The 243,793-nt window shown below is 47.1% G+C and overlaps 3 protein-coding genes across 9 annotated transcripts; all 3 read left to right on the top strand.

Annotated features, from left to right (window-relative positions):
* Window positions 1–5,734: 5,734 nt before the first annotated feature.
* On the top strand, window positions 5,735–14,076 carry LOC149359416 (endothelin-converting enzyme 1-like). The gene is made up of 4 exons (XM_089567673.1): window positions 5,735–5,956; window positions 7,066–7,763; window positions 8,922–10,203; window positions 14,014–14,076. The coding sequence occupies exons 1-4, from the start codon at window positions 5,735–5,737 to the stop codon at window positions 14,074–14,076; spliced, it is 2,265 nt and encodes a 754-aa protein (XP_089423799.1).
* A 21,463-nt stretch (window positions 14,077–35,539) lies between these two features.
* LOC149359415 (multidrug resistance protein mrp-7-like) lies at window positions 35,540–122,021 on the top strand. 7 transcript variants are annotated; one of them, XM_089571625.1, is made up of 27 exons: window positions 35,544–35,736; window positions 43,844–43,993; window positions 50,186–50,320; window positions 58,900–59,040; window positions 61,606–61,746; window positions 63,542–63,609; window positions 64,608–64,727; window positions 66,688–66,816; window positions 68,142–68,304; window positions 69,365–69,622; window positions 83,177–83,380; window positions 85,172–85,318; window positions 88,050–88,143; window positions 90,863–91,068; window positions 97,249–97,425; window positions 104,587–104,754; window positions 107,047–107,231; window positions 107,442–107,517; window positions 108,779–108,989; window positions 109,278–109,588; window positions 112,244–112,576; window positions 113,712–113,816; window positions 115,197–115,373; window positions 115,863–116,021; window positions 117,614–117,780; window positions 119,745–119,939; window positions 121,861–122,021. In XM_089571625.1, the coding sequence occupies exons 2-27, from the start codon at window positions 43,853–43,855 to the stop codon at window positions 122,018–122,020; spliced, it is 4,371 nt and encodes a 1,456-aa protein (XP_089427751.1). In that variant the 5' UTR covers window positions 35,544–35,736; window positions 43,844–43,852; the 3' UTR covers window position 122,021. The 7 variants fall into 7 exon arrangements, 6 of the variants coding, with proteins under 6 accessions (XP_089427751.1, XP_089427753.1, XP_089427754.1 ...); XM_089571626.1 differs by having other exon boundaries at window positions 35,545–35,736; window positions 83,177–83,317; XM_089571629.1 differs by lacking the exon at window positions 35,544–35,736 and adding an exon at window positions 50,051–50,129 and having other exon boundaries at window positions 43,872–43,993.
* A 15,255-nt stretch (window positions 122,022–137,276) lies between these two features.
* LOC149359414 (endothelin-converting enzyme 1-like) lies at window positions 137,277–145,442 on the top strand. The gene is made up of 4 exons (XM_089567672.1): window positions 137,277–137,498; window positions 138,607–139,304; window positions 140,942–141,587; window positions 145,374–145,442. The coding sequence occupies exons 1-4, from the start codon at window positions 137,277–137,279 to the stop codon at window positions 145,440–145,442; spliced, it is 1,635 nt and encodes a 544-aa protein (XP_089423798.1).
* Window positions 145,443–243,793: the final 98,351 nt, after the last annotated feature.

The following is a 243,793-nucleotide window of genomic DNA, read 5'->3' as shown; positions in this document are numbered from 1 at the left end:
AGCGGGCCGACCTCCGATTTTTTCTTTCAACCTTTGAGCATTTGCCAGCCGTGGTTGCCCTCCAAAAGGCAGGGAAAGGCGCCACACTAACAAGTTATACGACGTTCCAGCACGACCCTCGTCTTGTCTATGCGTCCATAGAAATTATACAGCCAACCAGGTCGACATAAACATACAACTTGAATACTCCTATGCAATGGTGACCCTCCTCCCACTCCGCAAGGAGGACCCACCGTCACACATACTCAATACATACTGCAATCCGAAATTGCCGAATGTATCATTCGCGGACCTCTCTAGCCGCGCGCTGAGAATTGCCGGCCGGGACCCCCTCTTGATTGTAGGCGATGTCGGTGCTCTCTCGCGGGTGTGGGGAAGCGGGGATGCAAGTTGGTGGAGCTTGCGTCAACGCTGGGCCTCACCCTTTGCACTGACCCAGACCCCAAAGCTCGCATGGGCAACTCCGTGACTAAGGACACATATCCGCACTTGACCTTCACCCGCAAAATTCAGTATGCAGATTGGGTCAACAGCAAGGAAACTCTCGGCAGCGACCACTGCCTCCTGAACACTACGATTAGGACCCATCTTTTCGCGCGGCCAACACAAGTCCGGCGGCAACGCAGCCGCCGTGCCAACGCTGAGAAAGGTGGCTTCACCCTAGCGCCTCTTTGACTGAACGCGTCTGCTGACAGCTCACTGGAAATTCCTTCCAGGTTGTAGCCTCCATTCTTAACAGGAAGAAAAAAAACAAAGAGTTCTGACGTCAAATGTTCAGTTGTGGAATGAAAATGATTACAACTAGAGTAATATCATGTCAATATGACATGTAAGGATGTCAATTGAATACATATCGTTGAAAAGAAAATACGGGTAATTAATTGGGAATTGAGCCCCCGACCCTTGAATTGCGAGTCGGCATGTTGCTCCCGGGCCATTGAGGCACGTTCGTTTGACTTGGTTAAAGGGAGAACTTGTGCGCCATGAGTATCACGCGGTCTAGTGGGCCTACTGACATAAGCTAATTATTGCAAAAAACCATTGTCGCTGTCGCGTCATAACCTTCATTATCATCAGACTGACTACTCTCACTGCAGGGCAAAGGCCTGCACCAGACCTCTCCAATTAATCCTTTGCTGTGCCAGCCACAGCTACATTCTCCCCGCAAACTTCTTACATCAACTAACTCAACTCTCTGCCGCCCCGTGCTACCCTTCCTTTTCTTGGAATCAATCTCTTATCGACCGCCGGTTATCTTGCCTCGCTTGACAAGAACGGCCCGAGCCCATTTCTTCCTACTTAATTGGACTAGGATTTCGTTAACTCGCTCTTGTTCGCTGACCCAATCTGCTCTCTGCCAGTATCTTAAGGGTACATCGAACATTTCCCTCTCTATAGCTCGCTGCGTTGTCCTTAAGTAGAATCCTTTTTATTAGCCTCCACGTTTTTGTTTCGCAGGCGAATACCGGTAGGATACAGCTGTAGGATCCGTGAGCATTTTGTTGAGGGATATTGGTAAACTGCCGTTCATGATATGAGAGTACCTACGAAATGCGTTTAACCCCATCTTTTTTCTTTTGTTACTTCACTCTCGCGATCCGCGTCTGCGGTCATTACCTGCCCTTAAGTAAAAGTATTCCCTAACCACTTCCTGTGCCTCTCTGCCAATCGTAAGCTGCTGTTCCCTTCAGAGACTATTGAGAATTTCATTAGATTTCTGCACATAATTTTTAGACCCACCATTCTGCTTTGCTTGTCTTGTAAATTGCTAATGCTTTTCAGTTCGCCCCCTGACTGAGTTAGCAAGGCAACGGAAGGGAAAGAGGTGCTCGTTATGGAATAAACGACGAAAGCCAGCAGTCACTGAAACCAAGGAGCGTAGGGGATGTTTTTTTTATTATTATTTTTGGTGTTCATCATAGGGACCTTTTTAGGGTAATTATTTTAAACACAACTGATCAGATTGCAAAATAATAAACAGCCACATCACGCCAGTGGGTTCCGATCGTAGGACCTCCGAATTTAGCGCGAGGTGCTCTACCAACTAAACTACGGCGACGGCTACGCAATCCTTTGCTTTCGGAGGTATTTATGCGTGATGTACCCTAACCTTGAGAGTGTTCACCAGCGCCACCCTTGTCCATAGCGGCGGACGCATTACGTGCTGTATTACAGCGAGGGCCACGTAGGAACATGGTCGAGCTGTGAGGACGGAAGCTATGCTAGAACCCTCTTGTGCTACCAAGATTGCTCGATTCTGGTATCAAGACTGCCAGAATCGAGGTCCAATGTTAGCTATTCAGTAGACAAGAGAAAGGAAAAGAGGGGCTCTCTATGACATACATGACGGAAGCCAACAGTAAGAGAAACCAATGAGCATAGGTTTTTTTTTACCCCCGAAAGCTATACATTGGACAGCCATCGGCGTAGCTCAGTGGTAGAGAACCGGAGTCGAAATTCACAGGTGGTGGGTTCGGCTTCCACCTGCGGCATGTGATTGCTTTTGCTCAGCTTTTACTAATCATCCATTTATAAAATATTAAACCACCAAATAAAGAAAATATTAAAAATTCATACCCTGTGCTTCTTGGTTTCGATTACTGTCAGCTTCCGTCATGCATTGGAACTGCACATAGTGTTTGATGCAGGCATCATGCAGCGAAGACCATGATAACGTAAAAAGCCTGTATTGTCCCATGGCACAGGCTTGCACCGATGTGCGTCACATGCAGTGAACTAGGAGTGATGTCAGTGATCTTAACGCACCAGTTCTGCGTTGCGAGAAGCAATGAAACATCTATGCCGGCAATAACTGTAAGTTGGTTGTAGTTTTCTAAGTCAGCAAGTAGTTACAGATAGAGGTACAACCTTGTGGTTTTTCATAATATCAGTCGAGCGTCCGCTTTATGGTGCAGCGAAGCCAAGGCGAAGCAGTGCGAAAATCGCGAAAGGGAACGGAGCGAACATGCGCAGTGAGCACACTACTGGAACGATCGCCGTCATATGGTTCTTCTGCTTCGTGCGAAGTAGATACCGGGATGAAAGTTTTTTGGCTGAGCTCCGGGTGGGTTTGTTTCGTGTTTTATCTGCTCTGAGTTTGTGGCTCTGGATTGTTGCAGACGCATAACGTTCCAAGCACGACGCAAGGCCCCAGTTGCCTTTGAGGGTAGCACCTCGAAAGCGTCTGTTTTAACTACATCACTTTGCTGATATCGAGGGTCCTCTAGAATATGTTACAATGATATCTCTTTCATAAGATGTTTCATTTTTCATAAGATGTCATAAGATGGAAGGGAAACGCAAAAGGCGCTCCTGTTCTGGGCGATGTCAGTGCAGGTTAAAGATCCCCAGGTTGTCGAAATGATTCCGAAGACCTCCACTACGGCACCTCTTTCTTCCTTTCTTCTCTTAGTGCCTCCTTTATCTGTTCCCTTACGCAAAAGGCGCCCATTTGCTGTGCAATGTCAGTGCACGTTAAGGAGGAGGATAAACTTTAGTTTCGCTGACAAAAGTAGCAGACGGTGGGGGAGTATAGCCCCATCAAGTGGCCCAAGGCGCTCGACGACTTCTAGGGCTCTTGTCACAACCCGGATCTGTGTGTCCGAGTCGGAACTGAGCAATGCGGCCTCCCACTGGTCTGGATTCGAGAGCTCCAAACCTCGAGGGGGGGAGTCCCGAGGGCAAGCCCACAGTATGTGGGATAGAGTGGCATGTTGGCCACATAGTTTACAGGAAGGGGAGTAGACCCCAGTATATGCGAGCATATATCGTGGGGTTGGGGAGAGTTGCCTGCGCCCAACCTCTTGGTTTGGTGAGAGCACTATGTGCGGGGGGATATAGAAGTCTACCTGAGCGGGATTGCATGGTGATGACATGAAATGTAACCATACGATGTGTCGCCATCTGCAGAACGGGTGACGCAAAATCCCGTTAATATCCCCAGGTGGTCGAAATTTTTCCGGAGCCCTCCACTATGGCACCTCTTTCTTCCTTTCTTCTCTCACTCCCTCATTTATCTCTTCCCTTACAGTGCGGTTCAGGTGTCCACCGAGATGTGAGACAGCTGCGCCATTTTCTTTCCTGAAAAAACAATTTTCAGTTTTTCAAGATGTCATAAGATGCACTCTTGTAAGATGTCACCTGCACAAAATGCAGGGGATAGAACGATTGGTCGCAGGTTCTTGGGACCCCGATGAATAACAACCGAAAATGGGTACAGGTTGCTTCGCACTAATCAGAATAGCCTAGCAGATGATGCTCACTCCGGCAGCAGGAATTGTGGACATGTTTTATTGCGAAAGTAATACTACGCTCATGAACGGCCTTTCGCGTAGCCGCGGCCGGTAGCCACGTTTGACCTTTAGAATGACCTCTGACGTCATACCAGCGTGAGAGATGGGCTATCAAGTAGAGTCGTCGCGCAGGGGCGGCCAGCAGCCACGCATTAGAATGACCTATGACGTCATGCCATGCCTAGTGACGTCATAGCGTGACGTCATACAAGGGTGAGAGATGGGCTACCAAGTCGAGTCGTCGCGCAGCGGCGGCCGGTAGGCACGCGTGACATTCAGAATGACCACTGACGTCATGCCATGCCTAGTGACGTCATAGCGTGACGTCATACCAGGTGAGAGATGGGCTACCAAGTCGAGTCGTCGCACAGCGGTGGCCGGTAGCCACGCGTGACCTATAGAATGACCTATGACGTCATACCATGCCTAGTGACGTCGTGACGTGACGTCATACCAGGGTGAGAGATGGGCTACCAAGTCGAGTCGTCGCGCAGCGGCGGCCGGTAGCCACGCGTGACCTTTAGACGCGGCGCGCCGCGTTCCTTCCGTTAGAGGCGCTGCGCTCGCTTTCGCAACCTACCAGGCTCCTGCCCCTGCCAAATTTTTTGTTGTTGTCGTTTTTTGAGAGACATGGCACATACCCACGAAGGAAGATTGGCCAGGGTTGCGTGAGGAGGGCGAAGAGAAGGGTATAAACTGATTTCAAGCTAACGACAGTGCTTATTGCAATAAATTAAAGACTAAAGCGACAAAAATAATCTAGGAGATAAGATTGTAGAATTAAAAAAAAATACCGAGAAGTGTTTTTATATGTATAAAATTTTGAATGCAGTTAGCAAGAGAATTTTCCAATAGCTGTTATGTAATTATGGAAGTAATGAAAAATCTGACTGAACGCAAAATCTCGGACGCTCGCACAAAAGGAAAGAAGCCGGAGCGACAAAGTGATGCGCAGGTTTGTAATCGGGATTTCTACATTTGTCCTTCTATGAAGTGCCAACCTCCGGCATGATGATGATGATGATGATGATGATGTCCTCAATTTTAATGGCCCATGCCCACGGCGGGGCATTGGCCGGGGTGCGCCGTTGCCCTGGCATGCATTCTCCTCTCCTTCTTCTAGCGCAGTAGCGACGGGCCGTCGATGTTCTTGCGATATTAAATATCCAGAAGGCTGTATTGAAACCTGAAAACTCTCTTTAGGCACGCGTAGGCTCTTAGGGCAGCAAAATAGTTCCTGCTGGTTAATGCTCTAAACCGCTAAGCTTACCTCTACTAACATTTAAAAGTATATTATTACTACAAGAGCAAAACTGTCACACCTTTACAACATTTGGTGCGCTCGGTCCTCGGTTTTCGGTCCTCGGTCTTGCTGCCAACTATCACCTTGGTAGTGCCGGAGTAATCGAAGCAAAAGAAGAAGACGAACCAGAGCAATAGGCATGGCTGATAGCCCGGAACCCAAGATGAGCATTGAAAATGCTTTGCCAACGCTTCGCTTCGATGATGACCACACTCCGTGGTGTCCACCTGATGTGAACGACGGCGTGCCATCACCAGGGTCTTGTGATTCGCCAAGCCGGTTAGAAGGGGCGGAAACTGCCGTCTGGCTGACTGGTAGTCCTGTCGCGCTCACCGCATTGTCTTCGCTACCACGGGATGTGGTGAGTGGCATTATCTCTTTATTGATGAACGTTGAAAATAGGTCACCGACATTTTTGCTCTGGAGCTAAGTAGCTCTTCTGCTGGCCCATGGGGAGGAAAATTACGAAAATTGCTGTAGGCTTTGGCTGTGAGGATCCCCATACACTGGTCTGTAATGTTGTTGCAGGCTATGAACGTAATTTCGTGGACTACTTTTGAAACAAAATTTTTAAAAGATGAAAACTGTTGTTTATATGAATGCGTTCGGAATTGCGCTTTTCATTAGGATCACTAACAGATCCTCTAGTTGTGCAAGATGACAATTCAAGCAGCAAAATGGGCCGACATGTTTCGCCTTTTTTAGATAACGGTCGTTGGAAGCCCGCGCTCCGACAGTCTACCTTGATGCAATGTGCCCTGTTCTCTGCCTCTAGGGTGCTCTCACGCTGCTCTTGCGATATTCCTATGAGGCGGAGCTGGAGGCGGCCTCATAGGCCTCATAGCTACAAGTGACCTCACAATAGATTGGGCTTCGAAAATGGCGTGGTAGTCGGCTGAGCTCCGAACTGTGGAGAACTTTTACGTATTTTTTCATACAGTTAAAAGGTAGTGTTCCACAACTGTCATCAGCAGTGACCTATGTCGTTACACCCTCCGACACACCACGTACTGGCACTTCGAATACAGCAAAAATGCAGAGCTGGGAGCTGTGAGTGCACCGCGGTACACAAGCAGGTCTTAACCACTGCTAGAAATTTCAATCTCCCCTCTATTTACTTTTTTGTTTGTACCACAGTAGTAACGGGAAAAATAATTCGCCCTTAAAATTAACACCACTGTTCCTGACCGGGAGACTGATGCATGTGGCTGGAAATACTGCTGTCTTTTAAAACAGTGAGAACACTCTAAACGTTCTTCATTTGAACCTAATACAATGCTTGCCCTAACAATGTTTCTGTCACCAACACTGTGACCTAAAAAAGGCAAACTGCGCTGACTGAGCCAGTGCTTTTCGTTCTTGTGAAGTGGTCAGTGCCTGTCATCTTTGAACTCGCTCTATTTGGCGCGAAAGAGTTACCACCGGGAACTGGACTTCTCTCTCTGTGTGGTGTCTGCAAACGATTCGCAGGAGGTGAATGCTAGCGGTGCCAGAGCCATCTCGCGTAACACCAGAGAGCGAAGAAGGCTCGCCACTCTATCCCTCCTCGCTGTGGGCCTGGTGGCCGTCTTCGCACTCGTCGCCTTTCTCTTGCCATCACCTGGACACGGCAAACTGGCGAGTGGATGGTGCGAATCCAGCGACTGCCGCCGGCACGCCTCCTTGCTTACGAACGGCCTCAACCGTAGCATCGACCCGTGCCAAGACTTCGAAGCGTACGTCTGTTCAACCTGGAAACCAGACACCCGACTACCCTCTGTTCACGGCACAGCATTAGACGACCTCAGCATTGCTTGGATGGACGGGCTGGAAGGGCTGCTCGAGAAAGGCGTCGCACAGATTCCGGCGGCGAGGAAGCCTTTGGCGTTGCTTAGAGCATGCACCCGTAACAATCGAGCAAGCGAGGCGGACAAAGTGCAGTTCATGGAGTTCCTCAAAGGACTGAAGCTCTCCTGGCCGGAGCCACCAGCGAGCAACGTTACTGCGCCCAGCGTACTCGTCAGTCTGGCCGTGCACTTGGACATATCTCTGTGGCTCCGTATTCGATCGGTGCAGCATCCGTACGTTGCTGGAGCCAGCCGCATCGTACTCCTACCCGGCCGCAGTAGCGACATACGGTTGTTCGCCGCGAACCATGCCTACGTCATGGCGAGCGGGAGCTACGCAAGGTACTTGGCTCTGAACTGAGCTAATAATTGCCGGCAATCAAAGCCTTAGAAACGCACTTAACGAAAAAAAAAACATTTCAAGTGTCAGCTGCAGAAAAAAAATGTTCTAAAAGAACTAAACTATCAATAGTGTTAGGAAACGTAGTTTTTTATAAAACGAGTTTCATGTTTCGTTCAAAAATTTTTGGCTTCAAGAAACTGTTGCTTCGTCGGGAAACCTCAAAGAACCCCCACATGAGTAATATTTTTGCACATAATGCTTTGTTGAGACTCCATTCACACAGTCACCAATTTTTTTCAGAATGGGGTGTGGGGCTTTTCTGGTGGAATGAAAGAAAACTAAAAAGTAGCCATTCCATGGCAGAACCTAGAATGATCCTACCAGTCTCCCACTAATATATGTAATAAAAACAAAAGCTGCCTCTCTTCAGAAGCTTGGGCAAAAGCGGCGACGTAAGCTATACCTTGGCTCCTAGCTCCCTAAGATCACATGCCCCAGTGTCCAGATGAGCCTCCCCCACATGGCCTTTAATAAATCACCACAGAGGCCGAGAGCGTCCGCTTGCCTGGCTACAGAAATAGGATTTCGTTGGTCACGTTGTGGACATGGGTTTAGGTCGCGACATCCTTCTAAAACGCCTAGAACTATTTCGCATTACTGGCTGCACCAGCGCGAAAACTACAGCTTGTTCGGTCACTTTCAGCATCAGGCAGAGTGATACACATTGGTGGTACAGTTAACTGTTGCCAGAATATTTGGAAGGCCAATTCCACTAGTAGGTTATAGCAACCTCTACTCAACTCAATATTGTTAATTACGGAACAAACATTTAGTCGTATATTACATTTTTTAGTTTTCAAGAAAGGGCATTCACTCGAAATTAATTTCGTCAGGCGGCTCAAATTTTCTCAATAATGCAGGTTTCATTTGCTGACGGCTGCATTGTTATAGAGAAGTCGCTATGTAGTAGAAATAGGTTTCATAAGCCATAGATATCACTGCTGTATAGAACCTGCGTAGTGGCAATTTATATTTTGGCAGTAAAACTTTCACTGCATTGGCATTCAACATGAGTGTCTATTAATAATGTGTGCTTAGCGCTTCTTACTGCTCCCTGACCTCTCCTGTTCGAAGTGCAGACTGACTATTGCACGCAGGTACTGGAGCCTCGTGTACACATTCCTTCTTGGACGCCAACCGGGCTCTCAATTCGAAGCAATCATCAAGAGGAGCGCTGAAGTGCAGGGTGATTCTGTAGCCTTGCTTCTTGAAGCGGCCAGGGTTAAACCACGTTCAGCCGTGCTTCTCTACCGCCCTTCAGAAGTTGATGAGCACGTGTCCGGCCTGGGGTTTCGCCATTGGCTTGCAGCTCTTCGGGAACACCTGGACCAGCCGTTGTTGCTTGGAGACGACATCCTCGTTGCGCACAGCTGGGTGATGCGTGCCGTCCACGAATTTCTGACTAGCTATGGCGACGCAGAAGCCCTGTTGCACCTGTCGTGGCAGTTTGTGCAGATGTACGCCCTCATGTTCGACAAAGCTCTTCTTGAAAACGTCTTCGGCGACGGCAAACAGCGCGCAGAGTATCACCTAACCATGCTGTGCGCGAAGGAGGTGGAGGCCGTATACAGCCCCCTTATAGCCTCGCTCTACGCACAAGACCGGCTGACGCCATTGGGTCGGGCGCATGCGAGCTCAGTTCTTCAGGCATTGAAGCAGGAGGTTGTGGACAGTGTGAGCAGTGTTGCCTGGCTGGACTCAGATGCAAGACACCTGTTTGTCCAGAAGCTGGAATCCGTCAAGGTGCGTCTTTGGCCACCGAGCTTGTTTGATAAAGCCACTGCGGTGGAAGAACTTTATGGGCCTTGTCCGGAAAAAGATGATAGTTTCGTCGTCTTCTGGATCAAAGCACGGGAGTGTGTGCGTGCGATTTTTATGAGGCGACATCGATACTTCGCCGAAAGCTTACTTCCCAGCTGGACACCACGGCTCACGGACTACGAATCCTCTCTCAACACTTTTGACATCGCTATGGCGGCATTGACGGCTCCACTTTACTACAACCGTGGAACACTCGGCATGGTATTTGGTGGACTCGGCTTCCTGTTGGCAGTGGCACTGATGGGTGTATTTCGAGAGCCGCCGCAGTATATGCATCCGAACGGAAGTCTGTCCAAGTCGGGATCATGGATATCTGAGCAGTCTATGGAAGCCCTGAAGCAAAAGCAGCACTGCTCTGATCAACCCCAGCCAGCTAAGTCGTTCCGTGGCATCGAGGTAGGGGCTATGGAGGTCGCTTACTATGCATTCCTTGACCGTGTGCTCAAGAGCTATCAGTCAAACCTAACGAGCGAGCTGACCGACGAGAAAGTCTTCTTCATGACCCTCTGCCGGAGCTTCTGCGTTAAAAAACAAGTTGGAAGAATATCGTGGCCAATGGTAGGCTGTAATGAACTTGTGGCAAATTTGCGAGGGTTTTCGGACGCTTTCGGTTGCAGTGAATTCTCGCCTATGAAAGCGAAGGATAAATGCGCGTTTTTTGGCAATGCTCATTGACGCATTTGGACTTAACAGTTGGCTAGCTAGCTATATTTCTACACGTATGCGTAATATTTGCTTTCGAACAAAACTTTTGACATGCGCAGCGCATTTTGCGCACTAAGCCTGCGGTATAGAAGGCGCAGGTCAACTGCGAAGTATTCCGTATCATTTCTGGCTCTTTTTTTTATATCTGAACAGAACGCTGAATACAACCAACTTTTTTATGAGGAATTTTATACGAACCGCTTTTCGTTCTCCGGGCCTCAACATATTCTGAGTATTCGGGTGCAATAAAACTAAATGTATTGAATATTTCTTGCGAGCGGAATGTATTTTGACAACTGTGGGCTAGTGCAGCGGGGAATGAACTAAGGGCGTAAATTATTCTGCCCTGTCTTGAACTAAGTCCGTAGATGCGGTAGAGGTTGCTCTTGAACACACTGCCACATTACGCAGTACTGGCGTGCCGCATTATCTTCAGTAGGAAGACGTAGAATATTCGTTTCCATTTCGTAAATACAACGGTATTCGTAGTCTGCTTATCAATGTTTGAAGTTTGCATTAATGAAAAAAAATACGATTCGTATATATCGCGTGTACTGGTAATAAATGTGGCTGTAACTACTTTACTGCCCGGTTAAAACAAGCAAATGCCAGTCGTGTTGTTAAGGGAGTGCACACATAATTTAGGAATTTGTTTTCTTGCAGGTTATCTCCTTCAAGGTAAATCAAGAATTTAAAAACATATTTTGAATAGATGCCTTCTATAATTGATACGTCATCGCTTCCTCGCCGATGGCAGCCATGTTTGCACCTGCGCTCCGTTATGTCAGTTGCGTCACTAGGCAAAAATGTCAGCACGCAGATAGCGTGAGCGGGCATGCTGAAACTAACGCCGATAAATGCAGCCTTGAAAGGCCAACTATGAGGGTGGAGGTAAAACGATTCAACAGTTGATCTTAAAGATGTAAAAAGCATAGAGAAGCAGAAGCCTATCGTCTTCATGGTGAGCACGCCTGGACAAATACTGCACCGAAAAATGGGTGTACCTTAGCTTAGCTAGCCCTGGTTATTCGAGCGATATCTACCTAGAAACTGGATAGGCAGCGCGCCCTCCCTGGCATCCTGGCAGGTGGCAGTTAATGGTTGATCGCGAGAGGTTGCTCACACGATGAACGATGCGGCCTATTGCAGCAGTGCCGCGTGTCTGCCACAGCGTTGTCAGCGCTAACGCGTGCAGCCCACATCTCTCGCTCACCACACCACGTACCTCAAAGCGCGATCCAGGCGTCACTGACCCAGGGAGTCAGTTATGCGCACTTCCTTTCCTCAGAATCATCGGAGTCTAGAACGTCATTGCCAACGAGAAATAACACAAAGAACGCCGATGGCCTATAGCTTCAGTGCCGCGTTTCTGCCACAACGTTGTCAATGCCAACGCATGCCGCGCGCATTTGTCACTACCGCCACGAGTTAGAGCGAGAGTGAGGTGTGTACTGTCCCAGGGGGCCAGTTATGCGCCTTACCTTTGAAAGCTCCCGCTCTTCATCGGTTTCGGCTGGCCCTTTAGCGCGTTTACGCTCCCTATCGATTGCTAAATCCCTCGCACGGTTAGAAATGTCGACTGGATGATGAGACTCGGCCCGACGTTGGCGAGTACCCACTATCGAGGCCGTCGGCTCCGAATGACTTGCTTCGTCCTTAGCGAGACGCTATATAGGCAGCGCGCAGCAGTTCACGCAGCGGCCACGGCGGAGCGCGCAAATGCAGCTGCTGCGAGCCACGTGATGCGTCACGTGGATACTTACGCATTTCCGCTTCTCTTGTCCAAGGTCATTCGTGCGGACACAGCGAAATGGGCGCCGCTAGGCTAGTAAAGCTTTCGCTTTAAAACATTTGTCCAAACAGGAGGACGTGTCCACCGGCTTTTGGTTGCCCCGTATATTTCAGTTTAGAAGAAGAAGCCCAGAGACCGTAACGTGATCGCAGCTGAACTGTTTTTGGAGAGGTCCACGTTGCCTTCGTCGATGGTACTCAAAAGTATAGCACCGACCATGGTCATGGCTTCCGGCTGTTAGACAAGTCTTGATTTCGAAATCTTTATTAACCCTCCGCAGAGCGGTGTTGTGGAGAAGTGAGACGCGTGGGAGGTTGACATTTTTGTCGTTGTGTTTTTCGTCGATGCAGAAAGCGCTCTGGGCTGAGCGAAATTGGAACGGTCATCGATGTTTATACTGATGTCTTGCGAATGTGACTCCAAATAACGCACACATGCGGAAAATATATCGCCTTCTCCTCTTTGACGTTTAGAGCATAAAGTGCCTTGATTCAAAGCAAATACAACTAGCCACACGTACAAAGCCTTTCCGGTAGTTCAGTATGAACCTTCTCTGGTCCTTCCCAACGCCAACATCCGGAAAGAAGTGGATAACAGAGGCAGGCGGCTACTGTACAATTTACGTCGAAGCAGAAGCCCTGCCGAACGGTAATGCAGCTTAAGTTCTGAAAATATACGTGAATGGCATCTTACAGTGAGAAGGAAATATTTTCTTTTCTAAATTCATTGACGTAACTATTAAAATCAACAGATATTTACACCTGCATGCTTGTTTCGCGTATGATAGCCTCAGGCACTTGTACGGCATAACACGGAGCAAGCGCATCCTTCTGCGGCATGGAGCCCTCACCATGCTCGTCATCTGCACTCTCTAATTTGGCCATTTGAAAAGAGGAGAAAAATTCGGCTGTGGCTTAGCTTGGTTAAGCCTGGTAATTGCGAAGCAATACGTGGTTCTGCTGCCGTTCTTCTCGTTCTTCTTCTGTCTCCGTAGCTCGCTGATGCTTTCTCTTTGCGACCTGCCGAAGCGTATAGGCTGGAGGCGGCATCTCATGAGCTTGACGAGAAGAGCGCAGTCTGGCCGCGGCCGTGGCTATGCGCCGCGCAAGGCAACGGCGTGAGATGGGGCCCCGTTTTTAAGCAGATGGTATGACGTCACATAGCGTGCAGCGCCCATGGTGAGAAGAGCGGGAGTCAGGCCACGGCCGTCGCTATGCGCCGCGCAAGGCGAAGGTGTGAGATGGGGCCCCGTTTTTACACAAATGGTATGACGTCACGCAGCGAGGTCACGCGAAAGGTCAAGCGTGGCTATGCGGCCGCGGCACGGCACGGGCTGAGGTAGTAGCGAAAGTAGTATTGCTTCGCAATAAAAATATTGTTGCCTAACCCGCCCCAGGCACAGCTGAAGAGCATTCGCGACTGAGCTCACGCAGGATATTACAAACTATATTCACGCAGTCCACCGAAGGACATTTTTGTGCCAACTTGTTTTTAACACAAGTTTATATCTTTTGAGGACGAGTTAAAGAGCTGAAAAGAACTAAATTAGCTGGCAGACATTCTGACGCGCAGGTACAGTGTGTCTTTCTTTCTTTCTTGCGGAGGCTATATGGAAGTAAGAAAGGAAATGAATACACGAAATATTCAACCTCTCCTGTCAGAGAAATAGGCTAAATATTTCTTTTCAAAAGCGTCTCATGGTACTGGGAGGCCACCTGGGAGTACCTTCGGACAGTGTCTTCAAGTAGAGGGTGGTCCACTCAGACAGTAACTGTCCTCTCATAGAGAAACACCAGAATCTGTGGCCGTGTTTTTTGAAGCGCCCATGCGTTAGGCACAGCCGTGCTTGAAGACTATGTCACGAGGCGCAGAAGGACCTGGATGTGGTGTTAAGCGTCGTCTGCGACTTCGCTTTGATGCACGAGCGTGACTGACGCACTGGCAATCCGAAGAGCGCGATCACACACCCACGGGTCGACCGCCAAATTTTATCACCCTGTACGGAACCATTATTAACTTTCTCATATAGTCAGCAGTTTGAGGTTTTACTTTTTATTTCTTTTTAATTTAGGTTGCTATCAGTGGAATAGGCCCAAAGATGTATTGCATTGCACTGAAAACGTATGTGTGACCGGGCTCCACAAAACATCCTGAAATTATCTTCAAGACCAAAACTTTTTATTCCTGATAACTAACCCGCAGATAACCACATCAGATACATATACCTCCTGCTCTCACCTAACATTCCCGCGCTACAACCTGTGAATCATTTACGTTTTTATCTTAGATATTTTGATGGCAGTAAACCAGTGCAGGATCTTCTTTCCTTGAAGCATTCCTGTAAATATACCGCCTATTTCGCTGTGGTTACTCACAGCAGGTACTCTGATGCTCTGCCCGCTACGCGCAATTGATTTTATATTTTTTTTATGCCAAAGGGCGCATTGGAACCGAAAACAGCAGATTTTGGAGCACTTTGGTGTTGGAGTGGCAGGTGCAACCTGCGTAAGTGTTTTCTTAGAGATCTGCTTAAATACCTGCCTCATATAACGTGGTCTTAATTCTTTTCCAAATAGCACGAAGTTCCTGGATTATCAAAGGAATTTCACACATGGAAGAAGAAATGCTCGCGAACTAAAAACACGGAACCATTTAGCCCGGTGGTTGCAGGGAGTGGATTCACGCGAACAGGGGTCGTGGGCACATCGTACCTCTTATGGACCCTTGGAAAGCGTACCTTGTGGGGTTGTGGTCCACGTGGCTTTGGGAATCGGTAAACTCTAGGTGCGAGGGAAGGTGCATGGTTGGTCAGAAGTTCCCCGGCCACAGGTACTGCTTTTCATTGGTTCACCCTGGAATTTACAATGCCGATAAAGGTGTCAACGCTCTCAGAGCTTAGAAAGATACTTCTTCTGCCCTGTAGACATATTTTCAGCTTCGGGGAAGTCGTAACTGTCCAGCTATACTGCTCAAAAGCGGACCCTGTGACATGGGAACTTTTGACCCACCCTGTACGTCGTGTTCGCAGCAGTCTAAAGGGCATGCTACCTGTGATCATGGAGTGCATATAGCCCCGGACGCAGCTATCTTATTAGACATATGGTGGCCACGTAGAAGCAGGCACGTAGAAACAACTCCGTTAAAGATACACCAGCTGCGCATATGACTGTCCCAGTCATCAACCTGACTTCGTCGTCTGCCGAACTTCAGCCTCTGCAGTATTCCTTGAATCCAATATTCTTGGCGGCACGCCACCGCGAGGAACATGGGTAGTCGCTCAGCATTACTATTCCAGATAGCCCTGCTGCGCACCATAGCCGCACCCTCGAGCGACGTTCATCATGAAGAGCCACTCCTGCAACAGCTTTACGTGCCGGTACAACCGCTGCCTTCCACCAGAGGAAACAAACCGACAAACGGCGGTCTTCCGCCATTCGAAGCCGGACCAAACCCCTCTGTCAGGCAACCTGGTGCTACCTCCAGCGCGGGCGATTCACCAGGACTACTTTAGTTCCGCCGTTCTGTGGCCATTTGGGGCACGCCATCGCGAGGAACAAGGTCAGACGCTCGTCATTACTATTCCAGGTCAGTTACATGGCAAACGTCTCTTGTGCACACTCAAACTATCTTTTTTTTTGCTCGTGGTGTCGTGCTCCATCGAGCTGCAGAACTGCGCACGAAGACAGCTGTGTCACATGCTTCGCTCTTTCTGGAAAACATACTCGGACCTTTCGGTCTTACTCATCATGCCGGGAGACGTGGAAGTAAACCCCGGACTGGACAACAGCTATTCTTCTATTTCTCCGGAAGAAAATATTCAAACTTTACCGCGCCTTGAGTTAACCCAGGGCACGGTACTGAATGAAACAGCATTAATCCGTGCCGCACAGAATAATGTAGAAAGTCTCGTGAGTGGTATTTCTTCCTGCGTTGACAGGCTCGAAAAAACCGTAGAAAAGATTCAGGTTGCAGAGCCGAACATAGCTTCTAGCTCAAATGGCGACGCTACCAAGTTGACACCTGAAATCAGGACACTTACAAAAAAGTGCGAATACGCGAAAAATCGTCTAGGGCGATTAAATTTACTGTTCCTTGGAATTCAAGATACTACCAACGAAACTTCGGCTGAATCTGAAGCACATGTCATTACCCTTTTATCGGAGAAGCTAAAAATCGCCATGTCAACTGACGACATCGAAAAAGCACACAGGTTGGGCCTTTTTCAGACATAAAAGAATCGTCCCATTAATGTAAAATTTCAGGGATTCAAAGATAAATCCCAAATCCTTGCTGCATCATCAGAACTGAAGGACTACCTTTTTTCCTTTCTATTAGATTTCTCTGCACGAGTGCGTCTAGCCAGGAAAAAAAACTTGACTTATGCACATCCCAGTTTCAATTAAAGTTTAAGATCCGAAATAATAAACTTGTCATGAATAATGAACAGTTCATCCTTAAAGCTACATCCGATTGAGTTATCGAATTAGCATAGCCGCCGAAATGCGCACCAGTTCCTATGGTTTCCCATTCACCACGAAGCAGTCATCGCCCATCAAAGGCACCAACTGTTAACACAGTATCTATCATGCTCTAAAACGTTCGCAGTTACATGTGCAAAAGGAAGCACCGTAAATTTTCGTAAGATAACGATAACGACATCGCTGTAGTAACAGATTCATCGCTAAACCCAATAAATGAGGACCACGAACTTCTCAGCAGTAGTGCCACTCTTACTATTCATAGTCTTGACCGCATAGGGCCTCAAGGAGGAAGCGTTTTGGTATTCATGAATGCCAGACTTATCTGTCAGCGCACAGCCATAAACTGCCACCACAAAATTCTTTGTCTTTATGTTTAACGCCTGGCGAACACGCTAATACTTTTTTTTTGCTGGCGTGCACCCGGCTGCGATAACTTTTTATTGATGAACTTCACTCTGCCATCTTAAACTTGCATTCCCGCTTCCCTCTTGCTTGCGAACTACTTATTGTCTGGTAACTTCAGTTTACCCGATACAGAGTGGCAAATTTTCATTGCCAATCCACCGTATCAAAATACTTTGTCGACCTTGCCGTAACATTCAATTTCACTTAGATGGTCACTGTGCCAACCCATGGTTCTAACAGTCTGGAATTGATCTTTGTCTCGAATCCCGAGTTGATTCTGTACAAGCATAAATGGCGTAAGTGATCATAACATTCTGTTATTCTACATTTCTATTACGTTACAGAATCGTCAACCTCAAACCAAGCACATCACGGACTACAGCAATGCCAATATCAGCCAGATAAAATACAGAACTATATGTCTTTCTGCAATATTATAGTCCCTTAGCTGGTTATAGAACAGTTGAACAAAAGTGGTCCTTATTGGCGCTTCCTTAAGAGTACTGTAAAATTATATAGAACTACTTGAATGAGAAGCATCAGTATACCTACATAAAATACATGCTTCGAGGTCGACAGTCAAGCCGCAACTATCATTTCAGGCATCCTTTGCGTTGAGCGAAAAGCCATTGACCGCAATGCCTTCGGCGCTTATGCCTAACTCTCAGCCTATTCAGCAGCAGTATACAGAGTGTTTTATTTCTTTTTCTGCGTATACAGACTTTTCTTTTAGGAACCATGAGAGTTAAGGCTCTTTACATGAATTTGGTACGGCTAGGCGGACATTACGTGCGTGACAGAGGTCATTTAATGTATGATTAGTTCACTAAAATTCGCAAATCAACTTTGTGAAATTTAGTTTTAGAGTGCAGGATTATATTGAGTAATTGAAGGCTGTCAACGAGGGCGACCGAAGTTTTTAAAATATCTGAACCGGCGTCGTCGTGGTTCTGTACAGGGTGTTTGACCTAAGTCTTTCTGAAAGTTTTAAAAATAGGCTTTTTTTACTCAGAAGACTGCTTTTTTCGGCATAGCATTGTCAGCGATGTAGTACATCAAAAGACAGCAAGACGTGCAACTATCAGGCTCGTTAACTAATGCTGAATAGTTAAATTTTTAACTATTCCTGTTAGGCTCCTTAATTATTGAGAGGCGTGAAGCCCATCGTAAGCAGTATACATGTCATTGTGGCCCAACAAATTTTGGCTACATCGCGCCAAAATACATGCTCTTTCGAGAAGCTTGCAGGCAAAGCAACCTCTCCAGCTCACGTAACTCGTCGAAATACCCAAAGTTTGTTCGGCCACAGCGCCAAGGGTAACCGCGTTTTTGAAATTCTAAAAACTGATATGAATATTACTTATGGTGGGCTACATGCCTCTCAATAATTAAAGAGCCTAACGGTAGTAGTTAAAAAGTTAGCTACTCAATATTAGCTAATTATTCTGCTCATCAACACGTTTTAGCTGTATTTTGATGCATCACAACGCCGACAATGCTACGCCGAAAAAGGCACACTTCTAACTCGAAAAGCCTGTTTCTAAAAATTGCAGAAAGGCTTAGGTGAAATACTCTGTATATTGAACGTTTAAAAACTCCATTTGGAGAGCTGTTCAAGTTGCTTTCTCACATTGCACGTTGATACAATGGCGTCGTTTGAACTTTTTTGTGGAGAAAATACAGACGCAGTTTATGTGTTTTATGACATAAAAGATGATGACGTGATTCCTGAGGTGATACAACGCACCGCGACGCCACTTGATCAATGTGCAACTCGGGAAAGCCAACTTAGCCAGCTTTCAAAAGTGTACTTTTAATGATTGATATTCGAACCACGATGCCGATTCAGAAATTTAAAAACTGGGCTTGACTTCGGTGTTGACGGCCTTCAGTTTGGCGATATAACCTAAAACTAAAAATAAAAAGTTGAACAGTTAAATTCAATCAACTAATCGTCTTTTAATGCCACTCGATCAGGCGCATAATGTCTGCCTTGCCGTGCAATCCACTTGCACACACTGCACCGATATACCTTTCGCAGCTCGTATAAGAAAAATCTCTGTAGACTAAAAAAGAAGAAAAAAAAAAACACCCCGCATGTGGCAAGACATAGTTTTCCTTCTTAACGGGGCCGTTGCTTTAAAATTCTGAAGAAGGCACACGTCCTTCGAACACACTGACAACGGACCCCAATCTACGTTCATAGACACAGATCATTAAACAGTTTTCAAGGTTTAAGACTGCATTAACAACAACTGTGCTAATTTAACAAGCCTTGTAGTGGGGCAAGATGGTGCATAACTTTTGGAAGAAATAGTAGCGCGGAAAAGACACAAACAAAAAAGTCGAGAGAGACACAGGACAGACGCTTCTTTCTCAGCCTTTTCGTGTATGTATTTTATGCGCTATTATTTCTTCAAAAATACTTCTCCCAATATTTCATACAAAGTGCGCAACAACTGCGGACTTTAACAGTGTTAAGATCAGATGATGTCGAATTTACTTGTCTAGGAAAAACTTCAATAAACTCTCTTTCGGCATTACAGTTGAAGAAAAAATAGAAAAACAAGCAGGAAAGACAGAACGGAATTGACAAAACAGAGCAACGAGTCGCGTTAGAAATGCACGGTCCCATTCTTCGCTTCAAAATAACTGCGTTGACAGCTGAGGTCTTGTCGGCACAGCACGCAGCAGCTGCGCGATAGTTTTGCAAAGGCTACGCTCACACGAATTCGGCGGCAACGCACTGACAATAGGACGCAATCTGCTTGTAATCCATCCAAGGCCGCTCTCCTAACTCATTGTGCGCTTAGTTTACTCGCTTTCATGTGAAAGCGCTCGCAAACACTGATTCTCTTCCTCGAATACAGATACCGGAAGCATTTGTAGCAGTTCAGGGCAGACTAAAATATTAGGGAACGTAACCAGCTCATTCAGTTAAACGCAGTGCACGACTAATTTTGCCTTGAACTAGATTATTAGGATAAACGCTGCAGAATATAGGACTTCCTTCTGAGCATTGTGTCAGTCCGAAAGCTAAAAGATGGGAGGACTTTTATTACAGGAAAAAATGAAGAGGGGTTACAGCCGGGGAGGGGAGGCAAAGAATGTTGTTGTCCTTAATAGGCGAAACGCGCGAACAGGCTATAGTAGGATACAACTTAAAAAAAAAAAAACAGCAGTTGCTAACACTGGGCCTCGCTCCGCGGCGTCCTATATTCTCAGCTGGCCAATCGCAACAGCAAACGAAATCACCTTTTTAATGTTTGACTGTACCAAACAAACCATGTACCAAAATTCTAGAGCTGATAATTTTTTTCTTGTGATAAGCTCCTTGTTTAGGTAACAAGATACGTTTAAGCAGCGGACTACGTTTTTTGTCGTGGAAGTATTCTGTGCGCGGAGGCTGAATGTGGGCGGAGCTTCACTGCAGACTTACTTAAGTTGTATCCGACTATAGACAGAGTTAGCAGAACGCCTTGTCAGTTCTGCCTAGCCTGCCGTGTTTTCCCACTATAAAGGGTAATTCGGTAGCAGTTTGGTACTTCCGCGCCATTGTTCTTGCCAACCGTATTGTCGCTTCATTCACTTTGTCACGCTATCAAGTGCGACTTAATTCCTCGCTAATCAAGTTTTGCATTTAGAGCGAGTGCGGCGCCTTTGTTAACAGAAATTGCAGGCAAGCGGGCGAGCGAATGAGAACGGGCGCCGTCACCGGGAGTGAGCAGAATAACAGCGGTGACGATGAGGGCGCAGACGCCCGCGATGACCAGAAGCGCGATGCCGATGCCTCGCCAGTTGAGGCTGTCCGGTGCCGAGGACACCAGCTCCTGCGCAGAAAGACAACACGGCACATCAGCGCTGGGCTCCAGTTCGCTGGCCGCAGTGAAGAACGGTTCGCCGCGGCCGCGCGTGTTTAGGCGGAGGAAGGCTTGGTGCCTGCCTCTGGTACGCACAAGGTTACACGGCAGCCTTCGGCATAGTCAAAAGATATGTTCCCGGGCATTTAAAGTCAGGAACACAATGTTGAGTGCAGTTAGCCATTATTGCCGCCACATTTATTTTCTTTTTGTGGCGGCTTAGGGCTTGCCTTTAAAAAGAGACATTTCTTGCCCCGTGTTCGGCCGAGGGTGTCAACTCTGGCGTCCGTTCAACGCGTGCGGACAGCTTGTCATTGCTTCAACGCCTAGACCGTGCTCTCTGTACCGTTAAATTGCGCGTGTTCCTCAAGTGTACTTGAGCACCAGCGGTGCTGAGTGGCAGCTTTTTGCCGATTGCATTGAATAAGAAAGAAATAAAAAGAAGAAAGCATCACTGGGTTCCTTTAGGCCTGTCTGCATCCGCTAGCGAAGGAATAAATCATTGCCGCCTTAATTTTCCCGACCCGAGCAAACAGTACGCCCTGTGCCTCGTCTCGGGGAATGGGGCGCTGCCAGCAGAACCAGGGGTGATGGAGGAGGAGGGGGGGGGGGGGGGGGGGGTTGCAGTGCACAGTGCGCCGCATTAGCCGCCGCGGGAAACCCAAGTCCGCCGGGGGCGACGCGTCCTTCTTACCCAAAGCGACCCTTCCCTCCGATAAACGCGCGCAGTTCTCGTGACAGACTCGCGTGCGCACTTCGTCACTGTCAGCGGCCGCCGGCCTCATGTACTGGCCGGAACACGAAGCGCAGAAAGACAAGCACGACAGCGATGAATCCTTTAGTCGGTGCTCGTAGCGTGTCTAACGGCCTTTGGACGCTGGCGAAACATTCTGGCAGATTGCCACGACACGATCGGCGAGAGCGGCGGTGGCCGCGGAGCGCGGGAGTGGGAAGCCGCCGAAGGAGACCGCGAGCCACTCGGCAGATGCGGCCGGCCGCCGCAGAACTGGAGCGGAGCGGCGCGACTCTACTGCCGGCTCCTGCCAAGAGAATAAAATTCGTCCGCGTTTCATCTGTAGCACCTTTTCGCGTTCTGTATCAAAAAGCGAGTGCGGGCTACGTTCAGAGCTCGTCGCTGGAATGATCATCTATCACGAAGTAAGTGAAGGGGCAAAGTGCGAGGGCGCTGAGAAGGTTCTATCCGCGTGAACAGTGCGTTGCTCAAGATGCGCGCCGGATTCGCGTTCGCCACTCGTACAACGCGGGAGTTTCACAGCCTGGTACCCCGCATGTACAAACGTACGCACGCTCGTACAAACACAGGTACGGAGGTTCTGTCTCCACAAGAAAGAATACATAAAATAATATTGGAAAGCCGAAGGACAGCAAGTTGCGACGTAAAATAACCGCCCACTCGCAGCGGCGGCTGAGTGTCTGCGATGTCTTCATAATGGGCACTAGGTCGCGGGCTCAAAACCATGAGAGTCCAAAAACACACGTGCACTGTGATTTTCGGTTAAAAGTGCGATGAACGCCAGACAGTCGAAATTAATCTGCAGCCTACTATACCACGGATAGCTTCTAGCTAACACAGTGCAGCTTGATCGCGCAGAAGTTGATTAAAAACTGTACATTAACCACACCGCATTCGATGGAGAGCACTATGTGAATGATACGCCGCTTTTGTATTCTTTGTAAAATGCTGAGATGAGAGCGTACGAGTTGTATAAAACCCGACCGTGAGATATACAAATCTAACCAAGCGCAAGCAGGCGTTCAATTATGGCACTACATCATTAGCCAATGAACTACGTTGAAGGAAAAGCGAAGGAAACAGCGGCAGCGCTAGCTCATGAAAACGCAGCCCTTCTTCTTCGTGCGTTGAAGAAGACACGTGTCACGATTGCTTTGCAGTCCACCGAAAACTGGGCAATATTTTCTAGGGAAGAAGAAACGATGACGAATGCAGCCTGTCACAATCACACCTAAATGCATAGCGAAACTAACAGACACCCTTAAGGTCTGCAGCAGTCAAGGCCCCGACAAAATGCCGCCTAAAAACCTAAAAGGCACGAAATTGATTTCCAGTTACATTTTAGAGATAATTTTCACTCAGTCTATTGCCACGTGACAAGAAATACCACGTGACTATGCTCGTGCGCTGCCAAATTGCAGCGCTCTCAACGTCGTTTCCAGCAAACGGAGCGTGCCCGCTGACCGTGGCGAAGTGAACGGCCGCCGCGCCGCTGCGGAAAGTGCTCATGCACTGTAAAGCCGCTGCTAAGAGCGGCTGCAGTTCACTTTGCCACGGTCAGAGGGCACGCTCAGTTAGCTCGAAACGACGTTGAGAGCGCTGCAATTTGGCAGCGCACGAGCATAGTGACGTGGTACTTTTTCATATTGCGCGGTCTTTCTTTATATGCCGGAAAAAAAGGACACCGTAGGGGATACGATGCTACAATAAACTGGATCGGTTGTTTATAAACCTGCTCTACAACCTGACGTAGCGGTTTTGGCACTAATAGGAATATTTGAAAATTTGCATAATTCATCTTAGTTAAATAACTATTTAAGAAAAATAAACAAAAATTCTGAGGAGTGCCACATGATGGCTAACAATGTAAAAACAAGGTTTACCGCTTTTTTTTTAATCCTTAGTTCAAGTCACGTGAAACACTCTTTATAAACTGCGCCCTAGAGGGAAACTGCCATTCATGATCTGAGAGTACCTGCCAAATGTGCTCCACTGCGTTTTCATTCTTATAAATACTTCACGCATGGGTCGCCGTGGTGGCTCAGTGGTTATGGTGCTCGGCTGCTGACCCGAAAGACGCGGGTTCGAACCCGGCCGCGGCAGTTGAATTTCTTTGGAGGAAAAATTCTAGAGGCCCGTGTACTGTGCGATGTCAGTGCACTTTAAAGAACCCCAGGAAATTTCCGGAGCCCTCCACTACGGCGCCTCTCATACCCTTAGTCGCGTTGGGACGTTAAACCCCATAAACCAACCAACCAACTTCACGCATGGAAGTAAACTAACAGTAGTGGTAGGTAGTATTACTTCATGGGGGACTTGAGCGACAGATCACAGGTGCGCGTGTGCGGAAGTCGCCAGCTAGCTGCAGAGCCAGCTCATTTGCTGATACTAGTACGAGGCCAGTGACCCGCAGTATCGCGAACGAGGACGGCGTCAGCCACTGTAGAACGTAGTTCAAGTTATATCGGGTCGCAAGGAATTCGTGAGTGGCGCAGAGAGCGAATTTTCGCCGTGGATTCCGTAAGTTGTGTATGAAAAAGCAGGAAGAAGTTGACAAAAGAACATGGATGCATGCATAATGGGCCCCTTCTGTAGGCGCCGAGGATTACTGCGATGAAACACGCTTGCAGGCAGAGAGCCGGCTACAAAGACAGTAAGATAGCGCATACTGCGTAAACCTCTTTGAGGTGTTGCAGCGGTCTACGCTAGAGCCCTTGAGAGTTTTGATGGATTCTGATCGGTTGCCTGCACCCATTTGCGTCCTTCATTCGCACCGTTAGTCATATGAGGCCGGGGGGGATTGGCGTGAGAGAGTGTCGCGAATAGGGACGTGACTAGTAGACATCCTTGCGCTCTATAGTATCGAGCCCCTTGGTATGGCGCGGGCCAAGGGACCAAGCTTCCTCTCTTTCTCTATTAGAACTAATCGGGAAGGGGTAAAGAAGTTGTCTGGATCGTACAGCCTACAGACACCAATGCGGAGAGAAAAGCTTAGAAAAACTTTAGAGAGAGCCTTTAGTGCTGGGTAAATTTTGTTGTATTCCTGTTGAGTGAGCTTAGGGCATGGAAGGCAATCAAAAGTTCTGATGATCACATGTGATAGGAATTATCTATTGAATGTTTTTTTTTTGCCTGAAATCCCTCTTTTAATGTAATAACACACATGGCCTGGCTACAATCGGCGTCACAAGTGTTGGTGAGGAGTTAATATTGGCCTGATAAAGGCTTTAATTCTTCATGTGAATGCCTAGGATACGATGTGCGTAATCACATAAGGGGATGACAAGTTAAATAAAAGGAAACGTAATGCTTGGCTCACAGTAGGATTAGCTCTGCCTTATACGGCCCACGCTGGAGCCCTGAACAATTGGTACCTGGAATATAATATTGGCGCCTTGTTCAAGTTAGGCGTCGCATTTCCTCGGGGTAAGAGGGGGAGGTGGGCAACGGGTGCAGAAAAGTTGACGTGTTATGCGTTGTCCTGGTTAAGTTTTGTCGCAGAAATTGATACAATGAAGTCTGGCATATAGTGCTATTGTCGGTGAGGTGTTCAGACGTAGGAAAAACAACAGCGAGCGTTGCTACTGCCGGGGCCAAAATCATAGTGGCAAATAAATTCGCACTCACTGAAAATGTATGTTGTTGCGGGGCATCTACTGACGTTGGGAGTATGTTCGCACTTAAAAGTTGCAAGAAAACGACACCAACTATTTAGGCACAGTGAGAATAGATTTGAGCACATCAGAGGGAAGAAATGAAGGGTGGAGCAAAGCCACTGCGTCCGTGCTTGCAGGTGATGACGACTGCGAGAAAGTAACAGGGGCCAACTTGATTGCCGGTCTAATATTTTGAGCAAAGGGCATAAGGTGCCTCGAAAGCTGAAACAGAATAGATAACGCCTGTCGGGTTAATCCTGCCCGACAGACTTTTCGACATTCTACTCACAAGGCATGAAAAAGGCTTACGGTTCTCGGTGTACAGAAAGTGAATACGCACGAGACGGTGCCTACGATTCGGCTCGTACCACCTCACTCCCCACAGGGAATTTGTCGTTAGAACTTTACTGAAGAGAGCGGACATCAGGTGTTTCTCTCCAGAAGAAAAAAGATGCAACAAATTGACGACGGTTGCGTTACTTCCCAATGCGAAATTTGAGCGCAGCTCATCAGCTGCTTCAGCTTTTCGATCGATTTAGGCAAAAAATTCGAGCAAGACATGCATTTACAATACAGACCACTTGTTGTTTTTCACACGTATTCCTCCTTCAAAAAACACTCCACTAACAGTTCTTGATTGTCATGAAGGAAGCTTTGTGTACGGAGAAATAGATGAATATATGCTCGACTTGCTGCACCAATGCCTGGTTCTCAAACACGAGATCTACGCAAGTATTTCGGGAGGTTATCACAGCTGTGGGAGCCGTTACGAGCGAGAGGAGCGGGATCTTCTCCCACATAAGTGGCAAGAAATTCCCGCTTGTCTTTATAAATACATTAAAGTCCTCACTCACCCTGCCACCCTGGCAAGTGGCAGCGTTTCTGGCGCAACGTTTTTAATGCCAATACATGCAGCGCACATCTGTCACTACCGCCACGTTTCTTAAAGCACGATTGAGGTGTCTACTGTTCCAAGAGGGCAGGTATGCGCCTTCCAACTGGTTCCGGTGTCCGCCGAGATGTGTGAGACAGATACTGCGCATTTCGTTTCCTCAAAAACCAATTTACCTATTTTGCCCTCTTCTTTCCAAGCTCCCGCTTCTTCGGTTTTGCAGCTGCGGGAGATAGATACTGCGCATTTCCTTTCCTAAAAAAATACCGAAGACACTTTGGAAATTTTAAAGTGTGCTTGGCGAAAGCCTTGTGGTCAACCCACTGCCGCTTCCCCGAACCGCCTGGCGCGGAATCACTCGGCCGCTTTGGAGCCACGCGTCTCACTCATTCGACTGCAACGAGACGTCTGGCGAAGGAGCGGCGGTGCAGCTGCCACCGCCGACGCGCGTGCGCTTGTCCTACCGCTGCTGTGTGACGTCACGGTTGCTATGCATAGCTACGCCCCTCACCGGTGCGCCGGTTGCTAAGGAGGGAAGGAGGTTGCGGTTTTACTTTCTCCTTTCCAAGCTCCCGCTCCATTACTTCCACTGCTGGTTGCAACGAACAACGGCGACGCCGCGAAATGCAGAAACGGGCGCCTAAGAGCTGCGCTCTAAAAGAAGTGAGTTTTCTCTGAAATCAAAAAAGAAACTAATGCCCGACCTCCTTCATTCTCCACATCATCGAAAACTAGCTAAGACAGAAAAAAGTAATTACATCTCTGGCTCAAGGACACGCCATCGGCAAAAACGGGTTTGCAATCCCTATGAAGAAGGCGGCAGTTAAACCTTGGCCTTTATTCTCAGAAAAGAGAGGGTACAAACGACATACAAACGGACTTCCACAATCGGACGCCTGCTCCATCGTCCGAAAGGCCATCACCCAAAAGAAAAGGCCCAAGGCGTGGTATACGAGATTCCCTGCTAGAAGCGTTCGGTGTCGCACATTGCTGAAACCAAGAACCTCGCCCAAAGAATGAAGCAACACAGAACGGACGTCAAAAAAAAAATAATATTGACAGGGAACTAAGCGCGATGAAAGAACACTACGAGGCATGTGACCCTAATATTGACTTTCAGGGTACCATTTTGCTGCAGACGAGAGACCTTTGTCGAATGTTTTCTGTTGTGCAGTGCAGCGGTTTTAATTGCTTGGAGAATTCTGACAATTTTATCTACAACGGTTTATGTTTATTGATTAGTTCACTGAAAGCAAGAACAACTTCGTGGATGTACGCAATATTGATGGCAATTTACCATGGGCATGAGGATGAGTAAAGCTGGTGTTTTTCCAAACCCTTGCAAACGAAGTCCAGTTCCTTAAAGCAAGACTCCGGTGTTGTCCACCTTATCTTGTCGTGCCATACATACATTTCACACTGTTTTTTGCGTGTAATACACAAAATAACATATATTATCACACATTTGCCACATAAAAATGTTTACGACGTGTATAGGTAGTAGATTTTAACCGCAAACATACCAGCTTCATCGCACAAAAAAAAAGCAGTGGAAGTTGAGGATACCTATGTTAACCAGGAAAAAACTTCACACAGCACAAAAAGCTGAGAATGACAAAAATAACAATAAAATAAGAAACACACACCGCCGCTTTCTCACAACTGTAGTTGGGGTTGATGGAAATTGTTTGAAGCACTCACACTTGGAGTGCTCCAAATGACAGCTGCAGGTGTGCTTGACATGTCTTTGTAAGATGCGGTCGAAATCAGCTTTTGGGGTGCATTTGATAACTGGTGAGCAGATAAGATTGGGAGACGCTGTTGAGGTGTGGTTGTAGGGGATACTTTTATAGAAAAGGCTTTATTTAGAAACTATCAATTCATTGTTGGTATCATTTGGTGGTACTGAGGGCAGCTTAGTGGCCCTACAATAGCCGAAATTCTAAATCCACACTAAGCTGAACTCGTCTTGATTCGTGCTCTATACGTGGATAACAGGGTCATCACACGCTTTTGGTATGCGAGCTGTTTTCTTTGTGTCAACCTCAGAATCCTGCGTTTGTCTCTATTTCCGCGTTTCGGCGTCACTGCAACTTATTGCTTTAGTGCATCCCGCTCGCCATTATTCATGCTATATCCATGCTATACCAGGTGTTATATCAGAAGAAACTCGGCGGAGTGGGGCGCCATGCCCGAAAACGCCCAATTATCCGTAAGAGTGATTGCTTCTGAAGAAAAAAAACCTAGCAACTGTGTCAGTCCCGGATTAATTATAAGCCGCGCTATGAGTGAAAAAAATGAAATAAAGCCTCGAAATGGCGCAGTAACTGTCTTACTTGTTTGTGGATACCTCAACCACGCCGTGAGCGAAGGGAGGAAGGTGGGAGCAAAATGAGGACGAAAAAAAGGACTGTAATGGGGTGTCCGGAATAATTTCGACCACCTGGAGAGTTTTAACGTGCACTGACATCGCACTGCACACGGGCGCCTTTGCGTTCCGGCTCTATTGAAACCCGTCTGCTCCGGAAGGGACTGAACCCGCGTCCTCCGGCTCAATAGCCGTGCGCCGCAACCACTGAGCCCCCATTAATGCTTTTATGGCGAGTCAACTGAGAAGTGAGGCACTTACTGTGTGATTTCCTTACCGGAAATACCACTTTTCATGAGGAATGAAGCGAATTAATATATAGAGAGAAAAGTGCAGTAGTGGAGGTTTCGGGAATAATTTCGACTACCTCGGCTCCTTTAACATGCACTGATAACGCTCGCTACACAGACGTCTTTTACATTTCGCCTCCATCGAAGCGCGGCTGCCTCGTTTGGGATTTGATCTGCCATTCCTTTCTTCAGGAAGGTAACGCGGTGATAACTGAAGAGCTATCATTCCCTGTGGTACTAGCAGCTGAAAAGAAATGGAGTCAGTGCGATTTTCTTTTCAGACCGCATTCACGTGCGTAATGCGTGTGGCTGCGATAAACAATCGCTGCAGTGGTCCCGCGTTGAGAGAGTTAGGCTACTACCTAATTTCCTAGGGGTTCAATCCCAGCCCCTACAACCGTGTTTCAGTGGATTCGAAATGCAAAAAAACGTCTCTGTGCTCTGCGATGTAAGTTCGCTTTGAAGAACCCTACATTGTGGAAGTTATTTTGGAGCCCTTTATTTATGTGCCTCTTGCTCTATTCCTTTTTTTACTTGGTGTTTCATCACTTCCTTCAGGACCCAAATTGAGCTGTGCACCGAGCAGTGAGACAGTTACTGCGGGGTCTTTACTGTCCTGAAAACAAACAAACTAGTGTAGCAGCGGAATTCACTTACTGTGGTGAGCTGTGTGGGTGAAAGACGACGACGATCTATAGGTGTGAAGCTCGCTCGCAGCCCGAACGCTTGTCCTGAACCTTCCCTGGACGTTTCAAAGAAACGTAGGGGTTCTGCTGCGCCACAACACCCGTTCACATTTGGTGGAGGCGCTGCTGTACGTTCCCCTCCTCATCCTGGAGCTCCGTAGCCGCACTTTACCGTCGACGTCCGCTATGCCCGAAGTCACTAGCCAGGCAGCCCCCATCCCTTCGCCTACCATCCTCTGTACTGGCGGGCTCCGGCAGCGCGATCCCAGTGTCTTCAGCGGTGCCGACGACCACGATGTCGACGACTGGTTGTTTGTTTTACGTGTGCATCAGCGGCCACAACAAGTGGGACGATACCACCAAGCTCAGCAACGTCCTATTCTATCTTTCCGACATAAAACATATTCTATCTTTCCGAATAAAACTTCGGTTGGGGCTAGTTGGTCCTTGTCTTTGTCGTTGTCTATTCTTTGAGGGTAGTCTTGTGTCTGCGCTCACCTTTCACCTTGAGAATGTCATAAAATGAGTGGCTTTTGGACGCAAGTTTCACCCCATAAATTCAAACCTAACCTCTCGATTATATATAGAGCGTATCTTTCGAACTTAGCCCTTGGTTAAGCTACGCTGTGTATAGCAAGTGTTAAAAGAGGTTTGAACTCACTAAAAGTTAGCTGAAAACGTGATGTTTACTGTGCTGTGGCTTCTGCGTTGTGAACCAGGTTTTGCCCGGAATCGAAGAGCCCTAAATACATTTTATGAAGCACCACTTGAGTCTCCTGGCGTGCTCAATGGCATCATTTGTTTGTAGAACAAAAGAAAACTTCTTGTGAATCTGTGATGAGTACTCTGGCTTATCAAGAAACCAGGTTGTTTCTCAAGCGAGGTTGGCAAAGGAAAGCCGAGCTTCTATCGCAATAAGTACCGAAACTCGTCTATCATGATTTTTAGAAGTCATGGATGATGCCGCCAGTGCGTTTAAATGACGGGAAGTTCAGACCATGTCGAACTAAAAAATGATTTCCTAGAGGTTAAAATGTCGGAACACAGACAAACTTCATCAACGTTGTCTGATGGCGTGCACAGAAACAAATTAGGGTTTCTTGAAATCGTCTTCGTGTTTGACAACAGGGGCATGCTTCATGAAGTGTTGCTACTCATGCTTTGCTCGCTCTACTGAACTGTAATTGAACTTCCCAGCATCTACAGTAGGTCAAAGCATTTTATTCTGTTCTTGCCATAAACATGGGCTCTTCCGCCTTTCGCTTAGCAACTCGCTTTCCGGTGTCTTAATATTTGGTTGCTCCGGAAAGCGAAATAGACTAAACAGATAGATCCTAGCTGATTAGTAACTGAGGCTCAAAAGCAAAAATTCGGAGTCTCTGAAGCGTGCTGGAAGTTAGCTAAGAAAACACCTTTAGCAAGGAAACTTTTCGAGTTTCATGTCGTAGTTCGTCCTTTTCCTGAACACTTTGATCTGGATCCCTGAAAAAGATCAGGTCAACGGTCCCGCAAACACATGCTGCCTTTATGCAAAGTTTTCGGCTCACAGGGTTCTCTGTAGAGCACTGTAGAAGATACTTGAGGTGCCCTTGCAGCTTCAAGTCACTGATCGGTAGGATGACCCCCGTTATCATTTCTGCGGTGCTCTGCACCTTCCGCGGTGCTGCTCGTGTACCTAACGAATACATGATTCATCAGCGAACCCTATATAAGCCTAATAGTTTTGACAGAGGCACTAGATGCCGTGTAAATTGCTCTCTGAACGACGAGTTACCTATGTTGCTGTTAAGGCAACTTTGGCCTGCTGGCGCTCCTCTTATTTTTTCAGTAACACCTCCTGCTCTGCGGCCACAGTGCAAGGCATAGCCAGTCAGTTAGGTTTAAGGGAGCATATATTAACTGCTGGCTAGTTAATGAGCTCAATGACATTAGCATTCATATAGCACCACTCAGCTATGCCTCATGGCGCTTAATTTTTTAAAACTCCCGGCGAGCTGGTCATCTTCTGGGAAACGAGGCACGACTGCCACTTCAGGCCAGACAGCACCGTGTCCATCATTCGTTGGAATGTGGCAGGGGCCGAACACAAGCCAAAAGGAAGCACCTTAAACTCGTATAAACCGTCAGGGGTAATAAAGGCGGTCTTCTCGCGGTCGCGTTCGTCCACCTCGATTTGCCAATATCCACTGCGGAGGTCAAGGGACGAAAAGTAAGTGGCATGGCGCAGGCGGTCTAGGGAATCATCAATGCGTGGCAGAGGGTACACATCCTTTTTTGTGACGTTATTGAGGCGCCTGTAATCCACGCAGAACCTGAGGGTGCCATCTTTCTTCGTGACGAGGACAACAGGCGATGCCCAGGGGCTCGTGGATGGTTGTATGACGTCGTCCTGGAGCATTTGGGTAACTTGGCGGCGGATGGCGTCACGTTCTTTTGAAGACACACGATAAGGCCGCTGACACAGGGGTCTTTGGTCGTCCGCAACGATAATTCGGTGCTTGGTGAGCGGCGTCTGTCGCACCTTGGAAGTTGATGCGAAACAGTCGCGGAAGGAATAAATGAGATTTTCTACGCAGCGTTTCTGACTGGCCAAGAGGTGCGGGTTTACATCGGTCGCGTCGTCGAGATCCGACGTCGTGGACAAAGAACACTGCCGGGTACACTCTCCAAGCTCGTCAAAATAAGCGACGACCTCTGTCTTCGTTAGATGTTGCGGTTCACAGGTAAAGTTGGTGACTAGGATGTCGGTACGACCGTTAGTAAGTTCTACGAGGCCTCGGGCTACACAAACTTGCCGCGCGAGTAGCAGCGACATGTTCGCTTCAGCGATGCCAAGGGTGCCGGTGCTGCTATCACATTCGACTGTGACGAATTTGCTGGCGCGCGGTGGAAGCGTTATGTGGTCGGCACATAGGCGCAACACTACTCTGCTGGGCTCGCTGTTGGTGTCAACGGCTCGCTGGGCGGAAAAAGATACCATGAGCTCCCGAAGGTCTATGACCGCACCATACTCTCGAAGGAAATCCATGCCCAGAATCAGATCTTTCGAACAGTCACGTAACACGGCAAAGGAGCCAGTGAAAGTAAGACCTCGGATCTGGATACGGCAGGTGCAGACACCGATCGGCGTCACTACATGGCCACTGGCGGTGCGGATCACGGGTCCACACCAAGGCGTCAGAATAATGCGCAGTGAGCTTGTAGTTCTATGCTGTCCGTAAAATACGCTGGCATCACAACAGTGAGACAGCCCCTCCCCCCACGGCCATAAAAAAAAATTATTAGGAACATTTTCTTTTTGCGTTATCATGTTTTTTTTCTTTCTAAAGGAGTTTACTTGATATTGTACATGTCGCAGTTTTTATATTATCATAGTGCTATATGAGCCACTGGCTGCCTGGGCCGCACTCAACCATGATTTGCTTAATTGCGGCGCAGAATTCTACCTTGTTCACGAAGGCGAAAATAAAGTGATTTATTATTATTATTATTAACTTTCAGCCGCATGGGGCGTAATGGTTTGGTTTGGTTTATGGGGTTTAACGTCCCAAAGCGACTAAGGCTATGAAAGACGCCATAGTGGAGGGCTCCGGAAATTTCGGCCACCTGGGGTTCTTTAACGTGCACTGACATCGCACAGTACACGGGCCTCTAGAATTTCTCCTCCAAAGAAATTCAACCGCCGCGACCGGGATCGAACCCGCGTCTTCCGGGTCAGCAGCCGAGCACCATAACCACGAAGCCACCGCGGCGGCCACACATGGGGCGTAATAAATTTTTGTTACTAAGTCCTATGACACGCAGGACGCTATTTGATATAAAGCAAATGTATTTTGCCGTGATGATGCGGCAAAGTACACAAACAGTTCTTTCAACTGTACGCTTTCAATAGTTAACCTATAGGCTGACCAAAGTATCGCTGCAGCCAACGAAGGTGTCACATTTAATTCATATAACGGGTTCAGTGCGCCTGTTGTTTGCACGGTATTTCGCATTATATCGACCAGCGGTTACGAATGTACCGCTTCGTTACTCTTGAATGAAACTCGCACGCTGTTAGGGTGTTAACGCTGCGCACACAACAGCGCCTTTTTCTGCGAATTTGAGTTGAAATTTCATTAAAACCGATTGGTAAAATCATGTTCTAAGGGAGTGCTCATTTGCCCTTTTCAAAATGCTTCCACTGGGCGGATGCAAGCATCAATGGTCGCGGAAACATGGAGATACGAGGGCGATGGAACGAAACGCGAACAGAGCGGAGCCTATAGGCGCTCCGCGGTTCGCGTTTCTCTTCTTCGCGGTTTTCCTGCAAAAAGACGCTAGAGTCGTCCGTGATGTATTCTAGGATGACTCTGACGCCTTTTTTTGCCTTTTCCCCCCAGTTAAAAGTGCAATCAAAAGAAATTCGAACACCGGACCGCGTAGGCGCCGCGCTGTTCGCCTTTGTTTCCATCGCGATAGTACGTGTCTCTCAGGGAAACGGCTGCGGCATTTAATTGCTTCCGCGAACTCGATATTTGTGGAATTTTTCCTCGACAGGTTCTATCGTGGAAACAAAGGGAGAGGCAGCGATCACTGCGTAGCCTTGTGGTCTACAGCGCTGGCAGATGTTTAACAGGTGGCATATTCTATCTGTGTGTATATGTATGCGTATATGGGTGGATAGGCTTGTGTACGTATGTACGTGCTATTGGGGACAAAATCATCCGGGACCCAGGAATGCAACCGTGGTTCATAGCTCGTTTATTTAGCGGGTGGCTCTGGGCAGCAGTTGTGAAGGTGAAGGACGAACTCACGAGCTCCAATCTGTGGAGTAGAATGCAGAAAAACAATGTGATCACGGGCGGTCCTATCACGGGGACCCCTATTCGCGTACCCTGTAGATTTTGCCTACGATTGTACGTGAGGAAGCCATTAATTTCAGCTGACTGTTCCAACTGGCGGAGGCAGAGAAAGTGAAGTTTAATTAGAGGAAAAAATGGAGAGGTCGGCCAGCGGTGACGTGTTCCTGGCCTGTTACACCACACAGGGGATAGGGTAAGGGAAGGAAATGGCGAGAAGGAGTTCGAATCTAGTATTATGATGTCACAATACAATGAATTGCAAGGGGTGATGAGGACGACAGAGGCGTCCGCGCACGCACTGGCTGGCACGCGATCTCGCGTAGATTTGATGCGCTGCACACGCAGTCCTTGTCTAACTGGGAAGGGTTTTGAAATAGGTGCCTGGTTCTTGAGTAACCGTTCAATGGAAAAGCATTTTTGTTCGGAGCGTTCCAACGCGCTTCCTGCTGCGTTAAGTATACGAGTATCACGCAAGCCTCCTTGTAGCCAGTGTTCTCGTTAAACCAACAGCACACGCTGGCCAGGGCCACAGCCAGGGTTGCCAGGGAGCGAACATATTGAGCAACGTTCTTATTTTTGCTTGTTTCTTTTATGCAATCGCGTTAGAAGCCCCATGGGGTCAAAATGCGTCGCCGGTCATAAAATTCGCTCATTGCCTAGAGGGAAGTTACGTCACCAGACCGGAGCTTTCCCATTGGCTGGAGGGAGTGATGTCATCAGACGAGAGCATTCCCATAGGCTGAAGAGAAGAGACGTCACAAGGCGGGAAGTGACGTCACTTCAGCTAAATGCATCAACACATACTAATGCTATCGTATTGCTAACACAATGAAATTAGGTGTCCCTCTGAATTTTTTTCATACCTGGTACAGCTCAGGTAAACTGTTCCTGGCTTAATTAGCGCAGGCTCGCATTCGCCCTGCTCTGACTCACATTGTTTGCAGGGCTTCGTTAAGCAAGACCACTTTCACACAACTGCGGCATGCCACTTCGGACACAAGCCCATGCTCCCGGGCGTGAAGGCGGACGACAGAGAAAAATACGCACACTTGCCAGTATGTGCGCTCACTAACGCACAAACTCTCGTAAAATCAGCACAACATCGGCACACACTCGCACGCACCTGTTGCCGCCCATGCTGCGACGAAATAGCTGAGCACCGACGCGACCCCGCTGTGATCCGCATTTCGATTTAGGGGAGAGAGGCGCGCTGGCAGGCATGGTGGAAGCTCTGCCCGCGCATGGGACTGGCGTGCTGCAAAAAGATTAGCTTGTGAGCTTACAGTGCTTACACAACCCCGTTGAGGCGGATGTGTTACACCTCGTCGGAACAGCTGAACTTCGCACCGCAGTTCACAGTAAGTGACTCAGGAAAGAAGTGAGCTGTCTTTGCAGTTTTAATTGTTGCGCTCTAAGTCTGCAGTTCGATAAGATTTTTATTTCTCTTTTTTTACGATTTGATCACAAATGAATTTGCCATGCGCGCTATTTATCTGCATCGCCTCTTCTCACTTCTTGCGTTTGAGAAGGCAACGATATAGGCTGTCACGGAGCCTGGCTAACGACGATGATAATGCACACTCTGATATAGCTATGTTCCATTTGTTCTTCATTGTTTTCGCATTGATATCGTGCAGGTTTTGTCTTCGAACGTGTTTTTTTTTTCGCTTTTTTATTATGCCAATTGCTTTCTTTAGTTTAGTATGTAGCTGCCTTTGTTGCAGTTTCTATCGTGCTGTTTACGCGCTTTATTTATGTGGCCGTTATACAATTATTTTTCGTTTCAAATTTGTCCTACAGTTTCCTCTTTCTTTCTGTACCTTGCACTTCGCGCTATATTTTTTTATTTATTCATTTTGTAATAATGTTGTCTGTACCTTTATGAATTCTATTTTGAACCCCTCAAATTATTATGATGAGTAAAAAAGAAGGAGCCGCCGCAGTGGCTCAGTGGTTACGGCGCTCGGCTGCTGACCCGAAAGACGCGGGTTCGATCCCGGCTGCGGCCGTAGAATTTCGATGGGTGTACTGTGCAATGTCAGTACACGTTAAAGAACCCCAGGTGGTAGAAATTTCCGTAGCCCCTCACTAAGGCGTCCCTCATAGCCTGAGTTGGTTTGGGACCTTAAACCCCATAAACTAAACTAAAAAACAAGAGCAGAAAATTTTCGCGCCGTCTGTGTTTTATCGTGTCGATGATACGCGTCTTTTTGGGTGCCAATGAGAGGGAAATTTGGCGCATGTTGTCCTTGGTCAATAGACTAAATTTCTATTGTCAACCAGCGTCTGTTTTCGTCGTTTTCATGGAGCTCCATTTCTGTCCTCCTCTGTTCTTTGACTGTTTCTATTAATACTGCACTCTGTTCATGAGCGCCCCTTCATGAGTACAGAGGGCAAAACGCATCTCTAGAACGAGCGAACTGTCTGTTCGGCACCTCCCAAAGGCGCTGCGACCAGGAAGTAAAAAAATGGCAACAAAATCCTGCAAGTTTAACTGCACACACTTACATCCAGACCATTTTTAGCCAAATGCTATCTATAGATATCGCGTGTTCAGCCCGAAACACGCCCAGAACGTGTTCTAGGCAAGCGTTTTGCACTCTGTACACTCAAGTTGCGAGTGAAGAGTAGACTTGATTTTATCGTAGTATATAAGTGAATTGCGCAACAACTTAGACAGGACACAGAAAGAAACACATACAACAGTTTACGAGCGCAACTACCAACTGTTTAATGGGGTGAAACAACAACAGCATATATACAGAAAAGCAGAGCATGCGTAAAGGTAGAGCAGGCACACACTTCACAAAGACCGCAATTTTATACAAACGAATCAAGATATGAAACTTCAGCATCATAGATCTGCAACGATCTGTGATGCTGTCCTGGACTGATATGTCCATTTCCTTGAGATTCGTTGTGCAGTGATGAACGAAAAAAAATGTAGAGAATCTTTAAACTGTAACCGGGATGTAGACTGTAGTTTTGTTTTGTTAAACAACTGCCACAAAGTGTGAGGCATCAGAACTTGGAAGTTTCAATTTTAAAGCTCTGTAGTTTCGCAAGTCCAACAATATGAAACTATCCACCGCGCTTCCTAGTATATTCAAAGTGAATGACGTTGAAGCAGACAGCTTTACCGTTTGTTAACTTTTGAACACGTGAGTCGTAGTTCTCATCATCAGCTTAACTACCACTTAATGGAGGACAGAGGTCTCTCCTGTGTCCCTCCAAATTAATCCTGTCATGTGCCAGCTGGGGCTACGTTATTTCCGCAAACTTACTATTCACTTCCGCCAGCCTGACGCTCTGCCATTTCATGCAGCGCTAGCTTTTTCGTGGAAATCTTTTCCGTTGTACCAAGGGACGATATCGCTTATTTTCCAGTCGCATTACCCGCCTTGTCCATGTACATTTCTGTGTATGAACCTTTCGTGAGTTTGTGCGTGAATTTTCGCTCGCTTACTGCGGTTTCTAAATGTGTCCTCGAAAAAATAACTGCGCAAAGCAGAATCAAATTTAAGATCACTTCGTCTGCGTGAAACGCCTAGCAGGTGTAATTTAAGTAATTTTAGCATCCGTACTCACCGCGGAGACTTACTTGTAAAAGCAAAATCGATGAATTGTTCCCGCTACTAGCAAGTCAGGCTGTGGAACCGAACAAGTATTGAAAAGTTTTGCGGAGTATGAAAATGGGAAGTTGAAAAAAGAAATCGTAGAGTTTCAAAGTCCACGGCATTCGATATTTTTTAATCAAATATTCGGGTCGTAAATCAAGTTTCGGCCTCATAGACACCAGATTTTTTCTTTTGACTGCATCAAGTATGCTTGCATGCGCTGTTTTTTTTTTGTTGATGATGTCATTCATTGCCCCAGGACATAGAGTTCTGAAGGCAAAAAGAAAAAAAGAAAAAAAGCAGGGGGGGAGGGGTTGAATGAATGAAAAAAGGTGGCTGTCGCGGGAAACCATTGTGTTCATGTGGCAGTGGTTCCTATCAACGGAATTTAAGGTTTTAGATTTCTAGGCTTTTAAATAACAAGTCGCTCATGAACGAAGAAGAACGCGCTGGTTAGGCATTTTGTTAACTCCAGAAAAGACAAGAGTTGCGGACTATTTGCTTTTCATAACGATGCAGAGAGAAAGCGGGCCGTGCCGTCACCTAAGCCAATTAGAAAAAAGTGAGTAAAAATAGAATAAAATAAGAAAGGAGCCTTTACATAACACTGACCTTAATCGAGCCGTGACGGAGGGATGACAGGAGCGAAGATGAAGAAAAGGGAGAATGTGGTTTAGTATGTGGTTTAAGCTGCGGCTTCGCAGCTAATCGTGTGTCTCGGCGCAGCACACGCACCTGCAGTTCAGTGCTAATATGCACCACACACAACGCAAACCTCACGGGTTAATACTTTACGGGATGGATGAGTGGCTCCCTCAGTTTAAGGATATAAATTCACAGCCCCGATTCACTGCCTTCGAGACCGCATTTATTCAGAGGCAAAATGCAAAGCCATTGCTGTGTACTGCGAATTTTGGTGCGCTTAAAGAGAGCTTCAAGAGCCCGAAATTAGTTCGTAGTCCTCCACTGTTTCCTGGCGCTTATTCCGGCTTTAGCTTTTGCGCTCAAAATTATGTCCCGTACGCAGTAATTAAATTATATTCCAAGCAAAACCTTATTTGAAAGTCATTACCTCTTTATATGTTTTTCTTTCTGTCGCGCTCATGGGAAGACCAGACATGTAGCATGGCAAAACATGACACCTTGAGAATAGGAGCCAGTGATCAGCTTGTGGTTTAATTACGTACAGTCTTTGTCAAAAGTAACCAGGCCGCATGGTTTGCTTCTCACTCGTATAGTAGACTCTTCACGGCTTCCCTAAAGATAAAAAAGTTCTTTAAATGTGGGAAGAGTGGTTCTTCTTACCATACAGAGATTTAGAGCTTGAGGGCTGGCATAATAGCTTTAATATACGACTTAGAAGCAAAACGTGCAGCCTGGTTACTTTTGACAAAGACTGTACAGTACTGCCAACATATGGGGGCTACGCCGTGACTTAAAAGTTATAACGAAAACAATAACACTATACGATAAAGGGAATTAGCACTGCACTCGAAGAAATTTGCGTCTGACTTCTCTTAGGACTGTTCGAAACCTGCTGAAACGAACTGTCTTTTCAAAAACAAAATCCGCGAGTTGATACTAACGTAGATACTCACTGTCACTGCAAGCTAAGCGAAAAGCAGTCATTGCCATGGTTCAACACCCCGTTGAAACGTCTTAACAACAAAATGAAAAGGCCCTTTCGTTCTGCTAGACCAATTCTCATGGCAGAAGTATTGCGCTGCAGGAAGGGAGTTAAAATCGCTTGCTATCAAAACAAAGCTTTTCTCTATTAATGAGACCTGCCAACCATGATAATAAAATCTCTTTAAAAAAATCTGGAGTATGATTTGCGCCACATGTTCGCTGCCATTAGAAGAAATGCTTTATCATCATAACTGTCCGATTCCTGACAGTGAAACAGGCGAAGCGCTTAACCTCACATTCAGCTCTCTATTATCGCATGAGCCCGCTTACACTTTACCGGATTTTCTTCACTACGATCACGCAGTTATGTCTGACATCACTTTTAATCCTTCCGGTGTCGTGAAAATCATTGACTCGCTAAAGCTTACACCTTCATCAGGTGTCGATGGTGTAAGCTCAAGAGTACTAAAACGCGCAAAGAAACGCTGTCAGTGTAATTTATACAATATTTTTCAGCAATCATTACCTTCAGGAGTGGTGCCGGAAGAGTGAAAAGTTGGCAAGGTTGTTTCAGTTCCGGAAAAAGGTCTCCTATCATTCCACTAACGAGCGTTGGTTTGAAGCTAACAGAACAAGTGCTGTACTTCCACATAGTAAAATTCCTAATATGTATAAACTTTTTCATCCTAATCGACATGACTTTTGCAAAGCGCTCGCATGCGATACTACAGTAGCTTTGCTAATTAACGACAAAAGTTCTAAACCGTATTTAAAAATTTTTCTAGATGCTCTTTCCTCGGATTTCGAAAAGGTCTTTCATAAAGGTCTTGTTTTCACAGCGCTGTGTGTGTCTTTTCTATCTGTGTCCCTGTCTTTTGCGCTGTTTTAAAGAATCTTTCATAAAGCTCCCTTTCAACAACTCTACTTAAACTTCGAAGGTTACTAATTGGCCCCTTTTATCAGGCTGAATATGCAATTTCCTTACTTACCGAAAGCAATTTGTGTACACTAAAAGACCCGCATCGACTTGCTCTTCAGTCCTCTCCAGTGTCTCCCCAAGCACTGTACTCGGACCCTTGCTCTTTGGAATCTACGTTAGTGGCCTGTCCAGTAATACAGCTTCTGATGTCCGCCTATTCTCAGGCGACTGCATAATCAACCGTCCCATCATTAACAGTTGACTCTTACATATTTCAATATAACCTGACCTTAAACGTGTTGAAGCCTGCTGGGATAAATGGTTAATATTCTTAAACACCAATAAGACGTCATTGCTCTCTTTTCATCGAAACCAACGCTATCAGTCCTCCAAGTATGTCATATGTGGCTCCGAAATATAATTTGTTCAGTGATATAAACACATCAGAGTCACCATTTCTAACATACTTATTTGGTCTGCACCTGTAACGAACATTACTAACGAAGCCAATCGCACTCTTGGTCACCTCTGTAGAAATTTGTGACTCGCCTCTGTCCCGGTAAAACTTTAACTTAGCTGACATTTGGCCATCCTTAATTATAAAACGCATGCTTAGTCTGGGACCCTCAAGAATCTAAGCTTTCCAACATGCTCGAAAAAGTTGAAAATGGTGCAGCCAGATTTATTTCTTTTGGACTATTCTTATCACTCCAGCGTCACTGCAATGAAACCACAGGCTTACTTTACTAACCTCGAACTGAAACTTGGCGTTTTTAGGCTTTGCCTCTTACTCAGTTTTTAGCATGTATAACTTGATGCTTCAGTCATCGTACCAGCTCGTCGCTTGTCAGACCGCACCAGCCATCCCAAAGCCGTCTACCCAACTCCTGCACAGACAACTCACCTTCACGCATGTTTCACGAAAACTGCTCGAGTCCCGAAAAAAAAAAAAACCTTCCAATCGACTATGTGCACCACTCCGATCTACTAAAGCTCAAGGCTATCATCGAATCTTACTTCATTTGAACACTCAGCCCAATATCTCCTGCAGTATCTCTTTCTGTAGCATTTACGTACGAATATTTTATTCGTACTTATTCGTACGTATTTTATTCGTTTATTCTATTTTTATGCCTTTGAAGAATAGCAAAGCGCGTGATACTGATGGCCTTCTTATCCGCCCCATAAAGTCTGTGCTCGAGCTCCTGGTACCTGCTCTCACAGATATTTTCAATACGTGTTTGGCTACTGGTGTTTTCCCACAAAAAATGCAGTTAGCCAGAGTCACTGTTCTGTTTAAGTCGGGAGACAAAAATGAGTTTTCAAATTATAGGCCTATTTCTGTGCTGCCTGTCATATCAAAAGGATTGGAAAAAGTCATCTGCAAAAGAGTTGTATCGTTCTGTGATAAGCATTCTATAATATCCATCCGGCAGTTTGGTTTCCGACAGGGTATGTCAGCAGAACTGGCCCTTCTCACACAAAAAGAATTTATTATTAAAGGTTTCGAACAACGAAAATTAACACTAGGCGCTTTGTAGATTTCTCCAAGGCATTTGACAGAATTAACCACACAACCCTATTTTCTAAGCTTGAACATTACGGATTCCGTGGAATACCTTTTGCCCTTTTACAATCATATCTGTCCGCGAGATAGCAAAACGTTTCAATAAAAAAGGAGTCGTCGGCTCTACGCAGTATATCTTGTGGAGTTCCCCAAGGTAGTATATTAGGACCCATTCTTTTTACTATTTATATAAATGACATAGTAAAAATAAGCAACCAGGCATTCTTTGTAGTCTATGCCGATGACCCAAGTTTCTTTATTCAGTCAGAGGACGTTAGTGAATTATCGTCTTTAGGTAATATTACATTTAGTAAACTTTTAGAATGGGGCAAAGTAAATTCATTACAAATAAATACGAAAAAAACCAAGGCTGTCCTATTTCGACCTGTGCAAAAAATTCTTGACTACAGTATTTGTTTAAAAATAGGCCAAGAAAAAATAGATACTGTACATGAGGTGAAAATCTTGGGTGTAGTATTTAATGAACATTTAAACTGGGATGCACATGTAACAAATGTGCTTCGCGACTTGGCCAAGGCCTGTGGCGTTCTATGCAAACTGCGTTACATTGTCCCACCTAAGATTAAGCTAATGTTATATAATGCCTTATTTACCCCACACATCAATTACTGTAGCCTTGTTTGGGCAACGACATCGAAGGCGAACATACACCGGATATTTTTAATGCAAAAGAAAGCAATCCGTCACATTGCAGGCTTACCGTATGATGGCCATACAACAGAGCTTTTCTCAACATATAATATAATCCCTGCAGTGCATCTATACAATTTAAACTTAAGTATGAAGTATAAAATCTCGTTGACAAAATCCAATACATGCTTTCTCTCGCTTTGCAATCTCGGACAATCTTTGGATGTTCCCTACAACATAAGACATAGAAACATTTGGCTAGTCCCCTTTTCGCGCACAAATAACGGTTTTAGTAGATTGGAACATCGCTTGCCAGTATTATTAAACACACTTCAGGACACAGACATGGACATAAGAACAGCGTCAGGACCCGCACTCGTTAAATATTTTAGGAATCTAACAGTATGAAGCAATAGATTAAATTGGCATTTCCATATTTTAATCAAAGAAACATTTCTGTATAAATACATTTGTCTATGTTTCAGATTTCATTTTTGAAGTATGTGCATGTTGTATAAATTTTTGAGTAGAGAGTTTATATATATATATATATATATATATATATATATATATATATATATATATATATATATATATATATATATATATATATATATATATATATATATATATATATATGTGTGTGTGTGTGTGTGTGTGTGTGTGCTGACTAGGTTTAATGCTTTCTGGTGTACGCGCATAAAATATTATTTGATCGTATTTTGTGCTGTAGTGCAAGAACTTGTGCAGAAACTAATCTAGACATTGTGTGTAATTTTTTGTGTGATTTGAAACCGCTGTACGCTGCCATCAAAGGCGCCAAGGGCCTTAGTCAAGCTGCTTAACTAGCAGCTTTTAGTCCTTGCCCTCACATTTTTTCTGTACCCGAAAAAAAATGTGGAATAAAGTAAATGTGAATAATAAATAAGTTATAGTTAACAAATAAATTATATATATACATAAATAATGTTTTCGTCAGCGACTAGGTTATCAGCAAACTGAATGCAGTGGTTGTCCTTGATCCGCCATTTGGTACATTACTTGCTACTCTTATAAATGCCATTTTTTTTTCTGCACTTTAGTGAGACACCATGGAATTCCTGTACATATCGGATACACTGAAATTTGCGACACTTGGTTGTGCGCTTCTGGGCGGCGTGGAACTCCTACGGTCAAAGACGACGCCATCGAGAAAGCCAGCCATCTACAGCCTCATGGACATAGCATATCTGGTAAGACGTCGCCAATGTGACGAGCAGGGAAGCAGAATGATTAATGCGCGAGTACGGATCTACAACCGGAGAAAGGAAGAAAAAAATATGGAACAAAAATAAGATTTAGCTAAACTTCCACCATTCCAGCATTCAAGGCCGCTTGCAGTTAAGTAAGATAGTCTATAGCACTAATCATTTGACTCTCCCTCTTGCGCAACCTCGCCGCACCTCACGCCGTTTAAACAACCATTTCAGCTTCCAACGCCTTTCAGCTAAAGAAAGTGGAATTCAATTCATCCGCTTTGCCGCAGGCACTGGAATGGAATGGTTCACTGGAATGGTCTTCCGAAACACATCGTCAATATCCGTGATCCAGCTACTTTTAGGACAGAAATAACAGCCATTTTTTCTAATTACTGACGCGTCAATAACTATTGTATAATGATGTTCCTATTGTTTTATGATGAGTGCTAACAGTCAGTTGGCATTGTGTAATGATGTTCTTCTGTTTAATGAGTACTAACAGTCAATCAGCATTGTATAATCATGTTATTCATGCTCCTGTTATTACCCCTATTTATTTAATCCCCCCCCCTCACACAATACTCCACGCTTGGAGCCTGTGAGGCAACCTGAATAAATAAATATTCGCAACTGGTATGACCAGATAACTCTGCGTTTTGAAGACTGACTAACCAAAGCCGCCCGTCGTTTTCTACTGAGCGGCAATGAAGTAAAAAGGAGTGTCTGTGGAGCATCGCCGAAATAATCACGGAGACTCGGGTTACGGGTGCTGAACTTTAGGACATATTTTTTTTTCCCTTGTGTGTGTGTTTACGCCTGCGTGCGTGTGCGGCTCATGTTTCAAGAGGGCAAAACGAACGCTTCGATATACAAAAAAAGTTATGGCAGCTGCAGAGTGTCGTGCTCTTGACACAAAAATACCGCTGCGGTATAGTGTTCTGCAGCTGGATGCAGTAGAGCTGCCGACCTGTTTTTGCGACACGAGGCTCATAGTCGCCATTTGCGTCGACGGGTTGACGCATTCTAGTGATTCTTAGAGAGCTGTGTGCATGCCTACTTACAGGGTCTGTTCTGAAAGTAGTAGGACTGGTTTTTTCCTGGGCGAACGGGCAGACGAGAGGTGGTCTGCGCGTGCAGGTTCATTGAAGGGAGATATTGGGAATGCTGGGGAAAATCGGCAGTAGGCTCTCAGCCGTTGAAGAGAGGAGGTCGCTTGTACTGTGAATCCTTGTCGAAACGTCTCGTCACGCAGAATTGTTGAGCGTTTACTGGATCAGCGATACGCGATCAAATTTTTAGTAAATCTTGGTAAAACGGGCAAAGAGACTCACAACATGATTAAGGAGGCCTACGGTGACGCTTCCATGGGTAGATCAGGTGTTTTTTGAGTGGCACAAGCTGTTCCGAGAAGGTAAGGAAAGAGTGGAGGAAGGCGACCGCTCGAGACGCCCTTCGACCAGCAAGACCAACGAAAATGTGTAGCGAGTGAAACATTTACTTAACAGTGATCGTTGAATTAGTATCAGAATGATTGCTGATGACTTGAGCATTCCTCAAACCCGAGTTTTTGAGATCGTGACAGAAAACTTATCCATTAGGAAAGCGTGCGCAAAGTTGGTGCCGGGAGTGTTGTCAGAGGAGGAAAAGGCCAACCGGTAGGATCTTCTTCATCATGTGAATGAGGACCCCGATTTTTTGCCCAGCACAAGGCGGCAACGCTGCCTCAGCCCCCCTACAGCTTCGACTTGGCCCCGCCAGACTTTTTTCTATTCCCGAGAATAAAATCGACGCTCGAGGGGAAACATCACGGATCGGTAGAGGTGGTTCAACAGACCGTGACGAGGGAGCTAAACAGCATTCCGGTCCAGGCGTTCCTGGAGGCGTACGAAAACTGTAAAACTCATTGGCAGCAGCGTGTAGGTGCGGAAGGGTGCTAACTTGAAAAATTGTAATCGTTTGTACTGTTCTCTTGAACAAATTTTGTTTAAAAAAATGAGTCCTACTACTTTCAGAACAGACCATGTATTTTTCCAACTACAGTGAATGTGAGGGTACTCTTCCATTCGTACCGACAAACACCACAAATTTTCCGGCAGTATTTCGGAGCCTGACGGCAGAAATTTTTGTAGTAACAACAGGATTTTCTGCAGGATTGTGCAGTTGCCTATCGTAACGACAGAGTCAGTTCTGTCGCGACAACAGAAAGCTTCAAAATACAACAGAAAAATCTGCTGCAACGACAACACGACCAATTTTTTTTGTCGTATTTTGGGACCGAATCTGTCGTATTTTTATATTGGGATTAAGCTTTAGAGTGCGAAGCCTGGTAGGACGAGTCGCTTTATTAACTCGTCACTCGCGTAGTCATCAACGAAACAGCACCGCGCATAGGAATGCTGCTGTGATGTTCTAAAACAGGAGAGTTTGGGTGTGCACAGCTTGCTTGAGGTGCTGTGGGCCGGGTCGTATATACTTCGAAGAAGAAACCAAAATGCGAGGAATGTGAAACGGAGCTTCACTGTCATCATGCATCAGCCAGGTGGAGCACACCGTAAGGCAGAGTTCCCTCCAGCCGATCTCTAACCGGCTCTGCCACGCGCTAAAGTTCATTCAGGAGATTTTACGTACCTGGACGGACAGATATCTTTGGTGCGCCCTTTGAATCGGGGAAGCGGCTGGAGATGCTTTGCCTAACAAGTTTAAGCGCTCAGTTAGTTAAAGGCCAAGTCCATGTGAGCGAGTAGACGAGATGAGGAAGCCTTATCTAACATAAGCCCTATTCTGAAGCGTAATTTCGTCTGTAGAGCGACGTCCTCAGTTATAAGGTATTCTAAGCTGTTTGTCTCATAGCTATGAATTATTTCTGATCTCTTTATTGTATACGTTGTTACAACCTTTCATTCCTTTGCAATTCTAAGCTATTTTCTTCCTATATTACAAGGTATATTATTTTCCATGCGTTGTCCCTGGTCGCAGTCTGCCAGTAGAATTCATAATCTCACCTCTTTCAATCTGTCTCCGTGGATGAGTTACTATATGGCTAAGTGCAAACAGCGCTAATTAATGGACATACAGGACCACAGCCCGCAACACAGGCGGCGACTAAGAACAACGATCCTATCGTCCGTGTCAAAAAATATACTATTTCAAAATTATGCTTAACGAATGGGCCCAGCACCAAATTTTACTGAAAATATATAGAGTTTTTCACCTAGCAGGCTTGTTTACTAGTATTGAAAAGTTAATTTTTAAAATGTCAACTTTCACTGCTAGGCTTCTTAATTTTTTAGAAGCGTGTAGCCCACCGTAAGTAATATCCATATCAGTTTTTAGAATTTCAAAAAAGTGGTTACCCTCGACGCTGTGGCCGAACAAAGTTTGGTTACGCCGCGCCAAAATACATGTGCTTTCGAAAAGCTTGCAGGCAAAGCATGCTCTCGTGCGCACGTAACTCGTCGAAATAGCCAAAATTTGTTGAGTCACAGCGCGGAGGGTAACAGCACTGTCAAAATTCTAAAAACTGATGTGGATATTACTTACGGTGGGCTACACGCATCTCAAGTAATTAATGAGCTTAAAAGTAATAGTTGAAAGTTAATTGTTCAATATTACTTAACTAGCCTGCTAGCTAGCACGTCGTAGCTGCATTCCGATGTACTACACCGCTGACAATGCTATGCCTAAAAAAGCGCTCTTCGAACTGAAACGTCTATTTAAAACAAACATGTAAAGTCTTAGGTGAAACACCCTGTAGATGACCCCGCAAAAAAAAAAAAAGAAAATTGCTAGTGCTTTTGGAAGTTGAGGTGCCAGATCATAAACGCGCGTATGCATGCTGTTACGCTTTAAACATTTTTTTATTGCATGAAAGTACAACAGCACTAAAATACTTCTAGCCTTAACGAATCCGAATCCCTCAAACCCGTCATACTTAGTCACACTAACACCATACTATCTCTCTACCAGCAAACCAAAATTCCGCGAGACAAAGACATGCATCGAGTGAAGGCAGACTATTTCCTTGTCTATATGTGTAGGGATCGAATGCTGGCGTAATATGATTTCCTGATCCATCATGTCCATGGATGGAATGCTGGCGCATGTATTATCTGCTCGGCCTAGGATCAAATACGCTTGAATTTTTTTTTTGCGGTTGCGCTGCTCGCTTTAGAGTAGTGGTGTTGCCACGTGCTGCTAAACGACGTTGAAGCTAGCACAGTCTGCAGCCGCGAATTATCTGGAGTGTGTGCCATCCAAGGCCGGGGGGATAACATGCGTGTGTTGCATTCGTGGATCGGATGGACAAGGAAATCATTAACCACCGCTTCGAGCGCAATTCGAGCCAACGCTGGGTCGAAGCGAGCAGCTTCTCTTCCCGATGACTCACCCCACTCGGCTATGTTGCAAGGACTTGCTCTAGGTGTGTTGTAATTGTTATATAGACTCTCGGCGCTGCTTGTTCGCTTGTAAATTGATAAAGCCGAATGAGTCAAGAGGTGGGAAGCACATTCTGGACAGAACACGCTTCCTAGGCTTTGACGCTAGAGCACAAAAGGGCGTATGTAGGCGACAGCAGCTCTATACGGCCGCACATAAAGGTGCGAAAGCGGCAAAGGTGGCTGAGCGGCCTGGCTAAAACCGAAGAAAACGGGTTTAGCCCGGCGGAGCGTCAAGCAGAGTAAACAGCGAGGGATGCTGAGAGCAATCCCCCGCACGAAAGAGTGAAGAGGCTGAAGGCGGCAGCACGTAAAGCTGCAAAGGCAGCGTAGGACGCCGAGTGCGGTGTTCAGCTGATATAAGAGAAGCGGTTGACGGCGGGCTCGTGAAGTCGCAAAAGCAGCCAAGAAGACCATGTGCACTGCCCAGTCCAAAGAACAGAGGCGGACGAAGTCGACGTAGATGCTTTCGATGCTTTCTGAATCTCGTACCTCGAAACCTTTCATGCTTACTGTTTAGAGCCTCTTCTCGAAGGATGTAAAAATATTTCGAGCCTGAGCTTGTCGTACATCACTCATGTATTTGCGCTTCTTCTCGGTACTAAAAAAGACACCCCTTTAACGTAATCTGAGAAGTCCGACATTGCTACGTCCCTTCACTATCACTGACAGTTCAAGGATGTTTTAAACCCATAAACTGAAACCTTCGAAAGCGGATGTTTGGCGCGTTTTTTTCCCGCTGTTACCACTCCTTATGCAAATCGGATGACATTTAAAAGAGAAGAGTTGCATTTGTTGTACTTGGCGGTTGCAGCGGAGGGTAGTTGCGAGTCCAACCGCAAACGCGGGCCAGACAGCAGTGACTATCAGTTGATTATGAGAGGAGGGAGAGCGTCAGGTACTAAAGGAGACCACTCTGAGAACGCGCTAAGGGAAACTGACGGTTCTCAAGGGTAAGAAAGCATTGGTTGGAGGAAAGCCACGAGCCCATACTATGCCGTGCGCTGCCACACATCGCAATCTCAGTGAATATAAGTCGCATGGTTTCAAAAAGCGACAATTACTGTAGTGAAACGGCGAGTACGGAACTAAACACTTGGCGGTCGTCGTTGGCTGCGGGAACGCAGAAGCCTGCGATACGGGAGAGATGTGTACATCAAAAAGATTGAAGAACGGATCCTTCAGAAAGACAGAGAGGAGAAAAATCTAATTAACGTTGTTACAGTTTTGAGGAAACAGGTGACTGTGTGCAGTTTAAAGCGTCGCATTGATATTTCTGATAAAATATTAAAAATGGCTCATGTAGAGTTGTGCGTGGGTTGTGCGATCATTTTAAATTCGAAAGAGATGTGGAGTCGTCGACACAACATCAATGTGCGCTGTTCGGTGGGATCTTTCTGAATGGGGATGTTTCTAGCTTGAAGACATGTAAAGTGTGGTGTGGTTGCAAGGTTGTGTTCTTCTGGTGATTGCTCATGCGAACGATAACCATATTACAAAATAATCTCGGAGCAGCAGATCAGTTAAAACACTGCCTATAATGTAATATGTCGAAACCAACCAAAATATATTGACGTGTACAGATAAAACACTAACGCTTTTTTTTTTCTGACAGCGTATTTGTGTCGTCTTCAGAACATGCCTAGGAAATTAACGTTTGGTGATTGAAATAACGTTAAAGGCCGAAGATCACGGTACGTGACCTGAAGACTGGCGTTGAATTCTTCCTGAACCCTACTACGCCCCACAGATTACGTGTGCCGGGACGTGTGCTGCTCTGGTAGTGGAGGGATGCCACCTGGTTCGCATCGGCAGCTGGTGTACGGCTTGGACTCCGAAGCTATGCCTGGATCTGTTCTACGTCTGCGCGTTCTGCCTCTCAACGGTAAGTTTCCTTGAAATGTTTGAGGTGCTCTACCATGCATAGGCTGAATCAATGCCATTTTTCCTCGAGCGCAAGTTGACTTGTTCTGGCTCATGCATTTCTGTACGTTGTTGATAAAACCACTCTTCAGTATTCAGGCTCTAGAACCCCTTGTTTGCAATTCGATTGGTCTGGTATACTTTCGCAAGAATAGCTACCTAGGCGAGCGATGCGTTTGTCTCTGCAACTGACCGTTTTTCTCTATGTATGCGCGTGTGTGTGTTTGTGTGGGTGTATTCGCCCCTGACAACTAATGCATTAAAAGCCTCTCATAAATAGCTTACTCCTGCATCCAAACGTGCACTGACATCGCACAGTACACGGGCCACTAGGCGGAATTCTAGAGACCCGAGAACCCCAGGTGGTCGAAATTCCCGGAGCCCTTCTTTACGGCGTCCCTCATAGCCTGAGTCACTTTGGGACGTTAAACCCACGCAAACCAAACCAATCACGTGACCAAGTTGTTTTCTTTTAGATAGCAATGTCGCGGTGAAGCGGGCAGAAACAGCACGGTACTTAATTTTGCTGCTGTTATACAGCTCGGAGCTGCGTACATCTTTCACTGTAGTGTCAGAAATTTTTGCATTATTAAAAATATTATTGCGTATATTAATAAGTAGTTGTAATATGTATACTAATAAGTAGCAGCGTTATCTTTATTACTACCAGTGCGAGAGTCTGACAACTGCCACGTATAGGTCACAACGTCATCCTTTCTCTGAAGTGAAGAAGAAAGCACGCAAAAAGAGAGGTACTGTAAAAAAGCAAATGACAAAAATAAACAGAGGACAGGAAGAGGGATATGAGTATAAAGATGAGCATAAAGAAAACAGCAAGAGCACCGAGGTTCCCACAGTACAAAGAGAAAAATAAATAAAGGTAAGTACAGCGACCAAAATAACGAACGAGCGACACATCAATTACCGGAGAGAAACTACGCGTCAGACGGAGTAGGACTTCATGTTCTCAGCTGTCAAGTAACGTTGATTGTAATTAATTGAGGAAACACAGCTGAACGTCGTCCAGGCTAGAGGCACTGTAGGGTTAACAAAACATGTGCCGAGGGCAGATTCCTGACCTTAAAGCTCCTGGTTGTGATTTGTGTGGACACCTTTGTCCAATCATTTTTCTTTTTGAAAATCCGTTGATTGGCTCGGTTGGATTCTTTTGACGTTTGTTCGGTCATGGCTGAGAAAACTGAATTTAAAAAGGAAGATATTCCAGCCGCTCGACTCCACCTCGTGACGTCATTGATGAAAGTGACTCCGTGATGACAGATTGGAAGAAAATGGCGGTATGGCCTAGCCTCAGAGATCCGCAACGACAAAAAGAACCACTGACGTCATCGCAGTTTGCTTGTGGAAACCGCCAGGCGCGGCGAAACTTGTATTTAATATCTTTATCTTTTCTAGCTGAGTAAAGCTCCGTTTTCAATAGACATGTCTCGTAGTCATTAGAACACTGTTATCTATAGCTACAGGTGAATTTTATTGTGTCTTCAGTGTCCTTTTAAGGAGTAGTGCTCCTCGTGGTTCAGGGTAGAAGTCGGTGCACTTGAAGTAGGTTTGGTTTATGGGGTTTAACGTCCCAAAGCGACTAAGGCTATGAGAGACGTCGTAGTGGAGGGCTCCGGAAATTTCGACCACCTGGGGTTCTTTAACGTGCACTGACATCGCACAGTACACGGGCCTCTAGAATTTCTCCTCCAAAGAAATTCTAGCCGCCGCGGCCGGGATCGAACCCGCGTCTTTTGGGTCAGCAGCCGAGCACCATAACCGCTGAGCCACCGCGGCGGCGCACTTGAAGTAGGTAGAGCTCTTAAGAAAGATGGAAAGTAAAAGGAACGATTGGGAGCCACTCGGTAAATTTTCCTTTTCTGTATTACCGACAGCACCTGCTTTGCATACGAGTTCGCTCCTGCCTTATGCAGCTAGGTCGCAGGTGTCGTAGGATCCCGGAAGCTGAACACCTGACGAGCGAAAAGCCTCAATTCATAAACATGCAGTGTCTGCGACCGCTATTGTGCCTCTCGACCACTCGATTCTTTCCCTTCTCTTTAATTAGTAGCTTCCTTTTCTTTATTCGTACTGCCACTTCAACACACGCACTGCTGCTGAGTCTGAAGGCCCCACTCCCGCCCGCGGTGGCCGCGTTTCAATAGAGGCAAAGCCCAAGACCGTGTGCCATGCAATTAAGGTGTTCGATAAAGATCCCCAGGTGATCGAAATTATTTCGCAGGACCCCAGTGCGGCACTTCTGTCTCTCTTTCTTCTTTAAGTCCAACTTTTACCACTTCCTTTACTGCGCGGACAGGACTGCGCAGGGCACCACAGTGCCTTTGAAGATGGACACCCAGACGGACACGCAGACAGGCACGTAGACGCATACAGACGGACAGACAGACGGAAAGGTAGACGGACAGGCAGGCTGACAGGCAGGCGGGCAGGCAGGCAAGTGGGCGGATGGAAAGGCAGGCGATGTTCATGTTAGCGATGTTCGTGATATGTGAAAACCATGTTAGGGTTATGAGTTAAACTAATGCCCAAATACTTACAAGTAAGAACGGAGCACACTTCAGAACCGAAAAGAACATAGAGGGAATGTTAAATTTCCTGCGATGAAGAGAATTCATACATGCTGTAGCAGTATTAAGTGACATTAACCAATGTTTGCAACAGGTCTTGATTCGGGTTAGATCTTGCTTTAAGGTGTCGGCGTCTGTGCTTGAAGAAATCGGGCAGTAAATTGCGCAGTCGTTGGCAAGCAGTCGGATATTAGAGGCAATGTTAGAGCGAAGGTCTTTAATGTAAATGAGAAAAAGCAAGGGTCCGAGCACTGTGCCTTGAGGAACACCTGAAGTAAACTATAATGGCACACCGGCTATAGAAAAAAAAAACCGGCTGTATTGAAACACCGGCTCTTATGAGATACCGGCACTAGCAACTTGGCAAGGACATCTAAGTGACAGGTGGAAGTGACTGGGTTCTAGCGATGATAGTGGCTTAGTGAAGTTGCACGTAGCAGCAGTGGTCGTAGTGGCACAGTTCGTGTTCAAGACTACAGACCGATAGCACAAAGGAAGGGAACGATGACGAGAACGCTCTAGCATTTCCTCCGCATCAATTCAATTGGTCATGTCTGATTTTTTTCTTTCTTGCTTTAAATCTATGCTCTTTATTTTTTTCTCAATTCAAGACTATTTTAAATGTCCTAAGCCTTATTAATTTCATTTCTGGGATGGTTCTAAATGCTAAATGCGCAGCGCCATCTCTTACGTGCCCCGTATCTAAGCCTGTCACGATAGCTTGGTCGAGAAAACCTGGCTTGGTGCCCGGCGTTGGGTAAACACGTCTGCACAGGCGGCTGTACTTGATGTGAAGGGAGAAATACAGATGGGCTCTGGCGTTCTGTTATCGCACTCAGCGGGGATAAACAATGCGTGGGTTGCAAGGCATGCTTGAGCATCATGTTTATTATTTTATTCTACTGTGCGCGAATGTTTCAGTGTAGGCCAACTTCAGTGCCAGCCATAGGGAAACGCACCCACACGTTTACAGCTTCTGCTTTTTGCCCTTTTTTTTTTGTGACAAAGATTCACAGGTGTTGTTTTCAAATTACGGTACGGACCGGAAGCTTTGCTCGTTTTGGTCGAAACGAGGAGCCCGTTTCATTCGCTTATCGACCTTACCGTAGCGCAAGTCGGTTGGATGTAAACAGATCAATACACATGTTTCAGTGAACGACTCAATAGAAGAGCCTATTTTTTTCAGTTGACATACTGGGCTCAGAAATTTAGTCCGGCCACAAGGAAGAGCTTTGATTAGACTACGGGCCATGACCACGCGCGCTCAATGCGCCCTTTAGCAACATGCTCTCAACGACTCAAGCTGTGACTTGCATATTCACACAGGGACAACCCTGAGTCAGTAATTACCTTGCGCTCCATGTGCGCAGTTGAGTTTTACCGTGGTGAGTTATTTTCATAAACGCAAGCAGCAGCACACGTGACCGTGTGCAGTCGTTGCAAGTCGCTACGCACGTAAAGTGTCGCACTCATGTACTGCTATCGCGCCCGCACATCATGAGGGTTATGCGCCCTTGGGATGCATACAGGGTGTTTTTTTAACATTTTTTATTTTTATTTTGAAAACTGACACATACATCGGTGGGGGCCTGTGCAGATGGATTGTTCAGCAGAGTGATATGCCGATATGGATCAGTAATTAGGCTGGTAATTAACTAAAACTAAAGAATAAACTTTTATGTTTCATTAAAGGGGTAAGATTACACTGCGAAATTGAGAGTCGTCAGCATGTAAGGTCCGCCCTGTTCTTAAAATTCCTTAATCGGCAATGTGCTTTGAAATATCGTCCGTCGAAAATACGCGTTCGAAAGCTCTTTAAGTTGGCTTTCCCGCATTGCATATTTATGAAATGGCGTTGCTTGCATTTGTGATGCATCAGATACGGACGCCGTTTGTACATTAGATGAAAATATGTAATGCGTAAAAGCTAACTCAATGAGCGTATTTTTTAAATACGAGCGTAAATATGCGTATTTTTTATGTTCGATATTTAGAACCGCAATTGAATTAAAAAAATTAAAAAACTGGACTTACCTTCAGTGTTGGCGACCTTTAGTTTCACAGTTCAATCTTGCTCCCCTAAAGTCTAAATAAAAAAATTTAATTGGTAACCTTAGTTATTTATTCGTCTAATTATCGGGCTTTAGTATGTATAATGTCCTCCTTGCTGTACAATCCGCCTGCACAGACCTCACCTACGTGTTTCTTGTAGGTTTTGAAATAAAAATCGAAAACAATTTTCTGTATAAGGTATAGAAAGTGATACCTTAAGGTCTTCTTTTTTTATAGTTATTATTGTCGATTTGCAGGATGCAGGCTTGTTCATAAACGGAATATAGCTATGAAGCGTGACAGAGGGACGAAAAGTAAAAAAGTGCACGACTGCTTTGTGCTGAAAACATTCGGGATGTGGAGGTTTTAAAACTAAAACAGAAAAACGTGACTCCACGTGCACTGCTGAAGTATAGCAGGCAGAAAATAACCGGATTTTATTGTCGGTGTGGTAAGCGACAGCAGCTTGCTATTCGACAAAGCCGTTCTTTCTTTGCCCAGCTTTGGAAGCCAGCCTAGCATAGGACGGCATGGTGCTGAGCAGCAAACTATTTCATGCGCACACGATTTGACTAGCGCAAATCACATACAGCAACGGCTGTAGACTATTTCTATAAGTGAAGTGCGCTCTTAATGGCATGAGGAAAAGTTGGTAAATTAGCAGGTACAACGGCTGAGACAAAAAAAGAATACACTTGTGGTCTCCTCAACCAGGTATTCCTTGAAACTTGCCTAGTATTCCAAAGGGTCCCCCAAATTTTTGGAGTAAGCATTCCCATAAAAAAGAAATAAGGTGCATTAGTGGGAGGTAGTGGATAGATTAAGGCTGATTATTTCTGATCATTGGGTGGTTTATTGAGGACAAGTTGGGATTAGAGAATGGATTAAGGTGAAATAGCCGATGGATTAAAGTGTAAGAGTGGGTTCGGTTAGAATAATCCCATATGATAATCCAATGGACAGTACTTAGACATTCTGGTCCTCAGATTTTCAAATCTAGCGGTGCTGATGATGTCACGATTCTCTCGACCAATCAGGGAATCTTGTTGCGGAGAAACCGGGTGGTTTTTGCTAGACGACAACCTAAATGCGATAGCATTAATACTGATAATTTTCGGTTGCAATATTTTCAATACAATGCCCTGTGCTAGCAGAGTATTTGATGCGCACGCGTTTTTGAGGGAATCGACGCTGGGAAATGTGTCGGGCTTAGAATTCTGGCGTCGAAATGTGAGGATATAGGCAGCCATGGCAGATCAGTCATCTACGCAGGTGCCGCCGGGAAGTAACGTGTGGTTATACTGCAGATCAAGCAGCTGCTAGCGTCGGCGCCCACGAAAGTTCGATTTGCAACAGCGCTGGCGTGCTCGTGGCAAACGCTCTAAAACTAGGTGCACGAATAAAAACACAGCCACTCTAACGAATGGGTGAATATACCACGTACGTGCAACAATCGAGAAGGCGAGTTTTAATACGCTTATAAATAAAACAGTGTTGATAATGTACCGGGCTCGAGCATTTGCCTAAATGTTCGCATTTCAACGCCAGAGTCGCGGATTTCGACGTTCCGACGCATTTCTCAGTGGCGATTCCTGCTACCTTCAGCTGGTGTGGCAAATTTCAAATCAAGCTGAAAACGTGCGTGCAGCAGCTATCCTCCAGCAATCTCCTAGGGCATACTTGTATCAGCAGGAACAGGTTGGTTTGAACGCTGCTTGAAGCTTTCGCTTCACGATTTACTTTCTTTTTTTCTTGAGCGACACAAGCATTCTCGTCGGGCGCTCATTGTTCGCTGGAGTAGGGTGCTCATTGTAGTAATGGCAGCGCTTGCCTTCGGTGCACGCAACTTTGCCAAGTGTGCGTAAAAATATGCGGGTGGCATTGACATCTTCACACATTTAATTTGTAGCCTTCTTTAAGTGAAAACTTTTCCATTAGGCCTCGCGAAGAAAGAAGGGGGGGAGGGGGACGGGTGCAGTGCGGTGCTATCTGCGATATGTTTTTCTATTCTGTGTATCTCGGCCTTGTTTTCGAAGTGCGCTGCAGTGCACTGCACGAAGTGCAGCTGACGACATGCAGCACTGGAAAAAGAGGTCATATGAGGTCAAAAACAACTCTTCCAGCTGGTTGCTTCGAACGCTCTCGAGGCTAGCCACATACTGTGCAACCTTGTAAAAACAGAAACGGTCGCTTCAGAGATGAAACGAACGTGTCAGCTTCGTCAGCCACCGAGGCCATCGATCCACACGTGGGTGTCCGACCTGGTGAACGAAACGGGCACGCTTCTCTCAGAACCCGACTGGCGATAGCATCAGCTGAAGATGATGTGCACATCGTTTGAGTATAAAAGAAACGCGCAAAATTGGCTGGTCTGGCTAGCAAGCGCAGCGCCTATGCAGACTGACATGTTTTTCAGTGCTCTGTTTGATGTAGCTTGCTCTTGCTTCTCATGTCGCGAGGACGCAATCTCTCCGACAGCGGGAGGTTTCGCATCTCCTTTTTCCTTGTCTCGTTGGTAATACGTACATCTTGCTCGAGGGAGCAAACAAATAACTAAATAAAATGTAAGAGGGGGTTGTGGCTCAGCAGGGTCGCCTTCCAACGTGCAGCAAAGGTCCAGGCAAACGCTCGGGCTGCGAGTGAGCTTCACTCCTCCGAATCGTCGTCGTCTTTCACCCACGCAGTTCCCCACAGTGAGCGAGCGCGGCTGCTACACTACAATTACCTCCCGGCGAAAAAGGAAGCATCCTGCTGACTTAGGGAGCACACACGGTAGGCGGATTGTAGTAAGGCTTGAGGCGGTCGACATGCACTGTTTCACGGTCGCGACGGCGCGCATCTTGGGGCGGCAAAAGCGGTTCAATAATGTAGTTCACTGGAGAGGTCTGGCGGACGACACGGTACGGGCCTCGGTACTTTGAAATCAGTTTCGTGGAGAGACCGGGAGTGGTTGAAGGAACCCAAAGCCACACGAGCGAGTCTGGGGTATAGGACGGAAGCGGACTGGTAGGGGCGCCAAGGTGCTTCTTACGATTCTGATCGGCGACTCGCGTAGTGTTGCTTTCGCAACAAAACTGCGAGATATTCACTGGTTCTTTATTCGCTCTCATACCGGCTCTTCTCGAGTGCTGGATTAAAAGCCTGTTAAAAACCATTAAAAATTAAAACCTGTAGGTAGTGATTATATTGCAGTTTTTCATTACCAATCTGGCCTACACTGAACTTGAATGCCCCATCCATAATACGCCCCATCCCCATCCATAAGTTGCATAAGAGAAGAACTTCACTTATCAATTATTTATTTGTCCTAGGCGGATAACATATAATGATCCATGTATACTAATAGGCATCATTACAAAGAAAACGCGCAACCAAAAATTTAGTGTCTGTATCCTTTAAATCTTTCCGGCGTCGCTAACAATTTCTGTTCAGGAATTTTATTTCTCCATCTTAAAAGTTTATGCAGGCCCCCAAGAAGACAGTTTGTCTGGTCTGAAAGGGGGGACACAAACCTTAATTGTTCTACTGGAGTGTACAAAATGTCGTACAAAGGGACACAATTGATATAAATTTTAATTTCGAAACACCAAGATTTGTGCAATAAGTGCTCGAGATATCAGGGGATCCAACTATTTATTTCGAACGAGTACATGACGCCAAAAGCTCAGAAATAAATTATTACGCGGGATATAAAGGGCTCGTGCGAAAGAAAGAAATCAATACTAGCTGTAGCACACCTCCAAAAAAAGCTCTGAATTTGCTATAAACTCAGTTGGGTACAAAGCGCCTTGAAGGCTTAACCCATTGCAGGTGCAGTCTTCGCCATCCTGAAAGAATCGCTTTCAGGTTCGAAAGCCGCGCATAAGCTGCCTTACGGAAACTAAGTATTTCTTCTCTGTCGCAGGTGTTCATGTGTGTGGTATTTATTGTGACGAGGCTCCGTAGCCAAGGGGCGCCGGGTATTGCCTGCGCAGTTCACGGTTTGATCCTGACCGCTCTGATCAGCGACGTATTCGACGCGGCCGAATGTGAATGGGACTATGCGGTAAGCATACTTTATTGCTGAAATGGCGCAATCTTGTAATTCCTGCTTAGTTTTGTGACGACTACGGGACAATAATTTTCACCTGCGCCTACCTAAAACAAGAATTATTTAAAATATGACATACTCTGGTTGGGCTCAAGTGAGTGAAATGATGGTTGAAAAAAAAAAAACAAAAAAAAACGAACTAGGGTCGAAAGAGAAAGGTTGTTTAGATCCAACGGCGCCGCCTCCGATGAGCTTGGAATCGAGGCCTTCTTGACAAAGAAGGTGCAGATCATCAGCTTATCTATTCTCTTTACTACTGTGACCGGCCTGCGCATAGTGGTGATCATGCTTGTTTCAGAATATCACTTCTTGCTGCCTGAAATACGTTTAGAGCCGATGAATTTAATTCATAAGGAGGAAATGCGACAATATATCTTTTTTACAGGCCAATCTATTCCAGTTTTGATTCTATCCTTATTCGATTTTTTTTTCTTTATTGCCTATTCTTATTCGATTTCTGTTCTCAATCGCCTTTAATTATTTTTTTGAGAGCAATTCTTAGTCTTCTTTATTTTGTGTAGTTATTCATAGTCCGGCCTGTCCTTTCTCCTCTCTCAAGTGGAGAGCGAGATTTGCCTCTCTCCACCTGCCAACAGTGGCAGGTGAGCGCGGCAGGTGACAGGTGGAGAGAGGGAAATTTCTCTGAACACCACCGTTCATCTGCCACTGTTGGCATGTGGAAGCTACGCATAGACGCCGGCATAGACGCCTGACAGTTTTCGGCTTCATGACCCTTTTAATGCTTTCGCATTAAAACCTCAATTGGAAGAATCTGTATCAGAGTTAAAAAAATACCTGAAATAATCAGATATAATTCTGTTTTCATCGCAGTTGATTCACTTTGTCAAGTATCAAGCTCCGTACAGATACTTTCAGGCAGCAGATGTGCTCTAAGTTTGCTTTCTCCCAAGGCACTGTATTCCATGCTTGGACATTATACGGGTGACACTGTCTCGCCGTGGATGTTTCAGTGCTCGCTATTAAGTGTATTGCATCTTATAGGATATCCATACTATGCTTGAAATAGATTTTTTGCCATGGTTTTCTTGATAATATTTTTCTTGCACTGGCCTGTGCATTACCGACTAGAAGTGTATAACTTATATAGAAAGCGGATTTGAAGCATATCTTCGCCATAACCCGTCCGTTGTGCATGAGTCGTGCGATTCGTTTGGCGCGCATTTAATAAACCAGATTTACGCTCACTTCTGTGGCTTCGTGCTTATTCCGAACGTTACGAGATTGACATAAATCGTTTAACACTGAATAACGCGAGTGTTTCAGCTAGGGTTGAAAAATGTGCCAAAGACAACTAAGGATCATTAAAAATTGCGAACTTCAGGAGGTAAGCAATAATTGTCATATTAATAATATAATCATGACTAATGAAGTTTTCGCCTCTAGTGGCGTCTCAAACATAAGTTGAAACCGCGATGCTGCCAACCTTGAAAGTTTCTGTTTAATGGCAGTCTTAGAAAATGTGCCTTTCTGAAGCATCCCGTCTCAAGAACAACGCACGAAATACATTCGGCTTATTAGTGACGCCGAAATTGAAATGAAAAGCGACTAAACCTTAGTTCCTTCAGTTACTGATTCGTTTCTGTGTCGCACGTCCTGACGTTGGCCGCTGCAAATGATTTGCTTCTATTAACTATATTTTATCTCATTTTCAATGTTTATATAATTTTCCAGAATCTGCTTTACAACATTAATAGGCGCAATGATATTTTTCTAGTTTCCGTAGTCACAGTGGCCAGTCGGTTAAAAAGAGTTAAAAAGGTTAAAAAAGGTTTAGCTGTCGTTCTTGTGCAAGTGTGGTTCTTTGCCAGACCATAGCTTTAATGTTTGAGAAAAAAAATGGCGCTACTGTTCACACTGCTGTATAAAGGCAGAGCTTTAACACTGTCATTTTTGTCGTAATTGTTCTTATGTAGAACAATACTTGGATGACTTGGAACTGGAGGAGAATAATGAACATCGCGCGTTCATTTATTTTATTTAATGGGACACTCAGGATAATGCCATCTAACTTTTCTTCTTAATAAAGATATTTCTATGACTTTTTATGAGTATGCTGATGCTCTTCCGGCAGCAGAATGCATTTGTCGCGGCGAAATTGCATTTAAAAGTTTTCTTGCCTGTCGGTTCAAATTTGCAACTTATGCCCTTACAAGGCCTCCGTGATCACCGTTTTTATGGGAATGGCGGCGTAGATTAGCCTCCAGGATCCGAGCTACAAGAAAACTGTGCCGTCACGCGCTGTTAACTTTACTGTCGAAATCGGTCGGTGATGGTGGCACCTGTACCTGTTTTCTATTTTCTTGGTTCTTTACAGCTTTCAAACGCTTCGTTTAGAATGAAAGTACCGTCCTTGTGGTTGGAGTGTAATAAGGTACTCATAATTTCAACTTTTGTGCTCAGTGTCCCTTTAATGGTCATTCAAGCGTGAAAGTTACGTTACTCTCGCGCTTCAGTGGCATTGTTCTGTCATGCTAAATGTTTGTTCCTTTCCTCTTCCAGCTGGAGCAGTGCGACAGGTTATGTAACCTTGCCTTAACGAATAGAATAGTAATGCTGAGTTGTTCTGCATTTCTGGCCCTTGGAAATTTTTTGACTGTTGGGTTTGCCGACAGACCAACGGCGAAGGACACAAAATTGAAGGTACCGTTCTACGCTGTCATGCCAATCACTGGTGAAGAGCTGGTTATCATAATATGGTTAAATGAGCGTAATGTCGATGAGAGCGGCATGTGCTTGTAACTTCACTTTAAGCGATGTTTCATACAGTCGGTGGAAGCCACGCACGCTTTGGTCAGGTTACGTTATGGGAGCCAATACATATCTGGGAGCTGACAAGGCGACGTACTTCTCTCTTTCTCTCTCTCCACAGCAGAACCCCCTTGCTAGCCTTCAAACCGCTGACTTCAGAAAGCACACGCATTCGTCTTTAAGTCGTAGAAACATTCATCAAAACTCTGTGGCAAATGGGAGAAAATACAAAATGTCAGAAGAGACGTGGCTCATCGGAAACACGGCGTACTTGGCTAAGTCGCTAAATGAGTTTTCGGCACCAGTGATCGCTACGTCGTCGACTTTTAAATGAAGCTTGTTTGAACAACCTGATTAATATTAATTGTTAGCGCGAGTTTCCCCTGCACTATTTATCATTACGAATACGTTCAGAGAAAGTGTCAGCATTTACCACTACGCAACATTGCAAGACACCGTACTACATGTCGAGGCGATGTCGATTTATTGCAGGCTGCAATAAATGATTACAGTGTAAGTATTATTATAAAGCATACATTTTATCGTTTTAATAAGTAGGCTTTATTTGCAGAACACGATTCTTTTGAGGCATTCTTAAGTTTGAAGCCGAAGTAAAAGTAAATTTGGTTCATGCTGAGAAGTGAACGTACCGGACAATTGCACGTGTATCTGCACACACGCAAGCAGTAAGGAATCGCACAGATAACAGGCCTACGTACGACCTTATCAAAACAGAATCGATGGTGGGAGCTGTTCTTGGACTATCTGTTACTGCCGGTCGTTGTATGCTGGCAGGTGCGTTGTGAGCGTGGAATGAGAGCCGCTGCACATTAGGGCGCTGTCCTTGACTCTTTGGCGCGAGGCGACTGTTCTTTCCTACCGAACGAATATAGCCTTTTCGATCGTAGACCACCTTATCAATTTCTGCCTGTTATAGAAATAAATCCACAACAATAAATCATAGGAATGCCCCTATGATTTCCCGCATTTCTGGACGATACAGTTGTGTTGCGTAACCACAAGGATCATTTTGTGCGGGAAATCATAGAGGCACTTTATATCTACCACGAAGCACACACGTGTATAAGCAAGGCATCTGTGGAATTGACTAAATGTGAGGTAGATCGTTTGGGCAAAGATACAAGCTTGTACCAGTTTCGCAGTGCTCGAATGGAGATATGTATGCTATACTTATTCCTTGTTAACAATGGCGTGGGCGTCTCAGCGCTGAGGTACGTTATTTAAGCGTGCATTTGTGAATAAAATAGCGAGTTGTCTGTTCAGCGCCTGTCAGTCTCTTTACCTTGTCCGTTATTTGCCCTCTACCGCTCTTCCAACATGTGACACGTTTGCTTGATGTCATAAAAAGCAGAAAAAGGAAAGGCACGCAGGAAAATGAAACAGCAGCAAAACAATGTGTGAAGCTTGCTGTGGTCCCAGTAAAGCGTACATGATGCGTCGGCGCGGCTTTATCAACAACAACAACAACGAAAAGAAAGTGTATGCAAAGTATGTGCATGTGCATTGTGCAGGATTTTATTGTCTTGCGGACATTTTTCCTACCGGACGAACCAAAAGGCGTTCAGCTGCTCTACGAAAACAGACGTTATCAGTGCTATTAAGACGTGTATATAGGCATTTGAATGGAAAATTTCGTTATATATAACGCCTTTTTCTTTCATTGCAGCCAAAAAGAACCCGTGATTTAGATTACTGTTGTCCGTTTTCAAGGGCGTCGATGACGATTATCACCAAGTAAGTAAATATTCCAGGTCATTTCTATGACTTCGGGACACAAATTTCCCCGAAAAAAAAAATACTTTAGACCAAAGGTGTACAAGCAACGTTTAACGAATGTAGGACTTCTGAAGCCTAAGTGTTCGCGCATTACTTAAAGGTACAGATTCAAAGGACCGTGTACAATGAGGCCAGCTGTAATATTTTGCATCTGCTTCGAACCGAGCTTACACCGTACTAATCGCGGGTGTTGGGAAGTTTTACAGCGCCAGCAGGTAGCGGCTTTCTTTGCGAGTTTCCCGTCGCGGTGATGGGTGCACCACGCACAGCTGGGAGATGAAGTACGCACATGAGGCGATCTATGCACGCTAGTTTTTTATGACGGGACACATGAAGGCTGGCGCCGTCTGGACTCTTCCCACTCGACGATATTGCAACCACCATTTCGCAGTAGTGACCCAAATACGTTAAAAAGGAGGTCTTGTTAGCGCCTTTTCTGTATTATAGATGATGTTGAGGAAACTCGGAACTTTACTAGTGGAGTGCCACATGTGGAAGCCGGAAGTAGGGAAGCATATTTCAACAGGCCGCTGTATATGGAGAGAGGAGTGAGAAGTGCGGAATGTCACTACCACAGCATACGCTGCGAAACGTTGACGTCGATATGTCGTAATAAACTGGCTGCATAGCGTTCTCTATCACAGACGTGATAAGAAATCCAGCAATAAAAGAGTGCTGTGGCACAGGCATGATGCCTCGGAGCCTCCGGCTCCTGCAAACGTTGTGAAACATCGCGTTCCACTGCTGCGACATTGACTGTCCTCTTCTTTTTTTAGCAGCGATGCACTTATGGACCTGCACTCGTTAGACAGACATTAGTTTTCACGTCATCAATCGCGTTGCAACGGGGAGAAATATAGCATGAAAGCGCAAAATATATAATTTTACTTCATTGTTGGCCCTTGCGTAGGTGATCTTTCTTACCTTTGTTTTTGCGTCTTGATATTTTCTCGCAGGCATCTTCAAAACATGATTATGAAGTCAAAACTAATTTTGGAAGATGTGCCGAGGCTGACGTCACGACTTCGAAGCTGTCTTGAGAGCGAGAATGAATCTCGAGAGTTCATAAAGAAGACGCAAGTATTTTTTCGTGAACACTCTTGTGAAAGCGAATGAGTAAGAGCTACATATGCTTAATCCCAAACAGAGACTATTTCCCGGCTCTTTGTATTCTCAGCGTTGAACGAAATGTGAACAAGAGAGTTAAAATTGGAACAACAAACTACGATTAATTTTCTTGACGTAGGCTGACTAATAGTGCATTTGGTTTCGTTGAGGCGCGAAGACCGCTTCTTGGAAATTATAATAGGTACTGCAAATGTGTTTCTTCTCCAGTATTTAATATTTTTGTGTTCTCGTTTGGCAGGGGAGTTTTCCTTCTCGCGTTTTTGTGTTGACGGTGATGGAACATCACGCATGGGCAAGCACGCTCATAGCATAAGCGCTTATACCCCGTAATATTCTTATTGTTTGCGCTGTGAACTGATTGCGAACACTCTGTTTGAAGCACGTTAATGTAAGCATGCGATGCTAATATACAGGGTATTCAAAGTTAGACTTTACTGATTTAAAAAAAATGCGAAAATCCGTACGCAATTGCCGCTTTTGCTCCTTGGTAATGCGGCTAGGCGGACACAAATTGGGGTAATGGTTTGGTTCGGTTTACGGGGTTTAACGTCCCAAAGCGACTCAGGCTATGAGAGACGCCGTAGTGGAGGGCTCCGGAAATTTCGACCACCTGGGGTTCTTTAACGTGCACTGACATCGCACAGTACACGGGCCTCTAAAATTTCTCCTCCAAAGAAATTCAACCGCCGCGGCCGGTATCGAACCCGCGTCTTTCGGGTCAGCAGCCGAGCACCATAACCACTGAGCCACCGCGGTGGTAAATTGGGGTAATAATTGTGGGCATAAATTAAGTAATTACCTAAAATCATTAATTAACATTTTATTGCCTGTAGAGGCAATAAAATTGTGGTAATAATTGGGGTAATAATTGTGGGCATAAATTCAGTAATGCCTAAAATCATTAACTTTTTATTGCCTGAAGAGGCATTTGCTTTTCAGGGCTATTCTGTTTTGTACAATTTTAGTAACACGTCTGTGCCCTGAGATACGCATGTCTAAAATTTCGTCCCAGTTGGTCTAATTATGTATGCGAGACCGCGGCTCTCGGCGTGAAGCACCTCCCTTGTGTGACGCAACTGTTGCGTATGGCGTTCTGCCTTAGAAGAGCGTGCAGCGGGCGGCGACGCAGATGACTTTTCGTTCACGGCAGCGTTCTCCTTCTTGGCGAGCGAAAGCAATGAATCACGAAAAGACATCCGCGTCGCCGGTCGCTCTTTCAAGACAGAGTGCCATACGCAAAAGCTGCGTCACACGAGGGAGGTGCTTCACGCCGAGAGCCGTGGTCTCGCTTGCGTAATTAGACGAACTGGGACGAAATTTTAGACATGCGTATATCAAGGTACAGGGGTGTTACTAAAATTGTACAAAACAGAATAGCCCTGAAAAGCAAATACCTCCAAGTTCTCAATATAAATATGCATGCTTACATCAGGCAATAAAAAGTTAATTAATGATTTTAGCTAATTACTGGATTTCTGCGGACAGTTATTACCCTAAATTGTGTCCACCTGGCCACATTACCAAGGAACAGAAGCAGCATTACCGTACGGCGTTTTGCATTAAAATAAAAATCAGTAAAGTCTAACTTTCAACACCCTGTATATCGATGTGGTAGACAATGAAGACGGAACCGAATAGGCGCGAAGAGATCGTTATTTTATGCCGGCTTTGATAGCGAATTTGCAGTACTGTTTGCACTTCAGTTCACTTCGTGGTTCGATGCATGGAGCCCTTGTTATGGCCGAAAATGATTGTAAGCAAGGCGACCGACCTACTGTATATTGATCGGAAATGTGTAAAGCGCTTTGAAAGTGCGCTTACCCATCGCAAACGCACTGACGTGTGTAGCTGGTTCCTCAGTTCTGGATTTTTTTTTTCGAAATACAAGTTGTTGATTTGCTTTTACAGGCATGGATTGCGCAGCCCTTACGTTTTCGTGTGGCACGTCATACGCCATGGTTGGAAGGAGCACGTATGGTCGAACGCCGTCACAGTGCTCTACTATGCCTGCATCCTTATGCGGATTCCGCTTTTTCAGTGAGTGCAAAGTTTTCTTTAGCGGGGAATGTGCTTTCGTGCACACGGAATTTAGTTCTGGGTACTGATGATGAAGTGCGAAATGCAGAACATTGTATCACGCAACTGAATATATAAGTGAGCTGTTATTATTTGCTGTTTTGCAAGCTGCAAATTGAATTTTAATTTCTATAGATCTTTAATGAAACATGAATAATTTGTGATATGAGCAATGATGGCATGCGGCTTTGGTTTCATCGCTCTGTTTTCTACTTGACGCCTCTCCAGTCAGCAGTGAGAAGCCGCACAAGAAGGTGATATTAGAAATACAGTAATATTCAGCCTTAGATGCCTTTAAAGAGTTTGAGTTCTGTCTATGAAGATTCTCGGCCCCTGGCCGCGGCGGTCGTCGGCGGAGAAGGCCTCCAAGGCACTGCTCCGCTTCTTGAGAACTTCTGGCCTGCACGATAGGCTGTGACTTTAACGAACAGTGACGTTTTAGAGTGACTTCAGTTTTCTGTTACTCTCCTTTCTCTTTCTTTTTTTTTATCCCCTCACTGCTTTCCCCCTGTGTAGGGTAGCAAACCGATCGGTCAACCTCCCTGCCTTTCCTCTTCTACCACCTCCTCCTCTTCCTCCTTGGGTTCTGTCTCCGGAGAACTGCAACCTACCTGAAGCCTAGATTTTCGTCATGTGATTGCCTTTTAGAGTCTACTCACTGGCAAAAAGTGTTTGTGGTCTTAAAAACGAACTGCCTAGATTTTCTTCACATGATCGTCTTTTAGAGCCTACTCACGAGAAAAAAGTGCTTGTGGTCTCAAAAGAAAAGTTTATTTAGGAAGCATGTACCCAGTAAAGTAGTAAAGTCGACAAAGAAAAAAAAAACCCGCCAAATTTTTCAGGGTCCGCGGTCACTAAAAACGAAGATGTTCTTAACCTGATATCGTAGAGATATTTCGGCAAGCACATACTTCTGAGAGCACTGTGATCCTACCCGCTAATTTCAAAGTGCAGCTTGCTCCGATGTGTTTTGTAGAAAATGTGAAAGCAAAGTGCTTTGGTACAAACAAAAGTTTGAAAGTGACCCGAGAGCAGCCTTGCTGCTACGAAAAAAAAAAAGTTTGCCTTTCAAAACCACACCCGTTAAGTTACCTTGCTCATGCCCTCTGCTAATTTCCCGTGAACAAAAAAGACTAACATCTTTCCGTCTTCGAGATTTTTTATCTTCCGGTCACATTTACTGTCCTTGTTGTGTTCAAACACTGATTTTACCCACATTCCAACGTTCCGCTGTTTTGAACGGCGTGTCGGTTTTATTTCCGTTTCCTTTCTGATCCCATGTGCAGTGGCCTTCTCGCAGGCAGTGGGGGCCTCTCCTTCAGCCACAGCGTCCTCTTACTCACGGCCTCATGCATCGCTGAATGCCTCGTGTCCAGCGTCTTTGCCAACTTCACTGTCCGCTGTCTGCTGAGGGCTCAAAAGCTTCTCCAGGCGGCAGTCTTCAAGAAGGTAACTCGCTCTCGGATCCGGTCAGCAGAGTCAGCGGTCCCGAGATTATAGCCTTCTCAGTACACCTCTACTGTCATTACTACGAGCTCATAGAAGTGTTGCTCAGAAGCATGCGGGGCGTGCCGCAACAATTGAAGATGTGGAAGTGCAGACAGCACAATGGATCTTGTCGCGGTGCAACCACCCGCTCAAAGTGCACGAGTGCAGAGTGGACCTGCACTCAAGTTGCCGTCCGAATTTCTGCTAGTGTCTGCGAGCTCCATACTATTATCCCCTTACGATCTTCATCGATCCGCACAATGTGCACTGTAGGGAGCAGAAGTGGCGTACACCTCGTACTCACCATGGTTAGCTTCTGTTGCGATGCCTTTTGACGTTTTTAAGAAATTTTTAGGATGAAAGGAGTTTTTAAGAAATAAACTGAGCACTAAAGAAAGAATGCCGGCAGATTTCTCATCTATGCCGGTATTGAGGTTCAAGGCAGAAAGACGGCCTCTTACATCTGCTCAAGGGTATCCACTATGAAAGGCGACACCGTACGAGCAGCTAATCAACGATTACTTCTCAAAACATACATCTAACCTCACTTCTCGGCATTTATCGAGTAGTCTTCCTGGCGCATACTGGGCCTCGTCACACTTTTGAACTTGAACGCGGAGAAAAATGTACGGTTGTTTCAGCGCTGACAGCGCGCTTTCTTGCCTTCTGCAATAATTGTACCTGTCTTGTAGGCATAAATGAAACTCTTCCCCCACTTACTCTGAATGTCGACCCTTAAGGTCAAACAAAAATCAGGCATTATTTCAGTCATGTCGTTTCCAGCGTGCTACTAAGCCTGTAGTGCGAACACGTCTTGAAACATCTGGAGAGCGGATGGTCCGTTATGGTAACGGAATGGATTCGAAGAGAAGGTAAACCTACCAGGGGACGCCGTAGAGTCAAGTAGGGGGATGAGATTCACTGGAAGAGGCCTCCGTCCTGCAGTGGACGTAGTCAGGCCGATGGTGACAATTGCCGATGATGTGCGAGCGCTTTTGACCTCCACTGCTGACGTGTCCAGGTGACCTGCCTGTCTGCTGCCGCCGTTTCCGCCAACCCGGCGGGATACGTGTCTTCGCTCCTGGCTGTTGACGCGTGGGCCGTGGGTCTGATGACGAGCCTTCTCCCCAATGCCTGCGTAGGACTGCTGTGCCTGCCCGTCAGTATGGGTGGTCTGGCCCGCGAGATTGGCTACGCACCTATGCTCGCCTGCCTTGTCTGGCTGCTCGTACTCGGCATTGCCTGCTCCTTCATAGATCCGGTACTCGACAAGAGCTGCGTGAGAAGACCTTTTCACTGGTTCTTTTTTCAAATAATGAACTACACTCCATCAAATGATGCTCAGAATGTTATGTTGAGTGTCATTTATGGTGCCAAAAAGAGAAAACAGGTGAAAAAATTCAGGGAGCACTTTGACTGTCTAAAGTGCGTAGAGGCGAAAGCGTTTTCGCACCACTTTCACTGCTTCTGTGGCACTGGTGGCGTCACATGTAATTGAGTACCAATTACTAAGTGATGACAAATCACTAATTAATGGTTATTTACTGATTAATGCCTGAATACTAATTAAATGCTAATTAATGGCGCTTAAGCTTCGCCTTTAGGAGTGGAACGCGACAGCGTGTTGTAGCGCTGCCAGGGAGTCCACGGAACGCCACCACCCGTTCGGCGCGATGCCTTGCCGTTTGAACGCAACGCTTTTTGAGTAAAGGAAATGGCGCAGTAATTCTTTGTCACCTCGGTGGACACCTGAACCGCACCGTAGAGGAAGGGAGGAAGTGGGAGTGAAAGAAGAAAGACAAAGATGGCCTGTTATGAAGAAAATGAAAATTGTATTTGAGGAAAGGAAAGTACGCAGTAACTGTTTCACATATCTCGGTTGACACCCGTCAAAATTCAGGGGGGGGGGGGGGTGTACTTTTTTGACCTAAAGTGCGGTCACTGATGTGTGGTTAAGATGCTAAGCTTCGCCTCTAAGACTGGAACGCGACAGCGTCTTGCAACGCTGCCAGAGAGTCCATAGAACGCCATCGCCCATTGCTCGTCGGTAAATTGGTTTATGAGGAAAGGAAATGTATCTGTTTCTCATATCTCGGTGGACACCTAAACCTCGCCGGAAGGGAAGGGAGGAGGATGGTAGTGAGCGAAGACACCGTATTCACTAGACGTGCCTTTGTTCATTCCAAACCATCGAGCTGGCATGGCTGAGTGGATAGCATGCCCGTCTCGCACACCGAAGACTGGGGTTCGATTCCCGAGCTCGACCAATTTCCTACTCTGTTTTATTTATTTATATGGCCTGACTAGAAAAGTTAATTAGGCTAATTGGGTAATTCAGCAATTCACTAAGCTCAGTCCCACTTACATGGAGGATCACTATATGATCCCTTCAATTGGTTGCATGGTTACTGGCCAAAGTACAATTGGCCCCGCTTGAAATTGGCGCACTGTGACGTCCCGACCGTTTCGACCAACTGAAAAGCGTGACATTTCTGTCGACAACTGCTGCTTACAACGATGAGACATTAAAGGCTTTCGCCTTAATAGACCGAGAAAATTGGAGGTGACACTTAAGCTCCACTTTAAGGGTACAACGCGATAGCGTAATGGATTAATTACCGAATATGCAGTAGGTCATTCTGTACTTTACATTCATAAATCCCTGGGAGTCCTCATACCCCTCCTGGCATAGTGTCGGAGTGGTTAAGCAACGCGCCACTGCCCTGCGATGGCAGGGGCTCCCAGCGATGGGCCTTGCATGACCCAGGTTGATCTTCCCGTGTGACTAAAAATTAATTTAACTGCCACCCGCCATGGTGGGCAGTTTTCTCACTATCCGGTGGGCAGGTTGTGATGACGCTGCAAAGTCACATGACCTAGGTGGCTCACCTGCCTCGTAGGTTGCTCTCTGGGGACCACCTTCCAGAGTCGTGCCCGTGATTTTTCGCTCACAACGCCGACAACGCCGACACCGGATTTTCTTGGAGAACGGGAACTATCACGCTATCGCGTTCAAATATTTGAACTGGCGGAGGATGAAGTTTCGCGAATGTTTCGCAGCCGATGCCCAGTGGCATCAAAACTACGAGTAATGGAAAGAGTGATGTCGATCTGTCGGACTCTGTTTCTGGGCATTGAATTTTCTCTAAATCATGGCAACGCGCCATGCTCTCTCATGCGTTTTATCTGCCATGCCCTCTCATGCGTTCTGCTACTGGCCGGTCGTTTATGCTTGTTTTGTAGTTGAATAAAACTACTGAACGCGGTCACTGTCTACTGCCGAAAACTATTTCTTCTTAACGGGGCGGACATTGTTCAGTATTGTTCAGTCTCGAATGAGTTACGTTCATGTTCGGCTGGTATACGGAGATTGATATGCCGCAGTGCTCAAGAGTCATGACATTTTACATTGCAACGAGTAAAAAAAATGATTTCATCGCTAACCGTCGAATAAAAAAGTCAAAGTGTCGCCCGTGTGATAATTAGTCAGCTTTGCATAACTGGGTCGTGTAACCTTTCAAACATAGGTGGTATTAAACTTGTCCATGTTCCCTACTCTTTCCTTCGTTCTCCCACAAGTCTTCGTCGTTGTTTTGGCAAACAAAACTGGCTAAAAATTGTGCCGTTTTTGTTGTGATCCATCCACTTCAACATTTAGATTTTCACTTTTCGTCCCTCTATCACACGCGGACGCTATGCGACCATACAACTGGCCTAATTCACATTTGCGCATCTGACCGCTCTCAGAACTTTCACCGCGACTATACAGTGTCCGCTTCTGTAATGTCGCGGCTTCAGTGCACCTGAATGAGAGCAAGAGAAAACGTTATGCTCTAGTCGGCGACCTTGCTTTAAACAACTGTGCTCTTTCCTCAAAAAAAAAAAAAAAACTTTTTCACTGCACCGCTGTAACTGGGCCTTTGTTGCCTGGATTTTTAACCTATGCAGCGTAAACACTGTCCTTAGAAGTTTGTCAGACTTGATCTTCTCTCTCGCATCGATTTTGTAATGATGGTTCAACAGCGCAAACACACACAGACCAAAAAGGAGACAAGATACACACACACACAGCGCTGAACTGACAACTGATTTTTTATTAGGAAGAAGCACGTCATAATAAACACACACGAAAAAACAGCGCACATGCGCAATGTCAACAATCTCCTAGTGCTGGAAAAGGTAAAACAGCTTTAAAAGCACGTGTGTATCCGCAGAACCGCTATCCACTATGTAGCATATTCATTTCTCGAACAGAAAAATTCTTGGCATATTCTTGGTCTGTGTGGGTGTGCGCCGTTGAACCATCAGTATGAATCAACACCAACTAGCCCAATCAATTTTGTCTCAGTGTCATTTCACCATTCCTTTAGCAAGCTAAAATACCCAGATTTAGGTACATTAAGAAGCATCTGGAACGACTTTAGTTGCTCTTCCTAAAATATTGATGATTATCATGTTAAGGAAACTTCTGATGTCCCTGTGATGTTTTCTTAACGTGATCTCGTTATATTTAACGCCACTGCAATTCCAAACTTCGTCAGTCTCATTGCTTTTTCTGTGCAAACCTGTTGCTGTGTGCTTTTGAATTTTTGTTCTAGCGCTGCATAGTTTATTTGTAAATTGACTATTCAAAAATTTTCAAGTCCTTTTGTCACTTCAGTCCGAAAAATTTCGAAGGACGATTACGATTCTCCCTAATGCAAAATTTGAGCGCAGCTCTGTTGGTGTCGAAGGTTCTGTAGGCTAATCGTTTTGTTTTGCTGGGTCATCGGAACGTCTAGCGACGATATTCGCACTAGTAGTATTAGTTCTATTATTAGTTTGGTTTAGTTTATGGGGTTTAACGTCCCAAAGCAACTAAGGCTATGAGAGACGCCGTAGTGGAGGGCTCCGGAAATTTCGACCACCTGGGGTTCTTTAGCGTGCACTGACGTCGCACAGTACACGGGCCTCTAGAACTTCTCTTCCAAAGAAATTCAGCCGCCGCGGCCGGGATCGAACCCGCGTCTTTCGGGTCAGCAGCCGAGCACCATAACCACTGAGCCACCGCGGCGGAGCAGTTCTATTATTAGTAGTGTAGTAGTATTAGTAGTGGATAGTAGCATTACTCGATGACGACGATGATGCGCAATGCACGAGAATATGTATATTAGTTTCATAGCACTATTATAGAAGACTACGATGTGCAATGCACAGCGCGAGAGTGTATTGAGGTTTAACACGAGGCGTGATCGGCTTCTTCGATAGTAGTAGTAGAAGACCTTTATTCGGCCAAACTTACAGGCCGAGCATGTCGACCGCCTGGGCGACCATAAGTCGCTGTTCTTCCTCCCCTTCAGCGCCAAGCCAGTCGAGCCAGGTGGTGATGGATAAAGAAGGTGGGGGGTAGGAACCCGACTGCTGAGCAGCCGGGCAATAAAAGAGGCAATGGGCCAGGTCCGCATAGATACAGGGGCAGTTGGGGCAGGAAGGGTCAACTTAACACTCTCCAGACTGCCCTTGTGGGCCTCTACAAGGCAGCTCTCAACCTTCCTATCACTACCTCTACCGCTAAGATTTTTGCCACAGGCCTCTTTCATCCTCTCCATTCTCTTCTCTCTCTCCATCGTGACTCGCAGCTTGCCCGCCTTTCCCTTACCCGTCTGGGTCAGTGGTTACTGACTCAAGCGGGTATCTCGCCCATTCCCTGCGCCCCTTTTACCTCTCCTATTCCGACCCCGGCTCCCAATCTTCGTATCCTCCCCCTCCCGACCAACATGTCCCCCGTCCTGCACGCCGGCCGTCGTCATGCGGCCGCGCAGCACCATTCCCCTATACCCAGGGTGTAGCCTATACGGATGCCTCCTTCGTGGCTCCTCGAGGTTCCTGCGGCTACGCCCTGTACCATCCCCACCTCCCTGCTCCTGAAACCCACACCAGCGGGCCGTATCTACACCCTCCTGATGCACTGTCGCTCGAGGTGCTCGCCATTGCACATGCCCTTCAGACATTTGCTCTCCTTCCCTCTCTTCAAGAGTACACAGTATATTCAGACTCACAAGCCGCTATACACCACATACAGAAACGCACTCTAACCCCTTCTCTCCAACAGGAGGTCCAACGAGCGGTCTCCGCATTGCAGCCTTCCATCGTTTTCCTCCGCTGGGTCCCTGGGCATTCAGGGATTGACGGCAATGAGCTGGCGCATCAGCTCGCCCGAGACACACTTTTTTGGGCACCGTTGATCCCCTGGTCCAAGCCTTCGAAGGACGGTGGGAGACTCACCCTTCGCCGCACCATAAAAGAGGTCTACCTCGAGCTCCGCCTAGACAAACGCCTTTACCCTCCCCCTCATCCATCGCTCACGGTGCCGGAGGCTCGCCTTCTTCGGCACATCCAAATGAATGTAGTTATCACCCCGTCTCGCCTCTTCCTCTATCACTATCGATCAGACTCTTCGATAGAGTGTATGTAAGCTGCGTGACATCCTCAGGAACCAAGTTTTTTGTGATGAAGTTATTGAAGTTATGGACGTTCTCGTTAAACTGAAAGTACATAAATTTTGATGTGATACCAATCGACAGGTTGGGGTGTTTCTGTATTAAGCTCAACAGGCAATAAAGAAAAGAAAATTCAGGGGGGCACTTTGTTGTCCTAAATTGCGGTGAGGCGAAAGCCTTTAGCGCGGTGTTGCTGCTTGTGTCACTGATGTGCGGTTAAGATGTGAATTAAGTGCACAATTGTTTGTGGATCTTAAATGCTGGAGACATTGGAGGGCATTTGGGAGGCATCCGTCTGATTCGGCGCCTTTCTGCAAACACTCTCCAGCGTCCTAGACAAGGAGAACTGCATATGCGTTGGCAGGAAGTAACGTAGTAATTAGCTCGCTCGGCTGCGGAACGGAAGGATGATGGTTAGAATCCCATCGTGCACAACGATTTTTTTATGGCTGACAAGCATCGGCTGACAACCTTCTGTCGACAACGATGAGGCATTAAAGGCTTTCGCCTTAAAATGCGGCGGCAGCCTAGTGTTGTGAAGGAGTAGGTTGCGCAACCACGGTACGAACCACGAAGAAAGACACAGAGACACACACAAGCGAACTAACAACTGTTTACTTCTTCCTGGGAACGCTTACTTATACACCTGGCCACGCATGCTCAAATGCAATCTTTAACAACAATAGTCATGCCAAGGGCTGTTAACGCAGACGCGAACGCAAAAAATTGATTTCGACTACGTACAGAGCCACTGACGTGCCACTGATACAGTCTACAGCTTTTTCCTTTATGTGGAAAGCTTCCAAAGCCAGGCGCGCTTGTTCATTTTTGCTTTTTCTTAGTATCACGGTCTCGTCAAGTCGTGGTGCGCAATTGCGGCAAGAACTAAGATGGGACACAAGGTGTTCTCCTTTGTCTGTGTTTTTCCTAACTTTATTCGCATGCTCCCTAAGTCGCTCGTTTATGCACCGCCCTGTCTGCCCGATGTAGGTCTTACCACATGAAAGAGGGAAGGAGTATACCACCCCGGTGGCGCAAGGGATGTAGGAAGTCCCGTGCCTGATTAGGAATCCACTCCTTCTATCACCGCACGTGCGGGCGCACAGCTTCGCCAGTTTATTCGGCGCAGAAAACGCCAGAGGGACACCATGCCTGCCTGCAACTCTCTTGAGGTGATGAGACACCTTATGCAGATATGGCACCACCACAGGCCTGAACGCTTCGCGCTCACTCGTCCCTCTCATACTTGGCGTACCGGTCTTGATCTTTCGTATCAGAGCCTCAGCAACCGCCGTCAAGAGTGACATAGAGAAACCTGCTGCCGAAAGCCGGCGGACCTGATTGTCAAAACTTGCCTGCAATTGATGCACACACGACTTCTTTAGAGCCGATTCCATGCAGAGGGAAGCAATGCCTCTTTTCACAGCTTTTTCCTTTATGTGGAAAGCTTCCAAAGCCAGGCGCGCTTGTTCATTTTTGCTTTTTCTTAGTATCACGGTCTTGTCAAGTCGTGGTGCGCAATTGCGGCAAGAACTAAGATGAGACACAAGGTGTTCTCCTTTGTCTGTGTTTTTCCTAACTTTATTCGCATGCTCCCTAAGTCGCTCGTTTATGCACCGCCCTGTCTGCCCGATGTAGGTCTTACCACATGAAAGAGGGAAGGAGTATACCACCCCGGTGGCGCAAGGGATGTAGGAAGTCCCGTGCCTGATTAGGAATCCACTCCTTCTATCACCGCACGTGCGGGCGCACAGCTTCGCCAGTTTATTCGGCGCAGAAAACGCCAGAGGGACACCATGCCTGCCTGCAACTCTCTTGAGGTGATGAGACAACTTATGCAGATATGGCACCACCACAGGCCTGAACGCTTCGCGCTCACTCGTCCCTCTCATACTTGGCGGTCTTGATCTTTCGTATCAGAGCCTCAGCAACCGCCGTCAAGAGTGACATAGAGAAACCTGCTGCCGAAAGCCGGCGGACCTGATTGTCAAAACTTGCCTGCAATTGAAGCACACACAACTTCTTTAGAGCCGATTCCATGCAGAGGGAAGCAATGCCTCTTTTCACAATTTTGGAATGCTCTGATTTGTACCTACATCCCTTGCGCCACCGGGGTGGTATACTCCTTCCCTCTTTCATGTGGTAAGACCTACATCGGGCAGACAGGGCGGTGCATAAACGAGCGACTTAGGGAGCATGCGAATAAAGTTAGGAACAACACAGACAAAGGGGCACACCTTGTGTCCCATCTTAGTTCTTGCCGCAATTGCGCACCACGATTTGACGAGACCGTGATACTAGGAAAAAGCAAAAATGAACAAGCGCGCATGGCTTTGGAAGCTTTCCACATAAAGGAAAAAGCTGTAGACTGTATCAGTGGCACGTCAGTGGCTCTGTACGTAGCCGAAATCAATTTTTTGCGTTCGCGTCTGCGGTAACAGCCCTTGGCATGACTATTGTTGTTAAAGATTGCATTTGAGCATGCGTGGCCAGGTGTATAAGTAAGCGTTCCCAGGAAGAAGTAAACAGTTGTTAGTGCGCTTGTGTGTGTCTCTGTGTCTTTCTTCGTGGTTCGTCCTTTGATTGCGCAACCTACACCTTCACAACATCTCGTACCAACCAGGCCCAACCCAAGTTTTATTGGCAGCCTAGTGCTCTCGTGCACTAACCAGCGTAACTAATCTGCTCGCGGCGCCGATATTTATTTGTATTTCTTTTTTTATTTTGGTCTGGCTCTTTTACAGCGACATGGATGAACCTACAAACAGCCGTTTAATTAAGAGCTGCGCTCTAAATGCTGGATCATATTCCATCTACGTAGACCCCATTTCGATGGAGGCGAAATGCATAAGATACTTGTGTGTTATGTGATGTCAGGGCACGTAAAATAGCCCTAGCTGGTTTAAAATAACTCGACGCTCTTCAGTACTGCCTCTGTTTCTCTCTTCCTTCTTTAATTTTCTCCTTCATATCTTCCTTGCGTCGCGGTTGAGGTTTACACCGAGAATAAGACAGTTACTGCACCTTTACGGGCCTAGTAACGAATCAGTATTATTACTGTCCACTGTGCTTTGTGCTCCTCTATCTATGCGCTATCTGCTATCTGTTACCTAGCAAAACTACATCGCTTCTATGTTTTCTAGTGGTCTCGGTACTCTGAACGCCGACTTCAAAACAACCAGTAACTTCTGTGTTCTGCTAATGGCTTCTACGAGTATCTCCGTACCACAGATGGCTTTTGGCTAAAAATTTTATCAGTCCATGCTGCATGCGACCGTGTGACATTTCTGGCTTTGTAGCAGGTGTTTTCAGATGAATATATGACTTTCTAGGTGCTTTTTCATTCTCTGAAAAGCTGACAACCTTTGTCTAACAAGATAGCGAACTGGGCGGGTTGGCACATTTCGCAGGTGTTTCAACACAAGGGGGACAGACAGCGGAAGTTAGGCGATTGTGGCTGACGCACAAATAACATTTGGCATTAAATAAGAGAAGACACAAGATGCATGGCATGTGTCATAAGAAAGATAAAGCTGCACGGCAGACGTTGCACCAGCAACGCAACTTTATTTGTCCTGTGCCGCACGAATGTCGTTTATCATCTTTCACAAGCATGTGCCACGAAGTAGGCAGGCTTCGGCATGAATGCAGGCCTGCGAGAGAACGAAAATAACCAAGAAATAGATAAACGTTCGCACCTGTTTGCATTTGTCGCCACATGCTGCTCTTCTCAGTGCTTTACTAAGAGAGGCGCTTTTTGTAGGCGTGGTGACAAAAGTATGCGTGAATTAGTACAGACACCGCAACTGTGAAGAAACTCTATGTGAATCAATCAACTCTCGTAATGTTACTAGATATGTGCGTGGGCAGGTTTCCCCTTTCGAAATCTTCCTGCCTCCGTCCATACCTGGAAACGTGCTAGCACTGTAGGATTTGTGCGAAGCTACCGAAGGCTTTCAGCCCCGACCGCTTTTGGGCAATACTGTCGGTGTTATATTTCCGGGGACGTATTTTGAGACGACTATTTTGTGATTAATTCTTTTGAAAATTACAACTGGTTCCTTTTGACTATGACGTCAAGGCTGACACAGCTACAGTAAGCGATGTCTGCTACAGGCTGAAATATAAATTCCGAATTGGTAAATAAAAAGAAATATTATATATTTAATTCGCCACAAATCATTGCCAAGTGTGATGCTTGCTTTCCGCGCTTTTTGTATTTGCCTGGTTCATATAGTCGCTGTTTTACGTTCGGATAGAGCTACCTGGAAAATTAGTATGACGTAGTTTAGATTTGCATCCTACCTACTTCTAAGCTTATTTTCACCCCTGCAACGGATTTCTTTACGTATAAAGTCCGCCGCGGTGGCTCAGTGGTTATGGCGCTCGGCTGCTGACCCGAAACGCGGGTTCGATCCCGGCTGCGGTGGTCAAATTTCGATGAAGGCGAAATTCTGGAGACCCTTGTACTGTGCGATGTCAATGCACGTTGAAGAGCCCCAGGTGGTTGAAATTTCCGGAGCCCTTCACTACGATGTCTCTCGTAGCCTGAGTCGCTTTGGGACGTTAAACCCCCATAAACCAAACCAAACCAACCTTACGTATGAAAGTGATTCTCCTCTCTATTACAGCTATTTTCGCACACACGTCGATGATTTATTGTCACTTGCCTTAAATGCTTTCGTACTCTCTGTGAAGGGCTGTTAAGTGAGCTGCTTGGGCTATGCAATTTTCCTGCTTTAATTTTACTCTGAATCTGTATTTTTGTGCGTACCTCCAAAGAGTTCCAGGATATCTTATGATACCTCGTAATACTAGTTGTACTTTGCTGAATTAAAGTGTTCATGGCACTTTCCACGCTACGTAGTTAGTTGTTATGAAAAAGATCTCTCGTTTCCTCTTACTAGGACTCGTACGATTAGAACGTGCACGACTAGTACGAAAATTAGTACGAACATGAGAACATGCATGTTAGTACTGATAGAACATGCTGCTCACACGCATTAGGCGTCACTACGTTCAGTGCGACTTCAAGCATGCAGGGATAGCGTTAGGGTCGTTGTCACACCAATAGACCTCTTGCATTGCCCAGGGGGCGCTGCGAAAATGGTGCTAAAGAGCGCCCTCTGCCCTCGGCTGGGTAGTACCGGGCTCTGGCGTCTGCTTCGGAAAGCACGTTGGCAGTATGAACCAGCGACTTTCGCTTGTGCTGTGCCATGGCCTACAGCGAATATCGGGCGCCGAAGATTTTTTCATGGCTGGCGCGCTGTGTAAAGGGAAGAAACTATGCGACGACAAGTACGTGTACCTTGTTCAAGAAATAAGCGGCTAAGATTCAGCGCGGTGTCATTCGCAAGTGAAGAGAGTCGCGTACGAAGTTGAACTTCAGATAAGGTCTGCACGCTTCGAGATTTAAGCGCACCAACGCGATGAAATACTTGCAATATATGAATTCGCAGCAGCGCTAAACAGACAGGTATACGGGACTGCTCGAGCGCACGACGGTACACGCCGCGCCAGCAGCGGTCTTTCAGCATGCCACGAAACGGTGGGCCTCCTGCAGTCTTTATTCACTGTATCTCGCTAAACATGTAGTCATGCCTGCCTTGTAGTAGCCGCCATCTGTTCCTTCAGCAAATGCTAACATGATGCAATGCATATATGAGCTCGCAGCCGAATAACGCTGCAGCGCGAGCGCGTGCGCTGCGCGCTTGATGTCGTTTTCTTGATGTAGCTTTTCATCCTTAAAACGACATCGCTCGAACACGTTCGCTGTTATCAGTGATGCCGCGCTGCCACATACGTGCTGGTTTGAGGTCGACAATGTGCACATTTCACTCTCGACGCTGGGCTGCTCGTACTGCGCAGCGAATTCGCACCTAATCAACCCCCCCATTTGTGGTCATTCGCACGCACCTGGCCACCTCACCACGTTGCACCGGTCGAATTGTCAATTGTCTCAGTGGCCGGGTCTCTAGTCGTGAACCACCAACCATGCCTGCTGATATGCCGATTTGCCTTAATAGTGATTATCTGAAGTGAGATGTTGACAGACATATGAATTATACCATGCATTTTTTGTGCTCTTTGCTGTGCTGTGCATTCCCTTGATATGATCTCTGAATTATGCTATTCGTTTCTCGACTTTTGCTGCTTGCTCTGTTGCGCATTCCCTACTGTTTGGTGATTGTCATGGTACACTTTTTGCTGCTTGCTTGGTCCAACTGCCTATGTAGAGATGTACTAAACAAGTTGTGTTGTAGAATGCATAAATTCTCATTCGACGCCTGCATATGCGGCTGCTCCCTAGATATACATTTTTTGAGAGAGGTAGGCTCCAAAAGAAGACGAACACAAGGAGGATGAGACCGGCTGTAGACCGCGTGGAAGATTGTAGGTACATATGAGGGATGACTGGCATTGTTTTGCTCGTTACCCACAAAGTGGCGACTGCATATCATGGTGTTCGGCACTGCATCCCACGGTTTGCCGTCCGGACTGCATGTGCAAAAAGAACGAATTTGAGCAACGCGGATAACCAAACAAACATCAAGGGAGGCGAAGCAGCCAGCACAACGCGAAGGTTCGCTTACTCAGTGCGTCGAACTGCAGCTATACAGCGCGCCCGGCGCTCCGCTTCGTGAGACCTTGAAGGAAAACGGTAGAATTTGATATTGGGATTCAGACTTTCTTGCTCGTGGCAGCCCACGACACAGCAGTAACGACGGTGACGCTTTTTCGAGACTGAGCGAAGTCTCTCGGGCGGATCGGCGTCCCAGATTCCTTCTGCTGCCTGCATTTCGTCCTAAGGCGCACGGAGCGTCGGTTTTCTAAAAACAAAGCCACGGCCAGGCCGCGGAGTGGTTGGTCACAAGTGACGAGCCTCGTCGCACTCACAACAGTGCAGAAAAACGTGCGAATCGACGCAAAACGCAGGCTAGAAAGGTACGCCGCCACAGCCAGCGCTCACTACTACCCAACCTGGTACTACCCAGCCAGCTTTTCCTTGCTGCCACCAGGCGCCGCCACGTTACCTCAAACTCCAGCGCAAGAGGCCTATACCCCGCTCATATTCGATGTCACAAATATCGCTGTTTTGCCCAGAGAGGTGATGCGACTTTGTGACTTTATAGAACCTGCCCACCTTGGCAGGTGACGCCTAGCCACTGGATCGTGAGCAACCTTTTCACCGAGACAGGGGGCAAGTTCAATTATTGATAGGTCGATACAGGTCGCGTGACCTTGTGACGCCATCATAACCTTCTCACCGGGTTGTGAGCAGCCTATAGTTTCTCGACAGCAACCTGCAAGAGAAGTGAAATCATAAATCAGCAAAAAAATGTGAGTATGAAAATGTCTGACTACTGCAGCCAGCAGCAGTCCGAATATGGCGGTTGACTTACCGACAGTTGCAAAGCAAGTGACACAAGCGCACACATGACTTGCTATAGAAGCTGCGACAAATGCGAAAGGTACAGCTTTAGCATTCTTCTCTTAATACTTAAGGTGACAAGTGTTCCCCGTAGTTTTTTTTTTTAGCATGCACGTGAAGTTTTTCATCATGTGCGTTCACGGTATCGGAAAGAAATATATTCACGTTTGGGCTCGCATTGTTTAAAAATTTAAGTTTCACAAATTTAACAAGGCTTTGTCTTTCACTACGTTATCGCCACCGCCAGTTCACACCAACTTCTCTTAGCAGCGCCTCTTCTTGCAGAACAGCGTTTAATTCATAAATGTTCCTCATGTTGTTTTTTTAGTCTTTTCCTGTTAATGCCGTTAGCAACATGTTTAGTTTTTAAGGCCTGTAGCTTGCTTCTTGAACCAATTTTAGGCGCCACTGGACAAGGAACGCTGTTTTAGGCTTCCTAGATGTGTTTTCAGGAAGGCATGCATCGATATACATTCTCGTTAAAAATGGCGCTGCTTTTCGAGGCTTGGTTTGGTTGGTTTTTATTGGGTTTAACGTACGAAAGCGACTAGGAATATGAGGGATGCCGTAATGTAGGACCCTGCATAATTTCGACCAGCTGTGGTTTTTTAGCGCGTCCCTTCGTCGCACAGTACACGGGCCTTTAGCATTTCGCCGCCATCGAAACGCGACCGTCGCAGCCGGAATTGAATTTGCGTCTTTAGAGTCAGCAGCCGAAATAGTGGCCCATTTTGTGTTGTATTTGTGTAATATCCTTGTGTTGGAGTTGTGTGATGTGGACCTGAGTAATGCCTGGATAAATTTTAAGCATGTGGCAAGAAATGACAACAGCAGAAATTTTTGTTTCCTTTGTCTGAGACAGGAAAGTAACCTGCAACATTGAGTTGAAAATAAAAGTTACTGTCCTGCTTTTTCTTCACAGAGAATACTCTACAAGTATCGAGATGAGCGGCTGAGGAAGTTCACCGACTTCCTGTTGTCCATACGCCCAATCAAAATGTCAGCTTTAGAGAATGTATTTCAAAAGAGCCTTCTTCAACTCCGCACGAAGGAAATCGACCAGGTATACCGCTTCAACGTTCTGGAGACCGTTCTCGACACGCTGTTCAGCGCGTCTAGTTCGGTGGTAAGGAACCGGCTACTGACAGAATTTTTTGTGTGAAAATATATTTCGTGGTTGACTCTGCGCTCGTCCTTCGTTTATTTGTTAGAAATTTCCTGAAACAAGCTACAAATATCGAGTACAGCCACGTGTACCATGCTGTAAACTTTCTCCGCTTCTATATCTTTGCATTCAATGGACTAACATAATGCTTATCTGATCGTTAGAAAGTTCCGCATCCGTAGATACCACACTACTGAATAAAAGTAAGATGCTTGTCATTGCTATTGCTGCTACCATTCACCCTCTAGGGATCTCTTTAATGAGAAAAGAGAGAAATTGTAATTTGTTTATTAATTAGCAGGGCGCGCAGTTTTACTGGAGATGACCCATTATCATAATTTTTATGTGGCAAAGTGCGAGGCCTTCTTTATTATCATTATAAAGCAAAGAAAGATGTACTATTGCTATCATAACTACGCAAAAAATGCAGTAAAAGTTGTTTTTTTCCGAAAGGAACAGAATCGCACATATTCGACACGGTTTCTGTCAGCGTTTTCCTTCATCCAAAGTAGTTTCCCGTGATTGGTCCACTCGCAGTGCACTTCAAGACTGCAAAGTTTTGACATTCAAAGGCTATTAGAGGGCCCCCTCAGGGCAACGGCAGTCTGTGTGCACAAGGATCGAAAAAATGCCTTATTGCCAGATAAGTTTTGTGCAGCTATGTAGCACTCCCCTTGCGGCTTTGTTTGGTTTACAGGCTTCATCTTTCACAGGTACTCCATTCACATTTTTTTTTTCTGATTATTTAGTCGACTTCAGTGCAACAGTGCTTGCTCACCGAATGAATATGGAGCGATTTATTTGAGCAGTCAATACAGGCGCAGTTCGTGTGTGTTATGACTTGAAAAAAATTACCGAAGGCACTTTGGAAATTCTAAAGTGTGCTTGGCAAAATCCTTGTGGTCAACCCATTGCCGCTTCCCCGAACCGCTTGGCGCGGAATCACTGGGCCGCTTCGGAGCCATGCGTCTCACCCACTCGACTGAACCGAGACGTCTGGCGAAGGAGCGGCGGTGCAGCTTCCACCGCCGACGCGCGCGCGCTCGTTCTACCGCTACTGTGTGACGTCATGGTTGCTATGCTCAGCTGCGCCCCCCACCGGCACGCCGGTTGCTAAGGAGGGGAGGAGTTTGTGCCGCTGGCGGAGGAGAGGCCACAGTTGGCAGGATTCCAGCGAGCGGACGGACGCGACCGCGAGCATGAGCAATTAAAAGCTTTCGCCTTAATATTTAGATCCACCCCCCCAGAGAGGGCGCCGCGTGCGTGTGTAAAGCGCTAGGGTGCGCGTTGAACACCTCGTTTTCGCCTGAATGACGTCCAGAGGCTCTGATGGCTGAAGCCAGCTGAGGATCAAGGAAATCAGCTGTAGGGATGTGAAAAATGCGTGATCGGTATTACATGACACTCGTAGAAACGGCGATTCTCAAGTATTAGTTTTTGTTGCAGCGCATGCTATCCACTGTCCAGTGTCATCGGTCTGGTGTCGTGGTGTTTGCTATTATGACTTCGCGATGCTTTCTTGCTTGCTACTGTGTAATTTGTTACTGCAGTGAACACCACTTAACTTGCGTTGCTTCATTCAACATCCTTTGCTCTTCGCGGTCACCCAAGTGTTTGTCAGCGATGCTTTGACGAGGGCGTTTTCATTGAGTGCCTACTTTAGGGCGAGACTGAGTGAACGGAAAACTTACGGTCATTATCGTTTGAAAGTGATGTTTATATGAAGTTATTGAGTGCTCTTTTTTTTTTCAGATGATAATTGCTGCTTTTGCCACTGTGAGTTTCACCAACCCTGATGCAGCATTCAGCGCTGCTACATTGTTTTCCTGCGTCTACATGCTCACGATAACGGACTCCCTTGGGACAAGCATGCCACACGTCCTCAGGATGAAGAGCCAGGTGGGTATACAGTAGGTCGAATGTGAAATCGAGGTAGAAACGGGACCAGCGCTCTCTGCAGTCTTAGATGGCTAGAATCGACATCACGTTATGAAAAAAATGTGCTCAAAACGCGTTTATCACAGAGTCAGTCAGAAGCCTTTGAAATGAAATAATGAAGACACCTGTATCTCGATCGACTAAGGTTTTCGTAACGCCGCAGAAACTCATAATCGTATTCAAAGAGTTTAAGTGACCTTTACTAGGAGCCTCTTCTGGACAACTAAAGACGTGGTGGCGAAGGACTTCGTGTAAGCTAAGATCTGTTGCTTCCCACAGCTGCTTTTAAGCCGTATTGCAAGGTGTTTTAATGATAAACTAAATTTACATGCGCACCAATCAGTTCCAGCTTAGATAATGATGTTATCAGCGGCCACAAGTTGAGGTATGACTGATCAACCGTCTTGCCTTCTGCTGCCTAGACGATGAGGCGGAGGCGCTTGAAACCTGCATGGCCTGAGAATGTTTCTTTCGGGGTTGTACGAGATGTGCACAGCGAGCTTTGCCACATGGCTTATACCATCTCTGTTAACTGAAATGCGTCAATATTAAATGAAGGTTTGGAGTGCCTTCTACCACAGGAACACTTATCTCTTTGGGATATATGCCTTATTGGCAGCAATACTCTTCAGCCATCGCTGTACATCCCTGTGTACACCACCGTCGAATAACAAAACTCATAGCATGTAAGCCTCCAACCTCACCCATTGCGCAGCCCAGTCCGTGCACAATCTGGAATTTGCTTTTTGGGCCACCAGATGAAGGGACATCTTAAGGAAATACGCTTCAGGTCTGACAAAGAGGTCACGATTTCAGTACTCCGTTGGTGTCGTCAACAGTCGCACCTATGTTCTTACTTTGGCACGCCGAGAGCACAGTGCCCCGGTAGTGGAAGAATGTAGCCGCTTAAGGAGACTGGTGTTCTGAAAAATGATGTGCTGTTTGGAATTCGACCACTGGAAATTTTTAGCTAAATGCAGCATGTTTAAACAGCATTGCTCAATTAAGGTACATCCCAAAGATGAAAACTTATTGAGCAAAACTAGTAGCCTTTGTTCGTTCATTTCATGGCTTATTTCCATCAAAATACGTCATTATGATTACAAAGGTGCGGGGTACATTCACGAGTATGAATATAGTGTGCTTCTAAATATACTGTATGGACATACTTCAAGCCAGAGGGCTTTAAAAACCTCCTTTTGCATGTTGTCTTAAAGGGGCTGCGAAACACTGCTTGGGGGGATACCGGCTATACTTCAGGTGGGTTCTTTATGTCACACAGATGCTGACTTAAAAAGAATTACAGGAATCGATGCAAAGGAACGGGAGTTATTCAGTGAAGAAATTTGAAAATACAAGCAAACAAAACGCTGCCCTCAACTCGATTTTGGCGGGGCTTCCCACTCCTATTTCGCTCTCCCAATGACGGCACCTGGCGCAACCAATCAAAACAGCCAGCCAGAGCACGTCGCGGAAGTTTGTACTCCATGGTTGCCTGCTCTCTATAACTCGTTCTTGCTGAGACTGGCAGCGTCGTTTCCATGCCAGAGCGCCCCTGGTGGTGTATTTTTATTTTACTTGCTTTGCTGGGTTTTTATCTAAGACAAACAAGTTGTTTTTGTTGATCTATTATTAAACGCAGACAGGTGACAAAATGTGTCTCTATTTATTCACACAATTTGCAGTATATTTACTGTTTGTCCGATCATCAAGCTCGCGCCAGGTGATGTCATATCCGCTGCTAAAAACCCGCCACTGTGTGGCGACACCATCAGAGCCATGAAGTTGTTTTTGGGAGGACATTAAAATATCAAAAAAACCGAATATACGCGGTATTACCGACGCTAATAGCACCATTATAACTCGCTGTATGCAATCAACAGGCAAAACAGTTAACTAAGATTGTGTTTCTGGGCCCCTTTAAGGCAACTGCTTTAAACGGCAGCAGCCGTGGAGGAGATTTGAATAACAGTTCCTTTGTTGTGATCCCCTTGGGGTTGTCGGCTTTCACGTTACTGCTGATCAGCGGCATAGCACTCAAGACTAGAAGAATTATACATAGAGGGGCGTGTTTGATCGCTGATGTAAATTGCTAGTCAAAACAATTTTAAAGCGAACACCTCAATAACATGCAGGATGACTCATTTGGTTTATGGGTTAGAAACGTGTTGTTATTTTTATGTACCCTTTCTAAACACGCATCACACCCTTACTGCCTCTCAAGCTTGATAGAGGTGTAAAAGGCAATTCATTTCTTGAATGTGATGTTCTCTTATTACCACTCGTGCATGTGCTTCCGGTCTAGGTTTGACGAGCACAGCATGGCTGATAAATATTGGTTTTGCCCGCCTAGGTCAGTTGCCAGAAAAATCCTAAGCTGCGTCCATCAGTTCTGGGCGGGATTCCAGGGTAGTTTGGTTTGGGCTTTTACGCGTGTCCAGCTCTGTAAGGATATAATCACTGGCGTGAAATTACTCCTGCACATCTGCTGTAACACTCCTTAAGAATTTTTCGTCTACATAAACCGTGTAATTGTCCACAACAAAAGGTATCAAATCTATCGGTAAAATCGTTGGTTTCGGATATATATTGCAGAAACAAAAAGCAATCTGGGGAATTATTTAGTTATTTTTTGAAAAATTCCCAGCGTCAAAGCCAATTCCATTTCATCGTTTCTTTTTTTTCTCTGAAGGCGTTTCGGAGCTGCAGAAGATTAGTTGCATTTTTTGCAGAAGAGGAGCACTGCGCGGACGAAGATGGGAAGCTACACGATCCTAAAGTTCCATGTAAGAAATGTAGATTCTTTTGCGGCCTTGGCAGTAGAAGTACCTTTAAAAATTACTGTAGACAGTTTGTAGACACTCCATACACTTTTGTCTATAATGTTAACAGACTTTCTATAGACATTCTATAGACAAGCCTAAAGGCAATAGAAGTTCTATTTACAGTACATTGATAATCATATCTTTATGGCCATGCACTTTAGACTTTTTTAGACACTCTATAGACTATGAATTGAAGAAAAGAAATATCTATAGGAAGGCAACAGAGCCTATAAGATGTCTATAGACAGTTTATAGACCATTTTCATAAGGGATGCAATTTCTCAAACGGCATGGTCCGTTGCCGTTGCCGTCAATCCGAGGCCGATGCCTCGGCAAAAAAGTGAGGGGAGCCCACCACCCATCATACTCAACCTTTTTCCATCCTCCAGAAGGCCTCCACCCAGCACCTACCCAACAGGAGAACGAAAAAGCGACGGTGAAATAAAATTGACAGGCACAGTGGAGAGCAGATGAATACAAAACCGAAATGTGCAACTTTTGTCGCATCATATCGTGTGATCACCCACTAGCTTTTTTTGTTCTTTTGTACTTAGAATTGGAAGTAAGGGTTGATAATGGAAAAAGAAACTGTTTGCAAATGGCAGATATTATGCGCTTTAGAGGTGTACTCGATAAGCCGTCGATAAGCCGTCGCAGAGGTTGAGCGCTTTTGGCTTTCGGCTGCCGATCCCAACGCCGCGGGATTTAAACTAGGCGCGGTGGCCGCATTTGATTAAATGCACAATGCAAGAACTTTCGCGTTTTGTGCTATGCCACTAATCGTCAGAAAAACCCCAGGAGCTCGAAATCATTACGGAGCCTTCCACTACGGCGCTCACCTTCGGGACGTTGCATAGCAACTTGTACTTTATTTGTTTTTCCTTTCCACTGATTGTAAGAGTCCCTCACACACTTTCTAAATTTAAGTCGCCGCGGTGGCTCAGTGGTTATGGTGCTCGGCTGCTGACTCGAAAAACGCGGGTTAAATCCAGGCCGCGGCGGTCGCATTTTGATGGAGGCAGAATGCTAGAGGCCCGTGTACTGTGCGATGTCAGTGCACGGCAAAAAACAACAGGTGGTTGAAATTATCCGGAGTCCTCCACTACGGCGTCTCTCGTAGCCTGAGCCACTTTGGGACGTTAAACTCTATAAAACCGAACCTTCTACATTTCGGTCTCTTGCTGTACATAAACGATATATATATATATATATATATATATATATATATATATATATATATATATACTGAATGTTTCAGCCGGAACTATAACAAATTTCTAGAAATACTGTAGTCGAAAACACAAATGCTTCATTTTTCAGCCACGGTGGATGTCAGTCATATTGAAAGTCAGGCCAATTGACTACCTTAATATGTAAGTTTACTAATTAACTTTTATGAAGCACAGTCTGATAGTAAGGCGAATGGGGAGCTCGTTACCAAGAACGTAACAATGCTAGATCATCCTGTGAAACAAAGAAAAAGTCGTTAAAAACCTTGCAGGGGAACCAGTTCTGTTTTTTTTTTGCACAAAAAGGAACGTACGCGCTAGGTGCACATGAAGTGTGCGTAGATGAATTATCCGGAAGTGACGTATTTCAATGCTTACGGCACCAAATTCGAACTGCCATCTCTATTTTGCCAAGGCATGCATTTTTGCTGCCTCGTCCGGTGCAAGAAAGAGGACTAGCACTTGCCAAAGTCATCACAAGAATCAGATGAATGCTGAGAGCATTGATTGAAAAGCGTCTAGTTAAGTTCTGGGATGGCGAGAGCACATTATCTTGGACAAGGATTTGTCTTTGGGCGGCAGCCACTCACTGGTCGACTCGAACTAGTTACTACGAATTGTTTGTTAGAGAAATGTATGAGGGGTGTTTTGGAAACCATAGGGTACAAAGCTTTCTATTAATAACTAGTGGATTGTACGGCAAGGTAGGCTTAATTTACACAGTGCAGTGGAAATTAAACACAACTGTATAACCTAAAATTTAACTTTTAAAATTTTTTTCATTTGTTAAAGGACAAAATATCGTACTTGCGAATTTCAAAGTCGTCAGCACAGAAAGTGAGTCCAGTGTTAAAAAATTTCGAATCGGATATGTCGCACGAGATATCAAACGCAAAAAGATGCTTTCGAGCACTCTTTAAAGATAGTTTTTCCACGTGTCATATTGTTCGGTTCTCTGGGGTTTAACAACCCAAGGTGACTCAGATTATGAGGGACGCCTTAGCGATGGGCTCCAGATAATTTCGACCCAATAGGCTTCTTTTTCAGTGGCCAGAATTGGCGTTTTCCGCGATTATCTGACAAGTGTGCCGGAAGTTTGTTATAAAAGAAAACGGTTGGTTGGTTGGTTTATGGGGTTTAACGTCCCAAAGCGACTCAGGCTATGAGGGACGCCGTAGTGGAGGGCTCCGGAAATTTCGACCACCTGGGGTTCTTTAACGTGCACTGACATCGCACAGTACACGGGCCTCTAGAATTTCTCCTCCAAAGGAATTCGGCCGCCGCGGCCGGGATCGAACCCGCGTCTTTCGGGTCAGCAGCCGAGCGCCTTAAACACTGAGCCACCGCGGCGGCCTATAAAAGAAAACGCGTCATGAGAGAGGCTTAGTTTGAATAAGGTGTGTTCGTTACTTCTGCGACATCGACATGCCGCCCCAATACACTGCGCGCAGTTGGCGAGATCTGCATAAAGGACTGTTCCTTCGCCTGGGCCAAGAGGGACAGTGTCGTGGATAGCCCGACCCTGGCTGGCATCAATCTATCCGTAAAGAGCGGTTCCCTCGTCGGCGTCGTCGGTACCATGGGAAGCGGAAAGTCTTCGCTCCTTTCGGCCATTTCTGGAGACATGAGACGCTTGGATGGCTGTTTGGCACGCAATGTGAGTATACATGAAGCCAACAGCCACAGAAACCAAGGGGCACAGGGGATTTTTTTAATTTATTCGTGGGTTCGGATCCCACCGGCGGCAGTGGTTGTTTTTTCTTCTGCTTTTCTAATCAATTAGCTTTCAGCGATAACATGTTCAGTAATATTCTAAATTGATCAACACCACAAAATAAATAAATAAATTAAAAAAATCCCCTGTGCCCCTTGGTTTCTGTGGCTGTTGGCTTCATTCATATTTATAACGAGCCCCTCATTCCACTTCCCTTGTTTGCTTAATTGCTTAGCGAGGGCCTCGGTTCTGGCAGCCTTGACTCCATAGGAAGCATAAGAGGGTTCTCACGCAGCTTCCACCCTCTCCGTTCGATGACGTTCCACGTCACTACCTGCGGTAACTCAGGACGTTGTACGTCCGCCGCTTATGAACGCGGGTGGCGCTGATGAACACTCTCAAGGATAGGTTACTTGTAAACATAAATACCCCCGAGAGCAGAAGATTTGATAGCCGTCGCCGTAGCTCAGAGGTAGAGCACCGGACGCGTAATTCGGAGGTCGTGGGTTCGGATCCCACCGGCGGCAGTGGTTTTTTCTTCTGCTTTTCTAATCAATTAGCTTTCAGCGATAACATGTTCAGTAATATTCTAAATTGATCAACACCACAAAATAAATAAATAAATTAAAAAAATCCCCTGTGCCCCTTGGTTTCTGTGGCTGTTGGCTTCATTCATATTTATAACGAGCCCCTCATTCCACTTCCCTTGTTTGCTTAATGTGAGTATACAGTCAGTTTGGTTGAGAACACGGAATTGCAAAGCAATTTTTGTTGCGCTGGGAACACAACAGCCACCGTCGCCTAACATACATGTAGCTAGTTTTAAAGCGACAGCTTTACTACTTGCACTTTCAAGCCTTTGCCGTGACGCGGCGGTGCCACCATTGACCTTTCGCATGACCTCTGTGTGACGTCACGCCGAAGAGCTGGGCGCCCATTTCGCGCCGTCTGTGAGTACTGGCGGTGCCACCACCGGCGGCCTTAGATTAGATTGGATTAGATTAGATTAGATTAGATTACATTAGATTAGATTGGATTGAATTGCATTGCATTGGATTGGATTAGATTAGATTACATTAGATTATATTAGATGAGATTAGATTAGATTAGATTACATTACATTACATTAAATTAAATTGGATTGGATTGGATTGTATAAGCGATGCATCACCACAAGTCTAACCACAAGCACCACCACCAGCTACACTACCAGCTGAACCATGGCGTAGCTACGGATATTGCTTTCGCAATTACCGGGCTTAACCAAGCTAAGCCACAGCGAATTTTTATGTAATGATTGTTGAGCGAAGATTGGGTAGTTTTTAAAAAAATACGACTGTGCCTCTGCAGTGCAGCAAAAGTAAGATGTCTGCACAAGAACAAGGCTTGTTTGCTTTTAGACAACTCTGAGGCATTCAAGATACTCAAAATGTTTTCCCAAGCCTTTTTACTCATTAGACATTTGTCAGGTGACAAAATGCTTCAGAAGAATGGTATATGATGCGCTGAGTTAAAGGTGCACTGAAACACGCTTCAAGCCCAGTGCAGTGCAAAGAGTCATCAGCCGTTGGTGTTTACTGTACTTCTTTTTAAAATTTTTCATTTTGACAAAGCGCAAGTTAAAATGTCACTGTGTTTACTATACGTGGAAGCCGACAAATCTAGAATATTTCTTTCACAGGAGAGAGGCTATTAAAATCAATGCCATATCAGGAGAAGCAATTAAAGCCACCGCGGTGGCTCAGTGGTTAGGGTGCTGGATGCTGGCTAGAAAGACGCGGATTCGATCTCGGCCGCGGCGGTCGAATATCGATGGCGGCTAAATTCTAAAGGCCCGTGTACTGTGCGATGTCAATGCACGTTAGAGAACCCCAGGTGATTTAAATTATGTGAAGCCCTCGAATACGGCGTCCCCATAGCCTGAGTCACTTTGGGACTATTTGTTGATTTATTGGGAGTTTAACGTCCCAAAGCGACTCAGGCTATGAGGGACGCCGTAGTGAAGGGCTACGGAAATTTCTACCGCCTGGGTTTAACGTGCACTGACATCGCACAGTACACGGGCCTCTAGAATTTCGCCTCCATCAAAATTCAGCCGCCGCGGCCGGCATCGAACCCGCATCTTTCGGGTCAGCAGCCGAGCGCCGTAACTACTGAGCCACCGCGGCGGGTACTTTGGGACTATAAGTTCGATAAACCAAACCAGAAGCCAGTAAGCATGGCATGCTCCTCCAAACTAGACATATATTAGGTTGGGGCAGTTTAAAAAGAATAAAAAATAATAAGACCCTGCCTGCACCACATACGTACAACAGGCTTAATCCAATTTGAAAATAAAAGAAGAGGCCCAAGGGCAATTATAATTTTACCACCCGTAGGTGGGGAAAAAGGAAAAAAAAATTGGAGAGGAAAGCTACCATAGCGCCAGTGGTATGTGCCATTAAGCCTGAGGACATCTTAATCATCATCATCATTACCATAGCGACCCACAGCCGGGGGAGCGGGCCCGGGGAGACTCCCCTGATCTCTTCTGGGAAGTAGCGGAAAGGCTCAAAACTAGACAGGAACTGGCCGGAAGGAGCCTTTCAGAACCAGTTTATTAAACGAAGCATTTTGGCCAACTCCTTTTATTGTAAACTCTCAAGAAATGAAATAAAATAAAATAAAAAATTGGAGAGGAAGCCCGCACCCAACCAGAGGTTATCGCAGGCGATCCAATTAAACATAAAATAAAAGGGGCCAACGCCCAAAAGAAAATTTAAGAAAAACCAATTACAAGAGAGGAAAAAAAAAAGGCACAAATGATGGTCGGGGAAAAGTGGTTTTTAAGACAAGGCGCCCCTGAAGGATTACGAAGGACGAAATGAACATGAAACAATGATGGGTCCAGCGTGCCTAGTTTCTTCTGACAGGCTCGCGGGCGGCCAGGAGGAGGGAAGGTGCGGGGATCTGTAAGAAGGAAGAAGAGACAGGAAAAGAAAGCGAGGAGAAAAAAAAACGAACAAACAGGAGATACTGGGCTTAAGAAAGCAGAAGGGGTACATGAAAAAAGGGAAATAGAAAAGAGGATCAAGTAAATAACAAAAGTCAGGTAAAAAAACAAACAAACAAAGAAATATAACGAGCGAAATTCATAAAAAACAATTAAAACATGAAAAATATAACAGCTAGAGGAAAGAAAAGGAATGGCAACAAAAAAAAATAAAAGTGAAAAAAAAACGAAAAGCAAACAAAACAAAGACTGCGTGTGCACGCAAAGCTAACAGATATCATGGTACACATACCATCCACATGCCCGCGAGGCAGGGGCAGGGCCACAGCCCACCAATATTGGCCGTATGGTGCCCCCGACCACATGAGACATGGGGAGGCGCAGAAATGGCAGGGAGGTCTACGAGCCATCCGGGCGGGAATAAAGACGAGAGACAGGTGAAAGAAGGGAAGAAACGCGAACAGCAACGCGAATAAGCAATGCACGAGACCGAGGGGAACCTAGTAAAGAGGGGAAGTCATGAGGGGAAAGAAAGCGCGGATAGCCGGGAAGCCGTGCTGCTACGTCTGCGATGAGAGGACAGGCACGCAGGTAATGGAGAACATCCCCCACAGCTGCCTCGCATGGACAAAAAGGCGAAGGAAGGAAGGCAAAACGATGGAAGTACGAGGGAAAACGACCGTGGCCAGTTAGGAGAGGGACAAGAGATCGGGGTGGAGGGAAAGAGAGCGGGAGACGGTTAATAGAGGGGACAAAAACAGCCAGGAGGGTGTCCGAATGTTCCGCGGTCCAGGTGTCCGACCAAAGCCTCAATACGGTGGTACGCATGCGGGTGCGCACTGACAAGGGTGACAGCTACGACGGCCGCAAGAGGCCACGCGCCGACGCCAGAGAGGCGGCCCAGTCAGCGAGCTCGTTGCCCCAGACACCGCAATGGGCGGGGACATGATAGAGGAAGACAGGACGCTGAAGAGAAATTGCAGCAATAGTGCGCTTGATGTCTCGGACGCGCAAGTCGTTCGTAGAAAGAGAGTGAAGAGCCTGAAGGAGAGAAAGGCAATCAGAGTAGACATGCAAGGGTAAAGGAGAGGGGGCGCGCCAGGCGTAACAACAGGCCTCATGAAACGCAACAGCCTCTGCGCAGAAGGCACTAGAGGCTGTCTCTAGACGAAACCGGCCCACGTTCCGCAGCGCGCCAGAAGATGAGAATGCGACGTAAGCAGCACCCGCAGAGTGGGATGTATAAGAGCCATCCGTGAATATATGAAGGCCGGGAAGGAAGGACTGAGAGGGAAAGTGAGAAGGGAGAAGACGGGTGAAGGAGAATGAGGAAGCCAGAGAGGGATGGTCGCACCAGGGATCAAAGCGGGGCAAGATATCAGATGGTAGATAAGTGTGACCTCCAAAGGTGACAGGATCTGCACCGTTTAAAAGGTTGTATTCCGCACAGAGGCGATACAATTCTAAGGGAAGAGGGGGTACCCGGAGGAGTACCTGAAGTGCAGCCGTGCGCGTTGTGCGGAAAGCCCCTGTGATAGGGAGAAGAGGGACGCGCTGCACAGAAACAACCTTCTCCCGAAGGCGGGAATTGGCGCTGCGAGACCACCAAGCGGGCGCGGCAAAAGTTAAAGCGGGTTGTATTGCTTGAAAATAAAGCCTACGTAGAGAACAGGGAAGGAGGGAACGATGGAACGACAGAAATGAGACAAGGCGCGAAGTGAGGATCTCTGCCTTGTCGCGGAGGAAGTTAGCATGAGGTAGAAAAGTGAGGTGGCGGTCGAAGACAACGCCTAAAATTTTGAGTTCCTGTTTGAAACTTAAGGGGCGGCCCGAAAAGCGCACGGTGGGATTACGCTTTTTCATTCCGCCCACGCCATGGGAAAACAGCATACAAAATGTTTTTGGCCATGAGATTGTCACCCGCGAATCAGCGGCCCAACAGGCTATTCTTTCTCCCATACGATGGCTATCTTGTCTCGTGTTGTTCGTGTCTTCTTGTGTCCCGTACTACTCTGCGCTATATTATCTGGTATGTCTCGCCGCATTGTGTATTGCAGCTAGTTAGAGCTCCGTCATTAAAGACAGCTCCAAGGGTTTTTCGAACATTCGATTTGAGCGTTGTATCATATTTCTTCAGGCTTGTTGTCTGAGTTCGTGAAAACAAAATTCTACAGATATGGGATTGATGCGTTTAAGGCAACAAAATGCGGGGAACCAAAACTAAACCAAAATTATAGCGGCGCCTAAGGCATTGTTTTACCTTAAGTAGTGGTAACGCCACAAACATTACTGGAAAAGCATGAGTTGCACTTTTATTGTTCAAACAAGCGACAGTAAGGAATGAATCCGTGTGTGAAACATCAGGAATAACCGAAAACAAGGGCAAAATTTCTGCGTTTAGCAAGCAGAGAGCGGACGTACGTGGACGAATAATGCTTGTGACGTAAAACAGGGTTTGTGCAAATTAAGCCTACTCAGGTCACATTACAGGTGTGCCGCCGCGGTAGCTCAGTGGTCGTGGTGCTCGGCTACTGAACTGACAGACGCGTGTTCGATTTCTGCTACGACGGTTGCATTTCGAAAGAGGCGAAATGTAAGAGGCCGTGTACTGTGTGATGTCAGTGCACGTTAAAGAACCCCAGGTGGTTGAAATTACCCGGAGCCCTCTACTACGGCGTCTCTCATAGCTTCAGGTCGTTGGGGCGTTAAACCCCACAAACCTTAAAACCATCGCATTAAAATAATTTGGCTGATGTCGTTTGCCCTCTAGATTAGCAGTACGCTCATAGCCACGCCATAGCGGAGGCCTTCAAGGAAACTGGCGACTCCTGCGCGAGTTTTCGCAAGCACAAAAAGCCTCGGGGTTGCGGTGTTTGACATTAATGGTGAGGACAGTCAAGACTGTGCATTACGTGTATTCAGTGGGATACAAGATAGCTTGCTCGCTCAAGAGTTTGTGGTTATTTGGAGAGTACATGTGGCTGGTCTTGGCGGCCGGGTATTTATACTATTGAGTCACTATTCAAAAGCTGAGGGTTTAAAAGACGTTGCTTATGTTTCATAGTTTTCTACAGCTGAATTAATGCTGCTCCACACATGCCAGTTCAATCGTCGTTGTTTTCCTCTTTCAGGGTACTATAGGCGTCATACCGCAGGGAAATCATATAATGAACATGACAATAAGGGACAACATAATATTCGGGAAGAAATTTGACGAGGTGTTTTACGACAACGTTTTGAACGCTTGCCAACTGGCTCGCGACATCAGCAGAATGCCTAGCGGCGACCTTACTGAAGCAGGAGAAAAGGTAAGATAAGTCACTCTATCTATGACGTTGCGCACTGAACGAAACGTGGCATCATTGTTTTTGGAAGGTTGCACTGAAAGTTAGTTGCTCATTTTGACCTCATAAGACACAAAAGTTATTAACTCGTCAAGCGTGTTAAACTGCAACAAATGCAGTTTTTGGTTCAGTTGGTCGAACATACTTGTAAGAAAAAAACCTCGTCCTGTGTAGTTTTGGTCTCCGTTCTGTTTAAAGTCGTGGTTTTTTTTTTTTCCGTGCGAGTACGCCTTGAGATTCTTTTCGGGTGGCGCTGCAAGCAGCCGTCTCGAACAGACGCACGTTCGCATCGCTCCGACTTTTTCAAGCTTTTTGGCCCGGACGTTTTTGGGCTAGGCTCCCAAAAATGAATGGGCCACCCCCATCGTGTTCCTCTCCACCTGTGGACGACGGTTTCAACGCTTCCGCGTCAACGACTACGCCAGGAAACCATCCGGATGCATCGGATACGCCTACCGCCGAAGCCGCCAACATGGCTTCGCAGCAGCCTCGGCAAGACGCCGCGGTAACATCGTTTTGCAGCGGCACAGATAACGCGGCCCAACCTGACGCCGTGCTCGGCGCCGACGAAAGCATGGCAGATGACGAAGCCATTCAAGTGGTTGCGACGATACCTGTCTCCAACCCATTCTCTGTTCTTTCCACGGAAAACAAGCCGGGAAGCGCCCCTTCCGAGGTAGGATCTTGCACTTTTCCGTTTTCGAAATTTGCCAAGCAACCTAGGATGGGGTCAGGCACCTCGCGGATGGCTCAAGAAAGCACTCGCTTTGAAAACAAACGACACGGCGTAAAACATGCCCACTCGCAGATAGCTATAAATGCTCGCTTCACGGATGCGCATTATCGATCGCTAGGCTGTGCCTCAGCGTCCATAGTCACCCCTATGGGCAGAATCGATCAACTGGCTGATAATGATCATACTGAAGAAGATGATTGGCAGCCTGTTAGGCGAAAGAACAAGGCCGCAGCCGCCGATCCAATCAGTGTTAAATACACTGTGATAATTAAGCTAACCTCACCTGGACAACTAGGGACACTCCCCGCACACTGGCTGCACGAAGCTGTTGCTAATGAGCTTCGGAAAATTCATTTTCACTCTGGCTTTCAAGTACGGCCCCTTGAACGAAGCAATCAGTTTGCTGTCGACATATCGCATATGCATGCCAGAGACCATCTGATTGGACTGCAGTCTCTCCTAATTTCTGGAAAGGAGACACCTATCCAAGCTTATGAAACCATACGCCCCGGCCAGATACGCGGGGTCATTTATCGTGCCAACGGGTTAACAAGCGAACAGCTCATGGCAAACCTCACGTGCTACTCGTGCAGGATAATAAACGCCAGGCCTATGGGCAAGAACGGAGCAGCTCTAATCACGTTTGAGGGCTCTAGACTTCCCCGAAAAATTCATCTGTACAGCATACTGCTTCCGGTGACACCTTATCACCCGAAGTCTATCATATGTGAGACCTGTCACAAAATCGGACACAGGGCAATTTCGTGTCCACTGGTCGACCAACGTCGATGCTCGTACTGCGGTCGCCTTGCACATGGAAACCTCGAGGTTTGTCCGACGGAACCACTATGCCGCAATTGCAGAGGTCCCCACGTAGCCACGGACCCAAAGTGCCCTGCTCGGCGGCAGGCCACAAAAACCTTGAGGAATGGCATTTTCCGTCGTATCCGAGTATCGCGACGAAAAGAACGCAAACAACAAGCCGAGATTCTACGTGGTAACCAAACGGTGTCGACGACGGCGCCCAAGAGCCCTGTCAGTACACAGCAATCAGCCTCGGAGTCAGTTGTGCTTGTTAATCAGGACTTCCCTCCACTACAAAGTCAGCCGAAGCAGAAGACACGAGACAGCGAACATAAAAGTAAACGGCAAGGCGCGCACAAGCCCTCCACACAATCTGAGAGCAATAGTCAAAGGAATGCCACCTCATCTCTAACCGCAGTTTTTGAGCATACCGCGATGGCACCAAAGCAAGCGCGCATTCATCGGGCTTACGCTGAAACACTCCGTGATACGCAACGCGACGCGCAAACGAATCTTGCAAAAGATAGTTCGCGTACGCTACACTTAGATGAAAACCAGCTCACGCGCATTATCGAACTGGTCACTGCCGAGGTGATCAAGCGTATGCTCCCTCTCTTGGGAATGTCACAGGTTTCTCCGAATCAAGAGCCCGAAATTGGGCACACATCATCTTCACTTCCGCGTACCTTTCAGTTTAATAATGGCAGGAATTAGCGCGAAACCACATGACATTTTTGCTTCGGACTCTCCTATATGGTTCTTGCAATGGAACTGCCGGGGAATCCGTCGCAAACAAGCGGAACTTCAGAGGAGACTGTCCATCACGCTAACGCCTCCTCTAGCTGTCCTGCTTCAGGAGACCGGCATTAATAAGCCCAATCTAATAGGGTACAAACCTTACTGCACCCCTTCCATAGAGCACCGGCGTCCCGGGCCAGGATCGCGATCTGCGCCTCCAATAGCCAATGGGCAGGCATGCGTTCTTGTTCTGTCGCGCACGGCCCACACTGAACTAGATACTTCCGCGTGGTGCACGCAGACGCAGGAGGTAGCGGGAGTACGCCTTAGCTTAGATGGCGACCAACAAGCCTTAGTTTTTTCAATCTATGCGCGATCATTCGGTACTACGACATATCGAGTAGATATGTCTTTTGTAGAACACTTCTTAAGGATATATCCCCAGGATCGCGTTGTAGTTGGGGGTGATTTTAACGCCATGCACAGCAGCTGGGGATATCATCACTCAGATGCTAGGGGAAGGCACCTTTGGCAGCAAATTGTCAGAGCGAAACTGACCATAGCCAACGACCTCACGCTACCTACTCGCCTTGGCCAGCACAAAGGTCAACAAGACACTTCCCCCGACTTGACACTAGTGTCTCATCCCAGTGAGATCCTATGGTCGAGGGCTGATGATGTCATGGGCAGTGATCATTATCCCGTGGTGGTCTCATGGGCTCCTCGAGGGCGAAAGTCATTACAGCGGCAACAACGCCGTCGAATAGAGGAGCACGTCTCATGGGACGATTTTCGTAGAATGCTCGGTACGGTGAACGCTCCCACAGGGTTAGACGAGCTCATTACTCAGATCAGCGATGCCAAGAAGAAAGCTACAACGAAGCTTTCAGTCAAGTTTGATGCCCCAAAGCCGGATTCCCACCTTTTGAATCTGTGGAATCGTAGGCTTCGGGCTCTCAAGGCGTATCGCCGATCAGGCCGGACACCCCATCGGAGGCGTGCTCTCACTCGCATCAGTCAAGAAGTTGAGAAGTATACTCTGCAGCTCGCTCTCAAAGACTGGCAGCTGCTGTGCCACTCACTCAATGGAGCAGCTAACTTATCGAAGGCCTGGCACATATTTCGAGCTATCCTTGGACGCAAGAAGCCAATTTCCCCTGCCCAATGCATGGCCTTGAAATTGAATGTCTCCCCGGCGAAGTTAGCTATACAAGCAGGGAAGGTATTTTTTCCCCAACCTGAAAATGCAGATGTCTTGCCTGCGGACCCCGTATCAGGTACATCAAACGATTACGACGTTCCCTTCACGTTAGACGAACTGGAGGCAGCTCTGTATGACTCCAATCACAATAGCGCCCCAGGGCCGGATGGTATACGCTACTCAACACTTCTGAACCTTCCCAAGTCACATAAAGTTGCCCTCTTGAAAGAGATGAACAAGTACTGGGCCAACGGTGATCTTCCTCTTGCCTGGAAGAAGTCAGTGGTAATACCAATTCCAAAACCTGGCAAGCCAAGTCGAACATTACAAGACCTCAGGCCAATATCGCTGACGTCCAACCTTTGTAAGGTCATGGAACGTATGGCTCTAAGAAGACTTGAATGGTACTTAGACAAGTACAACGTCCTGTCTCCTATGCAAGTAGGTTTTCGTCGAGGGCTCTGTGCCCAAGACATTCTCAGAAGGCTTTATAACGACGTTCTCGCATACCCTAGCAGCGTACAGCTCCGAGTGGTTGTTGGGGTAGACGTCAAAAAGGCGTTTGATTCCGTGCCCCACTCGACCATACTTCGCCGGCTACAGGAAGTGGGGATAGGCGGCAACCTCTACCGCTTCGTGAAAGCCTTTCTTGCAGAAAGAACTTTCTCGGTAATGGTTGGAGATACTCAGGGTGAATGGCAACATAACCAAACATGTGTCCCCCAAGGCGCTGTCATATCACCGGCTCTTTTTAACATTGCTATGTCAGGTCTCCCGCCAATGCTGTCGTCGATACCCGGTCTTAATTTTGCCGTGTATGCGGACGATATAACGTTGTGGACTAATTCAGGGTCCCCTGCAGAGCAAGAACTAGCCCTACAAACAGGCCTTAATGCCGTCCATGAATACATCAAGAAGTGTGGAATGGAAACCTCTCCCGAAAAAACCGAGTATGTGGTTGTATTAAATGGTTCGCGGGTAAGAGCCGAGGCCGAACGCAAACTTATCTCTCTTCATTTAGGGCACTCAATTATCTGCCGGAAACAAACAATCCGTATACTCGGCATGCTTATTGACGAGGATGGAGGAGCCAAAAGCTGGCTTCACAACACGATGCATAGCTGTCATCAGGCATTACACCTTATGCGCCGCGTCTCTGCGCGTGGATGGGGAATCAAGGAGGTGGGGCTCCGTCAGATTACCCTGGCACTCATAACATCAAAAATCCTGTACGCATATTCGTACATGCGGCTTAACGCAACCCAACGCCTTCAGCTTGAGCGAATCAATCGCAAGGCGATGCGCCTGGTTACTGGTCTGCCGCAGTACTGCCCAGTTGAGAACCTACACGCATGCAGCAAAATCAATGCCCTACAGGATCTGGCAGAGCAGCAATCGCTAGCCCAGCGAGTCCGTCTCTCCACAACGGCGGCTGGCCGACAGATCCTGCGGGCATTAGGCTACAACGTTGACAACTTAGAGCCACTTTCGTCCGCTGCCCCGCCATGGGAACTGATCGACTTAGTAGATGGTATGCCATTACCAAAGAATATGAGTTCGGCTAATCCTCAAAGGCGCAAAGCTGCCGCCAAACGGCACGATAAGACATCATACAAGTTAGCCCAGGAAGGAGCCATCCAACTATACACGGACGCCGCTCAGTTTCAACATTGTGCCGCTATAGCTTGTCACGATTCTGTGTCAGATACCTCAGTAGTTCAACGGCTTTCCGAGGAACACACCGTCACCAATCTCGAACTCATGGCCATACGACTTGCCATTACTCGAATAGTAGAAAGACAAGATCTGGCTCCTTGCACCTACCATGTTTACACAGATTCACAAGCAGCGTACACCGCCTGCCGCGCAGGGGGAGCTGACTATGCCGTTCTCAACACTATTCGAACAGAAGCCCGTCGCCTGCGAGAGGAGGGCTACACTGTCATTATCAAATGGATTCCTGCACACGAAGGAATCACTGGAAACGAAAAGGCACACCAGGCAGCGCGCGCAGCAGCTCTTTCCGCACCTTTGCCTGGATCCACATTCGTTTCCGCTTCTTGGCCCCCTGATGACGTTGCGCACCCGTCATCGCCCCATATGGATAGGGCGGAGACATGGCATCGCGCACAACGCTATCGTCGCAGCATACTCCAGCACTTGGCCAACCCTGAGCAACTATATCGCCGTCCACATAGCGCATTAAGGAGAGTGGAGGCAGTGCTCCTTCGCCGAGCCCAGACCGGCCAGCTTCTATCACCAGCGAAGTTGCACCTCATAAACCCGCGCTCATACCCGACTCCTCAGTGCCCGACGTGCCCTGCCAGAGGCACGGCCGAACATCTCCTGTGGAGCTGCCCTACCTTTGACGCAGTACGGGAAAGAGCACTCAAGTCCCTGGGCGGGCTTCGACCTGGAACCCTGCAGGAATGGGTCGATCCGCCATCGCACATCGGGCCATCAGACGCACTCCGGCTCTGGCGAACTTTTCTGTCCTACTTCAAGGAAGATGAAGGGCCAGGCCATCACTTCGCGGAGCCGACCTCGGGACGACACTACCTCGAGGAAGAAGTGGACACCGGTCCCCAACCCGCACTCCGACCTTCACCCCCACCCCCATCCTCACCCCCACCCTTAACCACTCCCCCACCCCAACCTCCATGAAGCACCTTAGTTCTGCCGCAAGGTATCGGCCTACTAAATGCAGAAATAAAGACGTTTAAAAAAAAAAAAAAAAAAAAAAGATTCTTTTCGAGAGGAATGGTTTCATATGATGTGCGTGGTTACATGCATAATAACAGAACTGGTATGAATCACGAAAAATGCAGCACCTGCTGAAAACCACGCATGTTTCAAAGAACACATCATCATTTGAGAAATATGCCAATATATTCGAGGTAAGTGGCACTGTACTAACAGACGTGAAACGAGAAAGAAGATAACTTTATGCCGTATGAACTGTGATGGCAACGTTATTTTCAGTGCCGAATGTCTAAGTCATGTCTCGTTAATACCAAAGTTTGCTACTTACGACAAATTGCGATTTCATGTTAAATTTTTATGGCCTTGGCAAAAAAAAAAGATGGGTTGGGAGTAATATACACGGAATATTGCTGTGGGTGCAAGTGAGGTGATGAAATGATCCCAGTTTCTCCAGTCACACAACTCCGCAGATCTTAGGACTTGAGTTGTGAATAGAAATATAGAAATACCGCTAAAGGTTACATTGTCCAGAATTTTAAAAACTTAAAATTATTAAACTGAACCTGTTTCAATCTGAATGTATTTGATATTTTCTATGTTTCAAACCTGATGTGTTTTAGAATGTGTGTCTCGAATGTATTTCAAATTGCATGTGCTTTCATTTGGAGTGTTTTAGTTCTGTAGGGTACAAATTTTAGGTCTGTGAGATAAAGTGTGAAATGGAATCCTGTATAATCTGTACGAGCACTACTGCCGAACTGTACATAGAGGGGGCCGGGCTTTGTCCAGCCGCAGTTATGCGGCTTTTATCCGTCACCCCCTTTTTTCCTTGAGAGAGAAAATAAAGACGATTTGATTTGATTTGATTTGAGATAGAGGGGGAGATGAATTCGTATTAAATGACCGGATCAATTAAAACTTACTTTCTGCTGTAACTACACAGGGCGAAATGTTAAGCGGAGGGCAGAAGCAAAGGGTTGCCCTGGCACGAGCTGTGTACTCGCGAAGCGACATTTACCTCCTGGACGATCCTACCAGCTCGCAAGACAGCCGTGTGGCCTCAAGTATCTTCGAGAATGTCATCGGCCAGGCCGGCATGCTTAACGACAAGGTAAGAGGAGGACTGAAACGAAAAACGACTTTTTCGAGACTTGCGTGCAAGAAATTCTCTCAATATACAGACTACACGAACTCTAACACCAGCATTACAGGCAATCGGCACAATATTGAAAATGTATTGGCAAAGGACAGCCCTGAAAAAAACCAGAGAGAAACTATCCATTTCCAATATTGGGCCAGTTACAATAACTGTATATTTGCACGATGAGAACCTACGGGGCGTATTCGTGCGCTACATTGCAGCCGTAAACACATGCGGGAAGTCATTATACAACGCACGTATTTAGTATTCGTGAAGACTATTGGCATTTGCTTCCTTCAAATGCACTCGACGCATTGAAAAATGCGCATTCAAGTAAAGCTTGCTTTTTGTTTCATTCGGAACCATATATGAGGTGTCATGCACACTCAGAAGGGTAACTTTTTCGCATCTCCCACAGTGGTCTAAAGGTTTGCGGAGAGTTAAGAGTGGATTTTGATGGTTATGTAAAACTTGTTGTCGGATTAGTTGGTACGAAATCTTCTTGTGAAAAGTCATCATCATCATCAGCCTGACTACGTCCACTCAACAAAAGTTCAACAAAAGAAGAACGAAACCGATTAATGCAGGACAATCCGTCTTGTCCAACGTGACTCGCTTGTGCTCGTTTTTTTTGTCGTTTTCTTGGTTACAAGAAAAAGAAATTGCTTATCATGCGGACAAGAGTAACTTCGTAAATAGCTATAACAAATGAAGCTTTCGCGTATTCCGGAGTAAGGTCTTTAGTTTCGAGTTATTGTGTCCAATCAATGTGCATAAAACAAGCACCTTAATGAAAAAAGGGAGTGGGGCGACTAAGCAAAAGAATACGAAAAGCTAGTATAGGAGAGTTACGCCTCCTTTATACTCCTGCACACAAACATTGTTGCTGTCGATTACACCAACATTTCATTTTTGTTTTAATGGCAAAGACTGAACAACAGTTTAGCGTGCACCCCAAGTGATAGAACCGCAAAATAACATATGCACCTTTTATGTAAGTTGGCTACTGGTGCTCAAGCATGGCAAGATATCGAGGCAATCATCTCATTGAAATCATTAACGTCATTAATGCCACGGACTCGAGTGAAATGATCGCGCGCTTTTAAAACTCCCGGGGAAATATTGAAGTGTCGCTGAAAGCAATGGCTATGCAGTGCAGGAATGCCTGTGCAGGCTGCAATATGCAGTGCAGCCTAAAAGAGAAGAAAGGACGTTTTCTTTGACAGAAAACTTCAGTTGATGTTAGTCAAGGTAGGGGAAGCGGCCAATGACTAGTAATTAGAGGCGATAAGTCAATTTGCCGTCAAAATAGCCACGGGTGTCGATATAGTGGGAGGACGCCAAAACAGCCTCGGACGTCGAAATAGTGTAAGACGAAAAAAAGAAGTTAAAAAGAGTAAACTAGGTTAAAAAGTGTTAATTAGTGAAAAAGTATAAACGAAATTGATAAGTAATGTAAAAAACGTTGATACCGAAACAAACGACACAAAAGCCGCTTAGACGTCACAATAGGCTTGGACGTCTATATAACGAGAAGATGTTAAAATAGTAAAAAAAAACCCCGGACACTTCACAAGATAGTAAAAAAAGAAGAAATTTTAAAGTGTCTGTTAACATAAACATTAATTAGAAACCACCAATTAATGAAATGCGCAAAGTGAAGCAAAGAGAGGCAGCAAGGGTGGAAGAGGCGTGAATGCTTTCGCACTCCTCTAATGCGAGTGGCCGCAGTGATCTCTGACGCTTTTTTTAGCTTTGTTTACGCGGGCTGCATTGACGATGAGTTAAACCGATGCCGACATGCATAGCTACGTGTCTGGCATCTAAGCAACAATTTCCTTTTTGAAATTTGAGACGTCCATCCTGTACTTTCATTCGGCGTCAAGAAAACGAATCGATGCGTTAATTGCACTGAAATAGTGCATTGCGGCACTTAGCTTAACGCATGGCACTAGTATATATCTGAGTTGCGGACGAGGTCTTTCTCTTACAACTAATTCGACAATTTACAATCAGTCTACAATCTGCATTCGAATAAGTGCTGGAAATACACAGCTGCGTTTAGAAGAAATTTATGGGCAGTGCGTACCGGGCGGTTATTTTCCCGAAGAATAAAACAGCTCCTGGCTAAATTTCGCATGGTTACTGTGATTATTTTCAAAGCAGCTCGCAGTGAAAATAACATTTTCTTCACTCTGTCTGTATCTTCCACGAAGACCTCTTTTTCTCAAAGGTTGTTGACCTACATGTCCTGCTTTGCAGACCCGAATGCTTGTTTCAAACAACACCCGGCTGCCGCTCTGCGTCGACCAGTGGGTGCTGATGCACGAGAAGACGACACTCTCATTTCGGGACCTGAGCGAAATGAAAGAGCACCCTGGAGCGCCGGTGATGTTGTTCGAGGAAAAAAGCCCTTCGCGTTCGCCTAAAAGATCCAACAGCTTCGGGTGAGGCAGTGGAAGAGCAGCATGCGTCATGAGCAAGACGGATGCTCAGCTATTCTGAAATTTATAGTTTGCACATGCAAAAGCAACACTGGAGTTCTTTTTCAAAAGATTCCAACAGTTGGGCTTTTGATACATGTAACACGCACGGCTTCTCCTGCCAGTTTTTCTTGAAACATCAGAGTGTCATTAACTTTTTAGTTTCCTTTTCAGGCACGGGGAACCGCTCCCGATGGAAGACGAAGAAGCATTGCGCGTGGTTAAGGAAGAAGGAATGACGACTAAAAAGGTCAGAAAGTTCGAAAGCTCAGTGTGTTTTGATCGAAGAATGGAGTGATTTTTTTACTCTGATACTTCAATACGCGAAAATGACAGTAAGATAACTAAGCTTAAGGCGATCCGTACGTGTCGAGGGGGCACTTCAGTGGGTTATGTTCTTTCGCATGCACCTATCTCCTACTCAGTTATGATCGTGATTAGTGCAAGGAATTGCAAGGCGCATAAGCTGCATTTCAGGAACGTTGAATGTAGGCATCGGTTTTGACACCAGGAGTGCATCGTCATGCAGCACCCGCATGCAGTGTGGCATGGTTTGGATCTTGGAGGGGGTTTAGTCACTTTTGACCTCAATATTACAAGCTGAACTCGCTGTGGAGAAGAAAAAGTGTGTTGCTGATTATGGAGAGCTTTTGTTACAAGTGAAAATGAACTCGAAGTCCAAAGCCATGGACAAGGCTTAAACACAGTACTGTTGCAGTGACGCTCGGCTCATGCACAAAGTTTACCATCCATAGCATGGCGTCACATTGAGGTATGGGTCTATCAGCTACGGCGTTATGGTTGGGCAGCAGCTCCTGATGACGTTTTGTACAATCTGGATAGCCAGTGCCTGTAATAGTTTTATAGGAATATCCAAGGTTGTTGAGGTTGTTGTAGAGGAGGTGTCATGTAGGTAGAAAGTACATTTGCGCTTGCCACCAAATGCAGCATTCTCGACATTGAGCTGGGGAATGCAGGGCAGAAAATGTAGACAAAAGTAGCGCACGTATATCATTTCCTGTGATACTGCTGTGTGAGGGGAGTAGTTAACTGGACATGCGGAAAGGGAATGCGGAAACACAGCTTGGGAGGAAACATAGAAGAGGTCATTCCGTATAACGTCATAATTATCTGGCACCCACTGCGACGTGACGTGGCTCCGTAGGTGAGAGGGAAGCCGCGATGTCAGTAGGGCTTCCCACAAATGTGTGGACACTTCGCTGTCTTAAAATCAGCCTTCAAGGCTTTTGATGATCCGCCCGAATTAGGGTATCCTAATGTAGGTGGCAAGAAACCAGTCTCCGTGGTGGGTGTAAGAGGCGTATGCCTTGAGTTACAAAACAAAACTCTCCAGCTTTTGCCTTTTCGATAGCCAAAAAAAAAATGGCACCGATAAGTGCAGTAAACCTTCTTACTTTCCGCAAAGGCGGAAGCAAGTTAACAGGCTCTGCACTATTTACAGCACGTGTCCGCCTCGCTCTTTCATCGCTTCATACTTCTGTCTTTTGCAGGGATTTCTGGAGATCGTCGTCGAATACTTCAGGTACTCGGGCGTGTGGGCACCGCTCGCATTGTTATGCTTTGCAGCCAGTGCCGTATTTGTGGCTGGTCAGCTGCTTTCCATCAAAGCATGGGCTCTGATGCGCGTGGGCAGCACGATGGAAACACGCAGTTCCGGCCAGGAAATTGTTCAATGGCTGGCTGTGTTCTGCGCTGGAGATGGTGAGTAGGCTATTATATGAGCCAACGTAACCAAAGTTTATTGTCTGTATGTCTCAGGCGATGGGCTCTGAAGGCCGTTGCATTTCGGGAAGCATGCTTCAGGGTTATCTTGCAGCAAACCTTGAGGAATACCGCATAGCAAAGCTTGTATAACAAGAAAAAAAGATTTCAAGTGTGTATAGTCTTTGTGTAGACGCTATCTGTAAGCTGATGGTTATTCTGAAATCTTCCGATTCTTCAGATATTTATATTGTTCTGTTCGTTGAGTGTCGTTATGCAAACTCGCAGTTCTTCTCCGGCTTGTCGGAGGCGTCATGCTGGCCCGGTCAAATCGGCACCGCTCCCTGAAGCTTCACGCTAACATGCTGGAAAGAATCGCCGGCAGTCCACTCTCCTTCTTCGATGCGTCGCCGCGGGGCAGGATCTTCAATCGTTTCTCCGTGGACCTGGAAGTTAACGACAACCGTGTCTTTGTTCACTACAAGCAGCTTTTTCAGAATCTCTTGTTCGTTGGGGCACGCCTCGCTGTGATAGGGGCCCAAGCACCCTTGGTGTTCGGACTCGCCTGCAGCACACAGATCGTCGTTTTTTTCGTAATGGTGAGTTTGGTGGTTAGCAGATGTTAGCTCGCTAGCCCTTCCATCACTACGAGTATATATTAGTTTTAGGTGAGGAAAAGAAGTAAAATTACCATGAGATTACCTTTGGGATCGCTGACATGTGCAAAGCCATTGATGTACAGTCTTTGTCAAAAGTAACCAGGCTGCATGGTTTGCTTCTAGCTTGTATAGTGGGGCTCTTGTGACTTTTCTAAAGATCAAAAGTTGTTGGAAGGTAAGAAGACCCCCAGTCCTTACCTTTAAAGACCATTTCAGCTTCAGGGAAGCTGTAAGGGCTCCCCTGTACGAGCTAGAAACAAATCATGCAGCCTGGTTACTTTTGACAAAGACTGTACGTTTAATGCTGCGAGTAACGGGTAGACGTCTTTCGAGAGAGTTAGTTTTCATTAAGTGCGTGATGATCACTTGCATTACCGAGATGAATGCTAGAGGAATGCCGTAGAAAAGGAATGAAAATCCAGGAAGCATCCGTTTGGAAGCTTTTTGCATCAGAGATGTTAAATTCAACCAAAAATATTACAGAAAGTGTGTTATGACACGTGCATGCATATCGTTCAGGTTAATGCAAAAAAAAATGTGTTCAGTAAATAATTACTGTGCACCGCGGAAGGAAATAGAAAAACTGATTAAGTGCTTACCTGTCAGCTTGCCGCTGTTTTTGACTTGATAGTGCACAAAGTAAGACGAACAAAGCGTTTGGTAAGCAGCTCTCATTTGCCTTTCCTGATCAATCGCCTTTTCCTCTTCGCTAACAATATCTGCAGTTTTTTTTTCAATTTATAGTAGTTTCGCGATCATAGAAGCTTTATTTGAATTTTCGCGAGCGTTGCACAGACTTAAAAACGCATATGTGTCTGCTTTGAGAGAATAGTTTTGTCCAATTGTTTTAAGCCATTCCAAGCAAAAAATGCTTATTCGCACAGCAGTAGTTCGTTTCAAGAGGGAAGGAAATAAAGAGTTCTATAAATCGAAAACTTGGAGAGCAAGTGTTGAAGAGTAAACAGTAGAAACCGAGATGCGTTTGCAATTACGGGATGCCAATGTGCCAGAATTGCACTGAGACGCATGTCAGCCCCATGCACATGAACACGTCTGCATTATGAACTTGAAAGAAGTGGCAAAAGATGCCACGCATTTACCGACTGTGCTCTGACTGAAACAGATACTCAGTGAGAGTATACAAATTCATCTTTACTGTGCAAATATGGGCTACTTGAAAAAAGAAGACAGGCGTTAGAGGGGGGGGGGGGGGGAGACAGTGCGTGGTAACCTATGCAGAAGCAAAGATGTTCAACCCTGCAATATCCGAAACGCTAGTAGAGGATGTGGGGACCCACCCGGCTGGTCCCCTGTGGTTGGCTTCCCCGCGATGCACCCTCTTTAGCTTGGTTAGTTACCTTGGCTAACAAGCGAGGACACTGGAGTCAGCGCCGCGACCGCCACGGATAGCGTGATTGCTGCACGCGCGCGCGGTGGAGGACGGCTCTTGGGCTCTGGGATTTGTCGCGTGCGAACGTGTTGGCGTTACGCTCCGCTTTCCGCCTTTAAGGCGAGGCCTCGTGGCGGGAAGATGCTCCCGCTAGCTCGTCCCGTCCGGCCTCGGAGTTTCCCCCTTGCCCTGGCGTGGGCGAACGTTTACCTCGATTCCTTAGTATGTTTTGTTGCAGCTGGCGCTATAGTTGTAGGAATAAATGGCTTGTTTGAGTCAGCCAGAATGTCGTTCTTTTTTAGAGTAAGGCCCGCCGTGGTCGGCTTGCGCTCGGTAGCGTACGCTATCAAGGGGTGGGGTCCGGCGGTTTGAAATTGCGTCAGCCGCAATTAACCGGGGGAGAACATATCTATCCCCCCCCCCCCCTATCCCCCCCCCCCCCCCCCCCCCCCCCTGTTAAAACCCCACTAGAAAGATGAAATGGATCGATGATCTGCGGAAGAGAACAGCCAAGTTCAAGACGCCGATGCGCGGCTTGCACACCCACATAAGAATAAGGAAGAGGACGACTGCATTGCATACAAACAATGACAGAGATGCCTTTGTTAGCGGCAGAGGGGTAAATGTGGGAGGAGCAGTGAAAATCTTGACTGCTTTTAACGACGGTGGCAGCGGTGGTCATGGTGTTTTGCATGCACACGCGAAGACAGAAACGCAAAGCAAGGGAGTCAGAAAAATAAAAAGCTAGAAAGAGCAGGAATAATAAAGGAAGTGTCCGTAACAGTTAGCAAGCAGGTTTCGTAGTTGAAAAGCATCCAGTCACCACTCGTCTGGAATGCATGTAACATTCGGCTTTTGTCGCTTGCGTTGTTATGGCGATTGGTGGTGGTGAAAATATTCTAATAAACTGGTTTAGGAGGTTGTAGCCGCGGTTGGAGCTCTCAGTCGGGAACCCCATTGGCGTAGGCTGCTGTCCGGGCTCTTTCGATCAGTTGCTTTTGAAGCATATTCTTTTCGCGCGTGCTTGACATGTGCGTGTCGTATGCGTGTTTTTCAGTGCGAAGTGTCTCTATCTTAGCAAGTGTGCAGGGGTGCCAACTAGCCAGGCTTTTGAAAAGTCTGCTGCAGCTTTGTACCTGAAACAATGCACTAATCATTTTTTTTCAACATTGACCTTTAGTATCTCGTCCGCCATGCTCTCGCAGTGGCACATTCTGCCTGCGACAATGAGGGGACGCCTGTACGAGAGCACGACGTTGTCCAAAGTGCTGCAGCATCTGACCGAGACCTTGGACTCCGTATGCCTGATACGCTGCTACGGAGTCGTGGACCGCTTCTGCACCCGGTTCCGACGCCTGCACAGCGACTACTTGCAGGGGTTCAACATGTTCACGTACTGCTACGCATTCAGCCGCTTCATTATCACTTTCGGCGGCCTGCTGGTTGTTCTCTTAACGGTGGCCGTTGTTGTTGGGCCGGCGCACAACGATCCCGAGGCCGCAGCTGCCAGTGGAATCTCTCTGCTGTCGTCTATCACGGTAGGCTGCGAACATTTTTAGTGGTGTATGGCAGATATATAGAATGAATGTTGCCGGAAAATGTTGATAATGGTCGCTTGAAGCCTGCGCTAGCACAGGGCAAACCACACGGGCCAGCGTGCGACGTGAATAAAGTTACAGCGAAATAATACGATCACATAGAATAAAATCAAACCCGCTCGTCGTGTCGAAAGAAGTCAGTACAAATAATGCCTCCAGAGAAGTTTATTAGGCACAGTCAAATTTGTTAGGTAGGGGCACACACGTTCTACACGGCTCTGAAAGTAAGTTTACTCGTCGGAAGCAAGCGCTCTCTAAGTGCTATATTCGGTACATACACAAGCATTAACCACCCTTTAGAAAGTGCGCTACCTTGCCACATTAGCCTGGATTCGTCAGTACACTCATTCACAAGACTGTGTAGTAAGAAATTGTGGTTGTTTTTCTTACGTGAAATTCGCACACACACACACACACACACACACACACACACACACACACACACACACACACACACACACACGCACACGCACACGCACACGCACACGCACACACACACACACACACACACGCGCGCGCGCACGCACGCACGCACGCACACGCACACGCACACACAGATTATTCGTGAGCGGCGTAAAAAGTTAACTTCATATGAAAAATTTATACGATAGCTCTGCTCTCTGCCACATCGCGCATGCGTTGTTTACTTTGTGATGACGCTGACACGTTTAGGTTCACAGGTGACACAGCATAGCTTAAGGTACTCCTAACAATGTTGGCCGCTTTGTTTGTGCGCGTTTTTTTTTATACTTGAAATGAGGGGTGCTGTTAGCAGCGCGGTAATCCTTTGTCTCATCGACGCTTTCCTTTCTATTAGAGTATCTCGGTGTCCTGAGGCTGTACAACGTTTTCCTGATTCATATCTTGCTCTTCTACTATTATTGTCAATCGCCTGTGATTTCATAGCTGCCAGCTAGGAAGAACTGCCTGTCGACAGCTTGCTACCACAGAAGGGAATAAAGAGTTAACGCAATGCACAAAAATTAGCAAATACTAATCGTTGTGAAGCAGGGTACTAAGCCGAAGGGTTTCAGGGTACCAGGGGCTAAGGCTTACTCTGCCGCTCTGTGTGCAGGTGCTGTTCGCCTTGGCTGCAGTCTTCTTAAGTGGCTTTTGGACCGCACAGGGAGACGCTGCTTTCCATCGTGCTCTGGAATATACAGAACTGCCCTTGGAACAGGCAAGAAAGTGTGCAATGTTCTGACTTCTTTGGGCACAAAGCCAGAAGGTAGCCCGCGTAGTGTTGGCGTGTTTTGCAGGAAAGTTACATAGATCACACTGAATATACGTAAAGAAAATTATGTACACTTTTTGCCTCTTGCCCAGGCAGGTTCTTTTGGATTTCTTGATGCTGAGGTCGACTGTGACAGACAGGAGGAAGCGATAATGGAACGGAAAGGTGCCCGACCTTTCTTCTTCGATCACGAGCCAAGCGAAAAAGGTTGTCTTCAAGGACGCCTTACAATCTAATATAATGAACGCAAGAGTGCTCAAAGCTCAGCTTCTTACGTTTACTCTCTTGCATGCTGTATACACTCAATATGTTTTGTAGGGAGTTTAGTGCGTAGCTCATAGCTCATGTCACCATGGAAGTGTCAATTACTTTGATGTCCCCATCTTGGGTATGGTCGCGGTCACCGATTTGTGCCATTTTTACTGAAGCATCCTAGTTTCCGCGGGAAAATTGGTAAATTGGTAAATTGGTTTTTGAGGAAAGAAAATAGCGTAGTATCTTTCTCACATATCTTGGCTAAGGGAAGGGAGGATGGTGGGAGTGAAAGAAGAAAGAGAGAAAGAGGCGCCGTAGTGGAGGTCTCCGGAATAATTTCTACCACCTGGGGATCTTTAACGTGCACTGACATAGCACAGCACACGGCCGCCTTTTGCGTTTCGCCTCCATCGAAACGCGGCCGCCGCGGTCGGGTTCGAACCCGGGTGCTCTGGCTAGGTAGTTTCTGCAGCTATTTGCTTGTGGAGGGGATAGTGATACCTTTGCTGTGATTTCAGTGGCATGTTCTATGTAGCTTGTCCGAATTGTATTTTTTCTAGAGATAATTGAGAATTTTGTTCTGCGAAGTGTCTATGATGAGTGCGTTTGCACTCGGTACATACAGTTTGATAGTAATCCGCAAACCGGCTGTTGTCACGACTCACTATTGTCGCAGGAGGACAATGTCTGGCAGCAAACACCTCGACTTTCAACTCGCAAGCTGTTTGGTGTGCGCCATGTAGTAAGGTGGAGTGCTTGATAAAAGTTGCCATGTATGCATCAAGCACTATCTCGAAGCTGGGCTGCCTGGATGAATCTGTCAAGTAGTTGGAGCTATTTTACAAGAATGTCAAGTTGTCGGACAAATTTTTCTACCGTTAAGTTGGCTTGAGATCATAATAGGGCTATACTAATACGGTGATAAACACAGCTGCGCAGCGAGGGACGCCATATGTTTGCTGCGAAAAAGATTACTTCTGTCGTAGCTGCGCCGAGTCCATTTTAAGCAATCAGCCATGTCAAAAGAAGGAAAAGGTCTCTTTGTATACATTATGCCACATTTGCACGCAGGCAGTCTCTACGCAGCTCAAGGACCCCTTCAGTGCTCGCCTGTTCCTTCATCCTTACGACGATTTGTGGCCATGCAAAGGTGTCGTGAGGTTTGATCACTTCTCCGCGTCGTATCGACCTGGGATTGCTGAGGACACCCTGAAAGACGTTTCCTTTGAAGCACACGCGGGACAAAAGGTACACGCGAGCGTGGCTGTAGCAACGTAGTGGTGAACTTGTCGACAATGAAACACCTTAATCTAGCGCGTTTGCATGCGCTTGTAAGAAAAAATGGTTTGTTTTAGGTGGAGATCGTTTTCTTTTAACCTGAATAGTGTTTCTGTCAGCTTCTGATTTAAGAACGCAAGTAAAGCAATATAAAACCGCTGGAGATAAGCATGAAGAAGTGAGGCGTGGAGGAAAATTCATTGCCTACAATAGTGCTGCAGACAATCATATTTAAATACTACATGAAAAGTACAGCGGTTGAATCACTGACTACGCCAGCCGCAGCCATATCATCGGTAATGAACCCTTGTTTTCATTGCCACAGGCAGAGAAATAATTACAGAGCTTGCAAAACATGCCACATAGCTTGTGGAACCCGCAGGAAAGCTTGCAAGTGTTCAAGGTTTACTCGTCTATGTGTATGCTAATTAAAGTGTTTGATTTCTGTCAACTTTCCAGTTAGCTGTCGTGGGGAGGACTGGTGCAGGAAAATCTTCACTGGTGCTAGCCCTGCTCCGCATGATAGAGCGAACATCTGGATCCATCACTATTGACGGAGTCGACATATGTACTGTTCCTCTGAATCGTCTGCGTTCTGCTATCAGTGTCATACCTCAGGTATGAGCTAAACTGTGAGACATGAAAAAACCTTTTTTTTTAGGAATTGCAGTGCAGATGCTCACTTGTAAAAAGTGAAGCTCTGCTTGTACCCAATCGATAGGAAAGAAATATTTATGAACAAATCTGTTTAAGCGGCATGACCTGAGCATGATTGCACTTCACAGCTTCGTCAATCACATTATCGCCGTTCATAACAACGTTGTGGCCTCACCTAGGCGCATATTGGTTACGAGCACTTATGTCGTAGATTTATGGAAATGACCTTACAGTTCAGTGTGAGTAGCACGCCAGCAGCACAGTTATATTGCTTTAGAGACAGACAATTCATGGCCGCTGAGAATGTTTGACTTACATAGGTGTGCTTCTCGCGTTTTATTATCGCATAGTGGAAGAATGGCGCCGCTTATGCTCCGACAGCCTCACACTACAAAGCTCAAACGACAGACCCACAGCAGGAGGTGTATGTTGCATGCACTTGCACACTATTTGTCTGGCGGCTGTTCTTAAACGTTTTATATATTCTATACTTCCTGATTCCGGTGACCCCTGGCTTATTCAGAATGTTACAGCAAAGCCTGCTAGCGAAGTTAAAAAATAGATTTCTTGCGTTATAAAAGGTGTTTTTACGCCATAGTATTGTCTCCTCTGGCGCACGTCACAATGCATCTAAGGTGTCTTATCTAGCAAAACCTAACATTACAAGCCTTCAAAGCAATGTCTTTTTAATTACTGGAACTCGTTGCTTCATTTCAATTAGAGCTTCTTAGCTTACTCGTAGGTTGCAATATCAGTTTTTAAATTTTCGAAAAAGTGACTCTTGTCAGCAACGCAAGGAAGAAATTCTGGCTCCACGGGCGCTTGAAAGCAAAAGCAAGCTAGGCGTTGCGCGCTGCCACATCCACAGGCGCACATCAGTCGAGGGCCTGCGTGCCATGTGCACTCTTTCGAAGCGCCCAGGTGAGAGCGGAGCCATCTAGATTCCATCGAAATGGTGCCGCCGATGTCGTACGTAATGTCAGCTATGGAACTGATGGCCAGCAACGGTGCGTCTATTCGCTTCATCTAGCGGAAGAAGGTTAAGACCACTGTGAGTGGGGAATGAAACATTCATTCTGAGTTTACTTTTGCCCATCCGGCTTCATAACATAAAAATAATTATTTATTTAGTCCTGTTTATCGGCGTTCACACCAATAGTTCCAGTGAACATTAGTGTGTTACGAACGTACAGTATTTGTCAAAAGTAACCAGGCTGCATGGTTTGCTTCTAGCTCGTACAGTGGAGCCCTTACAGCTTCTCTAAATCTGAAATGGTTGCTAAAGGTAAGGACTGGGGGTCTTCTTACCTTCCAACAACTTTTGATGTTTAAGAAAGCCACAAGGGCTCCACTATACAAGCTGGATGCAAACCATGCAGCCTGGTTACATTTGACAAAGAGTGTACGTATTAGCGCACTTTTATATTTTTTAGGCGTTGTACTGGGCGCCTGCAAACGCTGCGGCAGTAAACGGGCACTTTTATGCCTCCTTTATTGTCTCCATTCTTATTTCGAAAGTAAACAGCAGTGCAATTTTTGTCAACTGTGCCTAGGACCCCTCCATGTTCACTGGCACACTCCGCGAAAACTTGGATCCCCAAGGCTGCTTCTCAGACGAGGAGCTGTGGGGAGTTCTTCGCAGCGTGCACATGAGCGACTTCTTCGAAAACATCCCAGAAGCTCTGTCGTTCGCCATATCTGAGAAAGGAGGAAACCTGAGGTTAGTGTCTTAATGTTGTCACACAAAAAGATGAGGTTCAAATCACAGGCAGTGAGGTTGAGCTCTGGATTTGACTTTCAGGGCTGGTCGTTTAAGGCATACGGGGTAATTTGGTGAGGAAAATTTCGCTACCATATAATTATTTAAAATTTAACCACCAATCACTACTTGGACGTATGTTCCCACGGTCCAGCAATTGCAAACAGCTACGAATATGTGCGGTAAATCCTGCGCACTTTTCTACCATCATTAATGAACAAGCTTTTACTAGAAGATTGAAGGCAGTCTTTTTGCGAAAGTGATTACCTCTGGGAGCAACACTAACTTAAAAGCAACAAATAGCGTTGGTTAGATTCTTGAAGAAACCGCGTTCTTATAGTACTCTTATTTTATTTTTCTTCGACAGCTCAGTCTCCTCTCAAACGCCCCTTGACATTTTTTTGTGTATTTTGAACAAATCTTACAGTTGATGTAATGCCATTGTGTATTCTGAGTTTATATGCACAATGCTTCTGGATCAGGAATTAGATTTTTTCACCACATTCTTATTTCTAGTCAGAATCTTCAGGTTGTCTACAAAAGTAGACAACCCGACTCGGGGCCAAGGCCTCGTCAGGCTCTTAGCCTTTAGCCTTGGCCTCCTCTTAGACAATGTCTGAGGAACAAATAAAGTAAAAAAAGAAAAAAAGCCAAAGTGCGAGAAATTGTTCTTTTTTGCACCAAGCAAACCTTATAAAACACCAGTAGCCCGAAACTAAAGCTTAAAGAAATATATTTTGTTGTGTAACAAAATAATTTCATGAAATTATTCTCAAGGTTGTAAGGGTTAATAAGTGGTTGAAGAGCCATTAACGATGTATTAGTGTGTATTGATTAATGAACAGTCCAGCGTTGCACTGATGTGGAGCAGAGTATGTCTGCTTATGAACTGTCTTCCATAATTTGAGCAGCTGGCTTCGCATTGATGAAGTACGGATTGCAAAACAAGCGTAAAATAAGGTATCTTGTCTAGTTCAGATTTTTAGACACGCTATCATAAACTTACACAGGGGAGCCATTAACAGCATTGGATGGCAGATGTGCGTAGGTATACAGAAGTGCTGAGACGTTCTAGTGTGCTTACAATGAGGAAACTGTGCAGGAACTGGCAGTGAAGTGTTCGGTGAATGAGTACATATTTATTAACAGCGAACTTGAAGATTTACTGAGTTAGCAGTATAGACCTCTTCCGACGTTAAAACTGTGGTTCCAGCGCTCCTACTTCATTGGAGTACCCTCCAGGGCCCGTCGGGTGCCTCCCTCGCACAACCATCCAGTAAAATGCGCCTGAACCCACAAGCCTCTACCAAGAGCCCCCGTGACAACGCTGGGGCCACACGTCCTCACAGATGCCTCGGGAAAAGTGCACATGAAGGTCGCTTATTACAGAACGCATTTTAGTCAATCAACTATGGAAGTGACACTACGACAGCTATTAAGCGATGGCTGTATTGACTACTCCTCGGGCTTTCGAGTCGGGTACACCAAGGAAAAACGGCAATACCCACAAGGGTAGCGCCACGAACTGCTGAGAGAAGATGGTCAGAGAGATGGAGATGGAGGACAAGTAGCGTGTTCCGATGCAGCAACTATAGAAGGCGACCGCAATATCCCCAGCGGGCACTCCGTGAACCACCGGGTAATAACAGGCGAAGGGCGTTGCGCGACATTTACTGCGCCTTTTGTTCTTTCATAACCTATTGCTCCTCGAAATGATAAGAGCTCCCCAGCCCCAGTGCCTGAGCGCGCAACTGGGTTGCAAAATGCTGCCCATTCCGGGCACACTATCACGGTAAGGCCTCGCAAGGCACGATCTCCCATCAAAAGGCAGGCGTTCAGGTGATTTGTAAAGCTATTGCTGCAGTTTGGTACATATCGCGTGGGAGTACATACTTTTAACTATATTTTTTGATGACCTTTTACAGTGCCGGTCAGTGCCAGTTGGTGGCGCTCGCTCGCGCGCTCTTGAGAGCGACGAAGGTCCTGGTTTTGGACGAGGCCACATCTCAGATGGATGCGGACACGGAGCAGAAGGTGCAGGCCACCCTGAGAGAAAGCTTCGCGCACTGCACCGTCATCACAATAGCTCATCGCATAGACACAATACTCGACTATGACAGGTGAGCCAAATTGCTGACGCGAATGAAGTAGAGAAAAAACGTGTATGAGATGAAATTGTCCTGCAAGTAGCTGGTGAAGAGTATAGTTCATGTACTAAAACTTTGGACTACGTGGCAACAAGATGACGCACGTTGACAGTTCCTGCGGTAGTCGGACACAATATTTTCACGTGATTGCGTTTATTTTTTCAAGATTCTATTGAAGAAAATAAACTGAACGTCAGATAGTAATTATTGAAGCTATGTTTTTGTGCACCTTCTAATGACGCGGTGTCGACGACCGGCACTTATTGAGAAAGATAGGATCATAATTTGCGCCTGTTGCTGGAAATGAATTTGCTGGAAATGCGACCATGAGACCAGGAGCTGAACATTTATACCTTGAATAGCAGCTGTTAGGGGAATTCAAAGGAGAAAAACATCATGGCGTTAGCAAAGCTTGGAACATTACTCGGTAACCGTACCTACGAAGAAACGCGGCATTTCGTTTTCAGCCTGCCTAAAATATTCTCTGTCGGCAAAAAGCGGTGACAAAAGGCCGGCTTCTTTTTCTGTGAACGGTTTCAGAATGGCTACCAAATTTCTGCGCTGTGATATACCTGGATATTTTTCTGAGAGCACCGCGCTGTAGCTTTATGAACTACTACTGCTTCAAAGATATTTTCTGTCGAACGCTGTTATGCAAAATGGGAGCCATTCTCACTACAGCCATGCGATTCCGAAAATCTATGGCCCACGCTGGATGATCAGCCTATTGCCCTACAGGCGTTCGAAATAGTTGGGCGAGCTTTGGGCTGATGTGGTCCACTTAAAGCCATAAGCGGCTAGGGTAACGTGCGTTTAGAAATATTTGGAGATCTCGGTTGCCTTTAGTCCGAGCGTGGCTGTTAGCCGTTGGCGGTATATGAGCTGTGAATCAGGTGTGCAAGCTCTCTGTAATCAATTGCTGCATAATGACCACGTGAGTTCAGACATTCTTGAGCCAGCTCATTGATGAAGTGGTCCATTCAAAGCTATAACCTATAAGGGTCTTGCGGGTCGGTGAATGGCGCCACATCACATTTGTTTTACGCAGATGTACAAGGCGTAAGAGCAATGCGGGCAGCGAAACAGGTGTACCAGCTCTGTGTTCGTGTGGTACATATAGGGCTATCAGCCGTTAGGCCTGTGTGCGCTCATAAAAAAAAAGTGCCAGCTTTGTGATTACGTGGCACAAGTAGGGCTGTAAGCCTTGGGAAATAGGTGCGCCTTCACTGTGATCGTGGGGCTCATGCAAGGTTATAAGGCCGTAAGGGTGAGGTTAGTACTCGTGCCATTAGTATGATTATGTTGTCCATGCAGGGTTGTGCGCTGTAAGGATCATGTGGGTTGAAAAACAGGCGTATTATCTCTCGTACTGTAAGGACAGTGAGGGCCATTTGGGTTGAGTAATAGTGCGATCAATGTGTCCATGTGAGTCTATAAGGGTGTGGTCCAAGAACTGAATGCTCTCGAAGATGTGCTATCTGTAGGGACATGGTATAAAAGCGCTTCAGAGTGGGCGCCGACGTGGTGGTCTTGTGAATATTATTGCCACTATTCAGTACCTGAAGATGGCCATAATTCTGGAACTTACTTGTGCGGGGTTAGTCGCGTTTTAATCAACAAAGGGCAAAAAAGAATTTTCGCCTTTGTTATGTGCGACTCTAAGAACAACAATCAGCGCCTTTGCCGGAACGTTGAATTTGTTTGCTTTTACGCGCCTACAGTTGCTGCCTTTTTCTTGGTGCAGTATCAACAAGGTTATCGCCGAAAGTTAGAATAATTTCTCAGTGTTCGCTGCACTGCATGCGACGGCAAGCCTTTTGGTTTTGTACATGTTCTTATAGTACTGTCGTTTTGTATGTGTGAATCAGAAGTGGCTTTTCCTGTTGCCTTTCAGGGTGGTGGTTATGGGCGACGGCCGAGTACTGGAGAACGGTGGCGTGACAGATCTGCTGGCAGATTCAAGTTCCGTATTTCGCAGTATCGTGCTTGGTGCTGGCATCGACGCAGATACGAAATGTCTTGAGTTGCTTAAAAGCAAAGCTGCTTCCGAATGACCATTTTCGCTATCTAAGTCAATCCCTGCTCGCAAGAACAAATGATGAAGCCGTTCTGATGTTGAAACAAAAAGATATCGCGACTAAGTAAAGTGCGTTAAAAAAAAAACTTCGTGAAAGGTATCTTGCTGAACGGAAAGATCTTATTGTGTCGTTGTGGTGACGACACGCATAAAGAAACGAAGTCGTAAGCAGCAAGCTATTTATAGGGCATACCTTTACACATAAAATAAATTAACTGAGAGCATAGCAGCAAATGCGCTCAATGGTAACCAGGATAAGAATTTCGCGTGATTCGCGGAGCCGTTGGATACAAGTTCAACGCTGAACATTCAAGATGAGAAGCCTAAAGCACCAACCACCATCATGAATATCGCATAAACTGCATGGTCGTCATTCCTCCTGGAAAGTGCTAATCGCTTCACGCTGTTGTGTTTCTACCCCCCCCCCCCCCCCCTTAACTCTCTTTGTGTATTCCCGTCACACCTGTGTCCACTCGGACCACGTGGGCCCGATCATGCAGCTACCGTGAACATTCATCGAGGCCGACAACCCCGCGACGGCGGTGGGAAGGGGGATGCTTGGAATGCCCCTCCGAGCCTCAGCGGATTAGTGTAGCAAGAATGCCAGGGGCCATTGTCGGCAATGACCCCAGCGAAATTCCTATGCCGGAGGTATTGTCCGAGCGACCACAGAAGAGGCGACGGGCCGGCGCCGGTCACGCTGGCGGATAATTGAAGAATTCCGTGGCCCCGACTCGCGTTCTGGGCATTCGGCGGGGAAGCAAGTTTATTCACCTGCTGGAGGACTTCGGGAGATTCCTATCCCGCAGCGCTAGATGAGTCGGCATCTCCTCCTCTCATCAACCAGCTGCGTGAGAGGGGAAAAACCCGCACCTGCCCAGCCGTGGGCGGTAACAAGAAGGTCCCCTTCGGTCCATACGATTGGACAGTGCTCGTCGACCATTATTCCCCAGCCAGGGATCTGGGGAAACCGAACAATATTTAACTCGGCCGTGAGTGTGGCCGAGAGAAGCCTGCTAGCTCCAGTCGACTACGGTTGACGAAGACGTTCCCCTTCAACTGAGAGCCATTCTCAGTCCCGCTCTATGTAAATAATGTAAATATGTGAATACAGTTTTTCCTTCATTTCCCCTTCTCCCCGTCTCCGGCCCACGTTCCTTCCTCCTTCGGCATGGCGGCGGTGATCATGTACCCGATGCCTGGTGGGACACGCTTCTAGCATCGACAAATATATCAACTGGTGGCAGCGGTGGGATCTTCCACGCTTGGTCCTGGCTTCAGCAGTGGTGAGCGCTTGACTTTCTTTAAGAATCTGCCAGGCTTGATAACTCTGGAAATTTATCACTTCCTGTAGATTGTTTTCTGCACGTGCTCGCTTAAGCATTTCACGTAGCAGCTTATTTTTGAAAGTCCTCGTTCGAGAATTGCCATGGATTTGAGCAAGCTAAAGAAGCCAGAGTTGATGTTGCTGTGTGAAAAGCTGGGTATTGAGGCCAGGAAAAGTCACAGAAAGCCGCAGCTGATTGAGGCTATTAAGGAATGTGGTGCTAAGGAGGAGGGTGACAAAATTTTGGAGACCTGGGAAGTCATTCAGGAGGGAATCAGGAACGCTAAGGAGGAGGCCGACAGGGTTGAAAAGGAACGCAAGGAGAAGGCCGTCAGGGTTGAAAAGGAACGCAAGGAGGAGGCCGACAGGATTGAAAAAGAACGCCTTTACCGCAAGGAAGCCGCTAAGAAGGAGGCTGACAGGATTGAAAAAGAACGCTTTTACCGCAAGGAAGCCGCTAAAAAGGAGGCCGACAGGGTTGAAAAAGAATGGCAGGAGCAATGCCGTAAGAGACTCGCTGATCTCGAGGAACTACGAAAACGAGAACAGCAGGAGCTCATACGTACTACTCAGTTTCTCAGACAGCGAAGGGCCCGAGATCGGTTGCGGACTTTTCAGAGAGGCGAGAGCTTCAGAACGTTCCTCGCGAGTTTTGAACAGGTATGTGCGGAGGAGGAACTAGATCAGGGCGAATGGTCAATGATGTTGCTGGCCATCCTTCCTTGCGATGTCAGCGCCGTATTAGCGCGACTGTCCGATGAGGATGCCAGAAACTACGACAAAGCCAAAAGTGCCCTCTTCCGATACTTCGGAATTCGCGTACAGACCGAGTCTAAAAGCCGAAGTGATAGCAGCGGGCCGCGCTCCCGTCAGTGCGTCAGTGACCAGCCAAAGAGCCTCGCTTGGTCAGCTACGCACAATGTAGTTGCTAAGAAGAACAGTGACAGTCGGGAAGTTGACGCGATAATCTACGGCACAGAGCGTCGTTGTCAGTCACCTGACAGCGACTGTGGCGCTCCAAGCCAGAGCGCAGCGTTAGCTGAAAAGCGCGATGCCGAGCAGATTGTCCTTGCAACCCAGAAAGGCGTAGGCGCAGAGCAAAAATGTAGTCCTCCAGAAAGCAGTCGCGCGCTGAAAGCGGCAACTGCAAGTTCAACTGTAAGCGAGGAATGCGCCTCATCGCTGCTTGGAAACAAAGATCAGTTCAGCGATAAGGGAACGACAGCCGCTCGCGACCGAACACCCGAAAACGAGTTATGCTCCAATAAAACCAGCGTCTCTTTGCCAACTGGCCGCGTCGCAATCGAGAGCCCGCTCGGGGTGCGTCTGACCGAGGCAGCCGTCTCCCAAAACCTGCCTAAGCAGCATCCCTCGATTTTCTCGAATGGCTTGGATATGCTGCCCCAAGAAAGAGGCCTTTGTTTTGGAGATAGCGCTGCGCAGGTCCTCACCATTTCGAAGGCTCGTGAGGTCGCAGCGCCAGCAGAGCACGTGGTTGAAGAGGGCAAACCGGAACCTGTAAGCCCGAAGCCTGTAAATTCTCACGTTGATGAGCTAGAGCAGGCTTTATTGCAAACTGTGGATGAGACGAACGCCGGCGACTTAAGCTGTGACGGCTCCGCGCTACCTGATGATGAGCCAGCCCAGGACTTACTCACTAGTAGCACAGGGGTAAAGAGTACCGACAATAGTGCAGGCTATAGTGAGTCTTCCGAAGTAGGCGCAAGGGATGAGCTGGGGCTAGGTGAGGAACTGAATACGAATCTAGTGTTGCCCCACTCAAATGGCTTTCTCGAACTCCTTCGTGTGGACAGAGAAACGTTCACCGCTGAGCAAGAGAAAGACCAATCTCTACGCAATTTGAGTCACCAAAGTGACATAGCTGTGTCACGGAGGAACATACCTTTCCAGCTCCGTTCTGGCCTGCTGTACCGCCAGTATAAGGATAGGAAAGGTATCTCACACGACCAACTTACCGCCCGCGTCGCGATCGAGAGCCCGCTCGAGCTGCGTCTGACCGAGGCAGCCGTCTCCCAAGACCTGCCTATGCAGCATCCCTCGATTTTCCCAAATCGCTTGGATATGCTGCCCAAAGAAAAGGGCCTTAGTCTTGGAGATAACGCTGCGCAGGTCCTCACCGGTTCGAAGGCTCCAGAATTCGCAGCGCCAGCAGAGCACGCGGGTGAAGAGGGCAAACGTGGCCCTGTAAGCCTTATAAATTCTCACGGTGGTGAGCTAGAACAGGCAATTTTACAAACTGATGATGAGGCGAACGCCAGCGACTTTACCTGTAACGGTTCAGCGATTGCTAGTGACGCGCCACGCAAACCAACTGCGAGGGTTTCCACAGAGCGGCAGCGCACAGAGGTGGCCAAACGGGAAGAGTTAATTAAGGGGAAAGTGCGGCCCTTGTTGACTGCTCGACTGAAATCCGAACCGCGTAGCCGCCCCAATTTGGAGCCTCGGTGCTCAAGAGTTCGCACCCGCCCCGTGGGAACACAAGACAAGAGAACGCAACGCGCGAACCCAATCCGAGAGAGACGGATACGCTGGCACGGCATTCGCACTCGTTCGTTCCCTTTTCGCATTCTGCTTTCTGAGCGTCAGCCAAACTTCAGAACCGCGAGACTTGGACGAGGAACAGTTAAGAGTCCTAAGCTGAAATTCCTAGCCTTGTGTCCTGTTGCACCTGCTAGAGCAGCTATCGGACCGCGGCCGCGAAGGGGGCGGCTGAAGAATAGGAAGCAGTAAATTCCTCTGATCGCAACGCTGTTTGCAGACGGATTCGAGGAATAATCCCGTCTTGAGTTGAATGCTTGTTTCTTTTGTTCATTTAACTCTCCTGTACAGAAATGCAAGCTGGAATTCCTAGCATTATGCAATGTCTCATCTGCTAAAGCAGCTGTCGGACCGCGGCCGCGCAAGGGGCGGATATGACGCATAATCTCATGTTGAGTTTAATGCTTGTTTTTTGTCTTTTGTTCATTACACTCTCCTATGCGAAATGAGAGCGAAATTTCGGAGCTCGGCATTGCGGGACTCAGTTCACATGCGTTGCCGAAAGGTGCGAGTAATGGCAACGCTGATGGCCTCAGCCGAAGCTTTCCCGTGTAATGCCCTTTCCTGACTCCCCAGACGTTATTCCGCTATGCAAATTTGTATTTTGTTTTTTTTTTGCTTTAGCGGGAATCATTTTTGTCTGTTTTGCATGTGTGTTCAGCAGCTCCACCTTCCCTTTGTGCTCTCACGGGCGGTGGCTTTCTGTGACATAAACCGTGCTACGGCACCACCCCAAAATTTTAGGAAATTTTTCCCTTTTGGCTAAACAAGCTCTGTGTATTCTGGTTTGGTCAAACTTGGAAACTTTCGGAGGAGGACGTAAATTTCACGCGACAGCTCATTTTCTCTAAACAGACTTTGTCGACCGAAAACAGCTTGGCAGTTCTTAAAGTCGGTTTGGCGCTTTCTGCTTGTTGGGCTGTGTACCTTGCTGGTTGAGACCGTTACAGTTGTCAACGAAGCAAGAAGAACCTTTGGGCCCAGCTGTGACCAAAAGCCTAACGGACACAACTCCAGGTCTCTGCGCGCAGCAGCGTTGGCTGCAACCACTACGAGACCTCTTCGGGCGGCGGACGTGCTGTTGTGTTTCTACCCCCCCCCCCCCCCCCCCTTAACTCTCTTTGTGTGTTCCCGCCACACCTGTGTCCACTCGGACCACGTGGGCCCGATCATGCAGCTACCGTGAACATTCATCGAGGCCGACAACCCCGCGACGGCGGTGGGAAGTGGGATGCTTGGAATGCCCCTCCGAGCCTCAGCGGATTAGTGTAGCAAGAATGCCAGGGGCCATTGTCGGCAATGACCCCAGCGAAATTCCTATGCCGGAGGTATTGTCCGAGCGACCACATTAGAGGCGACGGGCCGGCGCCGGTCACGCTGGCGGATAATTGAAGAATTCCGTGGCCCCGACTCGCGTTCTGGGCATTCGGCGGGGAAGCAAGTTTATTCACCTGCTGGAGGACTTCGGGAGATTCCTATCCCGCAGCGCTGGATGAGTCGGCATCTCCTCCTCTCATCAACCAGCTGCGTGAGAGGGGAAAAACCCGCACCTGCCCAGCCGTGGGCGGTAACAAGAAGGTCCCCTTCGGTCCATCCGATTGGACAGTGCTCGTCGACCATTATTCCCCAGCCAGGGATCTGGGGAAACCGAACGATATTTAACTCGGCCGTGAGTGTGGCCGAGAGAAGCCTGCTAGCTCCAGTCGACTACGGTTGACGAAGACGTTCCCCTTCAACTGAGAGCCATTCTCAGTCCCGCTCTATGTAAATAATGTAAATATGTGAATACAGTTTTTCCTTCATTTCCCCTTCTCCCCGTCTCCGGCCCACGTTCCTTCCTCCTTCGGCATGGCGGCGGTGATCATGTACCCGATGCCTGGTGGGACACGCTTCTAGCATCGACAAATATATCAACGCGTAGGAAATGAAATGATAAGGGCATGTTTTTGCTGCTGTAAATAAAGCACGAAAAAAATTGCCTAGTGCTTACTCTGTGCTGCGTAACGCAAGCAATGTGTAGGATAGAGCACAGCTTCCGTATACGCCCAGACATTCAAAACATGGCGGCTTGTGCTGTAGAATCAGCGAAAACTTTGTAGTGAGTAGGCAACTAAACCTTTACGTCATAATTAAGAGCAAAAAGAAAAGCGCGATGTCGTAGTCCTGTGTTATTTGGCATGAAAAATAAATCCTCGAACGTTTCGAGGTTCAGTACGACCCATGAAACCAGGTTGAAGGAAGAAGTCATGACGAGTGCTGACTACCAAGCCGTTTTAAGATAGTGAATTATTTTCGCGTCCTTTTCCTTCGTCTTCGCCGAGTTTGTCGCTATGAACTTCAAGGTATTAGCATGAGGCTGTGTTAATGTTTGGCCACTAATTTTCGCGCTTTAGTTACACTGCCTATGCCTCTAACTGGCTTCGCTGAAACTTCGTTCTAGACAGTGTTCAAGCCTCGCCTTTACGACTCATATCAGTTAGCCTTGTATAACGCGCTAAACTCGGTAGAAGCTATCGCAGTGCTCATGCCTGGGTTACCAGGAGCAAGTCTTGGCTTCGAAAGGCTTTCTTTGCTTGCCGAACAGCGACGGAGGTTGGGCTTCGGCGACGGCGTCAAACGAAGCCTCTGGCAGCTGCTTGCGGCACCCACGCGCAGCGGCAGCGTGCAGCTGGCGGTGACGATCGGTAAGGGCCCGACGCTGATTAGCCATATTTCGGCAGCGTGTACAGCGGGATCTTCCCTGTGCCGACGCTGAGAACCTGGGGAACCACAACAATCGGCAGTGGCTACAGTCCCCTGCCTTCCACATAGAGCCTGCTATATGTCAGTGGTACAGACAGAGGCATTTTATTTTTTATGCGAAGCATCCTTTAACTACCTGAGCCAGATTTGGCGATGTATCTGTCCACAACGCGGGCGCGAACCGGTCGGCAGGCCAGCGGGAGTACCGGCGCGCGCCCTCCTAAGGAGAACAGTAGAGCCAAGGCACTCAGTCTCAGTCAAACGAAAAAAAAAAGGCCTGATGCATCTTTGCAAGCGACCACCACAGGGCTGCCGTAGCAGTGTTTTACAAAGGAATGATGAAATAGGGACTTAAAACACCGGTTTCATTCAATAAAAGTTTCAACAACAACAATCCACAGAACAGAAACTCCGCACAAAAAAACGTCGGCGTGCAGCCGTCTACCACCGGGGATACGAAGCCAACCACACGATGCGCCTTTAGCAGATGCATGAAGCCACCCGGCGACTGTTCGCTCTCGTAATAGCCCAAGTACGTGAGGCAATGCTCGAAATTGTACATGTACTTGCGTGACGTCGTGTTCAATAAAAACTGTTTGCTGCCGACACCTGTGCCTACTTTGCGAAACAATTCATGCAAAGTGCAAAAAATCGCACTAGAGTGGTTATAAGACGAAGAACAAAAATAACTCCCATTTATTATTAGATTTGGCGGAAGGTAGGTGGCTCCATCATGGCCACATTGTATCCTGGCAGGCGATATGTTGTTGCGCGGGTCGAATCTAAAAGCTCGAATTCAGGGGAAGGTTTTTATGCAGAAGCAGCCACGCCGCAAGTTGCTCGAGCCCGAAATAGCGGTGAACAATGGAGGATGCAGGGACTGAAGTTTTAACGCGACACATTAGAGCGAACGTTCGGAGTGTATGGGTTGTCACGGACAGGTCGAGGTCCTCGGACCCCGGCTCGGAAATCTGCTGCTTATGTGATGGGGAGGGAGGGCTTCGAGGAGAGGATTTGACAAGCGATTGATATTACGTATATAGAGGAGTACATGAGATAGAAGTAGAGATCAGAGGGTTCCTTTTCACATGCCATCCGACTGCTAAAATACGATTGGTCGTCCATATATCCCTATCTGGGGAAACTGCACTTAATCAGTGTCTAGTCAAGTGGTCACTCTTGATCACTTCGAGAGCCGCCCACCGCAGACGATGGTACCGTCGCCGTCTCGCAGTGAGTTCCGGTGGTGAAGGCCTGCACTTGCGATGGCGATGTCGACTGTGTAGCCTTCTATCAACACCGGTGGTGGCGGAGATGCAGCACCATGAACTGCAGGCCCTGGACACATCGGTCGGTAATCAGGACAAACTGGAAGCTCTGCACCCAGCAAGGCCACCAACTCGAATCCCGGCGCATCGTAGAAAGGGAAGGGGATGGCTAACGCTGTTAGACATCTCAAGGAAAATGAAGGGGTCGTTTCTAGCCAGGTCGGTCCACGGCGGGAAAGAGGCGATACCCTCATTTAGCCGCCGTCGTTCCGACCGGGGGAGAAGGGTTCTTCTCCCAACGATGCGATTAGCCCCAAGCGGCGACGCAACGCAGCATTCGCCTCGCCAAGGCTGCTGGCCGGCGAGCCCTTTCTCACGTGGATAAGGGTAAATTCTTCCGTCGGCGATGGGGGTGGAAAACATTTATGTACGGATACACTTAAAGAGGTTATGCATGAGCTGACCCAGAGGGGGCCAGCCCTTACAAGTATTAAGTGGACGTCCCTAGTTCGGGACCCCAGTGGCATCGGCTGCCGCCCGGGCTCGCGCGACCAAGGCCCGTTGGGCCTGCACGTCAGAGCAGCCGAGCAGGGTCTCCTCCCAGTCCTCCCGGGTTGGGTTGGGGTGAGGGGGATAGCTGGGTTGGAGGGGCAGGCCTACAGCTTGAGGCAGATGTCCGAAGATTTCTCCACACAGTGCGTACATCTGCCCGAAAAGAAGGGTCAAAGTGTTTCAGAGCGGCCGGGCACAGCAGAGTATTAGTATACAGACGAAGCAGAAGCCGCTCCTCCGCCTTTGAGAGACCTTTACACGAGCGGGGATAAAGACCGTGGCCAGATTGATAAAGTTTTTCGAGATTTGAAGTTTAGTTTTAGATTTTGGTTAAAGTTAAGTTTAGATAAAGTTGAGTTTAGGTTGTTTGATAAGTAAGGGCGAGACGACGGTGTTGCCTGTTCTGGAACCTTCCTTTGCCGAACTCGAAGTCGGTCTTAATGCCAAATTTGACACGTTGTTGGAGACAGAGATGGAACGCCTCATCGTTCGAGTCATGGAGGCTATACCCTCTATGATAGCTGGACAAAACGCGACTAACCCCCGCCTTTCTCGAAGAGCCAGTCCCCTTAAAGACGCATCTGGTCGGCCCTCCAGATTGTCCCGCCGAGTCACTGACCTCGACGAAGACGACGACAGCTGCCCCCTTCTAGCGGCTGAGCTTCAGCCCCTGGTATCTGGCTCGAGGGCAGCCTCACTTCGACCTCTTACCTCTAAATCTTAGCATGGCGGGACACCCTCGGTGTAGGCGCTCACTCTTTTCCAAATCGGCTGCCCCCTTTACTATTACTCTATGGAACTGTCGGAGGCTCCGGTTTAGTTCCAAGCGGGCCGACCTCCGGATTTTCCTATCAACCTTTGAGCATTTGCCAGCCGTGGTTGCCCTCGAAGAGCCAGAGAAAGGTGCCACACTAACAAATTATACGACGTTCCAGCAGGACCACTCGTCTTGTCTATGCGTTCATAGAAATTATACAGCCAACCATGCAGGTCGACTTAGACATACAACTTGAATACTCCTATGCAATGGTTACCGTCTTCCCACTCCGCAAGCAGGACCCACCGTTACACATGCTCAGTGTGTACTGAAATCCGAAATTGTCAAGGGTATCATTCGCGGACCTCTTTAGCCACACGCCGAGAATTGTGGGTCGGGATCCCCTCTTGATTGTGGGCGATTTCAACGCTCCCTCTCGGATGTGGGGTTACTGCCATGAAGAGAAGCGGGACGAAAGTTGGTGGAGCTTGCGTCAACGCTGGGCCTCACTCTCCACACTGACCCAGTCCCCCGAACTCGTATGGGGAACTCCTTGACTAGGGATACATCTTCGGACCCGCAGCATTCATATTGCATATTGGGTCAACACCGAGGAAACCCTGGAGCGACTACTTCCCCCTGAACACTGCGATTAGGACCCATCCTTTCACGCGACCAACAACACAAGTCCGTCGGCGACGCAGCCGCCGTGCCAACGCTCAGGAAGGTAACTTCACCCTAGTGCCTCTTTGACTCAACGCGTCTGCCGACAGCTCACTGAAAATTCGTCCCAAGTTGTAGCCTCTATTCCTAACAGGAAGAAAGAAAACAAAGAGTTCTGACGTCAAACGTTCAGTTGTGAAATGAAAATGATTATAACTAGAGTAATAGCATGTCAATATAACAAGTAAGGATGTAAATTGAATACATATTGTTGGAAAAAAAATGCGGCAATTATTTGGGAATTGAACCCAAGAACCTTAGGTTGCGAGTCGGCATCTTGCTCCCGGGCCATTGAGGAACGTTCGTTTGACTTCGTTAAAGGGAGAACTTGTGCACCTTGAGTATCACGCGGTCTAGTGGGCCTACTGACATAAGCTAATTATTGCAGAAAACCATTGCCGCTGTCGCGTCATAACCTTCATTATCATCAGACTGAGTACTCTCACTCCAGGGCAAAGGCCTGCACCAGACCTCTCCAATTAATCCTTTCCTGTGCCAGCCGCAGCTACATTCTCCCCGCAAATTTCTTACATAAACTAACTCAACTCTCTGCCGCCCCGTGCTACGCTTCCTTCTCTTGGAATCACTTTTCAACCACCGGTTATCTTGCCCGCGCCTGACATGAACGGCCCGAGCCCATTTCATCCTACTTATTTGGACTAGGATGTCGTTCTTTCTATAGCTCGCTGCGTTGTCCTTAAGTAGAACCCTTTTTTATTAGCCTCCACGTTTTTGTTTCGCAGGCGAATACCGGTAGGATACAGCTGTAGGATCCGTGAGCATTTTATTGAGGGATATTGGTAGACGGCCGTTCATGATATGAGAGAACCTACCAAATGCGCTCCACCCCATCTTTTTTCTTCTGTTACTTCACTCTCGCGATCGGCGTCTGCGGTCATTACCTGCCGTTAAGTAAAAGTATTCCCTAACCACTTCGTGTGCCTCTCTGCCAATCGTAAGCTGCTGTTCCCTTCAGAGACTATTGAGAATTACACTAGATTTCTGCACATAATTTTTAGACTCAACCTTCTGCTTTGCTTGTCTTGTTAATTGCTCATGCTTTTCAGTTCGCCCCCTGACTGACTTAGCAAGGCAACGGAAGGGAAAGAGGGGCTCGTTATTGCATAAACAACGAAAGCTAACAGTCAACGAAACCAAGAAGCATAGCAGATATTTTTATTATTATTTTTGGTGTTCTTCATTCGAACCTTTCTAGGGTAATTGTTTTAAACATAACTGATTAGACGGCAGAATAATAAACAACCACATAATGCCGGTGGGATTCGATCGTAGGACCTCCGAATTTAGCGTCAGGTGCTCTATCAACTAAGCTACGGCGACGGTTACGCAATGCTCTGCTTTCCAGGGTATTTATGCGTGGTGTACCCTAACCTTGAGAGTGTTCCCCAGCGCCACCCTCGTTCATAGCGGCGGAACCATTACGTGCTGTATTACCGCGAGGGACACGTAGGAACATGGTCGAGCTGTGAGGACGGAAGCTATGCTAGAACCCTCTTGTGCTACCAAAATTGCTCGATTCTGGTATCAAGACTGCCAGATCGAGGTCCAAAGTTAGCTATTCAGTAGACAAGAGAAGGGAAAAGAGGGGCTTGTTATGACATACATGACGGAAGCCAACACACAGAGAAACCAATGAGCATAGGTTTTTTTTTTTTACCCCCGAAAGCTAAACATTGAACAGCCGTCGGCGTAGCTCAGTGGTAGAGAACCGGACTCGAAATTCACAGGTGATGGGTTCGGGTTCCACCGGCGGCATGTGGTTGCTTTTGTTCAGATTTTACTAATCATCCATTTATAAAATATTAAACCACCAAATAAAAAAATATTAAAAATTCATACCCTGTGCTTCTTGGTTTCGATTACTGTCAGCTTCCATCATGCATTGGAACTGCACATAGTCTTTGATGCCGGCATCATGCAGCGAAGACCATGATAACGTAAAAAGCCTGTATTGACTCATGGTACAGGCTTGCACCGATGTGCGTCACATTCAGTGAATTAGCAGTGATGTCAGTGATCTTAACGCACCAGTTCTGCGTTGCGAGAAGCAATGAAAGATATCTATGCCCGCAAGAAGTGTGTGTAGCTTGTAGTTTTCTTCGTCAGCAAGAAGTTACAGATAGAGGTACAACCTTGTCGTTTTTAATAATATCACTCGAGCGTTCGCTGTAAGGTGCAGCGACGCCAAGGCGAAGCAGTGAGAAAATCGCGAAAGGAAACGGAGCGAACATGCGCAGTGAGCACACTACTGGAACGAGCGTCGTCATCTGGTTCTTCTGCTTCGTGCGAAGCAGACACCGGGAAGCAAGTTTTATGGCTGAGCTCTGGGAGGGTTTGTTTCGTGTTTTATCTGCTCTAAGTTTGTGGCTCTGGATTGTTGCAGACGCATAACGTTCCAAGCACGACGCAAGGCCCCAGTTGCCTTTGAGGATAGCACCTCGAAAGCGTCTGTTTTAACTACATCACTGTGCCGATATCGAAGGTCCTCTACAATCTGTTTTAATGATACGTCTTTCATAAGATGTTTCATTTTTCATAAGATGTCATAAGATGGAGGGGAAACGCAAAAGGCGCTCGTGTTCTGTGCGATGTCAGTGCACGTTAAAGTTCCCTAGGTGGTCAAAATGATTCCGGAGCCTCCCACTACGGCATCCCTTTCTTTCTTTCTTTCTTTCTTTCTTTCTTTCTTTCTTTCTTTCTTTCTTTCTTTCTTTCTTTCTTTCTTTCTTTCTTTCTTTCTTTCTTTCCTTCTTTCTTTCTTTCTTTCTTTCTTTCTTTCTTTCTTTCTTTCTTCCTTTCTTTCTTTCTTTCTCTCTTTCTTTCTTTCTTTCTTTCCTTCTTTCTTTCTTTCTTTCTTTCTTCCTTTCTTTCTTCCTTTCTTTCTTTCTTTCTTTCCTTCTTTCTTTCTTTCTTTCTTTCTCTCTTTCTTTCTCTCTTTCTTTCTTTCTCTCTTTCTTCCTTTCTTTCTTTCTTTCTTTCTTTCTTCCTTTCTTTCTTTCTTCCTTTCTTCCTTTCTTCCTTTCTTCCTTTCTTTCTTCCTTTCTTTCTCTCTTTCTTTCTTCCTTCCTTCCTTTCTTTCTTTCTTTCTTTCTTTCTTTCTTCCTTTCTTCCTTTCTTTCTTTCTTTCTTTCTTTCTTTCTTTCCTTCTTTCTTTCTTTCTTTCTTTCTTTCTTTCTTTCTTTCTTAGTGCCTGCTTTATCTGCTCCGTTACGCAAAAATCGCCCATTTGCTGTGCGTTGTCAATGCACGTTAAGGAGGAGGATAAACTTTATTTTCGTTGTGAAAAGTAGCAGATGTTGTGGGGGCATAGCCCCATCAAGTGGCCATGAGCCCACGGCGCTCAACGACTTCTAGGGCTCTTGTCACAGCCCGGGTCTGTGTGTCCGAATCGGAACTGAGCAATGCGGCCTCCTCAGTGGTCTTGATTCGAGAGCTGCAAACCTCGAGGAGGGGTGTCCCGAGGGCAAGCGCAGAGTATGCGGGATAGAGTGGCATGTTGGCCACATATTTTACAGGAAAGGGAGTAGACTCCAGGGTATATGCGAGCATGTATCGTGGGGTTGGGGCAGGGGGTTGGGGAAGGAGTTGCCTCCACGCAACCTCCTGGAGTTTAGTGAGAGAAATAGTGCGGGAGGTTATGGAAGTCTACCTAAACGGTATTGCATGGTGATGTCATGAAACGTAACCATACGATCTGTCACCGTCCGCAGAACGGGCGACACCACATCTCGTTAAGATCTCCAGGTGGTCGAAATTATTCCGGAGCCCTCCACTATGGCACCTCTTCCTTTGTTCTCTCTCTCTTACGGTGCGGTTTCCAGGTTTCCATCGAGATGTGAGACCGCTGCGCCATTTTCTTTCCTCAAAAACCAATTTCCAGTTTTCAAGATGTCATAAGATGCACTCTTGTAAGATGTCACCTGCACAAAATGCAGCGGACAGAACGATTGGTCGCAGGTTCTTGGGGCCCCGATGCATAACAGCCGAAAATGGGCAGAGGTTGCTTCACACCAATCAGAATAGCCTAGCAGACGATGCTCACTCCGGCAGCAGGAATTGTGGACATGTGTTATTGCGAAAGCAATACTACGCTCATGAACGGCCTTTCGCGTAGCGGCGGCCGGTAGCCACGCTTGACCTTTAGAATGACCTATGACGTGATACCAGGGTGAGAGATGGGCTACCAAGTAGAGTCGTCGCGCAGGGGCGGCCAGTAGCCGCGCGTGACATTTAGAATGACCTATGACGTCATGCTATACCTAGTGACGTCATAGTGTGACGTCATACAAGGGTGAGGGATGGGCTACCAAGTCGAGTCGTCGCGCAGCGGCGGCCGGTAGCCACGCGTGACCTTGAGACGCGGCGCGCCGCGTTCCTTCCGTTAGAGGCGCTGCGCTCGCTTTCGCAACCTACCAGGCTTAACCAAAGCGCGAAGCCCCGCCAATTTTTTTTGTTGTCGTTTTCTAAGAGACATGGCACATACCCACGAGGGAAGATTGGCCAGGGTTGCGTGAGGAGGGCGAAGAGAAGGGTATAAACTGGTTTCAAGCTAACGACAGTGCTTATTGCAATAAACTAAAGACTAAAGCGACAAAAATAATCTAGGAGATAAGATTGTAGAATTGAAAAAAAAACAAACAAGAAATACTGAGAAGTGTTTTTATATTTATAAAATTTTGAATGCAGTTAGCAAGAGAATTTGCCAATAGCTGTTTTGTAATTATGGAAGTAATGAAAAATCTGACTGAACGCAAAATCTCTGACGCTCGCACAAAAGGAAAGAAGAAGCCGGAGCGACAAAGTGAGTGGCATTTGTGATGGGGATTTCTACATTTGTCCTTCTCTGAAGCGCCAACCTCCGGCATGATGATGATGATGATGATGATGATGTCCTCAATTTTAATGGCACATGCCCACGGCGGGGTATTGGCCAGGGTGCGTCGTTGCCTTGGCATGCTTTCTCCTCTCCTTGTTCTAGCACAGTAGCGACGGACCGTCGATGTTCTCGCGATGTTATTAAATACCCAGAAGGCTGTATTGCAACCTGAAAACTCTCTTTAGGCACGCGTAGGCTCTTAGGGCAGCAGAATAGTTCCTGCTGGTTAATGATCTAAACCGCTAAGCTTACCTCTACTAACGTTTAAAAGTATATTATTACTACAAGAGCAAAACTGTCACACCTTTACAACATTTGGTGCGCAGTCCTCGGTCTTGCTGCCAACTATCACCTTGGTAGTGCCGGAGTAATCGAAGCAAAAGGAGAAGACGAACAAGAACAATAGGCATGGCTGATAGCCCGGAACCCAAGATGAGCATTGAAAATGCTTCGCCAGCGCTTCGCTTCGATGATGACCACACTCCGTGGTGTCCACCTGATGTGAACGACGGCGTGCCATCACCAGGGTCTTGTGATTCGCCAAGCCGGTTAGAAGGGGCGGAAACTGCTGTCTGGCTGACTGGTAGTCCTGTCGCGCTCACCGCATTGTCTTCTCTACCACGGGATGTGGTGAGTGGCATTATCTTTTTATTGATGAACGTTGAAAGTAGGTCACCGACATTTTGCTCTGGAGCTAAGTAGCTGTTCTGCTGTCCCATGGGGAGGAAAATTACGAAAATTGCTTTAGGCTTTGGCTGTGAGGATCCCCATACACTGGTCTGTAATATTGTCGCAGGCTATGAACATAATTTCGTGGACTACTTTTGAAACAAAATTTTTAAAAGATGAAAACCCTGTTGCTTATATGAATGCATTCAGAATTGCGCTTTTCATTAGGATCACTAACAGATCCTCCATTGTGCAAGATGACAATTCCAGCAGCAAAATGGTTCGACATGTTTCGCCTTTTGTAGGTAATGGTCGTTGGAAGCCCGCGCTCCGACAGTCTACTTGATGCAATGTGCTCTGTTCTCTGCCTCTAGGGTGCTCTCACGCTGCTCTTGCGATATTCCTATGAGGCGGAGCTGGAGGCGACCTCATAGGCCTCATAGCTACAAGTGACCTCCCAATAGATTGGGCTTCGAAAATGGCGTGGTAGTCGGCTGAGCTCCGAACATTGGAGAAGTTTTACGTATTTTTTCATACAGTTAAAAGGTAGTGTTCCACAACTCTCATCAGCAGTGACCTATGTCGTTACACCCTCCGACACACCACGTACTGGCACTTCGAATACAGCAAAAATGCAGAGCTGGGAGCTGTGAGTGCACCGCGGTACACAAGCAGGTCTTAACCACTGCTAGAAATTTCAATCTCCCCTCTATTTACTTTTTTGTTTGTACCACAGTAGTAACGGGAAAAATAATTCGCCCTTAAAATTAACACCACTGTTCCTGACCGGGAGACTGATGCATCTGGCTGGAAATACTGCTGTCTTTTAAAACAGTGGGGACACTCTAAACTTTCTTCATTTGAACCTAATACAATGCTTGCCCTAACAATGTTTCTGTCACCAACACTTTGACCTAAAAGAGGCAAACTGCGCTGACTGAGCCAGTGCTTTTCGTTCTTGTGAAGTGGTCAGCGCCTGTCATCTTTGCACTCGCTCTATTTGGCGCGAAAGAGTTACCGGCGGGAACTGGACTTGTCTCTCTGTGTGGTGTCTGCAAACGATTCGCAGGAGGTGAATGCTAGCGGTGCCAGAGCCATCTCGCGTAACACCAGAGAGCGAAGAAGACTCGCCACTCTATCCCTCCTCGCTGTGGGCCTGGTGGCCGTCTTCGCACTCATCGCCTTTCTCTTGCCATCACCTGGACACGGCAAACTGGCGAGTGGATGGTGCGAATCCAGCGACTGCCGCCGGCATGCATTCCTGCTTACCAACGGCCTCAACCGTAGCATCGACCCGTGCCAAGACTTCGAAGGGTACGTCTGTTCAACCTGGAAACCAGACACCCGACTTCCCTCTGTTCACGGCACAGCATTAGACGATCTCAGCATAGCTTGGATGGACGGGCTGGAAGGGCTGCTCGAGAAAGGCGTCGCACAGATTCCGGTGGCGAGGAAGCCCTTGGCGTTGCTTAGAGCATGCACCCGTAACAATCGAGCAAGCGAGGCGGACAAAGTGCAGTTCATGGAGTTCCTCAAAGGACTGAAGCTGTCCTGGCCGGAGCCACCAGCGAGCAACGTTACTGCGCCCAGCGTACTCGTCAGTCTGGCCGTGCACTTGGACATATCTCTGTGGCTCCGCATTCGATCGGTGCCGCATCCGTACGTTGCTGGAGCCAGCCGCATCGTGCTCCTACCCGGCCGCAGTAGCGACATACGGTTGTTCGCCGCGAACCATGCCTACGTCATGGCGAGTGGGAGCTACGCAAGGTACTTGGCTCTGAACTGAGCTAATAATTTCCAGCAGTGAAAGCCTGAGAAACGCACTTAACGAAAAAAAAAACATTTCAGGCGTCAGCTGCAGAACAAAATATGTTGTACTAAAAGAACTAAACTATCAATAGTGTTAAGAAACGTAGTTTTTTTATAAAACGAGTTTCCAATTTCGTTGAAAAATTTTTGGGTTCAAGAAACTGTTGCTTCGTCGCGGAAACTTCAAAAAACCCTCAAATGAGTAGTTTTTTTTTAACATAATGCTTTGTTGAGACTCCATTCACACAATCGCCAATTTTTATGGGAAGCATATTACTAGAGCTACACTACAGCCCGTCGAGAGCGGCGGTGGAGCTACCATGACCACCTGACACCACGTGACAACATGACGTTACAGCAGAGGAGAGATGGGCTGCCTGCTCGCGCGGTCGGCCGCGGCGGTGGAGGCTCCACATCAGAGGCGCGGCGGCTGACCACGTGACAACATGACGTCACAGCAGAGGAGAGATGGGCTGCCGGCTCGCGCGGTCGGCCGCGGCGATGGAGGCTCCACATCACAGGCGCTGCAGCTGACCACGTGACGCTACAGCAGCTGTATAAAGCTGAGCTTGCCTCGCTCTCCGGGCACTTACGAGGCGGCCAGGTGTTGGGATTCCGCCTAGAAGCAGGGCTGATTTGAGCGACGACCAAGCCTAGCAATCAATATGCTTCGCATCTGACTAGGCTTAACCTTAGCTAAGCCTCAGCCATATTTTTTTTAGAAGAATCAGTGGTGGGTGCTTTTGGGGTGTGGGGCGTTTCGCGTGGAATGAAAGAAAACTAAAAAGTAGCCATTCCATGGCAGAACCTAGAATGATCCTACCAGTCTCCCACTAATATATGTAATAAAAACAAAAGCTGCCTCTCTTCAGAAGTTTGGGCAAAAGCGGCGACGTAAGCTATACCTTGGCTCCTAGCTCCCTAAGAGCACATGCCCCAGTGTCCAGATGAGCCTGCCCCACATGGCCTTTAATAAATCAGCACAGTGGCCGAGAGCGTCCGCTTGCCTGGCTACAGAAATAGGATTTTGTTGGTCACGTTGTGAACATGGGTTTAGGTCGCGACATTCTTATAAAACACCTAGAACTATTTCGCATTACTGGCTGCACCAGCGCGAAAATTACAGCTTGTTCGGTCACTTTCAGCATCAGGCAGAGTGGCGCACATTGGTGGTACAGTTAACTGTTGCCAGAATATTTGGAAGGCCAATTCCACTAGTAGGTTATAGCAACCTCTACTCAACTCAATATTGTTAAATACGGAACAAACATTTAGTCGTATATTACAGTTTTTAGTTTTCAAGAAAGGGCATTCACTCGAAATCAATTTCGTCAGGCGGCTCAAATTTTTTCAATAATGCAGGTTTCATTTGCTCACGGCTGCGTTGTTATAGACAAGTCGCTATGTAGTAGAAATAGGTTTCATAAGCCATAGCACTGCTGTATAGAACCTGCGTAGTGGCAATTTATATTTTGGCAGTAAAACCTTCACTGCATTGAAATTCAACATGAGTAGCATTTGGTAATCTGTGCTTAACGCTCCTTACTAATCCCTGAGCTCTCCCATTCGAAGTGCAGACTGACTATTGCACGCAGGTACTGGAGCCTCGTGTACACATTCCTTCTTGGACGCCAACCGGGCTCTCAATTCGAAGCAATCATCAAGAGGAGCGCTGAAGTGCAGGGTGATTCTGTAGCCTTGCTTCTTGAAGCGGCCAGGGTTAAACCACATTCAGCCGTGCTTCTCTACCGCCCTTCAGAAGTTGATGAGCACGTGACTGGCCTGGGGTTTCGCCATTGGCTTGCAGCTCTTCGGGAACACCTGGACCAGCCGCTGTTGCTTGGAGACGACATCCTCGTTGCGCACAGCTGGGTGATGCGTGCCGTCCACGAATTTCTGACTAGCTATGGCGATGCAGAGGCCCTATTGCACCTGTCGTGGCAGTTTGTGCAGATGTACGCCCTCATGTTCGACAAAGCTCTTCTTGAAAACGTCTTCGGCGACGGCAAACAGCGCGCAGAGTATCACCTAACCATGCTGTGCGCGAAGGAGGTGGAGGCCGTATACAGCCCCCTTATAGCCTCGCTCTACGCACAAGACCGGCTGACGCCATTGGGTCGGGCGCATGCGAGCTCAGTTCTTCAGACATTGAAGCAGGAGGTTGTGGACAGTGTGAGCAGTGTTGCCTGGCTGGACTCAGATGCAAGACACCTGTTTGTCCAGAAGCTGGAATACGTCAAGGTGCGTCTTTGGCCACCGAGCTTGTTTGATAAAGCCACTGCGGTGGAAGAACTTTATGGGCCTTGTCCGGAAAAAGATGATAGTTTCGTCGTCTTCTGGATCAAAGCACGAGAGTGTGTACGTGCGATTTTTATGAGGCGACATCGATACTTCGCCGAAAGCTTACTTCCCAGCTGGACACCGCGGCTCACGGACTACGAATCCTCTCTCAACACTTTTGACATCGCTATGGCGGCATTGACGGCTCCACTTTACTACAACCGTGGAACACTGGGCATGGTATATGGTGGTCTCGGCTTCCTGTTGGCAGTGGCACTGATGGGTGTATTTCGAGAGCCGCCGCAGTATATGCATCCAAACGGAAGCCTGTCCAAGTCGGGATCATGGATATCTGAGCAGTCTATGGAAGCCCTGAAGCAAAAGCAGCACTGCTCTGATCAACCCCAGCCAGCTAAGTCATTCCGTGGCATCGAGGTCGGTGCTATGGAGGTCGCTTACTATGCATTTCTTGACCGCGTGCTCAAGAGTTATCAGACAAACCTAACGAGTGAGCTGACCGACGAGAAAGTCTTCTTCATGACCCTTTGCCGGAGCTTTTGCGTTAAAAAACAAGTTGGAAGAATATCGTGGTTCACGGTAGGCTGTAATGAACTTGTGGCAAATTCGCGAGGGTTTTCGGACGCTTTCGGTTGCAGTGAACACTCGGCTATGAAAGCGAAGGATAAGTGCGCGTTTTTTGGAAATGCTCATTGACGCATTTGGACTTAATAGTTGGCTAGCTAGCTATATTATTTCTACACTGTATGCATAATATTTGCTTCGGAACAAAACTTTTGACATGCCCAGCGCATTTGGCGCACTAAGGCTGCATTATAAAAGGCGCAGGTCAACTGCGAAGTATTCGGTCTCATTTCAGGCTCCTTTCTTTATATTAGAGAAGAACGCCGAGTGCAACTCACTTTTTATGCGGAATTTTATACGAACCGCGTGTCGTTCCCCGGGCCTCAACATATTTTGAGGATTCGGATACAATAGAACTAAATATATCGAATATTTCTTGCGAGCGGAATGTATTTTGACAACTATGGGCTAATGCAGCGGGGAATTAAGGGGGTAATTTATTCTGCCCTCTCTTGAACTAAGTTCCTAGATGCGGTACAGGTTGCCTTTGAACATAGTGCCACGTTACGCAGTACTGGCATGCCTTGAACACCCGTAATTTTCAGTAGGAAGACATGGAATATTCGTTTCCATTTCGTCAACACTACGGTTTTCGTAGAGTATACTTATCAATGTTTGAAGTTTGTATTATTAGAAAAAAGTTTGATTGGTATATATCACGTGCACTAGTAATAAATGCTGCTGTAACTACCATACTTCCCGGTTAGAACATGCAAATGCCAGTCGCGCTATTAAGGGAGTGCACCCGTAAGTTAGGAATTTGTTTTCGTGCAGGTTATCGCTTCATGGAAAATACAGTAATTTAACAACAGATTTTTAATAGATGCCTACTATAACTGATGCGTCATCGCTCCCTCGCCGATGGCAGCCATGTTTGAAGGTGTGCTCCGTTATGTCAGTTGCGTCACTAGGCAACAATGTCAGCACGCAGATAGCGTGAGCGGGCGTACTGAAACTAAAGCCGATAAATAAAGCCCTGAAAGGCCAACTATGAGGGCGGAGGTAAAACGATTCAATGGTTGATGATAGATATGTGCTGGAAAAAGCATAGAGAAGCAGAAGCCTATGGTGTTCATAGTGGGCATTCCTGGACACATACTGCACCAAAAAATGACTAGCTTAGCTCAACTAACCCTGGTTATGCAAGCGAAAGCTACCTAGGGACTGGATAGGCAGCGCTCCCTCCCTGCCGCCCTGGCGGGTGGCAGTTAAATTAATGGTTCATCGCGAGAGGTTGCTCACCCAGTGAACGATGCGGCCTATTGCAGCAGTGCCGCGTGTCTGCCACAATGTTGTCAGCGCTAACGCATATGCAGCCCACATCTCTCGCTCACCTCCCCACGTACCTCAAAGCGCGATTGAGGCGTTTAGCGTATTTACGCTAGCTATCGATTGCTAAATCCCTCGCACGGTTAGAAATGTCGCCCGGATGATCAGACTCGGCCCGACGTCGGCGAGTACTCACTCTCAAGGACGTCGGCTCCGGCTGACTTGCTTCATCCATAGCGAGACAATGGATAGGCAGCGCGGAGCGGCTTCGGCGACGGGGGAGCACGCGGCTGCAGCTGCTGCGAGTCACATGGTACGTCACGTGGTTACTGACGCAGCTGCGCTCCTCCTGTTCAAGGTCATTCGTGCAGACACAGCGTAATCGGCGCCACTAGGCTAGTAAAGATTCCGCTTTAAAACATTTGCCCAAACAGGAGGACATGCCTGCCGGCTTTCTGCCCGTATATTTCAATTTACAAGAAGCCCAGAGGCCGTAACGTCATCGAAGCTGAACTGTTTTTGGAGAGGTCCAAGATGCTTTCGTCGTTTGTACTCAAGTTTTGCGCTGAGCATGGTCATGGCTTCCGGTTGTTAGACGATTTTCATGGCGAAATCTGGATTATCTCCTGAAAAGCGTTGTTGTAGGGAAATGAGATGTGTGGGAAGACATTTTTTTTTTCGTTTTATTCCTCGTCTATGCAGAAAATGCTCCAGGCTTCGCGAAATTTGAACGGACATCGATGTTTACTTATGGCTTGCGTTTGTGACGCCAAATAAAGCAGTCATACGAGAAATATAGTTCTTTTCCCTCTTTGACATTTAGAGCATCACGTTCGCATTTTTGTCTCCTGGCACCCACCACCTGATTCAAAGCAAATACTACTAGCCACAGGTACAAATCCTTTCTATCAGATCAGTATGAACCTGCTTTGCCCCTTCCCAGCGCCAACATCCGGAAAGAAGGAGATAAAAGGGGTAGGTGACTACTGCACCCTTTAAGGCGAAGCAAAAGCCCTGCCGAACGGTAATGCAGCTTAAGCTGTGAAAATATACGTGAATTGCATCTTCCAGTGAGAATGAAATATTTTATTTTCTAAGTTTATTAATGGAATTTTTTAAAACAACCGACATTTATACCTGCATATTTGTTTTGACGTATGATAGCCTCAAACACTCGAGCGCCATAAGACGGAGCACGCGCATCCTCCTACGGCAGGAAGTCCCCACCGTGATCATCATTTGCGGGCTCTAATTTGGCCATTGAAAAAAAAAGACAAAAAAAAATTGTCGGCCTGCCCGCCCCGCGGACAGCAGAAGAGCATTCGTGGCTGAGCTCAAGCAAGATATCACAAACTACATTCACGCAGTCCACCGGAGGACATCTTTGTGCCTAGTTTCCTTTCGACACCAGCTTTATCTTTTGAGGACGAGTTTCGTTGCTGAAAACAACTAAATTCGCTAGCAGACACCCTGGCACGTAGGTGCGCTCCGGCAATGGCAGTATATATTTTATCCGTAGCTTTACTGAGCACGGAGGATGTATGCATCCATTTCGAAGTATTATATAAAGTTGAGAGGGCAGCCTTTCTTTTCCAGGCTATGTGCAGGAAGGGAACTGAACACAGGAAATACTGAGCCTCTCCTAGCAGGGAAATAGGCTAAGTATTTCTTATCTGAACTGTCCCACGGTACTGGAAAGCCACCTTGGAGTACCTTCGATCAGTGTTCTCAAGTACAGGGTGGTGCACTCATAGAGTCAACACAAGAATGTGCGGCCGTGCTCTTCGAAGCGTCCATGCGTCCGACACAACCATGCATCGAACCTATGTGATGCAGGCGGAGAAGGACCTGAATGTGCTGCTTCACGTCGTATGCGACTTCGCTTTGATGCGCGACCGTGACTGACGCACTGGCGCCCCGCAGAGCGCGGCCACACACTCGCGTGTTCGCCATAACAGTTCATTACCCTGTACGAAGACATATTATTAAGTTCCTCATGTAGTCAACAGTTTGTGCTTTGACTTTCTACTTCTATTTTTTTTTTTCGTTGGTAACAGTGGGACAGGCCTGAAGATATGTTGCATTGCTGTGAAAACGTATGCGTGGCTGGGCTCCACAAGACATTTCGAAGTTGTATTGAAGATCAAAACATTTATTCCTGATAACCTGTACAAAGATATAAACAGGTTTCCGCAGAATATTCTACAATACAGTGCTGTTATAGAGACCCATGATGCTTGCGTAAAGTACAATTAATTCATTTGTGAGTTAAGTGGGATTTCTGGTTATTAACGAGCGAACCTTTTTCAGCACCACGGAATTTAAACAATAGATGAATTTATTTCTCGACGACCTGTGTCTTTTCTGAGAATATACTTTCGACAGGCTGAATCGTTCGCTTAGAGCAGTCAAGACTGTCAACACTTATTACGTAAATCGTTTGCAAGAACTTTGGACTGATGATGCGTTTTAAAGGGCACACGCAGAACCTCTAAGTTGATTTATGTAGGTTTCATGAAACCGTGGAATGAACCCGCCACCTGATGGATCACTGACAGATGTGAAAATGACTGCGGCGTTCATGATAGATTCTGACAGAAATCCTAACCTTCGAGTCCAATGGCCAGAACTTCTGTTTACATTGTCCAGCAACTACAGACGATGTGCACAATCAAAAATAAAATTGCATTTCGACGCATATAAGCTCCAGCGTGGTTATCCTCGAAAAGAAAAAAGCCGCCGCAGTGGCGCAGTGGTTATGGCGCTCGACTGCTGACCCGAAAGACGCGGGTTCGATCCCGGCCGCGGCAGTCGAATTTATATGGAGGCGAAATTCTAGAGGCCCGTGTACTGTGCGATGTCAGTGCACGTCTAAAAACCCAAGGAGGTCGAAATTTCCGGACCCCTTCACTACGGCGTCCCTCATAGCCTGAGTCGCTTTGGGACGTTAAACCCTAGAAAACGAAACAAAACCTCGAAGAGAAAAATTTGCAGGCGACAACCGTGCCAGAATTATACGATAATGAGAAACGAGATACATAACCACTTAAAATGTCGTCCAAAATTATAGTGCCAAGGCAGGTTATGATTTTTGTAATTGGCTTGGAATCTTTTCGAAAATAATCTTCATTTGGTGGCCATTGCTGCGCAATGTGATGCAAGGCAAACATTGTGTTTATCTATTTGCGGTGTGTGCTCATATCTGCTGAGTTAAAACGTCCTTTTAACAAAGGACGTCTTAAAGTCTGTTGCTGCCGTACTGACTGTGGCATGCAAGCAAAATTTTGAATCAAAGTTGAATAAAATTCTTCAGACGAACTCTCAATTTTCCAGTATACCAGTTTGTAGCCATCATTTTCAATATTCTCTGATGTATTTTTAATTTCTGACGTTTTACACGCAGACACGGAGCCACCTCGTCAAACACGATTTCGACAGCCTAACGGAATATCTCCCTTGTCACACAGCTAGCATGTCGGGGTCATTGGAAGCGTGAGGCGCAAAACCGCAAAACAGGACGGGAGAGAGCCAGGCGATAACGCAAGGCGGTACTAACAACTTGATATGAAGCGCGCCGTGGCACAGCTGGACGGTAGAAAATCCGCTTCCGCGGTATGGCAGTGCTGCCGATGCTCTTCATAGCGTGCTTTCGGTTTTTTATCAGATTGTAGTGCTCATGCGGCTTCAAAAATTGATGTGCGTGGAAAAAATATGTGCGCTAAATTCTCGTCAATATGGTAGGTCCGTCAACCGCGTACACAACGTACAATGGGAAATCGGAAATAGATTAAGTAATAAAGCAGTTCTGTTCCTAAACGCAAACGTATGGCAGTGAGGCCACAAATATAGATTCTAAAATATCTGCTATAGTTTCGCAGTAATGAGCAAGACACTGCACGGAGCTAAGAGAACGCGAACCCACACAGTGCTTCCCTCTATTCATCTAAACATTTCAGCAAGTTTATCGTAGGTTATGGTGGCTCAGTCAACATGCGAGTAGCCATTTATGTAGAATCATTATTATTTCCTCTTTCGATTTTTCCTGCTCTTAGCGTACGAGGCATAAAACAACCACAAGAAATGTGTGGTGCTGTTGCGGATCGGAAGCAAGATGCCTGCATTTAAAAAGCACAGTACTAGGCCTGCTTTTCTTTATAGTTATGCGTGTTATACTCACAACACGTGGTCTTGTGACCATCTGGTCTTCGCTATCCTGCCTGATTGGTAGAAAAACAGCATTATTAAGGTTTTGTATCAGCATAACAAGAAGTTTCAACAAAGTACTAGTCGCACAATTTTCTTAGAGAACGCGCTTCGAAGTAATAAAGTCGCCTATCGAAGGCTCTCAGGTTCGCCCTGTTGGCTGCGCGGCATGAAGTGGGAGTTCTCGCAACTTATCAACACTCAAAAACGAATGCTAAAGTGTGTCCTGCCCAACTATGCTGCTGTGACTGCTTTGAGCGCAAAAAGTAGCTTGCTATTTCCTCTCATGGTGCAAAGCGTTTGAAGGCGGACGTCCACCGCGCGAAGGTGACGACTTAGACGCTACGTAAAGCGTGCATAGGAAAAGCTGTGTCCAATCTGCCACCTGCGTATAACAGTTTTAATAGCGCCGGGGCTGCGGAGGTGGACTTCACATCTGCACCTTCTATAGCATGGGACGAGGTGCGCCATACAGAAAAAAAATCGCAGAAAAACTGCTTCTTGCTCTTTTTGAATGCAAACGCTTGTCGTCTCCAGTGATGACATTTCAATTCTCGTTTTAATAAAAAACTCCAGCTGGAAAAGTTCGATCAGTATCACTTCAGTAACAACAGCGGGCCTGCGGCTGTACCATTCTATGACTCTCCCTATTACCAGCCAAACGTTAAAGCCGACGGGTATGCTTATTGAGTCGAAAGATCACCTGAATTTACCACCGCATTCTGTTTGCCTATCACTGCCCTACGTGGGCTGATTCCCTCATTTTGCGGAAGAGAGGCAGTTAACCAAAATAATACGTCGTTTAGTGAGAATGAACTGGCACTTAATTATGCCCGCCTTGCCTTATTACACATGTCTTGAAGTCAAAACTTGGTCCTTTTATTTATCTGAATATTTATTCACCCTGCCTTTGAACGTGAGTGGTGGAGCAAGCAGCGACCAGTGTGAATTAGAGGCTCGCTATTTCAAACTAAGGTTCCTCCAAGGATCTTATACGTCTATTAATCACTTTTCTTTGTCATCACGCACACATTACTGGGACGCAATAAAAAGCCTATAAATCGGCTTGACGGGCCCTACGCCCACGGACATGCTGAAAATATAATACGAGAATGAAGCCTTTTATGAACTATTCTCGCCTAACAGTGAAAGAAGTTCGCAAAGAACACAAAGGCATACATTTATCTACTACGAGAATTATAAGCACACATTACTTGTCCAATAAAACACTGGGTGCATATATTTTACAGCCAACTTATACATTTAGCAAAATATCTCGTGTCATATTTTGATCTGTAAAGAATTCTGTTTAAAAAACCGCGAAGGCTGGGAAAATTTGTTTTGGGTCGATGCGTTGTGTGGCAATACGGACATCACGTCGATGGGCATAGTTAGTTAAAAAAACTAATACTTCTTTGACGTGGAGTAATTAGCTTTTCTAATGCAAAAGCATTATACGACTCATAAGGGAGAAATCCGCGCGTGGTTGTAGTAGTCTTTGCCAGACTGTGCCACAAACCACTTGAGCTCAAGGTGTCATCAGCAGTGCCTACTTCATCAGGAAGGAAAGAAAAATAATTTCTTAAGTGACCTTTCTATTATGTAGTCTTAGAAAGCTCCCACAAAAATAATTATTATTCAATACTCGAGCGGAATGGGATGAGCGCGGCTTTTAACTGCGTCTCTCCACAGTGGGTGAAATGCGTACCGGGCTAGAACTTTTCGTCTCGTGTCCTTGGCAGCTATATGACTTCTTTCTCTAGCATTCTTATCTTTTCTATCTTCCGATCTCGCATAGCATAGCATCTATCCAAAGAGCATGCTCGTTCTAACCGCCTTCGAAGAGCGTCAACGTTTTATATTGTTTTCCTTTCAGCGTCATATATATACCGCTACCGTGTTTCTACAGGCAATTTCGAAGTTCTGACGTCATACCTATTGCGGATAATTGCAGACAACAGCGAAAGCAGCTCTCGGGGCGGGGCTGCAGGAGGAAATTTTTCAAGCATTTAAAGGCCTTTGTGCCAAGGTTTGCTGTGTCCATGGATGGAATTCATGCTCATGGCAAAAAACGCCTAAGCTGTTTCAGCTGTTTTTTTCGAGCGAAAGCTCCACTTCTCACGTACAAACCTTTATGTTCATCTTACGGCCCAAATGTGACCTTGAAGCGACCTCAATGAACAAAAAGACGAAGAAAATTGTGGTGTAGGTGGGAGTCGAACCCGGGCCTACAGCATGCGAGAAAGGGACGCTTCCACTCCGCCATGGCTGTTCTTCCTTTATTACATGGAAATACATCCGCTCTGAAAAGCTTCATATCCGAGTTAACCAGTTCGCATCACGCAGCCCGTCATACACAATCACACTAGCATCCATATCTCACTTGGTCAGCACATCAAAATTCCGGGAGACACAAGCATCGATGAAAGGGAGCCTGACAGGAGGTCGATCCTGCACAGCATATATCCCCTGCACCATAGCACACTGCTCTCTGAACGGAGGCTGCGATGAATGTGGCAGCTCTGCGTGGCGATCTGTCATGCGACTGTTCGAATCTTGGAAGTGAATGAAGGCGCGTCTAGTGAATGTACAGATGTGTAAGGAACTTATCTTTGAGATGTGTACTGAGGCGTGCATGAATTAATTATGAGCCTGTAAATTACAGATGTTGTAATTAAGCGAGTAGCGAAGTACGCTTCCAGGTGAATTTCCTTCGTGCATACCTTGCAGTTGTAGCGCCATCATGCGACACCCACTGAAACCCCAACACGCAATGTACGGCGATGGTCCAGCAAATCGCGCTTCTAGTGAATGCACAGATGTCTTAGAAACGTACCTTCGAGTTATGTACTGAGCTGTTCATGAATAAATTAATCATGAGCCTCTAAATTACAGATGTTCAAATTAGGCGAGTAGCGAAGTTGTCCGGAACTCACTGAACATTACAGACTCGAAGTCGCATCTAGGGGCCCGATACCCCACCGCTTTCGCTCTCTAACCAGATTCAACAGAAGTTAAACCACAGGTAATTTTTTGAAGACCACTTTAGCACCACATTTAACATTATGAAGATGTTTGTGACATATGAGGTTCGCCGACCTGAAGGTCTCCGGAATAGTGTTAGCCAGCTGGGGTTTCTAAGAAGGATAGTCAAGGATAATTTGGGAAATTGCATAAAACGCTAAAACTAGTTCCTTATTTTGTAAAAAAGTGCAGCAGTCATTTTGTGCATTTTTCAGCAAATGGGTTTATTTTCCTCAGGTTATGGGCGCGCTCCAAGCTTTGCTGTTAAACCAAAGGCGAAGAGTGTGATGTCATAACACCCTCGTCAGATAGCTAGCCGGCTGCGGTATTTCAAGCACACCGTCGCACAGCTCTCTAACATAAAACCTGGTGGTGCTGAGCAAATAACTGGTTACACGAGCTACAAATACGATTATAACAATGAAGAAGCTCTTCATCCGCGGAAATAAAAAAGGAGCTCTGGCTGCGGGTCGCTAACGCCAATCGATAGAGAGAAAGCGAGTGCAGCAGACGTGCCAGTGTGGCATTCGGGATCAGCAGCATCTTCAGGATTTGTCCGGCAGGCTTAGCCTACAATGGCAGCAAAAGTTACAATTTATAAAGCCAGTCTTGCTGACTCAGCTCATTATTAAGCGAAAACGGTTGTAGCCTTGATTTAACCATTTGTATTGCTCCCACCCTCCCGTCCTTTCGCTCGATTTCCTGCAACATTTCCCTCCACCCTCCCCTCTCCGAAACGTGTAGGCGGGTATTTTCCGCTCTACACTTTGTTATCTGCAGGTTGCGCCCGTTAAATTCGGAGTAGTTGAATTGAATTTAAAAAAAAAAACGGTGGAGATCACTGCGGCACCCGCTTTGGAGAAATGCGTGAGCATGAGTTTTGAAACTTCGCGCCACGCTTCGTTTTCAAATTTGGCGCCACGCGTTGGCTCCGCCCACACTTCCGGTCATGTAGTGCCACACTTCCGGTATTTCAAATTTGGCACCACTTTTGCTCCCTCCATGCCCTATTTCTGGATATTTTTGGCTATAATTAATTAATTAACCAACCTCAACCCCCCCGATTCACCGTACAAAATTTTTTGATGTTCTTTTCGATGGTACCATTCTCTTTCGCATAAACCCATTCATTCGGACGTAATTGTGTGGACAAGCTAGTGATGACACGAAACCGCCCACTTTTTGGACATTTCTGGCTCTAAATAATTAACTAATTAACCTACCTCGACCCCCCCCCCCCATTTCCCATACGAGATTTTTTGATGTTCTATTCGATGGTACCATTCTGTTTTGCATAAATCTATTCGGTCGGACGTAATCGTGTGAACGAGCTCCGCAAACATAGCCATACAATGCTTACGCATTAAATTGTCAGTATGTATTTAACGTCTCATAGATTACGCTGCAGGTTCCATGGTAGAATGCAGGGATATATGTCAAAGCTATAACAGCTTTCGCTATAATAATGCAACGTCGGGCGTTATGCAGATGGGCTCACGTGGGTTAATAAGAAAGAAAGTTAGCTATTATGGCTTCTTCGAGCTTAATAGTGTTGTACCGTTTGCTGTCTCAGCCCACACGAAGCATCAAGAAACTGCAAATTTAAGCCTGTTTGCAAACCCGGACGGAAACACCAAAGCGAGTGCCCCAGTATCGTTCACTACTCTGCATTTGAGTACGGTAAACTAAGCTGTGCACAGGTCCAAGGAATCAGGGCGGACCCAGCTAACGTTGCGTTGTATTAAACGCTACAGTAAGCATGAGAAGTGCGCTTTCTCACGATACTAGGGCACCATTCAAGATATAAGTATACAACATCATATTCTTAGATCATTGTTATTCTTTCAGCCTAAAAATCTTACTACATGGCATGGTATTGTGCATCATGGTATAACTGCGGACAGTGAAGAATGTGCAGAAACTAATCGGCATTGATCGACTATTGAACACGTTGCACGCAGCTCAGCATTGCCCTCAATTTGCGGTGCCTTGGTACGAAAGCAGTCCCCCCTCTATTCCCGTCCTCTTGCCAAACGTGCGCCTGGTCCTTTCTGCCTTGTGTTTCTTGAGAAGAAAAATAGAACAGCTTTAGAGTAGCATTAAGCTTCAAGCGCAATGCCTAGCTTTCTCAGCAAAGGGACAGTAGTTGTTTTTTCAACGCAGGGAAAAAGCTATGAAAAAAATTCGGCGTCCAGGTCAGCCTTTTGATGGCCTTGAGGCAAGATTTCACCATCCTCGAAATTTGCCATCTCTAAGGAACGTATGGGAATACGTACTTCGAGCAGCAGTGCTGTTGTGACGGTCTTGGAGGTTGTGATACCTTGTCATTCTGTTTCGCCGTACCGAAAGCTCCATTACTGAGGCCATATAAGGAAAGCGCACACTATGCCAAAAGTGCGCGCAGATCATTTACTCTATCGGTCACGTAGTATGTCAGAAATTTCGGTGTCGCGGGAGCAGCAAAGGGGTCTTGACGTCAGAGGCGGCCGCCAGCTGCGGCAGTGTGATCGAAATATTTTAAAGAAAAGTCTTCTTTGCTTTCATCCACAAAATTTTGCTTTATTCATGAGCTTTAGCACTTCAGCTTACGTTTGCATCAAAGAGTGCTGGTGAAAAATGTTGCTTCAGTAGACCGCTAATTCGTAATGTCGACTGGCTGCGCAGCTGACTTTCCTTTCAATGTCCTTGCCCATTTTGTCCCATAATTTGTTTCGATTTTTTCGTTATCTAATAAACACTGTGGTACTTCAAGGTACGAAATACGTAAATAATATGATCCAGACACGGTAGTATTGAGCACTGTGCGCTTTTGTTATGCTGTGAGCTTGCCGCTAAATTCCGGTAAAAGAATTGGCAACTTTCCTTCCATCGTATGCACCTAAAGAGGTAACGGTCACTGTGTACTGAGAAAGAGTTCATTTCATGGCAATATCTGCATTAACTCTCCGCAAATACTTTCGGCGAACTGAAACTTCCTGGAGTGACTATGGGCGTCTTCAACAACGCTACGCATAGCGACTGAAGCGGCATTGTTTCGGATGTCTATGAAAAGCAGGAGGAAGTTTTACTACTTTTGAACACGTCAAGGTTTCTTGGAACGGCATGGTACAAAAAATGGCATCAATACAATGAGTTAGATTCTAGGTAAAAAGAAAGGACAAACACGTCCCTTCTGCACGGTTATGACGGGAACAGTATTGTTATTGTCTGAAGAACTGAACTTTGTTCCGTAGGAATAGCCCTAGAATAACACGTGCTATGGCCCGCCTAATAGGCAAAATGGTTACGTATCATGCGCAAGCTGCAGCATTCTCTCTTTCGCAAATACAGAAAAAACTACCCGGACTATAAAAAAATTCTGAATGCGATGAGAATTTTCGCACAACGACTTAACATATGCTATTACATTTTAAAATCAACAAATTTTGTTATATTATTTTCGGCGAGGTTAGCCCTCCGAAATAAGTCTTAGGCTGCTTCATCGGCTGCGTCGGCGCGAGAAAAATTGAGCACCATGTATACATTTATGTTGCGCCTGCGCTCCCATGGATCCCTATAAAAAGCGTTTGTTCAGTTCTCCTAAATGAACACTTTTCTTTTACTCCAAAATGTGGACATGAGACTACGCCACGGTGGTTGTCTTTTGTGTTGCTTACTCATTCTCTCGTTGTGGTGTGTGCCTTCGTTGTTCTTGTCTTGTGTCTATTTTCGCTGGTTCCCTTTATATGCAATATGAAGCAACTAGCCCAGCAGTTTGCACTCCTGAATTACTTATTCTCATATGACGTGTGTTGAAATCTAGAGGCATAACAAGCCCGATAAACACGCCTTTATGCTGTCAAACACTTTCCTACAGCTAAATTAGCGACACGAACTATTGGGCGAGACAATCTAACGTAGTATTATAGCGTAACAGCGAACGGCACACGAAGAGCATACTGTGTTGCGTCCTTTGTTTATGTCTTTGCCTTAGTGCATTCGCCCTGCATCGCGATCACTATTAGTCTTGTTAAAATTTCCATCCGCAGCAGCCGCCCTCGTCTGCGGTGAGGACTTTTTTAAACCCGAAGTATGCACCACACAATGCAAACCAACCCCTAAACTCTGTTGGAGTCCTCATATTGCTGCCCAGCTTTATTTTTTTAATGTAAATTAGCCTTATAATGGTCGCCGTTTTGGAGCGTTCCGAACAAAGTTAGACCACCTTGGGTTCTTTACCAGGGACGGGGATCACACAGCACGAGGATGTTTGTGCATTTCAGCTGCACTGATAATGCAGCCGCCGTGGCTGGGATTCGACCCCACGCCCATGTTTCAGCAGTCTGACGTCACAGCCGCAATGGCAGCGCGGCAGGTGAGATACGTTGGCATACACCAGATTCGCAAGTGGGGTGTTAACATCTACATCAAGCATTTTGTTAGCACGGATTGCAAACGGAAGAAGTGCGACTTCGGTTAAGCATACTAGAACTTACTAATCTAAGTTCAGCTCGTATGCATGGCAGAAATGGGAAGGAAGATAACATTTTTGACAACACAAAGCAAAGTGAGCAAAGTTTTAGCGGGAGCATCAGTCCGCTATACAGTGTTTCCTTAAGAAGACCTTTTTTTTTGGGCATGGATAGACGGTATGATTAGGAAGAAGTTAGGAGTCCTCTTTCCTTCGTGATTCTTGAAGATAAAGTAAAACTCCTTGCGGCAGTTTAGCCGATGCGACGTCAGCCAATTTACCTTCCCCTTTTAGAAACACAGACGGAGAGAATTTCAGCACTTTTTCAAACAATCCACCGTCAACAACAGGAGTGTGCGCTTAGTTAATTGAGGCAGCTTCGATGGCTACCACTAAGATTAATCAACCGAGTGTTTTTCTGACTTCCTCCATTTTCATCTCCATGGCATTTCTTGTCATAAACATGTCATACACACACCAGAAGTCCTTGCATTATCATCCGGAAATAAAATGGAGCTTTTCACCGACTGATGGCCGCCATGCTCGCTAGGTGCCTGCACATACTACTCCACGAATCGCGCATCGCCTACTCCCGCTCGGCCTCTTACGCCGTTCAGTTCTCGCACAACCGCTCTGAATAATGCTGCCGCCACATTCTCGTTCTCGCCCCCAGAGAATGCGCCGCTTCTCTCCTTATTTTCATATCTTCATTTAATACGCACTTTCGGGAACCTTACGCCATTTCTTAAAGCTATTTAGAGATATATGAATCGCATCACGGCACTATGCTGGTATTTAGTGTATGTATATTGGTTCACTATGTACAAACAAGAAAATGAATACCGCTATGTACAGAGGAAACAAGGATAATTTTATATGTGGGCTTTATTTATTCCTACCCTATGTGCTTGCCTCCTCCGGTGACAGCAAGCGCACAGACCACACATACTTTGTGAAGATTTTTTCACTCATTCATCCGAGGCGGTTAACGTTCCCCCGAATGGTCTCTCGCGGCACACCGCTACCTTCCCCTTCCTGGTGTCTCTTGAACCGGCAGCAAAGAGGGCAAAGAGGCACCACCAGCTCCCTACGGGAAGCCCGGGCTCACCTCCCCAACCTCGTCTTTTGGAAACTAATGTGAAAAGGCTCCAGAATTATTTTCTTCTCACAGTTCGAGGTCACTCCAGAAGCGCCAGCGTCCAGAAGCTGGGCATATCCTATGAAGGATGAAGTCGTGTTCTGTTTCTTTTTATGGCCAGTTTGCCGGCGGCACCCTGAGCCCTTAATCTATTCCCTTGGAGAAACCAAGATGAAGGTAGTTTTCTAGTTTGCCAAATAGCCACCGCAAATAATGGCCGTGTGCTCTCATCTGACTGAGCCTAATTCACAATATGGCATCAAGCTTAAACCTTAGCATATACGGGCCCACCAAAGCCCCTCTAGCTCGGAGCTGGATCGCACCGCCCGGCTTTCTTGAAAGCTCAGAATGCCGAATCCACCACGCAGGTGCTTTGCAGCTGAAAAAAAGTGCTGTCATTCTCAATAAAAAAGACTTGCAGGTGTTTCAAAACAAAGCCGCCGCTAAATTTCAAATATGGGCTTTTTGAGGCAGCAGTATTGCGTTTGTAGCATTGCAAGGACATTGTCTGCGAACACCAAGAAACTGATGATACCTTCAGCGGGCAGGCTGGTTAACTATACTTTAATAGTACACTTTTTAACTGCTTGACATGGGCGCCTGGTTGTTATTAGAGATTTGTAGCTCTCTGTTGGTAATATCACTATCTCTTTTTATGGGATGAAAAATGCAATTTCCGACTGTACAGCGATTGAATAAACTTTGGCCATTGCTCATGCAGTTCGAAAATCCAGCACTCACAATAAGCGCTCAGCGACGCCCTTAAAATCGCGTCACCTCATGCCGCAGGTTCCACATCTTCAAGCCCGCGCTGCTAGCTGCTCTAAATACACCAGCCGAGGCATAGCAGGGGTCATGCGGCAACTGCACCATGGAGTGACGCGATTCGACGAACGTGGCTGAGTGCTTACGGCGGGCGCTGAATTACGGTGGGCGCTGAAAGGTCGCTGAGCCACAGCAGAGCCCGAAATCGCAACTTTGAGCTCATAAAAACTGCCAGGGCTACTACTAACAGGCAGCTACAAATCTTTATTACAGCTAGGTGCATATCTAAAACACTCGCAAAGGAAACTTTTACAATTCAGTTAATCACTTTCCGAGTTAAAGCGATTCAACTGTTTTTTTGTCGTCCGCAACACAGTGAGGCTTCACACTATGCAATTCCAATAAGCAATCAGACACCCTGAAAACTGAATTCGTCCAGAAGAAAGCAATTCGTTTGGTGTGCTCTCGTTAGGATTAAGGTTTCCAGCCGTCGTCTAGCCTTCGTCCATTATAGTTAACCGCTGTTTCGACACACCGATAGAACGAATGCCTCAAGTACACATTCAATGTGATTAACTCTCCACGCCAAGTGAGATTAAGCATATAAGTCAGTTTTTCTGAACCATCATCAACAAGGCCACAGACTAAATATTCCTTCTATTCACGCATGCCCTGTCTCATATAAATGGTTATTTCCCAGCAGTTACCGAAATCTGGAACTCGTTTATTTATTTATTTATCTCTGAATACTCCAATGCCACAAGGCATTTTAGCGGGGTGGAATATGAATACAAAGAAAGGAAAATTATAAGTAAAAGTGTCAAAATTTCAGGCAAAATGTTCAGAGATAAAAGCCACAATATTCCGTTCACTTGCATTTCAAGAATGTCTGAATGCCATAGAAGGTCGGTGATACTTGTTCATGAGCATTTTGAATCGTATTTTCTAGGTACTTTTGAATAAATGTAAAGTGTGCGTGAAGGAAGGAATGTCAGTATGCACGCGCTTTAAATTAGTTTCATATCCCTATCCTGCTGCTGCTACAATCTCTATGATGAACATTTCAGTTGATCAGAGGATTAGAACGGTTGAGCTTCGCAAAGTTATCTTCTCTTTTCTTTCGCTGAACGCTGCTTCGCCATCGAGGAACTCGCATGTGCGTGAACGACTTAGCATCGGGAATCGCAGCTGATTTAGTCGAAGCGCCAGGCACAGTGTTATGTACTGCCGCATGCGATGCCATGCGGCATGCAATTTAGCCGCTGTAAAGTCGGAAATCGCATTTATCATGCTATGAAAACAGGCAGTGATATTACCAAGACAGAGCTACCAGTCCCTAATACGAAGAAGACGCCCAAGTCTAGCAATTAGAAAGTGAACTATTAAGGTATAGTTAACCAGCCTGCTAGCTGAAGGGATTCATCAGTTTCTTGGTGTTCGCGAGCACAGTCCTTACTATGCTGCAAAAGCAATACTACTGCTAACTCAGAAAGCCCATATTTAAAACTTAGCGGCGGCTTTGTTTTGAACCACCTGCTAGTCTTTTTTATTCAGAATGTCGACACTTTTTCTTTTTCAGCTGCAAAGCACCTGCGTGGTGGATTAGGCATCCTGATCTTTGAAGAACGCCGAACAGTACGGTCCAGCTCGGCGTTAGAGTGGGGCCTTGGTGGGCACGTATATGCTAAGAAAAACTCTTGGTTATTTAATCTTGATGCCAGACTGGAAATTAAGCCCGGTCAGATGAGCGCACACGGCCATTGTATGCGGTGGTTATTTGGCAAAATATAAAATCATTTTGGTTTCTCCAAGAGAATAGATTAAGGGCTCAGGGTGCCGCCGGCCAACTGATCATAAAAAAACAGTCCACGACGGCATCCCTCACAGGCTATGGCCAGCTTCTGGACGCAAGACGACCGAAGAAATGCAGATTTCCTTTGCCTCCCTTTCTCGAAAGAAGAGTGGCATCGAACTTTGAGAAGAAAATAAGTATTGAGCATTTTCACATTATTTCCCTAAATACGAGGTTGCGGAGGTGAGGCGGGGCCTCCTGTGGGGCGATGTTGGTGCCTCTTTTTCACCCCCTTTGCTGCCGTCAACGGGAAACCAGGACGGGAAAGTGTAACGGCGTGCAGCGAGAGACCGTTCGGGAGGTCGTTAAGCGCTTTGGGTTAGCGAGGCGTGAATGAATCCCCGCAAAGTATAAGTATGGTCGGTTCGCTCGCTGTCACCGGAGGTTACAAACACACAGGGTAAGAATAAAGAAAGCGGGCACATCAAAATAACCTCGTTTCCTCAGTATGCAGTGGTATTTTAAGCATGAAATGCTTTTAGCTCCCGTTGTCGGCATTGTGGTGACGTCACGCCGAGACCGAGAGCCTTCATCCGGGCACTGAATTCCACTCATCCGGGCTCTGAAACGAGAACATCCGGGCACCGTACGAGACTTAGCGAGTTTCAACGAGACTCTCTAAGCCCTCCTACGGGACCGGCATACAAGCGCCGGTTGCTCTCCAAACGAGTCACAAAAAATAACTGCTGCCAGTGTCTTCTCAATGTTTATCAAGATATCAGTCGAGCTGTGCATTTGATAATGTACGGAATTATAATTTCCGATTTCTAATAACGCGTGCAAAAAGCACATACATGCCACAATACACTTCGTTGTCATACGTGATCTGTTAGGGGCTTTGAGAGAAGGCCGCTTAGAGAAAGAGGGGAGCTCCAGGGCTTTCGGCTGAAAAACTGCTTTCGCGCGCTGCCCAAAGGATGGCGCTGCGGTCCTACACTCACGCATGTAAAAGACCGGCCGCAGGGCCTTGATGCCCTTTCCCCCTCTGGCAGGCAGATGTATACACGCTCGCGGAGTATTCGAACGCGCTGCATATACATTCTTATCAGGCCTGCGTCTCGTCGTGTCCATGTACGCTTCTGCATTGTCCTGGATTTCAATGCCGCCACCGTCACAGCTGCTTAAGCCGAGCAATGGAGCCTGTGTTAGGCCCGTAAACATTTCATGCTTACTCTACTCTCGGTTACGGGAGAGGCGCAATTTTTTTTCTTCGTTATACATAGTGAACAAATAAACATACACTAAAAACCAGAGGAGTGCATCTATCGTGTATATTGTATATCTCCAAATGCCTTTAAGGAAAGGAAAGGAACACCTTGTGCTGTGAGATCCCCGTGCATTGCAAATAACCCAAGGTGGTCTAAATTAGTCCGAAGCGCTCCAAAATAGTGACTATATAAGGCAAATTTACATAAACAAAGCTAGGCAGCAATATGACATGTCGAACAGGGTTTAGCGGTTGGTTCGCATTGTTTTAAAAACTTTCTCGCCGCAGACTAGGGTGGATGTTGCAGACGAAAATTTAACAAGTGTAGGTGTGATGGCGATGCAGGACGAATGCACTCAGGCAAGGATATAAACAAAGGACACAGCACAGCGCGGATGTTCTTGTGCCGTTCGCTGTTCCACGATAATACTGCGTTGGATTGCCTCGCCCATCAGTCCGCCTCGTTAATTTAGCTACAGGAAAGTGTTGATATATATCATAAAGTGGCCTGCTGAACCAGCTTGGTTGCCTATCAACTTAATCACTTGAGAATAGGTAAGCAACGCAAAAGACAACTACCGTGGCGCAGTCTCATGCCCCCATTTTGGAGTAAGAAAAAAGTGTTCATTTAGAACGCAGCATAAATGTACATGACCCTCAATTTTTCTCGCGCCGACGCAGCCGATGAAGCAGCCTAAGACTTTATTTCGAAGGGCATGCCTCGCTGAAATTAATATATTCAAATTTGTTGCTTTTGGAATGGAACAGCACATTTGAAGTCGTTATGCGGAAAGTCTCATCGCATCCAAGATTTTTCATAGTTATTTTGGGTAGTTTTTGCTGCGTTTGAGAACGAGACAATGCTGCAGCTTGCGCATGACGCATAACCATTGTGCCTATTCGGCTGGCAAATGTAGGTGCTATTCTATGGCTATGTCTGTTGAACAACGTTCAGTTCTTCAGACAATAACAGCACTGTTACCATCAAGATCGCGCACAAGGGCCGTGCTTGTCCTTTCTTTTTACCAGGAAACTAGCTCATTGTATTGACGTCATTTTTCGTACCATGCCGTTCTAAGAAACCCTGACGTGGTGAAAAGTAGAAAAAATTCTTCCTGCTTTCATCGACATCCGGAACAATGCCGTTTCAGTCGCTATGCGTAGCGTTGTTGAAAGCGGCCATAGTCACTCTAGGACATTTCAGTTCGCCGAGATTTTTCGCGAAGAATTAAGGCAGGTACTAGCATGAAATGCACTCTTTTTCAGGACACAATGGCTGTTACGTGCTTAGGTGCATGCGATGAAGGGAAAATTGCCCATTCTTTTACCTAAATTATAATTCACAGTGCAGGAGAAGCGCACGGTGCTCTATAATAACATGTCTTGATCATATTATTTACATATTTCGTATCTTGAAGTGCCATAGTTCGTGTCAACAGAATGACAAGGTACCACTATGCCCAAGGCCGCCACAACACCACTGTCGCTCGAAGTACGCATTCGTTTACGTTTCTGAGAGATGGCAAATATCCAGGATGGTGAAATCTTGCTTCAAGACCATCAAGGCTGACCTGAACGCCTTTTTCCGGCGAATTTTTTTCGTTGCTTTTTCTCTGCGTGGAAAACACCACTACTGCCCCTTTGCTGAGAAAGCTAGGCATTGTGCTCGGAAGTAATGCTAGACAGAAGCTTTTCCGTTTGCCGTCTCAAGCAACGCAAGGCAGAGAGGACCAGGTGCGCATTGGGCAAGAGGACTGGAAAGGAAGTGAGGCTGATTTCGTACCAAGGCAGCGCAAATTGCGGAGAGTGCTGAGCCGCGTGCAACTCGTTTAATAGTCATTCAATGCCGATTCATTTCTGGTATTGTTCACTCTCAGCAGTGAGTATGTCGCGATGCACAATACCACGGCAAAGTTCTATAGCAAGACTTTTAGGCTCAAAGACTAACGAGAATGTAAGGATATGATGTTCTCTTCTTAATATTGCTACGACGAAGTGGAAGTGGAAGACGAAATGGACGCCCGCGTGAAAAGGATGAAAGAAGTAGAAGAAGTTGATGGGTCTCCCTGTTTGCTTTGGTGCTCCCTGCTGCTCCCTGCTAGGAACTGTTCAGTCTAGACCCCTACCGCTTGTAAATAAATGTAAATAGTATTTACCCGTAATATCCTTGGTGGAGGGGCTTGGTACGCGTCTCTTCTTGTGGTGCGTTCAAGTGGCGGTAGTCGACGCAGAAACGCCAACTGCCATCTTTCTTTTTAATAAGGACGACTGGAGAGGCCCAAGGACTGGACGACGGTTCAATGATGTTCTTAGCGAGCATCTTTTCAACTTTCTGTTGTAGCACTTGGCGTTCGGAACTTGTGGGATCGTCATCACCCGGCTTGACGGTGTGCTAATTAGGTAGCACTTCGCCCACATATCGCGGGTTCGGGCCGGAGCAAGCTCAGGGCACTGCCAGTGTTTGGTGCGCGCCTGCGCTCTCGGTCCGAAGGAAGGAAGGCGCAGTTATTTGAGAGCACAAGTGTTTATTACACAGAAAGCTGCATTACATAACACTGCACTAATCCCCAGACCTCGGTACAACCCATAGCCCCGCCGCAGCACCCGAAAGCGGGCCCGCGAAGCCGCGCGCGCAAAGCAAGGACTACATACGCGCGTGACGGCACAGCTAAGGGCGATCGCATGCTGCGCGGCCAACCAAAGGGTTAAGTCACGCGCAGCGCAACACTAGGAAGGATGGGGTATACGCGGAGCACATCTTGACGACGCATTTCGCACATCGATGGCTCATCGCGCGTCGTCACCGGCAATGGCCGGCGATGACGGAGAACCAGCCAGATCAGGCCCTCCCGAATCCGGAGCGCGTCGGCGCCGCACAGGCGGGCTACACGACTCCGGAGGTTCGGGCCTGGAGTCAAGCATACATACAATGCGCGCACGTTAAAGCACCCGCGTTCTTGGGCCCCCGGCAAAGGCCGGGGCGCCCGGGAGCCAAACTCTACGCACCTTTCTGCTGCCCGAGTCGGTGGCGATCTGCCCCGTTCGTTTCCAGCTCGAGACCTCTCGCCGAAACAACGCCGCCCAACTGTCACTCGGTGTGACCCAATGGGGAAGCGAGGTCGCAGCGGGAAGAACGGAAGGGAGGGTGATTTACTGCGGTTCTCGGAAGAGCTTCCCTTGCAAGGGAGGACAAGCAGCGCGGCTGCCCCCATTCCGCTCGCGGACACCCCACGGGGGGTCTCTCTAACGAACGAAACGGCAGAAGCGGGCGCACACTCGGGTAGCACAAGAAGCTCAATCCCCACATCCCCCTCTTCTTAAATGTCCCCGTCTCTCTGAAAACAGAGCGACGGTCACTCCGCACAGCACAGAATTCCCTTCGCTAGCATCAATGAGCTACCAGCCCTTCGCCATTCCTCCAGCCCTTAAACACACCCATACAACAACATTAATGAGAATTCTAATCACAAAACATCGGGCATGCGACACTACGCAATAAAGGCACAAAAGTATTCGCGCCTTACAAAATTACTAATGCGGTCACTCGAACATCACATAATCAATGCACTCTGTATACATCAATCATAGCTATACATCATTACATAAGTTAAAATCTGACACAGATATATGTGCGTCCATGCTGTCACAATGATCAGAACGCGCACGACAGGGCGCCGGAAAACTTTCCACACAACTAGCCGCCGGAGCCGATATCTCCGACGGAATCAGTCGGTCCTGATGAACGGCAACCGATATGCTCCGGAAGCAGCTCACCCCGGCGTCGTCGCGCCGCGATGGCGGTCCTCTCCAGGCACCCGATGCTCTGAAGACGGTGTCTCAGCAGTGCTACGGTGCGGACATCTCCGCGCAGGTTGCCTCTGAAGCTCCGCTGATTCGGCTCTGGCACATACCGCCGAGCCTGGGGCTCGCGCACACACACTCAAGGAACCAGAAAGCGGCGACAGGCGTCCCAAAACGAAAACATAAACATGCCAGGTTCATGGCCCTTGTCCACTGCAAGGCTCGTGACGGGCAATAATGCCACTGAACAAGAAAAAGTATTCACAAACAAACACAATTTCCCCCACCCCAGCGGGCGAGCGCCCGACGACGCTACAATGGTCTGGGGTAAGGAGGATTGCGAGCAACTTAGACACTAACTGCGAGCACACACACATTCGGAAACGTCGCTAACAAGCACACCTCTCGGCGGCTTCTCGGCATGCTCTTTTTTTTTTTACTTTCTATTCCAACATCTGGGCCCCGTTCGACGGATTCGTGTGCGGGCCTCTCCGACATCTCCAGAAACACTTGGCCAGCGAGAGGCGCAAACGGCAGCAGCTACGCGCGACCAGGCACAGTGGAAAGGAGGAAGGCACCGGCCCACGCATGGAGGAAAAGAAAGCTTTTCACCCCCTCAGCAACAGGCCCTCCCGGCTCTTCCGGGAAAAAAGGCACCCCGCACACGACCCTTCGCGCCACAATGAGACAAAGAAGGTCCTCTTCCGAAGTGAACAGAAATGCGATTACTTATCTACAATACTACACTGTACATATGCGAGAAAATAAAGCACTTCAAAACTCATTATACAGAGGGGAAACATTTAGCACGAAAATACACTTTGAAACATTCATAGCACCGCACAGAAAAGAAACATGCATTCTTCCACTCATATATCGGGCTGAAGGCTCAGCGAAGTAGCTCGCTCCGGGAACGCCGCGGAACGGCCTCACCACGGCGAAGGCTGGCAAAGTCCGAGCTCAGCTCTCAACGGAAGATGTCCGATATCAAGCACGGGACAAAACACAAAAGTGAATGTCGTCTGAGGAGGCACCGAAGAGACAACCGAAAGCGACCGTATGCTTCGGTCGTGCCCGCTTGCCAAAACGTGAAATCAATGGACCTCAGCATCACCTATATCGCTCACAACAGTAAGCGATCAAGTCGGCAGCGTAACCCGACTTCTTCGTGCGCTACAGAGGACACGAACAAGACGAGAGAAAAACTTCGCGTAGAAAGGAAAGATCCTTTCGCGCCATCTCGACCGTCTCTCGCCGCGGGTATCGCTAGGGGAGGAATCTGCGGATCGACTCTCGACACCTCGAAAGCGAGGGCGAGTTCCTTCTCGCGGTCAGTCCGCTTTACAGACCGTCAACAGCCGTGGGTCGTGAAGGAACTTTGTTAATTTAGAAAGAGATACTGCAATGCTGTTGGGCGGACTCGATATTCCAGCACGAGCCGTCATGACCCATCAGGGCAAGCCCCGGGGCCGCCATTTCCGTCTGGCTTCGGCCCCTCGGCGCACGCTGCAACAGGCTAGCGTTACGGCGCCAGGTCTCTCTCAAGAGACAAAATTCCACGGCCTCATGCGCGCGACGCAATACCAGCGACTTTCCGACGCATTGTCTCCCTGAGACTACCGTGAATTCTAAACGCGAAAGGGGTCACCACGCTGGGCCCTGAAAAGCTCTTTGGGCTGGAGATAATCCTAGCTGCTCCCAAGGAGTCTGGCCAGTTTTGCCGCCCTTACACAGCGTCCTACGAAGCCAGGCCTCTGCTGTGCCACTCCTCGGCGCGGCGCGGGGATGCTCGTACGCGTAGTTCCCTTCGGCGCCAGCGCGATAGCATCCACGCAAAAGGTGGCTGAATGAATTACTTTAATTCCGAATAAAGGTTCCGTTCTCACGCATCCATCGACCAGAAATTACGAATTCGCAAGTTTGCTAACAGATCCTAACTACCCGCAACGGAGGATAGAAAGGCGTCTCATGCGCGTTACCACCTGGCTTAACTAGCCCTGAAGCTTGCAACTGAATGCAGTAACTACAAAGGTAGGAACTGCCCCAAGTTGTTGCGCCAATTATGTGGGATCGTCATCACCCGGCTTGACGGTGTGCTAATTAGGTAGCAGTTCGCCCACATATCGCGGGTTCGGGCCGGAGCAAGCTCAGGGCACTGCCAGTGTTTGGTGCGCGCCTGCGCTCTCGGTCCGAAGGAAGGAAGGCGCAGTTATTTGAGAGCACAAGTGTTTATTACACAGAAAGCTGCATTACATAACACTGCACTAATCCCCAGACCTCGGTACAACCCATAGCCCCGCCGCAGCACCCGAAAGCGGGCCCGCGAAGCCGCGCGCGCAAAGCAAGGACTACATACGCGCGTGACGGCACAGCTAAGGGCGATCGCATGCCGCGCGGCCAACCAAAGGGTTAAGTCACGCGCAGCGCAACACTAGGAAGGATGGGGTATACGCAGAACACATCTTGACGACGCATTTCGCACATCGATGGCTCATCGCGCGTCGTCACCGGCAATGGCCGGCGATGACGGAGAACCAGCCAGATCAGACCCTCCCGAATCCGGAGCGCGTCGGCGCCGCACAGGCGGGCTACACGACTCCGGAGGTTCGGGCCTGTAGTCAAGCATACATACTAGGCGCGCACGTTAAAGCACCCGCGTTCTTGGGCCCCCGGCAAAGGCCGGGGCGCCCGGGAGCCAAACTCTACGCACCTTTCTGGTGTCCGAGTCGGTGGCGATCTCCCCCGTTCGTTTCCCGCTCGAGACCTCTCGCCGAAACAACGCCGCCCAACTGTCACTCGGTGTGACCCAATGGGGAAGCGAGGTCGAAGCGGGAAGAACGGAAGGGAGGGTGATTTACTGCGGTTCTCGGAAGAGCTTCCCTTGCAAGGGAGGACAAGCAGCGCGGCTGCCCCCATTCCGCTCGCGGACACCCCACGGGGGGTCTCTCTAACGAACGAAACGGCAGAAACGGGCGCACACTCGGGTAGCCCCAGAAGCTCAATCCCCACAAACTGGACACCCTGTATAAGGCCGGCGGTGCAGAGGAGCGGCGTCACCGGTGTTGACACGATGCTGCACAATAGTCGTACGAACTAAACGGCGGTCGTTGAAATCGAATATGTCCTGAAAGGATGCCAGAAGATGGGTAAGCGCCTCTGCTTGGTCTGCGGAGAGATCGGAAGCGATCATATTGGCAAAGTGGTCAGGTCTCGAAATAGATGTGAAATGACCATCTCAAGAAGACGATAGATACACAGTTTGTGACTGCGGAGATCACGTATTCGTCGGTCGGGGACAGCGTGGCGAGGCACATGCCTTGAGGAAGCGTCTGTACGTGTGTACGAATGTTGAGAACAGGTAGACGTGCGCTGTTTGCCGAGACTGTGACAACTGTATGTGCAAGGGCAGCATTCTTTCTGACGGGCAAATCAAGGACAGGAGTGATGACAAACTGGCCGTTAGGAAGAGGTTGAACAGATTTAAACAATACGTGAGTAGCGGCTTCAGGTGGTAAGCGGGTGAACTCGGCTGTTCAGAGATGGTGCACACCTGGGGCTGGTGTTTCTGAGAGGAACGGTTGGTCCAACTCAACAACGCTTGTAGCACAGTCAACAAGGGCTGCGTGTTCACTAAGAAAATCAAGGCCGAGTATGATTTCATGGGGGCACTGATTCAGAACGGTAAAGAGCGCCGTGGTTTGGCGGTGAGAAATCGCCACGCGAGCAGCACACAGGTCGGGGACTGGGACTTGTATGGTGCTCTATTAGCGTGGAAAAGCGCACTTAGCTTACTACAGCGTTTAATACAAAGCAAAGTTTAGTTGTGTCTGCTCTGATTCCTTTGGATCCGCGCACAGCTTAGTTTACCGTACTCGAGTATAGTGTAGTGAACGATTACTGGTGCTCTCACTGTCGCGTTTACGCTCGGGTTTGCCAACAGGCTTAAAACTGCATACTTCGTGTGGGCCGAGACATCAAACGGTACAATACTATTAAGGTCGCATCGGATAGTACAAAGAGAAGAATGATGTAATGAAGGCTCAAAGAAGCCATAATAGCGAACTTTCTTTCCCAATACCCTACGCGAGCCCTCATGCATAGCGCCCGATGTAGCATTATTATAGCGAAAGCTGTTATAGCTTTGTATTATTCATAAAGCCCTGCATTCTATGAAATCTACAGCGTTATCTATGCGACGTTAATTACGCAGTGATATTATTTAAATTCAGTTGGATTACTTTGAACTTATTGGGCGACACCTGCAGGTTAAAAAGGGCAGAGCGGGCAGTCGCCGTCCGCACGCTTCGGAGAGAGGAAGGTGGAGGGAAATGTTGGAGGGAATCGAGAGAGCAAGTGGAAGGGTGGGATTAATTTAAATGGATAAATCAAGGCTATAACCATTTTCGCTGATTGATGAGCTGAGTCAGCAAGAGTAAATCTATAAACTTTAACTATTCCTGCCATTGTAGGTTAAGCACGCCGTTGAAATCCTGAAGATGCTGCTGATCCCGAATGCCTCACTTACACGTCTGCTGCACTCGCTTCCTCTCTATCGCTTGGCACTAACGACCCACAGCCAGGACCTCTTTTTAATTCCCGCGAATGAAGAGCTTCTTCATTGCTTTAGTCGCATTTGTAGCTTGAGTAAACAATTCTTTGTTCAGCAGCGCCAGATTTTATATTACAGAGGTGTGCGACGGTGTGCTTCAAATACCTGCAAGCGGCTAGCTATCTGACGAGGGTGTTATGACATCACACCCTTCGCCTGGGGTTTGACGACACTGCTTTGCACGCGTTGATAAACTGAGGAAAATTAAGTCATCTGCTTAAAAATACAGAAGATGATCACTGAACCTGTTTAAAATCGCGAAATAAGAGACCACTTTTAGCGTCCTATGCAATTTCCCAAATTATCATTGAATACATCCCACTTACAAACCCCTGCCGTCTAACATTGTTCCCGAGACCTTCACGTCGGTGAACCTCATACGTCACGAACATCTTTATAATGTTAAATGTGTGCGGGGGTGGTTTTTAATACAATTAGCTGTGGTTTATCTACTGTTGAACCTGGTTAGAGAGCGAAAGTTGCGGGGCTGATGACATCTTGAGCTCAAGGGGGTTGTTGGTCAGTCTGGCGTAGATAACTACGACCACACCGGAGTTTCTGCGTTATGAATCATATAATGTTCTCGCATTAAAAAGTTTCGTACTTTATGACAAAGAAGTATTATGTTTCTTCAATAACTACGCCCATTGACATAATGCACGTCTTGCCATACAACGCGCCGGTACAGATCATATTTTCCCGTGTTTAGCGGTTTTGTAAACAGAATTGTTTAGAAACTAAAATATGACGAGGTATTTTGCTAAAAGTATAAACTGGCTGTGAAATGTATGCATCCAGTGTTTTGTTGGACAAGTCATGTGTGCGTATAACTCTCGTGGCTGATAAATGTATGCCTTTGTGTTCTTTGCCAACTTGTTTCATTGTTTGGCGAGTATAATTCATGAAAGGCTTCATTTTGGTATTATATATTTTCAACATGTCAGCGGGCGAAGGGCCTGTCAAGCAGATTTTTAGGCTTTTTGTTGCGTCCCAGTAATATCAGCGTGATGACAAACAAAAGGGAATAATCGACGTATAAGTTTCTTGGAGTAAACTTAGTGTGTAATAACGAGCCTCTAATTCACGGAGGTCGTTGCTTGGCCCACCATTCACGTTCAAAGGCAGGGTGAATAAATATCCAAATTAATAAAAGGACGAAGTTTTGACTTCAAGACGTGTATAATAGCACAAGGCGGGCAGAATTCAGTGTATTCATGTACACTAAATGGCCTAGCTTCCGCAAAATAAAGGAATCAACACACGTAGGCCATTGATCGGCAAACAGAATGTGGTGATGAATTCAGGCAATCTTTAGACTCAATTAGCGTTCCCGTCAGCTTCAACATATGACTGGTAATAGAGAGAGCATTATGCTGTGGTGCAGCCTAAAGCCTTCAGTTAATAGTGGAGTAATACTGAACGAAGTTTTCTAGGTGCAATGTTTGATGCAAACGAGAGTTGTAGTGCCATTACAGGTGAATTGAACAAGCGTTTGCATTCAAAAAGAGCGAGAATCAGTTTTTTCTGCGATTTTTTAGTGTATGGTGCACCTCGCCCCATGCTATGGAAGGTGCAGATGTGACGTCCTCCTCCGCAGCTCCCGCGCTATTGAGACTGCTATACGCAGGCGAAAGATTGGATAAAGTTATTTCCTTACACTCTCCACACAGCGTCAAAGTCGTCACTTTTGCACAGTCGACCTCCGCCTTGAAACGGGTTACATAGTGAGAGGAAATAGCACAGTACTTTTGGTCTCAAAGCAGTTACAGGAGCACTGTTCGACGGGACACATCTTAGCATTCGTTTTGGAGAGTGGATAAGTTGCGAAAAATCTCAGTTCATGCTGCACAGCCAACACGGCGAAACTGAGAGCCTTCGATAGGCGACTTTATTACTTCGAAGCACTTTGTCTAGGAAAATTGTGCTACTAGTCGAACTGTGCTGCAAATCCTTGTTATACCTATGCAAAACCTTATCAAAACTATTTTTCTACCAATTATTCGGGATAGCGAAAACCAGATGGTCACAAGACCACGTGTTGTGAGCATAACACGCAGAACTATAAACAAAAGCAGGCTTAGTATTGTGCTTTTTAAATGCAGGCATCTTGCTTCTGATCCGCAACAGCACTACAAATTTCTTGTCGATGATTTATGCCTCGTACGCGGAGAGCAGGAAAACTCGAAAGATGAAAGAATAAAAGATGCTAAATAAATGGCTACTCGCGTGTTGACTGATCCACCATAACCTACGATAAGCTTTATGAAATGTTTGGTTGAATAGAGGGCAGTACTGTGAGCGTACCCGTTCTCTTAGCTCCGTGAAGTGACTTGCTCATCGCTGCAAAGTGCAATCAACTATAGCAGATATGTTAGCATCTATATTCGCGGCCTCACTGCCATACGTTTACGTTTTAGAACACAACAGCTTTATTACCTAATCTATTTACGGTTTTCCCTATTGTACGTTGGGTATGATGGCGAGAAACCTATTGTATTTAACAGAATTTAGCGGACATCAGTTTTTCACGAAGATAAATTTTGGAAACTGCGCGGCACTACAATTTGATAAAAACACAACGCACTACATGAGGACCCTCAGCATCACCGCCATGCCGAGATGGCGATTAAGTCTTTGTGTATTGGTACGTGCCGTGCCCGGAATCTCGGACATATTTGGTCCAACTACATACACTGCCACGTAAATGTTGGGGGAGGTGGAAGTCTAATACGCAAAGAGCGAAGGACTAACTACTTTGTGGGGTCTAAAGTAGTTTTAGCTGATTTGCAGGTCTTAAACGAACTGTGTCGGTGTCTTCTGCCGCCAGGGTAGAAAGACCTAGATACGCCAGAAATATTGGTAATGGGTTTACCAGTCGATTGTGGTAACCAAAACTTGAACTTTTTTGTCATTTATCTTTCTCATTCTCATTCTTTATATTTCAAAGCACACGTAAAATTACATAAAGGCACTCAAGGATCCTTCGCGAGAGGCTAGTCGTGGATCCCAAAATGAATAGAAATGTCTACTGACGATTCAGGAAGGGGGAATGAAGAGGCCCGCGCAGTAGAGCCTCGAGAGGTGGATGCAAAGAAGGAAGTTTTATCAATGCGTCATATACTGCTGAAAAGTTTTTTTTTTCATAGATGTTGAGTATCGTCGAGCTATGTAATAGGACTAAAAGTTCTGAAAATCGCAAGTACGTCTAGCTGTTAACTGTTTTCTTCAACTATTCTCGTGTAACAGGTGATGAACAATGGCGTGTCTTTGTTGACGGCGAGGTAAAGTTGTCTTGATGGGGGATTACATTTATCTTTATGATCGCTATCAAATAGTACTCATTAATGGCTCAAGTTCATCACAGTTAAAACTAACTCAGGGTGTCCCACAGGGATCGATATTAGGACCGTTGCTCTTCCTCGCGTATATTAATGATATTGTGAAGATACCTGAATCACCAGAGATCATTATGTATGCAGATGACACTAATATTTTTTTCACATCGCATGAGATAACAGCGCTCGAAACCAAAGTAAATAACTTCCTAGTGCACCTGTCCAGCTGGCTGAAGGAAAATATGCTAGAACTGAATTAAAAAAAGACAACATTTATCGTATTTCGCCCAGTTAACAAACCACTGCACAATACAATAACACTTAAGTTTGATGACCAATGTCTTTCCTCGGTTAAAGAACAAAAATTCCTTGGCGTATGGTTCCAGGAAGAATTGTCATGGACGCCACATGTGAATCGTCAAACAACTGAACTAGCACGAACCGTAGGATGTTTATACAAAGTAGGGCACATAATTCCTCTATGGCTAAAACAACTGTTGTACAACTCCCTGTTCTATTCAAAACTAATATATGGGATGATGGTGTGGGGAACCACAACAAAAGGTAATTACAATAAGTTCATAATACTGCAGAGAAAGATATTACGTTGTTGTGAAAATTATTATGGACGTTACCAGCTCCTACAAACTTCTCCTTTGTTCTTAAAATATAAAATGCTGAGGGCCGACCAGCTATACTACTATAAACTACTTCAGTTCGTACAACTCCGGAAGCTGCACATTTGCGACAGGGAAGAAAACTCTACATATCCTTTCCGACACAATAAAAGACGCATGCCAAAAACTAGAACCAATTATGGTAAACAAACAGTTCCTTATCAAATCGCTTCAATTCTTAATAAACTTGAAGGTAACTTGAATTTCGCATCTAATATTAGCACATTCAAAAAGCACATTAAAGATGTCCTAATAATATCAGGTGTTTTGTACGGGGAGTGACGAGTGCCTATGACATGGATACACATGATGTATCCTTCTCTTGTACCATGGTTTTTCACTTTATTTTTGTTATAAGTGTCCTTCAATGTATTGTATACTGAACAAAATCTCTGTATAATATCCTTGCATATTTTTGGACTTATCATACTGTGTTAATGTTGTGATTATAATGGCATATTTTACCCATATTTGTTTTAATTATGTGACTTACTTTCTTGTTATGCTGAAATTTGTATTGCGCTTCCGTCGACTGCAGAGGGACAGAGGCCTCGTCAGGCGCCACAGCCTTTAGCCTCTGCCCCTGCAGCAGATGCTGTAACTGCTCTGCTCAAATAAATCTTTTCAATTCAATTTCAAATAAATGCCTAGGATATTTAATATGGAAAGTCATACGTTGCGTGGAGAGCTAAATGAAGGGTAACGTAATAATTGACTCTTCTGTGGCAACGGGCACTGCATAAGAGGAGTAGCTTTGAGTTGCACGGCCGTGGCTGGAGCACTGCATAACTGAGGAACTGAAATATAAAAAAATTGGAGAGAACACTTAAGCTCCGCCTTAAGGGCGTCAATTCCCATATATGCAAAAGGTCATTCTTTCTTTTGCATTCATTGATCCCTTGGAGTCCTCCCCTCCTGGCGAAGTGGTACGGCAGTTAATCGATGGGTCACTAGCATGCGAAGGCGGGTGCTCCCTAGCGGTGGGCCTTGTGCCACCCAGATTGATCTTCCCGTGCGACCAATGATTAATTTAACTGCCACCTGCCATGGTGGGCAGTTTTCTCACTGTCCGGTGGGCAGGTTGTGATCACGCCTCAAGGTCCCGTGACCTAGGTGGCCCACCTGCCTCCTAAGTTGCTCTCTGGGCCCTACCTGCCAGAGCCATGTCCTTGATTTTTTGCTCACAATGCCGACACCAGATTTTGTGTGTGGGGGGGGGGGGGACAACGGAGCCGTTAACGCTATCATGTTAATACTGGCGACTTGTCGAACATAGGCCTCGTCCTTCCGCTTGGGAGAGAGGCTTAGTGGGTGCAGCAGAAGGTTGCATTTTAAGATTTTTTCTAGTTTAGGTTTTGTCGCAGAAATTTAGCTCACGACGTCCGGTATATGGTGCTGCTTTTGGGGGAATGTTCAGTCACCGGAAAAACGTCAGCTAGCGACGTTACTGTCATAGGCAAAGTTCAACCCCGCAAGTGAATTCACACTCGGAGAAAACATATGATCGTTCAGGGCTGCTGCTTGCATTTGGATTGTGTTCGCGCATAAAAACTGCAAGAAAAGAACACGTATTATTCTGGCGCAAGGGGTGAAAACTGCGACAGAGCAAGACGGGCCAGTTCAGTACCGTTCTCATGTTTTCGGCAAGAGGTATAAAGTTCTTTGAACTAGGAGACAGTAAAAGTTAATCTTTGTCTACTTGTTTATCTTCGGCAGGTTCTTCTTGATATATCTCTCAGTGATCAAGCAGACCCTTAGGAAACAGACGTCCGGTTTCGTTAAAAAATGTCGATTTTATTGAAAACTGCTCAAACTTTATTGATAAAGTCATCGAAAAGGACAAATCTTATCGATTCACGCTGTATTCATAGCTATTTACCATTCGCATGAGGACGAGTACAGCTGGTGCTTTGGCATATCAGTGCAAACAAAGTCGTATTCTTTAAAACAAGACACCGGTGTTGTCCTGCTAACCGTCTCATGCCACACGTACATTTCACACTGTTTTTTGCTTTTTCCTGTAAAACAGAAAATAATATGTATATAAGGCAGTGAGAATAATAGTATATATATACGGCATGACACTCTGAGTACATGCACTACACGTTTGCCACGAAGAAACAATGCCTATGTGCATAGAAGAGTCATTTACACTACAAATGCTCTTGCGTGGGCATTTTCTCAGCCAAGAAAATGGCAGTGCGAGTTGGTAAAGTGAGTAAACTTCGTGAAAAACCTTACAGAGCGAAAAAGCTAACGGCCACAAAAACACAAATACACTAAAATTAGTGATCTAATTCTCGCTGTGGCTTGATTACCTCACTGCAGGAATACATGCATGGCACTCAGTCTTTTGATCTTATACACACACAATAGGCCGCCGCGGTGGCTCGGGTGTTGTGGCGCTCGACTGCTGATCCGAAAGACGTGGGTTCGATCCCGGCCGCGGCGGTCGATTCAATTTAGGCGAAATTCTAGAGGTCCATGTACTGTGCGATGTCAGTGTTACGTTAAAAAACCACAGGAGGTCGAAATATCCGGAGCTTTTCACTACGGCGTCCCTCATAGACTGAGTCGCTTTTGGGATGTGAACCCCCATAAACCAACCAACCAACCAACCGACCGACCGACCGACCGACCGACCGACCGACCGACCGACCGACCGACCGACCGACCGACCGACCGACCGACCAATTAAGAAAACCATACACACAGAAGTAACAATCGAAGGAAGGTTGTCACTGAATAAACATTTAGGTCTGTGATACGACAAGCTTAGTACTGTCCCCTTGCAGATCTGGATAGTGTGCGTACTGGAAGCAGTAGGATGAGTGACGTGTAGAGGCTGCTCCAGGCTGCCTAGGGGAGTCACAGATCCGATGCGCTTGGCGGGTCGAGCAGGCACTCGCCCAAGCCTCGCTGTTTACTTCACAGTAAAAACTGCCTCCCGCTAGAGAGGGATGCTGACCCTTTGTGACATACAGGCACTACGTTCCCAGAAAAAAAACGTGCTTTCTGTCCTCTGGAAATTATCCAGAACGAGAAATTATCCACAACTAGAAATTATCCAGAACAATTTGGAGCATCCTCCTACATCGCCTATGAATATACAAGCCATTCAGAGCGAAGTGACCCAGTGTTCAGTCTTGATGACAGTAAGCGGCGACAGTAAGCAATGATACAGAGAAAGAAAGGGCTAGAAGAAGGAGTTGAAAATGATGAAATAAATGAAGCTGGGAGCATCAAAGGTCTCTAGGTCATTCCATACCACAGTTAAGTTGTCGCTGTTTTAGTGGAATTGCTTTAAGTCTTTTATTTTCTACATCACATTTTTTATTTGGACAATTTCTTCATTGCTGGTTACTGTTTTCCCCTTGTGCTAGGGCTTCCTCCAATTTCTCTGTGTTCCTTATGCCACTTACCTGCTCTTTATTCACATAAAAAAATAGCTGGCTAGTAAAATTATTCTTTCGTGCTGTAAAAGATTTTCTTCGTTTTTTTTTATTAGAACACTTTTTTTCGGGGACAGTTGGCGATTATTCTCTCTAGCTCATTTACTTTTCAGTTCCTACAATTTACTTAAAGATTTTGCTTAGCTTCGTGCTTATTTCACAATTTGAAGCTCATGTTTCTTCTGTAGGGCACAACACGTTTTTCGAGCTAAGCCTCAAATAGCTGCACATTTACCCATATTCGGAACTTTAATACCGGCTCCTGCATGCTTATTTTCCTCCGGTTCCTTTCGAAATATTCGCTATCTCTAGTTGCTCCATTCTCATCTTTAGACGTCATCTTCCCGAAGACATCCATTTCATGTGAATGCTGGTGTATGTGGGCACTTCGAATTCTACTGCTTTAGTGTGCCTCTTCGCGTTTCTTATTGTTCACATCCTATTATTAAGCGAAAGAAGGCCATAAGATAAATCCTTGCACTATTATTTCCCGCAAACGCAACTATGTAATCTCTTCGGCCATCCCTGGAGTATATGGCCTAGATTTCAATTACCTTTTAGAGTTATTTTTGTTTTCCTAATTTAGGTTTCAACGTTGTAGCTTACGTCAGTTTTACATTTTACTTCGTTCACAGCATATTCATAAATCGGCGAAAATACCATCATTAGTGTTTCCGAAGCCTCCACCCGCCGCCCACTTCTACCCTCCAGGAGGTCTTCACCCGCTTCCTCTGTTCAGGATCTCTTCGCCTACTTCAGTTTTGCAGGTCTCCACCCATCTCTCTCCTTTAAAAACCGACACCCACTTTAAGCCAATGTCACAACAGAATGGAAAGCCAACGTAGCAATCACATACAACGGCCACACTTATAAGGAACACTCGCTTATTACGAACGAAATCGATGCTACCGTCAAAATATGTATTACAGCAGTGGCACTGAGTCTCGCATGCAACGAACAAGCGTGGCGTGTACAACTGGATTACAGCGAACGAGGAGGTGCCAAAAATTCCGCTCCGTCGTCAAAAACTTTGCACTTCCTGCGGGGGCAGTGACCGAAGAGCGACTCCCAGTTCCCGTGTCACAGTCCCCTCTTGTTTTCAAAGGGCATATATGGCGGCTTGAGAAAGCAGTAATAAAGGCGCCATCTGTAAAATGCAGATGGAACTGCTTACCAGATGAGGCCATAAAAATGTATCACTCGGAAGCTGACGCTTGACCTAGTATAAGTGCACCAAGCTTCGCGTTACCGTGTTTCAGCACAAGTGCATAAACAGCACCGAGCAGCGGCTGCAGTTTGTCATCGGCAAGCCTTCTCACGACCATGACCTCATTACACGTACCTCACATGTACGACTTTCATACAAGGCAGCAAAAGACGAACCTCCTAACAACTGACGCTAAAACTTATGTGAGTTCCGTGAACACTCATTCTACTTTTTTGTTTCATCACTAAATGAATGCATACTGTACCGTTGGTATTGTGAGTTCTGGTATGTTCAGTTCGCTTCGGCACGTTTTCGTTTGACGCTGTTGGAACTCACATAATTCTCCACCAACAACGTTCCATCTACCGCAGAATATGTCTCCTCCCTTAGGGCAAGGTTACTCAGTATTCTTTTTAAGTATGCGGCTCAATGTTTTCATGGGTAGGGAACGACCATAGCGACAAGCGGTGGAATGGAGTACCACGTTTGGCCTGAATTTCAAAACTATATGAGTCTACAATTATTGGAAGCTAAGCTTCCGAGAACCCATCCGTTCTGTTTTAAATGCAATCTTAACAACTTCTTCGCACTCAATGTTTCACTTACCGGGTCTCGTAAAACTGAAAATGCCACATAGTTCATTCACATTAAACTTTTCTGGGGTATATACAGTGTTTGTTCCATCTGAAAAATAAGTAATGCCATTCGACATTTTTTATCGGGGACAGCAGGGTTTCCAAACTGAAGTGCCGCGATAACGATATCGAGCATTGGTTTTTGCTTACAAGCTGAAGCAAAGTGCGTCACATGAAAATTGGAAATTGTTTCATGCAGGGATCCTGTAGTTAATCGCTGCATTATATTAAAGGCAACAACAAGATCACAAAAAAACTGGTTCGATACTCACAACCACATTAACCGAATTCTAAAATATACGAGGTCTGTTAGTTACATCTCCCGCTCAGATCACCGCAGCACTAGAACACAACACTCCAAGCATTTAATCGAATTCCGGGCACACAGCAACACTTTTAAGTACTCATTTTTCCCCCAAGCAGTCCGTGAATTGAATGCCTTACCTGATGACGTGGTCAAGTGCCCGTCCCTGGAAAGTTTTATTTCAAAGCTGTCAACTGTGCCCTGACTGCAGAATGTTGTCGATTCGTTACTTTTGCCCTCCTGCAATTTGTTTTTTTTTTTGGGACTTATGATCTCTGACTGTGGATTTTTTTTTCTTTGTTCCACTGTGCCAACTAGAACTGTATAACAATAATTTAAGTGTACTTTTCTTACTGTTGTTTTCTCCCTTTGTATAATATGCCCCAATCCTGCAACAGCCTCGGCATGAGGCTAGCAGTATGTACTAAATAAAAAAAATAATAAAAAAAATAAAAGTATCCGACCTTTGGGCGAAGAAAAAAAACTGGCACAACTGGAGCGTTGGAAACCTAATAAAGTGGTCTCCTTGGGACTCTACACACTTCTACCAGTGGTGCTGCCATTGTTGGAAGTATTCCGAAAAGGGCCCTTTCGAATGTGGTTTAGCTCAGCTGTCGTTGCAGCCATAATGTCCTCTCTTCTCTGAAATCGCGCTACTTTCAATGGCCTCTCGATGTTGGGAAACAGCCAGAAGTCGTAGTGGGCCATATCAGGAGATTAGGGAGTCTGCTGAACTACAGGAGTCCGATTTTTCGCCAAAAAAGTCTGAATCAAGTGCGAGGTATGTGCAGGAGCATTGTCGTGATGGATGCGCCAATTTCCTGGTGACCTCAACTCCGGTCTCTTGCGCCGCACAGCACCACATAGGCGACGGAGGACATCCCTGTAGTACTCTTTGGTCGTTGTTTGACCCTGTGGGGTGCGCACTCGTGGTGTGCCGCCCAAAAAGAGTCAAAGAAAGCAGTCAGCCTGACCTTGACATTGCTGCGCACTTGGCAGGCCTTCTTTGGTCTTGGTGGCGTGGAATGCTTCCACTGTGATGACTGGGATTTCGTTTCCTGGTCGTACCCGCACACACAAGACTCGTCAACAGTGATTACGGTATTGATGAAGTCGGGGTCACTGTTTGTGGAATTCAGAATTTCCTGGGAGACTTCAACACGAAGCTGCTTTTCCTCCACCGTGAGCAGCTTCGGCACAAATTTCACCGCAACACTCGCCATGGCCAAATCTTCGGTGATAATGGAATGTGCAGCAAAATTGTTGATGTCCACCTCTTCCGCAATTTCTCGGATAGTCACTCGACGGTCCCGCATCACCACAGCGTTCACTTCGGATATGGCCTGGTCATTTCGGCATGTTGATGGCCGACCGGAGCGTGGCTCGTTCTCCACTGATTTGCGGCCGACTTTAAACGAATTGTACCACTGCTTAATCTGTGTGCTGCTCATAGCATTCTCACCGAAGGCCGTCTGAATATTCCGAATGGTTTCTACTTGGCTGTCGCACAGTTTCTGGCAAAATTTGAAGCAGTAGCGCTGGTCCTGTAGCTCCACGATTCTCCTTGCAATAAAAAACCGACGAGAGCACTGCACACTGTCTCACTCAAACGCTACGTCCCAGTGATTGACGCTATCGGCAGGCGGGAAAAAATTCGTGTATGCGCACGAAGGTTCAAGGTCGGCTTATGCAAGCGCGCTTGTTTCATATATATCAGGTGTTCGCAAAAAAAAAAAATGAAGTCGAATACTTTGCTAACAGACCTCGTATGCGTGGTGTTTTTTTCCTGCCAGAAAGGTGCCTTCGGAAGTTCAGGTTTTGACAGCTGCCTTAACATTCAGGCGACAATAATACTTTGCGACACCGAAAACAAACGGAAGTTAGTCCAAAGTATTTATCTGAAATTGTCAAGGTGAGGTGGATGTCAATGTCTTTGTTTTGCTTGCCTTGCTTTTATCATTCAATATCGACACGCAACCACCGTACTCGACGACCAAGTGAGCGAGTCCACTATTAGAAATCACGTAACAAATGGACAATTTACTCATCAGCGCCTGCCAGATCTTTGTCCTACGGGTTCAAACGAGAGTTATATGCGAATATTTGAAATATCTGAAGAATATTTCAGTAACATATCCTAAGTGTTCATATTTGCAGCGTTCTCCTCGACCTTCATGGTTGGGTAAAGCAAAGGATTTCAGCTGGCTCGGTGTTGCGAGCGCAGGTTTAGCACCAGGTTTTCTAAATTAAACCAGAGCGCTTAACTAAGCGCGTAACAATATTTTCATAAGACAGATTCTGCTATTTTACGGTCTTTTATGTTATATAAATAATTCTTGACGTGGCAACTAGAATACCGCCCTTCCATTAGGAGGATTGTTCGCCACCACAATGAAACTGTCTCGCTGTTCTCATAACGAATATTTGTGTTTCAACCAATGATCCCACTGATCACAAGTATATATAACTTAGAATGTAGATGATTGTTCCGAAACTAAGGAACAAAATAGTATTTTGAGTAAATGCATCTGGCACTCATGGTTCGACATCAGAACCAATGATTTGTACCCCCTCCGTACTAAAAACACATTATCTTCGTGCGCCCATAAACAAAACCTTTACACATTTTTCATAAATTTCTGAGGTTCAGAAAGCTGCTTCTTGTTTCGGGGCTCAAACCCACAACCAACGCTTGTCCAGGTTCATAGCCAGGACAGCTAGCAGGCTGCAGGGCGAGGCTGAATTGATGACATATCGAATAGAGAGTGGTGTCATTCCAAATGAGTTTAGAGAAAATCCCCAAACTTAAGCAAACTTAATTAACTGAATAGATACGCGATAGTATCCGTTTCAGCAGCACCTTTTTGCTAAATAAGAAAGGTATTTAGATGAACGGAAAGTTGAATGAGTTGATTTATGTAAAGAATAATGAAAAGGTACACAGCTTTCTATGGTTAGTTTGTCTAAGTAGTGCTATGCTTGCACTCATGGGGATGGTAGTATGTAAATAATTGCGTGTTCAAGCCGGGATGAGTCTTCAGAAGGAGTAATAAAGCATTGCGTAGCAACAGTACAATCGAGGCTTCAAAGATGAAAGTTACAATAAATAATAAAAACATAGGAGTTACGAGGAAGTCTGAAATTTGTAAAAAATTCAGGATTAATTTTATTAGGTTTTATTTTGCATTTGCACGCATTTTTTCTTTTTCTAAATATCACTCGGAGCGGGGCCCTGAACACTGCTAGAGAAGGGGAAAAAAAGCTCTAAGAGCCATTGAAGGCTATTATGGGAGACCGCGAGATTTGCCTACAGAACCCTTATACAAAAATCATGCTATTCTACCAGTACAACAAACATATTATTTTCGTTTACTGCAGTATATTCCCCATAACAGATTGTATGCCACTCTACCTGACGGGAGCCGCGCCCCAGAAAAAACGTCCCCGGAAAAAACGTCCTCATTTGCGAAGTAGGAAAAAATGTCCCCAAACGGGTGACATCAAACGTATCGTAAGCCGCCGTAATTTGAGCATCCGGCCGCCTCGCATGTGTACGTGCATGCAACTCGCATGCATGTACGGCTCCCATGAGGCGGATACAAGTTGTTTGCCGGTGGAACGAGTCACTGACACGTAAACGCAACGGCATGGTCAGAGCAACGCAAGTGTGGCAGTGGTTTATCGCTCAACGCTTGGAAGGTTTGCAAGAAAACACATGGTGAGAAGGACTCGATACACAAACTAAATGCGCCGCAGCGGTGGCTCAGTGGTGATGGCATTCGGCTGCTGACCCGAAAGACGCGGGTTCGGCCCCGGCCGCGGCGGTCGAGTTTTAAACCGATGGAGGCGAAATTCCAGAGGCCCGTCTGCTGTGCGATGTCAGTGCACGTTAAAGAACCCCAGGTGGTCGAAATTTCCGGAGCCCTTCACTACGGAGTCCCTGGTAGCCTCAGTCCCTCTTGGACGTTACGCCCCGTAAACCAACCAAACCAACCACAAACTAAATACAAGCTAAATTGTATTCGTTTTCACCCAACAACTCGTTTCCTTTTACTCTCGTCGCATTTAACTGATTTTATGTTACATCATCATTTTCACTGTGATATCAAGGCTTGGACTGCGTTTCTTCTTGGCAAGCTGTAACATTAAGGATTACATATGTTGGCACAGAAGCGACTGAACAACGAACAGATACGGGGGCCGGGGGCCGTCCATGACGAAAAATGATGGCGGCGAAAGAAGTGGTCCGGAGCAAGTGCGTCTCTGGATCGATCGGCGCTTCTGCGAAGTCACCTGCAGAAGTGCTTTTCCTTTACATGACCTGGACTGCATGACCATGGCACGGTCTTGTTGTACAAAATACTTCATGCTTACATCTATTCTGAAATCCAAAGAAGAGTCTAATACAGAGGGCAATTTTCTGTCAAGTGGGTTCCGGAAGAAATTTTTTTCTTCACTTGGGGACGTTTTTTCCTAGACGGCGCATCCTCAGGGGACGTTTTTTCCAGGGACCTTTTTTCCGGGGGTGTATGTTCAGGGGACGTTTTTTCCGGGGACGTTTCTTCCTACACCCCTACCTGACAGGCCTGCCATAATGCACCATCTGAGGACACGAAAAAAACTTGTGCCCATCTCTCGGACTAACTACGGGAAACAGAAATTAACTTTCCAGGTGCCATCTGTCATCAACCAAACTTCACTAGAACCGGAATTCTTGTCATCAACTAACGTATTTAAAAAACGTATAAAAACTATTTGGAAGAGAATCCTGTATAGTTTTGTGGCCTATAATCGCTATAATATATGTTTTTGACTACAGTCTTTGTTGCCATGAAAACGTCCTGCGGCATAAAATTTGTCACTGATGCATATGCATTACTGTCTTCACTCTAACAGGTATATGTACTGCCACTTTATTTGTATCTTCTGATTGAGGTATCATGTGATGTATTCAATTCATGCTTGTTTGTGTCATACTGCTGTTATATAATTTGGTGTCATTGATGTATTCAATTCATGCTTGTTTATTCATATTGTTATATTATTTCGTGTCATTGTTTGTCCTGCATAGGCGCTAAACGTGTGTGCTGCCGCCTGTATCAGGGAGCCAAGGCCTAGTTAGGCCTACCGCCTTTTTCTTTGGCTTCCCCTTTCATTTTGAAAGAAAATAAACACCAAACAAAACTTGAAATATGACCCTAAAGCAGGAGGTTTATATACTAACATTTTTTCTTCGGTCAAAGTGAATGAATTCACTCGCTGAAAGCGAAAAAATATAGAAAATTTGCTTATTGCTGTTGCCTTATAACTCTAGTTCAGCTCTAGTTCAATCATTGAAGCAGCAGACATCGAATCAATAATTTCGTGTCAAGAACCACCTTCCGCTCCAGGCACAATGTAATCAACGCGGAAGCTTTGAAAAACACAAGCTGTTATTCTTCATTTTTATAACAATGATTTTCCAGCAGTCGCTTGAAAACGATTCTTTGCCTTCTGAATGGAAGGTCGGAAAGGTGATTTCGCTGCGTAAATCAGGTTAAAAAATTACCGTCGTGTGTCGTTCACTTGCATTCCATATAAAATTCTACAGCATGTACTTGCCTCAAATCTTGCTAGCTTTCTCGCAACTAATTCGTTTGTTTTTCTCCATAGCAACATGGCTTCCGAAAGACATATTCATGTGCAACACAATCAGTATCAATTACGCGTAAACTACACGTCATACTTGACCACTCTTCACGTTCGAGTGTATATTTTTAGATTTTTCGAAAGCGTTTGATAAAGTGTGCTATAGTCGTCTAATGTTTAAGTTACATTGGCTTAACATTGATCCGAAACTACTTGCTTGGCTCGAGAGCATTCTTTCTAACCGTGCGCAATTTGTTTCTGCTAATGACTAAAACTCGCAGCCAAATAGGGTAAAGTCCGGAGTACCTGAAGAGGTGGGCGCTTCGCCAGCGCCTTTCTTTAGTTTGCCCTAGTTATCTAGCCTCTTGTGTTTCCTATAACATTCACTCATTTGCAGAGTGCGTAATTCGCAGGGAAATAATATATGAAAATGACATATTGACGCCAGCGCTCGTGCAGATGAAAGAGCCTTTGAACAAGATGAGGAGGTGTGTGTGTGCAAGTGTTTTGGAAGCGCACGTCCGGGGGTTCGCCGCTGTTGACCCTCGGCCGCTTTTTACCAACGTGACAATATATTCACTTCCGGCAGACATTAATGCCTTTTCTATCTAGTGCCAATCATGGCCAATCGAAATAAACATAAAAATTTAACTTTCTGCGTGTGTCAAGAACTTCTAACCAGCTACCTTCTTACGGCGTTAATAATGTCCCTATCGATCTTGTTTCGTTATACAAATATCTTGGTATCCATGTTACTACAAACCTCACTTGGTCCATATACACTTCTTAAGAAATAAATAATGCTAATCACATGCTGGGGTATCTAAAACGTAATCTCCGTAATTCATCTTATTCCCTAGAACTACTGCTATATAAATCACAGCTCTGCTGAAAGCTTGAGTATGCTGCAGAAGTTTCGGATCCCTTTCAACGAAACCTAATTTACTCATTCGAAATGATACAAACAATTCTGCTCTCGTTTTGTTCTTTGCGATTGTAACCAAACTGCCCGGAGTTCTGCAATAAAATTAAATTTTAGCCTGCCATCTTTAGCATCTCGCTAAAGCCCTTCTACTTTAGCTTTCTCACAAGATATTTCATCAACCTTCCCTTCGCAATGAACTGATCTCCCCTCCGCATACCTTTGATGAAAAGAAGATAACAATAAATTAGTCGGAATTACATTATGGAAAACCAAAGCCATGTTTCAGTCATTCCTTCCGCACACAGTTGTTGAGTGGAATCACCTTCGAAAATCAACCGCTAAAATTGTTGATAACCAACCCTTCAAAACCGCATTAGATAACATTGTATAAGTAGGCGCACCTATTTTTTTGTGCTACCAATCTCTACATTGTACCGACGTGCTATGTGCACTGTATTATGTTTTATTTACCAGCACATCAACAACGCATTATATAATACTGTTACTAGGAGCCATCTATTTATGTACTACACATTACTTTGCTACACTGTACGTTGTGTTTGTAACTTTATGTAACTACTCCCCTCTATAAAGCCTCCGGCCCTGAGGGTGCGCGAAATAAATATGTAAACTTTGGTAACATAGAGCTTCCTTTCCGGGCAACTAGTTTAAACGCTTTTTTAAGAACCTTTATTTAGAAACAGACACAGACGTTGTTGGCTTATAACTCTATTTTAGTTTTTGCAACATAAATCTGCCTTTTCAAGCGACCAATTTAAAGGGATACTGAGGCGGTTTTCGAATCAGCTAATTTTTTAGGGTTTTGAAGTAGTGTCATTGCTGATCACGTCTGTGAAATTATTTTTTCGATTTTGGCTAAAACAGTGGCGCAATCACCAATTAAAAACGCGATGTTCAAATCTCCCGCGCCCCGCGCGAGCGTAGGAGAGGAGAACAGCGGAGAGGGAAACCTCGTCCCTGTCAGCCAACGTGACGTCACGTTGAGGAGCCGGGGATACTTCGGCGCACCCGAGCGAGCTTTCAGCGCGCGTTGTTTCTCGTGCTGCGTGCGTTGTGACGTACAAAGCGTGTCAGCCGACCTTGAGAATCAGATTGAACACGACGTAATACTCTGCGTTCGTGTCCATGAAAAAATACGGCCGAGACTGTGTCGTCTTCCACTGTTTTCCGCCATAAGCTCGCAGCGCAAGCGCTCGCTGCTGTGACGAAGAATTCAAGCTGACCAAAGCAAGCCTACTCTGCTCGAAGCACTTTCGTAAGAGCGGCTACATGCAGAGCTTGTCCCTAATGTGACCTCTGGAGATTTCTGTCGAAAAGGCGCGGCTGAACCATGACACAGTTCCTTCGATTTTCTCGCGCATGAGAGGCGTGTCACCATTCCGAAGAAGCGCCTCTTTTAAAAGTACAAACATGCTCACTTAGCCCCTGAAGAAACCTTATAGACGCTTAAGCATGTGTCGCTCACCTCAGCTTAGGTGGGGCCAGACCACCTGAGACGTGCTCAGCAAGGCTCGGTTAGTGATTTTATACTCGGTTCGACGTGCCCAAGCAAGCAAGCATCGAAGCTCTTCATATGCGGCATGTCGTTTAATCGTAGCTAAGCGATTAAAATGAAAGCGTTCGATGTTGATTTCGGATGCAGCTTGGCTTTTAAACACACATATAGTTGGCAACTACTTCACTGAACCTAAACTGCAAACCTAGGAAGGGCAAACGTTTCCGAGGCAGCGATTAATATTTTCTGGCATCTGCTGAACGCGCCACGAGTGAAGCAGCAGCCTTGTGCGCGTATTTGGCTTGGTTTCCAGCACACAATGATTGCGTCACTATCTTGTGGTCACATGCCTCGCAGTGCTTGGCCACTTCGCTTCGCTAATTTTGACATCAACTTTGTGCTCCTTCATCGTTTCCTTGAAGTACTTTCTTGCCCCAACCTGCAACTCCGAGTACTGAGAAACGGATTTTTCGTACACAGTGCTTTGGGCCTTTTCCTTAGGATGACGCTCTTCCGGGCGAGCCAGGAGGCGTCCGGTGGTGGTAATTGACTTGAGTATTGTTCGCACCCCTTCCTTTCCGAGAATACGAGCCGAGGTTGTGCTGGCACCTTTTACGCATTGTCTGCATCGCGTCTTTGACGCTGGCGTATGCTTGTACTATAGGCGTAGAATATTTTACTTGTGTCTTTTTTGGTTTCAGGCAATACGTGGAATGAGCAAACTGTAGCATGCTTTTCTTCGGAGGTCAGTAAAAAAAATAGTCGCCGTATTCGCTTTTACACCGACACGGAAAGCTGCGGTCTGCACTCAACGCAGCGCCGGATCCGCATCAGCAGGTTCTCCAGTCCTCAAAGTGACGTCACGACCTCTCTTGACCAATCACGGGCGGCGGCGCGCCGCGCGGCGTGTCCCGCGGCACAGGCCGCATATTTCGGCTAAAAAAGGCAATTCGCGCTTGTTTTTGCCTTATTTGGATGCGATATTCCAGTATACAGCATGAAAAACTATACGACGCCGCTGCCAGCCCGATTTTCAAAAAAAGTGCTTCAGTCTCCCTTTAAGCGGTCTTTTGCAACCGCATCAGGGTCAGGCGTGAAAATAAGTTTTAAGCAAATAATTTTTTTTTCAGATTTTATAGTTTTTTGAAACTACTACTGTCCATTATTTCTGCCAGGGTTAAATACTCTAGCTTCGACAGGACCATCGCTACAATGTATCTTTCAATACAGCTTCCAAACGCTCAACCCACCATGAGAACATAACGACAATTGGAAATGTAGCAGCTGTTCGTATTTTTCTTGAAAAAGCAAAAAGGACAAGAAGGTACAATTCTCCCGTACTTTCCGTCGTGACAGTCATCACAGGTGGTTTCTCAGATCCGCCATGGCTTAGCTTCACGGTAAGGGACGTGGTGGGCCTGCAAAGGTTCACAAAAGCTCATGAAAATCGTTTTCAATGTAAAATAATGTTATTCCACGGAAAGTATTAATCAGAAAACTGAATTCAATAAGGCGACGCAAAGTGGTGACAGTATGTGAAGGTAGGAGCATACGGGCTGGCCCCTACAAGGCACTCGGTAGTCGGATATTCAAGTCAGCTACTTACGGCAGCTGTAGTGTAAAGTGCACGATGAACGGGGTAAGCGCTCTTGAAGGGCCAATAAAGATAACTCTATACCACTATTGGCCTCATTAAAAATTGATTTTCTGGCTTGTTGGTGTTTTAAAGTTGGTCTAGCAGAAAAAATGTAATTTTTTTATAAAAAGTTAAAAGGCACGCGGAACTGGCCGTTTCAGGTAGTAGACAGGCGTATCGCGAGGTTCCTTGGCGTAGCTAATGTTAAGGCAAAGTCGTGTGCAGGTTATGGGAACCATGCTTATTCCGTATCTGCGTGATTGGGTAGCATCTGGCTACCTAAAATGTACATCGTCATGATGAGCAGAACATCCCGAATCAAGATGAGAGAGAAGGAAGTCCACAGATGAGCGCTGCTGTCCGTGGGCGTTTCTATAAATAAAAGCATAAATTTATATCAGATGCGTGATGTGACCCTACCAAACTTCCGCCTAGTGGAAGGTACTCCAGGGGAATGTATCTAGTGGAAGGTACTCGAACATTCTAGAAGATGATGACTCATGCATACCATATAAGGGCCGTGGCACCCGTTCAACCAGATTTTTGATGGCGCAATCGCAAGAACATCAGACACTATTTCTAGACACCATAGCAAACTTCGAAATTTCTTCAATAAAATTTTGTAATGAGGGCCGCCAAGCTTTTATGAACGTATCAGTGTGTACTTTTTATGTCTTTAGCAGATCCCGGCCGCGGCGGCTAGAATTTCTTTGGAGGAGAAATTCTAGAGGCCCGTGTACTGTGCGATGTCAGTGCACGTTAAAGAACCCCAGGTGGTCGAAATTTCCGGAGCCCTCCACTACGGCGTTTCTCATAGCCTTAGTCACTTTGGGACGTTAAACCCCATAAACCAACCAACCAAGAGCCTTTTCTTTTTTGATTTGCAATAACAAATGAATTAAATATATATTTAAAAATTTTTGTGCCATACAGGGGATCCAGATTAGCGATGATGCATTTGTCCACTGCGGGAATAAAAATGTCCCATCGGAATGAAGGAATGCCGGTTTGTATTAATGGCCGGCGATTACATGTTACACTACTGAAGGGGAAAGAAAGAATCACACGCAAATCAGGAATTTTTCCGGAATCGTGCTTCACAATCTGCAGAAATAGCCCTCTGCACCGTGCCGAGCATTACTGCATGCCGAATAGATAAGTGCAAGTTCTAATTGCCCGCAGAGAAACCCATAGTTGCTGACTCGAAGCAATGCTTGTTCTGTTCAAGAACTTCGCTGAAGAAAGCTGTCGTTGTACTTTATTATATTCAACTTCCATTCCAGTCCTGCCACGCGCCGTTTTCAGATAAAATGACCCGCAGGGGATGATCGGCCTTGTCAGTATATGCGATGAAAAATTTTGCCACGAAGCTTACTTCCACATTTGCTACCTCCGTCTTCACACGGACAAGTTTAAATTTTCTTTGCGTCACAATTACAGTTTCTGCGTCTCTGCGAGTAAAATTTAATGCTTTTACATTTGTTTTCTGTGGAGACCATTGTAATCTCTTGGACCAAAGGACTTGACAGCAGTGCAAAAATTACATTGCTCTCATTTGTAGAACTGTTAGGCTAGCACTTTTGATGAGCGAATGTCATTCTCACCTGCATAGCATGGAATTAATAAAACTACCTCCTGACAAGATTGAGGGATAGATCCAAAGTTAGTTCATCAGCCCATCTGGGACAACGTGCTGGCTCACCATCAATTTTTCTTCACCGCGGTGAGCTAAAACTTTTACTGGGTTAAGCTGAATGTTGTAGCTATTTATATTTACTCACTGCTCCGCAATCTTCATGACTGTATGTATAACGTTTATTAGTTTCTTTTAGTATACTTTGTTGATTTCGGCTATTTTATTGTTTTTTTTCTACAGGAGTTCTTTTATGCGTAATCTGTCCTTGTCTTTTATGCAGTTATTTTTAAAAATAATTTCTTTTCTCAAGATATTTAGTTTCTTCGTGTTTTTTTAACCTGCTTTTATTTTCTTCGCTGTCATTATCACTTTAGTGGATGGGATGGCGAAGTAGCTGCAAGCATGTGAGTAGCATGGTGACAGGCCTTAGACGTGATTAACCTTATAAGCCGCCTGTACTAGACTGCTTGATGCGTGCTTACGTCTTGATATGATGAGAGAACAGTGAGATAGCGTAGGTTGGCTTCCAATGTGATATTCGACATGTATAAAAACACGAGGCTTCCCTGTTGACTTTGTGTGGAAGTTTACTCAATTCTTGTGTTTTTTTTTGTGAAATATTGCCGTTTTTATTTGAAAGTATTTAATTTAGCAGTATATTCCAACTAAGCCAAGGAAAAGAAATAGCAAGATAAAATATTGTGAGCGGTTTGATTATTGTTCGCCGGAGATCGGTCATATTTTTATCCATAATATTATGCGTCATGGCTATGACGCGGTAACTAAGGACGAAAGCCACAAGTGACATAGAGACTATTTTGCAGCTGGTAGGTGAAGCATGCTCTGCGCGCTTTTGAAGGAGTACCTTTCATTTACGCCGGCTTAGAAAGACAAATCACGACAGTTTAACCTATTAAGGCCCGTATTCATTCAACAGGTGTAACGAAGTGCCTGGCTAGGATTTTTAAAATTTTAGTTTATTTTTCACATATTCTTTCCATGTGTAAAATAGTTCAAATAAAATAGCCTTCATGGCAAAGACTGTACGCGTATATCTTTTACGCATTGTAATGATTTTATTTGGTACTGTTTTGTTTTTGTCTTATTGTCCTCTTCACCTTTGCGAAACATTTTATTCCCTACAGCGGATTTGTGCGACACTCTCCTGCCCTCAGTCCCATCTCTCAGCAATCATGCTCTTCAGCCGTGATTGCCTCGATAAATATTATTATGATTTTTGTCAACATTTGCTCGACAAACTAAGTTATTTACTTATTATTTATTAATTTATTAGTTACCTGCATCGCATTACAGCATTACAGCAAAAGGGGGGGGGGGGGTACAGACTTCATAGAGGTATACAACAATTATTGCAGTGCATGGAAAAGTGCATCATTAGATGTTATACATACAATGCTCGATGGCAAACTGTTCCAGTCTCGAACAGTTCTAGCAAAAAAGAATAACGCAAGATGTCATCCTTGCAAGGAAACTCTCTGACCTTCAAGCAGTGGTCCAGTCGCTTTGAGATGTAATGAGGTGCCTGTATATATTGTTCGTGGTTTATGCCAGTTTTCGAAAAATCAATCTCATGGAAAAATTTCAGTCTTCTACGTTCGTTCAACTCCTGCCATTTAAGTTTTCGTTTGCTTTCCGTCATACTAACTTGCCGATTATAACTACCAAGAACAAATCTAACAGCCCTAATCTGAATTTTCTGTAATTTGCCTATAAACACAGATGTGTGTGGGTCCCAGCAAACACATCCATATCCAAGTATTGACCGTACATGACTGAAATGCTGGTGTGTATTTAAATTACTTGGTAAATGGCTGAAATTCCGCCGTAGGAAACCCAAACGCGATGCTGCCTTATTTGCAATATAATTAATGTCCTTATTCCATCGTAAGTCCGATGTAAAAAAGACGCCCAGATATTTAAATGACTTTCGTATGTTTAGAATAAAATTATGAATTCTATACTTACACGGAGGATTAGCCTGTTTTCTTGTGAAGGTGACGTGAACAGTTTTGTTTATATTTAAGGACATGTCCCAACGCACACACCAGTCTGCTATGGTATCTAAATCAGTTTGCAGGATTTGCGAATAAGAAGTGGAATTTACTACTCTTTAAACAACACGATCCTCGGCAAACATCCTGAATGAAGACTTTATGACAATTGAAATATCATTAATTTACAACAGAAACCAAACAGGTCCCAATACTGATCCTTGGGGAACTCTCAACGTAACGGGTGCATACTGTAAAGAAATACCGTTCAGAAGACAGCCTGTTTCGTAACGACAGATATTCTGCAATCCATGCAAATTATTTTACAATCCAAGTTATACACTTTCAATTTGGAGAGAAGAAGGCTGTGCGCTACAACACCAAATACTTTACGGAAATCCAAGAAAACGCAGTCCACAACTTGTTGCTTGTCAATTGCCGATGCTAAATGATGAACAAATTTTACCAACTGCGTACTGCAGGGAAATCCATGCCTGAAACCATGTTGACTAGTGCATAGGAGAATGTGCTTGGTTAGATGGGCCATAACGCAAATATATATTACGTGCTCCATAATTTTACAGGTTATGCTGGTTAAGAAAACGGGTCTGTAGTTCTGAACGGAGTTTCGCATACCACTCTTATGTATGGGCACGACACGCGCTACCTTCCAATCAGCAGGCAAGTCGGTTTCATTAAGATACTTCTGGAACAGCCGGGTGAAATACAGACATAATGTATCCGCACAATTCCTTAAAATCGCGGCAGGAATGTCATCATGGCCACAAGCCTTAGCCTGATTCAAATCCTTCAATAATTTACGCACATCGTCAACACAAAAATTAACTTCCTGCATGCTATCTATTTCAAGAGGTAGTGCAAAACAGGGAGAATGTGAACTAGGTGGCAAAAACACAGATGAAAAATAAAGGCTAAACATTCATTTTTAGACTCATTATCATGAACGATTATCTAATCATTTTTCAGAGCAGGTACTGAGCTGTCATCCTTACCATTACGCTTCACATACCTCCAAAATTCTTTGGTATTTCTGACAAGTCTTTCTCCTAGATTAGAAAATTACAAGTCCTTAGCGATGTGAGACTTCTGCCTAAATTCATTTTTTATTGTTTTCAGCAAGGCCAAACACTCTGGCCAATTAGACGACTTGTCTCTTCGATACATTTGTCTCTGTATTCGAAAAAGGGCATGTAACTCCGTGTTAAACCAGGGTTTATTTCGAGTTCTCGTACTGGATATAACGCTTGATGGAATAAAAGCTACACGTAATTCAAACAGTTTCTGTTTGAAAGTATTCCATAGCTGTTCGATATTTAAGGTATCCGCGAGTTCATCAAAAGTTCGGAAACGAACCGAAAGCAGCGCTGATCGCCTCGTAGTTGGCCCTGCCGTAGACATAAATCTTTCGGCTAGGTGGTTTCGCAACCTTCACATAGTGAACTAATAAATCGGCTAGAATAATATTGTGGTCTCTCAAACCAGGCAACACCTGTACATTGCATACAACATCAGGCACGTTACAGAGCAAGAGGTCGAATATGTGACCAGTTCCGTCCGTTCGCGATAGCTCATGCATATACTGACAAAAAGTGTTGTAATCTAAAATGTCAAAAAAGTTGAGTATAGACTCCCAGCCAGCTGGCCAGTCAGTGTCAGGAAGGTTAAAGTCCCCCCTCGCCCCCCCCCCCCCCCCCCCCCCCCCGCCCCCGACTAAAACAAGGCATTAATTCAAAAGAAAACATTCGACAGAAGTCTGTCTGGTTGGGAAATTTAATGTTAGGAGAAGGTAAGTGACGCCAACCAAGTAAAATACAGGAAAAACACGACGTTTCGGGACCGGCTCGGCCCCTTCTTCACGGTGTGACTACGGGCGAGCGCAGCTTGGCTTTTTAAGCCCCTGTGTGGAGGACCTGCGGGTCAATGGCCGCAGCCCATGGACGTAGGATGAGGGGAGAGTCCCCAGGGAACGATTAACATTCTCTCGTGTTTGCTGTATGTGCCACGACTCGAGTAGAAGCCTCCTGCGTGGGTTAGCTTCCGTTTCCAATACAATGGTGCTGTCGAAGTCAATTGGGTGGTCACACCCTTCACAGTGTTCGGCCACGGCGCTGCGTTGACGATTCATGTGACGGACGTCCGCTTTGTGTTGGTTCATCCTTTCCGCGAAGTTCTTCGTTTCCCCTATGTACGACGCCGGGCAGACGGAACACGGAATTTTGTACACGACGCCCTGGGCCTTTTCTCTGGGCTGCCGGTTTTTTGGGCGGGGGAGAAGGCGACCGATAGTGCTGGTCGGTTTGTGCGTTGTCAGCACCCCTTCTTTTCCGAGAATGCGACCGAGCGTCTCGCTCACGCCTCTCACGTAGGGGATGCAAACACGTTTCCGCTTCTGGCATGCGTCTGAGGAAATAATAGACCGGATTTTGTTTTGCCTTTCTTGCTTCCTGATAATGCGCCGGATGAATGAGCTTGGGTAGCCGTTCTTTTGGAGGTCAGAAATGACTCGGTTCTTCTCCTTCCTTTTATCTTCACTTGAGGAACATATGGAGTCGGCTCTCTTCAGTAATGACGTCACGACAGATGCTTTGTGCGGGATGGGATGGTTCGAATCGAAATGTAGGTACCGTCCTGTGTGGGTTGGCTTCCTGTGCACCGAGGACTGCAGGCCTTTTGTCGTGCCTTGTAAGTAGGACATCCAGAAAAGGCAGGCTGCCCTGCTGTTCATGTTCAACAGTAAATTGTATGGCCGGTTCAACTGAATTTAGATGACTCTGGAGGTTTTCTATCTCTGAGGTTTTCACCACACAAAAGCAGTCGTCTACATAACGGAGGAATAACTTTGGCTTGGGATTAAAGGAGGAGAGGGCCCGGCTTTCGACGTCTTCCATGGTTAGGTTAGCCACTGTGACTGAAATTGATGCCCCCATAGCAGTTCCGGTTGTTTGCTTGAAAAATTCTCCGTTGTAGGTGAAAAAGGTACTGCGCAGACAGAGGTCGAGCTACCTAAAACTCACAAACCTGGCGTCCCCCTTCGGCCAATTGTAGACTTCACCCTGTCTCCTCTGCGACGTCTCTCTGACTACCTGCACAAGGTACTGGCGCCGCTCGCCGGCAGAACACCCACGCATGTACAGAATTCGCGGCATTTCGTCCAACTTGTCTCGAACCTTACCGTGGAGGAAGACGAAAGCCTAGTCTCATTTGACGTGGTGTCGCTATTTACCTGCGTACCGGTTCCCCTTGCTGTGTCCGTCGCTCGCCGCGCACTCGAAAACGACCAAACGCTGCACGAGAGAACTCCACTCAACGTCGATGAGGTATGTCGCCTTCTCGACCTCTGTCTGCGCAGTACCTTTTTCACCTACAACGGAGAATTTTTCAAGTAAACAACCGGAACTGCTATGGGGGCATCAATTTCAGTCACAGTGGCTAACCTAACCATGGAAGACGTCGAAAGCCGGGCCCTCTCCTCCTTTAATCCCAAGCCAAAGTTATTCCTCCGTTATGTAGACGACTGCTTTTGTGTGGTGAAAACCTCAGAGATAGAAAACCTCCAGAGTCATCTAAATTCAGTTGAACCGGCCATACAATTTACTGTTGAACATGAACAGCAGGGCAGCCTGCCTTTTCTGGATGTCCTACTTACAAGGCACGACAAAGGCCTGCAGTCCTCGGTGCACAGGAAGCCAACCCACACAGGACGGTACCTACATTTCGATTCGAACCATCCCATCCCGCACAAAGCATCTGTCGTGACGTCATTACTGAAGAGAGCCGACTCCATATGTTCCTCAAGTGAAGATAAAAGGAAGGAGAAGAACCGAGTCATTTCTGACCTCCAAAAGAACGGCTACCCAAGCTCATTCATCCGGCGCATTATCAGGAAGCAAGAAAGGCAAAACAAAATCCGGTCTATTATTTCCTCAGACGCATGCCAGAAGCGGAAACGTGTTTGCATCCCCTACGTGAGAGGCGTGAGCGAGACGCTCGGTCGCATTCTCGGAAAAGAAGGGGTGCTGACAACGCACAAACCGACCAGCACTATCGGTCGCCTTCTCCCCCGCCCAAAAAACCGGCAGCCCAGAGAAAAGGCCCAGGGCGTCGTGTACAAAATTCCGTGTTCCGTCTGCCCGGCGTCGTACATAGGGGAAACGAAGAACTTCGCGGAAAGGATGAACCAACACAAAGCGGACGTCCGTCACATGAATCGTCAACGCAGCGCCGTGGCCGAACACTGTGAAGGGTGTGACCACCCAATTGACTTCGACAGCACCATTGTATTGGAAACGGAAGCTAACCCACGCAGGAGGCTTCTACTCGAGTCGTGGCACATACAGCAAACACGAGAGAATGTTAATCGTTCCCTGGGGACTCTCCCCTCATCCTACGTCCATGGGCTGCGGCCATTGACCCGCAGGTCCTCCACACAGGGGCTTGAAAAGCCAAGCTGCGCTCGCCCGTAGTCACACCGTGAAGAAGGGGCCGAGCCGGTCCCGAAACGTCGTGTTTTTCCTGTATTTTACTTGGTTGGCGTCACTTACCTTCTCCTAAGGCATTAATTGTTAATAGTTTCAAGAAAATTAGATAAGCCAACTAGCGTTCATTTTTCATATGATTTGCACCATAAAATTTTCAGAGCTGCTTCCCTATGAATCTTATAGCAATATGACCGATGCACTTACGTTCCAGTTTTGTCGAAGAATTTCTGTATAAATTGATATGTCATCGTTTTTTCGTCCTCTGTTTTCTTCGTAAGGCTCAGGCATTGGCGTTCCGGCCCCTCAGAGGTAGCATACAGCCAAATCTTTGCTGATGTGTTAAAGAACTGAAAAGTCAACAAAACATGGTAGAACCATGAAACCTGATATGAAGCTGACGGGGGGGGGGGGGGGGGGGGGGTTCTTTTTGACACCAAAATTTTTGCACTGTGACACTAGTACTTCTTCACCGTAAATAAAATGAAAGAAGAATAAGATGAAAACAAATGTCTAACAGTATCGAAAAAGTAGCTGTGACAGAACCCAAATCTTTAAATTTACAGTATTTAAACCACCCAAAGAGCTGCTGCTTCAAAATATTGTTAGTCTGTGCCGTCGTTAGAGACTATATGTTTACATTAAAATGGATTGCAAGAAGGGTGTAGCGGTTTATCGGTCGGCTCATCGATGGCGCTTTCGGCTGCGATGTATTGTTTCACTGCGTAGCACTAGAACCCCCACTCGCCGATTTCGCCGTTGTCGCTTTGTCTGGTCCTTCCATAGACTGTGCCCATCGTAGCAGGTAGCAGTTTAGTTAATGATTAGTCGCTTGAGGTTGCTCGTGAAGAGCAATATAGGTCTCAAAAACCCGAGAAGGGGCAGCACCTGCTATTGTATGGCAGTGGCTCATAGCTTAACCACTGCACCCTTGCGCCAGGAATTGTAGGAAGACTCCCAGCGATCTATGAATATAAATTAGAGAATGACAAACTCCGGATATATGGGCATTAACAGATTAATAATATCATGTCGTAACCTTAAGGTGGATGTAAAATATGATGTTGCCGTTCCTTGTCTGAAGCTTGCTCGGCCTCGAAAACCGAGCCTCGAACCGAAACCGGAGTGGTATCTCCCCTGATTCACGACAGAAATTTTTTGTAACTCTGGAAATCTGCCCTTCGGCATAAGAGGTCATATGTACCTCCTCTGCCAAAAGTAACCGAGCAACATGTTTTTGCTTCTCAACCGTATAATCGAGCCTTTACGGCACCCCTAAAGACCGAAAGGTGTCAGAACGTCGGGACAAGGTCTCACCTTACTTTGCACGGATTCGGAGATTAAGGGCTGCCATAGGTGCGTCGCTACGACACTTAGAAACAAAACATAGTTGCCGGGTTACTTTTGGCAAAGGCTGTACATATGCAGGACTGTGTCCGTTATGAACGCCAACAAGGCCCGGTGTTGAGATCCATGGGTCCAGATTCATGTTTGGTGGTCGGCTTGGGTGCTAATCCTGGATTCTGAGGTGTAGTTTGCGTGCCACTTGAAGTCCGGGGCAAGTTAGCAAGAAATGAGCTAACGTTAACTGTTTAGTGGTAGCGGGACAGAGGGAACAGATCATAAAATGAGTCTGCGATTTCCAGGTGGCGCTGACCGCAGGCATCAGCGCAGCGCCCACGCGGATTCTCCGCAACGGCACCTACTCACGGCGAGTTGAACCGCCGGGAAGGTTGCACTCACGAGGTAGAATTAAAGCGCGCGTGGAGCGGCAGAGAAATCCCCTTTCAGGCATTACGGCGTTTCCTGCGGATAATTTCTGTACTCGCAGCGAGTATGTCACTTGCATTGAATGAGACGCATTGTCCACTTCCCTAAGATGGTGCGTTGTGCGTCGAGTCCAGAAACCACGGACCGGGCATGCATATGATTGCGAAATGTTACAGACATCAAAAACGATGCCCAGAGTAATTGCTAAGCGCTGTGGAGCCTGAACTGCTTGCGCACTAGAGTCTGTATATGGAAGACTGGTCGGTGGTAGAATACAAAGGCGATATTTTAAAGCAGATAAATCGTCACGAATGGCGACGAGCTCTGCTATCACAGAGGGAAGCGGTGCCTCTGGAATATAGGAAAATGTTTGGCCTACATTAAAGAGAGCTGCAAAAACAAGACTGATGTTGAAAATATTGTCTTTTGGTGATTGCGTACACGTAGGCTTGAATCGTGCCAATGGAGTCTGCTGGGAGAAGGAGCTCCGCTTATGTTTCTGAATGAAGAACGTTGCGCATGATATTAGGTGTCGGTTGTCGGTGACCTGCGAATGCTGCCAAATAGGGGGTTCTGAAGGTGTCGCATGAAGAAGCGGATAAGCCGGGTCAAAGTAATTTGCCAGCGTTGGAATTAACCGCGCTAAATCGTTCGACATTCGGCCATTTCTGTTCTTTTAGGTTTACAGCGTGCATCGTCATCCCGGATGACTTCGTGTGTTAAGAAGCTTCCGCACCACGCCGCGAGTTGGGGACAGCTCTGCGTTTCGCTGAGTTAACGAGTTATGAAAGCGAAACATTGAAGTTAATGGCAACATGTCCTAACACACATCTGATCCCAATTTTTTTAGAAAAGTAGAAATATAATGCACTTGCTGACTTTTTACAAATACATTCTCACACACTCATTGAACATGACAGTGTTTAAGACTTAGCACACCACAAACAACGACGATATTGCGACTTCTAATGAATACTTTTTTTTTTTGACTGCAATCGCCTTTGACTTCTACACTCAGAAAGATCTAATCAGAAGGAAAATAGCTTCGTTCGATGTGCTGACATGTCCGCACTTTAAGAGTATTGAAAACTGGTGCACCGCGTAAGGGGAGAAATGAGGTAATTATGTTAGTCTTAAGCAGGGTACTTTTTTCCATGTTTAGCACAATAGTTGGTGAAAAAACAAATAGGCTTATGTTTTATGAACAGAGCATGTGCCTTCATTGCAAGAAAGATGCTTTCACGCATTATACGAAGTAACTGTTTATGCCACAATCCCGGACATAGCGGTACCATTTTAATGGCGAGGAAATGCCATCATACTAGTAAGTAAAGTACGCATCATCCTGATGACGACTTTACGTGGTTCTTTGTGGTTTTTTGCTTTTAAAGCAAATTCGTTTGCTTCAGCGCGGGATATTAAAAACGCTAGGTGGTTAAATACAAATGGCTTTAGTTCAATATGCCACTCCTCTTGGCCCAGGGTATGGTCCCTAGAATACATGCTAGCCTACTCTCTCCTGCTTGGCGCGGGGTTAACTCAATAGAGCATGCAGCGGTGTAGCTGCTAGTAGTTGGAGCTGGTGGCAACGGCGGGCGTCCGGGCGTCCACTTGCGCGCGGCTGGTCTTCCTCGGTTGGTTCAAGATGGGCGCTTCAGTTGGCCTACGTTTTCCTTACTATAACTGTTTCTCACGTATTCTAAGAGCGGCAAACGGGGCAGAGGAACAATCGTTTCAACTTTACCGCCTAACCTTCCTGCGGTGAAAAAGACACTGTAGCACTGTTCTCGCACACCACACGCATCTGTGAAAAACATATGCGCGCGAGTAATTCATTTCTATGTATTCTTTCAGATCATGCCATGATTTTGCGTTCTTGTAAATATAATTCCCTCTGCACTCCTTTTTTACTGTGCCTTATAGCACTTCCTTCTATCTCCTCCTAGGCTGAAAGAAAGTCGCGAGGGGCTGCGCACCGGAGTTAACTAAGACGTGTGCGGCTGCGTTCGCATTTTAGTACCTTCCATAAAGATATTTTTCCGGTAGCGTGGTGGAAACAGCTTCAGCGGCAGCCGGATACAGCGGGTAGGAAGCAAGCAATTCTACGAAAGGCAAAACACAGAAATGAATGTTCAATGATGTTACTGTTCAATACATATAGCCCAGAAGGAAGGCTCGTTCACGAGTAAGGACAATGCCGACTGGAGCGTGCGTGTCATTTGCGCGCAAGGTGTACTTAAATGGCATATATACCTACAAAGCCCTACAAACGCGTGGTGCTGCTTGAAGCACATGGAAATAAAAGGAACCTGCGCGTTCAACACACGCATGTTGTGCAAATGGGGAACGAACAGGGAAGAATCCTATCACCAGGTAGTAGATCTGGAAGGACTCAAGGCACGAGGAAGTGAAGAATTGTGAGAAAAATCGCAGTACGCTCACAACTATGCGCTACAAGTAACAGTCGTGATGAAGTAAGTATAAAAAGCGAATTTCGACAGCAACCTCGAGACAGAGAGGAAAAAGTGAGGTAAACAAAAAACTTAATAAAAAACTTAAAATACACTTAAAAAGGTTAATGAAACTAAATCGAATTTTTGTTTCGAAGAGCATTTATTTTTAAATGCAGCACCAAAACGCGGACTATGCTTTTTTTTTATTCCTCCTGCTTCAGGTTTTTTGTTCTTTAAATAGATTAGTGGTTTCAGCAGTGTAACGCAGTGCGGTCCCAAAACAACACTGATTCATACTTTTCACCTACATTCACTTACATCGATCACTTGCAGCAAGTGCATCGCTCACCATTCGTGCCGGCACGTTTTGTGTTAAACGCGTTGTTTCTTGTTCCTAAGCTTATGCCCCTTGGGTAGACGCTGAGAGCAGACAAGAAGCTGCAATCGCCGTTTTTCATGTCTGAACAATCAAGCTTACTTCTCGGCCGATTGTGAAAGGCTGGGTGACGGAGTGTGCTTAACGCAGATTTAAAACTCTGTCCATTGCATGCGTGGTTTAAAGCGTCACCGCTGCGATAAGCGAGGCAACAGACACGCCAGAACGTCAGGGAAATGTGGCGGAGTATCGGCGACGCGCCAGCCAACCAGCTCTGACAGCGCGCCGCGCCGCATGCACTGCGAGAGTGGACACCGCCACACCGCCCTCCGTAGGGAAGTGCGACAGCAGACTAGCAAGTATCGCAGGCACCATACCAAGGGATTTGTTACAAATGTAAAAACCGGCATACCCCTCCCTCAAAAAGCGAATATACGACGCAGTTTATTTATATTCGTCGAACGCTGTTATGCAAAATCTGTGGTCGGTACACCACTGCCATAAGCTCTCTGTTGCGATGTCAGTGTACGTTTAAGGACCCCAGGTGGTCGAAATTTCCGGAGCCCTCCACTACGGCGTCTCTCATAGCCTTAGTCGCTTTGGGACGTTAAACCCCATAAACCAAACCAAACTATAATTTTCTGTTATTTATACAAGCCTTTTTTAAACCCATTTATAGTGTTGGCATTTTTCAAAGAATACAGCACCCTTGAAGTCATAAGGGAATGCAGGTACAAGGTGTATGCCAGGCTTTTTTTTTTGCAAAATCTCTCTTCTCTTCTCCATCCGTCTTTCTCCTCCAGCTTACCATCCGCCCTTTCTGTTTCCGTTATTTGCAAGTTTTTCTTAACATGCCCTTTCCTAACGTGCCGAGAGTCTGATTCTTCCAGATCAATGCCTCCGTTAGTAGCACCGTGGTCGTGGTTGTTTTGGTTGGTGTATATAGCTATGCCGAATTCCTGCATTCTGTCGCCTGCATTGCAAGAACACCAATACCCAACGGCGAACATTTCTTTATGGCACACGCACAAGGAGGTCGCTGCCCTGGTTCGAATGAATCAGCGACGGGTGGTGAGCCCACAGTGCGAACACGATAGAGAAGGCTACGTGGTACGTGTGACACGGAGTGAAATTATTTGAGGGGCGTCGTCATGCGTGCACTGCAGGCGCTCGAGATTTCAATCTATACTCTACTTTCGGCGCTGTTGCCCTTTTGGCTTCTTTATTGGCTAGTATCGCCGATAGCAGTAAAACGTCTCTTACGCCTACAGATCTTAGAGCGCCATCCTTGAATAGTCATTGTTGTGCCTGAACCCTCATTCCGCTGGCCTGTCTGGGAACCAGAGCCATGGGCCCGCCGTCGCGCAAAGCAGGCACGGACTCGCCGCCATGGCACGGCTTGCAAAGAGTCACCCTTGCTCGCCGGCGTAGACCCTTCCTCCTCCTCCTCACTAGCGTCGGCTCGAGCCAATCCGAACGGTGGCCTGTGGCGTGACCTTATTGGAGGAGAGGAACGCCTGGTGCAGAGGAACGCAACGATCACCGGCGGCTATAAGAACAGAGCCGCACTGAGACGCAGTAGCAGACGGGCAGCAGACACGCCATCGTGCCAGAGAGACGCTCTCCGCAGGGCCTCGTCCAAGCCCGTTGTGCTCATGGCCCTTGTACATATCTTGTAAAAAGCCTTGTAAATATTGTATATAAACGTCAGTTCACTAACCGTCGCATCGACCGTTCATCACTCAGGTCTGCTCAACAGAGGCAGCAGACTGAGACGCCCAAGTCCCAACAGTGGTGACTAGGGTGGGATGCCGAAATCGCAACAGTGGTGGCAGCGGTGGGATGTCGCACCAAGTCCTAACATCATATTGCTAACAGATATAGGATCACAGCCATAAAAACCGGAGGGAAAACTTATGCTCCGCCTTGAGAGTATATTCCGATAGCCTTAATGGGGTAATGCCTACAAATGCAGCATTGGCCATTCTATATTTTACATTCATAGATGACTGGGAGTCCTCATACTACTCCTGGAACGGTGGCGCAGCGGTGAAATGATGCGCCACTGCCCAGGGAGGTGGGGGGAAATCCGACTGTGCAGTCTGCTCGTGCCCCCCCCCCCCCCCCCCCGCCCCCTCCTCCGGATACGGGCCGGTGTAGTTTCGGCTACTAGGCTTTGTTCCGGTGCAATGCCAGCAGTGGGGATGAGACGGCCGGGACCCATCCTCTGGGGTTGCAAAGCCCCATGTGAGTGGCAGCGACTCCCAGACGACTGTGAGGCCCAGTCGCGCACGTGAGGTCCGATGCCTGAGCGGAGGCAGGCCTGGGTTTATACTCAGGGTGGACCCACGAAATCCGGCATGGAAGGCATGTCAAAACATCCAAAGGTTTTCGAATACATGCTACTTCCCTGCGCACGCGGAGGCGCGCAAGTCTGGCTGCCGATGCGCCGGTTTCTGGTTACGGAGAAACCAGGCCCGCGCGGTAGTTCATAGTAGCCAAGCTCTGAAACGACGCCTCGGGGAAGCGGCCTCACGGCTGGCCGCAGCGCTGTTATGGCCTTTGCGGGACGCCGAGGAATGGGGGCGTAGTACGACCTCGAAGCGTCTAGGTGACTCCGGCGATGTTGTGGAGTAACGGCGACTAGGCCCGGTCATCTCACCCTAAGCCCCGTTCTTGTTTTGTGGCCCGGTCGCCCGGCCTTGAACACTCCCTCCTCAGTAGGAGAAGATAAAGCTAGGGGAGAAAAGTGCATGATTGGTTGGTTGGAAGCACAGATGGGTCCCCCCGGAGGTGTTAGATCATGATGCCGAGGGCCGGTGGGCTGATAGGCTGACGACCTAGGACCTCTATGGCCTGGATGACATCACACATACTTCCGGAGTCTGAAAACCGGGAAAAGCACTCGTCGGTTGGTAGCTGGCAGGTTCGAAACAAACCCTGTCGTGGAGGGGCTCCAAGTAGCTGTTGACCCCGTGCTAGGTTCTCCTGTCTGCGGCGGTCGGAGACCGTTGCGTTTGGTGGGTGGTCGGGCATCCCGTGAGCGGGACCGCACCATTGGGCAGTCTCGATGCTCTCCCTGCCCTGGCCAGGCAGGCCAGAAATGGAGTCGAGACAAATGAAGGATCTCAAGAAAAATCTCGCTGTCCTCATTCCCATCCCTTATCCCAACCCATTTCCTTACAATTATTCATCTCATCCATTTGCTCATCCCTTCCGCTACTTTCCAGGGGAGATCAGGGGAGTCTCCCCGGGCCCGCTCCCCCGGCTGTGGGTCGCTATGGTAGCTTTCCCTCATTGAATTCTTTTCACCTTCGGGTGGCAAAATCACAATTGCCTACGGGCCAATTCGTTTATTTTGATCGGTTTATACCCGCGATACAGTAGTGGTGAGCGAGAGGCCTTTTTTCTTATTCATTATTTATGCCTCGATCTACTATATATGTCCCAGGCAGTGGCTGCTTAAAGCGTAGCTACCAGTAGGGTTTGTGAGACCCAGGTTGCTCTTCCCGAGCAACCTTTCGGGACTGATCATTAACTGCCACCTGCAACAGTGGTCAGTTTGCGCTCTTTCCGGTGGGCAGGTTTTGATGACGTCACATGGTATCGTGACCTAGGTGGCAGGTGGGCCAGCTGTTTTTTGCTCAAGCACCTACCACCGATAACGACAACGACGCCAGATTTTCGGCACAATGGTAGCCTTAACACTATCGCGTTAAGATAACCATTCCCACCTTATTTTACACTTCTTGATATGGCCGCTGCGGTGGCTCAGTGGCTATGGTGCTCGGCTGCTGTCCCGAAAGACGCGGGTTCGATCCCGGCCGCGGCGGTTGAATTTCTTTGGGGGAGAAATTCGAGGCCCGTGTACTGTGCGATGTCAGTGCACGTTAAAGAACCCCAGGTGGTCGAAATTTCCGGAGCCCTCCATTACGGCGTCTCTCGTAGCCTTAGTCGCTTCGGGACGTTAAACCCCACAAACAAACAAACTTTTTGATATTTTGTTTTATTTAAGGTGGTGAAATGATCCCTTATATATCGCCTTCAATAATGGGGAGTATTGGCTCAGTTATGAGTTCAATATTTGTGTTCTGTCAATAAAATAATCCTGCCAGACGACCCCTATGATGCTAAATTTTTCATATGCATTTGAATGAGTACAAAACTAAAAACGATATGGGCGGCAGTGAATTAGTATTTCGGGTAGGACAATTCTATTGCTACAGCCGTATGCCTTTGGTCAGGCGATATCGCGTCATCGTTGCAGCCTTCTGAACGCTGCTAATACATCAAAGCTCACACCCCTTCAAAATATTCCTTGTTGCGTCCGTGCCCTTGCAACCAGCCTCATGTTTTCACGTATTGGTGACGGCAGTCCTGCAGTTACGAAGAAAGCGAAAAGCGCTTAAAAAAAACAACTACAATTTATTGGGCTAACCTGCGTTCACAAAGAACTGGATCACTCGACGGCGGTGATAGCAACCAGCGTGCTCGGTGTTCCTCAAAGAGAATCCCTGCCTCTCTCTACCGCACTGAATTTAAAGCTGGCAAGGAGCCTTTCAGATAAGGCACGAAAAGCGACTATAACTGCCTGGAACGATGTGGAAGTGGTTGCGTTTCGCTGCGATTATTCCAGACAGACCTGGTGACATCTCGCGTCACAAACAAAACAATAAAGCCTGGTGCCGGTGCATTTCAGCATGAATAAGCAAAAGTACAAAGCTTGGCTGCAATATGGATATAGTAGCATACATGACAAAGGTCTACCCTTCTACTCCCCTCGCCCTTTAGACACCCCTGCTCCATCACGTGCTGATGACATAACACCTCTGATTATAGAGTACGACTCTCAGCAAGGGGCTCTAAGCAAAGTCCAGCGTTTACAAGCGGCGATGATGTCAGTGTATAGCGTCATGAACTCAACAGACATTTGACACCTTTACCTAGAGTTAGTGAACACTCACTGTCGTAGGCGCTTCGCGCCATGCCAGCTGTCACTGAAATTCGCGTTAGCACAAGAATAAACGTCCTGTCGGATTTTTCTGCTATATGGTTTGTAATGCACGGTTTTCCAGCATGTACAATTCAGAGCAGTTCCGTTAATCCGGTATTTCCGCAGTGATAAGTAACTGCGCAGGTGCTATTCGTCATATTTAATACTGACATAATTAATGGCATACCTGTAATATAAAAGCGTTTCACATGACTGTATTCGTTACACGGCGATTAAGAGCGATGGAAACGTTGTGTCTATAAACATTTTACTCAAAAAAACAACTTAACTGTGCCATACATAGCCGTTTACAATTAAAACGCACAAGAACCTGCTGCACTCGGATAACCTTCGAGAACTAAACGGCATATGCCCCTCAAAGGAGGAGCGCAGAAGTTGTACCGTATAGTTTACATACTATAAAGGAACCGAGCTACCGGGTATTGAATATAACTAACTGTACATACAGTCCAGCATGTTGAGCTTCCAGATCTGCAAGATGAGACAATATCATTCAGCTTAGAAATATATCTTGGAGCGCGCACATAATCTTCATCTTAATAGCTGAGTGGGAAAGATTTTTTCACTTCCAGCATTTTTACGGACGCAGTTGGTATGTATGTAGATTGAGGATAAAAGCTTGAGTTTTTGGGAGAAGTGTTTTGGAAGTAGTCTCAGAGGGAAACATGTAGCAAGTTTACTCTCAGAAAAGTAGGGAATAGTAACCTGCGTGAGCTGAAAAGCCCTTTAATTGTCTTATTCGCGCCTGTAAAGCAAAAACGTAGCATCAACATAGGTCACTGGCAGTGTTCTCGATTTAACGATCGCAATCTAAAAGTACACCACAGTATAAACATACTAAAAAAAATAATAAAATCAGTTCCTTACAGATGTAACTTCATCCAGGCTGGCAATGTCACTGCTAACGGCGCCTTCGCTGGCATCAGAGGTTGCCAGCACAGAGGGTAGGAGAAAAGTGAGCGTAAGCATAAAATACCGCATGCTTTTCCAGTATCTTCACTTAAAATCAAAGCAGTGTCCAGTCCGACTCAAATCTCCCCTTATATGGCTCTAGAAAGGTGGGAGGAGCCCGAACGAGTGCATTCACTAACGACTGGAGAAGGAGAACGAAAATTCGCACATTCAGTTGGTGCTAGGGCGAGAGGAACGGCGATCGCGGCATGCAGATGGGGTATGTGAAGATGGAGTGGAATGCGAGAGCCATTGTGAGAGCGCGCAGCACTCCTGATTAATCACATGTGCTGCGACGAACGCCTTGCAAGTTGCATTAGGCAATGACGCGCATACTTTCGAGAAAAACAGCCCTTTGTTTGAAGGTAGTAGGATGGGGCAGCGATGTGATAAGTCACCTAAGCATGTATAAGAGGCGTGGTATGAAGCATATAGGAGAGCGAAGAGAGTTGAGGATGTCTGCGGAAGAGAGCGAAAAGAAAGTAATGTGCTGTGCCATTTGAACTGGTTGATACTGCTTTATCAGTGTTCTGCTCGGGGGATGGTCATGAATTGAAACCACAGCTGCACATATGGGTGGCACGGAATGAAGAGCAGTCAAATACCGCAAGAATTTGTTTAACGATTGTTAGTTAAGCGGTCTGTTCTTTGTACGCACGTGTACAGTATCTCTGCACAGGTTTTCATTTCATCACAATGCATTGCTGTTTCATTATCAATGAGGTCACACTGATCAGCTCGGTTTCCTTCAAGGGTTGTGGGGTCGAGTCATCCCGCCCGTCAGAGCAATGTGACAACGTTGATCGAACTCGGTCTCTGCTACGGCTATATTATAATTCCAATGTTAACGAATCGATGTTTTATGAAAAACACCGAATGTGTAGGTTTCACGAATGGCTGGTTTATTATAAAACAAAAACCCAACATGTGGCAAGTACACTTGCCGACCCTCAAAACAGTGTCGTTCACCACTAGCGACGATAATTTGTGGACAAGGGAATTCTACGTTCACGGCCTGTAAAATGTGAGTGACAATGTCAGCCACTGACCGCAGTGTGAAATAATATGATACTTTTGGGCATAAAACGGTTCATGTAAGTGACGAATGTAGAGTAGGCTGTAAAACACCAAAATCACGTACAAGATAGCAGAGAACTCCAGAGCAGCAACCGCATGCGGCAGTTAATAACGTTGTGTCTGAAGTTTGGAATAAGACCACGCCTCCAGATGCAGCATTGTTCGCTCAAATGCGAGTTTCTCTGTGACGAAACAGCGTTCAAAGAAATAAAGGGGAAGATAACTTTGAGAAGCCGAACTGTTCTAGTCAACAAATCAACTGAAATGGTCATCAGTTAAACTTTACCAGATGTTTGAGGGAAGCCTGCCACAAGTTTTTAAAAAGTGGCTTTTTAACCAAACAGTATGGCGGACCAGTGAATCGCTTAAATTAGTAATCTGGTTAACTTAATTCTAACAGCTAACTTTTTGCCTATTGCAGTTGAGTGCCTGGTTGTAATGAAAGGCAATTTCCTGAATGTTAGTAATAGTGGTTCGTAATCTCAAAAGCGCCATTGCCGATGTTACCGTGTCTAAACGAACTCTGCCCAATTCTCGCCGGATTTGAAAATAGAAATAGCTTAGAAATAGCTCTCAGCAACATCGATCAAATCGCGTTTGCCACGCCTGGGTTGTCGCACGCAGTAGCGGTTAGCGGCGCAGTGTGGACGCGGCAAAGAAGCGCACAAGTGACGTGAGTTACGTGAGCAAAGAAATGACGTGATTCGATGGAGGTGGCTGAGCGCTCTCCACGGGCGCAGGATTTTCTAAATCAGTGAAAAATGGCTATTTTGTTGAGAACCAAGAACGTCGGCAATGGCGTTTTTAAAATTATACAGAGATGGCTATAATGAACAGCAAGCTGATACTCTCTGATTACAATCAGGCACCCAACTGTAACAGGTAAAAAGTTCAGTTGCAGAGTTTAGTTAACCGGCTTACTAAAAGCGATTCGTCTGCTTTCTGGTGTCCGCTAACACTGGTATTACTATATCGCAAAAGCTATGCTGATACTTACAAAAGCCAGTTTTTAAAAATAATGGCGAGGTTCACTGAAAACACCCAAAGTCAATAGATCAGCGGTTACGGTGGTAAGATACAAGTGCAGGCCGTCTCCGCCCCCGTCTATTTCGATGAGGTTCTCCGCTGCATCACGTGGGTCTGCCTCTCGTTGCAACATGCGCATACGGCAGAAATAGTGCCCGTGTCTGCAAAATAAACTACGTGAAGTTATCGAGGCCAGTCGCACATTGTAGAAAAAAAAAACTGCTGATCGCGCTCACGCATGTATACATCGGTGATGATAACGCGAGCGCGTGGCGATCGATGCGTTGTGTGCTGTCGTGAAGCGCACACGTAAGCTTCGAGGGACCCTCAAAAGCATGCGAGCAGTAGTCATGCTTCGATATTTTTCATTGAACACCACACGTGACTGAACAATTGGGCGCGCATTTCTCATCAAAGGGCGAACTGTGTGTCGATTATCCCAGTTCCAGAGTTCTGTCTAAGAGTTGTTTACCTGAAATTTCTATACATGCCAGTAAACAAATTGGTAAATTGATAAATTGGTTTTTGAGGAAAGGAAATGGCGCAGTATCTGTCTAACATATCTCGGCGGACACGTGAACCGCGCCGTAAGGGAAGGGAGGAAGGTGGGAGTGAAAGAAGAGAGATAGAGGTGCCGTAGTGGAGGTCTCCGGAATAATTTCGACCACCTGGTATCTTTAATCTGCACTGACATCGCACAGCACACGGGCGCCACTTGCGTTTCGCCTCCATCGAAACGCGGCCGCCGCGATCGGGTTCGAACTCGGGTACACCGGTTGGGTAGACGAGCACCTTACCACTGAGCCACCGCAGCGGGTAAAACCAGTAAACAAATGCGTGAAATTCTATGATGTAGTATATAGTAGTATATAGTCGAAAATTCTTTACTCTTATTCAATGAGATGAATGAAGAAATTAAGTATGAAGTCCACAGTGTACACGAACGGACATGAAAGTGATAGTTGTCTCAATAATGTTTCAGGGAAATGAGAACAGCAATTCTTTATTCGCATTCAATGAGATGAATGAAGAAATGAAGCATGAAGTCATGACGATACACGAACAGATGTCGTTTCTTGTACTACCAAAGGCAATAAAGGAAGGCTGAAGTAAAAGAGCAGTGTTTAATAATACCATGTTTTGGTGCTGCGCAGCTGAGAAAATGACGAGCTTAACTGTAGTATATATTCGCTTCTCTTAAAATGGGGCGCAATTTCGATAATTTGGTTTCTGCCACAGAATCTGTGTTGCTTTCTGCGGCACTGTAGGACAACCAGAATCTGTTAGCGTGTTTAGGCATAGTGAAAAGGCTTAACAGCCCATGCTCGCAACACAGCACTGGTGTCCTTCCGCAATTTGCGGTGCTTCGTTATATCATCAATTTGATTGTTCTGGGGTGCCGGGGCGTCCAGAGTATTGTCGACAGTAGACTGCTCATCTGCCAGCGAGGGAACCGTTTCCGGTGGATTCCGTATCGGTCTAAGAATTGAAGAGAATTGAACAAAACGTTTTAAGAAGGGAATCCATGGAAACACTGACGCTACATATATGGACAGGATGGTCGATTTTTCTCGTGCCGACCGAGCAGATGAAGCAGCCTGGAAATTATTTCAGAGTACTTACCACACTGATCACAAAATAATGAGATTTCTTGCCTTTGAAGTTTCGAGTCGTTATGCGAAATTTTTTGACGTAGATTTTGGTTTGTTTGACAATGGGGCATTGTTGCAGCTCTCGTGACGCAGAACCATTGTGCCTATTGGACTGTCTACAGCAGGTGTTATTCATTGGCATTGTCAGTGGAATAAAGTGCAGTTCTTCGAACTATAGCTGCATTGCTTGCGTCAGAATATGCTCGAACGCCAAGCTTGTCCTGTCTTTTTAGCAGGGAACTAGCTCATTGCAAGAACATTATCTTTTGTACCTTGCCGTTCCAAGAAACCTTGATCTGGTAAACGTAGAAAAAATTCTTTTTGCCTATTCATGACATCCAAAACAGAGTGGTTTCGGATTCAGTGTTTATGCGTAGAAATGCTGAAGGCGCCTTTAATTTTCCGAGGTGGCCTGAGTTGGCGGAACATATTCGGGAAGAATTATACTTGATATTGCCATGAAGTAAACGCTTCTTTGCCTACTCTCATACCGGAATTATGCGCCTAATTCACAGTATTAGAGAGCCATGCACTGCTCTTCTAATAACGTAGCTTGATCATACTAGATACAATTTTGATACCCTTAAATACCATGGTTTTTGCTTTTACATACCAAGAAAAGTAATGATAACAAATGAGGGTAAAAAGAGGGCAAGGACAGCAAAAATCCGCTGCTTGGTCAGTGCTCATTAGGAATATTGGGTGTGATAAAGCAAAACTTCTAGCTAAACATCTTAATGGAAATGAAAGGTGAACTGTTAAATTCTTGAATAAGACTAGATTTCTTGGATTGAAGGCAAAAAATACATTTTTACTTCAATTTTGTATCTCACTGCTGCAACTGGCGGGCGCCTCTGGAAGCTGCATAGGAGACATTGAAGTCCCTTCGCTGCACCCGAGAGATCTTTATCCTTAAACACTCGTGAGCTACGGGTTAGATTAATATCTGTGCACTTTCGTATAACTTTTCGCCTTTTCTTGGATGGCATTTGTAATGAAGCTTTCGGTACACTGAAACAGATTGATAAGGTACTGTTTCGTCCGAAACCGCCACAGCAGCATAATTGCTCGAAGAACATGTTCTCATACGTTCCTCGGGGATGAAAATTTCTACGACGATGGAATCTTGCTTCAAAGGGATCACGGCTCACCTGGATGCCGTTTCCTGGCAACATTGTTCTGTACACTTTGACAGAACTTACTACTCCCGCAGTATTGAGAAAGCTAGACATTGCGCTCAAAAAATGCCCGGACTGAAGTTGTTCCATGTCTTTTTTCAAGAAACAGAGGGCAAAGAAGACAAGGTGCGCGTTTGGTAAGAGGACGGGAGGGCTGGTTATTTATATTTTTTTTTCAGAAAAGGAAAAGAAGCAGTACTTGTCTCAGATCTCTGTGCGCACCCGAACCGCGCCGTAAGAGGAGGGGAGATGTTGAGAGTGAAAGGAAAAAAATGGCTGTGGCTTAGCTTGGTTAAGCCCGGTAATTGCGAAAGCAATATCCGTAGCTACGCCATGGTTCAGCTGGTGGTGGTGCTTGTGGTTAGACTTGTGGTGATGCATCGGTTATACAATCCAATCCAACCCAACCCAATCCAATCCAATCCAATATGCTAATATGGTAGCTACCGGCCTCGCTACGCGACGGGCTGAAAGTGGAACTAGTATTGCTTTCGCAATAAAAAGAAAGACTTATCAAAAGCTCAACATAACGTATATAACGTATTAACGAAAACTCAAGATGGCTTCAGATAAGGGTGTTCAATAAGTACACAACTAGCACAGAAGTGGAAAATTTGTTTCTAAGGAACCGAAATGGCGCAGTAATTGTCTCATATCTCGGGGTGGTGGTTGTGGTGAAAACATTTATTCAGAAGGGACAGGAGATGTTTGTATCAGCCCGTAAGGAACCCATCCTTACAAACACTAGGTGGAGGTCCCTAGTTTGGGACCCTAGTGGCGGTAGCCGCCGCCCGGGCGCGCCCGACTAAGGCTTGTTGGGCCTGTAAGTCGTGGCAGCCGAGCAGGTTCGCCTCCCAGTCCTCCCGGGTTGGGTTGGGGATGGGGGGAATGGCCGGGTTGGAGGGGCAGGCCCACACCATGTGATAGGTGTCCGAAGACATCGCACTACAGTGTGGGCAGTTGCCGCTAAAGGAGGGGTCGAAATGTTTTAGGGCTGCCGGGCACAGCAATGTATTGGTGAAGAGGCGGAGAAGGAGCCGCTCATCCGCCTTCTTGAGGCCTTTACATGGGCTAGGGTAAATGCTATAGCTATCTTGATAGTAGGTTATGATATCTTTGAACGTACAGACCGGATTAAAATCGGGTTCCTGATCAGGTGGGGAGGAAAAAACAGTCCGGTGAGAGAGCGCGCGGTCGGCTTCGTCTGCTGCCTCGTTTCCTGCCAACCCCTGATGAGCAGGGGCCCATTTAAGGTAACGGTGTGCGGGGTCCGTATCCCGTATGCAACTTTGGTATATTCGATAGGCTAGGAAGGGAGTGCAGCCTTGTTTGACGTTCCGACAGGCCCCTTGCGAGTCGGTGATTATGTATTTTGAATTGGAATGTGAGGCCGCGAGAGCAATCGCGACCTCTTCTGCTTCTGTTGCACTGCGGGCTGTGAAAGTAAGGCCGTTAACTGTGTTGCTGTTCTGAACTACCGCGGCCGTGTAGCATTCCCCGTGGTGAGGGCCGGAGGCGTCCACGTAGTATACACCTGTTTTGTTGCCATAATATCGGGCTAGCGCTTCCGCTCGTGCCAGGCGCCGTCCATTATGGTCTTCATATGACATGTTTGCTGGAAGAGGCCGCACTTGGAGGGCACGTCTCCACAGTTCTGGGATGTGAAACCTGTCTTCCATTGGAGGGGTGTGTTGGATATGGAGTCGAGCAAGAATGCGGCGACCCGACTCCGTTAGCGACAAGCGCGTGCACTGGTTTGTAAGGTGCGCCTCCCGAAGCTCCCGGAAAGTATTCACCAATCCAAGGGCCGTAAGCCGCCTGTTTGAAGTACCGTATTTTCCGGTGTATAAGACGCACCCCTGTATAAGACGCACATGCCATATATGCAGGCTGTCATTGAAAAAGTTGGTATATAAGACGCACTCGTGTATAAGACGCACCCCAATATACCCAGTTAGGCTAGTGAGGCTTAATTAAACACGCTTGCGTGACCATCACGAAATTCACCGTACCGGTGAGAAATTCTTAGGCAACGCTAAGTGATCGAAAAAGGCAACACTCACGCCATACCCGCCCACGTTTTAGAAAAAAGAAAGAACGAAAGAGCTCTACCATATGTCCATAATAACATTTTATTTCTACTTAAAACCTTCGAAGTCTTCATCTTCGAATGTGCTACCAAAAAGTTCGCCCATTTCTGGAGGCAACGCGGCTGACACATTCTCTTCTCACTACATACACGGAGCAAAGAAAGTTGTAAAGGATGGCTAAAAAAGAACGCCGGCTTGTCTTGGCTTGTCCAGACAATGGTGAGAAGCGTGTTTGTCGCCATCTTTTGGCATTTCACATTACTTTTGCTTGGGGCCTCGGAAACGGTGCGTGTTTGTGATCCCGGAAGTCGTCATCCCCGTCGTTTCATGATAAAGATTACTTAAAAAAGTGGCGCATGGCGGTCCATGAATTGAAGTATTAACCGTGTTACAACCGCGTCATTGGTAGTGATATTTTTTCGGTGGAAAAAACTTGAACAAGAGCCTGAGTAATTTCTGAACTCGCAAAAAAAGGAAAAATTAGCATATAAGACGCACCTTTGTATAGGACGCATCAGCAAAATTTTTGAAAAAAAGCCGCGTCTTATACACCGGAAAATACGGTAGTGATGGGGAGGTCAAGGGCACGTTTAACAATTTTGCGAAGGATGACCTCAAGGGCGTCCTCCTCTTGTTTCCGTAGGTTGAGATAAGGAGTCGAATAGAGAATTCGACTAGTTACGAAGGCGTTTGCCAGCCGCAAGGAATCCTTACTTCTTAACCCTCCGCGTTTGTTGGAAACTCGGCGGACCATGTGGCCCGCCTGGTCCCCCACCTTACGGAGTTTGGCCAATATAGTGTCTGGCCGCCGGTGTTTGTGTATGTAGAGTCCGAGTACCCGTATCTCATCACTTTCGCGTATGGGACCACTCTCAAGAGAAAGAGATACTTTAGTTGTGCACTTCTGTGAGGGGCGGAGGTGCACAAATTCTGATTTTTGAGGGGAACATTGAAGACCGCAGCGGCGGGCGTAGCGGTCTACTGTCGTCGCCGCTGTTTGTAGGCTGGTTTCAATGTCCCCTGTGCTGCCCTGCGTGGCCCACAGAGTGATGTCATCGGCGTACAGGGCGTGCTGCACGCCGGTGACACTACTCAGCTGGGCCGGCAGGTGCATCATGGCCAGATTGAAGAGCAGCGGGGAAAGTACTGCGCCTTGGGGGGTTCCCCGCGTGCCGAGTAGGTAAGGACCATGCTCTCTATCTTGAATTCGAATGTAGGATTGACGATCCATTAAAAATTGGCTTATGTATCGGAATGTGTTGAGGCGACAGTTGGTCTAGCTTAGGTTAGTGAGTATGATCTCGAGTGTTACATTGTCAAATTCCCCTTTAAGATCCAAGGCGAGCACTACCCGGTCGTTATGAGGGCATTGGAGGGGATCAAGGGCTTCCCGACTTAGTTGCAGGAGGACATCCTGTGCGGATCTGTGCGGGCGGAATCCGAACATGGTGCTCGCAAAGACATGTTTGTGTTCGAGATATGCAGATAACCGATCCCGCACTATCGTCTCCACTAGTTTGCCCCCACATGAGGTGAGAGAGATGGGCGCAGGTTATCGTTTGCCAGCTTTAGGAATAAAAGTGACCAAAGCAGTTTTCCATTCGATTGGCAGGGGGGTGTCCCCGCGCCAAATCGCATTGATGTATTCCAGGAGGGACCGGTATGCCAAGTCGGACAGGTTCGTCAAAAGCTTGACGGTGACCTTATCCCGTCCTGGCGCAGTGCCCCGTTTCATTTTGGTGAGAGCCGCCCGCAGATCATGGAGCTGGAAAGGTTCATCCAGCTCCGTGTTCTCTCTGCCTGCATAAGAGTACGCAGATCCACGGGGGTCTTGGGCTGTACACAGATACTGGTCCCGAAGTTTCTGTGCCAGTTGAGTCGTGTTGCCAGGAAAAGCATGCATGGCTCACTGCAAATGTTTTTGTGTTTCGGTTCGTGTTTGGGTTGGGTCGATTAGGGCTCGAAAGAGACGCCACGTGTTTCGGCTGGACATTTGTCGCGCGGTCGTGTTGCATCTATCCACCCAGTTAGAGTCTTCGAGTTGGGCCGCTTACTCTGCCGCTTTCTGGGTAAGCTCGGTAATTCGAGCTTTAAGCTTTCTATTGTGTTTCTGGCGTCGCCAACGGCGGACGAGGCTGCGACGGGCTTCCCAGAGGTGTAGAAGGTGGTTATCCACGTCCGTGACCGCCTCTGAGAGCTGGATGTGTGTTTCATGCTAGGAAAGCTGTGACACCCCAACCACACTGTAATGAACATGAGGAAGGTGTTAAGGAAAAAAAGAAATAGAGAAAGAGGTGCTGTAGTGCAGGATTGCGGAATAATATGCACACCTTATGGTCTTATACGTGCACTGATATCGAACAGCACACGGGCGCCTTTTCGTTTCACCTCGTTTCGCTTCTTCAACTCGATTATCATTTGTGATGGTACAAATCCCACCTACAAATCCACTTTAATCCACCCACTAATCCACCTTAATTCATTTTCTGGAGTGGGCGAACGCTCGAAATTCTGGGGTCTTTTGGCGTTTTTGGCGGTAGGCGAACTTTTGAATTTTTGTTTTGGGGGGGGAGGGGGTGTGTCCTCAGATTTTCAAATTTATGAGCGCCGTATGATTCATCTATTCGTAGTCACGTGGTGTTGATGACATTTCGATCCTCTCAAAACCAACCACAGATTGCGTGGAGTCCTCATGACACTATTGGCACAGTGGTGCAGGGGTTAAGCGATGCCTCGGCCGCTGGCTGTTTTTAACACAGCCACCGGTGGGGCTTGTGAGACACAGGTCGCGCTTTCCGAGCTGCCGTAAGGCTCATGCGCAGCGCCATGGTGGGCAGTTGGTAGCTGAATTGAACGTATTTGAATCAATTTCATTTTCACTTTCCATGGAAGGCATGTAACTCACAACAAGGTCGGAACGCTGCCACGTGCCATGATGGCCACGTTGTGTGTGACGCCGCTAGCTCACGTGACCTGCCAGACCAATAAATAATTTAATTACCACCCAGCATGATGAGCAGTTTTCTCACAATCCTTTGGGCAGGTTGCCATCTGCTGCGGTGGGCATGTTGTGGTGACGCTACTTGGACACGTGATCTCTCTCGACCAATCAAGAAATTTAATGATAGAGAAGCAGGAGATTTTTGAGAGACAACACAAATTCTATGGTATTAAATGGTTTAAGTTGGTGCCACGTACCACATTCTTTGCCGAAGAAGGAAAACGTAGTAAGAAGTGGTATTTCTATACCGGCCCCGTCGCGGTGGCTCAGTGGTTACGGCGCTCGGCTGCTGACCCGAAAGACGCGGGTTCGATCCCGGCCGCGGCGGATGAATTTCAATGAAGGCGCAATTCTAGAGGCCCGTGTACTGTGCGATGTCAGTGCACGTTAAAGAACCTCAGGTGGTCGGAATTTCCGGAGCCCTTCACTACGACGTCTCTCATAGCCTTAGTCGCTTTGGGACGTTAAACCCCAATAAACCAAACCATTTCTATATCTCTACGATTTTATGGAAGTATAGCAAGCGATACGACCAAGAGCGACTAGGTCTAGGCGAAAGCGAAGATATTGCATACGAGGCAATTGTGGTTTTATCGGGAGGAAATGAGCGGTAGAGGGAGAAGAAAAGCGTTCTTTACAGACGAATGTAGCGACGGAACTGTAGAAAAAAGTGAATGCTTTTAAATTTTCAGAAAAAAAAATATAAACTATCTGTGTTTAGATGATAGACAGATAAATGTATGCCGAAGTAAGATGCGAATACCAAACAACATCTACACAAATATATATAAGGGCAAACATTGTTTTGCTGCTTAAATTAACTCGTAGATCTTAAATTAATAAATCCCTCTCGTGGTTTCATCTTATTAAATCTATTAAATTATAATGTTTCATTCGTTGTGCACCGGTGTTGCCAGCTGCGGGATGAGGAAAGGTAGCGCGCCGGTTTATTTTACTTATTTATTTATTTACTACAGATACTATCAGAACGGGCTGGACCAAGATAGGAGTGATACAAGGGTAGTACAGATTATAAAAGTGGAACACGACAAACAAAACACAAGCACCATCCGGTCGGATGGTGCTTGTGCTTAGTGCAACACTTTGTGCACTAAGCGTCCTGCAACAAAACGAGCCGTCCTTAATTTGATGTTCACTGCTGTTTGTGAGCATCGTGAAACACGATTATCACATAGCTCTTCATGTTTTTGTAGCAAAGTTGTCAGTCATAGATATAAGGGACACCATTGCGGTGAACGGCCCTGCTAAAGAGGGAGTATTATTCCAACACCTTACGGCTGAAAGAGAGACCATACAAATGGTTTCATGCTCACGCTATTGCATGCAGCTAGGCCCAGGAATTTTTTTTTTACATACGACTTTGTTTGCTATTGATGGCACAGTTTTTTCTACAGTGCTGTATTTTATTATTTATTATCCTGGAAATTGCTTGCTCCCAACGCGTACTGCACTGGTTTAGGGAATTGTTACTAATGTGAGTTCCTCCTCCGGTGCCGTCAGAGAACTTAAGTGTGGACGCCGCAATGGCGGCGTAAGCACGGTCCTTCTAATGCAGTTCCAGAGAATCTCACTCGGCACCAATGTTACAATAAAAACATTGGCAGCCCAATCCGTGTTATACCTGGATTAATAAGCATGCTTTGTACACCGTATTTTAATGTCATGCCTGTTCAGCGACCGTTGTGACTTAAAAAAAGGGGCTGTCTGGGCTTGTTGGTCAGTGATCATGGTTAAAGAATGCAGCGCGAAAAGAAAAGGACACACGAAGAAGTGGACAGGACAGCGCCAGTCCTGTCCACTTCTTCGTTTGTCCTTGTCTTTTCACGCTGCATTCTTTAACTGTGACTAAACAATCATGTATGCAGTCGGTTCGTTATGCTAGCATTAACCGCTCACTTTGCAACAACGCGGACATGGCGACACTGCAATGTCTACACAGAGCCCTTGCCCGTTGTCGGTGGTGTTCCTGCTTTTATTTTCATACCGGTGTCGTCACGCAATCCGGGTCAGGTCGGTCAGATTGTATAAATAGCGTGGTCGCCAGCAATAGCAGGACTAGAGCGAGTAAATGTCGGGTCTACTGTACTTAAGGCGTGCAATTTTGTTCCAAGAATTTTTATACTCACTTAGTTCGAAAATTAATAGTTGGTTTTTAAGAAGAGAAAACATCGCAGCGACTGTCTCACATCTCGTTGGACGCCCGCACAGCGCCGTAAGGGAAGAGATAAAGGAAGGGGTGAAATAAGAAAGAAGGAACGAGGTTCCCGGAGGGCTCCGGAAAATTTCGACCATTTAGGGGTCTTGTACGTGCACTGACGACGCACAGTACACAGGCACCATTTGCGTTTCACTTCCATTGAAACGCGGCCGCCGCGGCCGGGTTCGAACGAGGAACTTCTTCTGGATTAATTGGTAATGACGCCACACTACTGTTGCGTATTCCCATTGCCAAATTTTGAGTTAGAGAAGGTGTACAATTGAGAGAATGAAAAAAAAATGTTTTCAAATGAATTCATGGGAGCACAGGCAGAACATAAATGGAGATGATAGTCGATTTTTATGGGAGCGACGTAGGCGATGAAGCAGACAGTAGCTTATTCAGGAGTACATCTGATGCCGATAAGAAAATAACTAGATTACTTGCTTTTGAAAATTAAGAAGAGATTTGAAGCGTTTATGTGTCAGTTTTCACCATTTTCAGAATTTTCTTGATAATGCTTTGGGACACTTTCTTATAGGGAAAATAGCACTACTCCGAATACGAAAAAACACGATGGCGCGTGTGTGTGTACTCATATATGGTACAGAAAATCTCAGCGATGGCAAGACGAATAGGGTGACTTTATAAAACGGCCGTATGACGCACACAGCAAGCCGAGCAGCGCCATTTCAGAGCAGCGCTGCTTGAGACAGCCCTATACATGTCGTTCGTCCGCATATACCCTCCACTGGCCGACTTCTATGCGGTGCCAGTTTTCCCGACATTTGTCCCAAAATTGTGACACAGCGGTTTGTCGTACATTGTTCCGGGTGGGCTTATACAATTTCTAGTTGCCTATAGCTTACATGAGCTATCAAGTAGGAGTCTAGCTTGTTGCAAGGATTTGAACCGACGGCAGATGCACCTTCAATTGTATGCCTTCGCAGACTTTCGTATGAAAATTTTGATGCAGTCGTTCGTCGTACATCGTTTCGAGTGGTTTCATACGTTTGTGTGGGTGTCTGTGGGCTGTGTGGGTGTGTGGACCTCAATGCACCCAGGGAGAATACTCCTTTCATATTCCCACACGTATGCAGTCTTAAGTGTCTTCCCTCGGCTCTCTGAGAACGGAGTATTTGCTTCAGCTTGCGCTTGACGCACAGCCATTGCGCCTGTTGGTGAGACCCCAGCAGGTGTTATTATTTGGAAATCTTAGGATTAGAGTTCAGTTCTTCGGACATTGTGTACAGTTTGCGCCGGAGTTGCGCATGATCAAGTTCCGCGCTTGTCCTGTCTTTTTAGCAGAGAAGTAGCTCATTGTATGGACGTTATCTTTTGTACTTTGCCGTTGCAACAAACCTTGACGTGAACAAATGCAGAAAAATTGCCTCCTCTTTTCGCACCGTATGAAAAACAATATCTTTTCAGTCATTGCGCGTTGAGATGTTGAAAGCGCCTATAGCCACTCAGGAACGCCTCAGTTGGGTCTGAATATTTGCATGCGGAGATTTAGGGCATATATTTGTGTTGAAAAATACTTGTTTTTTTGAGTCCATGTTGGCGGTTACCTTCGGAGGTTTGTGCTTTGGGACTAAAGTTGCCTATTCAAATCTTCAGAATTAAGAATTGGTTGCACAGTATAGCATACCAACATGCTCTTCTTAAAATGGTTTGGTTTATGGTTTGGTTTATGGGGTTTAACGTCCCAAAGCGACTAAGGCTATGAGAGACGCCGTAGTGGAGGGCTCCGGAAATTTCGACCACCTGGGGTTCTTTAACGTGCATTGACATCGCACAGTACACGGGCCTCTAGAATTTCTCCTCCAAAGAAATTCAAGCCGCCGCGGCCGGGTGAGGCAGCTTGATCAAAATATTAACTTTTTTGTGCCTAAAGTTTCATTCCATAGTTTCAGATAGAATAGGGGAAAATAATCAAACGAAATAAAGCTAACGAAAAACGGGGCAAGGTAAGCATCCGAGATCTAGTACATAGCAAAACAAAACCGCCTGCATTGTGACTATATCTGTAAACTAAGATTTCAAGGGGGACAACGAATATATTTCAGCTGCAGTTTTTGATGCAACCACAGAAAGTAGATTGAGGTTGAAAGCAACCTCGCCCGCTCCACTAAAGTACCGCGGGTAATGATGCAACCACAGATATTAGTGTGGGCTTAAAAAATAAATAAGAAAAAAGTGCCCTGCCCGCACCGTCAATGATGCAACCACAGTGCGAAGTACTAAAACTGATGAATGCAAAACTATTTTATCGGTACTATGGATTAGAAGACATTTTCCGCTTTTATCGCCTCCCCGCCGCCAGTCATGGCCACTTCTAGAACTGATTATGTGACTCCCAGATGAACCCGACAGATTGAAATCCGTAAACACACATAGGATACGGTTGTAGTATGTGTGTGCACTCTTTTTACAACTCTACATCTTAATTTGGTCGACCTAAGTAATGGCTTTTTCGGAACGGCGAATAAAAATGAGAATATACCGCTACGCCCAAGACCGTCACAAAAGGGTCGTTGCCCGAACCGCACTTTCGAATAAACTTTTGAGAGGTAATATATTTCAGGAACGGTGCAATCATGCTTAAACGCCATCACGGCTTGCCTGGACGCCTTTTCTTAGCGACGTTTTTTGCAGCTTTCGCTCTACGTCGAATATGCAACGTAGCGTTAAAAGGGAGCTAGTGTTGTCTTCAAAAAAGGAAGAGTTAAAAATTTTGATGTGCTTTTTGACCTAGAACATTGAATATGCATGGCCACAAAAAACTACGCGCAGGCACTTTAACTGCATGAAAAATTTGCGGTTGCAGCGCCACACAGACACTGGCTGCGGCTATTGTTTGTAATAGGCGACGAAAGCTATGACGTCAGAACTAGGCTCCGTTTTATTGGTCCTGTGGAACAGCACACGACACGCGCTCTACTTTTTTAGTCGTGCCCATTTCTTTTCAGCCGTGCGAGGCACTTGAAATTTTCGCATATCCTCCCTAGCTCTCGGATTTGGAGGCGCCACAACAAACGCTGTTAGTGGCAGTGATACAACGCTGGAAGGAAAATGATATCAAGCCCAGTCGTCGTTATGAATCCAGTTGGCACGCGGGCGCGCTTTTAATAGCTTTTGTGTGAGGATAAATGGTTGATAAAGAAAGCTTCAACGAGAAAACAGTCATATAGTTTTCAAGGATAAGGCACAAAAAATTACAGCCAAGGACTCATTTCACCTACCGCGGAGACGAGCGAGAAAAAAGGGGTGCTGGTCGCCTTCTATGCGTATTAATTTTTGTTTCCTTGTTTTTTTATATAACAGAACTACGATGTTTGCAACTACTTCATCAGCATATAATATCCTTAACCGGAGCTCCACGGATTGATCATACAGTCTCTCAGAATGAGTTACTAGCTCAATCCCCGCCTCGGCGGCCAAATTTTCATGACAACGATGTGCAGAAACGGCCGGGAAATGCTCGTGTAGTGATTTCCGTCACGTTCCACCCTTCACGAGAAACCCCTTGCGGCTGAGGTGAAAATGTTCTATACTGAGGAAAAACTGATAGAACTCCAACCAGCCGCCACGGTGTCTCAGTGGTTATGGTGCTCGGCTGCTGACCCGAAAGACACGGGTTCGATGCCGGCCGCGGCGGCCGAATTTCTTTGGAGGAGAAATTCTAGAGGCCCGTGTACTGTGCGATGTCAGTGCTCGCTAAAGAACCCCAGGTGGTCGAAATTACCGGAGCCCTCCACTACGGCGTCTCTCATAGCCTTAGCTGCTTTGGGACGTTAAACCCCATAAACTAAACTAAACTAACTAGAACTCCAGCTAGTCTCACATAGCTGACTTCGTTGACAATCCTGGTGCAATTTCTCGTTAAACGGTGATGGTGTATTCGTCACTTAAATGCGGTTTATGGGGTTTTAACGTCCGAAAGCGACTCAGGCTATGAGGGACGCCGTAGTGGAGGGTCCGGAAATTTCGACCACCTGGGGTTCTTTAACATGCACTGATATCGCACAGTACACGAACCTCTAGAACTTCGCCTCCATTGAAATTCGACCGCGGCGGCCGGGATCGACACCGCGCCTTTCGGGTCAGCAGCCGAGCGCCGTAACTACTGAGCCACCACGACGGCTAAATAAAGCCGTTTAATACCTTTATATAGGCATTGCTGATTTTAAGCGATTAGGTTGTTTTTGACTCCTACATAATTAGTTTTACGCTAAATTCAGCGCGAAAAATCTGAGGACGAAAAGAAAGCAAACACACTAAATCTTCCATTTAATTTTCTAAACTTTCATTTCAATTTGTTTAGCACATTTTTGCTACATTCGCATGTACTCAGTCCCATCACATCACTCAGCAATGCTAATCCTCTGCCGTGGTTGCCTCAATAAATATAATGGTCCATTATACCGAAATTCATTCCATAAAATCTTTTAGCCTTCATGTCATTTTCACCATGAAGTTTTGAAATCATTTCTTGTGAAACAGCGCAACGGCACAAGGCCAGAGGACAAGAAAGGACGATACGCAGCGCTGTCAAACCAACAAACCCATCAGTTATTGTTGTACAGTTTTGAAATCAGCTTGTTCATCAGTATTATATGAATATCACCGAATCATTTACGTTCGTGTGTTGTCCAGGTATGCCTTCAAAAATTGATACGTCATCACATGTTTTTCTTCGTGGTTCTGTTTAATGTTTAGGCACTTCCGTTCTCTCCCCCCCCCCCCCCCTTAGTGTCGCATAGAGCCAAATTTTTTGTGTTGTGTTAAAGAAGTAAAAAATATAAAACTGAAACGAAAATAAAATAGCAGCAATGCATCTAAAAATGCCATCAAATTAATTGTCGGAGACTCGATTTCCTTGAATTTGACTATGTTCAAAGCATCCATAGAGCTGCTTGTAACAGCAATTCACAGTCTATCTGGTCTTTCTGGCTTAATACTTTCATAAAATGCGCGCAGAAAGATGAAGCTATCGACAGTGAGGTATTGGCAAGATATTTTCCCCTGCCATCGCTAGATTCTTTTATTAGAACTTTACAGCATACGTGGTCTGCACAGCTGCTTTATCGCTTTAGAAGCTTCCGCATTTTACCTTAAAGCCGTGCGAGAGGTGGCCCCAGCGTATTTGTTGGCTGTTCTGTCTCGTGCTGGTTTTAACGCTATAGCGTTAAGAGACCCGTGTCGCAGAAAAGCCGGTGTCGTCATCGGCGGCGTTGGCCGCGAGCGAAAAATCCCAGAAGCATTAATGAATAAAATTTTTTTCGGGTCGCAGCTTGCATAAGTTTGCTAGGTTTTAACTGACCTAGTGTATTGACTACCAGGAATGATGAATTAATTAACATGCAGGCTTTAGGCGATGCAAGCACACACATGAAGAGAAGTTTATTTGGACTCTGGAGCATACAAGGGACAGCAGTCCCTCTACAAATCGTTTTGCCGCCGCGGTGGCTCAGTGGTTATGGTGCTCGGCTGCTGACCCAAAAGACGCGGGTTCGATCCCGGCCGCGGCGGTTGAATTTCTTTGGCGGAGAAATTCTAGAGGCCCGTGTGCTGTGCGATGTCAGTGCACGTTAAAGAACCCCAGGTAGTGACTCTAAAACGGCGATTTTAAATTTTGCTCGAGGCCGACTCCATGTCCCTCCTTTTGGCATACTGGACTCGCCCGATGCACCTCCACCCCGCCAAGTGCAGCTGATATGGGTGCCTGCGCACTCCGAGAATCCCGGAAACGAGGCCGCCAACCTTTTAGCCCGAGGTTCTTTAAACCGGGCTCAGGTGGCCTCGGATCGGGGACTCACGAAGGAGCGCATGCACTCATTCAGCGAGCTGGCGCAGGCCTACAGAGCCTCACGCCAGCTCTACCCCCCGCCGCACGCCTCCCTAGATAACAAACAAGCAACACTCTGGCGCAGACGACAGACACACTCTCTCCCCTCACCCCTTACCCTGGCACACTATCATCCCTCCTTCCCCAATCCGGCATGCGCCCTATGCCCAGAACCCTTCGCCTCTTCCCTCCACATCCTTTCACTCTGCCCGGCGGATCCTCCCCCGCGGGACCTAGAGAACCTCAAGACCTGGGAGGACTGGGAGCCCCTGCTGCGCTCGGAGGACCCGGCCGTGCAGACCATCGCCACCGGCCGGGCTGCCAGTGTTATGGACCTTAGGAACATAAACACTTGAGTGTAGCGGGGTCGTGCGGGGACCCTGGGGCGTGCCCCGAATTCCTTTTACAATAAAGTTTTTTCTCTCTCTCTCATAGCCTGAGTTGCTTTGGGACGTTAAAAACCCCAAACCAAACCAACCAAACTAAAAACAGAAGAAACACTACGGCGACCGATGTCGCCCATTGCAGCACACATACATACACTCACAAGCAACGCAAGTGTCCGAAACACAAAGTGTCCAAAGTAAAAAGTGGTAAGAGAAGTTTATTTGGACTCACGATCAAAAAGGGACATCCGTCCCTCTACAAAAACAAAAAATACATTGTGGCAACTGATGTCGCCCTATGCACACACACTCAGAGGGAACATAAGTGTCCAAAAACAAAAAGTGTCCAAGAAAGTTCTAGTGGGTCCATACGCGGGGAAGCACGCCGGGTTGAAAACCGCGCACAAAAACCCGCGCACGAACAACACGCACCACACACGTGCACCACACACGCGCGCCACACACGCGCGCCACACTTAATATGGCAGGGGCCGCACCGTAACACGGCCCCTGCCTACGACGATGAAGCGGGTAGACCAGCGTCGAAGGAACTGGTGCTCCTCCAGTGACACGAGGTCCACCCACGACTGGGCGAACATGCGCGCACGCACCCGCCGCAACATGGGGTACATGGCCCTCTGCGGCCGTCCTTGTAGAGCCGCTGCACCCCTCTGGCGCCACAATATGAACGCCCCGACACAAAGAAGCATACACACAAAAGGGTCGCGGAACCTTGAATTGGGGCCAAGGGACGCCCCGAACATTCGCGACATAAGGACCCGAAATGTCATAGCTATCGAACACTCAAAGATCGCGCGTGGCAAGGTCTCTACAAGTCCGCACTGTGGACATCGGAAGGAGGGAGCCACGCCTCAAGCCGCCAGGCGATCTGCCGTAGGCAGGGCCCGCCAGCCTCGCAGCCAGCCGAAGTCTCGCACGTCTGCGGGAAGAGATGGAGACGTCAGGTCCCGCCATCGCACCTCTCTCCTTATCGCCAATTTCTCCTGTGGGGCTTCTTTGATGGCCGGGAGTTCGCATATCCGAGAGGCGGGAGTTGAAAATAACTCTACCTCTGGCAATGCTCCGGTGAGGGACCTGAGCGTTTGGCAGGCTCTCTGGTAAAACCGAGGCCGCTGCAAGGCTGTCGGGCCTATACTCTGCACAGGGAAAAAAAGGGAGCGCGACGTGCCGAGTAGGTAAGCCAGTAGCCCCCTACCCGGGTAGCCGGCCTGGTTAGCCAGGTCATTGGTGGCCCGCAAAGCGAGCGCATTGAATATCGTGGGCAAGTGGGGAAGTGTGAATTCCCCCATGTTAGTGGGAAGCCGGAGGAGCGCGCGCCCTACAGACTCCGTCTTTCCTGCCCAGAAGAACGAGCCACATAAAGTGGCCAAACGGCGCGTGAAGGTGCGGGGTGGGTGGGCAACGCGAGCGACATAGTACAGTGGGGCGCACACCGACGCGCGGATGATAAATGCGCGCTCCGCGAGAGAGAGGCGGAACCGCGCCGCCACTGTCAACCGTTTCTCGGCGGTCTCTCTACGGCGAGTCCACGTCTCGCGAGCCGGCTCACTAGACGCGAGGAAATAAACTCACAGAACTTTCACGGCCGAAACACACTGTACGTCGCCCAACAAGTCTGCAGAGAACGCGTCAAAGCACAACGCTCTACTCTTGTTCCTGTTCAGCAGGGCGCCGGACAGCTCGCTGTACACTTTAAACAGCCGTAAAAACGCTACGTAGCTGTCCTCGTCCCGCAGGAGCAGGGGCACATTGTCAGCGTATGCCGAGACCTTAACCTGGCCGTGGACTGGCAGTGGGAAACCACGCACAGACGGGCTCCCGGCGATGCGACGCAGCAGTGGGTCTAGGCACAAAACAAAAAACATGGGCGACAAAGGGCAGCCCTGCCTAATCCCTCTAGAGACACAAAAAGGAGCGCTGATCGCTCCGTTGACTGTCAGGCGGGCCGTAAGCCCCGAGCAAAGGAGCCCGACTCTCGCTATGGAGGCCGATGGAAAGCCGAAAGCCTCGAGAACACCTAGCAGGTACCGGTGCTCGATACGGTCAAACGCTTTGGACTGGTAAAGCGAGACAAAGCAGCCCGGGATCCCCGCTCTCGTGGTGGATGTCAACAAGTCACGAGTAATAGCGAGAGCCGAAAACACCGAACGGCCCGGCACGTTACACGTTTGTGCAGGGCTGATCACCGAGGGCAGAATCGCGCTCAACCTGTTCGCCAGCAGTGACGCTACGATCTTGTAGTCTGCATTGAGCAGAGTGATCGGGCGCCACGCCTGCGGGTCAGATGGGCACCCGCCGGGCTTCAGAATGAGCGCAACTCGGCTCTCACTGAAAGACGCTGGTCGGGCTCGCTCCGTCTGTCAGAAAGCTGTTGATCATATCGAGCAGAGAACCCTCTAAGACGTCGTAAAGCTTTGCGTAAAAACTGACGGGGATACCGTCAGGTACAGGGGCCGAGGCAGAAACCGCGGAGTGCGTCGTGGAACGCGGGGTCGCCCGCCCGCTTTACACTAGAGGCGAACAGCTCGGACACGTGGCGTGTGAGGACGTCGCGGATGTCCGTGGCGCTGCTACTCGTGGCCCCGTTGGGCAGCGCGATTTCCGCAATGAATGCGGGCGCATCCTCCTCGAGGGCGCCTGCACGAACCTGCTGCAAGACCGATGGGTCGGCTACGGGCCTGCCCTGAATGAGGGCCCGGCTGGCAGCGCGCGACGACTGCCGCAACAGCGTCTCGTAGCGAGCCTTCCACAAGTTGTAGTAATCGCGCATAGCAAACGTTAGCGGCGCGCCTCTCTTAACTATGCGGATCCGAGCCAGCGTCTCAATGAGTTCGCGAGTGATGCGCGCTCTTCGTCGACGGCCTTCCGCAATAAGGAGTGCACGCCACTCGGCCTTCCGCTCGTCCCACGGCAGTGATGTGTTAGCGCGCGCGCCCGGAGCTCCCAGCGCACGCTGCAATGATGTGACACTCGACCAATCTGTCAGTAGGCTGGCGTCCATTCGCCACAAGTCTACTCGTGGGGCGCACCCGCCAAAGTCCAGCACTACTGACAGCGGTCGATGGTCGGAGATGTGCGGAGTGCCCCGGAGAAACTCGAGTACTTCGCACGAAGCTACATATCGCGCGAGGGCGGGCGGGAACAAAAACTTATCGAGCCTACTGGCCGACCTCCCTCTCTCCCACGTGGCCCCGAAGTTGTCGCCATGTAAGGAGACCCATGCGTCGGACAGTCGGAACTCCGTGCATAGGTCCCGTAGGGAGCGTGCGCCGGCGTAAGGCCGACCCTGACCTGAGCCACTTACATCGCGTGAGGGGTCGAGGACACAATTGAAGTCGCCCACTATGAAAGTGGGGTACGACTCCAGCATGAAACAATCCAGCGACTCAAAAAATGAGGAAGAATCGCTTCGTCGTGCCGGCGCGTACACTACCAATGCCCTCACCTATCTGCCGTTAAGGGAGAAGTCGACGGCCAACGTGCGACCGTCGACGCCATACGTACAATGTGCGCCTGAATGGAGGGAACTGTTAATGAATACCACACCGACACCGCATGACATTGTGTCGGTGAGTGAAAAGAATGCGGGCGCGAGGAAGCGATTATTAAAGTTCGTGACATCGCGTGCGGTCCGGAAGTTACATTCCTGAAGGAAGAGAATGTCGACGCCCTGCGCGCGAGCGAAGTGCATCACCTCCGTCTGCGTATCCAGTGAACGAAATCCCTGAACGTTCAGGGAGAGGAGGTGAACCGTCGCCATGATGAAAAAGCAGGACGCCGACATTCTACCGAAAAGTTTAAGGGGCCCCGCCATTAGCAGAGTCACACGCGCGCGCCAGCTTTTTGGGGAGGGACAGATCGGCCGAGCCGTCCGAGTCCGCGGACTGCGATAAGGCGTGCTTCCCCGAAACTCCGCCGAAGTCCATGGGCTATACGGAGGGTAGCCAGTCGGTGGCGTCTCTTACCGCACCCCGCGAGGCGTGGTCGGCAGGTGTCGTGGACTGGTTGCGGTCGGCGGAGTCCTGAGCCTTCGAGTTCTCGTCCTCTGGTGGTGGTCGGCGCCGTGGACCTCGAGACGGACCGGCGGCGCTGAGCTGGTCGGTCGCTCCGGGCTGTTCGCATAGGACGTCTCCGGTGAGGCGGAGCGTCCCGCCACGTGAGAGCGCTCCGTCGCTCTCGTCCGCTTTTGTGGAAGAGTCGTCCTCGCCGGAGGAGGACGAGTCGGACGAGTTCGTCAGGGAGAGCGGCGGGAGATCGTCGAGGTACGGGAAGGTCAGCTAGTCGGTAGACGCTGTTTCCGCGGCGCTCTCCGGCTGCTCCTGCGATGAAGCTGCAGGCTCGGAACCGGCCGGGGTTTCCGACACGTGAGTAGCGGGCATGTCGTCGTCCTGGCGTGGCGCGGTCTCCGCAAGGGCACCTTCACCGGGGCAGGAACGGTATCCGGCGGCGGTTGCGCCGCTGGCGATGCCGGATTCTTTTGAGGGCCGCTGGAAGCGGCCGCCGCCGCGTAGGAACGCGGTAGCAGGCAGTCAGCCGTCGCGTGAGCTCCGGAGCAGCGTCGGCACGCCGCGTCGCATCCGGCCATCAAATGCCCGAACTCGTCGCAGCGGGCGCACCGCAGCGTGCGGCAGCCGCGCCGACATGTCCGTCTTGGCCGCAGCGAGAGCACACCTTTCGGACGCAGGGTCAGGCGGTGACCCTGCACAGACATGAAATTAGGTACCGCCTGCTTCATCTCCATCCTGACGAGACGCTGGCCGTTGCTCACGTGGCGTCGCCCCTTCAACGTCGGATGAGAGATCTAGAGCACCTTGCCGTAGGGGCTTAGTGCCAAGGCCAGCGCCGCGTCCCCGACGAACAGCGGCACCAGGAATGCCGTTACGTGGACCACGGAGGGGCCCACGCAGGTCACTGGGACAGAGGTCCCCTTCACAGGGAACGATCCCTCCGCTAGGAGCTTTTGCGCCGCCGCATCCGAAGACACGGCGATACAAAACTTGAGCCCTCCTTGATGCTGGAGGCTTTCGAGCCCTTTCGGGCCGACGATGCTTTCAATGCCGTCGACAATGTCGTCCGCGTTCAATGTGAACGAGAAGCACTGCGCCTTGGGTGGAGGGGCCCGGAACTCCGGACCAGCAGGACCGGAACTCCGGACCAGCAGGACCGGAAGACGGCATGGTGGCAGCAAGGTGGGGGCCTGGAACCAGCAGGACCAATCCAGGGAGGCTCCCGGACAGCCGGCGGGCAGCGCGGCGCCGGGACGGCGATCCTCCAAGGGGCGGCGCCTCTCCTAACTGCTGCTAAGCAGGACGCCGCGCAGAAGCGCCGCTGAAGGCGGCTGAAGTAGACACGCCGCAGCACACCCAAGTCACTGATTTCCACTATCATCTTCGCGCTATCTTCCGATATCCGATATCTTCTAGTAACCCAGTGCTGCTTCAACCAGTTGCTTTCACACACTGGCGCCCCTGCTCCATGATGTAAAACACGCGTGAGTACCCCGACCATGTTTTAATTTCTACTTCCACCGCTGATCTGCATCCTTGCGGCCGAAAGCTGGCTCTTCACAGTCGCGTGTGATGCCTCGTAACCCGCATATCTCTTACTGTGGGGTTCATGTTAAGAAAAATGTTTGAGGCTTAGCTTAGGTTAAGCCTAGTCAGATGCGAAGCATATTGTCGCCGAGTTGCATATCGAGCACGCCGCTTGGCTAGACGTTCTTCACGCTCTTCATCAGTCTCTGTAGCACGCCGCAACTTTTGCTTCTCATTCCAACGAGCAGCCCTGTCTCCAGGAGGCAACGCCGCGTGGAGCTGACGGCATCGACAACAAAACGTCATCATCATCATCCTCGGTGAAGTCACCACCCGGGAACAAGACTACGCCCCCACCGCCACCGCCCAGCGGCAGGGACGCTGGCCACTTCCCGGCGCTCAAGACAAATGGCGCTGCCGGCGCCCGGGCATCAGCGTCTCAACACGGCAAACAACAGGTGAGCAGCTGGGCTGAGATCGCCTCCTCCTCCTCCCATTCCCCCTCCTCCCCAGTTATCGTCTCCGCACTCGATGCGGAATACAAAAAAATTACCGACGATTACGTTACTTCCTAATGCGAAATTTGAGCGCAGCAAATAAGCTGTTTCACCTTTTCGATAGATTGAGGCAAAGAAATCGAGCAACACATGTATGCGCTATCACAGAATTTTTTTTTTATTTTTCACACGTATTCCTTTAACAAAGACTCCACTAACAGTTCTTGACAGTCATGAAGGAATCTTTGTGGTCGGAGAAATAGACTGATATATGTTCGACTTGGTACACCAATGCTTGATTCTCAAAGACGAGATCTATACAAGTGCCTCGCGAGGTTGTCACAGCCGTGGGACGCGTTACGAGCGAGAGGAACGGGATGTTCTCCCGCATAAGTGTTAGGAAATTGCTGTTTGTCTTTATGTCAACATTAAAGTCCCCCACTACTAACATCGGTGTGGTTTGGTTTGGTTTATGGGGTTTAACGTCCCAAAGCGACTAAGGCTATGAGAGACGCCGTAGTGGAGGGCTCCGGAAATTTCGACCACCTGGGGTTCTTTAACGTGCACTGACATCGCACAGTACACGGGCCTCTAGAATTTCTCCTCCAAAGAAATTCTAGCCGCCGCGGCCGGGATCGAACCCGCGTCTTTTGGGTCAGCAGCCGAGCACCATAGCCGCTGAGCCACCGCGGCGGCCTAACATCGGTGTGGATCGATGGACGGTTAATGCGAGTTGCAGGAAGTGCACGACGTCTTTCGTGAGTGTGGTAGGGGCGAAGTAGGCAGCTACTACCAGCAAGCCGTTGGGCAACTTTGCGGCGCACAGTTCGCCAACTTCATGTGACGTGCCAAACATTTCGACTGGTATTGCAGAGAGACCTGTGCGCAAGTAGATAGCGACTCCCGCCGCTCTGTTGTGGTCTCTGCGAGCACCACAGCAGTATAGGAAATCTATGATTTCGAGAGGCTCTTCGGGATCCATCCAGGTTTCAGCAAAGCAAAGTACAGAGGAATGGCGCAGAATGTGATCGTGGTGTACGTCCTTGGCATGTGCGGCAAGGGAGCGTACGTTAAGAATGTCGTTGTGAATGATGAATCAAGTGCTGCCAGCGAATGACGCGTCCATTGGCTGTCTGCGTGTGTTACTGATGTGTGGTTAACATGTTAAGCTTCGCCTGTAAGAGTGGAACGCGACAGCGTCTTGCAACGCTGCCAGGGAGTCCACAGAACGCCATCGCCAATTCGGCTGTACGCCTTGCTGGACGGTAAATTTATTTTTTGAGGAAAGGAAATGTATCTCTCTCGCATATCTGGGTGGACACCTGCACCTCGCCGTAAGGGAAAGGGGGAAGATGGGAGTGAACGAAGACGCCGTATTAGCTAGACGCGCCTTTGTTCATTCCAAACCATTCAGCTGGCATTACGGAGTGGCTAGCGTGCTCGTATCGCACTCCGGAGACCCTGGTTCGATTCCCGAACTCGACCAATTTCGTTCTCGGTTTTATTGATTTATGCGGTCTAACTAGAAAGGTTAATTAGGCTATTTCATGTTTATATTCTTGCATTTCTATCCATCGTGTTCTGTCATTAACCTGTCAATTGTTGGAACTGTCTAGGATGTTCGACACAACGTATATGAAACGAGCAACGTCTTACTGAGTGGGGAAGTGCGTGGTGGTGGAGGGAACGCGGCTTCGTACTTATTTTTCAGCAGCGTCTCCTTACGCGGACGCTGTTGTCGCTGCGGCGCGCGTCTTTCTTTTCTTTTCTTCTGACCTCTTCATTCTCCTCTATATTAATTAGGCTAATTGATTAATTAAGCAATTAACTAAACTCAGTCCAACTTAGTTGCAGCATCACTATACGATCCCTTTGATTGGTTGCATGGTTACTAGCCAAAGTACAATTGGCCCCATTTGAAATTCGCGCACTGTGACGTCACGAGCATTTCGACCAATTGAAAAGCGTGACATTGGGGGCGGAGCTGGTTACGAGGCCGACGCCGACGCCGACGCCGACGACGACGCGAAACCCAGGAACGGACGCCAAAGAGCTGCGCTCTAAAACAGATCGACGTGCTCCGGGCACAGAATGAGCTTTTGCTCAACAAAATTCAAAATTTAGAATCAAAATTGGCGTCCGCCGCTCCGAGCCCGCAGAACTCGGACGCAATGGAGAGCGACGCGGAGATCTCGCCTGCCCTCGTGACAGCCATCTCCGCGATGGAGGAACGTTTAACCTCTAAATTACGATCTATGATCGAGACCGCCATGGACCAAATCTTGACCAAGGTCAAATCTGCCATCCCCGCGGTAGTATCAAAACACATATTGGACAACCCCCGCCTCCTCCGTCGGACGGGGCCCATTAGGGACGTATCCCGTCCTTCAAAATTCAACCGTCTGATTATTGATTCGGACAATGAGGACAGCTGCCCCGCTCCTTCCGTCATCACCCCCTTGATGGCGCAAGTAGCTGGCTCTGAGGCAGCCAATCCCTCCTCCTCCCCCCCAAGAATTTTAAATCATGGCGAGACACCTTAATCAAAGGAGTTCCGCCATATCCAATTCGGCCGTGTCAACTTCAATAACACAGTGGAACTGTAGAGGCTTTAAGGACCGCACTAAGCGGGCCAATTTCCGCCTCTACCTTGAAACTTTCGGGTCCTTACCAGCCGTGGTTGCCCTCCAAGAGCCAGGCCTGGGCGCCACAATTTCAAATTACACGACGTTCCAACAGGACCCCGCGTCTTGTCTTCTCGTTCACAAAAACTACACAGCCAACCTAGTGGATCTCGACCTCCAACTAGAGTACTCTTATGTAATGGTGACCCTCCTACCAGCCCGCCGCAGGGACCCACCGTTGCATATACTCAACGTGTACTGCTCTCCCAAACTAAAGCGAGTGACTTTTGCGGACCTCTTTAGCCGCGCGCTAAGAGTAGCGGGCCGCGATCCCCTGCTGATTGTGGGCGACTTTAACGCTCCCAGTCAGCAGTGGGGGTATCGCAAGGAGGAGTCGCGCGGGCGTAAGCTGGCGGAGCTTGCGTCCACGTTGGGCCTCACCCTCCACACGGACCCTGTCCACCCAACCCGGCTAGGAAATTCCGTGACACGGGATACGTGTCCGGACTTAACCTTCACTCGCAACATACGACACGCAGACTGGCTCAACACCGAGGAGACCCTCGGTAGCGACCACTGCATCATTAACACTACACTACGCACACGCCCCCTCAAGCGTCCAAGAACACAAGCCCATATCCCAGATTGGACGAAATTCAGGCAAAATTTTAACTCACTTGATAATACACCCATTTCCGCGCAAGGCTACACAGCATGGTCCCAACAGCTGCTGGCACACCTTTCCTCGCATGAAACACACATCCAGCTCTCAGAGGCGGTCACGGACGTGGATAACCACCTTCTACACCTCTGGGAAGCCCGTCGCAGCCTCGTCCGCCGTTGGCGACGGCAGAAACACAATAGAAAGCTTAAAGCTCGAATTGCCGAGCTTACCCAGAAAGCGGCAGAGTACGCGGCCCAACTCGCCGACTCCAACTGGGTAGATAGATGCAACACGGCCGCGCGACAAATGTCCAGCCGAAACACGTGGCGTCTCTTTCGAGCCCTAATCGACCCAACCCAAACACGATCCGAAACACAAAAACATTTGCAGCGAGCACTGCACGCTTTTCCTGGCAACACGACTCAACTGGCACAGAAACTTCGGGACCAGTATCTGTGTACAGCCCAAGACCCCCGTGGATCTGCGTACTCTTATGCAGGCAGAGAGAACACGGAGCTGGATCAACCTTTCCAGCTCCATGATCTGCGGGCGGCTCTCGCCAAAATGAAACGGGGCACTGCGCCAGGACGGGATAAGGTCACCGTCAAGCTTTTGACGAACCTGCCCGACTTGGCATACCAGTCCCTCCTGGAATACGTAAATGCGATTTGGCGCGGGGACACCCCTCTGCCAATCGAATGGAAAACGGCTTTGGTCACATTTATTCCTAAAGCTGGCAAACCAATTGACACAGATAACCTCCGCCCCATCTCTCTCACCTCATGCGTGGGCAAACTAATGGAGACGATGGTGCGGGATCGGTTATCTACATATCTTGAACACAAACAAGTCTTTGCGAGCACCATGTTCGGATTTCGCCCACACAGATCCGCACAGGATGTCCTCCTGCAACTCAATCGGGAAGTCCTTGACCCCCTCGAATGCCCCCATAATGACCGGGTAGTACTCGCCTTGGATCTTAAAGGGGCATTTGACAATGTAACACATGAGATCATACTCACTAACCTAAGTCACACCGACTGCGGCCTCAACACATTCCAATACATAAGCCAATTTTTAATGGATCGTCAATCCTACATTCGAATTCAAGATAGAGACCATGGTCCTTACCTACTCGGCACGCGGGGAACCCCTCAAGGCGCGGTACTTTCCCCGCTGCTCTTCAATCTGGCCATGATGCACCTGCCGGCCCAGCTGAGTGGTGTCGCCGGCGTGCAGCACGCCCTGTACGCTGATGACATCACTCTGTGGGCCACGCAGGGCAGCACAGGAGACATTGAAACCAGCCTGCAAACAGCGGCGACGATAGTAGACCGCTACGCCCGCCGCTGCGGTCTTCAATGTTCCCCTCAAAAATCGGAATTTGTGCACCTCCGCCCCTCACAGAAGTGCACAACTAAAATATCTCTCTCTCTTGAGAGTGGTCCCATACGCGAAAGTGATGAGATACGGGTACTCGGACTCTACATCCACAAACACAGGCGGCCAGACACTACATTGGCCAAACTCCGTAAGGTGGGGGACCAGGTGGGCCGCATGGTCCGCCGGGTTTCCAACAAACGCGGAGGGTTACGAAGTAAGGATGCCTTGCGGCTGGCAAACGCCTTCGTAACTAGTCGAATTCTCTATTCGACTCCTTATCTCCACCTACGGAAACAAGAGGAGGACTCCCTTGAGTTCATCCTTCGCAAAATTGTTAAACGTGCCCTTGACCTCCCTATCACTACTTCAAACAGCCGGCTTATGGCTCTTGGGGTGGTGAATACTTTCCGGGAGCTCCGGGAGGCGCACCTTACAAACCAGTACACGCGCTTGTCGCTAACGGAGTCGGGTCGCCGCCTTCTTGCTCGACTCCATATCCAACACACCCCTCCAATGGAAGACAGGTTTCGCATCCCGGAACTGTGGAGACGTGCCCTCCACGTGCGGCCTCTTCCAGCAAACATGTCACATGAAGACCATAATGGTCGGCGCCTGGCACGAGCGGAAGCGCTAGCCCGATATTATGGCAACAAAACAGGTGTATACTACGTGGACGCTTCCGGCCCTCACCACGGGGGATGGTACACGGTCGCGGTAGTTCACAACAGCAACACAGTTAACGGCCTAACTTTTAGAGCTCGCAGTGCAACACAAGCAGAAGAGGTCGCGATTGCTCTCGCGGCCTCACATTCCAATTCAAAATACATAATCACCGACTCGCGAGGGGCCTGTCGGAACGTCGAACAAGGCTGCACTCCCTTCCTAGCCTATCGAATATATCAAAATTGCATACGGGATACGGACCCCGCACACCGTTACCTCATATGGGCCCCTGCTCATCAGGGGTTGGCAGGAAACGAGGCAGCAGACGCAGCCGCCCGCGCGCTCTCTCACCGGGCTGTTTTCTCCTCCCCATCCGATCAGGAACCCGATTTTAATCCGGTCTATACATTCAAAGATATTACAACATATTATCAAAATTGTCATCGCCTTTACCCTAGCCCATGTAAAGGCCTCAAGAAGGCGGATGAGCGGCTCCTTCTCCGCCTTCTCACCAATACTTTGCTGTGCCCGGCAGCGCTAAAACATTTTGACCCCTCCTTTAGCGGCAGCTGCCCACACTGTAGTGCAGTGTCTTCTGACACTTATCACATGGTGTGGGCCTGCCCCTCCAACCCCGCTATTCCCCCCATCCCCAACCCAACCCGGGAGGACTGGGAGGCGACCCTGCTCGGCTGCCACGACTTACAGGCCCAACAAGCCTTAGTCGGGCGCGCCCGGGCGGCGGCAACCGCCACTGGGGTCCCATACTAGGGACCTCCACCTAGTGTTTGTAAGGATCGGTCCCTTACGGGCTGATCCAAACATACCTCCAGTTCATTCGAAATAAATGTTTTCACCACCACCACCATCCCGTGTACGCCTAGCAGAGGCAGGCGCACCCCCTTGTATACCGCCGTTCCAGCATCGCGTGTTCACTACAGCGCACCTAGCGGCAGAAGCAGGAAACACATTGGTCGCGGCGCGAGCTGGGGCCCCGTTTCTCCTATGTCGTTACGTCACGCATCACGTGGTCCTCCTTGGTCGCGACGCCTCGCGCGACGGCGCGAGCTGGGCCCCCGTTGGGATGGATGGATGGAAAAAACTTTATTGTCAATAAATTGGTGTTCTTGACCCTTACGGGTCACTGGGCGCCGTGGTAGATCCTTGGTCCAGGATGCCGCACTTGACTGCTGCCATCGTGGCTCGGCGCACAAGGATTCGTTGCGCTTCCTCGTCCTCGCTGGCCAGCAAGTGCTCCCACTGCATCACACTCGTTTCTCATCTGCTGTGACGTCACGCACCACGTGGTCATCCTTGTTCACGACGCCTCGCGCGACGGTGCGAGTTGGGCCCCCGTTTTTGATCTGCTGTGACGTCACGCATCACGTGGTATGACATGGAGGTCACGAAAGGTCAATGGTAACTACACCGCCGCGCTCGAGGAGCTGGGTTGGGCTATTTTAGTATGCTTCGCATAAAACCATATATGACATGACGGTCACCCCGTGTCAGCGCGATATTCAGCGACAGCTGTAATGCGATACGTTGTGGTTGAGAATATGAGCCCGACCTCTTATCTCTGTAGTTCTATGGCGCTGTTTTAAGTATTTACGCACCAGCGCATACCGCTCGGTCGGTCGAAAAGCCGGCGGCGTCGAAGTTGCCGGCAGCGCTCGTCGGAAAAGATCGTACCATGCCAACCGCCGTCTACCGCAAAAAATTCCAGATGGTGTAATACCATTCAGCTTTTCGAGCAGCATAAACTTAAAGCTTGCGGCAGGAATGCCGCCGCGGTGGCTCAGCGGTTATGGTGCTCGGCTGCTGACCCAAAAGACGCGGGTTCGATCCCGGCCGCGGCGGCTAGAATTTCTTTGGAGGAGAAATTCTAGAGGCCCGTGTACTGTGCGATGTCAGTGCACGTTAAAGAACCCCAGGTGGTCGAAATTTCCGGAGCCCTCCACTACGGCGTCTCTCATAGCCTTAGTCGCTTTGGGACGTTAAACCCCATAAACCAACCAACCAACCAATTCGAACCGGCGTCCTGTAATCAGGGCTTCGGGTGTCCGCAACAGTTACTGCAACTTCCTTTCCTGAAAACTAATTTTCCTTTCCTTCATTACGGCACCTTTTTCTCTCCCTCTCTTCTTTCACTCCCACCTACCTTCCTTTCCTTACGGCGGGGTTCTGTTGTCTACCGAGATGTGAGAGATTTATGAGATTTCCTCTACTGAAAAATGAGTTGCGTTCAAAGCTGTTTTCAACGGGCAAGGCGTCGCGCTGAACGGGCGATGGCGTTCCGTGGACTCCCTTGCAGCGCTGCAACACGCTGTCGCGTTCCACTCCTTAAGGCGAAGCTCAACACAGGCGTAGCGCCTTTGTGTTGTGGGTGTTTGTTCTCTCCCCTTTTGTCCATCGTCCTGGTTTTGCGCTACTCTTATGTTATGCGAAGCTAAGCTTCTTCCAATTTTTTCTGTGACATGTGCTGAGCTAAGGAGTTGTGAATGAGAGCCACTGAAGATGTTGACAGCGTTTGCTGACACTTGAGCCTCAGTGCTTTTGGCAAAGTGGGAATATTGTGCAAAAGCTAGATAAAGCTAGGCAGCAATATGACAAGTTGAACAGGATCTAGTGGTTGGTTCGAATTGTGTGGTATATCCTTCGGTTTAAAAGCTTCCTCGGCGCAGACGACGTTGAGTGCTGCGGATGGAAATTTTAATAAGCGTAGGTGCGATGGCGAAGCAGGACAAATGCGCTAAGGCAAACAGAGAAACAAAAGACACGACACAGCGCTGCTGTTCGTGCGCCGTTCAGAAATCCGCAATAATACTATGTTGGATTGTCTCGCCTGCCAGTTCGTTTCGCTAATTTAGCTACTGGAAAGTGTTGATAGCATAAAGTGGCGCGTTGAACCGGCTTGTTTACCTCTAGATATCAGCACACATCACATCAGAATAGGTAAGCAACACAAAACACCACCGTGGCGTAGTCTCATGCCCACATTTTGGACTAAGAGAGAAGTGTACATTTAGGAGAAATGAACAAACGTTTTTCATGTGAATCCATCGAAACACAGACGCAACATAAATGTGCATGACCCTCGATATTTCTCGGGCCGACGTAGCCGATGGAGCAGCCTGAGCGCATACATCGGCGATAACATATTTAAATTTGTTGCTTTTGGAATCTAACAGCACATTTAAAGTCTTTATGCTGAAACTATCACCGCGTTCATAATTTTGTATAGTTTCTTTGGGTAGTTTTTGTTGTGTTTGAGAAGGAGACAATGCTACAGCTTGCGCGTGACGCATAACCATTGTGCCTATTCGGCTGGTCATTGCAGGTGTTGTTCTATGCCTATGTCTGCGGAACAGAGTTTAGCTCTCAGACAATAACTTTGCTGTCTACGTCAGAATCGCGCACAAGGGCCGCGCTTGTCCTTTCTTTTTACTAGGAAACTAGGTCATTGTCTGGACATAATTTTTATACCATGCCGTTCCAAGAAACGTTGACGGGGTCAAAAGTAGAACCTCTTCCTGCTTTTCCATTACATCCGAAACAATGCCTTCTTAGTCGCTATGCGCAAAGTTCTTGAAGGCACCCATAGTCAACCTAAGACAAGTCCCCTTGTCGAAACGTTGGCGCAAGAAACCTGAGGTTTTCCCCTCCCTTGTTCATTTTCTGATCGTCAAGGACCATCTACCGCACCCTCTCTCTACCTAAGACGCTTTAGTTCGTCGAGAGTATTCGCGGAGAATTAAGGCGGTGAAATCGTCTTTTTCCGTACACAGTGGCTGTCACTGCAGTGCATGCGATGGAAAGAAAGTTGCCTATTCTTTTATGGCAATTTAGCGCCAAAGGCACAGTATAAGAGAACAGCGCAGTGCTCTATAATAACGTATCTTGATCGTATTATTTGCATTTTTCGTACCTTGATGTGCCGTAGATTTTTTATTAGAGAACAAAAAAAATCAAAACATATAAAGGGACAAAACGGGCAAGGGCATCGAAACTCCGCTGCATTATCAGTAGACATCAAAAATTCAAGGTTAACTTAAGCAACATTTTTCACAAGTTTTTGATGCAATTGGAAAATGAAGTGCTAAAACTCATAATAGTGCAAAATTTTGCGTACAACCGACTTTTCTTTACTATATTTTGATCACACTGCCGCAACTGGCGGCCGCCTCTGACGTCAAGACCTCTTTGCTGCTCCGGCGAGACTGCATTCCCTGAAACATGTGACCGATAGTAAAGTAATCTGTGCACACTTTTAGTATACTCTTCGCTTTTTCTTAGATGACCTCAGTAATGAATATTTCTGTACGGCCAAACAATTGCAAGGTACCGCTACGTCCAAGACCGGCACAACAGCACTGCTGCTCAAAGTACGCATTTCATGCGTCATTCGTTTCGGAGAGGTGGCAAATTTCGAGGATGGTGAAATTTTGCTTTAAGGCCATCAAGGCTGACCTAGACTCCTTTTTCCGGCGAAGTTTGAAGCGCAATCTTCACTACTCTATGTAAAGCCAAGGGCAAAGTGTCTGGAGATTTTTCCTTCATTTGACCTTCCGATAAAGCAAAGGAATGCAAGTATGGATAATTGGCCCCATTGGACAGTGGACACCTTAGTGGCGCTTTAAGCTACAAAATGAATGAACAGAGGGAGCTTCGAAAGCAAAGGAAAGGCGCATAATTGCACCCCCCCCCTTCAACTGTGGGCACCTCACTCGCGCTTTAAGCTACGAAACCGATGAAGAGCGGAGGAGCGGCAGCTTCGAAAGCACTGGAAATGCGCATAATTTACCCCCTGGGACAGTGGACACCTTAGTCGCGCTTTAAGCTACGGCACGGATGAAGAGCGGCAGCTTGTAAAGCAAAGGAAAGGCGCATTACTGCCGTCTTGGACGAGTGAACTCCTTAGTCGTGCTTTAAGCTACGTGGCCGTAGTGACAGATACACGCTGCGTGCGCATTGAATACGTTGTGGCAGAAACGCGGCACTGTGCGCACGACGTGGGGAGGACAAGTGGCGTAAACAAATTGGTTATTTCTTTGCTGCTGGCTATGCAGTTCACAAAATGCTAGATTCTCGTGGAATGTAAGGTGCCTCCATCCAGAAGTCGGGGATGTTAAAAATCGACTAGCCCTACACCCCTCTACCCCGCCCTCCCCCTCCTTTAAACGCCAGAAACCTGTCTAACGAGCAATTGAGTGAATGGAGCGTATTCCTTCCCAGTAACGGAGGCATGTGGTTGGAGTGTCGGCACCACTGCGATTATACGCCATTTAAGAAAAATATTAAGCGTTGAGAGAATTCAGCAATCCGGCCTTAGGTACTGCCAGATCTCGCGAACAACGCTTTCATCAGCACGAAAGCAAGGCTCGACGAGACAAGAATGGCTCACAGTGGAGACAGCACAATATGGGCTACCTCGCAAGAAAATCAGCTGGACGCTGCATTCTGTATTAATACCCCGATTGATCATTGGCCCAAATGTCCGCTGCGCCCGGTTATCAACTTGCCGAAATGGAGGGCAGACTTAAGAGACAGAGACTTGCAGAGAACTGTGCTTCAGTGGCGGTTAAGATGCAAGACAAGCTTACTGTACGTCAATTGGAGAGGCCTTTGTCCTCCAGCGGACGTAACTGATTATGAGGATGAACATTAAGACTGAGCTACCTCTTCACCTCGATCGTAACAGCGGAGGCCATGATTCGGAGCACTGTAACGAGTTTACGTGCAATGAATGGATATTTCTAGTGAGGATCACATCTGTTTAAATTCTTACCGTGCCTGTTTATGGTACATTTATCAATGGCGTTGGCACACGTAGCAGTATTTTCGTAGCAGGCACGTTCCGCTCAAAGAAAAAGGGAGGTTGGGCGATGGTGTACGTAAGAACTGGCGGAGGGAACCGGTCCCTTGTATCGTCCTGGCCTTTGGACTTTAGGGCCTGAAGGCGACTGTCTATTCGACTTCCTAGACTAGCATGCTTGCTTTTCGACGTGCTGACGCCATAGAGGGAATTTACTGAACTGTGGGAATAAATAATGCTGAAGGTTATTTACTAGCGGACGGCCGCGAACGGTTTCATACCAGTGAATGCGTCCAAACTACATACCTACATTATTATCTTGCAAACAACAGTTTCTCGCACGCTGTGCGAAGGTTGTGCGAAGTAAATTGATATTCAATGTCCCCAGGCATCTGGTGAATACATTGCAATGGCAGAGGATTTATTTCCCTTAGTAGAAAAATTATTTTTTTCCTTCACTCCATTCTCAGCTCAAGAAGTTCATGTGAACCTGTGACATCACAGGTTCATGTGAACCTGTGACATCACGCGACCTATGCTTTTGTTACGCTTCCAAATGGACTGAGAATACGAATAAGTGCTAAGATACGGTGCGCAGGCGACATGACTTTAGCTAAGCCAGCAAAACCGCTAGGGATGCGGTCTTGCACGTTCAGCTCGGATATCAACACGCTTTCGACTTTCCTCTCTGAATGAAGAATATACACTTCCACTGGCATGGCGAATACATGCGCGTCCCATGGGGACATACTTTTCACTAATATCCGTTGTGGACTCCTCTTCTTTGCAGAAAATGACGCAGTAACGATCTGATATCACGGTGGACACCTTAACCTCAGCCACAGCTGACATTGCGAAGACACGGTGGGAAAGAAAGACGGAAAACAGCGCAGTGCGGGGATGAGGGGAGGCAGGAAGGTGGGAGTAAAATAAGAAACAGGAAAAGAGCTCCAGCGGAGCCCTCCACTACGGCGCCTCTTTCTCCTTTCCTTCTTTCACTGCGTGCACTATCTTTTGCTTCACGGCGCTTTTCTTCGTCTTTTGAAATCTTCATGGATGACTCCGACTAAAGTTGTCGGCACTGAAATCGGATAGGTTGCTCATCGACGCTTGGGTTCAGTAACGCAAGGATGACATATTCCAGAACACGCACCACACTGAAACTACCACCAATACCCCTACCCTGGACACGCACGTAGCTCACATCCGGAAGGCCTATTACAGCCTGCGGGAAGGCTAGAAAGGCAATAAACTTAACAGAACACTAAACAAGCGGTTGGCCGCGCTGCAGGCACAAATCCAACAACATTCTGAAGAGCTCTGGCGGTCGAAATGTTGACAGATATGTGACGGCATGCCCAGTAACCTGTCCACTAAACGCGCATGGCAAGTTCTCCGACACCTCACTGACCCCACAGGCGCCAGATCAGGAAAGAAACACCACGTGACACGCCTCACACACGAACACATTGGCGATCCCGACGCACTCCTAGACACACCTCAA

Source organism: Amblyomma mixtum, chromosome 2 (assembly GCF_055824585.1).
Source record: "Amblyomma mixtum isolate Tamu chromosome 2, ASM5582458v1, whole genome shotgun sequence".
In the NCBI taxonomy this organism is placed as follows: Eukaryota; Metazoa; Arthropoda; class Arachnida; order Ixodida; family Ixodidae; genus Amblyomma; species Amblyomma mixtum.
The sequence above is the reverse complement of the archived record's forward strand: the minus strand, read 5'-3'. Positions and strand labels throughout refer to the sequence as shown.

What these genes read in the sequence shown, in the direction of transcription:
- LOC149359416 (XM_089567673.1), top strand. Translation starts at nt 5,735, where the DNA reads ATGGCTGATAGCCCGGAACCCAAGATGAGCATTGAAAATGCTTTGCCA. An exon ending in GCGAGCGGGAGCTACGCAAG is followed by an intron (nt 7,764 to 8,921) that starts GTACTTGGCTCT and finishes TATTGCACGCAG; the next exon opens with GTACTGGAGCCTCGTGTACA. An exon ending in GAAGAATATCGTGGCCAATG is followed by an intron (nt 10,204 to 14,013) that starts GTAGGCTGTAAT and finishes CACGAGGCGCAG; the next exon opens with AAGGACCTGGATGTGGTGTT.
- LOC149359415 (XM_089571625.1), top strand. Translation starts at nt 43,853, where the DNA reads ATGGAATTCCTGTACATATCGGATACACTGAAATTTGCGACACTTGGT. An exon ending in AGGCGGCAGTCTTCAAGAAG is followed by an intron (nt 68,305 to 69,364) that starts GTAACTCGCTCT and finishes TGACGTGTCCAG; the next exon opens with GTGACCTGCCTGTCTGCTGC. An exon ending in CTATCAGTGTCATACCTCAG is followed by an intron (nt 116,022 to 117,613) that starts GTATGAGCTAAA and finishes AACTGTGCCTAG; the next exon opens with GACCCCTCCATGTTCACTGG.
- LOC149359414 (XM_089567672.1), top strand. Translation starts at nt 137,277, where the DNA reads ATGGCTGATAGCCCGGAACCCAAGATGAGCATTGAAAATGCTTCGCCA. An exon ending in CTTCTCTACCACGGGATGTG is followed by an intron (nt 137,499 to 138,606) that starts GTGAGTGGCATT and finishes AACGATTCGCAG; the next exon opens with GAGGTGAATGCTAGCGGTGC. An exon ending in AGAAGCTGGAATACGTCAAG is followed by an intron (nt 141,588 to 145,373) that starts GTGCGTCTTTGG and finishes TATGTGATGCAG; the next exon opens with GCGGAGAAGGACCTGAATGT.